General features: G+C 35.3%; 1 protein-coding gene across 2 annotated transcripts; it reads left to right on the forward strand.

Moving 5' to 3' along the window:
• The first annotated feature begins 5,403 nt into the window (after positions 1 to 5,403).
• On the forward strand, positions 5,404 to 242,169 carry ANOS1 (anosmin 1). Of its 2 annotated transcripts, XM_021006243.2 has the most exons (14): positions 5,405 to 5,757; positions 57,880 to 57,927; positions 140,805 to 140,867; positions 169,217 to 169,439; positions 177,625 to 177,809; positions 182,430 to 182,559; positions 196,731 to 196,936; positions 203,973 to 204,117; positions 210,610 to 210,756; positions 232,349 to 232,443; positions 235,525 to 235,696; positions 236,402 to 236,622; positions 237,976 to 238,117; positions 238,776 to 242,169. In XM_021006243.2, the coding sequence occupies exons 1-14, from the start codon at positions 5,548 to 5,550 to the stop codon at positions 238,832 to 238,834; spliced, it is 2,046 nt and encodes a 681-aa protein (XP_020861902.1). In that variant the 5' UTR covers positions 5,405 to 5,547; the 3' UTR covers positions 238,835 to 242,169. The 2 variants fall into 2 exon arrangements, with proteins under 2 accessions (XP_020861903.1, XP_020861902.1); XM_021006244.2 differs by lacking the exon at positions 236,402 to 236,622 and having other exon boundaries at positions 5,404 to 5,757.
• The last annotated feature ends 46,189 nt before the right edge of the window (positions 242,170 to 288,358 follow it).

A 288,358-nucleotide genomic window follows, 5' to 3' on the forward strand; every position in this document is an offset into this window, starting at 1 on the left:
TACCTTTAATGGAGTCCAGGATACCTAACTGACTTATTTGTCAAACAAAATGAACATTGGATGCCACCCAATTCTAAAACTATTATATTTTATGTTGCCTCTGAAATACTAAACAAGATGAGCCAAGAACTTTGGTTACAATTTGGTTTTTGAGCTAAATTTGGTGAAAATTCTTTTCTCTTTGATATCCATACATTAATGTATTACTTTTTATTGACTTATGTCAATAGAAGTCAGAGTCAACCAGATTAATTTCTACCTTGGAAAAATCTAAGCCACAAAGTTCAAGTTAGTGTTTGTGAAGTAGTTATCTTAGAAGTTTCTTTATCTGCTGTAGCCCTTTTCACTCCACAATTAGTAGCAACCACTTCACCAGTAATACCAAAATAGAGAAGTGGTAGATTTAGAGGCAAAATGAGACATTTATATTTTTGTATATGACCGATAAGGCAGGTAGGTGGCTTAGTGACTAGAGTGCTAGACCTGAGTTCAAATTCATCTTCAGATGAATTCTTGTGTGACCTTAGCCAAAGAAGTATTTATTAAAGAGTATTTATTAAGTGCTTACTGTGTGCACCATTCTAAGTGCTTTACAAATATCTCATTCGGTCCTCACAACCTTGAGAGGTAGGTGCTATTATTATCCCCATTTTATAGTTGAGAAAGAAGCAGAAAGAAGTTAAATGAAATTGCCCGGATTACACGGTTTCTGAGGCCAAATATGAACCCAGATATTCCTGATTCTAGTTCCAGTTCTCTATGCATGGCGATATCTAGATGGAAGTCACTTAATCTTTATCTGCCTAGATTCCATCATTTATAAAATGGGGATAATAATACCGCCTGAGTCCCAGGGTTGTTGCAAGGATAAGCGAGATAATATTTTATAAGCATTTTGCAAACCTTAAGGCTCCATGTAAATGCTAGCATTGTTTTATAGCTATTAATTTGTTTTGCCTGACTATGCATAGTTGCTAGAGGGAATTTGTTTCTTTTTCTTTCTTTTTTTTCTGGAGGCTAGGGTAGGAGGGAGAGAGAACAGATTTCTGTTCATTTAAAAAATTTTCAAAATAGAGAAATGGAGGGGTGGATGCTATATATATGGAATGTTATATGCACTTTCAGATGAAGACACTACATTATTAGTTTTGTTTAATTATTTTGCTTTGTTCCAAAAGACCCTTCATAGAGTGGGGTTAATCTATAAATGTGTGTAATGTCAAAACAAAACATATCAATGCAACTTTAAAAAATCATGAGGAATATAATTCATATTTCTCAGACCTCTTTTTTGTTGTTTCAAGATTTGTCATTTTCTACCGCTGCACAGTTTGCCCATGTGGTCGTGCTAGGGTTTCATGTACACAGCACAAGAGGTATAAATCTTAAATGTTTACTGACTTGACTATCCTTTTTGCTTCATATTTCATTTAAACTACAAGTGAAAATAAATCCTATAGGAAAGAGCCCTATAATTTATTTTGTAAATCATGGTGAATGGTCTATAATTACTGTGATAAATAAAAGTCAGTACAATTTGCAATATCATGTCCAGTGGAAACACACTGGAGTAGCCTAATATCTTTCATCAGAAGCTCTACTTAGCAGAGACTCATGGCTTCTTTCTTCTTTGGCCTATTATAAAATCGATGTATAAAATGAATTTATTCAAGTATAAATGTGTCAGATATATTTGTTTGTGAAAATTAATGTGCTGTCAAATATGCATAAGCATACATCTTTAAAATAAGGTACAGGGATCCATTCAAATGTTTAGAAGCTTTTGCTAAAAGCTCAGAATGCTTGAAATTTTCATAATTTTTATATATCTCTCAGTGATTCTGTCTCTCTCTGTTAGTTACGTTATGCTATGTAAAATTATGAATTAAAGTTACCTTAAAAATACAGACATGATAAAAACCCATGATTCCATCAAAAGGTGATAAACGTGTAACTTTACATCTAAGAGCATGCATATTTGAAGTTTGCTTCATGTTTCGTGACAATATTTTAGTAATTAAAAATGAAAAGATAATAAAACTTATAGCAAAACACAAGTTCCACAATATTAACAAGATCAATTGACAAAAATAATGTCTATACATTTCTCTATAAGCTACCCAACTTTAGACTCTGCTTTTATGCAACACAGTTTTCAACAGAAACAATATCATTATCCAGCTAAATAGAATTTCAATCATAGATTTTGGGGGCTCTAAGAAAATCATTGAGTTGAATTAATTTCATTTAAGTTTTAGTTGGAAACTCATTTTTTTCCTAAATGGAGAGTTGTTGGACCTGATACCCTGGACTCTTTAGTAAAGTCAAAGCTGTTGATTTTGTAATTCCTTTTACTACACATATAGACAAACACACATGTGAGTTACTGGAACAATTGATTAACATTGTGTAGATATTTATGTAGGATCACCTACCTAAAGAGAGACAACATGTTATAGCTATTTTAAGATGCTAATAAGATGCTTAGATATCACAATAATTGAGTTTAAAGTATATAAAATATGTCAAACTAATCAAGACATATGATGTATTCAGACTGAATGAATTAATCAAAAAAGCATCTATCAATCAATCAGCATATGTTTATTTAGTCCTTCCTACATGCCAGGCATCATTATAGACTGGAGAGACAAAGATGAAAATGAAACTGTCCCTGACCTCAAAGAGCTGCTGTTCTATCTGGATAAGCAAGGTATCCATATCTAAGCATTTGAACGTTGTAAACGAAATTCTGTGAGCATAGATATGTATATTTGTATACATGGGTTGGTGGACCTAGGTATATTCATATTAGAACATATATGTATTTGAATGTAAGGGAGTAAGGGTGTCTGAGCATCTTTGTTTTTCAGCATAAGTATACATGAGTACATAGCTAATCAGATTTTTTTAAAGTTACGTATATATAATAGAAAACATTTCTCTGAAGATAGGTCTGTATGTACTCTCAAATACTAAATACTTCTCCTACCTGCCAGAATACTTATAACAATAATAATGACCTAGAACTTTAAAGTTTTCAAAGTAGTGTGCGTACAAATACGTCTATGTACTTATATATGTATACATATTACATATTATACACACACACACACACATATATATATTCTCATTTGAGCCTTAAAACAACCCCATAAGGAAGGTCATTATACTATTTTCTTTGTAAAGATATAGACTTTGAGTCTTAGAAATATAAAATGATTTTTATCTATGGTAGGTTTAGAACCCCTGCCTCCGTGTTAACAAGGCCAGCGGCACTGGATCTAAAAGGTCACGCTGACCACAGCCTACTATAAAAGATCATAACATCAAACAGCTTTGAACTCATTCATTTTAGCTATTAGTCATATCTTCTGCATACTATAATATACAGAATCGTGAGAAAAAAATCAATAAAGACCCTTTTTAGGTATAATAGTTTATTATCAAAAATTAGAAAAGTTTAGGGAAAAGGATAGAAAAATGTAAAATGATACAAAAAAGTGGTTAGTTTTAATGAAATAAGCATTGGAGTAGGAGCCAGGAGACTTTAATCTGTCCCCAGTCAACCTTGGTTAAGTAATATTTCTGGGCCTCTATTTATGCATCCGTAAGATAAAGAGGCTGGCACAGATGATTTAATATCATATCCCAACTACAAAATCAGTAGGATTTCAGTGGAGTTCCCAGGAAAATAGAAACTTGAGAAAGGTTGTTGGGGGATCTGTCATGTTCTCAAACTGGGAAGTTTCTTTTGTGGGACCAATTACTCACTCCTGAATGCATTAATCAGAATAATAGGTAAACTGGTAATAAAGCACCAATGTGGATCTGTTAATAAATATTGACCATTTTTACAAGTTATTTCTCAATAAATAGAAATATTAATTCTATCTCTTTGTTCTTAGATTCATCCTACAATGGAGATCAGAGAATCATAAAAATTCCATGAATATTTCTGAACCACCACCTGAGGGGGAAAAAAATGTTTGGTGATACCTTCCCTGCTGACTCTTTCATTGGATTTAGAGTGAAAGTCTCAATTTACGGATGAGAAAAACTGTTACGCAGGTAGGTAAAGGTATTTCCCCTAGTCATAGACGTAGTAAATAACAGAACACATTTTCAAGCTCAGATAGGGGAAGATGATGGATATATTAATGGAAAAAGCACTGAACAGAGAGCCAATGAACCAGTGTGGTTGATTGGGACATGTTCTAGACTTAGAATCAGAGTACTCATGTGAATTCAAATCCTAGTTCTGCTATTGATTTCTGTGACTTAGCAAGTCACTCTCTGGCCTTAATTTCTTCATTTGTATGAGAGTTGATGTTGATAAACTTTGTTTCCTTTTAAATTCTGTGACCTATGATTTGGGTTCAAATCCTGGCACAGATACTTGTGATTTTTTTCTGGGTCTCAGTTTCCTTATCTGTGAACTAAATGGGTTGTACTAGCTCACACCAGGATTGTGTGAACTTAAAAAAAATACTTTGATTACTTTATTTAAATATAATTGGGTTCCTTTACAACTCTGTATTTTATTTTATACATTTGAAAACATTATTTTTAGAAGGGCTCCATAAGCTTCACCAGACTGGCAAAGGACACAAAGTTAAGAATTCTAGGACTAGTTGATCTCTAATGTTCTACAGTTCTCTCAATAGCTCTTAGTTCTACAATTCAAGATTGATTTTTAATTCTATAACATAATGTTGCTTCCCTTTTCTCTTTTGAATGATCTCCTTCCATTTCAGTACTCATTATGCTACCCTGTACTGCTCACTGTATCTTAGGAAAAATGAAATTCCTATATTAGAAACTCATGTTTCAGTAAATGAAAATCTAAGCAATCTTTCTAGGGTAAATTTGGGTAGATAACTTCTAGACATTTGAGTAGATGACTCATCTATAATTTCATGTAGCAGTTCCTCTGATGCCTTCGGGGGCACCAAGTCCCTCCCAGCCTTTCCTGGTTTTCTTCTTGATGGGAGACCAGGCACAAGTGAGTATTATCTACAATACTGGATGGCAACAGCTGAAGACAAGGAAGTTGCCTGCCTGTGTCTTACCTGAGGTGTGTATGTGAGGAGGAGGAGGGAGAATGGGTGAGTCCCCAAGGTGTGTATACATGTTTCAAAGCCGGAATGTCTGTGGAATGGGAGGAGGGTGGGTAACTTTTGCCAGTCCCTCCTTCACTTTTTTCCTTGCCCCTTTGCTTTCAGCTCCTAAGACCTGCCCAGGGACGGACAGCCCGGCCTCAACTGTCACTCACATTTCTTCCAGCCAATGGCAGTCGCCTGTCACCCTCACCCCACCCCCTCCAGGGAATGAGGGGAGGGGTGTGCGTTGGGTAGGGGAGGTCTGAGGGGAGTGGGGAGGGGGGAGGGCGGGGGTGAACAGAGTTGAATGATTGAACTTTCTTTTTTAGTTTCTGCAGCAGTGAGGTTCCCCTAGTAGTCCAGCACCAGACCGGTGCATAGGAGCTTATCCAGGCGTCTCTTGCTCCTTATACTCCCCTTGTTCCCCCTCCCCACACACAAAGCGATGGTGTTAAAGGATCCAGGCGTGTTTCTGACCCTTTTGCTATGGATTACGGTTTCCTGGGGCTGCCTGGCTACAGCTGCGGGGCTTGGTGCTGCCGCCCGCAAGCAGGACGAGACTCTTTCTGCTGTCAGTATTTACAGAGCCAGATGCACCTCCAGGTGCCTTAGCCTGCAGATCACTCGAATCTCAGCCTTCTTCAAGCATTTCCAGGTATGGTTAAAAAAAAAATCTCCTCACTGCTTAAAAATACTAGCCGTCTCCATCTCTACCTCTAGCTTCCCGGCAGACACTTTGCCCCAGTGCTGTCTGTCCTCTGGTCTGTCACTTGCACTCCTCTGGACTTCCCAGCTTTGAAGGACTGGGGCGCGGGGGTGCGCTGTGAAACCGTGTATATTAGGTGGGAGTTGGAGCTTACCAAAGCCTCTTACAAAACTTCTCGGCAAAGATCGACAGCCTGCCAGAGTCCTGCCTTTTCCAGGGTTATCGTTCCAAAAGTGCAGATGGCACACTTTTGTTCTTCTCAGCTCACCTTCACTTTGGCCCTCTTCTCACCCTTAAGGGAGCCCAAAGTGGCATCTTTGGATTGGTTTATTTGCTTGTGAAATTAAAGCTAGCCCACTCCCAGTCCCCTACCCCAACCTCAACCCCTCCGAGAGATTGATTGGAGATGTGTATGTGTACTGATATTTCTGTATTGTTTCTTGAAATAGTTTCGCCAAACTATTAGCCCAGTTGCCCAGACTCCCAGGGATTAGCTGCATGTGTGGTTATTAGAGGTAGGATTGTTAGGAGGTGAGTCAGTGAGACAGAACAGGCTGTGGCGGAGGTACCTGGGCTTCTTCCTTGCAAGAAGAGGCACGAGAACCGTCATCCTTACTTCCCTGCAGGTGCCAGGCTGCGACCAGCTGTCGCCTCCCCCCCCCCCCCCCGAATCCCTTTGACATTCCGCGCAGGGCAAAATACAGACTACCCGGAGGAAGATCCCGGCGCCCATCAAATGCTTGGGGCAGGGTTGTTTTTTTTTTTTTTACCAATTAGCATGCATGGGTGTGTGTGTCTGTCCAGCTTCGAAGCCTTAAAGCTTTAGTCTCAAACTAATAAATGAGATGAGGTACGGGGGAGAGAAGAAAAGGTAGTGGGGGGTGGGGTGGGAAGTTGTTGGGGTTGGGTTATGCTTTCTCTATACAAACTCTGGATGAATCTCCGGGGAAGTAGCATGATATAGTAGAAAGAACATTGGGTTCAGAAGACATGGGCTCAACCATGTCTCTGCTACTTTTTACCTGTGTGACCCTGGGCAAGTCTTTTAAACTCTCTGAGCTCCAGTTTCCTTATCTGTCGAATAAAGGGGTTGGATTGTATAATTCATGGTCAATCGTGCTAGGCACTGTACTAGGCGCTGGGGATATAAACACAATGAATGAATCAATCCCCACTAGCCAGAAGAATCTTTAAAGTCCTTTCCAACTACAGCCTATGATTTACTAGCCAGTGTTTATTTGCATCTAAGATTGCCGTAGCACACTCTCTGCCTCTCCCTTCATCTCTGCCTTTCGGTCCCTTCTCTGTCCCTCTGTCTCTGTGTGTGTGTGTGTGTGTGTGTGTGGTGTGTGTGTGTGTGTGTGTGTGTGCGCGTGTGTGTGTGTGTGCGCGCGTGTGTGTGCGCGCGCGCGCATTCCTCTCTGCCTTTCAGTCGATTACTCTCCGTCTGCCCCTCTCCCTTCCTCTCTCCTTTTTCTTCTCTCTTCTCTTCCCTCCCTAGCAAAGAGCTGTTTTAGCATTGTTTAGCGGATGTCTAGCATTGAGTACTCCCTTTTAAGGTGAGAGATCTGTAAGAGGATCATAGGAAAAACAGAAAGCCTGATGAACCTGCTGGGAGTGGGAGGGCGAGGACTAGAAGCACATATGAGAGATGTGCATTACCAGGGGTGTCAGACCGAGGAAAACTTTGGCCAGCTGGTTCCAGAAGCAGTTCCCAGAGTGCCAACTGAAATGTTGCTTTTAGGAAATCATTTATCCAAGCTCATTATTTCTCTGTCCTCCTCCTTTCATCTCTACCTCCCCCTCCCTGTCTCACTTGCCCCATTTCACTTGAGATGCCCACCTGCTTTGTATGCAGAATTCCCCACTTGAGGTAATGCTACTACTACATCTAGAAGTGGAAAATGGATTGAGAGCCCTTTGCCCTGAGTGAATAAATGAATGAATGAAGGAAAGAACCACAAAATTAACAGATCGCTTCCCCCTCCGCCGCCCCCCCCCCCGGTCAAACACAAGAGTGTAAAGTGGGGTCCCTGAAAGTATCGTCAACCTTTGAAATTCCAAAAGATTTTGGGGGGTTACACTGGAAATATATGAAGCAGAAGGATAAGGTCAGGGGTTTTCCTTAAGACTCATTTAAAATGATCCATTGAATTAATCTGAGAGACCTAAACCTAGGAGAGCTAGTCAAAGATAGTCAAAGATAGGAACCAACTTTTGAAGAGAGTGTGTGTGTGTGTGTGTGTGTGTGTGTGTGTGTGTGTGTGTGTGTGTGTGTGTGTGAGAGAGAGAGAGAGAGAGAGAGAGAGAGAGAGAGAGAGAGAGTTTAAAAAAACCAAAGCTTTATCATCTTACAGGTTTCCTGGTACTTGACATAGTACTAGGATCTTTCTGAGTATATGTTCAAAGGAAGAACAAGAAAACAAACCAAAAAATAAAAAGCAAAGCTGTTTTAACCTGCATCTGGCTCAAAGAGAAACTACACAGAAGTCCTCCTGAGTGCTAAACTCTGAGCTACCTTTTATCAAAATAGAGAACATTGCCCTAGAAATGAATGGCTCTCTTGAAAAGATATCTTACCTTTGTGGTTTAAACAACAGCCACCTCCTAAGGAAATAAAAAAAAAAAAACAAAAAAGTCTATTCCCCCAGGGGATTATTATCTTTTTCTTTCTTTTTTTTATTGAATTGTCAGTTGTTGTAATTTATTTGTTTTACAGTTTCAGTGGCTAAAGAGCCAGTTTAGATCAAGCCAATTCCTAGTGAAAGGCTTTTTTTGTGGTTTCTTGGCATGATTTCTCTTCTGAAGTAAAACTGCTGACAGAATGCACATTGCCAAACAATAGTGATTACATTTTAATTAGCTGGGGTGAAATAAGCTGCAAATTACTCAGTTAGGACTTAATAACTGCTGTTTTTGTAATCAATTGCAAAGCCATTCTTGGAGTTTTAACCCTAACCTGGTAATGCCAATGTGATTTATCTAAATTACAGGGATTAAGCTCTTTTAAGATTAGAAAGGATGGTAGCTTGATCTTCTTATAAAAAAGCTAAACCTGGCATTGTCTTTTATTGAAAGAGGTGGGGGTGTCAAGGTATAGCATAAACTATACCTGTGTGTTATTTATAGCTAGACTTCCTTTGCTTCAGGCTTTTACAACCTGTTTCATCAGGAAAGGGGCCTTTTACTTTCTATTTTTCAAACATAAGCGGTTGGGGATTTTGAAGGTAGACACTTATTTTGTATGCAGATGCACCCAGTTTCCAAGGGAGTAAATTATCTCGTGTAAGAGACTTCTGTAAATGAGGAACATGCAACAGATTTCCCATATCACATCTCTGTTCTGAGATGGGGACAAAGAGATTTTATACTAGATAAAAAAGGGGTCATACTCTTGAATCTAGTGTTTAGGATGAGATGATTTTTAAGACTCCAAATTTTCACATAGAAAAGTATATATATCTTCAGCCATTCAAAATATAATTACTGTACCTCTTTTGGCCTTTAGTTGTGCAGCAAACATCTTTCATATTATCAACATTCTATTCTATTCTACATTTGCATTGCTTTGCGCTGGTATTTTAACAGCCTTTCTGAAAGGGAGTATCAGTAGGATAAAGCTATCCAGGCACACTACTGTCCTCAATGTTACATCTAATGTTCTTGCTTTTTCTCTATTGTTAGTGGGCCCTGGTCTGAAAATGAAATGATCTGGGGATCAGATCTCACTACTTACTTTTCTCAACTTAAACTTTACTTTGCAAAGTGCTTTATCGTCCCTTGAGCTAGAGTATGCACTTAGGATCATCTCTATTTTATATGTGCAGAAGGTGAGGCTCAAATGAATGAAATGATTTGCTCAAGATCACAGGGTAAGTAAATGATAGAACCAGGATGAGAGCTCAGCTCTCTAACGCTATGCTAGGAACTTTTCTAGTGAAAGCTGAAAAGTTGGACCTCATTCTGTGGCGCAGGGAGAGAGTTTTTCTTCTAACCATCAGCACCCCATCTAGGCTCCCAAAGAAAGTCCTGGGAGAAGTGGATTTGAAAAAAAATTAGCTTGCTACTCAGAAACTAGGAATAAAGAGGGTGCCTGTTTCCCTGCCAGGACTAAGGAAAGCTTAGGGAGAAAGTGAATGAAATAATGTTGGCATATGGAGAAATAGTAGAGTCTGCAATCCTGGCCCCAGGGTTCTAATATTTGATTAGTGTTAAGAGATACTTGCCTAATGGTACATTATTCACTCTATAATGCTGATGGGTTTGCTTAGGTAGCTTATTAGAGATCAGAGGATTTTCTTTTGCAATAATTGGAAGCTATTTATTTTGGCAAAAGAAGCTGCAATGGTGATTAGTTATTTCCACTTAAAGGGTCTGTGTCTTCTTTGACAAAAAGTAAACAAACAATTAGCTCATCGAGAACCTTCACAGCCACAAAATAGCCCCAGGCTCACAAAACTTCAAATTGGTGATTTTGTGGTGTGCACATACTCTGGAATGATGGATAGAGTCAAATGTGGAACAAATTTTCAATTAGGTGCTCAGACTGACAAACGTTCAAGGGAGTCAAAGTGGAAGAAGAGGACAAAAATCTACCTTAGTATTTTCTGGCTTTCATTCCAAGCTCTTTTGGCTCACCTTTCAAAACACTCTGAATTTGACCCAAATTAAATTCTACAGTATGCAATATAAGCCTTCCCTTTAAAGCTACATAAAACACATCAGTGGGTGATTCTATGTTTAAGAAATTTAAATGTTTTTGTAATGGCCCACATCACAACTCTGAATATAGGACAGGATGTTCAATAACTGTATTTGTTAATTATGTCAGTGTGCCAGTTCCTTAAAATGTAACTTAAGAAAAGTTCTTTCTCTGAAGGACTTAGCTAAAGACCTAGAGTTGATGTGATTCTTCTCAGCTTTGAAAACCTGTGTTAAAAAAATCATAAATTAGGAGGTAGTCATTTTAGTTATAAATGAGTTCATCACAGAATTCCTTTATTTAGCAAGCTCCTACAGGACATTCAACTATGTCTTTACAACTACTCGGGGGTTGGAGAAGGAGAACTTGCTAAAGTTTTAGGAGAAATGTTAGTTTGGAGACAGATATAATCACTGCTTCTATTAGTGGAAGAATGAAAGCCATAAAGCAAACTTTATACCTGTTACCTAAGGGGAATCAAGGAATTTAGCAGTTCTTGGGGAGCTCTGAGGCCACCTAGTCAAAAGCACACGCGACCAAGGATACCTGCTACAACATCTGCAACGAGTTGTTGTTGAATCTTTTTACTCATGTGCAACTCTTTCTGAGCTTTTTTTTGTTTTGTTTTCGTTTTTTTTTTTTTTTTTGCTTTTTGGTGAAGCAATTGGAGTTAAGTGACTTGCCCAGGGTCACCCAGCTAGTAAATGTCAAGTGTCTGAGGCCGGATTTGAGCTCAGGTCCTCCTGACTGCAAGGCCAGAGCTCTATCTACTGCGCCACCCAGCTGCCCTAGTTTTTGTTGCTGTTGTTGTTGTTATTTGCAAAGATACTGGAGTGGTTTGCCATTTCCCTTCTCTAGCTCATTTTACAGATGAGGAAACTGAGGCAAACAGGGTTAAGTCGCTTGGTCAGAGTCACACAGCTCGTAAGTGTCTGAGGCCAGATTTGAACTAAGGAAGAGGAGTCTTCCTGACTCTAGGCCTGGCATTCTATCCACTATGGCACCCAGCTGACCCCTTGAATCAAGTAGTTAATTGTTTAGCTTTTGCTTCAAGATCTCCGGTGAAGAGGAACTCACTACTTTGAGAGACAAAAATGCATTTCATTTTCATAATAGTTCTATTAGGAAATCTTTGTTCACATCAAGCTCCAGTTTATTTTTCCATCAGCTTCCATTTGTTATTCCTTGAATATGGTCGCTGTGCCTACCCTAAATCTTCTCTTCTCTTCTCCAGTCTACAAACCCAAATCCTCTCCGATTCCTTCACTTATTCTGGTCATATTCCTTTAGACATCATGGCCCTTCCAAACTCAGAACTGGACACAGTATTCAGAATGAATCTGGACGTGGGACTATCACTTCCCTTTTTCTGGACACTGTTTTGAATGAACTTTTTGGCTGCCATGTTGCTCTTTGATAGAGACCGCCTGTAATTAGTGGATAGAGTACTAGGCCTGGAGTTAGGAAGACTCATCTTCATGATTTCAACTCTGGCCACAGACACCTACTAGCTGTGTGACCCTGGGCAAGGTTACTTTAACCCTATTTGCCTCAGTTTCCTCTTCTGTAAAATGAGTTGGAGAAGGAAACTGTAAACCACTCCAGTATCTTTGCCAAGAAAACCCCAAATGGAGTCACGGAGTTGGACATGACTGTAAATGACTGAACAACAACAACAGCAGCATAATTTTAAAGTTAGAAGGATCTTATAGACCATCTACTCAAACACAGTACGTGTAGAGATTAGAAAACAGCCTAATCTACTCTAAAACAAAAAGTTTACCTCTCTCTTCTCAGAAAAAAAAATGCTAGCACTATTTTATGATAGGATTTTCTAAAAGGGATCTCAAGAGAGATATAATTAAAAATTAATTAGAATAAAAGTAGAAAAGGCCTTTAATATGATTAAAAGATTATATACCAAATATATAATATTGACTTAGAATAATATTATCTGTATACACATATTCAGGAACACATCTAAAACTATACAATTTAGTGAGATACACATGTACTGAAGTAGTATGTATACACAAAAAAAGGCACTCTGGGGAAATGACATAGCCCTATAGTGATTGATAGTATTTTTTATTGTTGAATATAATGTATTGAATTTTGCAGAGGTCAAGAAAGATGAAAAGTGAAAAAAATGTCATCAGATTTAGCAAAAAGTAGGTAGTTATTTCATAGAACTTTAGCACTAGGAGCAACCTTAGAGTATGGTATAATAGATATATCCCTGGATTTGGAATCAGAAGACTTGAATTCAATTCTTAGAGCTGTCTTGTGACTTTAGAAAAGTCATTTAGGCTCCCTAGTTATGGATTTCTTAATCTATTAAGTATGTGGGCACCTTTCAGCTCTAACAGTACAAACTTAAACCATTAAGTTCCTTTTATAGCTTAGAGGATAGAGGCCCAGAGAAGCTCTCCCCTTTCCATGGTTACATATCTATTTAGAGACAAAGCCAGGACTAGAATGTGAATTTAATTCTGGCAAGCAATGTGCCAAGTGATCAGAATATAAAGACAAAGTTTCAAACAAAAATCTAGGAGTTCACACTTTTGTTACAGCTTGCCTACTATATGCAGGATGCAAAATGTTTAGGGATAAGCATATTCAAATACTAAATGAATATCAAGTAATTTTTTTGGAGGGTGCTGACAGTAATGATAATCAGGACTGATAACCACTTTTGTAAGTGGTCATATTTGAGGTGATCCTTAATGGTAGCTGGGGGTTGTTGTTGTTGTTTTTTGTTGTTTGTCCTTCTTTCTCGAAGAGGACCAGGAATGACATCAGGAGGGTGATGCCATGACTTGCACATGAATTGGATTTAAGTGAAGGAGGACTGTGCAAAGTTACCAGCTTCACTTTCTCTTCCAGAGCCATCTGGGTCCAGTGGCAAGATATAGATCAGGACGAGTGGAGGTAAAGAAGGTGCCTATGCAAAGCTAGCTGGAAGATGGAATGCAGTATGCAGACCACAGTGTGTAGGCCAGTTTCGCTGGATCATAGAGTACATTAAGAGGAAGATAAGAAAGATCAATCAGAAAAGATGGATTGAAAACAGATTGTGAAGGTCTTTAAATGCCAGATAGGACTTTGTACTTTGTACTACAGACAGTATAGAGTCAGTGGACCTTCCTGATTAGGAGAGGGACATATTTAGGGCCTTTGATTTAGGACAATCACTTTAGCAGCTGTGTGGCAGAAGAATTGGTAAGGCCAAAGGGGAGGAGACCAATTGCAAGGTTGTAACGATAATTCTAGGTGGCACAGTGGATGGCATGCCAGCCCTAGAGTCAGAAAGACTCATTTTCCTAAGTTAAAATTTGGCCTCAGACACTAATTGTATGACCCTGGGCAAGTCACTTAATCCTATTTGCCTCTATTTCCTCATCAGCAAAATGATCTGGAGAAGGAAATGGCAAACCACTCCAGTATCTTTGCTAAGAAAACCCCAAATTGAGTCACGAAGAGTTGGATATGACAGAAAAATGACCTAACAATAATAGTTGAGGCAAGAGGTGATTAGGGATTGAACTAGGGTGGAGACATTGTGAAATGAGAGAAGAAAACTGATGTAAGAAATGATGTAGAAGTAGTATTAGCAAAATCTGGTGATTGATTCTATATGGGAGATAGGCAAGTTAGAAAGAAGAGTTGAAAATGACTGAGACTGTATACTTGGTTGACTTGTCCTTGAAAGAAATAGGGAAGTTAAGAGGAGGAGTATGTTTGGGAGGAAGGATATTTCTGTTTTGGGAATGTTAACTATAAGACATCAATGGGACATCTTGCTAAAGGTGACCAGTAGGCAAATAGAGATGTGAGAATTGAGCTCAGAAGAGAATTAGGAGCTGGTTTTTCAAATTTAGGAGTCATCTTCATGGAACTGACAGTTGAAGCCAGGGGAGATGATGAAGTCATATAGAGAGATGGCATAGAAAGAAGAGAGAAGAAAAAAAGCTCAGGATAGCTGTGAGATACATACACACTCAAGGCTGTGATGATCCAGTAGAGGAGACTGAGAAGGTTTGGTCAGCTAGGAAAACCGGGAAAGAATAGCACCATGGACAAGAAAACCCATGGACAAGAGAGTGCTCAGAAGGAGAACATAGTGGATTAAATGTTACAGAGAGGTCAAGAATGACAAGAATTGAGAAAAAAGCTATTAGATTTAATGAGCAAGTAGGTCATTGGTAAATTTCCATGTAGTAGTGAGGATAAAACAAAATTTCAATGGACCAAGAAGTAACTGAAAGGTCATAAATTGGAGACAATAAGCACAGACAGCTTTTTATAGACTGCGAAGGAAAGGAAAAATATGGGGAGATAGCTTGAGGGGGTAGAAGTGTGAAGTGAAAGGGCTTTACTATTTTGTTTTGTTTTGGTAAGGGTTCAGGAGATCTGAGCATATGTATTAGGCAACAAGGAAGGAGTTACTGAATAAAGAGAGACTGAAATCTAGGAAGAAAGTTGAGAATGAATGAAAGATAAGCTTCACTTCAGGAAGAGATCAGAGGGATGAAATCAAGGCACCAGTAGAGCAGATGGTACTGTCAAGAAGAAGGGCCACCTATTCATTGGAGACTTCTGGAATCAAATAAGATAAAATAGTGAACAATCTTAAGATCATTCAACATATAAAACTGCAGAGAAAAGAAAGTTTATGACAGATGACCTCCATTTTTTTTCTTAGTGAAGTATAAGGTGAGATATTCTACTGAGAGGGAGAAGGGAAGAGTTGATGTAGCTAGCTTGAGAAGAGAGGAAAAGGTTGAGAATAGATCTATGTTTTCTCATACTGCCCTAGTTTTCTTTTCACCATATCTTTTCACCATCTTTCTAAGTCCCATTTTTAAAAACGTAGGGCACATTTTTGTTGGTTTTGTTCATTATCTACCTATCGATGAGGAAATACTTATTGGACTGATGAATTTTATGTTATTTTTCATAGTTTTATTCAGAAAGTTATTCTACAATAAGTCTATCTGTGGCTTTTTTTTTTCACCATATGTCTTCCTACGAAAAATCTTAAATCTTAGATGAAGCACTTTGTAGGTCAGCCTTCTACCACTGACCAAACACAGCAAAAATTATAATTAGGCTAAAATGAATATAGTTGTGAATAGGAAATTATATTTCCAAGTATATATCATAAAATTTCCAGCTTCATCACATTCAAATTCAAATTTAAAGCTTTGCATAGGCACCTTCTTCATCTCCGTTTCTTGGGCCCCCACCCCTCTTGCCTCTTAGTTAAATCCTTCATTTGGATTATCCACATGATTGTTGGTGTGGATAACTGAGATTATTTATCATAGAGATCAAGGAGGTAATAAAGTAGTATCTCTTATCTATCAACAACAGCAAGAGAACAGTTTGATTGGAAAATCAGAACTGAAGCTGTAAAATAGGATTGAATTATTTCCAGCTGTATCTGTAAAGAGTTGACCAATCAGAAAATATCCCTAAAGACCAGAGTAGGATTATTTAACTCCACAATGTTTGACCATCTGCTCTATCATCTATAATTCAGAATGCTGTTCCACAATAAAGTCCAAAGAATTGAAACTTATGGTTACCTATTATGCAATGAAAGGCATGATTTTCAGAACTTTTCTGATGAATTGTGTGACAAATGGAAGATTCCAGAAAGTCAAAGGTTGAAGATGCATTGAAGATGGCTTATTATATAAACGCATACCCACAGACAACTAGGCTGGAAATACAGGAGTGAGGATGGACAATGGATGAATAGAGTATATCCCACAAGACTACAAAGAGACAATGTGGAAAAATTTGGTGCGATGAGTCAATGGGCCAGATATTTCGGTAGAGATAGAAATGACGAGTATGGAATTGTTGATTCTGGTATTTAAGGGATCTAAATTCTCATCGCAATGAACAGCAGATCTCAATATACATTTGTAATGAATTATGTTACAATTGGAGTATGAGTTTGGTTTCCCGCAAAAGCCTGCAGAAATAGCTAGAACTTAGAGCAGATATACGGGGAAAAGAGCCTTTCTTAACCACAGCACTCCTTGGTATGTTTTAGATGTCTGCAAGGTTAGCCTACCAGTGCCAATAGTTGCCTTTGTTTATAAATCAGGATGCTACTATGTTAGTAGTACCACCCTTCTCTCCTCCTAATATACACACACACTCTAAGACTGTTGAAAGTTTTCACAGAATTTCATGCATGGCTTCAGAATATAAAGGACACATTTTCATGTGATGTGGAGACAAGTTAACCAGATAAATTTGTTGTGGGTGACCCAGGCCACCAGTAAATACAGATTATATAGAAAGGAAAACAAAACAGTATTAAGTGGAGTTTTTGTGGCTCTCCCTAACCTAACTTGGCTATAGTACATGACTTGAGATGCTAGATCAGCCCAAAGCTTAAAAAATAGCCAAACAATTGCAATGAAGTAACATAGCAATTCCCTGTTCTTAGTGGGTCATTAGAATTCATCAGCTCCAACCATTTGGAGCCCAGGAGTAAGTGAAAAATTAAAAAAAAAAAGCCTCCAAGGAAAATAAGTATCAGAAAGCCCACACATGCTATCTGGTAAGAAAAGCTCAATGTCACTGTCAGGCCAGATTAGAATTTATAATTAAATATGGAATTAAATTTAAGGTTGACTAGATTCTCTTTAAGTTACAATAATGGCTATTCTGCTATATTTTTGTTTTTGTTTTGTTTTACTTTCTGGGAAAAAAAAATCCCCCCCCCCTTTTTTTGAGAGGCAATTGGGGTTAAGTGACTTGCCCAGGGTCACATGACTAGTAAGTATCAAGTGTCTGAGGTCGGATTTGAACTCAGGTCCTCCTGATTCCAAGGTCAGAGCTCTATCTACTGTGCCACCTAGCTGCCCCAACCTTCTGAAATTTAAATAGAAACACAGCAAGCTTTTTCATTATAGAAAGGAAGTAAAGAAATAAGTTTTTTATTAAATACCTACTGTATGCCAGACACTGTTAAACACTATTATTAAATATTATCTCATTTGGTTCTCACAACTCTGTGAGGAGGGTACTGCTATCATTCCCATTTTTCAGTTGAGGAAACTGAAATTAAGTGACCTGCCCAGAGTCAGACATCTAGTAAATGTCATAGGCTGTATTTGAATGCGTCTTTCCGACTACAGGCCCAACTCTAGGCTCTATTATCTACACCACTTAATTGCCTCTAGTTGGCAAAGAATGAAAACAGACCGAGAGGGGATGTAAAGAGGATCCCAATCCACTTCTGGATTGCTCAGCCATGGACTAGAACTCTAGCATCATATGAGTAGATATGGACCCACTGATGATCACTATAGGCCTATGAATCTGAGAGATATGAGGCAGCTAGGTTTCATGAAAGCAGATTAGGAGGTACTCCCATAACCTGAATCATTAGAAACTAAAGCCAGATAATAAGGCGTGAGATGGCATAATGAGCAACTATAAAGTATTGAGGCTATTGAGTGTGGAGATAAACTTCCACAGTTCCACAAAGGAATCATTGTATTTATTACAGAACAAACCAATACAGTAGTTGAGGTATAAAACTATAACCTAGAGCAATCAAAATGCTTATCTTATCTTTATTATTTCTCTTTATGTACATCATGAAGTATATAATACATTGGAGAATTATTTCCATTGAAAGGGCTAAAATAAATAAATAATGGTTTTTCTTTAAAAAAAATCACATAAATACAACATGACACAGTGGAAAGAGCACTGAGCTTTGAATCAGAAGACTCATCTTCTGGAGTTCAAATCTGGCCTCAGACACTTACTAGCTGTGTGACCCTGGCCAAGTCACTTAACCCTATTTGCCTCTGTTCCTCATCTGTAAAATGAGCTAAAGAAGAAAATGGTGAACCACTCCAGTATCTTTGCCAAGATACCTCCAAAAAAGGATCCCAAAGAGTCAAACATGGCTGAAACAATTGAACAAAAATTTCCCAATGAAGTCAAAGAATTGAGGAAATACTGTATTTATCTGCGAGCAGAGAATGTCTTTGAATTTAAAAAGATTCTTCTCGTGCCAGCAATTTCACAACTGATTTGTCACTTCTTTAATATCAGTGTGTTTAGTATTTTTTCTCTCTCCAGAATTAAATTAGAATTAGCTAACTAAATAAGTTAAAGGGAGCTAGGAGTGGTCTCGAAGTGAGGAAGACGATTCTAAGTCCTGCCTCAGACGCTAGTTCTGTATTCCAGTGCAAGTTATTTAACTTTTCTCTGTTTCTGTTTTCTCATCTATAAAATGGTGATTATAAACTCAAAGGATTGTTCTGAGGATCAAACAAGATAACACAAAATGCTTTGTAAGCCTGGAAGTGCTATATAAGTGCTATATTTGTTATTATTAATATTATATATCTTGATGTTAATAGCTTTGCTACATAGTGGTGAAAGAGACCATATACTCACAGATTTCCTTTTTTTGTTGTGCATTCCTGTGTGACTTACCATGGGCATCAATTCAATTCTTATTTTAAAATTGTATCATGCAACATTCTTTTAAAATTGCCATTTTTCTAGACCACTGGTGTCAAAGGCAAATAGAAAGGGGTGGAGTGGGGTGGAACATTGACAGCAACCCATGCAGAGGGATTGTCAAGGGCTACGTAATGACTTAGTTTTAAACTATTGTCTTTCAGTCCTTTCAGTTCCTTCTCTAGCTCATTTTACAGATGAGGAAACTGAGGCTATTAGGGTAAGTCACTTGCCCGGGGTCACACAGCTAATAAGTGTTTGAGGCAAGATTTGAATTCAGGTCTTCCTGACTCCACATCTATACTGTGCTCTATACACTCTTCTGCCTATCTACCCTAATGAAATATTTGTTCAGTCGTTTCAGTCATGTCTGACTGTAATCCAATTTGAGGATTTCTTGGCACAGATACTTGGAGTGGTTTGCCATTTCCTTCTCTAGCTCATTTTACAGATGAGAAAACCGAGGCAGATAGGGTTAAGCGACTTGGCCAGGGTCACACAGCTAATAAATATCTGAGGTCATATTTGAATTCACTGTGCCACCTAGCTGCCCTTTACAACATAATGTTATTTATGCTTTATAATATTTTTGTTTGTTTTCTTAAATATTTCCCAATTATGTTTTAATCTGGTTTGGACTGCACTTGAGAGTGTTTCAGGCCAAATGTGTGTTTGACACTTTTGTCCTTAGCCAGAGTGTGTCACAAAAGTATTCAATCTATTGGGATTCCGAGCACCATGAAGGAGGAGTTAGCAATCTTTTTTGACTCTGGGAATGCCGAAAGTTTATATTACTTTGCTGTTTTCCTTCTTCACTGGTTACTGTTGCAATTATGGAATGTAGAATAGTTCATCTTTCCATATAATATACATAGTAGTCATTTGCCTTATTGATCTTATTTTGTTTTCATAGCTAATGATTCTTCACAACATCTCTGTGAGGCTGATGTGAGGCAAAAAAGGAATTCTCAGAAAAAAATATTCACTACCTGTCGAGACTAAGCAAAAAGTAGCAGTATAAAGAACAGAGTCAAGACCTTCTAATCTCTAAATCTGTGTCTAAATTTGTCCCTATTAGGAATAAGCTTATCACCTAATGCTCTGCTTTCATTTTTTTTGGGCAAATTTTTGTTATTTTCGGCACTTTAATTTGAATGCTCTAGTTATTAATATTCTAGGGTACAACCACCCTCCCAATCACTCAGACTTGCAACATAGGTGTTATCTTTGACTTCTCTCTCTCTCTCTCTCTTTCTCTCTCTCTCTCTCTCTCTCTCTCTCTCTCTCTCTCTCTCTCTCTCTCTCTCTCCTCTCTCTCTCTCTCTCTCTCTCTCTCTCTCTCTCTCTCTCTCTCTCCTTCATTCCCCTGTATCCAATTAATTGTCAAGTCCTATCTTTTCTACCTTCTTAATATCTCTAGTATATCTCCCCTTCTTTCTCTGACACTGCAACCACCTTGGTGTGAACTTTCCACCTCACTGCTTGACTACAGTAATAGCTTACCAGTGAGTCTTCCTGTCTCAAGTTTCTCCCCACTCCAATCCATCCTTCCACTCAACTGTCAATATAACACAGATCTGGCTATGTAACTCTTACTTTCTCTTTTCACCCTCCACATTTATTCCACTAGAGGAATAAACTTTAGTGGTTCTCTATTATCTACAGGATCAAATATAAAATTGTCTGTTTGACTTTTAAAGCCTAGCACAACTTGGTTTCTTCCTAATTTTCTAGTCTTCTTATACCTTCCTTTCTACACATTCTGATGTTCTGTACTAGTTTTCTTGCTGTTCCTCTCATTTCTCTTGACTCTGAGGGTTTACACATGCTGTCCAAGTGTGGAACTCTTTCCTTTCTCCCCTATCTCCAGTCTCAGTTAAGTCCCACCTTCTGCAAGTCCTCCTTACCCTTAGTGCCTTCCCTCTGAGATTATTCACAGTTTATCCTGTATATATCTTGTTTATACATAGTTGTTTGTCTTCCCCATTAGATTATGAGTTCCTTGAGAGCAGGGATTTTTTGGTTTTCTCTGTATCCCCAACACTTAGCACAGTTATTTGCAAGCAGAGAATGTCTTTGAATTTTAAAAGATTCTTCTCAAGCTAGCAATTTCACAACTGATTTGTCACTTCTTTAATATCAGTGGGTTTAGTATTTTCTTTTCTTTTTTCTTTTTGCTCTCCAGAATTGAATTAGAGTTAATTAACTGAGTAAGTTAAAGGTAGCTAGGAGTGGATAAAGCACTGGTCTTGAAATCAGGAAGATCACTTCAAATCCTGCTTCAGATGCTAACTAGCTCTGTCACCCCAGGCAAGTTGTTGGCGTATAGTTCTTCATCCTTCATTTTGGAAGACCAATGATTTCACGGGTGATGTCTTGACTTTTGAGTGAATTGGATTACAGTGAAACAGAGTTTCACAAAATTGTCAGCCTCATTTTCTCTTCCAGAGACACCAACGTCGAGTGGCAGGAGACAGTGGCTGACCTTGGCATCTTCAATGTCTGACCAAACTCTAAAAGCTCCATTGAAGTACTGTTTCATTGGCACATAGTAGGTGTTTAATAAATGCAAATTGTCTGACTCCACCAAGTGTTTTTTAATAAATAAACAAACCAATAAGTATCTCCCAAGTTACCTACAGTGTGCCACGAAACATACTGGTCACTGAGGATAATAAAGAAAAAACAAAGTGACCTAGTTGCTTCCCTGAAGGTTTATTCTCTGGGGGGAGCCTGGAGGAGCTTATGTGACCCAAGGCAATGAGGGGAATGATGGAATGTTGTGTGTGAGCAATAAAGAAAAGCACAGGTTAGCAGCTGGATGGAAAAGATCATGAAGGGGAATAACATGTGAGTAGCCTGGGAAGGCTGGTTGTAGTCAGGTTGCAAAGGGCTTTAAAAGACAGAGGACTTAGTCTTTAATCCTAGAAATAAGAATGAGACCTTGGTGTTTACTGAGAGGAAGGGGAAGAAGAGGAGTCCGACCTGGACACTAGTAATGTGGTAGAGTTGAATTTCCACAGGTATAGTTATATTATGTATTTCTTCAGAGAGGTGGATGAGTTAACACTTTTACGTAACATTTACAATGAAGGCATCACAGGTGATCGGAGTTTTTATTTAAGGAAAACACATTTTCCTAATTTGAATTTCTTAATTCTCCTTTAGAACAAAAAAATTCATAATTTTATAAATTTAAAATACCACTGATGATCTTTCAAGTTTGGGTCATTTGATAGTAAGTTCCATTATTTCTGGATATTTGAAGCTTCAGAGGCCTGAATTAGAAGAATAAAAAAGAGAATAATTCAAAGAAATTACAAAAGCTTGTTTGGCCAAGTTAACTACTTGTACAACTAACAAGGGAAAAAGGAAGCAAAGAAGATTCAGACTATGTGAAATTTTAGACTTATATATATTTATATATATATATATATATATATAATATATATATATATTTATAATTAATACTTTCTTCAATGCTGCATAAATTGTAGCTTATTGATAATTCATATGTTTTAAATACACTATCTTTTTTGGGGGCCAACTCTTCCTTTTCCTGAAACTTACCATCACTAATGTAGAATATATATTTAAAAAGAAGTCATACCCAGGTGGATTAGTAGTTTTGATTGGTAGGTTGCTGGCATCTAAAAGAAAGATAACTCTTGGAAACCTAGATGTGAATGAGTAGATTTAAGACTTTGAAATCAGAAGGATTACTCTGTTAGGATAGCAATTATTGTATCAATTAAAATGGCCCATATGGCAAAACTTTGACTTACTTTAAAAATAAAAGTTTTTCTTTTATATGTATTTGAGATTTTGTTATAGTATTTTGGGGAGGGGGCGGGGGAAGGGAGTTGGACTCAGAGTGAGACCAGGAGAGCAAAGCCTCCTAGCTGATATTTGCTCCTAAAGCATATAGGTGGTGCTTAGCAGTTATGCTTTCCTTGGGTCAGAATTTGCAAGGGAATAGATGGAAATTTCCCCCTTTTTTTAAATTAATTTGATATCTGTCTAATTGCAAAGGGAAGTTGAGTAGGATGTTTTAATATGATATACATTTGAATAAAATAATATAAATATCTATTTTAAGGAGAAATGATACTCATTTATTAAAACTAGGCAGCCTGTTACATTTTAACATCATGGAGTATTGAACTTGTATTATATGGTATGACACTTCAAAAAGAAATAAGGTGCATATTATCCTGTTATGCCATTACAGTGAAGTAAGATGGACCTTGTAAAATAGACTATCAGATATAATCAACAGGTCAAGTTGTCATTTCATTTAAAAAAATTTTTTTAAATTTTCTCGTGAATTAAAATTTAAAAAATCATGTGAATCCTAATTAAACGAATTTGTTTTGAGAATGAGTGATGAAACTTATAAGGAAAATTTCCACAATTTACATGTTGTCTTGTTATTTATATTTAGGGGTTCGAAGAAGTTTTAGTTCCTTTCCCCTCCCCATGCTCCAAAAATTGGAAGGAGAAAAAAGTTTGTGTCAAAATTGAATTGGGAACAAGGTTTTATTTCTGTGGCATTGAAGCAGTATTTTTAAAAATGGATTTTGAAGGTAAAGTATAGGAAATACAGGCTTAGATACTGTACTTGTGTCACATAAAAGTTTCCTAGCAATTCTTAAGGTATGTATGTTGTCCTCCCATGATTTACTTTAACTAGGGTTTAAAATTAAACTTTGATGTGTTCTGGAGGGTTTTTTGGGGGACAAAACAATCTAAGACCTTTAATCTATCATGAAAATAGGCTTTATTTCCCTTGAGGCAAAAAAGTTTTTAATTTTGTAGCTAATCAGTGTTCCTAAAATGGACTGATCTTGCAAAGTAAATAATTTCCTCTCTCTCTCTTTCATCCACATTTATCACATACTCTCAAGTGATCTTTTAATTTTTAAAAAATTCTATTGCTTGACATTCGTATTTTGAAAAATTTAGAATCATGATTTATGAGATATAATACTGTATGAGTCAAGGTATAATAGACTGTAAGGTGTTCTATTTCTGTTTGATTCATTATTCAGCACCCTGCAATGGATAACACATAGAGCAATGCTTTGAAAAATGCATTATACATTGAAGTAAGGTGCTCATAAAAATGACATTTGATTAAGTCAATTAAGGAAAACATGTGTTTCTGCCCTTTTCATTTTTTCCATGTATACAAACCATTGTTCCTTCATATGAAATAAAACAAAGATTAAAACATATAAATAAGACAAGTAAATGACAATGTGTGGATGAAATTTCCTTTTACAGGAAATTTAACCAGGATTCAGTCAGTCCTCTTATATTCATTGCTCTGTGCCAGGCGCTGGGAGGATGCAAAGATGACTATGACACTGTTTCTACTCAAATGGAGCTTGCCGTCTAACAGTCAGTGTTGTTGATTTCCCATTAATGTAGGCAATGATAAGATTAATTGAACAATATCACTAAATATTCTCTAAGACAAAATACAAATTGTATATTATTGAAGAGGTCTAGGGGTTTTGGGGTGCTGAGACCCCAAGATCACGGTACCGGGCCCTTCTGAATGAATTCAACTCAAACCTTCTTCAGCCAGAGGAAAAGTTTATTAGTGATAAATCACATTGACCAGGTGATGCCCGTAAAGACGAGTGGGCATGAGAAGTTCTCAGCCTTTTGAGGGTGAGATTCTCAGCTGGGTGACGCCTGTAAAGACGAGTGGGCATGAGAGGTTCTCAGCCTTGTGGGCTTGAGATTCTCAGCATCTGAATGAGGGCCAAGGTGGATCTTAAATACTAAAGTGATTTTGGGTGGCCAGAGAAGGGGGTTGGGGAAAGGGTCTAGGTAAGAATTCTAATTGGGGAGATCAGAGAGATTGAATAGACAATGGGAATAGATAATGGAGGGAACAGGAAGGCAGAAGTTTGAAAGGCATCTGCACAAAATCAAGGTGGGGCTAGGACTTTCAAAAGGAGATAAAGGAAGGCCTTTCTGGGGCCTATAGACAAAAGGGAGCCTAAGGCTTTCAAAGGGAGATGAGGGTCTGGGGCCTGTGAGTCAGATTCCCTTTGAGGCAAAGGGTGAAGATCTTGGCTTGGGCCCCGCCCTCATCATTATGACATCTTTTTTTTATACATATATGAGGCAATTGGGGTTAAATGACTTGCCCAGAGTCACACAGCTAGTGAGTGCTGTGTGCCAGATTTGAACGCGGGCCCTCCTGACTCCAGGGCTGGTACTCTATCCGCTGTGCCATCTAGCTGCCCCTTGACATCTTTAAAGTAGGACTTTTATAATTCGATATGCTAATGCTATCGATGTTTCATTTTTTAAAATTCTAGAAAGCTGTTGAAAAGAATGTTTATTAATTTATAGTTAATCTCTAAATGATACTTCCCTAAATATAAACTACACCAAATGTTACTGTGTTTTATGGATATGGCTTATTATGAGGGGAAAAAGACTTCAACTATCAATAAACTTGAGAAAAATAACAGGATAATTTAAAGATGACTGTTAAGTTAGTTCTCTCTGCCTCCCCAACCTCTCTGACTCCATAGCACTAGTGACATCTTTCTCTTTATTCTTAATTATTGTAGGGAAAGGGACACTGGGATTGGATTTTTGATTTAATTTTTATAGAGAACTCCTTAATAGGGAAATTTCCTCTACCAATGCAGATTAACACCTTCTCTACAAAGTTATTTTCTCAGCTCTCTCTCTCACTCTCTCTCTCTCTCTCTCTCTCTCTCTCTCTCTCTCTCTTTGTCTCTCTGTCTGTCTTTCTCTCTTTCTGCCTCTGTCTTTCTCTTTCTGTCTCTCTCTATCTCCTTCTTCCCATCCCATCCCCAGAGGATAAATGACTTTGTTAGGGTCTCGTGGCTAGCATATATCAAAAATAGGACTTGAAACCTAATCCCCTTGTGTCAGAAAATTGTTCTCTATCTACTATTCTACACTTCTCTGAGATTATTATGAGGATCCCCAAAATAAAAGTCTCAGATCCTTTGACTTATAGATGAAATATCACATATAATCTCTTGGGTTTTGGAAGACCTTTAGTCATTAAGATGTTCTGAAGATGGTCACTTTAAATAATATAACTCTCATAATTCAGATTATGAAGGAACTTATGTGATAAGGGTAGTTTGATAGGGTAGTTACAACAGTACTCTGCTAGCTTCTGACCCATTCTGAGATTCCCTCTCAATCAATCAAATATTCTGTGTTCCAAGCACTGTTCTAAGTCTTGGGGATAGAAGAAGAGGCAAAAGACAGTCTCTGTCCACAAAGAGCTCACAGTCTAAAGGAGGAGACAGCATGCAAACAAATATGCACAAACAAGTTATATACAGGATAAATAGGAAACAATAGAGGTAAGACACTAGAATTAAGATGATTTGGGAAAAGCTTCCTAGAGAAGGTGCTATTTTAGTTGGAACTTAAAGAAAGCTAATGAAGTCAATATGTAGAGAGGAGAAGGGAGGGCATTTCAGAAATGGGGGACACACAGGGAAAATCCCTGGGAGCCCAGAAATGAAGTGCTTCTGGTCTCTTCTGTATTTTTAATGACTCATTGACACTCTTCATTTTCTATTTTTTTTATTATTACTATCACCACATCTTGTTCCATTTTGCCCCGAAAAGAACCCTAGTCTTGTAACAAGTACAGTCATGCAAAACACATTCCTATTCTGTTACTGATAGGGTGGACCTTATCATCTTATCAGCGCCCAGGAATATTGTAAGCCTTAAATGAGTTAATGGATATAAAGCTCTTTGCAAGCCTTAGAACACTATATAAATGCTTATTATTATTAACAATGATAATAATAACATTTTTGTTAGCCTATAGTTACTAGGCTTCTAGTAATACTGATGATCTCATTCCCTGAAACTTTTACTGTACTCTTGCTGAGCTTAATCAATGTATATAGAACAATACACAGATGTGCTGGTAAATGTTTAACAATTAGGCTTTTTTTGGGAAAAAAGTATGCACGCATACTTTTAAGTTTAATCTTCCTTAACACTTTTTAAAGTCTAGACATTCAACCAAATAATAAATAAAGTCCTAATTTGTAGTAATTACTGATTCCTGAGATGTAAATACTCAGAGCAAAAATTTAACAGTGGATTCTTACAAAAGGCTAGAGCTGGCTCCAGCACACCCTTGTAAATATCCCCAAGATTGTCTTTTTAGTCTTTTCACCTCTCTCTATACTCTTTCTCTTGGTGACCTCATCAATAATTGCTTTTTCAAATGTCGTATGCAGATGACTCCCAGATCTATAAATCCAACCCAGGTTTCTCATCTAACCTCACCAGTGGATGATTGGGCATTTCCAACTGGATGTCCTGTAGGCGTCTCAAATACAACATGTTCAAAACAGAATCCGTCCCTTTCTGCCCAAACTCACTTTTCTTCCTGACTTTACTATTTCTGTCAAGGGCATCAACATCCTTTCAGTCATCCAGTCAATCTCAAAGCTGTTCTAGACTCATTACTGTCCCTCACCCCATGGATTCTATTCAGTTACCTAGTCTTGTCTATTTCATTCTTCTTCCACAACATCTTTTGTACTTGTCTCCTTTTCTCCACTCACATAGTTACTATTCTCTTGCCTGAATTGTCTCCTAATTGATGTCTTTGCCTTAATATGCTATATTTCCCACAACATTTTTCCATTTGTCTCCTTATTTTCTCTACAAAGTCTTTTTGGGCATTTAAGACACTTTACAATTTGACTCCAGCCTACCTTTCTAAAGTTATCGCATATTATCCTTCACTCATTCTTTGGTTCAGCCAAAGTGGCTATGTTGCTATCCCTAAGAAGATGTTCCATCTCTTATCTTTTTACCTTTTTTACAGGCTATCCTAGATGCCTGAAAAGCACTTTCCTTTCCCCTCTGCTTCTTAGAATCTCTTGCTACCTTTAAAGCTCACTTCAAATACTATCTTATCTCCTAAATAAGAACTTTCCTCATCCCTCTAATTGCTAGAATTTCCCTATTACCTGGCAAGTACATTATATATATTTTTACATGCTTACATGGATACATAATTTCCTATAATAGAATTTAAGCTGCTGCTGCTTCTTCTTCTTCTTCTTCTTCTTCTTCTTCTTCTTCTTCTGGCAATTGGGATTGAGTGACTTGCCCAGGGTCACACAGCTAGTGTCAAGTAGTTGATCTGAGGCCAGATTTGAACTCAGGTCCTCCTGACTTCTGGGCCAGTGCTCTATCCACTGCACCTCCTAGCTGTCCCTAATTTAAGCTTCTTGATGATCAGGATTACTTTACTTTTTTTCTTTGTGTTATCATCCCCCTAAGATACTACCTGGCTCATATTAGGCTCCTAATAAATGCATATTGGTTGATTGATTGATAAGGATAATTTGGATTAATTTTCTGTTAACTATACTTCAAATGTAATGTCTTGCCATATATTTATCCTTAACTAATTGAGATATATGTGCTGTCAAGGTTTTGCTCACTTCATAATGTTTGAAATAGGCTCTTCTACAGTTTTAGCATATCAATGAGTTATTTCACTATTCAGAATAATTTTTTTTAAAACCAAACCTGGACATTTCAAATCTGGGGATTTACATGTACATTTTATCCTCCAGATCACTTTAAAAATGTTCAGTGAGCTGCAACACAGCTCTGGGTAGAAGGGTGGGAAGTGGAGGACCTTTAGCATGTTATCAAGAGAAGTCAAGGTACTTTTTTCCTTTAGTAATTGTTGATATTATAGAAGTCAGTTATATCACTGCTGCTTTGCATTCAGGCCTGTATACAGACTAGAGAACAGATTAAATGACATACAGAGATATTCTATTAGATACTTAATTATTTAGTTTTGTATTTTGAAATTCATAGAGTCCTATTATGCCTATACTTGGAATTAGATTAAGTTATTTTTAAAAAATCTGTATTATTTGTGGCTATAGTTCATTCAATTTGACAATTATTTATTGTTCACATTATGTGCATAACACTGTGCCAGACATTGAGGAAGATATAAGTCTTTATTATCATGAAGCTTTTTGTCTAGAGGGGAGATGCAGCACTTATTTATAAAAGACATTACAATAAAAAATAAAGTGTTGTAAGTATATAAGAGAAGTGTAAACAAAGTGCTTTGTGAGGTTTGATAAAGAAAAAATTATTTCTCACTAAGGATATCAGGGTAGGATTCGTGGAAGAAGCTGCATTTGAGCAGGGTTTTGAAAGATGCAGCCCCGAGTAGGGAAAAGGGCATTGGAATAGGAGTTGGAAGTCCTAGGTCTGAATTCTGATGGATGTTTTACTTCTTTTGTTGCATTAGGCAAGCAACTTCCTTTCTCTGGGCTTTAGTTTACCAATCTGTAGAATAAAGGGTTTAAACTAAATGACTTCTAAAATAGGTCTATTTTTCAGCTCTCAAATTCTTTTGAAGTGGATGAAGAACACTTGAATGGGTAGGTTTTGCATTCAAGCGGATTTAGTGATTTTACAAGAGAAAGAGGGAGTGTGAGAAATAATTCCTTCTTCACAGATGCTTTTTTGTAAGCTGAACTGAAGTAATCAATCATTCCACTGGTATTTATTAAGCACCTACTATGTGCCAGGCACCATATGAGACACAAGTACAAAGAATGACACAATCTTCTACCTAAGATGAATTACGTTTTAATGTAGAAAACAAGAAAATATATATGAAAGTATGTGCATTATAAATATAAAGTAAAAAAATACAGATATATATGTATATGTCAGCATCTGAAATTTTCATTTTAATTTGTACTGAAGATACATGTGCTGTCAAAGTTTTGCTCATTTTTAGTTTTTTAGTCTTTCTTTCAACTTGATTTACCAATAAAAGCATGTGAAAACTAAGGGGAAAAAAACCCAAGTGTAGCAGGACACTTTAATCATATAATTAAAAGTATCAATCAGTATCATTCACAATGAACTCATGGCATATAATCACATCTGGAGAATTAACATGGCCAATGGGTATAAAGCTGACCACAGTCAGAAGACCAAGATTTAAGTCCTGTCTCTGACACATATTGATTGTGTGACTTGGGCAATATTTAACTTTCAGGGCTCCAGGGAAGTCTTTAAGACTATAAATTGCTGAACAGATACAAATCTGTTTTTGGTAGAGGTACTTTATTTGTTTGGAGATTTTTGTTGTTCAGTTGTTTTCAGTCATATCTCGCTCTTCATGACTCCATTTGGGGTTTTCACGGCAAAGATACCAGAGTAGTTTGCCATTTCTTTCTCCAGCTTATTTTATAGATGAAGTAACTGGGTAAACAGGGTTAAGTGACTTGCCCAGGGTCACACAGCTAGTAAATGTCTGAGGCCAGATTTGAATCAGGAAGATGAATCTTTCTGACTCCAGGCTCAGCATTCTATCCACTACACTACCTAATTGCCCCTTACTAGGAGTTACCTTTGTTCTAAAATCTCAAGTGGGCCCCTCTTCTTGACCTTCTTTATTCCGCTGCCTCAACTCCATCCTCCTCATTTGGAATAGATAGCATATTTATTATGCAGATTGCACATTAGTTTATTTTAAGATTGTTTTTGTTTTATTGATGCCTTTTGCTTTTATGTCAATTTCTTTATCAAACACCCCTTCCAACCACACATTGCAATACTTCTATTGTAGCAAAGATTAAATATGAATAAATTAAAGTAAAACCAACTTATGTGTTGATCACATCTGTTGAAATCTGAAATATTCCACGTCTTTAATACATGGCTTCTTTCCATTTTTCCAGTCTTTTCTTATATTACTCCTCTCCATATTCTGCCGTTATTCAGGATGTGTCCCCTAACCCCTTGACCATTCAATTTGTAATGACAATCACTCCTAGATTTCACAAACCACTTTGTTTTGAAATTGCAATGAATTTGTGTCGTTTTGTCTATTATAACTCTTTTTATTGGTGTCTCATAGCCCTCTTAGGTTATAAATTCCTCAACTACAGAAATCTAAATTTATAGAAATCAAAGAGACTAGTTATTGAATTGGGGAAAGGGTGTTTTATCCCTGAGGCATTTATGGTGCTTTTGAAATTAAGAGAAACAGCGTCCTACAGAGGAAAGAGCACTGAATTTGGGGAAGATGAGATGTAGATTTAAATCCTGGCTTTGACATTTGCTTTGTGACCCTGGGAAAATCATTCTCAGTTTCAGTTTCCATTAGTAAAAGTAGCTAATAACAATATTTACATCATCCATCTTTGAGGACTATTGTGAGGAAAGTGTTTTGTCAGTCTTAAAGCACTATATAATAGGAATCTGATTCATTTCCCCAAGTTAGGACAGGCTTTAATTTATGAGATCTGGTGCGTAAGTGGTTCTTCATGTGATGACACTATCCTTCAAAGACCTTTGCATCCATATTTCATTTCTAAGTTTTTCTGATATGCTCTTACATTTCAGTAACTGAGATACTTTCCACTTTTAAAATGGCATCCTACCAAGAGATAGCAGTATGTTCTCATTATGATTCTTGAATTTCCAATGATGATAATAGACATTTATATGGTACTTTAAGATTTCCATAATGTTTTTAGTACATTATCTTATTTGATCCTTACAACAAACCTCACAGGGTGCCTATTTTATGCTCATTTTGCAGATGAGGAGTCTTAGGCTCTGGGAAGTTAAATAATTTACTTAGATAGGGTCACATAGCAAGTATCCAATGCTAGATTTGAATCCAAGTCTTCTTGACACTGTTTAGTACTTTATACAGTACCATTCTGCTTTATTATTTTCAAGAGTAACATTAAGGATAAAAATACTGACTCTTTTGAAGTCTGGGTCACCCTCCCTTCTCCCCCAATTCTTAGAGATCTGAGACATTGTGGTATAGTGTAGTCACAATGGTGTCAAAGTCAGATGGAAAAAGTATTTTGGGGGGCTGCATAGTGACTTAGAAAAATCACAAATTAACATTATCTACATTGTATTGTATTTTTATTTTTTGTTAAACGTTTCCCAATTACATTTTAATCTGATTCCTGTCTCACCTGGGTGTTTTGTGGCCACTTGCAGAACACTACAAGCTACTCAGAGGCAAGACACTTCTGGGTCACTGTGGTGGAGAAGATACCAGACTTAGAGTCAAGAGGATCTGGATTCAAATCGTATTCCAGATACTTACCAGCTGTGTGACCTGTATAAGGGAATTATGGTATTAGATGATATTTATATTTTTCTTTAAGATTTACAAAATGTGTCACATACATTAACTCCTCTGTACCTCAGCTCCCTAATTTGTGAAATGAGGAGATCAGACTCAGTGACCACTACAATCCTTTCTAGCTCTAAATCTGTGATCTATAGCATATCCAAGTCTCTGAAATCTTGTCCTCTTACATGATGTTTTTTAATTTTTTCCCAATTGTATTAATTTATTAATTTTTAGTTTTCAACATTCACTTCCACAAGATTTTGAGTTCCAAATTTTCTCCCCATCTCATCCTTCCCCCCACCCCAAGACAGCGTGCATTCTGAATACCTCTTCCCCTACTCTGCAGTCCCTTTTATCTCCACCCCCCACCTTCTCTTATCCCTTTCCCCTTCTATTTTCTGGTAGGGCAGGATAGATTTCTATACTTCATTTCCTGTATATCTTATTTCCCAGTTGCATGTGAAAACAATATTTAACATTTGTTTTTAAAACTTTGGGTTCCAAATATTCTTCCTTCCTCCCTCCCCACCCACTCTCATTGAGAAGGGAAGCAACTCGATACAGGTTATACATGTATAGTCATGTAAAACACTTCCATAGTAGGCATGTTGTGAAAAACTAACTATATGTCCCTTCATCCTATCCCGTCCCCTGTTTATTCTATTCTCTCTTTTGACTCTGTCCCTCCTTAGAAGTGTTTGCTTCTGATTAGCCCCTCCCCCCATCTGCCCTCCCTTCTATCATCCCCCGCTCTCTTATCCCCTTCCCCCCTGTTTTCCTGTAGGGTAAGATATAGATTTCCATACCCAATTGAACGTGTATGCTATTCCCTACTTAAGCCAAATCCGATGAGAATAAGATTCACTCATTTCCTCTCACCTTCCCCTGTTTCCCCTCTGCTGTAAAAGCCTTTTCTTGTCTGTTTTATGTAAGATAATTTACCCCATTTCTACCTCTCCCTTTCTCCTCTCTCACTCCTTAATTTTATTCTCCAGATATCACCCCTTCATCTTCAACTCACCCTGTGCCCTTTATCTATCTATCTATCTATCTATCTATCTATCTATCTATCTATCTATCTATACATACATACATATAATTTTTCCCTCCAACTACCCTAATACTGACAAAGGTCTCATGAGTTACAAATATTGTCTTTCCATGTAGGAATGTAAACAGTTCAACCTTAGTAAGTCCCTTATGATTTTTCTTCCCTGTTTACCTCTTCATGTTTCTCTTGAGTGCTGTGTTTGAAAGTCAAATTTTCTATTCAGCTCTGGTCTTTTCATCAAGAATGCTTGAAAGTCCTCTATTTCACTGAATGTCCATTTCCCCCCCCCCCCCGAAAGATTATACTCAGGTTTGCTGGATAGGTGATTCTTGGTTGTAATCCTATCTCCTTTGCCCTATGTAATATTATATTCCAAGCCCTCCCATAATGTAGAAGCTGCTAAATCTTGTGTGGTCCTGATTGTGTTTCCACAATATTTGAATTGTTTCTTTCTGGATGCTTGCAATATTTTCTCCTTGACCTGGGAACTCTGGAATTTGGCTATAAAATAGAAGGCAATGTGAAATATCTCATTGGAAAAACAACTGACCTGGAAAATAGATCCAAGACAGAGAATTTAAAAATTATTGGACTACCTGAAAGCTATGATCAAAAAAGAGTCTAAACATTATCTTTCAAGAAATTATCAAGGAAAACTGCCCTTTGTTTCAAGAATTTCAAAAATATCAGGGCAGTGAAGCCTTTGGACTTCCTTTTCCATTTGGCCAATTCTGCTTTGTAAGGCATTCTTCTCCTCATTGGCTTTTTGGACCTCTTTTGCCATTTGGGTTAGGCTATTTTTTAAGGTGTTATTTTCTTCAGTATTTTTTTGGGAGGTCTTCTTAAGCAAGCTGTTGATTGTTTTTCATGATTTTTTTTTGCATCACTCTCATTTCTCTTCCCAGTTTTTCCTCTACTTCTCTTACTTGCTTCTCAAAATCCTTTTTGAGCTTTTCCAATTCATATTTTTCTTGGAGGCTTTGAATGTAGGAATTTTGACTTTGTTGTCTTCTGGTTGTATGTTTTGATCCTCTTTGTCACTAAAGACTCTATGGTCTGACATTTTTTTGCGCAGTTTGCTCATGGTCCCAGCCAGTTGCTTGACTTTTACACTCTTTGTTAAGGTAGGGGTGTGCTTCCAGTGTGGAGAATGTACTGTCCTGAGCTTCAGGAGTTTTGTGTAGTTGTTTTCAGAGATACTTCTAGGGACCTGTAAATTTTCAATTTTTCCAAGGTGACATGATCAAGGGTAAGGTGTTTATTCATTTCCTGGCCTGGGCTCTCATCTATGAGTGACCACAAGCACTGTTTTTTGCCGTATAACTATGGGGAGGATTCCTTCTACATTGCTACTACATGCTCCACCATGCCAGCACTCTTTCTCGCCCCATGACTGCCACTCAGAACTGTGACCCAGATCCAAGCAAGGGCAAAGCAAGAGAATCCTGCCTCAGCACCAGCAGAGAGATCCCTGCAATCCCCCTCTGATCATCCACTTCATCCCCCCTCCATCTGTAGGCTGAAAGCTCCAGAAGCAGCTGCTGCCCTGGGGCTGCATTGGGACTGGGGCAGGATCAAGTTCCTCTCTCACTGAGGTCCAACAGACCTTTTCCGACTGACCTTCTAAGTTGTCTTTGGTGTTTGTGAGTTAAGAAGTCTGGAAACTGCCACAGCTCCCCTTGATTCAGTTCCCTGAGGACTGTTCCAGGTTTGCTGAGGCCTGGTCTTTCCCTGTGCAGCCTGTATGACTTATGCTAAACTGTGCTCCTCTCCCACCCTGACTCAGCAGATCTTTCCAATCAACCATCCAGATTGTCTTGGGCTGGAAATTTCTTTCACTCTGTCTTTTTGTGGGCTCTGCTGCTCTAGAATTTGTTTAGAGTCATTTTTACAGATATTTGGAGGGGTTTGGAGGAGAGCTCAAGTAAGTCACAGGTTTCACTCCACCATCTTGCTCTGCCTCTGATTACATCATATTTGAATTCAATTTAATCAAGTTAAGGAAATATTTATTAAGGACCTTCTGTGTGTGGAGCACTATGCTAGAAGCTGGGGGAAAAAATGAGTTTAGATAAGATCTAATGTCCACTGAATGGAGCTTACAGTCTACTGAGAACACGACATGTACACAGATGATTATAGTATAAACATATGTTAGAAACATGCAAAGCAAATCCTATGTGACATCTAAGAGGGCAGTGTGACCAACATAAGAAAGATCTCTGGAGGAGGTGACAATTGAATTGGACTTCAATAGCTTAAGATAAAGGGAACCACACCAAATATAGTGAAAGGTGTGAACAAAGACAAATTATCTTCAAGCTTTTTTTGTTCAAGAAGGTCAATTCAACAATAAAAATATGGTATTTCTCCTTTGCTTTTTGTTAGGTGGTATAAAAGAGTGAAGATTAAGATAATTTAGGTGTATTTTTATTGGAATTTTCATCAAGACCTTAAACCATAAAGTAATACATTACAATACCAACCATAACTCACTAAATAAATATATAATATAGGAGATAGGAAGTAATGGGATAATGGAAAGATGTATTATGATTTTTTTTTCTTTTTGGAAGAAAAAAGCATTTTTTCTCCTAAATTAACTCAGGATGTTTAAATATTTGAAAAATGAATAAGTAAGATTTTTTTTTGTTTGTTCTATGACACAAAAGTGGCAGTATAGCACAGTAGTTGCAGAGTTCTCCTCTGAGGTAGGAAGACTGGGTTCTTCTCTTGACATATACGTGTATGATTGTGGGTAAGTAATTTAAAGTCTCAATACTCTAGGTAATTACCATCAGACCATAAGTTGTAGGGAAGGTCTATGCCTACATTGGTAGAGGAAATTTACTTATCTGGGGATTCTTCGTACCAATTAAATCCAAAATCTAATCCTTCTCTCTTATTTATGACACGATGTAAGAATGTGTGATTCGTGTGCTCCATTAAGCTCCAGCAACCTTCTCATCCTGGAAGATCCCTCTGCTATTGTAGCCTCTTCCTCTGATTGGTTATTTCCTTCCAGAATCTGCATTTTAAGGGAGGATTCACAGACCAATGATGTTTTCTCCTTCACTTTTCTCTGGACCCTGCCTTTCTGTTTCTGGCTTTCCTAACTTCTTTCTCCATCATATCTCTTCTCCCTCCACTTCAAGCTTCCTTTTAGACATTTTCCCTCATTTGGATATAAATTCCTTGAGGGCAAGGGCAGGGACTGGCCTTTTTGCCTCTATTTGTATATTTTTATCTATCCCCAGTGTTTAGTAAAATGGCTGGCACATAGTAAGTGCTTAATAAATGCTTATAGATTACATATAATATATAATGTACACACATATAGTTATATGTACACGGATATATACATACTTATAAAGACACATAAATACCTATGTAATCTGAGTTTCTGTGTGCATGTGTGGATATCCATATGAACATACATGCACATGTACTTTGACCAAAAAGCACTTGAAAAAGCTTAGCTCTGTGTTGGTTAGTAAAGTTGCAGTCTGGCTGACACATATCTTTAATATACCTTATTTTGAAATTTCATGTACATGCACATGTGTTGAAAGCCTATTAAACCAGTGCCAGGCCCAGCTAGTTCTGAGCGCTTACAAATTACAGAAATACCTAGGGCTTAGGGACCGAGGTAGACCTTTTAAAATATATCTGGGGCTCTAAGTTCTCCCAGCTGCTTCCTAGGAATCTGCCTCCAGCTATGTGATGTGTTTCCAACCTGTTGCCCATTTCTGGCTTCCCTCCCTGCTCCTTGGCTCTTGGCCTTGGCATCCTTAGCATTTGTTCCCCTACCACTCGGAGCTGTAGGAACTCTTGGCTCCTTATAAATGACCTGGCAATCATACCCTGATCTTAGTTGCTCTAAGTTTGACCTCAGTTATCAGCTTCCTTCCTGAAAGTAGGGAATTCCCCTAGCAGATGTTGATTTCACAGCTTCCTTGACTATGACATCCAGAGGTGTACCCTGCCCTGTAAGCTTCATGAGGTTTTTATCTTGAAGTTCTCTGTAGTCCTTGTCAGTGTTTCTTTCTCTATAAACTACATCAAAGCATTTAAGATTATATCAAATTATCAGCAAAGGATTTTTTTTCACATCACTTATACTTGTCGTGGTCAGCAATGTGTTTTTGAGCAGAGTTCAGCACTGTTAAAAAGAATGAACCTTTTCTTTTCATATTGCACTTTCATTAACTAGATGGCAGACTTGACACTCTCATTTTTTAACATTCAGCCTTGACTTTCTGAGCCTGATGTATGAGGGTACAAATAAGGAATTTCCAAAGGTAATGTCTCTGGCCACTGGATTAAGTTTCACCGTTCCCATTTATAGCAGATCCTCTTTTCCAATTCTCACACTAACCACCTTTTGTCTCCTGTTGAGATTCCTTATTTCTACCTTTCTGCTCATGAAATAATTTTCTTCTTAATATTATATAGTTTGTCTCTTTGCCACATGCCGCAAAGTTAGACCCTCTCAGCCCTGGCCACGAATAATTGGAAGGCAAGATTCTTAAACTGAAAATCTGTCTCATATAATCAGAAATTTAATCACTGATTCAGCTGTGCCTTGCTTGAGCTAGAGGCTGGTCTACACTTGGGTGCCATGGCCCTGGGGTAGCTGTTGTTTGATCCCATTCTACTTTTCAAGGCTCATTCCAATGCTGATAACAGAAAGCTAGTTGCATCATAATCTAATATTTCAGTGATATAAGTGATTATATGTGATAAGTGACAAAATAAAGTGGGAGAAGTGTGTCTATCTGAGAATTATTGAGTGTAACATTCTAGTGTGGTACGGTTATTTAATTTAAAAAGTAAGGATACCTTAAGGAGTGAATAAAGAGGAACTGAATTTAGCAATTATGTAAAGGACTATTCTGCGGTAAGCATCGAATTTTCTAAGCCTCTGTTTAAGCTTTTATTAATTTCTCAGAGTATTATTTTATGGCTATTATTATTATTTTTTCTAGGAAATAAAAATCACATCCAAGTATCTAGCATGGATGGTCTCTCAACAATTTTGTGTTTGCTTTACAGTAACAATTTTATCGTAGCATTTACTTTGCATAAAGAATACGATGTGTTTAAATTGGAGGAGGTTTATATGTTAAGGGAAAAGATACTATATATGGATACAAGTGTCTATGTATGTGTACATATGCATGCATACATGTTTACATACATAAGGATACATGCACGTATATATACACTCCAGATTATTAATGTATTATACATACAGTGACATGCAAGTATGTACATAGATACATGTATACTTAGACACACACATATGCGTATATCTATACACATATACACACATACACACACATGCACGTGTGTGTGAGAATGGTGTGTGTGTGTGTGTGTGTGTGTGTGTGTGTGTGTGTGTGCTGAGTCTTGAAGTCAAGTTCATGTCTGGTCAGATAGATACATCCTGGCTGTGTGATCCTGAGAAAGTCACTTAAACTCTCAAAGCTCCAGGCAACTTTTTATAGTTATATCTTGTAGGGAAGGTGTTGATCAACATTAGTAGATGGAATATCCTCATTCTGGAGATTCCTGTATTAATGAAATCATAGGTCTCAAGTCCCCATTCCCAAGTGTGATTACGTGACATGGGAGACACTGGTGCAGGACTGCCCAGCCTGGCACGCCCTTATCAGAGAAGGAGCTGTGCTCTATGAGACAAGCAGAATTGAAGTAGCTCAAAAAAAAAAATGAGATGCAAAAATTTAGAGAATCTACCCCAAATATTCACATGGCCTATTTGTGCCCAACCCGTGGTAGAGCATTCCAAGCTCATATTGGTCTGATCAGCCACAGTTGGACACACTGTAACTTGACTCTAACATAGTGAAGTCACTTTGGTCCTCTTCGAGAACAAAGGACAACCAACCACCCGTGTGTGTGTGTGTGTGTGTGTGTGTGTGTACATTTATAAATCTATATATGAATGTATATGCAATATTTGTCATTTCTTGTTATCACTAACAAAATACATAAGAAATAGTAATTATCCATTTCAGAGCATTACTCAGAACCATATAGAAGTTTTTTTTTTTTTATAATTGTACCTCCTGCATGCCTCCACTAAAGCCTTATTCCTATGTTTCATCATGAAGTGAGGGTGACTGTGAGCTCTCAGAGATGCCAGCAAAGCACAAGCTCTGACAGGTGCCTCCAAGCTGAAAAAGCTTCAAGTATGGGCCTGACAGTGTGTCTGTTGTCTAAGGATCAGTCTACCTAAGCTAATCAACAGAAGTTTGGTCACCAGGTGATGCATTTTTCCCCTCACACAATGTTACTCATAGAAGGAATAGGTACATACATGAACTTCTGATTTCTCAAAACAACACACACCTACATCATAGCTCACTTAGGCTTCCTACACCACCATAACAAGTATCCTGGCAACTGAATCTAGTTAACTCTCTTCTGGCAATAACTTTATCCTCTTATCTCCTGGACTAATCCTAGACAAGGAGCCCTATAACAGCTGGCAACTCATTGAGTTTGCATTCTTGTTTGGTAGTCTTGCTCTGAGGGCAGCTAGGTGGCACAGTGGATAGGGTGCCAGGCCTAGAGTCAGGAAGACTCCTCTTCCTGAGTTCAAATCTGGCCTCAGACATTTACTGCCTGTGTGACCCTAAGCAAGTCACTTCACCCTATTTGCCTCAGTTTCCTCCTCTGTAAAATGAGCTAGAGAAAGAAATTGCAAACTGCTCCAGTATCTTTGTCAGGAAAACCCCAAATGGAGTCATTAAGAGTTGGACATGACTGAAAAATGACTCAACCATAGCCTTGCTTTGATTGTGGTAGACACACTTCCCAGTGATTGCAGGCTTTCATTTTTCCCTTGTGTTTTGGTTGTTAAGTTTCTACTTTGAATCTCAATTCACTAGGAACTGGGCTCTCCATTCTATACTTCATTTTTGTGATAGTAGGATTTACTACTGCTAAATATGTCTCTTTCCTAACCAAGTCTCCTGACACTTTTTAGCAGGCTTATAACTGAGTATCAATAACTGAGTATTTATTAAGAACCAGGTACTATAATAGGCACTGGGAACACAAGTACAGTGAATTAAATAATCCCTTCTATCAAAGAGCCTACAATTCTAATAAGGGAAAAGACAAGGATGTGTGTGTTTACATATATATGTATATATATATGTATGTGTATATATATATATATATATATACACACAGACACATATCTACGCACACACAAAGAATGACTATAAGAAGAATAAACATGAAAAATACAAAGTAGCTAAATACAAGGTATTTTGAGAAGGAGAATACTGGCAGGTGGACAGATCAAGAAAGGTTTCATCTAGAACAATGCTTCTTAAACAGAACATTGTGACCCCACATGGGGTCACAAGAAATTTGGCAACAGTAAAAGGTTTCTGGACACACAATGACCAAAATTAATTAAAACTCAAATGCATAATGAATCGAAGGTGTTTCTGGTAGCACTTGCCCATGTTGCATGGCACAACTTCGCTGCAGCCTTGGTTCTGAACACAAAGCATGTGCATCTTGCACTGCATATGACCTCAGGCCATGCAACTCCAAGTAATGCTGTGGAAACATGAAAAGGGTTTGCTAGTGGAAAAAGTTTAAGAAGCCTGGATCTAGAAGGTAATGCTTGATATGCATATTAAAGGAAGAACGGGGCTGTATACATCTTAAATGATAAGGTAGTGCATTCCGGGCATTGGGATGGAAAGACAAAAAAATGAAGAGGAGAGATAATATGTTGTGTATGAGGAACAGAGAGTCCAGTTTCACTGGATCTCAGAGCGTAATAAAGGGAGGCTAGAAAGATGGGATAGGGCAAGATTGTGAAAGTACTTAAAAGCCGAACTGAGAAGTTTGGTTCTGAAGGCAATAGGGAGGCACTGTAGTTGATTGGGTAAGGAAGTCACATGGTCTGTGCTTAAAGAAAATCACTTTGGCAACAGTGCGGAGGATAGACTGGAGTGGGGAGAATTTTTTTATACCAATTATAATAATTGGTAACCTTCTGCTCATTCCCATCTGCTTTTCTATCCTCTCTGGTGGATGGGTCATTTGGAAGGATGATAAACTATCCGACTAGGGACTGAATATCTTACCTTCTCTTGTTTAGATAGATACATTAGATCTTATATTCTGATTAGGCAATGGTTGAAAGTATTCGTGTTTGTCTTTTCCTTCATGGACTAGTCTGATCTTTTACTTATCATTGGAATCATGTCAATTCTGCAAACATCTATGATATCCTCAGGGTCTATTCCAAGAATAATTGGCCCCTGGTTAGACATAGAACTTTGACCCAAACCTGTGGGATCCTGGTCTTCCCTGTTCTGGTCCATCTTGTTGCTCCCTGAGACTGTTTGGTGATGGCCTATTGCTTCAGAGTAGTATTTTGTAAGCTTGTGGGAATGTGAGTAGAAAATTTGTGTGTGCACCATTTTCTATCATTATCAGCAACACTGTTATGCTAATGTAGTACAAAGAGTACTAGATTATGAGGCAAAAGACATAGGTCTAAATTATTTTACTGCATTTTAATTTCATATCTTTTGTATATATATTGTATTTCTGCTAATTCAAGGATTGGCAAACTAGCCCATGGATGACGTCCAACCTTCTGCTTTCAGAAGTAAAATATAATATATTAAATGTGTTAAGAATTAAATGAAGTATTAAAAATTACTGTTGAAGTCAATAGATTAAACAGCTGTTTCACAAGGAACCTAAAGAATAAGAAAAAATCTTTCTGAATCCTTGTTTCTTTGCCTCTTTTCCCTTTTAGGCCACAGTTTGCAGATCTTTTCCTTAGAGACAGGGACAGTATCTTTTCCATCTTTGTATCCCTAGCACCCAAGACAGTACCTTACACATAGCAGGAATGAAAGAAATTAAGTCTGTTCATGGAATTGATTATTTCATCATATAAATGAAATTTTCCCTGTATGCAGTTGAAGCAAATGTTTTCATATGAATAAGCTAATTCCCATCCCTTTATATGCCAGTTTCTTTCCTAAATGTATGTTCATGTCTTGTGGACATGTAGACTTTTGGTGGAGAGGACCCTGGTATTATGAGAAATATATGTAATTCAGAGCTGTAGGGAATATGCCATAGTAATGATGTCTGAGCTTATTTGCTTTCATAGTCTATGCCCATCTGTAATTTTTTCTTGTGCTTGTTATTGAGGAGAAGAGGTGAAGAAACAGGGAATTCATGACAGTTTTCTCACATTCTACTTGTTCAATTGTTTAGCTGGTCCTGTTGTTTTAGGCAATTTTTTTAATACTTCACTTAGTTCCTAACATAAACAATACTTTATATTTTAGCTATTAAATTTAACTATCTAAAGAACACCTATTTAGAAAATGTTTGGATATATTCTGAAAACAGTTACTGATGCTGTTATTTACAACTTTTAAAGCATTAGTTGGCACTTTTCTTGGGGGGAGGGGCATGATGTAATAATATGTGTGATGTTCCTTTGAAATGTGTATGATAGGATACTCACCAATAACCTAGATAGTCTCACAAATGAAATTTAAGATTGAAATTTTAAAATGTCAGCTTTTTTATCTTAAGGAATGAATTAAGACAAAAAATAATAGTTTAGCTACTTAGAATTTCTGTGGAGACCTTCGCTGTCCACTAGCCCTATTAACCTCAGGGTATTAATTCTTCTTATCCGCCACTTCAGTATTGTCATTGTGCTCCTCCTTCTAATGGAAGCTGTAAGTAGTGAAACTTCTTTCTTTATTTAATGCTTTCCCACATGGAATGTTAATTTAAGATATCCTTGGCTAAAGGCCCATAAAGCAATGTTAGTAGAGCATAATGGGTGGCCATAGGTGATATTCATTAACTTATTTCCCTAGAACGGTGTTTCCATCAACTCTTGAATATTCACATTAATTGAATAGAGGGACTGTATTGGGGACGGTTTTTCCTAAATTATGTGCATTTTTCTTGGAATATGTTTTGTTCCTTTTTTTTAGAGGTGTGTCTGATGTTTGGGGAATTCACAATATAGCTTTAAATGAAGCTATATTGTAAAATTAACACCCAGGAGGAGCTGGAAAGTTTCCTTATTTCTGTCATCTCAGGTCTCCTCTGATTTCCATTACTCTCTGGTTTCACATTACCTGCAGGATAAAGTACAAACCCGTTTGCCTGCCAAACTCCTCAGGGCCTTCCTCAATCTGGCCCCAATCTACCTTTTCAAGTTTACTTTTCCATCTGAACTCAAAATGAACACTTGACTCTGCTCTGTTCCAATCAGGCCAATCATGTTGTTCTTTGGGGGATAAAAAGCAGACTCTTGCAGCACTCTTGTTCTTGATATTGGATTGGTCCAAATATAAACTAGCCGCAAATATAGATTGTACCATTAATGTAAAATTTCTGTGAAAGAAAATATATAATGATGAAATAATGTATATTATAAACCACATATCTGTATATATACATGTGTATATATACCCTGCCCCCCCAACAGTGTATGTATACTGCGAAATAACACTAACTAGAGCTGACTTGGGTTTTATTTTTTAATATTTTATTAAAAACTTAACATTGAACACCAAAACAAACAAACCTGTTTGGTAACTACGTACATTTAAAATAGTTAATTTCAGTGCAAAAATTATCATAACATTTTTGCTACGTCCTCTATGTCCTCATTTGAATTCTTTGTGCTTTCATTCTTCTTTGCTTTTCCCTATATGATCTTAGTTACTTTGTAATTGATTGTTCTGTTCCTACTTTTTAGCTTTGAATTATTTCATTAAGATCTTTCCATGTTTCTTTGTATTTCTCATACAAGTGGGTCTTAAGTGCATAATTATATTTTGTTGCATCAGTGTACAACTAGGCAAAAAACATACACACATATTTATTAAATTATTGCTCTGTTTTTGGACAATTTGGTTCCTACTATTTTATAGTTCTATCTATTACTGTACAAATACACGGATTTGTACATATATGTATTTGTATAAAACTGTTACTGTATCGTTGGACAATTGGGGCTTCACTACTTTATAGTTTTATATAATATTGCTATGAAAATTTTTGAAGAGATGGCTCCCTCCTTTTTTCCCCTTTTTGTTCTTTTTTTTTTTTGATTACACATTGAGATTATACATTGAACTTATTCAGGTTGTAGGACCAATAACTAATTTCCTTACAATACCTTTTCTCTTCTTTATTACTTAGCCAAATCCCACCTGCCCTTCAAGAATCTGTTTAATTCCAATCTTTTTTAAATCAAACTTTTCTTATTTTGATAATCATGAAATTATTTTCTCTCTTAAATCCTACAGTATTTATCATCTAAGGTCCCTGAATAGGGGCTTTATTATGAAAATCTTATGTGATCATAGGATTTAAATGAGAAGGTATCTAGTGAGCCTTTTATATCATTTTCTAATTTTAAAGATAAGGAAACTGAGGTTCAGAAAAAAAACTAAATAACTTAGGCAAAGGACTCACAGCTAATAAAAACCAGAGGTAGGAATCAAACCCACACCCTACATAATACAGTCTCATTAACTGGAAAAAGAGAAAGTCCTCAAGTAAGCTCCCATGCATGTAGATAATTTATCTGAGTAATTAGTTTACACCTTGGTACATACAGTATTTGAGATTTAGGACAGGTAAGTTTTAATTGGAAACAAAAGAAGATCAAGACAGCAGACATACCTTGTTATCAGGAGTGCATAAAAGAAGACACAGGGTTTGGAACCCTTCCATGTTAATTATCTGGGTGGCAAAAGGGGCAACAGCTAGAGATAAACTGCCCATTGCATAGTTTTGTTTTAGGGGAACAAATTCCTGAATAATGATTCCTCAAATTTATGAATGTAGGATCACAGGTCTAGAGCGAGATTCATTTGACAGTAAGTTATGAATTTCCCACTATATACAAGGCACTGAGCAACATGTGGATAGTTTTTAAGATGAACAATATATAGTTATTGCCTTCAAGTAGCTTACATTTTAGTAAAAGTGAGAATATGGTCTCAAATAATTATAATATAGAGCAGACTTGTAGATGTATAATGACAATGGTCCTAAAAGCTATCCTCTATAATTATGTTTCCCATATTTTTTCCTCTCTGTGTATGTGTATGTATCCATCTATGATTTTAGGAGTATGTATGTATACATGTATGTGTACACACACATATGATTGTCCTTAGCGTTCATAGGATCTCTGTCTGGCAGTGACCTTAGACATCATTAATTTTACAATAATGATTTTATGATGATTTTACAAATAACTGCCTTATTTTACAAGTAAGTAAATTGAGTTCCAGATAATCTAAATGGATTTTCCAAGGTCATATGCAAATAAGTGGCCAGAGACAGGAAAACTGTAAGTATAATGGAAAATAGCCTAACAAAAATCCATACAATATTAATGAAACATTGAGTTTAACGCTTAAGGAATCTATAAAATGCAGGCAAGTGGCATAGTACTAGAGCACTGGTCCTGGAGTCAGGAAGACCTGAGTTTAAATCCAGCCTCAGACACTTACTGGGAAAGTAATTTAACTCTGTTTGCCTTATTTTCTTCCTCCCAAAATAAGCTAGAGAAGGATATAGCAAACTGTTACTCCAGTATTTTTGTGAGAAAACTCCAAACAGGATCAGGAAGAGTCAGACACAACTGAAACGAGTGAACAACAGAAAAATACTACTTCCTCATCAAAAAGGTAGAAATAATTTTTTTTCTAGTTCAGCCCCCTCACTTTATTATTATTATTTAGTTAACAAGCACTTACTTTTCTCTCTCTCCCAGCTTCCTCCATTGTGGATGGGGGGGGGGAGAAAAGAAAAAAAAACCTTGTTAACAAATATGCATAGTCAAACAAAACAAACTCCCACATTGGCCATTTCCAAAAATTGCATGTCTCATTTTGCATCTTGAGTCTATCAATTCATGGTCAAAAGGTGGATAGCATGTTTCATTATCAGTTCTCTGGAAAGCTGCTTGATCATTGCATTGATCCAGAGTTATTAATTCTTTCAAAGACATTTTTCTTACAATGTTTTTGTTGCATAAATTGTTTCTCAAGGATGAACACATTCAAAGAGCACTTGATAAGCAGGTCAAAAACCTACCGAAATTTTGGAATAAGCAGACATCACTTCATTGAGCAATAGTCAAGGCTCACAACCACTGGATTTGTCAAAACTGAGTTGCTTATAATAGCAGTTTTAGTCATTGCCCCCAGGAATTGCAGAAAGTTCATCTGTAAGGAGCTTGGCCCTAGAGATCAATGTAGCTTAGGTAAGAGAATGATAGAACTGACAATACTTTCTTAAAGGTTCTAAAAAGTTGACATCTACTGGATACTTGATAAGAAATAATCAGGTATTAGAATTACATATGAAAAACTCACTATCTTTCACTGACTGACAGATGACTAAATCCCAAGCTATGAATATAAATATCCTGGAGAAATCAACCAACAAATTATATTGAAACCAGGCCATCATCACAGACTGAATTATTGCTCATAATTTTTTGGACATAATGTTAGTCTATAAATAAATACAATATTTTAAATAGATATCACCAAATATTAGTGATCTCCAATCTACATGGAATGAAAAGCTTTCGAAACATGTAGTGTAAGCAAAAGAGATCAAGATCACATGGGAATAGGATGATGTGAATATTATCACTCTTTTACTTGTAGGAAAAGGGAGGAAATAAGTATTTATATAGAACCTACTATGTGCTAGGCACGGTGTTGAACAATTTACAAATATCTAATTTGATCTTCTAAACAACTCTATGAGGTAGATGCCATTATTACCCTCATTTTTTGGTTGAGGAAACTGAGGCAAACAGAGGTTAAGTGACTTGCCTAGGGTCAGACACCTAGTAAGTATCTGAGGCTGGATCTGAATGCATGTCTTCCTGATTCCAGGCCCAGTGTTCCATCCATCGCGCCAACTAGCTTGCCTTGTCTCAAAGATACTTTCAGTGAGCCCACAGATCTCACAACCTACTTTTATTTAACTGCAAATAGCAATTAGTTTATCCACTTATGGAATTGCCAATAGACTATTAGATAAAAAAGAATAATAGGATAGGGGCTTGTCTCAGAGTAATTCCTATCTGAACTCTATTGGAAAAAAAAAGAAGAGCATGGGATAAAAATGCCAATAATAAGCAACATTTACGTTGTAAAGAGCTTTACACACATCATTTGTACTGCTTGAGTGCTGTTTCGTGTCTTGCTCAGGGTCCCAGAGCTATTTTTTTGTCTGAGATGGCATACAAATCCAGGGTAGCTGATACTAAGTCCAGTGCTCTCTCCTATGCAGGCTTTGTCTCTTATTCCACAGGTCCTACAGCTCTGCATCTGGCTATATGAAAGAAAAAGTATATGAAATATTTAGTAGAGGTCTATACCCACTACCTTTTTTTTTTGTGAGGCTATTGATAGCATTGATAACTGGTTTTTCCCTCATCTCTCCCCTTTATTTTGTGGATTACGTAAGAGTAAACAAAGTATTCTTTTTTTCTTTAAGCTTTTGAAGAATTGTTTTTCTTTAAAGGAAAATCAAAGGGAATAGAAAGTGACTTACAAAACATGATTGAAGTTGTGGATTGGTACAGTTCGTTGTCACCTCCATAAACTTATGTAATCTCTTTGAAAGCTGGATTGACTAGTGGTCATGTTTGATCTAGTTCAGCCAATAAAATACAGAATATAATCTTTATATAATTAGAAAAGTCTCACTGCTTGATCCTACCTGGAGGTTACAAGTATGATTCCAGCAGCAAGCTTCTTTCTCTGCTAATGTGTATTGACTCTTTATCTTTTTTGGCCTTGAGCCAGAACAAGAATTTATAAGAAGTAGTATATTTTATTTTTGTTGTCATTTGGCTTAGCCTGGTGAAGGGTATTGTAATCTGACTAAGAACCACCCTGAGGCACCATGTTGAAATGCAAAAGAGCTTTGTATTTTTCCATTTCCTTCTCTGTTCACAAAGGGCGTTATAGATGGGCAAAATAAATGCATGATGAAATGTCCAAGCACCTGGCTCAAACAGAGCAGCTTAACTGAAGACACCTCAACATCATCACTTCCATTAGGTGATTCTCTTAGACAAGAAATCATGATGAACTTAATTTGGCAGAGGTAAAAATATAGAATGACAATTTATTTTAATCATTTTTCTTTTCTTTTAAAAGCACTTAATATGTGAGAATCAGGGGACTACCCAATGCACCTGCATTTCTGTAGCTTATATTTATAAATCCAGTGTTATTTGGAATTTTGAAAGAATAACACTTAAGGGGACCTGGACTTGATAAACTTTTTCAAAAATATTTTGATAATTGTATTCCAATATATTTAATTTCCTTTGTATTTTATTTTATGTATTTAGAAACATTTTGAGCTTCATTTGATTGTCAAAGGGGTCCATCATCTAAAAAAAAAGTTAAAAACCCTTGCCTTAGACTTTGCATGTAGACTTTGCATATCCTGGGATCCTGAATCTTCCTTTCCAGTTTTAGAGGCTTGGACAATACGGTCTTTCTTAGTTTTTTCCCCCCTTCTTTCCTCCTGTATGTTCTCTTTGACGAGTTTGAGGTGCTCCCACCAGGCACATAATAGGAGTTCAGCAAATATCTCAGGTTGAATTAGTGATTTACTTGAGTAGAGACACACTTACCTTGTCAGTAATCTCTGTTGGCTACAAGTAGCTGCAGCTTTCTTATGGGCTTTCAGACTTGGTAAGAATCTTTCATATCAAACATGGGAATAATAGTCACCTAGAATATGGCATTAGCCCCTCCTAGCCCATGCTTTTCAGGGCTCAGTACTGCTCTGTGTTGGTGCTGTGGGCCAGCACTGGCTGGAGTACCATTATTTACCCCCCTTTTTTATGAACCTGTGATGGGAGTTTCTATGTAGGTAACCAGAGATTGTTTTCCAGAAGATCCTCCCCTCTCTCTCCCCCTCCCCCACCATTGCCTCTTTTAACAATCAAAAAAAATTGTTTCCTAATGATACATTTTATCCTTAGAAACTTCATTACTAGAGGAGTTGTATAGGAGGCAAGAGGATTTATTCAGGCACATCAGAAGAGAGAGTTATGACATGTAAAAGTCACTAAATGGTAACTGAAATAATGTGAAATGTACCAGGAAATAAAATATGTACCTGGCAGTCTTGTAACAGAAGAAACAGAGGAGTGGAGGTGTGGAGCAAGAAGCCAGGAATATGGTCCTGGATCCATCATCTGTTAGATGCATGGACTTCAATAAGTCACCTAAAAATAATATGTTTTTTGTTTTTCAAATCCATGAAATAAGGAAATTGGTCTAGCACAAAAATGTCAAACACTCAACCACCTGCCATGGCCCACAACACTCCTATGTACAGGATAAATCAAATTAAAATTGGAAAATATTTCACAAAGTGGGACAGCTAGGTGGCTTGGTGAATGGAGCACCGGGCATGGAGTCAGGAAGACTCATCTATCTAAGTTCAAATCAGACCTCAGACACTTACTAGCTGTATGAACCTTGGCAAGTCATGTAACCCTATTTGCTTCAGTCTCTCCATCTATAAAATAAGTTGGAGAAGGAAATGGCAAACCACTCTAGTATTTTTCCCAAGAAAGCCCCAAATGAGATCATGAAGAGTTGGACAAGACTGAAGTGATTGAACAACAACAGCATTTAACAAAGTAATTAGGAATACAATAAAACATATAAATGTTAATATATGGTTTTCTAAGTCAACATGCAGCTGCAAGAATCCTTATGTAAGATTTAGTGGCTTTCTAGTTGAGTTTCTATTTGAGTTTCATACCTCTGTTTTAGTGAATAGCAAAGTTCCAGTTCCAGTGTTCTCTGAATTCTCTGAATTAAGATTAGAGAGTAAAAGGAAGCCCCTAGGAGTTGAAAAATCTTGATGGAATTGACTTGCCATCAGGGGTTTTTAATCTTTTTTTGTGTTATGGACCTTTCTATTGATCTGTTGAAGTCTATGGATTCCTTCTTAGAATAGTGTTTAAAATGAATATATCTATATCTATGTATATGTAAATATCTATGTATATATAAATATATATATATATATATATATGTATACATATGATTAAAGGGAACCAATTATATTGTGAATCAGTAAAATTACAAATAAAAAACAAAGAAAAATAAGTTAATGGGGCTCCAGGTTAAGAACTTCTGATAAATATTTTCTGGAGAGGTTGGCTTCAAATTCTTGACATTACTGAGAGTGGACAGGAGCTCTGTTGGCCCAGGAACTCCAAGGAATAGAGGTCTGGACAGCTACGACTGCAGCTTCCCTCATCATCCTTTTCTTCAGAGTAAGGGGTCATCTTGGGGAGAGACTGTACATTATCTCATCTGACCTCATTATAGGCAACAGTGCAGTCTAGTTGTTTGAAGAGTATTTCATGGACCCCCTTCAATCACTCTAAAAACCCCCTTCAACTTGTTTTTTGAAGGCCCTGTCTTAGGACAGCCTATGATTTGAGGGGCCCTCTGAAATTTACACTTATGGGCTTCCTTGATGCAGAAAATTCCTTTAAGAAGGAACAAATCCTTTCATTCTATTATTTAAGACAAAAGGCTTAAAAATGCAAATACCTTGTTGAAGTGCAACACTGAGACTCATTCTGCTCTAAAGATAATTAATCAATCAGTGATATCAGATCTTCCTTTCCCCTATTCTGATAGGAGTAAAAGAAGAAGCTGGGATTGGGCCCCTGCAAATAAGGAAGGAGGTTGGCAACTATGGAAGGGGAAGAGAGTATGAAAAAGGGAAATTAAGGGTGTGGAAAGAAATGAAGAAAAAAATTGCTTAAACAATTTTGCTGAAAGCTGGCCCTTCAGTTGCATTTGCAAATAGAAGTGTCTCCACAGGAACTTTTGTTGTGCTTTCTTGATCCTTAACTATCTAGAATCATTGTCCCTGTTGTATGTTGTATGCCAATGCTATTTGTCATGATTTATGAAGTCTTTTGTTTGATATTATATAAGACATCCTCATAAAGGAGTTTCTGTGTTTCTCTTCTCTCCCACCAGTTCCATACTTGAGGTGTCACTGTCCATACATACAACTTGAATTCATAGTATAATTTAGTATGCAAAGGTTTGTTCATGTTGGCCACTATACTTAATATCAGTGAAATCCTTGTTCTGTTGTGACTGACTCTTTGTGACCCCATGGTCCAACTATCTATGGAGTTTTCTTGACAAGGATACTGGAGTGGTTTGCCATTTCCTTCTCCAGTTTTATGTAGGCAGGGGTTAAATGACTTGCCCAGGGTCACATAGCAAATGTCTGGTTTGAACTCTGGTTTTCTGATCTGTATAACTCCAGGCCCAGTGCTTTTATCCACCGTGCCACCTACCTACCCCCAGGGAAATCCTACCCACAAGAAAATTCATTTTTTGATACTTATGTGTTCATATAGGGGTGATGGTGGGGAAGATGGGCTGGTTTGCCTCTTTAAGCAAGACATAAAATCATCCACGATGCTATCATGACAACAATAAATCATTTCATCTCTCTGTCTCAATTTCTCTACTTATAGTCTCTATGTACTTGCCTTGTCTATGCACAGAGTTGTCATGAGGCTAAACTTTAAAAAAAAAATCAATTCTTCAATGGATTTGTGATTTGATTGATGAAGGTACTTCCAAAGGTACAGATTGCAACTTATGTCATGACTTCTTATCCTCTCTGACCATCCATTTTCTCCTATAAATCCTCCTTAGAAGACTACTCCAGCTAGAGACTTTTATTTCTCTTTTTTTTAATCTCTCTTTTTAAAAAAACCATTCCCTCTATATCTGTGTAGTTTTCTAGTTGTTCCTGTTACCTTGTAACATGACTGACTCATCTCATTTCCAGTCACAGATTTACTAGATATTTTACCCTGTTTCTTATGTAAAACATACAAATGCATACACACATTACTACCACCACCACCCATTCCCCTGCAAATAAATCCTTTGCAATGAGTTACAGCCTACCTGGGCCAACTGTTCATCTTTCCATTACATTTTGAATCTCTGCAATTTTAATTCTTCAGAAACAAATTTTGATTCTTTGGAAACTGTGGTGTTCTGTGATACTAAGTCACATGACATTATTGGTGTTGAAACACTGTGCTTTTGAATTAGGGAGCAGCTTTGGACCATTGAAAGTTTTCTGCTGTTTTCCAAGTACAATACAATATGCTCCCTTCCCCGATTCAATGCATAGTCAATGCATAGTCCATCTGCAATGCTGTCCAGGATACTTGTGCTGATGGACTAATTCACTAGGCTGACCATCCAGTCGCATGTCATTGTCTGGGCAATAAGCATTTTTCAGTCATTTGATTTTTCTTATTGTTAGGCTAATCTCTTTCAAGTGCTTATAGAGTCATTAAGTCCTATAGTTATTTCAGGACTTGATGCAATCAGCATAATGTTCTCTCCAAATAGAAACATCTGGAGGACCTCATCATCTAGATGAATCCCTTTTTGCATTTGGACTTTGCACAGGACATCCCCTGTGAGGCCTTTGGCAAACATTGGTTTCTTTGTTTTATGCCTCTTTTGATATCGCTAATTAGAGAATCATTGAACAGAGTTATTTATCTTGTTGCATCTATCCCAGAATTTTGTGTGATGTGACCCTAAAATGTACCTGAGAGATGTGCAGTTGGAGGAGAGCCATAAAGTGCTTTAAAATAAATCAACAAACAATAAACAGAGCAGAGTCTTGTATTCTCTAAGGCTTTCAGTAAATTATGTAACTGTGAAGATGTGTTCTCTCATAAGAAATTGTCTGTGAAAGCCAGGATATTCTCAATTTTCATACAGAATATACTCAATATGTGTGTAGATTATTGTCATAAAAATGTAGTAGGAACATGAAACTAAACATATGAACCAGCAGTGTTGATGTAATGCCTTCTTAGATCTTTTTTTTAGTGGCATTACTATGTGTATGTGTTTTCTACATCATAATTATGTGGTATTTTTTATGCTTTGTTGTATTTTGACATTGATTCCCAAGCAGTTTCAAAATTGTGCCCATCCAACACTGTTTTCTTCTGTGTATACTTTGTCCCCTCCACTAAAGTCCTACTCTAATGCCTCATCGAGGCCTGCAGATATCCCTGCCTTCTTTCTTAAATTAAATTCAGAATGCCTGGTGCATAATAAGCACTTCATAAATGTTTGCTGACTGACTGCATATTGACACTTCTGCCAAGAAGCAGTTGCAATCTTTATTCTTAGACATCTCCAACTTTGGTTGATCAAAGTTCTTGATTTTTAGATTTTCATTTTTACAGTGTTATTGTATAAATTGTTCTCTTGTTTCACCTCATTTCACTTTACATCAGTTCACACGAATCTTCCCCAGTTTCTTGTGGAACAATAGTATTGTATTACATTCATATACTAGTTTCTGGTCAACCATTCTCCAACTGATGGGACCACATAACTCTGTGTTTTCAAAGCCTACGCCAGTGTACCATCAGCAGATCCTACTAAATTGGGAAAGCTTCAAATGTGAATCTGGTAAGTTTATTGTCATAATACCAACTTAGCTAGTTCAGACACTCATCACCAGAGATTTTGGAAAGTTGCTGAGTTCCCCTTTCCTCTGAAGACCTTCCCACCAAAGTATCACCCGTAGCAACTTCCGTGATCATATCACCAAATCATAGAACGTTGAATTATTGAAATAGAAGTACATGGTCCAATGTTATAGTTTTTCCTGTCAATCTTTTTGGGTTTCATTTCTATTTTCTTCTATTGGTCATGGGGTCCCAAGAGTCCAATGTGATAGTCTCAACATTATCAGCAATGAGAATAGATTGCTGTAGAAATGGAATGAAATTGCAAGCATTTTTACCCTAGTTGTTGTCCTACTTCCAGTTTTATCTGTAAATGTTCTTCATATGATTTTACTTAATTGGGTCCCATGGCAGGTTTGTGAAGACTTTTTTTTTCCTTCTGGTGTTTTTTTTTTTTTGGTCTTTCAGGAGGTAATACTGCTCTTATCTTCCAAAATTCCTCTGTACCATTTTGTAGATGAGTTTGTACTTTAGCTTTAGTCCAAGTTTTACAGAACAAATCCTTTTATTAAGGGGATTTATTCTGTGGAGTTTGGATTCACTCAAAGGGCTGCATTTGAGGATGTAAGGCCACATGTGGTCTCAAGGCTGCAAGTTCCCCACCCCTGGACTAGACATATAGATAAATCAGGAATGACTCTGTTAGACAAACCCTCCATTTTAGTCACTAATTATATTCTCGCTTGTTAGCCATTTTCTCTTCTTTCATTGTCTGCAATTATATACTCTTTCCCTTCCTTCAGTGTCCAGTTCATATAATACACTCGAGCCTCCCCCAACTATATCAGCTTCTGGCGATCACTCTCTCATTTGAAGCCCTGTAGTATTTATTGCTCAATATTGTACTTGATGCTTAGTACATTCCTCAGCCTTGTTTATCTATTTCTGTCTATATCCTGTCTTCCCAATCTGAAAGATTGTCTCTCTCTCTCTTTTTTTTGTATAGCTAATTCTTAGCACAGTAGCCGCCTGCCAGACCTAGTTAGATATAAAAAAAAATGTTTATCTCAGGCCCCCTACTGAGCCCTCTAGTATGGACTTTGCAGTCTTTTTCTCTGGGCAGTTATCCACTAATAGCTGGCCCTGTTCCTTGGCTTGGCTCTAATAGTAGTGATGGCTTGAATCATCTTGAAAGGTCCCTAGAGTGTATATATTGCTTGGTCCTGTCATAATGATCTGCTCTAGCCTGTCTCTTGTTGTGGCTGTAGTAGGTCAGGACCAAGGTCCCACTAGATTCAGAGTCCTAGGGGTATGCAGGAGCCAGCTCAAACTGGCTTGCTAGAGCCAATTATTCAATTTTTAGTGTGAGCATTTATACCTCAGAAACAGACACATGCTACAAATCTGGGCTAGATTTATTGTTTTGTGAATTGTCTAAACTTTAGAACATTATGCAGAAAATGTTAATAATGCTGATTAATTTTAAAATGTGCTATTTGTACATTTTTTTTAAAGAGCAGCCTATTTAAAATTTATCAGCTTACCACTGTTTGCTAGAGACCTGGGAAGCTTCAGGCCCTGATATCTCCTGCATCTTCATTCAGTACATCTGTAGAATTTTGGAAATTTTCTTGTGTAGTTCTGGACTAAATGGAGGAACTTACCGGTGTTACCCCCTCCTTTTTTTTAGGCAATTGGGGTTAAGTGACTTGCCCAGGGTCACACAGCTAGTAAGTGTCAAGTGTTTGGTCTGAGGCCGGATTTGAACTCAGGTCCTCTTGACTTCAGGGCCGGTGCTTTATCCCCTGTGCTACCTAGCTTCCTCTCTCCCCCCCTTTTAGATCATCTGGAGCCCTTTTGTTATTTTTTAAAATAAAATTTTATTTGTTGTACAAAAAGACTGATATAGAAGTATTTTCATGATTGCACATGTATAACCTGTATCAGATTGCTTACCATCTCAGGGGAAGAGAGAAAGAGAAATAGAATTTGGAACTTAAAACTTAAAAAAAACCCCAAATGTTAAAAATTGTTTTAACATGTTTTTGGAAAAAAAAATTATAAAAATTAAAATTAAAATTAAAAAAATAAGAAGTGAAAAAGTTATTATACACTTAAAAATATCACATAATTTCCTCTTGGCATTCTTTCCCTTTCCCTTTCAGGGGATGATCCCATGTAACAAAGATTTTTTTTTAAAGAAAAAAAAGAAGACAAAAGAAAATCAGTATAATCAATAAATACATTGAAAAAAATCTGAAAATGTATGTAATGTTCTACACTCCTGGAACTCCTACCTCTGGGAAAAAAATTGGGGAAGCTATCTTCTCATATCTCTTCTTTGGGACAATGATTATTCTTCTTTGTAATTTCTCAACAGTCACTTTTTATTATTTTGTGGTTGTTCTTCCCATTTACATTGTTGTAGTTATTGTGTGTATTGTGTTCTTGGCTTGCATCACCTCTTGCCTCTATTATTGTAATAGCTTCATAATTGTTTCTTCCTGATTCATATTTCTCCCCATTGTAGGTCTGAATGTGTTACCACTCCAGTCATTCAATTGTTCCCTATTTATTCTATAAGCAAATGTAAACTTCTCCTCTGTGATTTAAAGTCCTTCAAATCTGGCCCCTTCTTATCATCTTAAACTCTATTCCCTTCTACACATTACTTCTTATTCATACGTTAGCCATACTGGCCTATATATATCATTCCTTACACTTACTGCTTCTCTTTGGTGCATTTTCAATGGCTTTCTGCCAAACTGCCTCATCAGTACATCTTAGAAGCCCTTCTCCTTCTGTTCAAATGGTACCCTCTGCAGGAAGCTTTTTTTTCTGGTCCTCCACTTGTGCCTTTCCTTCCAAAATGATATAATTTCTACTTTGTGTGTATCTTGTTATATGCCTGCTGTCTTTACCTTTAGAATGTAAGGTCCTTTAGGACAGGGAGTGTTTTCTCTTTTTTCTGTCACCAGTTCTTAGCCCAGTAACTGGCACATAGCAAGCGATTAAGAAATGCTTATTGATTGATTACAATGGTAGCTTTGATTTTTGGGAATGTAGACTTCTTAGGAAGAGTTTTGTGGGGGAGTAGTGATAGTGATATAAAGAAAGAGAGAAAGAAAAGTGTCATTGAGATATTGAAAAATACATAGGAGAAAGCAGAAGGAAGTTAAGAAGTGGGCAGAGAACAGAAGGGTAGTTTTGGTATTTTAATAGTAAATTTGATATATACTTAAAACCATCCCAGTCCATACACAGAAGAGATTTTTGTTTCATTTCCAATACCTTTTTCCTGTTCTTTTTTATACATTGAAATGTTCATGTTTTTTTGATGTTTAATTCATGAAAAAAAGAAAATTTAAAAAAATATGAAATTTTATATAAAGTTATAACTTGTTAAAATAGCTTTGTTAGAGGATTGCATTGCAATTTTGGCTTAAGTTGAGATAACTTATTTGTCCTCCCTCTTCAAAAATTTCCAAGTGTTTATGGGGTGGTGGTAGGGGAGTTTCTTGTCTTTACTGGAACATAGCTTCAATTTTTTTTTAATGAAGAAAGAGGGAGACTAGAGCTGAGATTTCATTAGTATAGGGAACTTCTTTTTTGCAGGTTAATAATTTAGATCTTAGCTAGTCACTTACTCTCTCAATGATGTAAGCAACTCTCTAAGGGTCATATAAGCCATATATGACAAGAGGTGGGATTTGAATCCAAGTCTTCCTGGCTTCAAGCCCATCTCTCTGTGCCGTCCTCCTTCTCTTACAAAAGAAGTCAATAAAAAAATAGAGTTTGCTTTAAATTTAACTTTGCTAACAGCCACCTTTTATAAAAGCCAGTTCAATAAAGCAAGGGAAACTTTAGTATGATGACGATTTTACCTTACTTTATAAAGTTGTTTTGGACTCATTAACAAGTGATTTAGGGTAAAATATTGACATTTATAAAACATTCTTAATGGGTAAACATACATTTTAATTCTTTTTCAGAACAATGGTTCCCTGGTATGGTGCCAGACTCATAAACAGTGTTCTAAGGTATGTGCTTTAATGCTATATAGCTCTTTTTATAGTTCTCCTTTTTTCTTTATTATCTGGTTTCACACATCAATTACCTTAAATAATATCTTTCCCTATAATTGATTTTAATCAATTTTTTCCCTAGTAGATTTTTGTACTTTGAATTTCACTTGATAAAATGTGTTTTCAGGTAAATTAATTGATACTTTAATACTGTGGCATGTTTTCCATTTTAGAGAATTCTTTGATATACTTTGAAACTCAACATTGGTCATTTATTTAGGTTGCAAATATAATTCCCTGGAGGCCTAGCTAGTTCTAGCTGGGCAATGCTTCTATTTCCTCCACACCTCCTCTTCTTCCTCTACCTCCTCTTCCTCTATGGATATGGGGAGACATACCCAAAGGAACATAAATTTTAGTCACTTATACTTTGCAAGGTATCTTGGGGTTTAGGGGCTAGATTTTTTTTCTTTATTTATCCTATCATTCCCTTCCCCCCCCCAAAAAAAAAGACTGGGACAATTAACTATTTTGTCTCATGGAGTTTTCATTTGTGATTTCTTGAAATATAGTGCTGAAAAACCAGGCTTTGATAAAAGTCCATTGTGATTCAAATGGAGGTACTAGACTATGTCTTTAAACCCAGATTTCTCTGTCTTTCACTGATTAGCTAATAATAGGCTCTGCCCCAGGCCTCACTTGCTCATTATTTGGGTTTTGATGGCTTAGAGTGAGTGTAAATAGCAATTGTTTCTGTTCTGGTTAGAAAGTCTAAGGGTCTTCCTCATCCAGATTGATTCTTATGGAAGGCAAAGTAAGCCAACTTTTGCCTCAATTCTTATTTAGCTTTACATTACAGGATGAGCAATGCCTCAGACAAACTGAGACTTGGGAAAGACCTTAGCTTAAAAAGGTCAAGATCTCCCACTGCACCTGGGGTCATCTCTAGTCTTCCTGACCTTTGTCTTGCCACTGGACTCAGAAGACCCCGGAGGAGGGAGTGAGGCTGATGACTTTACACTGCTCTGCTTCACTTAAATCCAATTCACTTGCAAGTCAAGACATCATCTGCCTGATGTCATCCGGTCCTCTTCGAGAATGAAGGACGAACAACAACAATACAGACCAGATTGGTTAAATATCAATTGTTTGCTAAGCTCAGTTCAAGAGAAGAAAGTAAGTACTACTCTTTTAGGAACTTTTTAGAATCAAAAATGGTGTTGAGATACCAATAACTTCAGTACACAACGTTACATGCTAACGGAGTAGCAAACAGTGCTGCATGAGACCTGAGGAGGAAGGTAACTTACTTGACCAGAGAGCTCAAGAAAGGCTTTATGTAGGAAGTGTTATTTGGATCAGGCTTTAAATGATGGGCAGAGACTATCCCTGGGAGGACAGATTTGAGAGCTATTGTAGAAACAGCACTTGGTAACTAAAAGGTGAAGGTGGGGGTATGAGTAAAGTATTTACTCCAAAGTTTATAAACATGTGAAATGAGGTGAATAGTGGTGTTGAAGGCAGAAATCATGAATTCAGAAGGAAGGATATATATATATATATATATATATATATATATATATATATATATATATATATATATATATAGAAGGAAAAATGATAAGCTTGATTTTAGCAGATATGCATTTGGAGCTGCAGGTCTAGAGTTGAGAGGAGAAATCAGGCCTGGAGACAAATATTTAGAAGACATTTATAGAGACATACTAGGTTAAACTGTGGGAGTGAATGAGATTGTCAAGGTAGAGAACACAGCACAAGATTTGAGAATAGACCTTTTAGGAACATCCACATAAAGATGTTAGGGATGGGATAAGAAGACAGTGGAGACAGAAGAGTAGATAGAGAATTAGGAGAAGAATCAGGAAAATATGTTATATTTATAGCTAAGGGAGATAGTAATTAAACTAATTGGTCAGAAGTGTCAAAAGCTGCAGATAGATTAAGAGTAATGAAAACTAAAGAAAGCGTTTTGTATATGACAATGAGAAGGTGTTGGTGATTTTGAAGAGAGAAGTTTCAATAAACTGGAGATATAAAGAGAAATTCCATTTTCCATCCCTGTGTCTTTAGACAGGCTACATCCCCTGTGTGTGGAAGCCTGTCTTGTCTCACCCCCTTCTCAAAGAATTTGAGAAGCCACAAAGGATAATTCAAATGCCACATCCTAAAGGAAACCAATCTTTATCTGCTCAGATGCTAGTGTTTTCCCTGCCTCTTGCTACTTTTTGTTTGTTCTGGACATTTTCTATCTACTTAACTGTGTACATGTTGCTTTTTCCTCAATGGAATGAAAGCTACTTGAAAGCAGGGATTATTTTTGTTTTTATATCTTCATTGCCCATTTTTCCTTCCCTCTCTCACAGAGTGGTTTTTTTTTTTTTGGAAAAAGACGCTTTGTGAACAATAATCACTGTTATTTTTATTGAGGGCAGGGTAGAAGTAGGAGTATAGTTTCAGGTGTTAGTAAGATTAAGGGAAGTTTTTTTTCAGGACAGCAAAATTCTCATAGGAACATACTTAAATGGAGGAGAGAGAGAGAGAGAGAGAGAGAGAGAGAGAGAGAGAGAGAGAGAGAGAGAGAGAGAGAGAGAGAGAGAGAGAGAGAGAGCGCGAGAGAGAGAGAGCGTGATTGAAGATGGTGATTGAGGATATTTGGGGAGTTTATCAGTACAGTGAGGTTCTAGAGTAGATGGGAAGGGATGGAATCTTATCAAGGACACATGGGGAACGGTTAGTAAGTCAGAAGTCCACATAATCCCTTTCAGAGGGATAAAATAGAGAATAGGAGAAGACACAAAAGCTTTTAAGATATGGAAATCAAAAATCTTACTTCGGATTATTTTATTCTTCTACATAAAATAAGAGGTGGGGTTATCTGCTGAGAGGTAGGTATAGTTAGGGACTTAAGGAGAAAGAAAGGGCAATCCCTTTGGATATCCTAATAAGACACCAAAAAGAGATGAATAAAAGTATTATCATGTAGCATTAAAGGTCTTGTTAAAGATAATTCTGGATAGTATAAATTTGTAGAAGATCCATAAGTTATGTTTATTAAACTTATATTACTTAGGAGTAGAAAAGGAAAAGACAGGTTGTGAGTCATTCAGAGTAGGAAATTAAAATGTTAAAACAAAAGAGACAAGTAAGGTCAAGGGTAGAAAGGGTTAAAGGGCAGAGGGGAACATATCACTGAAATGGCTGACTATAGTGTGAAGAGTGAGAAGGGAAGGAAGTGGAGCCAGAGACTAGATTGTAAATCAGGTGTGAAAGTCACTGAGAAAGATGGGAGAATAACAGCAAATAGGATAAGGAAAGGGTGGAATAATCAGATGACTTGACCTTAAAAGGAGGAGAGGGTATTGAAAACAACCTTTCATGCACTAGACTAATCTTTGAAGTTTATTCATCAGTGACTTTATTGAAAATAACAAAATCTTTATGTGACAATAAAACAATACATGGTTGGGTGAAGATAGTTTTTAACTTTCATAATTGAATTTTGCTTGTATCTAGGCAGGCAACATACATAAAAGTTCCTGTATATTAGCCCTTTGCTGTAAAGCTTCTAAATTCTTCCACTGTTGTTTGATGTGACATATGGCATGTCTTGGGATATGCAAAATAAAGTTTTTCCCCGTTGGATTTTCAGAACACTTTATGATGATCTTTTCACGAAAACCTGATTGTAAATGGGGAAAAAATAAGGATAAAGAGCACACTGATTAAAGTTAATATTTATCCATTAAACAAAGATGATGATGTTTTGAAATATAAATGTTATATCATTCTTGAGTATATCTATACTCATGATCCTTTGAAGGGAATTTAGATTAGAGGTGGCATATTTCAAGTATTTTTTTTTGCATCATAAATAAAGAGAAATTACACCTAAAGGGGATTACAATGTTATTGTGTCCTTAGATCACACTTTGTAATTGGATGATCAAGGCTTATGTGATACCTCCTCTGGTTTCCTTAAGAAATAAATAGATGTTTTTTTGCCTGAAGATAAAACAAGATTCCTAAAAGAGGGTGGTTAAATGATTATCCAGTCAAGGTCACCACAAACTTCATGAACACTATGGAATAAATTACTAAACTGGAATGATTTTTAAGGGTTGCCTTTAGCCTGAGTATTTAAAGTGAACCTTAAATAATAATCATAGTTGTATTTCTCTGGGAAAAAAATCAGTTTGGAGTGCATTGTGAGTGAGAAGATTTGAAGTACTTGACAAATATTTTCTTTTCATCTATACATGAAATTAGTGGTAGGCAGATGGGGAGACTGGTAAATGTACAGGTTTTGTAATTTTTTTAACCCAACTCAGTGATGTCAGTAGAGGAGCTCTACATAATGTCTACCTTCTCTGTATTAATTCATTTTTCATGTTGCCATGAATTAATCTGTATATACCAGTATGTCATTTTAAAGAGTGCTTTGAATTGGAATCAAGAAAATGAAAACATACATGAAAACTGCTAATGGTGGCATATTATGGTTTCTTTTAATTTTTCACAATAACATTTCAAATATTGATAAATAATATTATTCAATTTATTTGTTGGCATTTAGTTCTGCCTGCTTCTACATGACCCCAAAGGAGTTTTGTTGGCAAACATGCTGGAGCGGTTTGCCAATTACTTCTCCAGCCCATTTTACAGATGAGTAACTGAGGGAAACAGAAGTTAAGTGACTTGCCCAGGGTCACACAGCCAGTAACTATCTAAGGCTGGATTTGGACTCAGATTTAACTCCAAGCTTGATGCTCTATCCACTGTACTACTCAAGTGCCCCACTAAATTTATACTATGATAAAAATTTTAACTGCTTACTTAAAGCATATAGAATACAATCTATTCATTAAGTTCAAAAACTGTAACTTTTATTGAAGGGCTGTATGTTAGTGGTTAGTAATGTCTTTTAAAACGGTATTCTATGAAATAAATACACAAATAATGAAATTCAAAAAGGATGAGAGAAATGTAATTGAATAAATCCTCATTTCAGAAAAAAACCCCATGTATATCCTGAAATATAACGTAGACTTGTAAATAATAACTGTTAGTAATTAATAATTTATTTAATTTGATCACTGATGCTATTAGCCAAGGCAGGTAAATGTCTTTTTTCAGATACTTTTTATTGAAAGATAAACCCTGTAATAGTCAATAAGTCTTAACAGATTGTGAACATAACAGCTTTTCAGCAATAGGCATGTTTCTCTCTCACACACATATTTTTATGTTCAGCATATGTGATGCAAAAACAATAAGCAAAAGTGAATTGTCTCTGATTTCAATTCATCAGAAAAATTTCAATATAAATCCATCCTTTCTTCTTTTTTCCTGGTTCTGCTTAATGGATACTATTACACTATCCTTTCATTTCCTATTCATTTAGAGGCAGCTAGGTGTTACAGTAGATAGCACGGCTGGGCCTCAAGTCAGGAATTCCCAGGTTCAAATCTGGCATAAGAAACTGGCTGTGTGCTCCTGGGGAAGTCACTCTAACTTCTGTTTGCCTCAGTTTTCTCAGCTGTAAAATGGGGATAATTATACACCTATCTTCCAGAGTTGTGAGGATGAAATGAGGCAATATTTGTAGAGAATGTAGCCCAATGACGGCACATGGTCGGTGCAACTTATTTGCTCCACCCAAAATGAAGAGTGTGTGTGTGTGTGTGTGTGTGTGTGTGTGTGTGTGTGTGTGTGAACAGACTGAGTTCTTACCCACCTGTCACTGATCATTGTCCCTGAGTGCAGAACTTTTTGTCTGAGGGACTTCCACTATGACCAGTATTGTCCATGGGACAGGAGATGGGTATGTTGGGGAGGGGTGCAGAGGAAGGGAGAGGTTGGACTTTTTTCTAATAGCATACATGTATCTCTATATGTCTGCTGATGTTTTTTGAGTTGTGGTTAGTTTAATTGCCCTAATGGACTGAAGCCTCATTTGGGAAGGTAGAGAACTAGCACAGGGCTCAGAAGGGGTAGAATAGGGTATTATGGGCTATAATTGATAAAAGGTTGTGTTGAAGAAATAGAAGACCACTGCTCAAGGATTCAAGATCTTTTAAAAAAATGTGAAATCATAGGTATTAGGTATGTGAGAAGATCTATAAATTTATCATTCAGAACCAAGATGGTAGACCTGTATTATTTTCTGACATTTTTAATAATTTGATTGTCAAGAACTTTTTTTCATATTTCTTTCTTCAAAGGCCTATGACTTTGACCAGATCCCATAGGAAATGTACATATCTCAATGTATGTATGTGTATTTATTCCAATAAGTTGCTTCAGCTGCCTTCATGGTCTTGGGACAAATTGTTTTTATCCATTCATTCCATCTGGGGAAGTCTTCGAATGCTTGGGTTTACATTCCCTAATTTACCTACAGGTTTGAGGCCTGTCAGTTACCTTCAACCTGGTTTAGCCTGTCTGCAGAGATGGTTTTACCAGGGTGTGGTCACTGAGCATGCTACAGCTTCTTGGAGCCACAGGTGAGGGTTGAGTGCCAAGTAGGCAGCAAAGGTGGATGGGCAGCGCTGAAAAGGACAGGGCAAATCCTCACTCTAGAAGAGCTAGTTCTCCTTGAATACCCCATATACCCCAAAGTATCTGGCTTTAGATACTTACTGGCCATGTGACCCTGGGCAGATCACTTAATCTCTGTTAAGTTTCCTCATCTGTAAAATGGGGATAATAATTGAATAGACATCTCAGGATTGTTGTGAAGATTAAATGAGATAATAGTTATAAAGTGATGTGCAAACCTATTGAAATGCTAGCTGTCTAATCAAATAACTTAAAATTACTGATGATGCAGCTAAAGCCTAAATAGATGAAGTAAGTTTACCAAGCTCACAAACTAATTAATAGAAGAAACAAAAGAAAAATCCAGGCCAGATATTTTTCCTGTTATATATCATGATATTTCTATTTTATGTGACTTCATGGGGATGGCTTATTATTCACTATTAAGGTTTGCTTTACTAAGTCCTGTGCATCATATATCATAGTCAGGTCTCAGACATTAAGGCCTTTCAGTCCTGGTATCAATCAACAAGCCAATATTTACTGAGCCTTAACTATGTGTTCAGAATTGTGCTAGGCCCTGGAGAAGGATACAAAGAAGAGTGAGACATTTTATGCATTTGAAGAGTTTATGTATTATTGCAGTGACAAGACAAACATGAAAAAGAAATTCTAGAACTAAAGACATTTCAAAAAGAAATTTTTAAAGATTAAAAAAAAGTTAAAAAGAAATTCTAGAACTAAACTAATCATTTGACACTATCTAAATAAATTCTGAATTCATAAAATATGACATATTTTGTCTTAATGTTATCTATAAGTACCATCTAAATTTTAATAATTCCTCTTATTATTTGTGGAATTTATATTTAATCTTTACCTATGATAAATGACTCTGTACTATTGTTAAACGAGGTTAAAAGGCAGTTTTATTTGCTTAAAGTTCTATGACTTAGTTCTCCATCAGTTTTGTTAACACCTCTCTTTTGCCAAGAAGGAATTTTTGAGTATAAGCAACAACCACTTCACCAAGTGGAATAAATAGTCAGTTTTACTTAACGAGAGAGGAGGCAAATTATTTAATAAATGTCAATAAGCACGTGGGTTGTTTTTAAGGAATTTCTAGTTAGTACAAGACCTTCCCAAGTGATTTTTGCAAGTTGATAATATAATTAGAAACAGTAACTGCAAAGACAGATGACCCAGACGTACTCTAGATGCAATTAGATGACCTCTCTTGGGCCCAGGTGGCCCTCTGTGATAATGATCCTCCACTGTCCACCTAGAAGGGACCCAAGTAGAAGGTTGGAGGCAACAATTCTTCCTTGTGCTTTGCCTTCTAGGCAGGGCCAGAAGAGAGAATGAATACTGTCTCCAATTGTCTACCTGTACTAGCTCTCTTTCATTTTATGAAGCCTAATAATTCCTTTCTCCTTTGATCCACTTCAGTCTTCTGCATTTTCCATTCTATCTGTAGCTTGGCATTCACCTACTCATACTGATCATTTCTATGATGCAGTGGAAAGTATGCTGGCTCTAGTCAGAAGACCTAAAATTCAGTCGGTGTCTGATATTAGCACTGTGAGCTTGGACAAGTCACTTACCTCTTTGGAACTCATTTTCCTTATCTGTAAAATGAAGAGCAACTAGATGGCACAGTAGATAGAGTGCAGGGTTTAGAATCAAGAATTCTCATTTTACTGAGTTCAGATCTGGCCTTAGACACTAACTAGCTGTGTTACCCCAGGCAAGTCACTTAACCATGTTTGCCTCAGTTTCCTCATCTGTAAAATAAGCTGGGGAAGGAAATGGCAAACCATTCTAGTATCTTTGCCAAGAAAACTCCAAATGGGGCTACAAAGAGTCCAATATGACTGAAAATGACCAAATGACAACAAAATTGAAAGAGCTGTATGAATAGGCTTTGGAGAAATTTTCCAGTTCAATATCTATGAGCCTATGATTTTCTGTCTGTAGCTGATTTTGTTCAAAAGAGCAGAACTCATTTCAGTAACCAATTGGAAAATTAGGACAGTAATTTGGAGAATCAGATAGATAGTTGGAAGGCATATAGGCACTGATAAAGGATTGGGTGGGGGATGGCACATGAAAGCTAAAGTGGTTGTTCTTTTGGTAGAGGACTGGAACTGATAGATAAGAATATTAGTCACATTAGTCAAGAGAAGTATGATTTTGAGCTATTTTTCTGTCAAGGCAAAATCATGGATGGAGGGGACTTTTGAGGCCATTTAGTGCACAATAGCTGGTACCTCTCTCACCCCCAAAGGGATTTACTTGTAATAAAGGTTGGTGGCATCCTTTGTCATACACATGGGACCTGGCACATAGTAGGCACTTAATAAATGATTCTTGATTGACATATTAGGATAGTTGATTATGAAGATCAAAAGAATTTACCAAGGTAACTTGCACATAGCAGATGCTCAATAAGTATTTGTTCAATGGGTAAGTTCAGTGCCTGAAAGCATGACAACTGCAGAGACTACCAAATGAATCACAAATTTTAATGAAATGGTAAGTTGGATATATAAAGATGTGACTAGTATCAAAGGTAGTTTATAGTAATGCTTCAAATACTGGCATCTCTTTCAGTGAGAATGTCATTTTTGAGATTACTGACCAGTTTCCTGTTATAGTGGTAATATGCTTGCCAAGTTTCACTTCCCTTTTAGTCCAGATTGAGAGGCATGCAAGCTCTCACATGCCTTTGTGATTTTCATTTGGTTTTCAGTGTAAGTGTTGAAAAGAAGTAATTTAAGGTCCAATCATGTAGCCATCACATTCTGCTTTGATCTTTATGGGAGTTCTGTTCTATTAAGGGCTGCAGCATCAAATCATCAAATCCTTAGTGATATTCCTGGAATAAAGAGCTGTATTTAGAGGTGAGATTGGATTTTTTTTTGATTATATGAACATCTGGCTTCATTTGAAGTTTGTAAAATTTATTGCATATGGATCAAACCTCAGAAACAAAACTGAGTATGCCTTTTCATGTGTTGAGTCTGCTATAGACTCAGTTTTTGTTTTGCTTTGTATGTTTTCTAAATTTTTATGTAGTTAATGCTTATAAATTAATAAAGATAAAAATGGAATCTCACTGATATATAAGTGAGCATGCAACAGCAAGGAAAAGAAAGGGGGAAATGAAGAGCGAGAGAGAGAGAGAGAGAGAGAGAGAGAGAGAGAGAGAGAGAGAGAGAGAGAGCAAAAGTGAAAGCAAGAGAGAGAGAGAGAGAGAGTCAAAATATATATATAGCTGACCTTGAAGAGTTGGGTTCAAGTCCGACCATTGAACCATTTTAACTATGTGACCATGGAAGTCCTCTTCTTCATCTGAAATATAAAGTTACTCATGAAACAAAATGACTATTTAGTGCCCCCTCTTTTTCTTTTCCTTTTTTTAATACAATTTTGATTTGAATCAACAAGATAAGTTTGTATCAAATAAAAATATCTGAAATTTCAGATTGTTTTTTGTTAGAGTTCATGTAATTACTGATGAGACTCACATACTGCAACTCATTTAATGAGGTGAACTTCTAGGGGAAAAAAAACCAACCCTTTATCTATATGCACTGAAAACTCATTATCTGACATGTTAATCTCTTTTAAACATGGTATACTTTTTCATGGCCAGAACAACATTTAAAATTAGTTTGCAGAATGAATGCAATTTCAGTCTGCTATTTGCCCAGGTGGGCACTTTCTGTATTACTCTTAAATGATATAATTTCCCTTTCTTTGATTATCCTATCCTTGTTCTTTGGGTAGATCATCTAAGTAAGTTTATCGCATTCTTCTCAAACAGGAAATAAAAACCCTGTAATTTTTGTGGGAAAACAAGTAAAAAATAATATACTTCTTGCAAATAATAGTAATTTTTGCTTGGAAGTGTGGTTCCTTTCTGAAATCTGTCGAAGACAGTTGAGAATTAGGGATTTATTTTCATATATTCTCCCAAAATATTCTCATGCATTTTCAATTATATATAAATAATAACTAATGAGTTGTTCAAAATAAATTTATTTGACTGTACTACTCCTCTGTGCCGATGAAGACTATCATTTAGTACCCTAGCAAGCTTTCTCAAGATATTTAACCACTCACGGACTCATTTTGATTGCCTATAAAATGAGGGGTTTGGACTAAATGGTTTTTTAGTTTCATTCTAGCTTAAAATCCTATAATTTAACTTGATTCGAGGTGCTGATTTAATCTCTGATCCTCGAGACTCCCCCAAACAGATGAAGGTCAGTTTAAAGGAGATTTTAAATTAGATCAACCTCTGATGAATTCCACTATACACAGGCAGCTGGAAATCAAATGACTAGCAGGCATAATTTAAAACTTCATGTGCAGTGGCATTTACCAGAATTGAAAGGGTATTTCCACCTGATATTGCTGTGCAGTGAGATGAAGATGTTGATAATCCCTGACCTACCAAAAGGCAAAACTGCAAAAAAAAAAATAAAAATAAATGATGCTCAAGAGAGAATGTGAAAGATGCTAACTTGCGTATGTGGCACTATATTAAATATCAAGTTTCAAAACACAGAACTTGGGTGATAAGGAATCAATTTCAAGTTTGCTCTGAGGGCCTATTCAAAGCTTCTAGACGAGTCCCAACTAGAGGCAGTGCAGGTAGAGAGATGAGGTTATGATTTAAACAACCGGAGAGTTGCTACATCCTTCTATCTGTCACAGACTACTGAAATGAAAGTGCATAGTTTTCATTTGCCCTGCCAGCATTGAACTCAGCCTGAAATGGTGTCAGTGATTTGCCCTACCCACAGCACTGTCTTTCTTATGGTAAGTGTGCTGTGCACTCATGCTGGGAGACTTTTATCAAACATATTAGTGTGTATTTGGGGGATGATTCGCTTTCAGTAGCTGAAACATTCCAGGTTCCTTAGCCTAGAAACTGGTGTCTCTGTGGAAAGATTATGCAAAGATCCTCTTATTAGATGTAAGACACAAAGAACATATGAGACAAGAATTAAAAAAAAATTATTTAAAGTGGTTGAAAGGCTTTCACATGAACAAAATCAATGCAGCAAGGATAAGAAGGGAAACTGTGGATTGGGAAAAAAATCTTTGCCTCAAATATATGTGATAACAGTATAATATCAAGAAATATAAGGGGTTAATGCAAAATCATTAGATCAGTAGCCATTCCCCAATAGATGATTTTCAAAAGAACTGTGTGCTATTAACAATTATATGAAATATTGTTCCAAATCACTAATATTAAGATCAATAGAATCCACTAATCAACTAAAAACAACTTTGAGGTATTTTACCTCACATTCAGCGAATTGACAAAGGTAACAAGAAGTGGAATATTTTTGCAAAATTTGCAATAATGAAGAGGTTCCCCCCCCAAAAAAAAAGAGAACAGTTTATTAAAACTCTGTTGGTGGAATTCTAGAAATTCCAAAATTCTAGAAAACAATTTGGAATTATTAAAAATGATTTAAATGATTATATATACACACATATCCCCAAATCCCACTCTTAGGTGTAATGCCCCAAAATGGGCAAAGGTAGGAAGAAAACCCCACATACAGCAAAATGGTCATTCACTTTTTGTGGGAGCAGAGACCTGGAAATAAATGGAGTATTCACTGGATGGGGAATACCTAAAAAGATTGTAGCACCTGAAAGTAATGGGATATTATTTTGCTGGAAAAGTGGTGATTATGAGAGATTCAGAGAAATATGGCAAGTTGTACGTAAGTAATTGAAGAATGAAACAGAACTGCAAGTATGTATGTGTGTATGTGTGTGTATATATATATGTGTATATGTGTATGTATATCTACATCTAGGTATAGATATGTATGTATATATATACACACACATGTGCGAGATACATATATAGTGACTAGAGTAATGCAAATTCAAAGGTCAGCAAAGCAAAACCAAATAATGGAATAATAATCAGAGAAATGATGAAAAAATACACTTTCCTTCTTTAATTGGAAAGAGAGAACTATAGATATAGAATATTACATATGCTATAGGATACAGCTGTATCAATTCATTCTGCTAAACTACTTTTAAAAAATTTTTGTTACTAAAGAAGGCTCACTGAAATGATATAAAGAAAAAGATTAATAAAACATTAGAAAGTTACATGTTGATAATTAAAATTGTTTAAATTCTTTCTTCTACATATGTAGGTATAAGAGAATCTCCCATGTGATATAAAGCTTCAAAAGAGAAAACAGAGAAGGAAGAAAAAGACAATACTATGCAGTTTTTTTCTTTCTTGGCCCTATTTGAATTTTTCCTTTCTTTTGCTTAAAGATAATGTCTTTTGTTTAATTTGAGCTAAAATCAGGTTATTTAGTTTCTCTTCAAAAAAGAGTCAATTTTGAACATATGAAAAACATCTGACTCAGTGCATTATATGGTAATTACAGTTTGACAGATGTTTTGAAGTTGTAATGTATTCATCAGAAAGCATGAAGAGCATCAGTTGTTTGAAGATTGGGTTTAATCTAAACTGGCAAAAAGAAATAATGCTGGTTGGAGTCTGGGGATGTTTTGATTTAGAAATAGGGCAGATTTGTAATTCATTTTTTGAGGGGTGGGAAGAGAACATTTCTTTGAATTAATCATAGGAATATATAATCTGGAACTTTTCCTTTTCTTTATCCAGTGATATAAACTACTTGAAAAGCAAAGCAAAACAACAAACTGCAATATACTGGCACTTTTCCTTTTGAATGCTTTTCTATAAGGAAAGTTGCATGGCTACACCTACATTTGCCTGTAACCTTACTTTAGGTTTAACCCTTCTGACAGTACTAATCCTGAACTCCATTCAATCTGATAAACTTTTCAGGTCCACAGTGTGAAGGACTTAGCTCTTCTTGTCACTTTGCCGCTAGGTGGTGCAAGGGATGGAGGGCTGGGCCTGGAGTCAGGGAAATCTGAGTTCAGATTCAACCTTAGATGCTAGCTGATATTAGCTGAGTAGCTGCGGGCAAGTCACTTAACCTCTTTTCACCACAGTGACCTCATCTGTTAAAATGAGGATAATAACAGCATCTACCTCCTAGGGTTTTTGTGAGGATCAATTGTTGTTCAGTCATTTCAGTCATGTCTGACTCTTTGTTACTCCATTTGGGGTTTTCTTGGCAAAAAATACTGGAGTGGTTTGCCATTTCTTTCTTCAGATAATTTTACAGATAAGGAAACTCAGGCAAATAGAGTTAAGTGACTTGTCCAGGGTCACACAGCTAGTAAGTGCCTGAGGCCAGATTTGAACTCAGGAAAATGAGTCTGACTGATTCCAACTCCAGTACTTTATATGAGATGATAATTGGAAAATACTTAGTGCATGGTGCCTGTCCCATAGTAAACACGTTATAAGTATTCGTTATTATGATGATGATGATGATGATGATGATGATGATGGTGATGACGGTGATGATGATGATGTATGCCTAACCAACATTTTAAAGCTTATACATAATTTCTATATGATTCTCAAAACTAAACAAGTCAATAGCAAAATAGAAATCAGCTATGGTTTACAAATGAGAATATATGATAGATAATTCAGAAGGAAAGAGCTCTCCCATTGGGAGCTAGGGAATTCAGCTCCACAGAGAGACAGACAGAATCTCAGATCTCATCCAGAGGGGAAGTTTCCCCAGAATTTCTACTACAGCAAGCTAAGAATGAGGGCATAATGGAAACTGCCAAGTATTCTCATGTTGGCTTCTTTCCAGATTTTTTCTCCCTTCAGTAACCTGAAGTGGCAAATGAGGTTAGCATCATTCATCTTCTCTCTCAAAGCTAAAAGCCAGAAGAATCAGAGACTAAAGAACCAGAAGTAACTGGGGAAAGACGTCTCTCCTCTCTCCTTCTCTTGACAACTCTGCTTCATATCTCATGCAAGTGGGCATTGATCTCCCCCAGTGAGGGGACAGTCCCATAACAATGGGTCTGGGGGTTTGAATTATGTGGTATTTATTTTAATTGTTTTGGTTGCTGACAGTCTCAATGTTGTAGGCAATATTCCAAAAGCCTTAGCGCAGAGGACTTAGTCAAGTATTGTTTAAACCTAGTAAAAGAGGTAACTAGGTAATACTTCTATTGTCATGATCTTTTGGGTGAAAGTACTTTTTGGTTGTAACACCAGTAACCACAGTAGTATTAGGATAATACTTGAAGTTCTAGCTTGCGTCTTTTTTGGAAATATATTCATTAAGTCTAAAAGGTATTAGGGTATTCCTAAGAGGCATTTGACAAAAGAGTGAGGAACTCCTGGTTGGTGCATTCCCTCCACCAATGCTGATCACATGAAATCTATAACTTAATAAAAAAGTCCTAGGCAGTTGCCTAAGACACATAGAAGTTAAATGCTTCTTTGTGGGTCATGACCTCCAATCAATGGGTCACACAACTAATGAATACTACAGATGAGATTTGGATTTGATTTTTCCGGATTCCAATTCCAACTATCTTTGTGGGGATCCTTAACCTGGGGTTTGTGAACTAAAAAAAAAAAAGATAATTGTATTTTAATATAAATGGTTTCCTTTGTAATTCTATGCATATTATTTTATGTATTTAAAACTTCCTTTGAAGGGGTCCATAGACTTTACCAGACTTCTAAAGTGCTCTGTTACATAAAAAAAGAACCCTTGTTCCAGAGCATAAGGAGATTTTACTTTTGTTAAGAAAACAAACAATTAAGGCACACTTGGATTTTGTTAGATAATAAGATCAAAATAAACAGAAGTGATCAAAAAGGCTATTAGATTATTATTTTTTATTCTTGTTGAATGGCTTATAAATTTATTCCTCAGGAGTCCAAGGGACTAAATTTCCATGGAAAAAATAAGCTTATGATTCTTATCATTCATAATGATAAAGAACATATCAGCAGCTTCATATAAATCTAATAGTTAGCTAGGTGGTGTAGCAGATAGAATACTGGATTTGTCAAATCTTCCCTCAAATACTTAATAGCTGTGTGACCCTGGTCAAGTCATTTAATGTGTCTGTGGTTCAGGTTCCTTTCAGTAAAATGGAGATAATAGCATTTACCTCTCAGGATTATTATAAGGATTAAGTGAAATTATACACACACATACACACACACACATATATGTATATATAGTACTTTGTAAACCTTAAAATACTATATAAACATTAGCTATTTTTATAGGTATAGTAAAACATTTTATAATTACAAAGCTTTCTTTTAAAAATTATTAATTCGTTCCTCCCATTATCCATCCTGTTAAGCAAATTAAAGAAATGCTTAAAAATGTCCTTTAATACATATCTACATAATCCAGCAAAACAAATTCCTACATCAGTGATGTCTGAAAATGAATGTGTCCCTTTTCATTTTAAGTTCATAACCTATCTGTCAGGAGATGAGTGATATTTTTCATTCTCTTTTCTTGGACTCGTGGTTGGTTCATCATTGTGTTGATCAAAGTTCTAAAGTCTTTCAAAGTAGTTTTACTCTGTAATGTTGCTGGCATCATATAAATTGTCTTCCCACTTCTGCTTAGCTCATTCTGTATCGGTTCCTAAATGTCTTCTGAAATTTCTTCTGAAATTGTCTATTTCATTATGTCTTATGACATGATATTGTTCCATTACATTTATATACCACAATGGTTTAGCCATTTCCTAATAGGAGGAGTTTCCAACCTCTGGCTATCCCCAAAAAGAGCTGCTATAGATATTTTTGTATATATAGATCTTTTTCTGCTTACTTTGCTCTCTGGAATATAAGCCTAAGTAGTGGTATCACTAGGTCAAAGTTTGGAAACTTTCTGGACATAATTCCAAATTGTTCTCCAAAATGACTGGACAAGTTTGCAGCTCCACCATTAGTGTACTAATATACCTGTTTTCCCATAGTCCTTTTTACATTTGTCATTTTAATAATAATGATAATGATAGCTAGCATTTATATAACACTTGTTTGTATCCTTTGACCATTTATCTCTTGGGGAATGGTTTTTATTCTTATACAGTTAAATCAATTCTTTGCATATTTTGGAAATTAGATCTTTATCTGAGAAACTTATTCCAAAGATTTTTTTTTGCCAGTTACCTGTTTCCCTTCAAATTTTCACTACAATAGATTTACCTATGCAGAAACTTTTATGGTTTATAGACTCAAAATTGTTCATTTTGTCTCATATTTCCCTCTCTACCATTTGCATAGTCACAAACTATCCAGAGACATGAAAGATGTTTTTACCCCAATGCAGTTCAATATCTCCTCTGCCACTTAAAATCTTAGAAAGGTGCCTGGAACCCTAGGAGGTTAAGTCACTTTACACATCCAGTATGTGTTAGAGGCAGTACTGGAACCAAGTTTTTTCTGGCTTTAAAGGCTGACTCTCTATCCATTATACCACACTGCCTCTCATTAGGGAAGATTAACTAGCTGAATCAAAAGATGTTGAAGGCGAGGCAGCAGAATAGGGGGATAGAGTGGTACTTATACTTGGAAAAGTTAGGTGGAATAAAACAAATCATTTTGATTTGATTAAACAATTGAGAGGATATTTCTATGCTCTGGCAATGATTAAAGAAATTAATTAATTCAGCTCCATTAACAAGTTGTAAAAATGATTATTCATAGATGCTATTCTGTTTTATCAATGACTTCAAAAGCCAATGAAGAAAAGCAGAGCGGTAAAACCTGCCCCCTCTTAGTATATATTATACAGCTGTGTTCAAGGATACACAGGACAGACAACAGCTAATATTAAAAAACAAACAAACAAAAACTTTCTGGAAAGCTAAAAGTTCTTGCATGTTGTGTACTGCCTTTCTAAACTGCATGCACATACACATGCATGCATACTCCAAAGAAGACATGCAAAAGAAAAGGAATCATTTTATGGAGTTAATGCAGGGCTATGGCCAAAAATGCCTAAAAAGGAAAACTATGTAGTGTTAGTCCAAGCTTTTCACTGGCAATCTAGAGCTGAAAGCTACTACCTCTGCACTAAGTGTACTACCATGATGGTAATGTGAAAGAATTTAGAAAAAAATATTAAAAAATCCTATTGTGTCCTTTGGATAGATTGATAAGCAAATATATCACCAACATGAAATCAAGCAAAGCTTAATCCTCCTAAGAGATGTGCCATTCTTAGTTAATTTTTTTCCTTGTAATCCCTCAATAGAATGTAAGCTCCTAGAGTAGCACCTCCTCCATAGAAGATGCTTAACAAATATTTATTTTTGAATTGAATTTTATCCATAGAATCACAGGAGGGAAACATAGAGATTATCTAGCTTCTCACTTCCAAGTTAAATCTAGCATTAAGTAGCAAGAAAGCATGATCAACAGCCAGTCTTATTGATTTTATTCTTTTGCAATTGTTGCATGATGAAATGGGATGTGGGGTAGGGTTTGAGAAGCTTCTCAGATAACTTTAAATAATGCAACATAACTGTGTAACCACACTGGTAGACAGACCAATTCAGTGTGAAGCTGCAATGTGTACTTCAGTTGAGCAAAGGCCAATACCTAAGGCAGAACCACAAATAACATTAAGTTCAACAAATCAAAGGACAGTTTGTAGAACACTAATGCCTATTAAATCTATTTATAAGGAAAAACTGTTGAACTCACTTTAGCCTTTTCATATATCTGTACAAATATGAGGAAGAAAGGAGACAAAATTAAGACATTTAAAAAAATTAGTAGCTACTCAGAGAGAACAGTGTCAGTATATTTTATAATTGGAAAAATAAGCATTTTAAATCCAGTCTTTCCTATTCAAAGAGCAGAAAGATGGATTTTACAAAATTCTTTTAGAATCATTGTTCAATGTAATGAAATTTGGCATTTTGTGTTTCTGTACAATGATAGAGTGAAAGCACTGTTGTATTTGTTAATTAGATTGGTTACAATATTTTAATATATATATATTTAAATTAGAGGTTTTCTTTGTGTGTGTTTATTTTGCTTATTTAAAAATTGAGGGTCGTTTTTAATTGCCCTATTAAATTATATACATTTTCCTGAATTACAACTGATTACATTTGAGTCAAATTGCACATAACACCCTTGCCCTTATTTAGCTGTTTACAAGGAAAAAATGTTAAAGCTGATTGAATCAAGAAAATCCTTTCTCTGCTCAAGAAAAGATCTTATTAAGAGTTTGGCCCTGCAGATGTTCACTGTTTGGGACTTTTATAGATTTTCTCATGTGCCATGATCAGAGAATTGTTTGGCACCAAACCTCTATTCTAATCATAATGTCTCAACACAGTTTGTATCAGTTCTGCTTACTGATGAAGGTAGTTGAGTTGGATTGCTGTGTTCTGAATTTCCACAGCTGAATTGGTGTACTTGGGCAGCTAGAGATGAATCAGCCCTGTTTCCCAAGGAAAAAAAAAAAAAAGAAAAAAGCTTCACAATGGCTTCTTCACTGTTCAACTTTGAAGATTCGGGCCTCAATATTTGATAGTGTGTGTTCAGCAACTTTTTTTCTCAGGGAGAATCTGAATTTTGGCTTTTTATGTCCGACTGTATGCACATTTTCCCTTTTTTGTATAAGAAAATAATGCGTGCACTAAGGATAACCCTCCCCTCCTCCTAAATCCTTCCACAAAAAGATACTTATTAAGGCTGGCATTATGAAGCACTAAATGCTTCCTTAACTTGCTTTATCTGCTTCAGTGAACACTGTGTACAGAATCTGGGGAAATTCACACTGCGGACCTGGAGCAAGCCCTTTCTATTCTGTGGAGCTCTTTGGGCACAAAAATAATCCTTTCCTAGAATCTTTTGAAAAAGCAACTCAACTATGCAGGCTAATCAACTGTAAATCTTTGCCATCTAGAAAGCATTTGATTAAGTAGTATCGAATGGTGGGCCAATCATTACTGAGGCTGGGTTGATCAGTCTCTTTGAAGACTCACACTTAGTTCTGAGATGTGGCACAAATTAGCAGCAAATCTTTTTTTTTTCTTCTTCTTCTTCTTCTTCTTTCTCTATACTTTGAAACCTTCAGAATGTTGTCCCAGTTCTCTGACCATCCACCTCTCCTTAACCCCATGCATCCTTTGTATGTTTCATTATGCCCTTTCTTTAAAGTTTAGGAACAAAATGCCAATAACACCTTCTCAGAAACTTTTGCTTTTAAACTATGTGCATGGAATAATGCAAGTGAGTTTGCTACAGTGATTGAAATGGTAAATTAATTACTCTGGGAACTGTGTCTATTACTGTTAAATCATTTGTATGCACAGGATGGGCCTGACAAATAGGCAGACTAGGCAGTTGCTGATTTAAATACTCTGTGTCTCCTCAAAAAAAAATCTTCCTTACTAGTTTGCCACTGTGCCCCAATTCCTCAGCATGAAAGAAAAATTCCTTAGGATATTCCACCTTCAGAAATACTTGTTAATAATGAAAATGCCCCAGGGGGAGGTAGTACATTAAGGCATTATCAGTCATTAGCACTTTTTAGAATATTAACAGTAGTGTTTATTTAATATACATTGATGGTTGCAGATACATGGATAATTGTACTAAGAACAAATACATGAATGCATATGAATGTATACAAATCTTTATATACGAGCAAACATTTTTGTACCAAAATTGGGGAATAAAGCCTTATGGGGATAGCATTCATACAGTTGGAGAGATAAAAACCAACATATTGAAGGAATTGGAATTAAGAATTGCTTGAATGTTAAGAGCAATTTGGCACAGCAAGAGGCTTGATAACAGATTAGGAATTAAGAAGGAAGGGCCCTCATGAGATAGTAGTAATTTTATCTGATGGTAGAATCATAGAACTGGAAATGAGTTTAGAGATACTCCAACCCAACCTCTTCATTTTATAGATGAGAAAACCTGTGTGCAGAGATTCTGAATGACATTGTGGGACTTGAACTTGGTTCTCCCGCTTTCTAGTCCAGTGTTCTTTCCACTGTATCTATTGAATCTCCATTGCAGAAGAGACCTTTTTTCAAGATTTATCTCTTTCCCTCAAAATGTGCCAGTATTCTATACTCTTTTTAAATAGTGGCAGCATCCAAAGTACAAGATCATTCTTATATCATGATAACATCACTCACTTTACTTTTCAAGCAACTTATTCTCCACTTCCCCATCAGTTTCCTTGTCAATTTCCAGATAACTCTGGCCTGAGGCCTGCTTACTGATTGGTGAGACCCTTCTATTTCTGTTTTTTGAAGAACCTTGGCTATGACATTCACTTCATTTCCAATTTATTTTATTCTCTGGACTGCTTCTGTCCTTTGTGCTTTGTCTTTCCCTATTAGAAAGTAAACTCTTTTGGGAGTAGGGACCATTTTGTTTTCTGATATTTGAATCCAGAAGAATTTGAAATCCAGGAAGGGTGACTTACTCAAGCAGTTGGAGATAATTTGTTAATTCTGTGCAGTTTCCCCCATAATCTTTTGGGAGTGGGTAGGTAAGGAGAGGGAGGGTCAGGGAGGAGCCTGATATGAGCTTCTTGGAAGTCCTTCTGCCTCTTGAAGCTTTTTCTTTAACTTAATCATTGTCCCCATCATAATGATTAGGTCTCCTGACTCCCAATTATTTTTAATGAAATGCCATTTTTTTGTGTGTAATCATCACCACTGCCAATAACAATAAATCTCTTTTCATATTTCACTTTATGTTACTTTACATATAACAACAACCCTGTGAGGGTGGTGATGTGAACATTATTGCTTCCATTTTCAGAGAAGTTAAGTGCCTCACCAATGGTCACACTGCCATTAAGTGTCAAAGCTGGGATTCAGAGCTAGGTCTTCTGGCTCTTAATCTATAGCATTCTTTCCACTGGACCTTCTGCTTAAATTAAAAACAAAAAACAAAAAACAAAAACCAAAACTTTTCTGAAACACTTTACCCTGAGACTGTGAAGTTGATGTATGTCAAGAGAAAATCCTTTTTATCAATCAATCATTCAACAAACTTTGATTAAGTGTTTACTATGTACTAGGTACTATGCTAAATGCTGAAGCAAAAATAATCTTTGTCCTTGACAAGTTTATATTGTAAAGGGGGGAGGGGCAAGCCTATGTAGGAGTGTTATTCAGTCCTGTCCGATTCTTCATTACCTCATTTGGGGTTTTTTTTGGCAATGATACTGGAGTGGTTTGCCATATCCTTCTCCAACTCATTGAGGTGAACAGACTTAAATGACTTGCCCAAGGTCACAAGTGTCTGCAGCCAGATTTGAATTTAGGAAGATGAGTCTTTCTGACTCCAGTCCTGGAGCTCTTTCTACACTGTGTTACATAGCTGGCCCATGTAGTGGTAGGTGGAATGTGGTCGTTGAGGGAAAGATACTAGCAGGTGAGAGGGCTAGAAAAGGCTTTCTGTTGGAGGTAATACTTGAGATGAACCTTTAAAGAAAGCTAGGGATTCTTTGAAGTGGTGGTTAGAGGGAAGAGGATCCCAGGCTTGGGGGAGAGTGACTGAAAAGGTAGAGAGATGGGATATAGAATGTAGTATGTGTGGTCAATATGCTTGGACCAGAGTATGTGGAGAGGAGTAATGTGTTAAAAGGCAAGAACAGTAGAAAGTAGCCAGGATCTAGTGAGCTCTAGAAAAAGTTCTCTGATATGCTCCCAAAATGTAAAGAAAATTGTCTCTAGTAGAATGTAGGTAGAAGACAGCTTTTGCTCTTCTTTTTTAGTATCTCTTAAAAAAAAAAACAGGAGAGGCAGTGTGCTGTAGAGGAAAGATCCCTGGACTTGGAGTCAAAATTCTTTAGTTCAGAAAGTGCTCTTCAATTTGCTGTGTTTGCAAATATGAACAAGTAATTTCATTTTTCTGTGCTACAGTATACTAATCCAAATTATTAATACTAATTCCTAAATGTACTGGAACAACCATTAATCACCTAATATACTTTATAACTAGTATCTCATTTGATCCTCTCAGTAGCCCTGGGAGGGAAGTGCTATTATTATTATTCCCATTTGCAGTTGAGAAAACTGAGGTAGACAGCGGTTAAGTGACTTGTCCATGATTACACAGATAACAAGTATCTGAGGCTGGATTTGAACTCTGCTTTTCCTGACTCCAGGTCTAATGTTCTGTCTACTGTGCCACCTAATAATATTGCATTATAATCATGACCCATAATTTCTTTTGCTACTTCCCAATTGACGGGCATATATCTTTTTTTCAGTTATTTTGCTACGACAAAAATTGTTGCTAAAAGTATTTTTGTGTATATAGAGTCTTTCTTTTTGTCAATGATCTCTTTGATATATAACTAGAAGCAAAATCTTTGGATTAATGGGTCTGGGTATTTAAGTTACATTATTTACACATTTCTATATTGCTTTCCAGAATGGTTGTACCACTTCAAACCTCCAGCAACAATGAATTAGTGTGCAAGTTTTCCTATGGCTCCTTTAACAATCCCATCTTTTGTCAATTTTGCCCATTTTCTGGCTATATAGTGAAACTTCAGGGTGGTTTTGATTTGCTTTTCTCTTATTTTAAGTAATTTGGAGCATCATTCATATGGTTGTTAACAGTTTGCAATTCTTTTGAGAACTCTGTTCAGATTCTTTGACTACTTCTCTGTTGGAGAATGGTCTTTGGCCATATATATATTTCTGTTAGTTACCTATATATTTTGGGTAGTAAAGACTTATCAGAAATATTTGATACAAGATTTTTTCCTTAGTTAAGTGGTTCCCTTTATTTCTCAATGTATTAATTTTATTTATGCTAAAGCTTTTCAATTTCATATAATGAAAATGATCAATTTTATTTTTTAAATTTATTTTTAACTTATGGAATAAAACAAGCATTTCTATAACATAGTACCATAAAAGATGATTGCATATGAAACTGAAAATCTACTATGCACAACTTGCTATTCCTTTCAAATATGCAACACAATTATCCTGTAAAGTTCTTTTTTTTCCCTTCCTTTACTTATTTCCTACCCCAGAGACAGCTACCATTAGACGCAAAAAGGTATATATATATGTAAAATAAAATAAAATAAAATATTATAAAATAAATATAAAATAAATAAATATAATATAAAATAAAACAATAAATAAATTTAAAATAAAATAATTAAAATTATTCTGTACATATTTCTTTTTATCAGTGCTTTCTCTGGGTGCAGATAGCATCTTTCTTCATATGCCCTTTATAGTTAATTTGGGTATTTATAATAGTCAAAATAACTTATTCATCAAAGCTGTTCTTAAAACAATATTGCTGATACTGTCTACAATGTTCTCGTCTGCTCATTTCACTTTTCATTATTTCATACGTCTTCCCATGTTTTTCTAAAATCATTGAGCTCATCATTTCTTATAGCACAGTAGTATTCCATCACAATCGTATACGACAACTTGTTTAGCCATTCCTCAATTGATGAGCATCCCTGTAATTTCCATTTCTTTACCTCTACAAAGAGAGCTGCTGTAAACATTTTAGAACATATAGGCTCTTTTCTTTTTCCCCTAATAATCTTTGGAAATAGACTAAATAGTAATATTGCTGGGTCAAAGGGCATAGGTAGTTTAATAACTCTTTGGGCATAATTCCAGATTGCTTTCCAAAATGGTTGGATCAGTTCACAATTCCACCAACAATGAATTAGTGCCCCAATTTTTCCACATTCCCTACAACATTTGTCACTCTCCGCTTCTCTCATTTTAGCCAATTTGGTAGGTGTAAAATGATATCTCATTTGTTTTAATTTGCATTTCTCTAATCAATAATGATTTAGAGCATTTTTTAATATTATTATACTTTGTTTTTATTTCTTTTTTAATTGACTCTGAAACTTATTTGGTTAAGATTTCACCTCAAGCTATGAAAGGTATATTATTTACTTCTCTCCTAATTTTTTATGGAGTGATATTGAATAACAGGTAATGTAATAGATGGAGTTTAAATGTTAGGATGTTTTTCCTGACACTAACTCTATATCCATTACTCCTGCTTTTGCCTTCTGGTGCACATTAGAGGTCTTCTGATACTATCGTGTTCCCTTTGATTCCTCCTGTCTCTTCTCTGTGATTAAACACACCCATTTCCTTCAAAAATATGATATGGCAGGGTGTGAATTGTAGTATAAGGGAGAACCCCAGCACAGACCACTCCTTAGTTGGGAGATGTTGAGCTATGGGGTCTGATTTTCTTTGCATAAGCTATACAAATAAGACAAAAGTGATGAATCTATTTGTAATTAACTATAGACTCTGACTTGTGAGCAAGTATTTTAAACCAAATATTGGGTGAAGTTAGAGAATATTGACTAGCTTATCATACGCTCACCACTTTTCAGTTACCACATCAGAAAAGATGGCACTTGTACATCAGTAAATCAACAGACATATATTGAATGCCAACTATGTGCCAGAAATTGTGCTAAGGACTAAGAATTGGAAAAAAAAAAGGAATAATGGGCTAAATTTTCATTTACTTAAGGTTCTTATTTTTCTGTTTTTCTCTCTCTCTTTTAGAAACACTGCTTTCAGATTGTCCAGTTATTTTTTAATATAGTCTCACTGTAAGTGCCACTTCCTACATTATTAGGTGATGGTGTTGTGCAGTGGAAAGAGCACTGACTCTGGAATGAGAAGGTCTTGGGTCAACCCCAACCTCTGACCTTGAGGCCGCTTCCTCTTGTTAGGCCTCAATTTCCTTCTTTGTAAAATGAGGAGTTTAGACTAGCTGACCTTGGAAGGACCTTCCAGCACTAGATTTATGATGAGGCTTTTTTGATTTCTCTAGATGTTAATGTTCTTTCCCCCGGTTTTATCTTATACTGACTTCTAGTTAGATGTTATAAAATATAAGCAAATTCCTTGGAGGCTGGATCTTTTTCTTCTTTTGTCTTTTTATACTCAGCTCCTAGAACAATGCTTCACATGTATACATGCATACACATTCAAAAACATATGTAGGTACACATATATGTGTATATACACACAGCCTGTACGAGATAGGTTAAAAGTACACACACGTTATCCAAAAAGTCTTAGTGCTGTTTTAAAATCTAAAGCTTAAAACTTTATATATGTATTTATACATATAGAAAACACACAACATATGCACACGTACATACTCACATGTATACAAATATGTATATACATACATGTGTCATTGGTATAAAGAACTCTGGGTGACAAACTTCCCACTATTAGCATAGATGAACAGTTGTTTTGCAATTTATAGTCTTAGGGAGGTATCTGGGGCACTGAGAAATTCAATGATGTTAAATTAAATGTTACAAATTGAATCTTTTCCCAAAAAATTATAAATTGTTTTCCTTTTAAATTATTTTAAAAATAATCCTTCTAGTGTGTAACTGATAGGAAAGAACAAATATAAAATAAATGTGTTTTTTAAATTCCTTGCTATGAATATGGAAAAGTAAGGATACTTTTAGTAAGTTAAAAAACCTTTCCTAACTGAAAATGCTTCCCTCGACTTTAGTAGATTTCCCCCCTCAAATGAAATATCAAAGTTCTTAAACAGTTGAGTATATTCTGACTAACCCACATCAAAGTATCTAAAATGGTTTCAGTGTCTGAAGGAGGGAGAGAGAGAGAGAGAGGGACTACAAAGTACAGGTTTGTACAAAAATTGCTCAGTCAACCACCGTTGAATAGGATTTAACCAGGCCTGCTTCTGGGTGGCTTGAGTGCTTAGGGGAGGTTTGGCCGGACCCAGCAGGAAGGGCTTGGTCTGGTTACGGTAGTTAATTTTTTGTTTAGTTCTGGACCATGCTGACTGATATCTGTAGGTCTCATTATTCACTCACTGGGTGGCAGGTGTGGATATAAAACTCCTGCAGTGGTTTATTATTATTATTGTTTTACCATTTTAAATGGGGTGTATTTTCCAGCTGTACTGGGTCAAATTTAGTTAATTTTTTAAAATAAAAATTATATGAATATATGAGTAGATGCAAAAAAAAAAAAGAAAAATGAACATATCATCCTATCCATCACTGGGCTTTTTCATAAATTTCTTCATGAAAGGAAGCACTTCTTAAAGAACATGATAGTCTTTAGAAAATAGTTTTAGTAAATTCTTTTTAGAAATGATTAGTTTTTTTCCTATGCACTTTTTTTAAAGCAAGGGGGTGCGGAAATTTATATGGAAAGAGGTTTGTTTCTTTTTTTTTTTGTGAGGCATTTGGGGTTAAGGGACTTGCCCAAGGTCATACAGCTAATAAGTGTCAGTTGTCTGGTTTGAGACCACATTTGAACTCAGGTCCTTCTGACTCCAGGGCCAGTGTTCTATCCACTGTACCACCTAGCTGCCCCAAAAGGTTTGTTTCTTGGAACACCTTTTTCTTCTTGATTTTCTCTGAATCAGTCCTATTCTATCATAATGGCCATAGTTATCAATTACTATAATATTTTTATGTTAAAAAGGATTAAATTGACCTTCAAATAGTCAATTCATACTTGATGATCTTTAAGTGTCCCTTTAGCTGGATACTTATATTTAAAGGTCTTATTTTTAAAGCACATTTTGTGATTCTGTGAGCTATGAGATATAGATAAACTTTCAGAAACTTGAAATATATTTTGGACATAATTACAGCTTCTAAGGTTATTCACATATTACCATCATAATGTCAGTAGCCTAATTTTTCCTTGGCCTAAACATTTTAATGATATGATTTCTTTATACATTTACAATCTTCACACACAAATGTGCTGTAATGAAAAATAAATAACATGCAATAATAACTCCAGGGCAGACTCATTCTTTTGGGAAATTTTTGCATCATTGAACTATATAAGAATTAGAGCATACAACTGTATTTAGGCTATGAAGCAGTGGTTGAAGATGGGTGGCTAATGTGACTCTTGTGAAAAATAAAATCTTGTCATTAAAACTTATGGCATTTAATACTAGGAGCCATACATAAATTGTGGTACCCAAAGGGAGTTTCTTTTTTTACCTTTTCTGAACTAGTTGACACTTTGGCATTAATAAGACAGACTATTATTATTATTATTTAATTTTTGGTTGACTGACCAAAGAAATGCTGGACATATATTGTTGAACATATTATATATCTATATATCTATGTCTATACACACACACACACACACACACACACACATAAAATCTTTTTTCATCATCTTTATTTGGGCACTGATTATAGGCTATATACATATTCTGATATTCCTAGATACTATTTTATACAGCCAACACAGAAAAGGTTGTCATTAGTGAAGTGGTCACTATTGCTATTAATAAGCTAAAGCACTTAGAGGAAATCCTTTTGCAATGCAGCATTTCCATTTTGATGGTTTCTGGCAGCGTATGATGATAATACGCATGCACCATATGTTTTGGCCTGAAATGAAATCTCTGGAAATGTGGAATACATTATGTCACAAAGCATAGGAGGGTTCTTTTCCATATTTTTTTCCCCCAGAAAATTTGTGCTAGTGAAAGGGCGCCAGATTCATAGCTTTTGGATTTACAAACGTCCATTCCTGTAGAGGATATACAGTAGCATAAGAAATAGAAGAATAGATTTCTGGGCCCTGCATATGTATTTCAGATTAGAACAGGAGGGGATACCTTCATGCATGAGAATAGCAAGATACTATTACCAAGCAAGAGACGTGTAAATTTGACTCTTACCACTGAGATGAAGATGATACCATGGAAGAAGAGACCATCAGCTCTTGGATATTTCTACCTTCCTCAATGACTGTTGCATTTTGCTTTATAGACCTATCCTTTACCCTGCTAACACCTTCTAGGATTTTGGTGTTCATATCTTTCTGATATCTTGACCTTTTATTCTTTAACACCAATTATCATGTGTGCTCTACTTCAGTCACCCGCTGTGATGTGGTCAATTAATAAACATAGAATAAACAAAGAAAATGCTCAGTCTCCAAAATCTGACCATAGACTCTTTTCCTTCTACTTTTCTCACACTATTACTTCTTCTGTATCTGTTTTTTAGACATATTACGGCACCTGGCTCCTTGTTCTCAAAGTTTCTGGTTTGACTTTTCTTCCTTTGGAGAGCCATGTTGATGATGCAAGAGGCAATGTATTATAATGGAAACATTTCAGGCCCATATTGAATAAAAAGCCCGCTTCAGAATAAGGGAGATCTGGGTTTAAGTCTTACCTCTGGCATATACTGGTGGGGTGACTATGGGCAAGTCAGTTTCCCCTATCCATTACCCTAGGGAACTCTCTAAATTCTAAATTGCAGAGCAGTTATCAATTTGGCATTGGTAGGAGGAATTTCCTTTCTAGAGCTTTGTATCAATGAAATTACAGACCCAAGCAAAAAACAACACTTTGTTCTATCCCTTAATAGTTCTCATTCACAATAATAATCTCTCCCTCTCTCCTATCTTACCTTGGAAAATATCCACCCTTTCCCTTCTTTACAAGATAGCTCTACTGAAAAAAGTCATCTAAATCTTTACTTTTTGTAAACTTCTTAATTACTGTTGAGTATACCACAATCTTCCCAGTCACCCTGGCTCACAACCTATGTGTCATCCTCAACTTGTTACTCTCTTTTAGCCCTCTATATGCAATCAGTCATCAAGTCCTGTCATTTCTGCTGTCTTTAGTAGATGCCCCTTTCTCTCCTCTAACTATCTCCCTGTTGTAGGCCTTCAAAACCTCACATCTCTTCTCTTAAAATAACTCACTGATTTGTCTCCCCCCTCCATTATTCTCTCCCCATTCCAATCTGTCTTCCTCTTAATTGTCAAATTGATCTTAAAATGCTGTTTCACCATATCAACATCCTTGTCAATAAACTTTAGTGGCTTCCAATCACCTTCAGAATTATATGTAAAATTCTCTCTTTGCCTTTTAAAGTTCTTCCTAACCTGGCTCCTTCCTACCTTTGCCCTCTTCTATTATATTACTCTTCTCTGTGATCCTGTGACATTGACTTCTTTGCTGTTCCATTTTCCTACTTCGACCCTTTTCTCTGGCTGTCTCCTATGCCTGGAATTCTTTTCCTCTTTCATGTTCACCCCTTGCCTTTAATGACACCTTCAAAATCCAGCTAAAGTTCTACCTTCTACAAGATTTTCCCAGACCTCCTTCATTTTAGTTCTTTCCTTTTGAGACTCCTCTCTATCTCCCCAATTTATCTTGTTCATTTATTTAGTTTTTGGACTTAATTGTTTGCATGTTGTCTCTATTAGATTGAGAGCAAGAATTGTCTTTTCCCTTTCTTTTTATCCCTGGCACTTAGCACAATGCCTGGCCCATAGTAGACACCAAATGCTACTGTTTACTGACTGAGGGTGCATCCACAATAAATTAATGCTACCTGAGCTTCATTAGGTCCTCCCAGATATACTGAAATCTCTTCACTTATTCTGTGACTTCCTGCTATTTTTTTCTAATATAGCTGTTCTAAATGATTTCCCCTCTACTTAAGCATACCGTTGTGGGGCTGATGAAAGTACCTCATTTAACTCATACTTATTTTTGCTTCAATTTTCCATTGTCATGCATATACTGATATCTCCTACCGTTGTTCATTTGCATTTCTCCCAATTAGAGTAGTGCCATGTAAATAGTGCTGGTTTTGGAGTCCTAGGATATAGGCTCAAAACCTGGTTCTGGTGCTTACTAATGTGTGACCTTGAACACTTCACTTACCTGCTGTGACTTGGGTTTCCTTATCTGTAAAATTAGGGGTTTGAGTTTGGTGATCTCTAAGGTCATTTCTTAATTTTATATCTCAGATTTTCCAAAATACTTTGCTTTCTTAATGGAATTTTGGTGTTTTGGATTGTGTACTGTGTAGGAAGTCAGGAAGATCTGAATTCTAATCAGATGCTTGCTAGTTGTGTGACTAGTCACTTCCCTTCACTTTTCTCTGCCTCAGCTTCCTTATCTGTAAAATTAAGGAATTGGTCTCAATGGCTTTTTATTCAATATGGGCCTGAAATGTTTCCATTATAATACATTACCTCTTACATCATCAATATGGCTCTCCAAAGTAAGAAAAGTCAAACCAGAAACTTTGAGAACGAGGAGCCAGGTACCATAATATGTCTAAAAAACAGATACAGAAGAAGTAATAGTGTGAGAAAAGTAGAAGGAAAAGAGTCTATGGTCAGATTTTGGAGACTGAGCATTTTCTTTGTTTATTCTATGTTTATTAGTTGACCACATCGCAGTGGGTGACTGAAGTAGAGCACACATGATAATTGGTGTTAAAGAATAAAAGGTCAAGATACCAGAAAGATATGAACACCAAAATCCAATTCTAAATTGAGGATTCAGTGATCCTCTATAAAGCCTAACCAGAACCTTTTCATTCTACCTTCACAGTATATCTAGCATCCTTTCATCCCTTCTCTCACCCCTCAGTTTAGGCCCTAGTTTCCTCTTAGCTGAACTCTGACCAGTTTCCTCTCTTAAACCTTTTGTTATGTTTCCATTAACAAATGACCATTCCCTCTTCAGATTTCTGAAACCTAATGGGCACTTAATGTTATGAACTCATAACTATATATTATAGATTTTGTTGTTGTTCAGTCATTTCAGTCGTGTCTGACTCTTTGTGATCCCATTTGGGGTTTTCTTGGCAGAAATACTGGAGTGGTTTGCCGTTTCCTTCTCCAACTCATTTTACAGATGAGGAAACTGAGGCAAACAGGCTTAAGTGACTTGACCAGGGTCACATAGCTAGGTCTTCCTGACTCCGGGTCCAGTGCTCTATTCACAATGCCATCTAGCTGCTCATATTATATATTCACTCATATAATAATATGAATTCATATTATAGTTTTTTACACAGATATTTATTAGTTCTAGGAGATTATAAGCTCTTTGAAGATAAGGATCATATTTTCCTTTTCCCCTCTTTTTGTATCATCACCCCTGATATATATTTTGGATGTAATAGGCACCTAATAGTTATTTGTTATTGTAGAATTGCAGTAATAACCAGAAACTATCTAGGATATAATCTATGTAATAACGTTTACTAATTCCAGGTATTCTCTTTAGGATGAATGTTAGTTCAAGTGATCATATGCATAAGAAAAAACTTTATTTCAGCCCTTTATAACAAATTCCCACTGAGGCAGCATTCCTAATCTGGTCCATGAACTTTTTTTTTAAACATTTTGATAATTGTGTTTCAATATAGTTGATTTTCTTTGTAATCCTATGTATTTTATTTATATATTTAAAAACATTCAGAGAAGGAATCCATAGGTTGGATCAGATTGACAAAGGTGTCTATAACATTGAAAAAGGTTAAAATTCCTTTAAGTTATTATTTTTAACATTTTGAGATTTTTCAGTTATATGGTTTGCCTTTATTATATTAAAAAGTTGATATTTTAAACTATTCAGTTTATAACATTTGTCTCTTTTTTAGAGACAAATCCCTGTTTTCTTCATGAAATTAATTTTATCAGAATGCAAGCTATAACTTATGGGAAAAAACAAACAACAAAACAAGGAGGAGCATTAAAAAAGAAATTTTAATAAAAACCTCCTTTCACAAAGTTGCTAGTTCTTAGAAGTATTGTAATTGGAAAGATTTTTATAAAATATAAATTGTGACTTCAGAGGAAATTTTGTTTCCTTGGTTCTGATTTACATTGTGGTCCTTCCACTTTATTTTCTACTACATAAAACTGAAAAGGCCTCATAAATTTTTTTTTTTCAGGAAAAGAAAAATTCAAACCACAAGTTTCTTGCTATAAAATAAGAAAATCAGCCCACAGGTTTTTAATTTGGTTTATAGGGCAATTCTAGGAAGCTTGTGAAGTTTTCTTTGCTCCTCACATTTGGTGGGTGATGACAGGTTATCAAACAGTACAGAGCTGTTTAACACCTTGGGCAGAGACAATAAGGAAAATCTTGGGGACACAGAAGCTTAGTGTGTGAGAAATCTATCATTGAGAAGACAGGCTTGTAAAGGTGTCAAACCCACTCTGACCTCCGTCACTCTTTCTGTACCCCCACTGTTTCGCTTTGCAAGTAACTTAACATTTGGTACTTTAATCTCACTTGAAAGTAAACCTCACTTAGCCTGGAAAGTAAATTAAATGTCTAAGTGGTGATTTTGGAACACTTAACTATTATTTCGAAACATTGGCTGCCTTTATTGTCTGGTAAATACTTTATCAAAATAATAATGGTATTGCCTGCATCATTTCTAATCTATGTAATTTATTTTACCTTATTATACTGTTTACTTAGCATATTACTGAGTTTAGAAAAAAAATTTAGGGGGAAAAACCTCTTTGTCCTTTTCTGATTGGGGTTCTTATTTGCTCTGAGGTTTGTAATGATGGTAAATAGATTTTGTTTAAAATGGCAAGCAGAGCTAAAACTACCAAGCTGCATTGAAGTGTATTTTTTCAACATATCATCATTTTATATCACTTGTGTGTTATTTTGAGAGGCAAAAGTGAAACTTCCTCCCTCAGGTAGATAATAATATATTTTTCTTAATGTAGAAAATCAAATGTTGTTATTTTATTCTTGTTCACAATAAATTTATTCAACTTATTTAAGTGTACGTGGGATATATGGTTAAGCAAAAACATGATTAGGTCATCCCACCAACGTAGGGATCTATTACTGTAGTGACTGCCTGGGAGCAGGGTGTCCTGAACTCACTGATATGGCAAGTTAAGGATGAGGGTGACCACCTGATTGCCTAAGGAAGGGATTACTAGCCCAGGTTGAAAACAGCAGATTAAAGTTCACCAGACATTCAGACTAAGTCCTTCTTTAGGTAACCCCATGGTCTCCTGCTCCTAGGCTCACCATATTGGTGAAGTAAGGTGACTTTGCTCCCAGGTTTGCCATATTGGTGTCTGATCTCATTTTGAGTACCTGATTGGCATAGGCCACTGAAGCTCAGAACTCCTGAGTTCAAGAGATGCACCAAGTAGCAGGAATTATAGGCAGGTATTATAGTTTTTTTTTTAAACTTTCCTGTTGTGTGGCATTTTAATATTAAATTAAATAATGTATTTACAGTCATTTACATGAAATGAAATAACCACATTTTATACCAGTTCCTTAGATACTATGGCATATTAAACTATATCTTTATGAATTACATTTAGTATACAGTAATAGATTCATGTCCAGTATCTGCTGACATGTTTAGAATGATCAATATAATAGCACTCTTACCTTTCTCTTTAATAACAATACAAAGTGATAACCAAAGAATTCAGAGATACGGAAATGCATTTGGCAGAAGAACAATTAACTGCAACACATAAAGAAAATAACAAAAGCAGAATTTTTTAAGTCAAAAGACATACATAAAGTGGGAACCATAACAAATGCCTTGCAACTTTGATTTAGATTCAATTTATATTGTGTGATTAGTTTTTAAAAAGATAAGGTGTTTACAGTATGAACTTTAAAGTTTTGGTTGGAGATTGACCTGATTCTTTGTCATTTGAGAATGTTACATTTGCAAATTTTTTAAACAGTAGCATACATGCTATCTGAATGAGAAAAGTGTAATTTCTTTTAGTTCCATCTTATATATATATATATATATATATATTTTTTTTTTCTCAGAATATTTACAAAAACCACCCTTTTCATTCCGGCCTTTCCAGCTTATGGTGAGGGGTATGTTTAATGGAGATGCCATCCTAGCACAATGAGTGAGATATGCTCTAATTGATACTGGTTTCCCTGATTTTAGAACCAGGATATCCTTTGGGGTTCAAGCTGAAGAGTCTTATTTACTAATTAACAAATTAGTTAAGACTTTTTAGTTGGTCAGTTAAGTACTGAACGTGTCTCATTCTTGATACTTCATCTGGCTGACAGGAGATAAGCCTGCATACCCATCCCTCCCAGCTCTTTCAAAGTGCACTGAAGCTTGTTATAAATGAATGACTCATACATAGTGTGGAACAAATGCACCATTGGTTGCCTACAGAGATAATAACACTGACCTCCGGTCATTTTACAAGAGAACTCTCTTGCGTAGGTCGACTTCCCACTGTTTTAAACCAAACCTAAATAGACTATTCATGGGGAACTGGATTGACAGATTAGAGATTTATATGCACAAATATGGGCATTAGCAGCAGGGTTTCTTCATTTTGGGGCACAAGAGACAGTTTAAATGGTGTGACCACTAAGAACATGACATTTTCCTGGTATAAAAGTAGGTTTGTAAACTCACATCTGCTTGACTGGTTGGGTTAGGCATTTAATTCTCTCTGATGTCAAGAGACTGATGTGCTGTAAACAGGGCTTAGGGGATGTTTGCCCACCAGTCTAATTCTAATTATTTTTCTCCTTTTCTTGTTCTGTGGTTGCTCTACTAGTTAAATAATGCATATAAAGTCCTTTGCAGACCTTAAAGCATTACATAAATGTTCGTTATTAATTAGTTGTTTAAGAAAAGCGTCATGAGTTGGAAATAAACAGCACTATGGTCTTGCCCTGGTTCTGTTATTATACTTCAGAGGGCCCTTTCTTTAGGTCTTACATTTTCCTGCACAGGTTTTTTCATATAAGATTGTAGAATGGTATTTAGTGAAATCACTTAGCTACTAATTTGCTCTGGAGGGATAGGGAGAAAGAATGTACTAATTAGAATCAAATCAAAGGTCACTGCTTATCAACCACAGGCATATTTTTTATCCTACTGTTTGTGTAAAGTGGATGGATGCCTTTGAAATACTAGCTCTGTTTTTATTTTCCTAGTATTAGCACTTTTCTAGGGTAAGATTCGTTCAGTACTTCAAAGATCTCCAAAAGCATGCTTCATCAACAGTCGGTTGAAGTTACAAGGGGACACTGAATTAATCAGAGTTTTGATGTCTTCACCTTTCTTTTCTTTTACATTATCGGGATCATTATATACATTGACTCCCCTAGTTTATTTTGCTCAGCTTCATACTTCTTTCCAAATTTCTCTGAATTCTTTGTATTCATTATTTATTATGGCACAATAATATCCCATTTCATTGTTCAACTCTTCCTCATTCCTTCTAGTTCTTTACTACTATAGAAAGTTCTGATATAAATATTATTGTATATATGGGACATTTCTCTTTGTTGTTACATGCCTAGTAGGGTCATCTCTAGATCAAAGTGAATGCATAAATTTAGTGACATTTTTAGTATAACCTATAAAATGTTTTCCAGAACATTTAAATTTATTCACAGTTTCACCAAAAATTGCTTTAACACAACTGTGCCTCCTCCAACATTCTCTGTTTGTCTATTGTCATCTTTGTCAGTCTTGGGGGTTTGAGGTGAAATTTCAAAGTTTTTAACTGGCATTTCTATTATTATTAATGGTGCAGTCTCAATAGTTTCTAATGTCCCTTCTAGCTCTAAATCTGAATCTGTGAAATTATGGAGTATAATTTCATAACCTTGTTTTGAAAACAGCCTGTTCATATCATTTGACAATTTATCTTTTAGGAATTCCCCTCCTTTTTGCTTTGGACTAGATGATCACTCAGGACTGACAAATTTTGTAAATGACTCCAATCTTATGTATTTGTATCACATATATTTTGGATACTTACTTTATTTCCAGCTCACAGTAATGAAGGATTATTAATTTTGTTGCCAAAACAGAATTTCACCCTAAGTTAAAGGGCCATGAAAACATGGAAATATTAACATCTTTTCTATTTACTCACTATAATTATCTACTTCATTGCCTATCTAGAATTTCTTTTGAGGGTGTATTTATCTATTTTCTTCAGGATAATTTTTGACTTCTAAGGTGCTTCCCATCTCACTAGTATTGCTCTTTTCCTTATAAAATATGGGTCTTTAGAGTTTCGTTTAAGTAAATACAATATTAATGAATATTTACATAGTGCTTATGATGTGTCACATGCTATGCTAAGAAGTTTGCAATTATTGTCTTATTTGATCCTTATAACAACCTTAGGAGGTAGATGCTATTATTATCCCAGTTTTATAGATGTGAAAACTAAATCTACCAGAGGTTAAGTGACTTGCTCAGAGTCACATAGCTAGTAAGTGTCTGAGGCCAGATCTGAACTCAGGTCTTCCAGACTCCAGCATCATCTAGCTTCTCTGTTATCATTGTAGTTGTCATTGTCATCATCATCACCACCATCAATCATTAGAAGGATTTAAGTTTAAGAAGTATAAGGGAAACAGTCTGTGATTTCATAGTTACAGGGAGCTCCTAGGTGAAGAAATTCACTCTACCAATACAGATTGATAGCTTCTGTACCATCTAGAGTCTTATAAGCTGCCTAGAGCACTGAGAGTTAAAGTAATTTGATTGGGGTCACAAAACCAGCAGCAAGGTGGAGCAGTGGATAGAGTGCTGGCCCTGGAGTCAGGAGGACCAGGGTTCAAATCCAGCCTCAGACAAGTAGTAGTTGTGTGACCCTGGGCAAATCACTTGAACCTATTTGCCTGAGTTTCCTTATCTGTAAAATGACCTGGAGAAGGAAATGGCAAACTGGTCCAGTATCCGGTAGCCCAAATAGGTTCATGAGGAATTGGACATGACTAATTGACTAGACAACAATGTACAGCCAGAATGCATAAGAAGGCTCAACCCAAGTCTTTCTGGTTCTGTGTCCATTTTGCCATTCTGCTTATACATGTTGAAAGACTCTGGATTCATACCTTTTTTTTCTTATTGATTAATGTATTATTAAATAATTAAATGTAGTATTAATATATTTTATTTTCTTATTACTATTTTTTATTTTTTTAAATTAATTTTTCTTGTTTCTTATTTTTCTTATGTAACCAACTTGTTTTCATGTTGCTTAGAGAATAGAGCTAGGACCATAATGAAATAGCCCTTCCCATTCTCCTACATAATACACAATAACTTAGAATACTTCAGTTACTAGGAAGCAAATTTTATTTTTTCTGACATCCAGGATGAAAAGAACTATGTGGTATCAGAGTCTGTGGGAAATAAATCTATTTATAAGGAGAGAAAGATGAAAATAGAGTAATTTTAGGCTGCTAGTTGAATCTAGAGAACTGGTCTATTGACTTTTCCCATCCTCCCTCTTCCTTAGGACCAAGATTTAGACTTAGATTCTTTTCTCTTCATTTAGATTTGGGACCTTTGGACCAAGGTTTTTGAGAATAGATTTTTTTTTTTTGAGAATAGATTTTCAAACTGATTCTCTAGAAATAATGGTGAGAACTAATGCCCATAATTCAATTAGATCATTTTTTTGATGATGGTCTGGAAGCTTTTAAAATTGTCTATAGAATGCCACTTTTTGCCACTTTGGTGCCTGGTTCCAAATGTAATCTGGTTCAAGATGTGCAAATATAAAACGTGAAAGTACTACATCAAGATGCCCCTGTTTAGATAGTTTAATAACTAAAATCCTTTTGGAGCCTAAGGCTGATTTACCCTGCACTGTGGGAAAAAAGCACTGGAGTGAATTTTCTGTTAGTTTTCATCCTAGAAATGTCCCAGCTCCCGTATATTACAATTGTTGGTAAATTACTTGATTTGATGATCAAAAAACTTGAATTTTATTGTGAATCTGACCCCTTTCTGAAGTAATAAATCCAGGACTTCTAGGGATTCTTAACTTGGGATCTGTGGGGTCTTTTTTATAACTGTATTTCAATATAAGTGATATATTTTTTAATCTTACATATTTTATTCATCTAAAAACATTATTCTGAGGAGTTGATAGGTTTCACCAGATTATCAAAAGGATCCATGATACAAAAAGGCTAAGAACCCCTGCTTTAATTAGTTAGAACTCTGGATGGAAAAAGTTGGTCCTCAGATCCTCTGGGAAAGGCCATGTGTTAGTGACTGATTTATGCCTCTCTTCATTCCCAAACTGATCTGTGGCATTATGACATGTTTGTTTCCACACTGTTTGTATTGTTGTTATTTTTGTTTGATGCCTGGGTGAATTTGTTTGGGGTTGGAACAAAGGGGGCTGTTGGCAGTCGGGGTGTGATTTTCTGTCTGCACTCTAGCTGCCTGGGCCACATTCCGGAGTATGCATGGCCAATCCTGCTGTAGGCTAGGTTTGAATTTTCTCTACTACATAGAGGCTGGGAGTTGGAAAGAAAGAAAGGAGTTAATATTGCTTATCATAGTTGATATAAATCTGCAACTATTTTTTGCCGGAATCTTTTGTTTCAAAACCAGTTTTGTCCATCTCTAGTTTCCTGAACGTTTGGAGAATGTGGAATGTTTCCTTTTAATATGTCAGTGTTTTATTAAAAAACAAACAAACCAACCTATTTTATCCTCTTTGAAATCTGCAAAATTGAGCTTTATAAATTAACATACTAAATATTCCATAAGCTTGTATCAATATTTTAAGGTTCAAATCAATGAAGCATAATTAATATTTTTCTAATTTTCCTTATATGTAACTTCTTTCTATGATAGTAATTTTATTTTCCTCCAGTGTATTAAATATGATTTTATATATATAAGACATGGTTAAAATCATAATGATTTATATTATACAGTGCTTTACATTTTATAAAACACTTTCAAATGTATTATATGATTTGATTCTCACAAAAACTGTGTGGGTATTGTTACCACTAGCTTGGTAATGCAGGGGATAGATAGAGCATTGTGGTGTAGTCAGGAAGACCTGAGTTCAAATATGGCATCACATACTTACTTTCTGTGTGATTCTAGGCAAGTCACTTAACCTCTGCCTCAATCTTTTAACTGCAAAATGGGGTTAATGATAGCACCTATCTCGCAGAGTTATTGTGAGGATCAAATGAGACATTTGGAAAGTACTTGGTACAATTCCTGGCACAAAGTAGGTATATAATAAATGCTTAGTCCTTTCTTTTCCAATTTACTGAAAAAACTGAAACTCAAAGAGTTTAGGATTTTTCCAGCATTATATAATTATTAAATGTTGGTAATGGCACCCAAACTCAGGGCTTCTGACTCTAGGTTCAATGCTCTTCTCATTATTCCGTGTTGTGGAGCAGTGATTTGTTAAAAAATGAAATAAACTTAATGTATGCTCAAGTTGTATTCTACTTATTAAGTTTTGAATCACCAAATTATGATAAATCCTTAACCATATGCACAGAAGGAGATTCTTCATCCTGGCAAATATACTTTAAAGATTATATGCCTAGCTGATGTATAGCACATAATGCTGTTATATGGAAATTTTTTCAAATGAGTTGGAGTGAATCAAAGTAAATACCTTCAACTTGAGTGGATATAAAGAAAGACAAGATTCATGAGTTAGATTTTTGAGGTGCCCTTTTTTTTAAAAAAAAAGTAAGGAATATTTGATTTTCAATAGAAACAATTTGTGTGAGGAAGAATCTTTAATTTTTTTGTGTGATTATCCTTGTGCCCAAGATATTTCAGCTACTGAAAGGAATTCTGAAGTTTAAAGATTGGTCAAGCATTAGTTAAGTGTTTACTATCTGCCAGACACTGTGTGAAGCAGACATGATACAGAGGAAGGCAAAACATGGTCCTTGCCTTCAGGAAGCTCACATTCTAATGGAAGAGACAACATGCAAACTACATACATAGACAGTGAAATTTGAGCTAAGTCTTAAAGGAATCCAGGGAAGTTAAGAGATAAGGAAAGACATATAAGATAGAAGATAAGGAAAGAAAACATTCCAGGAATTAGGAGCAGTCATTTAAAAGCCACAGAGTTAGGAGGTGGAGTGTTGTGTGGGCGGAACAAGAAGACAAGTGTCACTGGGATCACAAAGTCCATGTAGATGTAAAAAGATTGGAAAAATAGGAAGGGCCAGGTTTTGAATGACTTTAACTGGAAAATAGATGATTTTGTATTTTGATCCTGGAGGTAATGGGGAGACACTACAGTTTATTGATTGCAGTGTGTGTGTGTGTGTGTGTGTGTGTGTGTGTGTGTGTGTGTGTAACATGATGATTTTAAGAAAGTCATTTTAGCAGCAGAGTGGAGAATGGATTGGGGAAGAGACTTGAACCAGGGAGACAAACCAGAAGGCAATTCTAATAGTCCAATATGAAATGAGAGCCTGAACTATAGTGGTAGCTACGTGAATGAAGGGGGCATATGCAAGAGCTGTTGTAAGTCAGAAATGATAAGATGTGTCACATGACAAGAACATACCTAACATATGTTAAGTGAGTGTAAGAGCTGTTGAGAATAACACCCAGGATGAAAATGTGGGTTACTGAGAGAATGATTGTAAGCTTAATCAGTAAAAAAAGTGGGGAAGAGGTAGATGGGGAAGATAACACGTTCCATTTTAAACATATTGAATGTGTGGAGTCTATAGAACATCCAGTTTGAGGTGTCCAAGAGATAGTTGATGTAAAGTTGAACCATGGAGAGAGGTTAGGGCTGGATACATAAATCTGGGAACCATCTATGTAGAGATGATAATTGCAATCATGAATGGTAACAGTATTACCATGGGAGCTGTGGGAGGTAAGAAGAGGGAGCAAAGAAAAGGGCCCAGAACAAAGCCTTGGGGGATACCCACAGTTAGTGATTGGCTTGGCTGTAGAGCCAGAAACAGGAACTGAGGAGTGGTGAGACAGGTACGAATAATAACTTAGAGAGGAGAGAGCATCCACAAGAAGAAGGTGATTGACAATGTAAAGTGCTATAGAAAGAAGGATGAGGTTGAGAAAAGGTCATTAGATTTGGCAATGAAGAGATCATTAACTCAATAATGAGGTCAGAAGCCAGATTTCACTGGGTTTAGAAGCAAATGAGAAGGGAGGAAGTGAAGGCAAAGATTGCAGATGGCTTTCTCAATGAGTTTTTGCTGAAAAAGTTAAGAGAAAAATAGGGCAATAATTAGTAGGGATGGTAAGATCAAGTGAGGCTTAGTAATTACATAGTTTATTATCATAAGTGTCAGTATAAATAGCCAGAATATGTTAGAGGATATGTCAGATACTTTAGGAAATACAAAGTAGATGGGTTTGTTTTGGCTTTTTATAAGTTTACATTTTTAAAAAAATTATATAGAAAGAAATTAAATGTTTAGCTGGACTGGTTTAGATAACGAGAGGACAGCTACTTAAGGATTTTTGAAGCCTGACAGTGTTCCCTCATTTTCTTTGCTAAAATAACTGTGTTTAGCATTTAAAAAGTTATAGCATTAAGTTATTTATCCAATGGTCAGACTGCCTACCCCATTAACTAAAACATGGCCACCAATTAGAAAGTAGGTGATGCCTTTTAAGCAAATGATTGTTTATAAAAATCCTGTACACACTTCATTGCATCAACATTTGTCCTTTACTCAGTCAAACTAGCATCTACTAACTTAGAATTGTATCTAAACTTTAAAGACTATTGCTTCAAAAAACTTATTTCTCTGATGTCCCCAAGCAAACTTTATTTCTTACAAAGGGATAACAGAAGATTAGAAGAAGATGAGGTAGGGGTAGCTACAAGAAATTGACACACTGAGAACTGACAGTGAGGAAAAAATGGTAAAATTGTCAATTCTAAAAGCTGAGTAGTTTGGGGCAGTTAAATAGAGGAAAACAATCTCATAAAACTAAATAACCATAACACATTTAAATTTAAAAAATGTACAAAGCCTTATTCAGGAGACAGAGACAAAAATAAAATAGTATCTGTGCTCAAGCATCTTACATTCTTCTGGGATTAATATACAGAGAAATATGATACAAGGTAATGGAGGCAAAGTACCCTAGACTTAGTTGAGAAAGTAGAGAACACTGACTTGGGGGCAGGGTTCAGAAAAGGCTACATAATGGATGTTTTAACTTTACCCAGAATTCCTTTTCATGTCTTTCAATAGTTTACATTGTACAGACCTTCAAAGTAGAACTCAAGTTCCATGTTCTCTGTAATTTTGCTTACATTCTGCTTACATTGATCACTTCCTTTTTTCATTTCCAAAGAATACTTAATCATTTCTTTCTTATTTTGTCTTCCAATTGCTTCATACATATGAGTCTTGTCTTCAACTAGATTGTAAATTCCTTCAGCAAAGAGATATCTTATATTTCTTTTTTATTATCCTATAATAGGCAAGTCAGCACTGGACATATAGATAATCAAAAATTAATTTAATTGAATAGAGTAACATAAGAATTCTCCAAAAGTTTGTCAAATGTAATGTGGAATGTTTCTATTTTCAATGTTAACTGGTGATTTTTTTCTCTTTATTTAGAGACTATCAGTCAACCAAGTAACAAGATTTATTAAACAAACACCTGCTATGTACTATGATGGAAAATAAAGACATGCTGTAGTGGAAAGAATATTGGTCAGAGGATTTATATTTCAGTCCTAGATCTGTTAATACTTTTCAGGCTTCAGTTTCCTTACTTATGACATGGGAAAAATGGACTTCTGAGGTATCTTCCAGATAGAAAACTTTTAAAATATTGGGAAAAAAAAGTGGTTTGTAGTTCTCCTTGTGACATTATTAAATTTTACATAGTATCATCTATTTCTTTCCTAATTCTCTATTATTAGTGTTGGTTTAATGATGAAAGTGGTAGCTTAGAAAACTGTCACTTTACTAGACTTCTGAATTTTTTCATAAGGGGTTGGCTCTCTCAATATACTTATATGGGAGAGCTGATATTACTAGTTTTAGATGGTAGCCATCTAATAAGATGATTTGAGAAGATCTAGGAAAAACTCTTGCCTCAAAATAGTGTTTATAGTGGGCCATTTGGAGGTTTAAGCCTTGAGGTAAAATTTGGTCATCTGAAGGAAGGGTAACTGTTATCCATCATTAGCACCTGGCTGTGAATTAGTTAATCAAACTCTCTCAAAATGAAAGAAGTCGATAGCAGAGGAGAAGTAGAGAGAGAGAGAGAGAGAGGAACACAATGCAATATTATTTTATGTAAAAATGAAAACAAGCAACAAAAACCCTCACACAAGTCCTACTAGCAAGTACAGGAATAAATAGAGCTTTCCTTAAAATGTTAAGCAATGTCTATTGAAAATCAAGAGCTAACATTAGCTGTAATGAAGAAACACTAGAGGACTTCCCAATAAGTTGAAGGAAATAGGAAGAATCTTAATTGTCATTCCCAGTTATTAAATATAATTTTAAAAATTTTATCTGTAACAAAAAACCCTAAAGAAATAAACATAAGGAAAGACATGCAATTATTGCTTTTTGAGAGTCACCTGATGCTTTTTGGAAGTTATCTAGGGTTTGAAAACCCTGAAGAATCAACAAAAATGAACAGGAACAATTAACCACTTCAGTAAAGTAGCAATATATAAAATAAACCCATAATATCACCAAAATTTCTGTGCATTATCAACAAAATCCAAAAGTAATACATTAGGGAAAATTCCATTGAAATTTAATATATAATATATAAAATATCTGGAAGTCAACAAGACACAGAGGAATTATGAATATATATACAGAATATTCTTTAAAGAAATAAAGAAAAATAATTAGAGAGGAATTGATTTATCCTAGTTGGGCCATGCTAATATAACTAAAATGACAATAGTATTGAAGTAAATTTAAAGATTTAGTGCTCTACTATTCTAACTAGCAAAGGATTACTTCATAGAACTAGAGAAAAAAAACCCAATAATGTCTATATGGAGGAAAGATAGGTCAAGAATCTCGAAGGAAATACATTTTTAAAGAGCAGGAAGAAAGGGAGCCTAGGCTAGCTCTTAAAGTTTGCTGCAAATTAGTTCTCATTGAAACTATCTGGTATTCAAAAAAATAGAGAAGTGTATCAATGGAGCAGATTAAGTACACAAGAGCCAGGAGCAAAATGAATATAATATAGCACTATTAGACAAACTGAAAGGCATAAATTACTGAAGCAGTCACTTTTCCATGAAAATTGTTCAAAAAGGACCTAAGTCCTCAATCATAGCCCTGTCATTTTACAGACAAGGGAACAGAGGCACATAGGGGTTATTGGTTAGCCAGTCAGTCAGCTAGCTTCTATTAAATACCTACTATGGTATCTGAGGCAGCTAGGAGGGGCAATGGGTAGAGCAACACAGACCTGGAGTTCGAATTCAGCTTCAGATACTTAAGACTTACATGACCCTGGGTAAGTAACTTAACCCTGTTTGCCTCAGTTTCATCATCTGCAAAATGAGCTGGAGAAGGAAAGTACAAACCATTTCAAGATCTTTGCCTAGAAAATCCCAGATAGGATCACAGAGTGTCAGACACAACTGAAATGACAACAGTAGGATTTGAAATGGGATTTGAAATAATTTTCCTGTTTCTGAGTCCAATTCCCTATTTACTATGTCACATTGACTTATCTCACATGTCATGCCAAATACCACAATAAACTCTACATGGATATACAACTTAGATAAGGTCATATCATTAAAAATTAGAGGAGAATGTAATGTTATACCTTTTATAAGGAACAGAAGAGTCATTAACCAAACAAGGAATAGCTCCTAAAATATGTTAAATAGGTAACACTGTATGGACAATTTTGATTATATAAAATTAAAAATCTTTTGCATAAATAAAATCTGTACAGTTAGAATTACAAGGGAAACAGCTTGTGAAAAAAATCTTTGTTATAACTTTCTCCAATAATGATCTCTTTCTATGATATAAGGAATAGAAGGATAAGAACAGGAAAAATTTTAGGAAGAAATTCAAGCTATCAACAATCTTATGAAAAAGTACTGCAAATCTCTAATAATTAGAAAAATGCAAATTAAAGCAGCTCTGAGGTTCCACCCCTCAGACTGGCAAAGATGACTAAAAAGAAGGAAAATGTAAAATGTTGGAAGGTTTGTAGGAAAATAGGAATATTGGTGCACTGTTGATGGCGCTCTAATTGATCTAGACATTCTGAAAAGGAATTCAGAGATATGCCAGAAAACTCACTAAAACTTATTATATATACATGCTGTTTGACATAGAGACTACAATATTAGACCTAGAGATCAAGGAAAGAGGAAAGGAACCTATATGTACAAAATTATTTATAGCAGTTCATCTTGTAGTGAAAAAGGACTGGAAAGTGAGAGATCTCGATCAATTGGGTAATGGCTGAACAAATGGTTCATGAATGTAATGGAATACTATTGTGCTATAAGAAATGATAAAGTTAACAATTTCAGAGAAACTTGAGAAGACTTATATGAATTGATGATGACTGAAGTGAACAGAACTAGGAGAACAAAACACTATAAATCAATATTGTGGAAATTAAAAAAAAGACAAGAATTTTGATTAATGTAATGACCAAACATAGTTGTAGTATATGGATGTGTCATAACAATTGACAAAATGGATGGATACAGAGACAACTTGAAAATGTTTATGAAATGATGAAGAGAGGTGAACAGAACCAGGAGAATTATATAATTTAGGAAGTTTGAAGAATCCTGATCAATTCAATCATCAATCACAACTCTAAAAGACTGACAATGAAGCATAATAGTCAACTCCTGCTGGACTATAGATGTAGAATTAAGTATATATTTTCAGACATGACATACCAAACAAATTAGATTTGTTATCTATATTTATTAATTAAAATAAAGGCTTTTACTTGGGGGAGAGTGTAAAGAGCTGAGAGGAAAGAGTGGTAAAGTAGTGAAAGTGATGAACAAAAATAAAAAGGTCAAGTTAACAATTGGCTATTAAGCATTTATAATATGCTAATAGAGATAAAAATACAAGCAAAAAAGAGAGAAAGTCCATATGTTCAAGGAGCTTAAATTCTACCAGGAGAAGACACATAAAAAGAAGCTGAAAAGCTAGAGGCAGGGCAAATAGTGATGAACTCCCTGGAATCAGAAGCAGACCTGGGAGATAAATGAAGGATGGCTTCAATCATAAAGAAAAGACTGTCAATAAACATTAAAAAATAAATACAATAGCACAGAATTTTGCAAGGAGACGCATATCAGAAGGATAATTTTGGTACTACCATATTTAAAAAGTTATCCACAGTAGTTTCATGGCTTAATATCTAATTTTCTCTTATTTTTCTTTGACTATGGAAATGTCTATGTGGTTGATTTCAATTTCTTAATAAAATACAGATTTTTTTAAAATGAAAGTTACTTTCCATACTCTACTGAGCTCTAAGGTTACATTTCAATTATGAGAATGCATGATTGATAGGATTATCTAGGATAGATCAGGATTTTGTTGGAGAAGCATTGAGCTTTATGACACTTATCTAGTAAGCTTTCTTTTCCTGATTCTTGAAGATATGCTGATATTCTTTACCCTTTGTAAGTTGAAAAGAAAATTGATAAAATACTTATGAAGACTATAGCTAAAATTAACTTGTTTTTGTTCTGAGGAGGGAAGTATTCTGTAGTCAACCCCTAATGATGGCATATTCTGGGAGTAGCCCTACAACTACGAATGAGACAGGAAGGGCACGAAACTTTGAACAGTCAATATAGTGAGGATAATATGGTTCTCACTACCAGTTTTGCTTTATATGGAATGTGGAGAGAGATGTCATTTGTAAGACATTAGGTCCAGTGTTTGTGGCATGTAGTACAGCATTTTGTTGATAATAAAATTACCTACTTTGTGCCAGCTACTTCATTAACTACTTCATTTTGTCAAAAACTAAGTCAAACTTGTCTCAGTTAAGTATATGTATATCCCTCCTTATCCTGAAATTTTGAATAAAAACAATTGAAAAAATACTTCACAAGTTGTGGGAAAATTTGCAGATATTAAAAGGGACACTTTAACATATCACACTAGATTCAGGGGTGGGAAATTTGTGGCCTCGAAGCCACATATGGCCCTCTAGGTCCTCAAGTATGGCCCTTTGATTGCATCCAAACTTCACAGAACAAATCCCCTTAATAGAATGATTTGTTTTGTAAAACTTAGACTCAGTCAAATAGTCACACTGGAGGACCTAGAAGGCCACATGTGGCCTCAAGGCTGCAGGTTTCCCACCCCTGCACTAGATATTGAAAATAAGAGATGGATTTTTAAATGTTTTATAAATCTGCTAAATATATACAATTGATTGATATGCCAATGTTGTTTAACACTTCTACATTACTTAATATGCTAAGCCAATTTATTTTTTCATCAGGCTTATTAAGATTTAAGCTTTTCTTAGGCATATAAGATAGGAAAACACATATGAAGACATACTGTACTATATGGGGCAGCTAGGTGTGACTCTGGTTTCCTCATCTATAAAATGAGCTGGAGAAGGAAATGGCAGACCACTTCAATATCTTTGCCAAGAAAACCCCAAATGGGATCATGAAAAGCTGGACACAACTGAACAACTGCACACAAATCTTCCTTTAAGTAGACAAAACAGAAGGTTGTGATTTTTCCATGAAATCTTAATCAAAGAGGCTTACAGCTCTGTGCTTTAGAGTCCATCTCTGGCAGAGATTCTTAATCTGAGGTATATATACTTAAAAAAAATACTCCTCTCATATCTTTGCTTTTCTTTGTAATCCTATGTTTTATTTTATCCATTTAAAAACATTATTCTGAGGAGTCCGTAGTTTCACTGGCTTACCAAAGGGGAACATGATCCAAAAAGTGGTTAAGAACCTGCGATCTAGGGTATCTCCTTCTTTTACATACAGAGAAATGCTATCCAAAGAAGTTGTCACTTGCCCATAATGCCCATACTGTGGTAAGACAATTCAGATCTTCTGAGTCTTAAGACTAGTGCAATGCTCTTTGGACACCATCATATTGTCTTCTTTTTCACAAATGTGTAGTAAAGTAGATAGATTTTCTCTGTTTTTTTTAAAAAAGATTTTATTTTTAAATTCTGAACTTAGGAAATGAAACAGGCATGTCTATATGGATAGTGGAACAGAAAAAAAAGAGCATTGCACATGAAACTGTGGATCTCTATTTTGTACAGCTTGCTTTTCTTTTTAAATGTATCATAATTTCAACATGAACCTTTCTAGGCCATTCTTCTTGTCTGTAATTCTGTCTTTTGCTCTTTTCTTCTCTTCCTTTTTCTTTTTCTTTTTTCACTTATGCTCTTTTCTGTGAAATGTATATATTTTTTATGGATGGGAAGACAGATATGCTGAAGGGTTATAAGGCAGGTGTGGTATAGTAGAAAGAACACTTTAGGTTTGGAGCCAAAAGACTTGGATTTAAATTCTAGGTCTGTGCTAGCTTTGTGATTTTGACCTTGTCCTTTCTAACTTAAAATGTTCCCAGGCCTCAGTTTGTCTGAGGAAATGCCCATTGGACTTCCATGACTCTGGAGTAGAGAGTGAGGCTGATGACTTTGTGCAGCTCTGGCCCACTTAAATTCAATTTACTTGCAAGTCAAAAAATCACCCTCCTGGTATCATGGGTCCTCTTTGATAATGAAGAATGAACAACACAACAGAGTTTTGTGACTGAGAAAGTCCCTCTAGTTCTGAGTCTTAAGTTCTTCTTCAGTAAAATAGAGATCATGAAGCTTACCCAGGCTACCTTGTCCCTATTATGAGAAACATAAGAGGATGTTTAAAAAACTACTTTGTAAAGTGCTTCATGGATGCTAGCTATTATTATCAGTAACAATAAAGGTACTGAAGTTCACATAGCTCCCGGATTCATGAACTGCCAAGGGGTTTACTGGTAGCTTTCATTAGCTCATAAACTTGGGTGAAGAAAAATTGCATGTTTATTTTAAAGAATTTCTAACTGAACTTCAGCGTTTCCCTTAATTATTTTAATCATATTATTCTGAGAAGGGATCCACAGACTTTGCCAAAAGGATCCACAACACCAATAAGATTACAACCTCCCCAAATAGTGAGACAATGAATGGTTTCAGGAGATCATGCTGAGGGCTCTGACTTCAGGTTCTGTGCTAAATGAGAGAATATCATGGGGATTTCATTTCCTAAGTATTTTTTTTTAAGACTGATAGTCTATCAAAGTATAATGGCATTATTTTGGTTGTCATTATCTATATTTTACCCTAATGAGCTTTAATTCAGTTGTCAAAAGAGAACAGTACTGAGCCACTGTACTTGGTATTGCTAGAAAGAATGTCATAACCAAGAGACAGCAGTTGGGGGATGGACAATTGTAAGGCTAGCACTAGGCTAATGTCTGCCTTTACTTCCCCTCTCCCCTTTCATCTCATTCAGTTTCTGAAATAATTGTCCTCTATCAATTGATTCAGCTTTTTCGCAACAATTAGGGGAGTGTACTGAGGGTCACTCATAAGTGCACACAAAGCCTAGGGCCCCTTGAAATATAAGCATCAATAACACTAGCTAATATTTTAGGAAAGTTATTGAAAGTTGCTTTTTAAACTTTTTGGCAAACAGTGAGGAACCTTCAAGTAGATATAAAGGACTATTGGCTATCCAGACCTCTGGAATTTCCAGATTTGTCATTCTTTGTCTTACTGTGTAACCTTGAATATGTTAATTAACACTTCTCAGGTTGGGTAATTAAAAACGTTATTTTAATGTGCACGTTGTATCTGCTGAGGTGCATAAGAATCTGTTTTCCATTAAACTGATCTGATGTTTCTAACAAAAATCCCTTTCACTAATTAAGTCTGATAAAAAAACATTGTATATAACACTACATACCTATGGTCAGAGATAAGTCTGCTTTTATTTCTCCCTCATTTATTTTTTACAAGAACACATTGGGTGAGAATATAGTTATCTCCATGTCCTTTCACGAATTTTATGTCATTTTCTGATGTGTTCTGTCTTGGAGTTGTAACCATTCTTTAGTTGTTTTTATTAAATAAATATTTCAACTATAGTGAAAACTTTTTGGCAGTTTATATTATGAACTCATGAGTGGGCATTAAAAGGTCACCTTCATTATGTGGAATAGTGGTGCTGTTATTTGAGAAATAAAATGTCATGTGATGAACCTTCTCTGCGTACCTGTCTTATACTGGCTTGCCCATTTTCCCATGTAGACTTTGACATAAAAATATTCTTCAATTTCATCCTTTTTGTTGGTTCCTGGCTAGGTCCTAAGTTAGTGTTACTATTTCCAGAGCATTAGGAGAATACTCTTAATTAACTATGTATACTCTTGCCCTTTCATTCTATTTTTCTCTGAAGTCTGGAAACATTATTTCAGGCGTCAGTAAAGATCAAAGCCATCCAAAGGAACATTTGCATGTGAATTTGTAGAATGATTAATTAGGAATGGGCGTTAGTATTTTTTTTCTTTTAAGGTTTTGAAATGCTTTTCGTTGATTAAATAGTTCTTTAAAATAACCCATCTGTATCTTAGAAAACAAAAAAAAAGTATTTTTTTAACCCCCACTAAGTAGCTTCTGATAGTCCATATATGGCTCTTAGGAAATAAAGTTTTAGTGTATTATCAACTCTCATCATCTTTTCCTACTTAATTTGGCAATGCCATTATCAAGGCAGCCTTACCTTGTGTGGGTGAAACACTCTTTTCTCAAGGTGCTTTTCTATCTTAGACCACAATATTTGATCTTTCCTTCTTTTCTCTTCTTGCTCTGACATACCTCATTTCATATAGTACCTCTGTATGATACTATCTTATCTTTGTCAAATTTCTGTGTAGCTCATATATACTCAGAATCCTTATAGCAACTTCAACTCCCACTAGTGTGCTGGCTTCCTGCAACTTCACTGTATCTCCCCTTCAGAGTTCTAAAGGTGCCCTTTAGGGACAGGGGGAATTCTCTAATACCTGCTCTAGTTCCACACTTCCCAAGGCTATCAGTGGAGAAACATTTAGTCATTTAGAACTTTTTCCACTGGTGACCCCTTTCCCTGTTTCAGCAGTCTTTGTTGGCTTTGTGTGGTGCAATGCAAAGTGAGCACACTTTGTGTTCAGAGCCAATGCTGCAGTGAAGTTGTGTGATGCAGCATTGCCAGAAACACCTCAGATTCATTATGCTTTTGATTTTTAATTATTTTTTGGTCGTTGTGCATTTAGAGAGTCCAGGGGAAAGTGACCTCAAACTTAAACAATACACGTGGTAAAGAGGTAACTCTTGGCTCCTGCTTAATGGAGATCCCTTTCTAAGCACTTGTGGGGTACTTAAGAAGTTCCCCTTACACATGGTGAATCTGTATTCATCTATCTTTGGCTCCTAATCCTAAATTTTTGACATCAGTGGATTCAGGGATAAGGTTAGGTGGAAGATAATAAGTCTGACATCTTCTGGAGCCTTCAAATATTCCAAGTTCATCCTCCAGATGAAGGTATGGGTGGTGGCAGGGAATGAGGATGAGTGGGGGGAAGAAAATCTGGCCAAAGTCAAAGCTGAAGTATCTCCTCTCCCCCCTCTCCCCCCCTTTGTCCTAAGTGGTTCCTTCTTAGGAGTTTTAGCTAAAATGTCATGCTCACTACAAAATTGTACATTGGATTAGATGATCACCTAAATGAATGAAAGTTCTCTTTCATTCTAAGAATCTAAATCTCACCATATTTATAGTATTGATTCTAAGACTTTCTTCCTGTCAGACATGTATGAACCTAGAAAACAGTGGCATAGTCCCAAAACTTTTCTTTTTTCACATTTAGAATATATAGCTGCAATTACAGCTGTAGGTTTACTTCTGAAGGAATCTCAGGTAAGATTAGGTAAACACACAAAGACTCATTTTCTTGCTAGATCCCCACTTTGATGTAGTTCAAAGCCTTAGTAAGGCTCATCAGGGGCCTTCTTTTCAAAAAGGGAGAGTCTATCTGTATTGTTGTAAAGGCTTATCCTAATACATTGGCCCACAGGGTAGCTTAGTAATTACCCTGAAGGTATGAACACCTTGTGCTATAGAATAGAAATGTTAATGTTGTATTGGGAAGTCTAAATCAAGTTTCAGTTGTGATGAACCAAAGTGCTGCTGAATTTGTTTATTTTGGAAGCCAAATAGTAGAGGATGGAAGAGACTGTTAGGTAATGTGAAGATGTATTTGTAGCTTTCCTTCCTGACCTGTTCTATTTTTAAGTGCTGTTTTTAATAACTTAGTCAACAAGCATTTATTAAGCACTTATGAGGTTCCAGGCATTGTACTAAGTACTGGGGAAACAAAAAGAAAAAGAAAAGCAAACAACAGTAGCAGCAACAACAAAAAGCATGGTCCCTTGGGGACCTCACATTACAACAGGGAAGACAATGTATAAATAATTGTATACATATATATGTGTATACATATACACACACACATACATATATATATATATATATATATATATATATATATATATATATATATACACACACAAAGTGTATGCAATATAAATAAAAGACTCAAAGGGAAAAAACATCACTAGGTGGGAAGTGGGGGTAGAGGAAGAGAGACTGAGAAGGTGGGATTTAAGGTAATTCTTCAGGACACCCAGTGATACAGGAGACAGAGGTGAAGAGAAAAGCATTCCAGGAGGGGGCAGGCAATGGGGAGATAATGAAAAGGCACAGAGTCAGGAGGCACAGTGTCATGTGTGAGGGTCAGCAAGAAGGCTTATTGTCATTAGATCATGGAGTACATTGGTAATGTGTAAGAAGATCGGCAAGATAGAAAGAGGTCAAGTTGTAAAGGGATTTAAAACCCACATAGATGATTTTATTTTTGATTCTAGAAGTGATAATCACTGGAATTTACTGAGTAGTAAATAACATGGTCAAACCTATGCTTGAGGAAAATCTCTTTGGGGGCTGGATGACGTGGAGTGGGGAGACTTGAAGCGAGGAAACCAGCTAAGTAGGCTATTGCAATAGTATATGTGTGAAGTGATGAGGCCCTGATTTAGGATACAGCTGTTCAAGAGGAGAGAAGGGGAATTAATGTATATGAGAGATATTGTGAATCTAGGAACAAGACTTGATAACATAGGGGGTGATTTTAAGTGAGAAGTTAGGTTGTCCTTTGTTTTCGAAGAGGACCAAAATGACACCACTGTGCTCAAGTCAGGTTTCAGTGTGTCCACCTGTGGCTGATCAGACCAATATAAGCTTGGAATACTCTACCACAGGTCAGGCACAAATAGTCTGTTCGAACATTTGGGGTGGATTCTCTAAGTCTGTACCTCTTGAGTTTCTCCTGAGTTATTTCAATTCTGCTTTGTTCATAGAGCACAGCACGTTCTCTGATGTGGGCATGCCAAGCTGAGCTGTCCTGTGCCAGTGTCTCCCATGTCACACAATCAGAGAAGGGGTACATAAGGTTTACCAGATTGCCACAGGGTCCATGATGGAAAAAGGTTGGGAACCCTCAGTTTACAGGAAGAAGATAAGATGATAGAAGACAGACTTTTGTGGGGAGACCTTTGTTTAGTGGGCGTAATGCAGATTGAGATCCAGCAAAAGTGGTTGAGAAGAGGTGGTCATACAGGGAGAACTAGGATTGAATAATGACACAAAATTTAGAGAGAGAGTATTCAGGAGAAGAGGGTGATAGGACAGTGCAGAAGACTATAGAAAGATCGAGAAGGACAAGGATTGAGAAAAGGCCATTTGATTTGGTTGCTATGAGATTATTGGTACCTTTGGAAAAAAAGTTTCCATTGAATGAAGTCAGAAGATAGATTTTAGAGGGTTTAGAATTTAGTGAAAAGAAAGGAAATTTAGTTACCTAATGAATGTAGTTTTCTCAAGGAGTATTGCCCAAAATGGGAGGGGAGATTGTTGGGGAATTTCTCAGCTTCAGAGTCTGGAGAGCCCAGGGAGAATCTCACCCCTCAGCTAGTTTCACCTACTAGGGATGGGGGTGGGGTCGATAATTTGAGAAGAAAAAAACATAAGAAAAGTAAGGGGGAAAAAAAAGAGAGAAATAAGCATGCTTCCTGTTATCGGATTCAGCTTCCTAGAGTGCAGGTTTACTTTTTATAACTTGTTCAGTCTGCAGAGATTACACAGCCTATCATCAGCATTTTGAGGTAATTTAGGATAAATAAGTAACTTACACCTTTTGTAGGAAGAGGAGGGGCAGAGAAAGGGGGAGTCAGACAAGGGAAAAGGCAAGGAGATGGGGCAGAGTGCTTCTGTGGGAATATTAGCTATGCAGTTGGCAGGGCTTATTATTGGACTAAAGAGACATTGTTCAAGTACAGAATAGAAGAGGAAGTGACCAAATAATTTTTCAATGGTCACAGAACAAAGCTTCAGGTGTCTCTTATCTAAAGACTATGAATATTTTTTACAATAGTGGATGAGTCCATTTTCTTTGCCATATCCTTAACTAATTTTGTTATACTTTATTTCTCCTTCAAGATATGGGAAAAGAATCAATATGATAAATGAGAGAGTGGGGATGATAGAACATTCTGGTGGAAAAGCTGAGATGGAATGGGATTACTTCAGCATGTAGAAGAGTGTCCTGGCAGGGACACTTCTTGTGAAACCTCTTCTTGTGAAACTTTGAGTGATATGAGATGAGTGAATTAAGGGTCCTCAGCTGTGAGAATAGTGGGAAAGGATGCCATGGGAGGTTTAAGGAGGAAGACAAAGTTTTGGCATAGGAGAAGTTTGGAATACTCTGTGATAAACTACAAAGGTGAGTTATTATTATTATTATTATTATTATTAATGTGAGATAGTATGTTGCTTAGGGAGGTATAAAAGGACTGGCTTGCTGCAATGAAGATTCGTTGAGATTATGCAACAATAATTTTGTGATTTTCTTTAGCTCTGTTCAGCAGAATATGAACAGGATCAATGGAGACAGATAGAGGGAATAATTCAAAGCTTGAATTTGACAAACATTGAAATTTAGAAAGTTCCATTGAATACCCATGAATCTTCAATTAAAAATTGGGTTTAATTTTAGGAAGGCTACTCAAAGAATTAGGGAATAAAAATTTTCACCTTTCTGAACCCCATACTTAGGACTAGAAAGGTGTGGATTAAAAATTAAACCCAATTCCCTATCAAATACATATTCACCTTTAACCCTGGATTTATAAACTAATAGGAACATAAGTTAGGGAAATATTCACATCTTTAATCTATACCTATATCACAAATGACCAAATGAGGATTCACTATTTCTAATTTGTAGTTAGCCTTGTTATTGTAAAAACCAAACCAACTCAAACAAAAAACCACAGCTAAGTATCTTCTTTGAATCTGATGTGGCTGGATCAGCTAGGAGGAAGGAGAAAATGTGCCTTTCCAGGTGTTATTGTGCACCCTAATACTCATGCTGAATCTATCTTAACTGTATCATTAATTTTCATTTTAAAATTGCATCAGTGCTCTGAAAGGTAAAAGGAAACATCTTCCAGATACGTCACACAGTGTTTATTTAACCACTTATTCAGGGATGACCAGATGAGGTTTATGATGTACATCACACATCTTTACTTTCTCCAGTATCAAGTAAGAGCTGAGGAGGCTATATTTGTGTGTGCACATACATATCATATATGTATATATGATATATACCATTCATGTGTATACATATATGTATACACCCATATATGCATATATATGCTATGTTAAAAGAGAAATCCTAAAGGAAAATATTAATTTAAGAAGTATACACACCTATTATGTTCATTGCATGGCCCAGTAAGTCACTGGTGGCAATACAAAGGCAGATTCAGATAATCAATTTCTGTCCTTTAAGGGCATACACACATTATGAAACTACATAGATGTATACATTCTTACTGTGTGATCTAATGGAACTAAAATAACTTGTTGGATAACATAGATGGATTTCTGCTTGCTTCTTAAGTATTTTGAATGTATCATTTTTAACCTACACACACACATACACACACACAATTAGGATAATGGAAATTCACATATAGGTATCAAAGTATTTTTCCTACTTTGATTTGATAAATGCAAATGGTAATTATGATGATGTATATATTCCTTCTTAGTAGTATTACTGATGTATATATTCCTTGTTAGTAATATTACTAGCTATACTCTATACAGCAGAAAGATTTCTATTATTTTAGCTTCTAGAATTCTGTCTACAGTTTTAGTTGAATGTTTCCTCTGCCTTCTTGATGAATATGGCAGACTGACTGACTGACACGGGAAAAAAAACCCAACAGCTTTCTACTGTGAAGGTTAGCTCAAAAAACTTATTTTGATAGAATTGTTCATAGTTTTATAATCTCATGATAACTTAATGACTCTACTAGTATTCAATTGCTTTTATGTAAAAGAAAAGGTTGGCTAATGCTATTCTACTCACAATTAAGTGACCCAGTGTAATATCTATAACATGTCAAGATGATGAAATGCATTATAATTTAATTTTATATGGTAAAGGTACATGTAGACTAGGAATTTAGGAATGTATTGCTTCATTTTTTTTTCCATCTGTTACTCATCTTAATGATATCTTTGGGCCTGCCCTCAAAAGAGTCTGAATATAGTGAGTGGTGCAGCATGTAGCTGTTAACAAGTGTGTGTGTGTGTGTGTGTGTGTGTGTGTGTGTGTGTGTGTGTGTGTGTGTGTGTGTGTGTGTGTAATTGTCTGGAAATGCAGCTTCCAGCTAGTTTTATATAGTCAACTGTAAACTGAAAGATTTCTTATAATTTCAAACTTCCTTAATATGAATTTGTATGTCGCAGCTGTAGTTGAATCATGTTGGGAGTATTAATTTTCATTTCCTTTCACCTCTTGAGTTATTTTGGTGATAGATTAATATTAACATTCCTCTTTTATTCCTATGTCAGAAATATGACACAGAAGATATAGTAGATAATCCATATTATGGTATGAGGTACTCCCTCTACCTAGTACAGATTACAGTTTATCTGTGATTTAGGGGATAAGTTCTAGGAATATTCCTGAGGGACACAGAGATGTAGAAAGCTACAAATGTCACAGTAATTAGTATCAGTGGTAGGATTTGAACCCAGACTTTCTTAACTTCAAGCCTATTACGTAATATACTACCACATGCTGCCTATTGAAACCATTTTTATAATACTAATACATTACTGCCTTTTATATGAGTTAGCATTTATAGATCACTTTACATGTTATTTCATTTGATCCTCACAAGCCAATGCTTCCTATCTACTTTCAATATTTCATTCACATTGAATTATTTTCTAGTAAGTGGTGATGGCTTTGTATTGAGCTATTCGCAGTTTCTTACTTTCTCCCATATAACAAATGGCCATATAAAATGGCTGATTTGTTGTACTTTGGACATATGGAATATGCTTTTTAGCACACAGCTAATTGTTTACTGTGGCTAACAGATCATCGATCTTGATCTCATTAGCACCAGATGTATAACATGTGCAATAATCTTTTAAAGTTTTATTTACTTTGCAATTGCTTTCTGCTGATTTTCACTGCTATCCAAGAAAATATAAAGCTCATTGTTGCAGTAATATTAATGTGGAGTATGGCTGTATATGTACTTTTTTTTGTTGTGACCAACAATTCAATCCAGAAATAATTTCATACATTTAATTTCATTCAGGTAATACAATTTGTATTTGTGTAAATTGTGTTTAAAAGTCATTAAAAAGCTCAAGTACTGAAATATCACTAAAGGTCAGCAGGCCTACGCAAGTCATATTTGTTCAATTGATTTTTTTCAACATTGGCCTTACACACATCTATCACCTTCTCTTCCTTATGCTGTCCTCTTTATTATACAGTGGCCTACATAATTAGACTATTAAAAAAATTTGCCTATAGGGATGTCCCCATTGGTCCATCTAATTCTCCTCTTCCAAATAGAAGTTGTAAGAAGTAAACACTTGTGGTAATATGGTTCTTGTGTGGTCACATTTTAAGTAGGTTATATTTTGTGTGGTCACATTTTGAATGGGATAGCCTTGAAATTGAGTCCCATTTTACAGCATATATTTCTTTATTGAAATCACAAATGGGAAACATATTTAACATATTCTTTATTAAATGATAAAAATAGAAAGAGTCTATTAAAGTGTCTGGGCCAAGGGGAATTATAATGCATTGTAATTCAAAATGTATGCTTTCAAAGCTTAATGTTTAATCTTGAATACCTTATGACCACATATTATTTTATTACAAAAATGGATCTAATGGTTTAATGAAAAGAAGAATGGCCATAAGATGAATATACCTAATTCCTTCAGAGTTATGTCCACCTAAAGACCTCCTTGGATGATGCTAAATTCTTCAATGCCAGCCAATCATTAATGAATGCCAACTCCTACATTAGTGTACATGGGAAAATGATACTCTATTTGGTTTTCAACAAGCTAGTTACCATATATAATAGAGTTTTTGAAATACTAATATCTGGTAGAAAAACAGTATCTTATAAGGTCAAAGATACTATAATTTAAAGTCATCTAATGTCATGAGTCCTTACTGAAATATATTCAACTCTAAATACCTGTTTCCAAAAACAATACAAAATGAAAGTAATATTTAAATGTGAAATCACAAAATTTGTTATTTGTGGCAACATCTACTCCTTTAATACATTTTGGAGATTACTGTAGCTTCCTCACTAATTAACATATGCAACAAAGAGCTGTTCATTTTGATGTGATTCATTTAATGAAAATGAAATATTTATTAATTTATTTATTGAGCTCTCTGCTAAGAGCTCTTTTCAGCAATAGGATAGATACAAAGTCCCTGAGATAAATGGAATACAAGCAAAAATTTTGTTACAGAACTGCAAACCACTTTGTGATAGTAGTTCTATATCCCATTAATCAAAAATCGACTTTCCTGAGTTCATGTTAAGTTGCATATCATTTTTGCTAAACTACATGAAGTAAGATTGTCATGAATTTCAAAAGTTTAACTATGAATCTATATAAATTGTTATAGCCCTGTGAGAATTATCTTTTTTCATGAAAGTTTAATTTTGTTGATTTCATTATTGTATTTACATATATATTTATGTTGTTGCCTATATTTACCTTATTTTTAGAGCTGTTTTCCTACCTTTTCATGAAGTTTGCTTACAGTATCAATACTTTTTTTTTCTTGATGGTAAGACATGGAAGTGTAATGGGCAGGAGAATTCCCAAGGGAAAGGAAAAAAATACCAATTCAGTGGTTATCTTTCTCGAGCAATAATTTTTAATTTAAAACATATGGCCTTTCTTTGGTCTTAGCTTTGGTGGGGGTGGGGAAATCTGTTTGATGTGATGGGAAAAAGGAGCATAAATAAAAAGTTCCCTTTTCCATTGCTAGGTCACATTGCCATTAACTTTCAGATAGGCATTAACTTTTCAGATAGAGCACACAATTGTGCTCAGAGTAGCTGCAGTGAAATTTTCATTAACTTTGGATAGATGTGAGTGTCTCAAAAAAGAGTTTTGCTCCTTTAGGTTTTTTTGGGGGGGGTGGAATGGGGGAAGGGTGCAACACACTCAATGAATTTGCAAATTTTAAATATGGTCCATCCTTAACCCCAGGTGAAAACAATTATCAAGGAATTAAGTTTCAAGGGACATGCTATTACTCTTCATTAAGATAAATGGTATATTAATTTCATCTGTCACTTTACAAGGAAAAATTAAGTACAGTGCAGAAGAATAATAGTTAAATTTAAAAAGGAATAAATTAATCCAGTTCACTTCTTTGGTTCAAAGAAGAGAGCCCTGATCAACCTGAATTTTTTTTTCCTCTTCCCTCTGTTTTCCTCTCACCTTATGATAATGGTCATAGCACCATAGATTTAGAGGTAGAAGAGAACTCAGAGGTCTAGTATGACAGCCTCACTTTATAGATTAGGAAACCAAGGGTAAAAGAATAAGAAGTGACTTGGTCAAGGTCACACATTATATGCAGAAGAATCAGAATTGGAACTCAAGTCCTCTGATCCTAAATCCAGAGCTATTTCCTTTGCATCATGCTGCTGTATTCTTCAAAGGCATGTTTATCATTCTGCAGAGATTGATCAATCTAGTGGAAGTGAAGTTTTCTCTGAGAATTCTTTGGCAACTTGAAAAGCTTTGTTTTCTTTTAGGGTCCTCAGTACCTCAAGGTGACTGCCACACCAACATCCATCAACTATATTTTTTTTGGAAATTTTTATAGTGGTTGTTCAGTCATTTCTGACTCTTTGGGGTTTTCTTGGCAAAGATACTGGAATGGTTTGCCATTTCCTTCTCCAGCTGATTTTGCAGATAAGGAAACTGAGGCAAACAGGTGTAAGTGACTTGGCCAGAGGCATGTAGCTAGTAAGTGTCTGGGATTAGATTTGAATTTTCATGAATAAGTTTTCCTGATTGCAAATGCTCTATCTCCTGCTCTACCCAGCTGCCCATTTTGTAGAATTTAAGTGCCCACAGTGAACCAGAGCTTTCAAAAAAAAAAACAACCCTTCTTTTCAACAACTTTTATTCTCATATGCTTAGGATACTGAAAACTGGAGTCTGAGCTTTTAAGAGAATAATTTATGTAAGCTATGCCCTTCAGCTGGGCTGAAAGAACTTTATGCTTGAAAAATAATGACCTTGTTTCAGCATAACACACTGCTCCTGTCTTACAATAAATTGCTTTAAAGCTCACACAAAAAAAAGACATTTTCCTCATGATACTCCTGTGGTGTAGGTAATGAAATAGTGCCATCCCTATTTTGCAGATAAGATACCTGATGCTCAGAGGATAAATGGGCAGCTAGGTGGTGAAGTGGATAGAAGGCCTGGAGTCAGGAAGACTCACCTTCCTGAGTTTAAATCTGCCTTCAGACAGTTACTAGCTGTGTGACTCAGGACAACTCATTTAACTCCATCTGCCTCAGTTTCCTCATCTGTAAAGTGAGCTGGAGACGGAAATAGAAAATCACTTCAGTATCTTTGCCAAGAAAACCTCAAGCAGGGTGAACAACAGGGGTCGAAAAAATCAGGCAAGGTTTAAAGGACTTGCCCAAACACAGAAAACTAGGAAATATTAATTCCAGGGACCCAGATAACAGTTGATCTCTATGAGTGTTTTCTGGTTTACAAATCATATTAAATATATTATTTAATTCAATCCTCTCAACAAATCCTTTGAGACAGGTGACATTATTACCAGCATTTTATAGGTGAGGTTGATGAGGCTGAGAGAGATTTTAACCTTTCCTAAAAGAGACAATAGGAAGTTATGGAGCCAGCCTTTAACCCAGGTCTTCCAACCTCAAATCTGTAAGTCCTTGTAAAATATCATAGCAGATCCTCAGTGTGCTGGATCAGAGGACCATAGATTTAGAAATAAGAAAAGGCCTTAGATTAGAGGTCATCTGATCCATCCCCTTATTTTACAGATGAGGAAATAGACTTAGTGAGTTTAAGCGACTTGCCCAAGGCCCCACAGGCAAAAAGTGATAGATTCAGGTTTCTCACCCAGAATTCCTCTGACTTCAAATCTGGTATACTTTCCAGACATCTACACTGCTTCACAATAGAGTATAAGAGCCCCAGATCCAAGTCCTAATTTGTCACCTTGGGCAAGTCACTTCCCTTGTCTAAGCCTCAGTTTTCCTATCTTTAAAATGAGGAGGTTCAACTCTATACATGGTCTCTAAGTTCCTTTCTAGCTCTGGAGTACTGGGATCCTATTCTATGTAAGAAATTTTACTTTATATTCCTTTATTCTCTTTCACCCCATGTATGCCAGGGAAATGGTAAATTCAAGGTCATGAAAGGTCTTCTGCTGCTTTTGTCTCCCCCTACTGAGTTGTGAATAAGTCTAGCATTTATCAAATGTCCCTGACTCACTGATAAGCCATGTGTATCCTCTATTTTAGGACACTTTTATGTTTTATGTTGCATTGTATACAATCTGGATCACTGGAGTGATCTAATCTGAAATGAAGACAGCATTGATGTCCAGCCTTTCTATCAGGACATTTTAGCCTTCTTCCTGGCCAATCTGTCTTAACTGATATTCAAGGATTTCATTTTTTACATGACAAGGCCACACCAAATTTTGCTGGGTAGAATAGAAACCGTGTCTAAAACCCATTATGATGGTGACAGTGATTTATGTGGCTCGCACCCTGTAAAACTTTTGCTAATATAGATGTTCCCTACATACAATTATTTTTCCTATCAATAGGAAATAAGATCAAATATGTATCCTACTATAGGTTTGGCTATATCACATCTTGTTTGTTGTATATGCTAGTCTCTAGTTGCTATCTCTCCAATTCTGTTTTCCTCTTGGTAAGTTCATTATGCCTACATCAGTAGCATCTTAGGCACTGGCTATACTCTTGATTTTTTCATTCTAGCAAAAACGCAGAACTTAGCGCATGAAAAAAGTGCATGTATGGTCCCTCTCACAACTCAATCTAATTGATTTGGTAGGGCCATCAATGAGGTAGGCAACACATTCACATTTTCCAGATATTTCTGTCAAGCAGCCAGCAGAAGGTAAATTGTTTTCTCCTGAGACGATGGTTTCTGGAACCTCCTCCTTTTCCTTTCTATCTTCCTTTTCCTCCCCCTTCTTAGTATGGTCACTGCATGAAGAAGCACAGATGCCCGCTGCCAAAACGTGATACTTAACCTGACCATCAAACAGGCCTCACAAAGAAAGGCTTTTCAGGTCTCTCAGTGAAACAACCACTGCATTTTATTATGGCGTGAAATTAGAAGTGAAAGACTCCTTGGAGCTCGCTATTTAGTAATGCGGAATATGTCGTTTCTGATGGAGATGGTGGTATTGGGAGGGAAGTGGGAAGCCGGAGAAGAGAAACAAAGTTGCACTCCAGACAAAGAAGGCATTTTCCCCCCATCTCTGATTGTTAGGTGGTCCATAAAACTTCAGCATTATAGTGGACGTAAGGCAAAGGAGCATTTTGTTGTCACTGTTTCATTCAGACTTAGATGTGTGAGTTTGCAGAAGGATGAGTAGGGAGAGTCATCTGTTCTCTAGAGAGTTTGCCAGTTTAGCTCTTTTATAAACTGGCTACCAAGAGCAACAGAAAACTTGAAACTAGAGGCAATTTTAATGAACTGAGGAGCACTCTCAATATTTATTTTAAAAATGAAGCAAAAGACAAAACAGTTTAGTAAGAGAATAAAAGGGAACGGTGTCTTTTTTTATTTTATTTTTTCTTGTTATTTAAAAAAAAACTTAACTTTTCCCATGCCATTTTTACAATATTGGTAAAGAGCATCCAAATGTATAAAAGATAACTTCATAACATTTCTCTAATATATATTATATATACATAAACACACATGTATAGATAGATATAAATATTTGATATTTTCCTCTATAAGAACAAGTAGAAGAAAAAATCTTAAAGTAGAAAAATAAATGAAATATCTAGGATTAATATTTTTCAAAATTAACTGAAATAGGCATGTTATTGAATCACATAATTTTTGAGAAACAACTATTTTGAAGTACCTTAGCAATGACTTGGTTGGACTTTCCTGATATATCATTTCTGGCAGGTCAGCAGGGAAGGTTAAATTTGCAGCAATTATTCCCTGAGGCAAACCGGCTGTGTTGGAAGAAGGTTCTTTATAATTTGATTAGAAGACGGGAATAAGGGGAACATTTGAGCTCCCCTGACTTCAGTGGTGAGACCATTTTGGCAGTTATGCTATTAAATGTGGAGACATTTAATTGGATAAGGATATCTACTCAAATTCGTGTTATTGTAGACCTTGTCTGTAATTTCCCTTCTAGAGTTTGAGGAATTTTGTTTTGGTTTGCTAATTTGGGGCACAAAACATTATATTTACATGCATGCATACATACACACATGTGTATATGTATACACACCTATGTGTATTTAAAAACCCCAAAAGAAATGAAATCTGACCTCTTATGTGGCATGTCATTGTGGTAAATACTTGCTACAGCTATAGCAGTTACCATAATGGCATATAGTGATAATTCACACTTGTATGAAATTTCAGCCAAAGAAAACAACATTTTAAAAACTTCCTTGGTCAGGAAATTAGATGATAAGCCTCATTATCTGTGTTTTACATTTGGACAAACAGATTAGGTGATTTCTTGACCGAGATTCTTTAACATCCCAGCTGGTTCATTTTCAGCCCAGAAATCAAACAATCAGTAGACACTTACTAAGTGTCTCCTATGTGTCAGTTACTGTCCTAAGAATTAGGGAGCATGACAAAAATTAAACTATATTATACTTCTATATTAACTTTCATGTATTATTAGGATGGCATTTTGTTCATTCTTCAAAGGTTGAAGAAGCAAGAGCTTTAATTTTCTCAGCAGTGTGATATCCTCTGTGAAATCAGTAACTGCTATGCTAGTTGTATATAAGTTGATAATTTTCTAGGTAAAACTAAGAGAACCAATATTAGATCACTGTGAAGTGAATTTGTTTTCATGAAACTTTGTTCAGTTCAGTCATTTTTTCAGTTGTGTCTGACTCTTTGTGACTCCATTTGGAATTTTCATGGCAAAGATGCTAGAGATGGTTTTCCATTTCCTTGTTCAACTCATTTTTACAGGTGAGGGAACTGAGGAAAATAGGGTTAAATGACTTGCCTAGAATCACATAGATTTGAACTCGGGAATGTGAGTCTTCCAACTCTGGCCCTGGTACCACCTAGCTGCCCAGCTCATGAAACTTATATCTTGGTTTTTCAGACTGAATGTGATCAGATACAAATATCAAAGAATCAAAAGAGTGTTAGAGTGGGGAAGCACTTTAGAGATCCCAAGTCCTACCCTGTTTATTTTTACAGATAAGGAAGCTAAGTTCTGTAGAAGTGAGGTGGCTTGTGTATGATAATGCAGCTAGTCAGGGGCAGTCAGCAGTATTAGTCCAATACTCTTTCCACCATTCTATGTTGTCTCTCTCTCTGTTATGACTCTGCATTATGACTGAGTGTGGAGCTTCAGGGGCCTGGAAGAAATGTGTGCATAGACTTGAAAAATAGGAGCATCTCATAGCTTCAGAGGTCTGTTTACCTGGATATCAGAATTTAGAGACTGTGGAATTGGTGGGACATCACATCTCCAGAGCTGTGCAAAGTAAATTTGTGTAAATGACCAGGGTCTAGGGTTAATGCTGAAGGAAGAAAGTAGGCTTTAATAGGCATGGTCCTATTTATCAATTGGGGATGGCTGAACAAGTTCTGGTATATGGTTGTGATGGAATACAACTGTGTTATAAGAAATGATGAGCTCAATGATCTTAGAAGGGCATGGAAATACTTGCACAAAATGATTGAGAGTGATGTGAGCAGAACCAAGAGAGTATTGTATGTAGTAGCAGCAATATTGTTTTAAGAACAACTTTGAGAAACTAAGTCATTTTGACTATTATATATAAATACACAAATTAAAAATAAAGGACATATGAAGAAAGATGTTATCTGCATCCAGAGAAAGAATTGATGAATAGATGTATAGAATAATTTTACAGATATGTTTGTATATGTATGTATGTATGTGTATGTATGTGTGTGTGTATATATGTATACATACACACACACACACACACATACACAGAGGTTGGTTTATATATATACATACAGAGGCTTAGTTTATTTAGTCATTCAACAAAGCTTTTAAGCCCCTACTGTGCTAGGGGTTGAAGATAAAAGACAAAAAAAGCCAGTCCGTACTCTTAAGTTGCTTATGTTCTCCAGAGAATTCTTCTCAGAAAGCCTCTTCTGAGTATTTCAACCACTATAATGAAGGGATGCAAGGGTTCAAGTTATGGTAAAATCTCTTTTCACTTGGGATCAACTGAGGTCTAGTTTTCTTTACTAGCACTCTCACACATGCCATTGTATGTGACATGAACACGTCATGAATAAAAATTGTCAGAGTTGGAGAACTATTACACTCCATTCACATCCATGTTTATGGGCAGTTTCTAGTCTACTCAGGAGTGTCACTGAAGACTCCTGTGGAACATTATGTACTTTGGAAAGTCCCATATCCCAACTTCAGGTATTTTCACTGGCTGCCCCTCCATGCTTAGAATGTTCTTCCTCCTCTTTGCCACCTGGCTTCCTTCAGATCCTAGCTAAAATTCCTCTTTCTACAGGAAGCCTTATCCAATCCCCATTTATGAAAGTGTCGTCTTTCTGTTGATTATTTACAATTTAGACCACATTTAGCATGTTTGTGTGCAGTTACTTGCATATTGCCTCCTCTATTAGACTGTGAGCTTTATAAGAGCAGAGAATGTTTTATCTTTCTTTGTATCCTCAGTGCTTATATCAGGATCTGGCTCAGAGTAGGCACTTATTAAATGTTCTTCAACTTACTTTGTTTCCTTATCAAAAACAATTTTCTTTAGTTGATGTTCTTAGTAATATTATAGAATGTCTTGAAGATCTCTGTCTTCTCTGTTGGGGTAACAAAGAAAATCAGGGTGTTTTCCAAATATGTGACCATAAAAAGATTGAGTGAGGTAAACAAGGGTTCCTACTTGTAAAATGTTGAAATGTTTAAGTTAAAACAGAAGATATGAAGGGTCATTCAACATCACTAGGCTTGGTTTGAAATGTGGTTTTCTAATTCATTTGCCATTTGAACTCAGGCTTCTGATGAATCAGTTTTGTAAAGAGGTAGGAGAATCTTAAAATATTCTGAAAGTATAAGGGTGAGTACTATCTGTTTCATCACACCCTACCTTTTATATTCTCCATGTGTAGAATGAAGTTCATTGAGGGACAGGATGTGGTGGCTGTTGCTTAATCTCTGTCTTCTGTGATGGGTATTGTCCGTTGTACACATTGAAGTTGACATAAAGTTATTAAGCACTTACAATCTGCAAGGCACTTTCCTGAGCACTGGGGATACAAATAAAGCAAAAAGAAAGACAATCCCTACCTTCAAGAAACTTCTGTTCTAATAAATAGGGAAAGGCAAGACATAAAATGAAGCTGAAAGTTGGAGGAAAAAGTACCCTGTTGTGGGCATAATGGCAATTATATAGAATAAAAAATGACTGATTCAGGACCTTCATCAAAATAGAGATTCTTGGAGGAACTCACCCATATAAGAAGTGGGCAAGGTAAAGTAATGGATCTGGTGTCAGGGACACTTGAATTTAAATCTTGCCTCAGACAGTTACCAGTTATATGCCCCTGGGCAAGACTTTTAACTTCTTTCATCCTCAATTTCCTTACCTCGTAGGATTGTTGTGAGGGTCAAATTAAATACTACATGTAAAGTGCTTTATAAATCTTCAAGTACTATATACATATTAGCTATAGTTCGTATTATTCTCCATATATAGCACATCACCTCTCATCCTTAATACTTATTAAGCCCAGTGAATGCTTAATCGATACTTATCTAATGGAATTTTCTTTATTGATAACCTGATTCAGAATATGATAATCAATAGAGGAGTATAACGTTCCATCCTTTTCCTCACAAAGAAATTGGACCACATAGCTGATGAAGTGTCAGGGTAAATGAATCTCTTCCTTAAGTTCTTTTGGTGGTGCTCCCATGACATCTCTTACTTGTACTCCAATAATGTGCAGATTTCTTCATATTTGACTTGTATTCCAATCTGGAGTTTGACAGGGGGCAGTCAAAGGGCATTGTATTTACAACATCTATTGTGGATCCAAACTTTCCTATTATTGTTACTTTTGATATAGTTAGAAACAGCACAAAATAGCATTCTTCTACATTTGAAATTCTGCCAGAATCATGATATTCAACAGTGTTGAATATTGGGAGTGAGGGAACTAAAGATCAAATTGTGATGTGAAATATTCTAACCCTTCATGATGGGCTTGAGCTTTGGGCCCCTGCCTAGCTGAGTTCTATTCTGAACAGGGTTTTCCAACCATAACTAATATATATTCTCCATATCAATGTTTTCCTTTCAGTTTTCTGAAATTTTGGAATGTTACTTCTAAATTACTAATTTTAAGCAGACCTACCACATAATCAGCAATTGAATAGGATTGGTCAGGGATTCACTAATGTTTTGGAAGGCTCCCTTATGTTGACAAAGCTGAGGGTGATTTGATTTGGCAAGGAGGAAACAGGAAACATGAAAACTCTCCCTACATTTTGTTGTTATGTCCTTTCAAGAGAAAGCAGCGCTACTGGTGAAGTTTGACATGCCAGAAAACCAAACCACACAGATAGATATTAAGCTGTCAGTGTTAAAAGTTCCTTCAATCTAAAAGGGATTAGTGTTGAAAGTGTTGCTGATCTATCTTAATGCGGATCCCTGCTTCCTTCTGGTTTGCACTTGTGAGATACTGTGGTGATTTATCTCTCAGGCAAGAAAGATCTATACGTCTTGAAACTAGAAAATTGATAGTATGTGTTTGTAAGTCCTCCAAGAGCTGGCTGCCACAAATATCCTAACATCAAATGTCATAAGAAAAAGTAAAACATAGGAGCAATGCCCATTTTATACTTAGAATGAAAGCCAATAGTCAACAAGTAATTGATTTCAACAAGCATTTATTGAGCATTACCTGTGTAAGGCCCTTAGGATGCAAAGATGAAAAAAAATGACACACTTTCCATTAGGAACAAGGCCCAATTCTTTGAATGTGTCTTCTGCTTTATTTAAATAAGATATAATTCTGAAGGAAACAAGCAAGAAATAAGAAAGAGGTTCTTGAAGATCAGGCCAGGAGTAAGGTTTCTATTGCTCCTCACTATCAATAAAAAAAAAAACCAGTTTCTTATTGTACTTTCTTTTCTTCATATGAAAATGTTCATTTTAATTTTCATGTATATAAATTTGTAAAAAAACACACGTGCGCACATACATATAAATAGATGTTCATATATTTATATGTATGTAGGGTTTTTATTGCCCATATGAAAACAAGGATCATATTTTGAATTGTTTAATTATTTGAACAAAGCACTGTCAGAAATCCCAACTTTTTTTCAAATTGCTGCAAAATCTAAAAAACGTATTCTTTAGCATCTCAAATTTTGCTTATGTCAGTAGATTAAATATTGCCCTTCCACCTAGGAATGACTGCGTAAGATCCATGTAAGAAGGATTATATCTATTAATTACATTTTAATAATACAAATTCTGATCAGGTTAATTAAATTCTGTGATTCCTGGCATAAAGTATTTTACTTCTTAGTATATCTCTTTACTACAACTGATAACAGTTGCAACTGATGTCAACAAATTAGCTTTTCCTCTCTCAACTACTTTCATCCTGCCCTTCTCCATTATTTTATATACACCGCTTCATCTGTTATCTAGCCTTAGTCATCTTTCAAGGTCAAGTTCAAATATTCCTTCCTTCATTGGAACTTGATTCAATCAAGTTCTGATCTCATATCACTCGGATTGGTCTTATGCGCTTATACTATTTTGTAGTATATTTTTACTTTATCACCCTACTGGATTTTAAACTCCTTCAGGATCAGGCATATGTCTTATTTATTTTTATGTCCTATGCAATTTGAATGGAATAGCAGTCAAAGACTAGATTAATCTATTTGAACTTTAAATCTGTGACTTCATTGGTTTGGGTTTCTTTTATCAAATATTTTGAAGGCATCTCACAATGTGCTAGGTATTGTGCCAGGCACTGTGAATACAAAGATGAATGAGAGAATTCCTGCCCTCAAATAATTCACAGTCTAGTGCAGTATAAAATGCAGGGTTGCTAATAATCATAATGCAAACTAGAATGTAATTAATGAATAGCAAAGGTACAAAGAAAATGCTATGATCCTGAAATTTATGGAGAGGTTACTTCCAGATGGGTATATGAAGCAAGGCTTCATGGAAGAAATAGCACCTAAACTATCTTTCTCCACCCTCCTACTTTCCCCAATTTCCTCTTCCTCCTTCTTCTCCCTTTTTCCTCCTCCTCTTCCTCTTCTTCTTCATCTTTCCCCTTCTCCTTCTCCCATAATGCCTAATAAGGTATTACAAATGTATGATGCTCAAAACTTCTTGTTAAATAAACCAAAGAACACATGATTTGTATGTAAAGTTTGGACCCTTGTCCAGAGATTGAAATTGCCAGTCAGTAATTAGTGTCAATGAAATTACATAATTCTTAAATTAACATGTAACTATTTTCATACTTTAGAAGCAACCACATAAATGCCATTTGAAACTTCATGATGGTGCTAAAGAATTTGAATAAAACAAAATAAATTTTAAACATTTGGAAGCTGAGGATCTTTGGTATTAACTAAAACATCATTTTATTAAGTCTATATCCTTTACCCTTAAGATGGAGACAGCACTGGTTCAGTCTCTGTTAGAAGCAACCAAAGTTTCAATTATATGGCAAAATTGATTAGATTCTGTTTCTTAATCATGAGATTTCTTTCTACACGTTTTAGTTAAAAGTTAAAGGAACTCTTAGAGTCTGAAGTCTCCTTTAGCATGAAAAATAGCTCAAATAAAAGATAAGTTGTAGTCCCTGATAAGCACTATGGTGAGAAGTATTTGTTATCCTTAGAACATTCAAGAGAAAGTTGGTCTGTGATATGAAATGTCTTCAGCATTGCATTATTATACTAGGTTGGCATGCTAATCCTTTGTGGTTTTGGCCTGGATGATTGTTCAACTGTGCTTCCACTGGCTGGCAGCCAAAAAACTTCATTATTTTGGCAAGACATGGTATACTTGTAGACACGGGGGATTGTAACAATTTCTATACCAATTTATAACTGGAGGCAGTCCATGAATTATTTTAAAGATGCGAGTAAACATATTTTAAGGAACTGATTGACAAAAAAATTCCTACTTCTACATAAAAAACAGATCCCTGACTTCTAAGACAAATTCTCTGTTATTAATGGCCTAGACAAGGGGAAAATAAAAACCCTCAAACCGCATACACATACACACAGTTCTTCTGAAACTACAATTGATGGCATTATATTAGGGTTAAGTACCTCTATGAAATAAAGCAGTGCTTTTATAGAACCAAAATACATACCTCATGTCTAGGAAATGTCTTAATAAGAGAGAATATGTAAGTTATCATTTCTATTGCTTTTGTTTATTAGACAGAAAAGATTATTAAGAAAGCATGCATCTTATGATTAGCTCTCTGCCTTTGCCTATAATCTTTAATTTGGATCTTCTATTGTAATCCTGAAAAAAAATCTAATGTATGCCAACCTAAACCCAATACACATATGTGCTCATAGGTTTAGACAGAGAGGTTGAAGGGATCTTAAAGGTGATCAGATCCAATGCTCTCATTTTATAGATGAGGAAGCCGATCAGAGAGATTAGGTGATTTGCCCAAGATTACACAGGCAATAATTGGCAGAAGCAAGATCTGAACCCAGGTTGTCAGACTCCTAAACCTTTCCCCTGTCCACCATAGAATGGCTGCCTCTCAGCTATTCTACATTATTGCATTTTGTGATAGTGAAGAAAACATTTTTTTTTCTTAACAGATGTAATATTCTAGATAGAATTTATACTTGTAAAAATAGAAGGTTAGAATTTGGGATATAATTTTAAAGATCTAGCAGCAATTATACTCAGAAATACAGAATTATTTTCAACAAGAGATGTTACAAAGATTACAGAACTTTGTGAGATGTTGCCTCTCTAGCTTGATAGATTTCAGAATAATATTAGCAGTCTTGAAAAATGAGTTAATCTAGTAAGATGGAATGTAATAGAGTCAGATATAACACTTATGTTTGGGTTAAAAATTTAATTGCACACCTATTATACGGGGGGATTCCCAAACAATAATTCCTCTGAAGAAGAAATCAGAGTTTTAGTTGGTTGCAAGCTAAATATGTATTAACAGTAGGACCTGAGAGTCTGCAAAAACTGAAACAATCTCCATCTATATTAGTTGAAACAATTTTTGTTTGATTAGATATGTACTTATTGGATCTGGACTCAGGAAGACCTGAATTCAAATCCATCCTCAGACATTTAATAGCTGTGACCATTAACAAATTGCTTAATCTCTGTCTGCCTCAATTTTTTTCATATGTTAAGTTAGATAATAATAGCTCCTTCTTCCCAGGATTATTGTGAGGATAAAATGAACTGGTATTTATAATACCAGTGCTTTGCAAAATTCTGTAGTATAAAACATTATTTAATTCAATAATAATGATAATAATTCTATTTTATTATTGTCTCTTATATTAGAGCTCTTTAAACATAGGGACTTTTTCCATCAATTATATTTATAACTATTGCCTAAAATAGTGCCTGGCATATATTAAATGTTTCATAAACACATATTGATGCTACCATGTCTTAAGTCTTTTATACTTTGTCAAACCTCCCTTTTCATAGTCCTAGAAAAAGCTTTTTATAGACTTGCTGCCTCTACTTTCTTACCTTCCACTGACATTATAATCTGGCTTTTTACCTCATCCCTTGCCAGTAATTACTTTCACTAATTTCTTTTCGTAGTTCTCATTCTACTGGACCTCTCTGTCATACTTGGCACTGTTAAATATTTCTCCTTTTGAATAATCTTTCTTCTCTGGGTTGCTGTGAAACTGTTCTATTGGTTCTTTCTTCCTACATCTCAGACAACATTCTCTGATCTCCTTTTAGGATCATCACCTCTGTCTCCTATTCCTGGACGTACCTCAGGGCTCAGCCTTAGACCCTCTCCTCCTCTATCTCTGTATTTTCTCACAGGGAATTCCCAATTTCCTTTTTATTCAGCTATAATATCTATGCAGATGATTCTCAGATATGCATGATTCAACCCTTATCTCTTTTCAGAGCTCCAGGCCTACATCCTTAGTTGACTGCCGGGCATCTCCAGTTGGGTGTTCCCTAGTTCCACTCTACAATCTCCAAAATAAAACTCATTATCCTTCTCCTTACACTTCACCTCCTATATTCCTCTAATTATGATTCCTCTAATCACCTAGGTTCACGGTCTAGGAATCATCCTCAACTCTTTTCTCTTATCCTTTGTCTCTACTTTGTTGACACATTTTATCAATTCCACCTCTTTAGTGTCTGTAACATTTTGAGTGAAGTTAACGAGTATTTAAAAAGCACCCACATTGTAGGAAGATCAATTTGATGTCTGAATGGAGCAGAGGATGGATTGGAATGGGAGGAGACATGAAAAAGAGAGATCAACTAAAAGGATATTGCAGTAGTACAGATATAAGTAATGAAGACCTTCATCAGGGTGGTAGCAGTGTCAGAAGATAAAGGGGAGCATATATGAAAAAATGTTATGAATTGACAGGACTTGGCAATTAATAGGGTATAGGAAATAAAAGAGAGTGAGAAGTTGAAGATGACACCTACTTTGTAAGCCTGTCAGTATCATAGTTTATCTTGTCTCTTCTCTCTACTCACATCACAGTCATCTTAGACCAGGTTCTCATTATCTTTTGCCTTCACTATGATTAAAGCACTTTATTGGAATCCCTCCAGCCAGGGATAGAGTCTTTCCCTTCTCTGATTTCATCCTCTGTAGAGCTGCCATATTGATATTCCCACAGCATGGGTCTGACCAAGGAGGCTTGGGCTCAAATCCCACCATTGGCATTACATGTGTGATCTAGAACACATCACTTAATCTCCCTGCTGGGTCTCAGTTTTGCCTCTTTGTCAACTGAAGGTGTTGAACAGATAGCTTCTGAGGTCTCTTCTGGATCTAAATAAATCTAAGTTGGCCTGACAGAGAGAAATGCATGCTTTACATGTGGGATGTTTTTTTTAAGCATATTTCATTTTTTTCCACATATTTTATTTAATCATCTATGATGCTACTACAAAGTAGTTACTATGCCCAATCCCCTGAGTACCCAGATTTTTGGTCTGAATTCCCTGTTGTCATCTACATATAGAGGCCTCAATCAACCCGGCACTTATTGCTATCAAATTTGTGATATTTTCTCCTCCCTTCTCAGAGATCCAGATTCTCTAAAACAAATATACCTTTGTTCTGTTAATCTAGAGATTTCACATTTTGTAAACATTTATCAATTTAATTTATCGATTTTGTTGCTATATAGTTCAGTAAAATAGTTTCTAATAATCACATGAACATTTTATTATTTTATTATGAATTCTCTTTTAAAACAATTGACAATGGCAAAATATTCCTATTTCTCCCCCTCCCCCTCCTTTTTCTCCTTGTTCTCCTCCTCTTCCTTCTCCTTCTCTTCCCCCTTCTTCTCCTCCTCTTCCCCCTTCTTCTCCTCTTCCCCCTCCTCCTCCTCCTCCTCCTTCTCTTCCTCCTCCTTCTCCTCCTTCTTCTTTTTCTTTTTCTTTCTTCTTCTTCTTCTTCTTCTTCTTCTTCTTCTTCTTCTTCTTCTTCTTCTTCTTCTTTTCTTCTTCTTCTTCTTCTTCTTCTTCTTCTTCTTCTCTCCTTATCTCTCCCTCAGCTAATAGTTTTTCTATTTTATTAGTTTTTTTAAATCTCTTGATATTTATTAATTAAATGGGATTCTTTTTTATTTCAATTTTGTTAATCTCTTCTTTAATTTTCAGAAAATCTATGTTCTTGTTTTGTATTGTTTTTTTTAATTTGATGCTTTCCAAGTCTTTCTTTTTTAACAGCCCTTTCAATTTGTTGATTTGTTTTTCTTTTTATCTTTTATCAATGAAATTAGATATAATTTTCTTCTAAGGACTATTTTGGTTGCTTCCCAAAAGTTTTTGTTTCTATTACTTCTATGATCTATTCTTTGACCTGCCAATTCTTTAAGATTAAGTTATTTCATTTCCATTTAACTTTGAATTATTTCTATAAAGGTCTTTGATGGATTATAGTTTCTATTAGTTGTCATTAAAAGATAGGTTTAATATTTCTACTTTTCTACATTTGCACGTGTGATTTTTGAGTTCTAGCACAAATACCTGGGATATTTGTGGGAAAGCTGGGCCCTTCTATGACCTTAAATGCTGCCATCTAATATGAAAGTAAGACTTAATTATCTCTAATGTCTCTTCTAGCTCTGGCATTATGACTGCAAATGAGTAAAATATGTGGGGGGTGTGTGTGTGTGTGTGTGTTTATGGGTATGTGAGTATAGAGAGTAGCCTTACTGAAGGAAATTGTTCATATTAAGGTACAGCAAAATATAAGTTTGGCTAAGTAAGGTGTAGCTAGTAGATATAAACCTTAAATGCTACACTGAAGAATTTGGACATGATTTGATAGAGAATAATCAAAGTCTCTTCAATAGAATAACGTGTTTTAGGAAAAGTGTTATGTTGTTAATACATAGAATTGACTGAAGATAGGTATACTAGTTTGTAATTCATAACATTCATTCTTCTCTCTTTAACTACCATTTTCTCCCAAGATAAATCTATATAACTCCCTCCTCTCTATGGCCTTATTTACTTCTTCCTAACCATCAGTGAGTTAAAAACAAATTATTTCTTTGGATATCTTTTATTTCATTTTACATTTTTGGAAAGCAGCATGCAAAAATATATCACTGTTGTCTGAAATTATGCCTCAGATTTTTTTCAACAATCATAGTACTCCTACACTAAAGAGACTTCTTAAACATGGAGGAGATCCTGGATTCTTAAAGGCCATACTTGAGGAAAGTAAGCTTTGGTTAGGCCTAGTAAACTTATAATTTAGAGCTAGTATTTTACTAACCTAACTTAGCTAGAAAAGGCTAATTGGCAGATGGTCGGCTGTCAAGAAAAATTTGGGTTTTTTTGTTTGTTTTGCTTTTTTGGTGAGGCAATTGGGGTTAAGTGACTTGCCCAGGTCACACTGCCAGTAAGTGTCAAGTGTCTGAGGCTCATTTGAACTCAGGTCCTCCTGACTCTAAGGCTGGAGATCTATCCACTGCGTCATCTAGCTGGCCCCAGAATATATTTGGATGATGAGAAATCATGAGCTCAAGGATTTTAGAAAAAAACGTGGAAAGACTTGCATGAAATAATGAAGAGTGAAATGAACAGAACCAAGAGAACATTGTATACAATAACAGCAATATTGTTTTAAAATGACTTTGAGTGAATAAGTTATTGTCTATTATAAAGACCCAAATCAACTACAAAGGACATGTGAAAACCCCCCCCACTGACTTTCAGAGAGGAAAAATCAGAGAAGTAACCTGAGATTACTTCATATTCTTAAGTCCATTGTTCTGACAACCCTTCTTAGTACTGGACTCACATTGAATTTTGTAGCCTCTTTTCGTTGCATTTGAAGCAGCAATGAAAGTTAGAACTAGGTTCAGTCCAAGTAAAATCCTTAAAAATATCAAGTTTGTGTTGTCTTACTCTTTCTTTAGTCACATGCAATAAAATAATCATGATAGTAGTAGCTGTTGCCTGTAATGAATTCCAAAGCAGATGACTGTTCCTGACGTTCTTTCTCTCACATTCTCTACTATCACAGAAGTACTTTGAACTACTCACTCTTGGCAAGCATTTTTAATTATCTTGGAAAATGGGGAATATGCTTTTCCTATATGGGGTGTGAGAGGAATGTCTGTCATTTTCTCTTCTAAACTTTTGTTTAAAATTATTTTATTGGCCACAAGAATGACAAAATACCCCAGAAATAGAGCTTTTGGCAAAATATTCCTGGGGTTTCTTTCAGCTTGGTACCCCCAGACACACATTCTTGTCTGTTACTTTGTGTAGCAGGCTGTTAAAAGAAAATATTGGCTGTCATTGATAACATCTTTGCATTACATTTTTCAGTTGAACCAATACGTTGTTATTAAAAATAAAGAAAGTAGAATATATGCTTAAAATCCCAGATGTAGCTGTGATAAATTGATATGCAAATCTTGGCATACAAATTATTAAAAAAAGCTGATTACTCAAGTATTTCAGGGCATAGGGAAGTGATTTTTGTCTTTTTAATGGGTCTGGAGGCATAATTTATATACATACATATATATGTATATTTATATACACACATACACACACACATACTTGTTCTAAAATATAACTTGATGCTTTCTTTGCAAAGAAAAATAGAAGTTGAATTATAACTTTAAAATAAATTTGGCTAAATGTGACAGACCACAGAGATGTAGAATTGAATAGATGTGAATCCCAAGATGATAGCTATGCTTAGCTATCATTAGCATTTTGAAAACTGGCCAAAGTAGACTAGAAGGTATTTGTTTTGACTTGAGTGTCTGAGGATTTTGGAAGCTGGCTTTAAGTGAATTTAGCATTTTTTTTGGGGGAAGGAGGTAAGGTAAGGTAGGTAAGAGGGAAGAAGAGGAGCAGCTAACTGATGATTTCACCACCTCCCATGAGTTTAATATTTTCCATCTATGCATAGGACTCCCAAGGCTACATAGCTGGCCTTATTCTCTTTCTTGAGTTTATAATCCCACATCTCTGTCTTTTGGACAGCTCCACCTGAATGTCCATAGGAACCTCTAACTCAACATGTCTAAAATGGAGCTCATTATGTTTTCATCTTCCTAGCTTCTCTGTTTCTATTGGAGACACTACTCTTATAGTCATTTAGGTTCACAACCATAGAATTATTTTGTGCTTCCTATACTCCCCACCCCCTCCTATATCCAAGAAGTTGCTAAATCTTTTCAGTTTTACTGCACAACATCTCTACATCTCTTGAATCTGTCTACTTTTCCTCCCTGACATGGCTATCACCTTTGTTCTAGTCCTCGTCACTCTTCTCAAGATTATTGCAATAGCTTATTAATTTGTCTCCCTGCTTCTAGTCTCTCCCAATAATATTCTATCTATCACCCTTCTGTCAAAGCAATGTAATGTATCATTCACTGCAACTGATCCTGGCAACCTGAACCAAATAGAGTCAATTTCTCTCTTTATCTTATTACACTTTTAGCAGAATTTAGTCTGAGGAAATCACTGCAATAAAGCTTAGATTTAGTTCATATCTATTTTTCCAAATGTGGGTAACAGTTCTAAAGCCATATAATCTTTTAATGTACAATATATGTATCAGGTATGGGACAGGCTTTATTATGTGTCACCTCCTACCTCTCCCCATTTCCAGAAAATGTTCTGGACAAGGATTCATAGGGATCCATGAACATAAAAGGTAACTTGATGCTTTCAAATAGCCCATTAGACCCACTCTTGACCTCAAACACATTTCAGAGGCTACTAAACATTCATTACCCTTTACATGGACTTACTTGGATTTACTATACAACCAACTCATGATGATAATAGTCATATCAAAGCCCAGATTTCTTGTCTCTTCATCCCCATGCCTTGGTTTTAGTTTTCCAGCTGCGGAGTGAGTCTCTTCCTTTTCTTAGAAGCATGCTTTTGAAAAAAATAGTCTTCTACCTTTCGTGGGCTTGTGCCCGAAAGTCCAACCTCAAAGAACTCTATATTTGAGTTTAACCACAAGGCACTTCCCAAAGCAGATGCTGCCCAGGAAATTTCACTTCCTTGGCTTGAAGACTAATTTATATGATCATGTTTTTTGGGGAATTCAGAATCCCACCATCCACTAGATGGGAGGTTATCATTCAGAAACAATGTCCTTGAGCTTATCATTTCAAGTTATACATAAGCACATTTCTACCACTGATAAACACTTGTATGGTAAGTAGCTTTTACTGTACCTTGGTGTGATTAGAAGGGAGAAATTCCCTCTTTCAAAACTGTTTGCATTCCAAAAGAAAGCACAAAGTCGATGGTAAAGGAGGTATTCTAAAAAGCAGGGGAAGGTAGACAAAGACAACCACCAACATCCAAACAGGTCTTTTAGCTCATTTCAAAGACTGCAGAGGGTTGTATCTTTCAATAAGAATACATTATTCTCCTAAGACTCAGTCTACCAGTAATCAGGAGGCAGTTCTAGTATCTGTAACCAAATCAGTAAATCCCCACCACACAGAAGAATTAGGGTCTACATTAATCAGTGTGCTTTACAGTGAAATTTCTGAAGTACTAGTCTGATCATTCCCCTGGTCAAAAAGCTCCACTGATATCCTTATTCCCTAAAGTATAAAAGAGTCAACCCTTCTGTTACTTAAAGGTCTTCATAATCTATCATTAACTTATTTTCCTAGCATTTAATGAAGATATTATTATTCCTATCATTATTGATATTTTTCATTTAATAATATTCAATTAAGTAAAATTAATAATTCAATTAAATAAAATAAGATTGAATTAAACAAAATAATACTTAATAATAATTATTAATAATGAAAAATAATATTTGTATAGACCCTGCTATGTTCCAGGTACTGTTTTAAGCACTTTACAAGCAATATTTCATTTGATCCTCACAACAACATTGTAAAGCAAGTACTATTATCATCTCCATTTTACACTTGAGTAAACTGAGGCAAACATAGGTTAAGTGACTTGTCTAGGGTCACACAGCTAGTGTCAGACACATTTGAATTAAGATCTTCCTGATCCTAGGTTCAGTGCTCTATTCACTGTATCACCTAGCTTCCTCTAATATTTAATGTATAAATTATTCAATATATTACTCACCTTCACAAACCTTTCAAAGCAGCCAAACTGTCCCAGTTGCTGTCCTCACACCTGGTACTACATTTGTTATCTTTGCAGGGGCTGATCTTTATGCCTAAAATGAATTCATCATCACTTGCATCACATCCAATCTTAGAATCCCTACTTTCCTTCAAAATTCAGCTGAAATATTATCTCCAACCTTCTTGATCCACCAGCTGCTTTTACTCTGAAATTACCTTCTATTTAATTTGCTTATATATAGTATCTACTTACCTATATGTAAGTTGTTTACTTGATGGAAGGTAAGCAACTTCATTTTTGTTGTTGTATCCCTAGTGCCTAGCAGTGTCTGGAAATACTAGGTACTTAATATATGTTTGTTGATTAATTGAAATTCTTGATTATAGTTTAGTTTCTCTAACAAAGTTCTATACCATGCCTTATCATGTTATAATGGTGACCCTGGAATCTAGAACATTATGTCAAGGAAGCACAGACTTTCACAGATCCTAATATCCTGGAAAGGCACTGAGTATTGATGGGGTCGTAGCATACAAAATCTCTCATTATAACTGTGTGTGTTCCTAAATTATTGCTGGTTTGTTACTTTGACCATTAGATGACCCAAATGCACATAGGCACTTATGAGAGGTAGTATGACAGAGTTAGAGAGCCACCCTCAAAGTAATTTCTCACCTCTGACACATACTAATTCTGTGATCCTGGATAGATCAGTATCAGTACTCCAGGCAAGTTTTAAGACTTGAAGCTGGGGAGCATGTACTGATCTTTCTGCCTGGAGAGAGTATCTTTCCTGTACCAGTGAAATCACCAGTGAAAGCCAGTATAACAACAATGATATCTGTATTGGCCTTTCATTACTAAGATCAAATATCTTTTGAAAAATTGAGGAATACCAAGAGTTATGAAAATAAAATTATGAGGAAAAGATAAAATGCTTTTCAAAACCATCTCCCCCACCCCTTCTTTTTCTAGTCTATAGGGAATGTAAAACATTTACTGAAGAATTACTATTTAGACCTTTAAGTTTTTTTGCAAGTAAAGAGATAGTATTCCTTGGAAAATCTATATATTATTCATTGTATATGTACAGAAATCTGGACTGTCAGGAAGTGCCTATCCTATTCATTAGAAGCCAGGTGCTTCTAATAAGAAATTGACTTAAGCTTAGGAAACCAAAAAATAATAATAATAATAATTCTGAAAAAGCTAGAAAAGATAAGGCAATAATTTTCATAAGATAAGAGAAGCTTTAGAAGATTTAGAGCTAGACAGAACCTCGAAGGTAATGTATCCAATGTCTTACTTTTGTAAATAAGGAAATTGAGACTCAGAGAAATTAAATGACTTGACCAAAACCTAATAGATTGTAAGTAATAATAATAATTGTAGCTAACATTTTTATAGTGCTTACTATATCCCAGCCTCTGTGCTAAGCAATTTACAATGATTATCTTATTTGATCCTTACAACAACCTCTGGTTGTTGTTGAGTTGTTTCGGTCATTTCCAAATCTTAATGACCCCATTTGAGCTTTTCTTCACAAAGATACTGGAGTGCTTTGCCATTTCTTCTCCAGCTCATTTTACAGATGAGGAAACTGAGGCAAACAGGGTTAAATGACTTGCCCATGGTCACACAGCTAGTAAGTATCTGAGATCAGATTTAAACTCAGGTCTTTCTGATTCTAAGACCAGCACTCTATCCACTGTGATAGAGTCCCAGGAAGGTTAGGTTCCATTATTATCTTCATTTTATAGATGAGGAAATAGATTAAGTTTCCTAGGGTCACCCTGAGGCTACTGACTCCAGGCCCAGTGCTCTATCTACTGTGCTAACTAGCTGCTCCTAAATAAATGGTAGGGTTGATATTTGAACCCAGGATTCCTAGCTTCTAACTCAGAACACATTCCTTGGTCTCCCCCAATGGGATTAGAGCAATGTTCCTCCAATAAAATTTTAGTTTGAAAACTGAATCTTTAGTCTGTTTTAGAGGATGCTAGTGAAGGAAGAGCCAGTGAGGATAGTACCCATATATGGCAAATGTCAGGCTTCCATTATCTACCTCACAGGATTGCATGCACTATCAAACACACACACACATTTACACAGGGTATCTCAAAAAGTCTTAGAGCAGTTTAAATTTAGTATGCTTATTAAAGCTTAATAGGTACTAATATTTTGAGATTCCTGTGTATTTTGTAGGTAAGATACATTGCAAAGCAGACCTTCTGCTCTATGTTCTGAAAATGAACCTGTTTTCTAAAGGCATGAGCTATGAAATGAAAAGGCAAATGCTCTTCTTACAAAGAGCTTTTTTTTTCAGTCTGTTTTAAAACTAAATATACTTATTACCTTCCCTTCTTCACCTTTGGGGGAAAAAGCTGGGCTGCTGTTTTGTGACATTCTTTGTAATTATTGTTTGGGCTTAAGAAGTGATAATGTTCAAATAATTAATGTTAATTAATATGTAACTTTACAAGATATCTTTAGTCCATATCTTTATTGACAAAATGCAGGTTTTTAAACATAGGATTAGATGGCTAAAATCATTGCAACCATAAAAAGACAACATGGGTCTTACCCTGCATTATTAGAAAGGTAGTTGTGAAATAGGTGCTACAGAAATTTTTATTTCCATTTTACAGATGAGGAAACTAAGGCTTGAGGTGGTTGAGTGATCCACACTAACGTTAACAAGTACGGGAAATGGAATTTGAACCCAAGTCTCTTGACTCTAAGTGTGATGTACTTTCCACTGTACAATTCTCTCTTGCTCTAATCAAGTTTTACACAGCTATCCTGGATCATTTCACCTTCTTTAAAAATTTTCCACAATATGTAACATTTTTATTTGCTTTTATTGTGATATTTCCATTCTTAGCATTTAATGCAGTACCCTGTGACTCTCTAGTCAAGTTCAGTAAGTCTGCTTTTATTTATTATAAATTAAATGCAGTATTAATACCGAACTCAAGAAAATGGTTTTGTGAACTTTTTTTTAAATAAGCTAAATTGGATATGGTTAAGGTGTAAAAAAAAAGTTCAGGTTGGCATTGTTTCTTGCTTTGTTTGATTCTAATGTATATTTTTTCCATTTCCTCCTAGTGCTTGGAACCATGCAAAGAATCATGGGAACTAAAGAAAAACCAATGCCAAAGTTTTTGTGAGGTATGTCAGCTACGTAATATTTCTTCATAGTTTAATCCCAGAACTTTTTGATATGAGAATTAAGGTGCAAGATTCTCAGACAAACCATGACTTTGAAGAAGAGAGATTTTTATTCTCGTTTTCAGATTAAAGATAGACTAGGGAGGGCAGTATGTTTTCTAATCTCTGTCAAACAAACAAAAAGATGGAAACTTTGCTATTTGTTCTTTAATCCATTCATGAAATGACAGGAAACCTAAATGGTGAGCAGGTATTTGGAAAGGGGACAGTTGTCAAAAGCAAATTTTACCTGTTTGGTAATTTTAATTAATAATAATAAAGAATCATTTAATTTAACAATTTATATAACAACTTAAAGGGTTTTTTTAAGTATGTTTCCTACACGAACCCTGTTAGGTAGATAATGCAAACATTGTCCCCATTTTAAGCAGAAAAACTAAATCTCATAGAAGGGAAGTGACTTGCCTAAGATGACACCACTAGTAACTGTTCAGTCAGAACTGGACCCCAGCCAGGTCTTTCCTGACTTCCAAGTCCAGCTGTGCTTACCACTAGTCTTCACTTTGACTATAATGTCTACTGTCTTTGCCCTAAAAAAGAAGTCTTGCTATTCATATTCCAGTCACTGACCAAAGAAACACAAGCCAAATAATACATTAAAAAATCCCTATTATTCAACTATTTGGAGCAATGTAGCACTAATCTAGTCTTTGCTGTTCAGCTGATCTCAAAGGCAGAAGTTCCCAGAGATAGAAGCATTCAGTTTAGCTGGTTTCTGGACAGAGCTCTAGTCTTTCTAAACATTCCCCCGAGATCCCTACTTTTATTTCATTTATCTGAATTTACTATATTTGCTTCATTTATTATATAATACCAAGGAGATCTAGCAACAAAATTAAAATATGCCTTTAAATATTCAAGTTGAAAATAAACCACTATAATGAGCTTGGGACTGCAATAGTAATAATAAGCAGCAATAGCTTCAAGGTATGCGAAATGCTGTAACATGTATTGACTCATTTGATCCTTACAACAATCTGCAAGATGTTATTATCCTCATTTTGCATATGAGAAAGCAGAGGAACAGTGAGTTTAAGTGACTTGATGAGAGTTAGACAGCTAGCATGTATCTAAAGTAGGATTGAAACATGTCTTCTTGAATCCAAATCCCTGTTCTCTGTCAACTGTTTCACCTGGCTGCCAAATCAATAGAGCTAAATGCTTGCTCCTACCCTCTGCCATTCACCATACTATTTCAGCCTTGAGGAGCTAAAATTATATTAGGAGTTTGAATGATTTCATACTTTTATTTGTAACAATGTAGTTAGAATTTTCAAAATCCTCTTTTCCAAGGACACAAGATGTGTGTGTGTGTGTGTGTGTGTGGTGTGTGTGTGTGTGTGTGTGAGAGAGAGAGAGAGAGAGAGAGACAGAGAGAGAGACAGAGACAGAGAGAGACAAAGACTGAGATTATGTCTAGCTCTAAATTCAGAATTCTCTTATCTTATGAAAATTATTGCCTGGTCTTTTCTGTGATCTTCTGTAGAATAATGGAATAAGGGATTCAAGAAAAGAGGATAGTGTGAGAGCTGAACTTACCAGGGGATCAAGACTAGGAAGGGAAGAGAATGGATGGTGAAGGAAGGATGGTGTCCTAGGAAAGAACTAGGATGTAGAGGTAATGAAGTTAATGATTAGGATGAAGAATGGGGTTTAGATTTGCAAGGCACAGTGAGAGGTGGAATGACAACTCATTACAATCAGATAAAGGAATTTCAGAGTTCGTAAACATGGGTGTGGAACATTTGTGGGTGAGGACAAGATCAATGGTATAACTCTATGTATATCTCTTTACATTTGGTATATATGTGTGTATTTTAATATACCTATCTGTGTAAGTTCATAATGTTTCTCCATTTAGAATGTAAGCTTCATGTGGGTAATGACTATTTAGTTCTTGTTTTTGTATCCTCAGCACCTAAATACAGTGCAGGTGTCACATAGTGTTTAATCAATATTTTTGATAAAATATAATCAAATTATCAATAAAAAGACTTTATTTTTCTGTATGATCTAAACACATACTACATGGGCTCCTATGCCTCTTTCATTTCTTCTCTTAAACCTATATCTGAAAGTGCCTGTAGAAGAATTAATGTGCTCATATATCAGAAAAAAGAGTGACACCAAAACATAGATTTTGAGTTGGAAAAGACGTTGGAGGTCATCTGGTCCAACTACCTCATTTTATAGATGAGGAATCTAAGATCCAAAGGGGTTAAACCATTTATTCAAGGTCATACAAAAAGCAATTGAACCTAGACAAAGAACCTGTTCTATCAAAACCTTGCCAGACATAGTATGTCAGGAAAATGCCATAGATAGAGTTTGCCTGTATTTTTAGCAAAACATTTGATAGTCTCTCGTGCTGTTGCAACAGACAATGTGGAGAAATGTAGACTGGGGGATGGGGAAGGAAATAAGCATTTATATAGCACCTTCTATATGCCAGGCACCATGCTAAGTGTTTTTCAAATATACCATTTGATTTTCACAATAATACTTCCAGGTGAGTGCTAGACTAGATGAGTACAGTACTAGACCTAGAGTCAGGAAGATCCAAGTTCAATAACTGCTTCACACAGTACTTGAGTGACCCTGGCAAGTAACTTAACCTCTGTCTTAGTTTTCTTATTTATAAAATGGGGATAATAACTTAACTCCTACAGTTGCTGTGAGGATTAACTGAGAAAATATTTGGAAATTACTTTGCGAGCATTGAAATGCTATATAAATTGTGATCATCATCATCATCATCATCATCAGTTCATTGGGTTTTCAGTTATGTCTGACTCTTCATGTCCCCATTTGGGATTTTCTGGGCTAAGATACTGAAATGGCTTGCCATTTCCTTCTCTAGTTCATTTTACAGATGAGGAAACTGAGGCAAATGGCATTAAGTGACTTGCCCAATAAGTGTCTGAGGCCAGATTTGAACTCATGAAGATGAGTCTTCCTGACTACAGGTCCAGCATCTATCCACTGTCTCATCATCATCATCATCATCATCATCATCAAATTATACAATTAAGGGGGTTTGAAATTGGCTGAATGAACAGATCTGAAAAGTAATCGCTAATGGGTCAACATCAACTGAATTTGATAGAAAGTCTCTAGTGGAATGCCCCTGGGATCTATGCTTGGTTGACTTTATACTATTTAAAATGTTTATTAGTTAATTAGTTAACAAACATGCTGACCACATAGAGGCATGAGGGGTAGCTTTAGATGACAGGATTCAAAAGATCTTGACAGTCTCAAATTTTGACCTCAATATTATAAGATGAAATTCAATACTGATAGATGCATTATTACTTTGGGTTATAAAAGTTTTATTTAATAATGAGAAAGTATGATTAGAAAACAATTTGGGAAAGATTTGGAGGTGTTAATGGATCTCAGATTCAGTGTGAGTTAACAGTATGATGTGGTAACCAGAAAAGTCTTGTGACCTTAGAGTGCACTAAAAGGCATAGTGCCTTGTGTGAGAGAAGTGATAGTCCCATACTGGGTCAGATCACACCTGCAGTTCTATGGGGTGCTACATTTATGGAAGGAATGACAAATTAGAGAGCAGCCAGAGGAAGGTGACCAGAATAATAAAAACCTGAGATCATCTATATGAATGCCCCTCCCTATTTTCTAACCATCTCCTCCATTGGGCAGCTGTCTTCCCTCCTACACCAGAGACTATGCCCTGGAGGCTGTGACCCTTTCATCTCTAAGACTTCTGTCCTTGGACCCTCCTTTCCTGATTGGTGATTGCCTTTCTAGGAACTTCATCCTTCCCTAAGCATCATTCCTGACTTTTTGGACTGTTTCCACCTAGTCACAGCAGCCTCCTCACCCTGGAAGTTCACTCTGCCCCTACAGCCTCCCCACCTGGGAGTGCCCTTCACTCCTGACCTTCTTACACTGGAAATACATTCTGCCCTGGGGCCATTCCTCTGATTTGCTGGTTCCTCCTAGAACTTCCATTTTAAGGAAAGTACGCAGACAAGCTCTTCTTCATTTCTCTAGAGACACTACTTATGATTCTCTGAACTTTGTCTCTGCACTGTGCCTTCTCTCTCACTCTCCTTTTCTGTTTCTTCTTTTCTAAAAATATATTATTTTCCTCCATTCATTATCTGTTTGTATCTGTATTCCCAGATTTAGTACAGTGCCTGGAACATAGTAAGTGCTAATAAATTCTTGTTGACTTGGCCACTATTTTAGGAAAGCCTCAGTGCTTACCTTCATTCCCAACCTTTAGCTGTCTCTTCCCCTCCAGTCCTGAAAACATAAGCCATAATGAAATCAAATTTGCCTTGCTCTTTTATCACACTCCAGGCAGGTACCATCTGTGGCCACCTACAGCTCCACAAAGCCTGCTTTGTCCCTGCCTGGATAACCTACATATACTCTCCACTTCCAACTACCCATATTTGTCTGATCTCCTGGGATAGCACTACCTGAGGATGAACTTGTAAGTGTACTTGTAAGTGTCTGGCTCTCACAGTCTTTTCTCCACCCTAAATCCTGCCTATATACTATGGGACTTCATCATGCATATTGATATTTCCTCAAATACTTTCACTTCTCAATTCCTCAACTTACTCATTTTTCATGGCTTATTCCTCCAGCCCTCTAGAGATATGCATAGAGGTTATTTAACTGATATCGTCATCACCCACAAGTTCCTCACCCACGTTTATGAAATTCCTTCATCTGATTGTATCTGTTGTTATTGCATCTCACACTCTGCCTTGCAAATCTAAATTCTTCATCTTAACAATGGCCTTTATTACCTCAATCTCCCACTTTCTTCCCAGAATACTATCCCTGCAATCACTACACTTTCTTATTTTCCCCATCTTGATCCCTACGTAAACCAGTTGAGCTCTACATTGTCCTCTTTTCTTGAATCCCTTACTCCTTTATGCTACAGAAGATCTTTCCCTTCCAAATCTCAGGCTTGGTTTACTTTCACCTTTTACTGCTTTCACTCTTACTGTCATGCTCCTGAATATGGCTGGGAAAAATCACAAAACTGTGTTGACTTGATCCACTTCAAGTTTATATTACATAATATTAACTGGGCCCTCACTAATGCAAGGCAATTCTTCTACACCTCCCTAACAGACTTATTATCCCATTCACCACAGAGGCTTTTTCAAACCCTTTCATTTCTTGCCAAGCCTCCCACAGATTCTCTCTCCCCTACCCTCTCAGCTGAGAACCTTGCCTCCTATTTTGCTGAAAAAAAAAATGAAGCCATTTGCAGAGCTCCCTTTTCTTCCCTGTTCATCTAACTTCACTCAAATGCCTTCTGTCACAATCTCTTCCTTCACCCTTGCTTCATATGAAGTTGTGGCCCTTTTCTTTGCCAAAGCAAACCAATCTACTTGTACAAGTGATCCCATTCAATCCTGTCTTCTCCATCATATTGCCCCTTCTATCATCCTTACTCTCTCACCATTCTTTAATTGTTCCCTGTCTACTGGCTGCTTCCGTACTGCTTATAGATATGTTTATCCTTAAAGAAAGCCTTATTTGATTCATCTCTCCCCTCTAGCTATCATCCTATAGCTCTCTGCCCTTTTGTGACTAAACTCTTAGACAAAGTTGTTTATAATAGGTGCCTGCACTTCTGAAATTTCCTCACTTTCTTCTTAACTTTTTGCAGTCTTTCAACTTCATCATTCAACTGAAATAACTCTCTGCAAAGTTAGTGATCTCTTAATTGACAAATCTTACGGTTTTTTCTTAATCATTGTTATTGACCTCATTGCAGCCTTTGACACTGTTGGTCACCTTCTTTTGTTTGATACTCTCTGCTTTCTAGGTTTTGTGACAGTCCTTTCTCCTAGTTCTGTCTCCTTGCTGGATTTTCATTTGGGTTATGCTGACTAACTAGGTGTATCTCAAAGCTCTGTCCTGGGCCCTCTCCTCTTCTTTCTCAATACTGATTCGCTTTGTGATCTAATTGGCTCCCATGGTTTCAATGATTATTTGTATGCAGAAAATTCTCAGATCCACTTGTCCAACATTAACGATCTCTTTCTTTATCTCCCAAGTCTTGTGTCTCTAACTCCTTTTAGACATCATGTACTTGATATCCCATGGACATCTTACATTCAACATGTCAAAACCTGAACTCATTATCACCCAAACCTTCCTCATTTCCTAGCTCTCCTATGACTGTTGAGGGTACCACCGTCATTCCAGTAACATATGCTTGAAAATTAGTTGTCATCCTTGATTCTTTATGCTCATAATTGCCCTTCCCCATATTTGGACAAGTTCAGATTTTAATAACATACCTGGTTTTTTCCTCCTCTGATCTTTCACTAGCCCAGTGCAATACCTTATCATGCTAGACTCTGGTAATAGTCTTCTGGTTCATCTCACTGCCTCTAGTCTTTTCCCACTCAATTCTATGTTTCACTCAGTTGTCAAATTAATCTTCCTAAAATATAGGTCTGACTTCTTTTTCCCCTGCCCTATTCACTAACCTATAGTGGTTTCCTTTTATCTCCAGGGTCAAATATAAAATTCTCTGTTTGGCTTTTAAAGACATTCATTACCAGACCTTTTTCTAACTTTCCAGTCTTCTTATACTTTGTTCCCCTCTGCAGACTCTGTGATACACTTAAAATGGCTTCCTTGCTGTTTCTCTCATGACACTCCATCTTCTAACTCCCTGGCTGTCCCCCTTGCCTGTAATACTCTGTCCCCTCATGTCTGCCTCCTGGCTTATCTCACTTCCTTAAAGTCACAGCTAAAGTATCACATTCTATAAGAAGCATCCTAATCCTCTTTAATCTCAGTGCCTTTCCTTTGAGATTAACCCTAATTTATCCTGTGCACATCTTGTTTGTACATAGTTTCTGTCATGTCTCCTCCATTAGTCTATGAACTCCTTGAGAGTGGGAACTGATATTTATTTTAGTTTCTTTTGCCTTTTTTTTTGTATCTTCAGAGCATAGTACAATGCCTAATACCTATTAAGTGCTTAATACAAGTTAATTGATTGACTGCTCCTGGGTGGGGTGTTTTATAATCTAATCACCTATTGCTTCACACACCATCCTGGCAACTTTTTAGTTGAAAGTGCCCATACCTTTCCAGACTTCCCTATGTATATTGCCTCCCCTAGTATAATATACTTCTCTTGAGGGCAGGAACTGTCTTTTGTATTTGTATCCCCAGCACTTATTACAGTGCTTGTCACATAGTAGATTCTTACTGCATTTTTTCTCATTCATTCATTAAATTGGAAGAACTAGTCATTTTAGTCTGGAGTTTAGAGACTTAGCTCTGGCAGCTCTATTCAAGTATTTAAAGGGCTGACTTCTAGAAGAAGAATTGGATTTTATTTTTTCTGCTTGGTCCCAGAAGACAGAAAATAAGAACAATTAGTATAAGTTGAATAAAATGTAGTTAAACTTGATGTAAGGAAGCAGAAGGGACTTCCTTAGTAGATAGTATGTTCTGTCATGAAAGTTTTCTAAGCAAAGGAGGATGACAACTTTGGGAGTACATTATGAAGGATAATCTTGTTCAGGTATGGGTTAGATGACATGTCGTATAAGGTCCTTCCAGCTCTCATATTCTATTTGTCAATGGCATATATGTGCCCATATGTATACATACATATATACACACAGATAAACACAGTAAATCAAATCAAAAGCACACTCAAGTCACACAGTGACCAGTGCACATATTTGTTTCCGCACTATTTTTCTCTTCTTACTTGACTTCCCTCACATACATCATGTTTCTAAAGGCATTATTTTTTTACTTTTTCTTTTCATCTTGGCCTTTGTTCCTTGGCATTTGTGAATCTGACTTTCTCTCTTTCATGTGCTGGTGGGTCTAGATCTCCTTTGGTTGGTCTCTGGAAAGGTAACAAAAGATATGTTGTGAACAGAGAGCAGAAAGGTAAAAATAGGAATTTGAACAGTGTGATGAAGTTCACAGGTGGGTTGAGTTAGCATTTCCTACTATTCCTCTATCTCTGCAGGAGGAATCACTTTGTAACATGTGCCAAGAAAAGGGACATTGTGCAGTAAAAATATCCAAGTCAGCTTTCATTTCTGTTTTTACATATATGTTCATCCTTAAGCAGCAGTGGTGTTAGTATGATGTTTCTGTATTTGGTCCTTGAGAAGGGAAAACACAGCTGAAGGTCAAGGGAGAAGCTCTTCTCACTTGAGATTCTGAGCAACAGCCAGATCCTATAATTGCTGTTCTCTCAACAGCAACATTAAGGGCTTCTGTACCAAATCCTAGTTCATTAAAATTGTGCTTAGGTGTATTAATTCTGGTTTCCTTCTGTGTGAGAGCTTAATTGAATCTTGAAGGGTAGGGACAGTAGATGCAAATTAATGGTGAAAAGTCAGGCAAGAAGGCCACAATATCTGTAGCCAAGTAGCACATACCTTGAAGGTCCATTTCAAGAATATTGATTGTTTGTAAGGATCTAATTCTTTGGGCTTTTCCCTCCTATTGATGTGCCTCCATTTATGAAATGAGCTTGGCTTTGATTAAAGAGATGAACATTTTAGTATTCATAAGGCTCTGTTTGCACTGTGGCACAGGCTGTTTATTGTTCAACAGCCCTTCACTGACTTCACTGACCCATTATGCAAATGAGATAGACTGAAGCTAAGACAGTTGAAAGAGAATTCAGTTCACTTCCAGATAAATCTTTTTTTTTTGTAAGACATTACAATTCTTTTGGTACAATTTTGATAATAAATCACATACCAAGCAGTTTTTAAACAAGTTTTCATTGATGTTTTCTTTTTCTTATATCACCATAGTACCATATGTGTCCCTCTATCTCCCCATCCAAGAGTGCTGTCACATATGACAAATACTATATTTTTTAGAGAAAAAAAAGTCAGCACAACTTATTGATATATTGAAAAAGTCTAATAACAGGTAAAATGTGTATAACTGTAGACCTCCCACTTCCACAAAGGGGAAGATTGGAGATGTCTTTTCATGTCTCTTCATTTGCACCCCACTTGATCTTTATAATTGTTATGTTTACTTTTGATGTTTTAGTGTGTCATATTTCTTTTTATTTACATTGTTGTAGTTACTGTGTATACTTGGCTTTGCTTACTTCATGCTCCATCAATTCATATAGATTTTTCCATGCTTCTCTGTATTGATTGTGCATTATTTCTTATGGCACATGACATTCATGTACCACAATTTATTTAGCCATTCCCCAATTGACAGGCTTCTAGTTTGTTTCCAATTCTTAGCTATCATGAAAAGTGCTGCTATAAATATTGTGGAGTATATGGATTTTTTCCCCCTTAACCATAGCTTCCCCTATAGCTAGATCTGTTTTCTTTTCTGAGATCAGGTTACTTAAAATCTCTATCTGGTCTTCTGATAGGGTATTTTTAATTTTGAAAGTGTGTGTGTGTGTGTGTGTGTGTGTGTGTGTATTCTTAGTTATGTTAGCATATAACTTTGCATGATATATTCTTTAATCTTTTTATTTCTTCTCATTTTGCTGTGATTTCACTTTGTGCATTTTGTTATTTTATTGATTTGATTTTGTTTTCTTTTTAATCATATTAGATAATGGCATATTGATTTACTAGGCATTTACCCAAAAAAAGTTTTTATTTTTATTTATCATTGCTTTGTTTTTGTTTCCCTCTGTCACTATGTCCTCTTTTGTGCTAATTTTAGGTTTGTGTACTTGTTGGGTTTCTATTTTTTTAATGCAAATTTAATTCATTAATCATCTCTTTTTCTATTCTGTTGATACATAATTTCAAGGATTTCATTTTCCCCTGTAACTACTTTATCTACATCCAGAAATTATGGTATGTTATTTCATCATTATAATTTTTCTTTTACATTTATTCATTGTTTCTTTGAGTTGTTCTTTGATCCACTCATTATTTAAGATTTCTTGTTGAATCACCATTTGGGTCTGCATCTTTTGTTTGTGGTCCCTGAACCAATTTCTATTCTTATTACATTATGGTCTGTAGAGGATGTATTGACTATTTCTGCTTTTTTTACATTTTATTTTGTACCCTAGTACACCACCAATTTTTGTAAAAGTTTCATGTGCTGCAGAGAAATATGTATATTCTTTTGCTGTCCCATTTGGAAGGCACTATGTCTTTAACTCTGGTTTCTCCAGAAATTTGTTCAATTTCATATTTTCCTTTTTGATTATCTTTTTGTTAGACTAAATCAGAACTTCTAGAAGGAAATTGAAGTCTGCTGTCAGTATTACGTTACTGTTTGTGTCTTCTTGAGGCTTGGATAATATTTCCTTTGTGAATTTGGATCCTAAAGAATTTGGAGCATACAAGTTTATTACTGATATTGGTTTGTTTTCTATACTTCCCTTCAGCATAGTATAGTTTTTTTGTTTATTCTTTTTATATTTTTTTGATATTTGTTTTTGCTTTGTCTGTTAGCATGATGACAACTGCTTTCTTGGATTCACTTTATGCATATTAAATTTATTTTCTACCCCTTCCATATTATCTTGTGTATGTCTTTGTTTTTTAAATGTAATTCTTGTAAGCAACATATTGTAGGGTTTTGTTTTCTTATCTAATCTACCACTCTCTTTCATGTTATTGAATTGTTTAATGTATTCACATTCGAAGTTATGAGCTAGAATTATATTTTCTTCTTCTGTCTTTAAAATTGAGGATTTTTCAAGTTATGATTTTCCCCCATCCCCTATGGTTTTAGATACTCTTTAACTTGTCAATATCTTTATGTCAAAGAAATAGGCTTTTGCAGCTAGGTGCAGTGGATAGAGCACTGGTCTTGAAGTCAGGATGACCTGAGTTCAAATTTGGCCTCAGACACTTGTTACCTCTGTGATCCTGGGCAAGTCATTCAACCCTGTTTGCCTCAGTTTTCTCATCTATAAAATGAGCTGCTAAAGAGATGACAATCCACCAATGTCTTTGCAAAGAAAACCCTAAATGGGGTCATGAAGAGTTTGACATGACCTAAACAATTGAACAACAAACATAAAGTTGATTTGCGGTGGCCAAGATTGAACAAGACACTCCAGTAGATCTCTGTTTTCTTTTGTAAATGAAAAATATAATATTAATAATGTCCCAAAACTTACAACTGCAGTAAGACTTTTGGGAACCACTGCATATACATGTGTGGGTATTGATCTATCTAGATCTATCTGAATTTATAAGATGAATTTTTATATTAGTTGGGACCTCTCTCCTCTTGGATTGAAATTTTCTACTGCCCTCTCTTTTCTTTAGTAGTACAGAGTAGGGGAAATAAAGAGGAGAAGGGGACAAGAATTATTAAGTGTCTACTATTTGACAGATACTATGTGAAACATTTAATAAGTGTTATCTTATTTGATATTCAGAACAATCCTGTGAGGTAGGGGCTATTATTTTCTCTATTCTGCACTTGAAAAAACTGAGTCATTTAGGTGACTTGCCAAGGATCATACAGCTAAGAAATGTCTGAGTCTAGATCTAAATTTAGGTTTTCCTGACTTCAGGCTCAGAGCTTTATCCATTGTGCCATGTAGATGCCACCTTAAAAAACTGACCCAACAATCTTGTATCCAAATACGTTATGAAGAAAAATTATTGAGGGAATATTTTAAGATACAGACCTCTGCAAAGGTTTTAGTCCTAAACAGTATCTGGAAAACACAAACTTCAACCACAGTATCTCAGAGCCCTTCTTATCAAGATCTTAGAACAGTGACCCAGATGGGTATTTACTGTCATTTCCAGGGGTCAGGCGGTATCATTTGAGAGACCCTACAGTTCTATGGAGCCACAAAGGTACATAAATTCTCTCATGTTTTCATTTAAGTCAACATTTTCCAGTACGACTTCAAATTTTAGCATTACCACAGACCACCTGTGAGTCTGAGAATGTAGACTTAGACGTTTATAGCTGTCTGCTGTTGGGATTTCTTTTATTCAAATGCTGTTTCTCCATCCACTGCTGTGCTATTTAGTTATGTGTCTTAAAATCCAGGTTGGTTGATCAAACATTCCTCTTTAGGAATTGAACCACAGCCTACACCTGTCTGGAATCTTCTGTAAAGCATTTAAAGGTACATAAAAGAGCTGATTAGAAATAAGTATGGACAGGATGAGTTCCAGATGTGAAGGGAGAAAGAAAAGCTCTAAATGTTAGTTTATTCTAGGTGGCTCAGCATATAACATGTTGACTCTTTTCCTGATAAGGTAATATTTTGCTTCAATACATCTGAACAGTAATTTTCTCTCTAAAGAAAAGAAATACTACAGTGCTAGTCAGTATATAATGTATATGTGCATATTATGAAATTTTGGTGAGATTGCTTACAGAATTTAGACTTTTTGGAGAAGGGATTTATACCACAACATTATTATAAATTTATCTTTGGGCCATGTGTCAAAGGAAAGATGAGAACATCTTATGATGAAGTATTTTGATACTTCAATCACTAAGCCTCTGTCTATGTTCTGAAATGGACCCACCTATTAGGAAATTCTTCTGTTAAACACTGTTAATAGTGAAATTCTAATATTATTTCTTTAGGAAAATGTGTGAAGTCATTCAGGCAACTAGGGTAACATTAAATAATTTTTCTTTTACTTTGTGTAAAAGGGCTATTGCACATCCATTAGCATGTAGTTTTGATCTCAATGATCTTAGTGGTAGAGATGGCGATAGAATCTGAATCTGCTTAGTATTTAGTATATTGATTGATTCACATTTTCAGTATACTTTATGATCTTTTTATTACTTTCTCTTGTTAACAATCATATAAAATAGGTTATCTTTATTAGATCAAATTTTATAGCAGTGAAAACTGAGAAAACCATGAAGGTTAAGTGACTTTTAAAAAGAAAATTAATTATTTTAATGATAGAATAAAACCTTTCTTCTTCAATATATTTAACCAGTTTTTAAAAAATTTAAACCAACTTCTAGATTCCTTCTGAATTCCCAGAGTAAGGTTGAGAAGTACAGAAACTGATTAGTCTTTCTAGTCTTTTGATAGCACAGTGTTGTTGTTGTTGTTGTTGTTTTTTAAATTTGGATTTTAAAGTTCTGGAATCCCTTAAGGATTGAGATCACCCTTAAAGGTTCTAAAAATCATTTGAGGTTTATTGCTCTAAGCCTTAAAAAAAGAAATTCAGATATATTTAAAATCTCATTTTCTTAGTACTGGAATTGGTAATATTTAGCTAGAAGTTTTTTATGTTTATTTATATTTGACATACTATTCTCTTGATTAAGATGAAATTTTCCTTTATAGAAAAGTTCTACCAATACTTTGTTTTTGTTTTGTTTTTGAAGAGAAGACTGATACATTAATGACTACTTTGTATGTCAATCTGAGGTAGAATAGCTCTTGGTAATGAAGAATGATACCTTGTGGTCCTTGTTCACAGACTGTAACCTGGACAGTGAAAGTTTAAAGGATACAGAGTCAGAGGACCTAGGTTCAAATTCTGACCTTTTCACTCACTACCTATACGACAGTGGGCATATACAGTGAACTTTCCACACTTCTTTTTCTTCATCTGTAAAATAAGGGGGTTGGACTGGATGAACCTACAAACTTCTCTGTTTCTATTGAGGTATCCACTGTTTTCCCAGTCACCTAGGTCTACAATCTTGGAGTTATTCTTGACTCTTGGTTTTCCCTAACTTCCCATATCCAGTCAATTGCAAGTCTTCTCAATTTCCTTTTCACATTACTGACTTCCATCTCCTTTCCATTCACAAAGCTACTACTATAGTTATACACTGGCAACATCTCACCTTAAATAAAACATGGTGAAAGGTCATATCTCCCCTACTTACTTCCACTCTCTCCTCTATATCATAAATCTGTATGTGTCTACAACATTGGTATTCCTAAAAGACAGATTTTTCTATGTCATTCTCCCAGAAAGCTTTAGTGGTACTGTATTGAATGATATACAAAAAAATACAAAAAAAATCAGTCTGGAATTTAAAGCATTCTACCATCTCATTCTCATCTCCCTTTATAATCTTCATATTACCTCCCCTTTGATAGTTCTCCATTCCAGTTAAAATAACCTACTCACTATTCATCATATAAAACATTTATCATTTTGCCTTTGCACAGACTGCCACCATATGTAGAATGCTTTTTTTTTTACTTCACCTATTTCTTAGAATCCCTATCTTACTTCAAAGCATAATTAAGGTAACACTTCTTGCTCATGGCATTTTCTGATAGTTCCAGTTATTAGTGTTTCCTACCTATTAAAATTATTTTGTTTTGCTGCTGCTGTTGTTGTTAGTACTGGATTTGTGATTTCATCAATATACGAAGCTCCTAATCAGGAACTTCCTGTACTAGTAAAGCTGCTTAGCTACCCTATTTATAGCCTTAGACAATTGTTTGGGGCCAATGAGGATTTCAGTGACTTGCCCAGGTTCACATAGCTAATATATGTCAGAGGTAGTTCTTGAACCTAGATCTCGACTTCAAAGACTGTTCTCATCCATTTTGCTATGCTGTGTATTTACTTATATTAATCAATTAGCAAATATTTATCAAGTATCTTCCATGTATTCTTCCTCTGTGTGCTTTTTCAGAGTAGTTCAGTATTATAATTTTTTGCATATAAAGAACATTGTTAAGGGCAGCATGATGCTGGCACAATGTTAGTTCATGTTCAATTCTGGGACAAAATGAGGCACTCATTAAGTCCTTGAACAATTAACAAAAAGGAAGTTTCATTAGTCCAAAGATCCAAGGATATGAGAAAAGGATAGTGGCTCTTAGATTCTATGGATAAGATTTCCTTGTATTCATACGGAAATATATCTGTTCAGCTGGGCAGGTCAGATATGCCGTTTTGTGTGATCTTCATATATCCACCAAGTTGAATAGGCTCTGATTCCACGTGGTTTGACATTTTATGTTGTTGGGTGACAAAGAAGCTGTAGCAAGAAAGAAGGGACCAGCTTTGTTCCCTTTTACTGAAAACTAGAACTGTTAAATTAAATGTTTTGGAACCACTTATTTAACCTAACAGTTCTTGGCAATGGTATCTCTTAATAGACAAGATATTAATTTTTCATACAAATCAATTCTTTTCCTTGGCATATATAATATATAAGATTCTTATAAAACAGAATTTTGGGGCATGGAGGTATTTCTTGTGAGAATAGGACATTTCTAGTGGAAAATGTATATGTACCAATGAGGATCTCTAACTTGTCTTAGAAAATTATTTGGGGCCCAGGTACATTACATGACATTCATCTTAATATAGTAATGGAATATTATTTTGCTATTAGAAATGACTAGTATAATAAATATAGAGATTAATGGAAACACGTGAATTAATGTGTGATGAAGTAAGCAGAACTTGGAGAACAAAATATATAATGACACAATATGAAAAGAAACAACAACAAAACAACTGAAAAAGGAATGCTGGAAAATTATATCAGGCTCGTCCCTAAAGAAGAGATATGAGAACAGACCTTCTTCTCTTCTTGGTACAAATGAGAAACTATGGGTGTGGAATACTGCATATAATGATAAACATAGTAGATGTATTATTGATTGAACTTTTTCTCCCACTTTTTTATTCTTTGTTTGAAGCAATAGCATTCTGGGAGGGGAAAAACTAAGATGTATATTGGAAAATATAGATGGTTAAAACATAAAATGAAAGAAATCATCTACTTAATAATAGTTATAATTTTTTTCATTTTTTGCTAGTTTATTTTGATTTGGCCTTTTATTTTTTCATGCTACAAGCTGGTTTAAACCACTTTTTTTGTCTATCTGCTTTTTTAGTTTTATTAGCACTACATTTTATCTTTTTTAAAAATGAAATTAATAATACTAAAAATGAATAAGCTTCTATAAAATCTAAAAGTAAAATATGTGAGCTATTAAGACCTAAGCCAATTTTGCTAATAAGTGGCAGAGGAAGTCAAAAGAGAGGAATTGGGTATTTTGCTAAATGGCAAAAATTTGTGTGAATTCTGATCATTTCTTTTTTTTTCTTCTGGAGATGATTTATTGATTTTTTTTAATTGACACTTTTTCATGTATGTGTTCAGAAGTTCTGGGCAGTTTTTTTCCTACTATTTCTTGCATTATGGCATTCAGGGTTTTTTTTTTTTACTTGTCATATTCTTCTGGGAGATCTATAATCCCTTAAACCAACTTTGTGTAGCCTGTCTTCAAGGTCAATATGTTTTATGTACAGATCATGTTTGCTTTTAATAGTAATATCACTTTTTTTTGCTTCTCTTCTTATAAAGTGTTCTTTACTTCTATCTTTTACATTTTCAATCAGTTTTCTCTTTTATAAAGAAATAAAAGAAAGTGAAATTTGCTATCATGGATTCAGGATTTCCTATTCTCCCAAATATTTCTTCTGATCAGGTCAAAATTCTACTTTCAGAGTTCTTATTTTTCTTTTGAATAATTCTTCAACAATCTTCAGTTATTCCATGATTGAGAATCCTCAGAGTCTTTTGCCTCACTGGTTGTTGATTATTTTCTTTTGTCTTGCAATATATTTATTTAGAGACATTTGTACCCATTTAGATCATCTGGGGCTATTCCCTTTTGTTATTTCTTGTTGGTTTATCTGCTTGTACTCAAGGTTTTAAACAGTTTTCTTTCTGAGGTCTTTGGTAATTTCAGTCTTTTTTTCTTACTTTTCCCAATTGCTCACTTTTTGACTCTTTCTTCTTTCATGGAAATTTCTCCTGTGCCTGGACTTCAGCTACTTCCCATTCCCCTCAACTCTTTCCTGCTTTCCTATGTCACCATCTCTGGAAGTGGAGGTGGGGTGGGGCAGACTTGAGTTCTGTTGACTGTTGCCTTAGAATGGGAGAATGTGATCCATTATTATCATTATTTAATTACTATTTTATAAATTATCCTAATACAATTACATTCCCAAAGCATAGAGTTCGACCAAATGACAGATTTCTGAGAAGAGAACAGAACTTTTCTTTTTCAAAGTTTTTGTTTGAACAAAGGTAGAAATAAATTACAAAACTGATACACAGCAAACACTGATTTAAAAAAAAAATTTGGAGTATTTTTATTGCATAAAACCACATACATGAGTCACATACTCACAAATCTGATTGTAGGCAGATTTATTAGCTGTTCAAATATGATAGCTATGGGCCATGCAGAGTGGAGGTATATTGTTTTTTCTTAAACCTTCAGAATCTTCTCCAGAATTACTTTGCTTTACCTTTATCTTGGATTCTGAGTCTTGGACCAGTCTTTAAGGAAGAACTCAAGAACTGTTGTTTATTTTACTTTCTTTCTTTTAAAAATATTTATTTATTTTTAGTTTTCAGCATTCACTTCCATAAGATTTTTGAGTTCCAAATTTTCTCCCCATCTCTCCCCTCCCTTACTCCAAGATGGTGTGCAATTTGATATAGGATCTATACTTTATTTTATTTTCTATGTCAGATGTAGAAATACAATATACTGAAATAAATCATTTGTGGTGGATAATAGACACAATTCATAAGAAACGAACTAATATTTACATGGAAATCTCATTGTTTTTTCTTTGAAGTTTGCATCACTATTAATATTTCTGCTTCTTATTAAAGTGATCATATTGCCTTTAGAACTGGAAAGCTATCACTCCAATTTAGATGAATTTAGATAGTATATCCATGGGAAAGAAAATTTAACTTCAGATACATTTCTTAGTTTATTTTTCCTCCCACCCTCATTATTTGGTAACTTTTGAAGTTAGAATGCTCTGTTTTTCATGCTAACTAGTATACAACATTTAATGCATTGATATGAGTAATGCAGGTAGATTATACTGCACTATCATTATAACATGGAAATTAAAGGACACTTAAGTTGTCTTCCATAAAAGTTCTTTCCTTTGAAATAAGTGTTCCTAGTTGAATTTAATTGTATATGTATTTATAACATCTAGCACTCATATTTTCTTCTGAACATGTGATGTGCAGTTGTGAATTGCCATCACAGGAAAAAAAGACATCTAGGTTGTAAGCTGGCTAAAGGTAACTTTTCTTATGCCATTACCAATTCTGAATCCTCCCACCAAAAAAGAAGCTCAATAACTTTCAATGACTTTTAACATTAAATAACTTCCTTGATTTCATTAGGTAGCATATATACTTTCCTAATCAGACAATATTGAAAGGCAGTAAGGAGATAGATTACTCTGACTTCAAAAGTCAATATTAAGCTAATTTTTTCTTCATCATCATTTTCAGTCTGATGTTTTATGCTTTAGCATATTAGCATGCATTATTCCCCTAATTTATGAAAAAGTTGTCTAAAATGTAGGTTCATTGGAAACACTTGCATGAACTGATGCTGAGTGAAGTGAGCAGAACCAGAACTATTGTACACAGTAACAGAAACATTGTGCAATGATCCGCTATTGATTGATAGACTTAGCCCTTCTCAGCAATACACTGATCCAAGACAATCAAAAAAAAACTCATGATGAAAAATACTAACCACATCCAGAGAAAGAACTATGGAGTGTGAATGCTGATGGAACCATACTGTTTTTACTTTTTTTGTTATTTTTTCTTTCTAGTGGTTTTTTCTTTTTGTTCTGATTCTTCTTTCACAGCATGATGAATGTGGAAATATGTTTAACATGATTGTACTATCTGTATCTATATCTGTAATCTATATCAGATTGTTTGCTGTCTTGGGGAGGGGAGAGGGAAAGGAAGGAGAGAAAAATTTGGAATTCAAAATCTCACAAAAATGAATTTTGAGAACTTTCTTTACATGTAATTAGAAAAAGAATAAAATACTATTAAGTAAAAAAAAAAGAAACTGCAGGTTCATTAAAATTTTTCTTGGTGTTCTGTATAGATTTGGTTAGCTAAGTTTTAGGTGTCATGAAAAACATTTGTTAGTTTAAGCACTATTATTACACAAACGCATGAAAAAAAATATTAAGTGACTTGCCCATTTTCGCACAGTTGGGATATGTCAGAGGTGGGATTTGAACCAAGTTCTTCCTCGTTGTGAAACCAGGTCTGATTCCATTTCTCCATAAGATAGGGTAGACAACTGAGGAGCTACTAAAATCTGAAGAGAGAAAATTTGAAGACTGAGGTAACTGAAAAGTCTATTTAATGCAAATCTATAAAATTATGCCTACCTTAATAATGAAAACAGATGGCAAAATCTACAAATTTTCAAGTAGTCTTGAAAAGATTGACAGACTTATTCTTGAATTCCAAAAAGCATTTTTTCAATCTGACATAACTTAAACAATAGACCAAATATAGTAAAACAATAATTTTTTAAAAAAATATCCTCCAATCATTATGAATGAAAATGTTCTCCAATAATATTTAACAGAAAGGATAAAAGAATTTTAGGACATGTGCATAGCAGTATATTCAAGAGTCATATTTATAGTTAGAGCCACAGCAGAAAAGGCAGAGCTCTCAAGAAATTCTCCAAAGGACAGGTACAAAACACTACCATAAAAGAAGCAACTTGAGAAAATTATTATAGATCTAATGGAAGAAAATGGAAGATTACATCAAGATCTAGCAAGATACACAGAGCTGAAAACTTGAATGTCATATCACTCAATTAAAGTCAACAAGAAATAAATATTAGGAAACGAATCTTAAAAATACAAATATCAGAAAATTCATATTACCTTAATCAACAGTGAAGGGAAACGCAGAGGAAAACAAGTCAAAATCAATTACAAAATTTACTACAAAGGCTTGAGAAATAAAGAATGGAATTATACAGAACCTGTCCAAAAAGTAGGATGTAGAAAATTTCTGGTCATGTATAAAATGTCAGTTATTTTAACACAACAAAAATGCAAGTTGGTTCAAATGATAAAAAGAAAGCTTATGAAATATTAATATAACGAATGCTGGGACTGTTCTGTCAAAGAAGGAGACTGATACTCTAGATTCTCTTTAAACCTAGAAAGGAGCAGAGCCAGATAAAATCCAAAATTATTGGCTCAGAAACTATCACTGTTCAGTTCTGCACTTGTATGTATTGCTAATATATAAAATTAACCTAAGTCTAATGGGAATAACAGAGTATTTGATACCCACATGGAAAACTGTTTATTTCTAGAGAAAAACTATTGAAAACATGACACCAACATAATAATGTCAAGAAAATAGATATAAAATGTGGCATTTTTTTCAGGGAGGTAGCTTAATACCATCTTACGCATCTTTAAATGCCGTATCATCTCTTCTAAATAGAAATAATTGTAGTTTCCAAAGTTAGAAGGCAGTCAGCCCAAAGCACTTGATATACATGGATGGCATCAAGATATATGTGTCCACCAAAAATACATTAAGCAGCTAGCTCCTTCATGTCATGTGTTTCTCTGATGATATAAAAATGTCATTAGGACTCGATAAATGTAAAATTATTAATTTACATCAAGGAAAGAGAGACTGAAGGTTTTGGTTCAAAGGCCACACTGAACCAATAAATGGAGGAAATTCCTACAAATACTTTGATTTCTTCAAGACAAGATGAACAAAGATATTAAAGAGAAAGCTGTGGTTGAATATTCAAAAAGGAGTATGGACATTCTGAAATCAGAGCTGAATAAGAACAGCATTTCATTTGACACAGTACTGATCTTAGCATATATTTATGGAACTATAAACTGATTTGGAAACTATCCTAACAAGAACTCATACAGTATTAATGAAAAACTTGGTTGTTATATTAAATCAGCTTTATTTATTCACCAAAAAAGAGAAAGCGAAAAAAAAGGTTGGATGTCATCAGAGAACATGATAATATGTTTAAAAAAAAACACAACAGAGATACTTTTATAACAAAGTGTCATTATTTCACTGAATATCAATACTGATGACCTATACACAATTGAATTTGTTGAATGGAATCAAAAATTGTTTATTTGTGTAGGCAACCCGTGAATTGGCTCATATCCAAGGAAAGAATCGAAGAGCTCTCCAGGGATTATATTTGCTTGAACTCAATTGACATTTTTTTTTGTTTTTTGTTTTTTGTTAGTCAATGTGGTTAAGTAACTTGCCCAGGGTCACACAGCTAGAAAGTGTTATGTGTCTAAGGCTGGATTTGAACTCAGGTCCTCCTGAATCCAGGGCCGGCGCTCTATCCACTGCGCCACCTAGCTGCCCCCTCAATTGACATGTTGGCAAAGAAATGCTGAACCAATAATTTATGATGTAGATTTGTTTATAGAAGTGGTGGAGGTAGGGGGAAGAAGTGTGATGGTAATTTAGGATCAAATCATTACCAACAGAAATTATAGATAAATTATTCTTAAGGAACCAAAACTTATTATAGTTTATATAAAGAATGGTAGAAATTGTGAAATACGTAACTTCAGACTGAAAAAATTTAACACCTACTAAAAATCTAGCAAGATTTGACTTGGTGGCTAGATTAGAAATCAGAAGCTCACTCTCTTTCATAAACTAATAGATTACATGCTGAACTATAAGTATGAATCTCAAAATATACTTGAGAATTCAACAAAAAATTGGACTGACATCAAATGATTATCATACACTGAACTGCTTCCCACAACCACCAGAACATAATATTTTACAATTTAATAACAATGTTTCTTTTTAAAATAGATGTTGATATACCAAATGCTCATAATCTCTAAACTTTTGAATGAAAAGTTTTCAAAAAATAGACTTAACGGGAGAAACCATATGGGGACAGCATGAGGTATTTTTCTAGCAATATTTTCCCAGAAATTCTTTCTGCAGATGCTTTTATTAAAATTTAGAAAATTAGCTTATATTCAGAAACTTTTATTTAATTAGAAACTAACTATTTTATGTACTTGTGAAATAGTCTGCAGAATATTAAATATACAAGAATAATAGCAGGGTAATGATGACCTTGGACAAATCAATTAGTCAATCAAATAGTTCTTTATTAAGCTCTTGCTATCAGGTTATTCTAAATGTTGAAGGATTACTTCTGTAATAGCTTCATTGAAGAAGATGAGAACATGATATAATGGTGATAATGATGATGGTGATGATATCATAATCATCATCTAGCCTTTGTTTCTTTCTTATCCTCTCATAACAATTTTAATTTCTTCTTTCAAAATATTTCTTCTTAATTTCCTCTGTCTCTACCCACTTTAAGGCCCTCATCACTTAATGTTTGGATTTATTAAAATATTTATCTTAATTCTGAACTTAAATTTCATCTTTGATTTCCTGCTATTTCTTTAATCTTTTAATATCATTATAAAGTCATCGATTTCTATTTGATCTATTCTAGTTTTCCATGTATTACTTGGGTAAGGTTTGCCACTTTCTCTTTTAAGCCATTTATTCTCCTTCCAATTCTTTCCTCAGGAGTTTTATTTCCTTTTTTAAATCTCTTGCTTTATTTCTTTTAGTTATTCATATAGTCTTGTAAAAAGTCTATTTATCTACTTTGAGTCTCTATTTGTAGTTGTTGCAGAGTTACTTACTCCAACTTTGGGGGGATCTGTAGGTCTACACCAATTTTTAATACTGGCCACTGCTTTTTTTTTTTAAATTTGCTAATCTCTGTGTCCATATTTCCTGAATAGGGCTTTATTCCAGAACCATTCTTTTCCCCTGTTGCATTTTTTGGCTTTTGGACTGGGTGGTCACCTTTGCTTGGTCTTTTCTTGGGTTCTAGGTACTTTGCAGGGTTTATACCCCCATGGATTTCTGAGGAACAATATAATGGATCTTCAGGGCTCTCGCTGGCATCTCAGAATAGAGTGTTATTGACCTTAGAACTTCTGGACCTGGAGTGTGGTAACAATCATCACTTTCTGCTACCACTCTGGGAGCCTCCAAGCTTCTTACTTGAGGGTTTATTGAACGCCCTGGAATTTTCTTTGTGGATCTCTGTAAAGTAACTTTCTATAGACACAGAGCTTTACAGGCTTACCTGTCCTTGGCCAGTCTCCGGTGTACCTTTGAGACTTCTCTTCTCTGCTTCTGCTGGCAGCCCTCCTTTCTATTGCCCTTTGGCTTCTGAATGACCTTATATGAAATTCTGGGGGTGGAAGACTCAATTACTACAGTTTCTCATGTGATTTCTTGATCATTATTTGGTCTGGTAAGAGTATCAGGGTTTTGCTAGAGTAGGTATGTAAGAACTGAGCTGTCTTTTCGTTAACAGGCTGTCATCTTGACCAGAAGCTCCAAATTTATATTTTTAAAATGCAGCTCTGACCACATAACTCCCATACTCAACAATGTGCAGTGGCTCCTTATTGACTCTAGGAATAAATGCTATTTCATCTTTATAGTTTTCTTTTTTCATTTCTACTTTTGCATAAGTTTTATTATGTGTGCAAATATTATTATGATAATATGTATGAAATTCTCAAATAAGAAAATACTAATATGTTGGGAGTACATGCTTATTAGATTTTTCTAATAATGTGGCATGATAAAAAAAAAAGTATAGAGACTATTAATTTAGGATAGTGAATCCTTTACCTTTTTCTTAATGGAAGGATCAGGCATGAGAGAAACTTAAATCAAAGATAATTAAGAGATATTATGATTAATGTATAAGGCATTTACTCAGTAGGAATGTTACTTTTTTAATTCTTTGTTTATTCCCTCTTCATTTTTTCCAAAATTGTACAATGCTTGGGGGAAAAAACTTATTTCAAATAAAATCCAGTGTAGTTTGTAATTTATTATCCAAACAAATAACAAAGCCTTTATTGTGAGTGATTGAACAATAAATGGAAAATCAGAAGCAAATAGATTAAGAACTTGTATTTCAATTATGTATATATTTATTTAACTCCAGTTATTGAAAGGAATTTTGTTTTCTCTAGCATTTCCTACTAAAATTCTGTGGACCTATTACTATTGCGCATTTAATTTAATTTATCAGGCTAGACATGTGCCTAATTTTATGGTCTCTCTGGTAACTATTACACTATTCTTACTAAAATTCATTTTCATCATTACAAATAACACTTTGCCTGGAACTGAGAAAAATTCTTAGATTTTAGCTTGTATAGTGGACAGAACACCAAACTTGGGATCAGAGGGACCTGGGTTCTAGGTTGTTGTCTCTCATACCTGAGTTCTAGATGTTGTCTCTCACTTATGAAGAACACTATCATGATATCGTAATTTATAAGCTTTAGTTTGCTCAGTAATAGTAATATAATATTATACTAATATAATATTAATATTAATATAAGATAGTAATACCTCTGTTCAGTGCCTTTTAAGGTTCTTTGTGAGGAAATTTTTTTTTGAAACTTTAAAATGCTATGTGAAGGAGAAATATTTTTTCCCAAAATTTTCCTGTTTAGTGCAATGTGTATTTCAGTGACTTTCAATAAATATTCATACCTTCTCAAGGGATGAGAGGTTTACATTGTGTGCCATACTTTCAGCTACATAACCCTCATTTCATGTAAATCATATAGAAAAAACAACTTTGTACTAGCCCACTGAGTGCCCAGGCCAAATTCCTCTACTGTCCATTTGCTCCACTCCTATTCACACTTAAGCATTCCCTAACACACACACACACACACACACACACACACACACACAGAGATATATCTTTCAATACTATTTATGGCACTAGGAAATATGCCCCATGTATAAAGCACCTCAGTAACTTCTTAGAGTTTAGGAGGGCAAAGGAAGGAAGCCAATGTGGAAAGCTGAGAAATTTATCTGGGTAACACAGAGCTATAATTTAGTAATGGAATCTAAGAGGTGGAGGGGACATTGCAAGTCACCCAGGCCATTTTACACCTGACAGAATCCCTTTCAACATCCACAACATTTGGTATTACTGCTTTCATTGGAATATCTCTGATGGCAGGAAACATACGACTTCTCGTGACATAGCCCATTCCACTTTGGGACTCAACTAATTTGTTAAAGATATTTTGCTTAAAACTAAACCTAATTTTGTTCCATACAACTCACATCCATTAATATAGTTCTGCACTCTGTGCCCAAGCAGCAAGCATCTAATCCTCCTTCCATGGACAATCATTTATTTGTTTTAAAGCAGCAATGATAAAAATATTAATATTTGGCTTACATCACATAATTTAGAATTAAAGAGATTATAGAGATCTAGATGATTTAGCTTAGTTTTGACTAGCTGTCCAAATCATTCATTTTAAAAATGAGAAAGCTGGGGCAACTAGGGAGCGCAGTGGATAGAGGTCTGGCCTTGGAGTCATGAGGACTTGAGCTCAAATCCAACCTCAGACACTTGACACTTACTAGCTGCGTGACCCTGGGCAAGTCACTTAACCCCAATTGCCTCACCAAAAAAAAAAAAAAAAAGCAAAAAAAAAATGAGAAAGCTGAAGTCCACAAAGGTTAAATGCCAACTCAGTTACACTTTGTTATTGTTCAGTCCTGTCTGATTCTGTGACCCCAGGTGGGGTTTTCTTTGTTTGTCATTTCCTTCTCCAGTTCATTTTACAGGTGAGGAAACTGAGGCAAACAGGGTTAAATGACTTGACCAGGGTCACACAGCTAGTGAGTATCTGAGACCAAATTTGAGCTCAGGTCTTCCTGACTCCAAGCCCAGTGCTCTATCCACTGTAACAAACAGTTACTTTTACTTGGAATCTAATTCTACTTTCTACTTTAAGATAATTAATTTAAAATGAACTAAAATGAACTTAAAAATTAACAAAAAAGATTAATATTGATCTTTCTACTATAAGACAAGGCCCAATCCCATTCAACATTTTAAAATACTTAATGTAGGCAAAGCACTGTGCTAGGCTTAGGGGAGATATGAAGTTTATATTAAAGCACTATGCCTGTCCTCACTTGATTGTCTTGAAGTTAGGTGCCTGCAAAGGACACCCATAGCTGAAAACCAGAATCACTCTAATCCAGCCCTATCTTTTCTCTCCAAACTTAATGGCTCCACATTTGTCTGAAATATTAGTGTTTTGCAACCACATGCAACAGAATTGAAGTCTGTGTGTGTGTCTGTGACACACTAAAAGTATGTATGAATTTCTTATGGTTATTTCTACTCTGCACATCAATTATCTTCTGTTAGCACGGGTAATAGGGAACATGCTCTGTTATTTAATGTCTCTATCACACACGTTCAGCTATCTGTGTGTAAAAACTTGTGCTGTATAAAGACGCTTGAGTTTAATTGACTTTATTATACCACAGGACCAATTAAATTGCTGTGGTTTCTAAGTCAGCAATCAGTAAACAAATCCCAGTTTTTATACTTGGAAATTTTAGGTCACAGGGTCAGAGTGAGTGAAGCCAATAATGAAGAACTCACTTTTAAATGTGTGTAATGTATCCATTTTGTCGAAAGAAGTAGGTTTGGAAATTTTCTACCATTGATCAAGTTTTACTAACATTCTTCTTTGATGAGAAATTTTGGGGAGAATGTAAATTTAGAACTTCAAAGGCCAGTAATAAAGAGTTGCACATTTTAGCAGCTAACAGAAAAAATGAGCTGTGAAATGCAAGGAGGAAAGGCTTGAGGACAGATTATGCCTGAAGGAGCTATAAACTTTCTTCTTAATGAACTAGCTGCAAATTTGTGATTTAAAAATTTAGACCATGGCCCTTCTTCTCCCATGTCCCCTTGCCACTAGCTAAGCTGTTAATTTGAAAAGAAACAATTTTAGTTGGATCAATTATTTTCAAATATCAATTAGGTAATAGTCAAGTGTTATTAAGCCTCTATTATTTGGAGTTAGAGAACTGATGCATTCGGATTTATTATTTATATTTTGGAGCTAAGCTTATTTTAGTCAATGTTGTTGCTATTGTATTTGTTTATTGGTTTAAAGCTATTATTTTGAATCATTCATTCCATTTAAAGCATGCAAACCACATCTAAGTCATTGCAAAGCAGTACTTGATTTTCATGCGAACTTATCAATCACTATACTATAAATTGCTGGGACTGGAGCTAAATTATTAGATATTTTTTATATAATAACTTAAGCTTCAAGGAGTATAATGGTCTTACCGTTTTGAATATAATCCTTAATTAAATAAGAAAAGGTATAGCAAAATGGATATTATATTTTTGTGAGCTATTCACAAGCAATTAACTCTAGATTTCAAAAAGTTTAACGTTCAATTATTTTTAGATTTGAAAGTATTTAGATTTGAAAGTCAGATTTGAATTACCCATTGCCATTAAGGTGTAGACAATTGATTATAGTCACTCACCTGAACTTCATATAGAAAATTGTACTTGTACAATGTAGTTAACTAAAGTTTTGACTATTGAGTCAGTCCAGTGTCAAACAGAATATATGGGAGTGTGACTATGCTAGTATGACACCAGCTGTATTATAAATGACATTTTAAATATCTGTTTTAGAATTTGTTTTAAATATCTATTTGTGTTTAAAAAATACAAATTGTATTTTCAGAATAAATTCTTTAGTTAGTAAAACCTGTAGCTTGATTCCAGATAATGAATAGGATTGAAATCTGCTAAATTATCTTTCTAACACAAGTCAGTATTATCAGTACAAATATAGATAGGTGGCACAGTGGATAGAGCTAGATCTGGAGTCAGGAAGACTTGTGTTCTAGTTAGGTCTCAATCACTGGGCAAGTTACAACTTCTGACTGCCTCAGTTTTCTTCCTTGTAAAAATGGATATAATAATAGCATCTACCTCCCAGTGTTGTGGAGAGGATAAAATGATATATTAGTAAAGCATGTTCAGATCTTAAAGCATTATGTAAATACCAGCTAATAACAATAATTATTTTTTCTTTTTGTGTGATTCAAGGAATCCCTCAAGTAGACCTGCTTAGCCATTGTGAATAATTTTCTGAGCTGATTGCTTGTAAAATATTTTGGGTGCCTTGTCATTAACAGAAAAAAAAAAGATATGCAGTTATCTATCAGAGCAGTGGATTAAGTAGTACTTTCCAAATTTATGAATGATTTAATTCAAACAGTAGGCAATTATGAAACCAAGTAGCACAAATTGAGGAACAAAGTAGCTTAGGTAAAAGCAAGACACATCTCCAAACTATGGTGCTCCTCTTTTAGTGAGTTAGCCCATGGTATTTTACATGCCATCATCTTTAAGTGGGCATGTGGTTAGTAGATTGAAAGCTGGGTTTGCATTCTTTTTTTTTTTTAAAGGACCATTTGAATTCTCAAGGAAAGTTTTAGGAAATCTTCCCTACATTGGGCTTGGAAAGCTTTTTTCTTTAACTGAAGATTGTATTTCCCTTTCCCCTTCTCTTTTTTAGCCTCTTTTTCCCAAGAAGAACTATGAATGCCTAACAAGCTGTGAGTTCCTGAAATACATTCTGTCAGTGAAGCAAGGCGATTGTCCAGCACCAGAGAAGGCCAGTGGTTTTGCAGCTGCCTGTGTGGAAAGTTGTGAGATTGACAATGAATGCTCTGGGGTGAAGAAATGTTGTTCAAATGGATGTGGACATACCTGCCAAGTCCCCAAAAACCTATACAAAGGTAGAGATCATAATTGGGCACTTGAAGGGAACTTGAACTTTGATTCATGAACAAAGCTGCTTAGAAATTGCTAGTTTGTTGTAGTTTCTGAACACAGAGAAAATTGAAATCTTAGAGGAAGAGATTATGTGGGGCATGGGGGGAGTTAAGCTACTACGTGTTTCTTTTGTGTGTTGTACAAACCACCTTAAGATATAGACATCTTGAGATGTCAGTAAACCATAGATATTGGACACAGGGAATGAAGAGCAAATTGGGCCTTGCACAGAAAGCCTTGTTTAGTTTAACCCTAATGAGAAGTGTTGAACCATTTTAACAGCTTAATGTTAAGTGGCCGTATTTAAATAAAACTGTTTGCCACTGCAATGAGACTTTTCAGGAATGTAATTATTTAAGTACTGTGGCATACCAAATATTTATTAAGCCAGTAGGCGACTAAACAAGCTGTGAAGTTTATTTGTACAAGAAATGTGAAACAGAAGTCTTTAAAAAAACTCTGTATACCTCAATTGTGTATTATAACTGCTGGTATCAAAGAAAGAATCTTATTAGATAAATTTGAAATCCTTTAACTTAGTATTCTAAAACATTAGCGAGTTTTTTTCTTTGCAAAATAACATATTTTAATGAAATCAAGTTTTTAATTAATTTTAACTTGCACTCTTCCAACATATGTCTGTTTTTAAAGAAATTGTAGAAAATCATGATTGTCTTAAGATTATCACTCTACTTTTGAGTCACAAGTGATCCTTTAGTAATTATTCCCAAAGAATTGGGATCCATTTGATTTGAGGTTAGTAATCACTTTTATAAAATGGCTGAACTCATTCTTTGTAGTCTGTTTTACAAGTCAAATAGTCTTGCTTTAACCTTCTTGGTCATGATGGATTAGAGGAAATATTAGATTTCATGGTCATATTGAAATTTTAGTATGGGTTAAATCATATTGGCTTAAGGATTATTTGACATTAACTGTTGCTAAGCTATTTCTATAAAGCTTACTAAGGTCTCTTGAGCCACATCTATAATGATTCAAGTCCTTGAATGCTAATACTATGACAGATGCCATTTGATCTGCCTTTTGGATAATATGAAGACTGAAAAAGAATGGGGAAATGCATCACTTAGGTGCTTGTTGTTTATGCCTGGTTAAAACAGAGAGAAGTACAAAGTGTTTATTACTTTATGTTGAGCTGTTATACCTACATATTCCATAGATTCTATTCTAGCCCATGGATATGTCAAAAGCTCTCCTTGTACTTACAAGTCAGCAAGGGGTAGGATTGGGAAAGAGCAACTGGATCTGAAATCAGAGAATCTCATTCTGCTTCTGGCTCTGTGGCTTACTACCTATTCAATCCTGGATTCATTACTTAACCTCTCTACTCCCTACCCCACTCCCACTGATGCAATAAATTCCAGTGGTTCCTTATTGTCTTAGGATCAAATATAAACTCCTTCGTTTTGTATATGAAGCTTTTTACAACCTGACCCTTTCCTGCCTTGTCTCTATTCTTACATGGTACTCCACTCTACCCACTCTCTGGTCCAGTCATACTGGTGTACCTGCTATTCTTCTCACAAAACATTCCATCTCTCATCTCCAAGACTTTTCTAAGATACTGCCTCATGATGCATCGAACTCAAGATATTGAGCATCCTAAGATCTGCCAGGACTTTTAGCATTCTATCTATGCCTGCAGGGCTTTCCCTTCCCATCTCTGTCCTAGTTTCCTTTATAACTCATCTCAAGTGTCACCCCTCAGTACCTAGTGCTCTCTTCTCAAACACCCTTGTATTCCTTTTGTTGTTTGGTTGTTTCAGTCATGTCTGACATTTTGTGACCCTATTTGGAATTTTCTTGGCAAGGATACTGGAATTGTTTTCCATTTCCTTCTGTAGCTCATTTTATAGATGAGGAAATTGAGGCAAACATGGTTAAGTGACTTGGCCAGTGTCACATAGCTAGTAAGTGTCTGAACTTGGATTTGAACTCAAGTCCTCCTGACTCTAGCACTGGTGTTCTATGCACTGCACCACCTAGTTGCCCCATTCCTTTTGTACATATTCTGTATGTATGGTCATACATTAGAATGTAAACTCCTCAAAGGAAGAGACATATTAGTCTTAGTGTCATCCTCTGTTCTTAACACAGTTCCTGGCACATAGCAGGTCCTGAATAAATATTGTTGATTGATGGTGGATACTAAAATTAATTGGACTTATCTAATTTGTGCAAATTCAATAAAACAGTTCTAATTTGCCATAGTTAAAGCCGTGTTTGACAAACATGTTTTCCATGTATATAAATGATTTCTGTAGGGGAGAAATTGAAAATTGATTCTGTAAGTTTCAAGATGTGTTACACACTAACTGAATTCTTGCATAGGAGATAGCAGATCTAGGTTCTAATGGTGACTCTTCTTCTAATTAGCTATGTGACCTTGGGAAGGTAATTTTACTTTCCTGGGCCTCAGATCCTTCATCTATAGAATAAGGGAGTTAAACAAAATGGTCTCTAAGATTCCTTCTTGCTCTAAAAGTTATATTAGTCAAAATGTTATATTCTTGGTACTGAAGTCCTGTAGAGTTTGTGTCCCTTTTAAATGCATTTGACCATTATGGGACAAATAGTTTAGAGTGCATGAGATTCTGATTTAATCCTATACCTGAGTAATCTATTCTTTTAGCATAAAGTAGATGTGATATTACACATCCCCTGGCATATAATTTTGGACTCAAATCATGGAAAGAATAACATCCCTCTACTGAACTGGCCATGTTTGTTTTGATATTGGTGTTTGGATGTGAGCCATAAAATACCTTACTGAGTGGGGGGAAAATTCCTTCCTTGTTTTCTCCAAAACTGTTCATTGATGGAGTCATATTGCTGAAGTCTTATTAGTAATAGTAATTTACTTGTTATATGATGCAAAGACCTAGAGTGGGCTTTCAGCTACTTTGTAATTGTAGGAACTTAGTGAATGCCATTATTTAAAATTATCATTCTATAGATTCTAAGAAGGGAGTGAAGCTATTTATATGCCATTGACCAAAAAATAGTAGTCTTTTAGGAAACATTGTTTTCTTAAATCATGTTGAGCTTCAGGCAGAGAATGCAAAGCAAGGAGACAGGGTGCCAGAAGGGACCAGGAAGGCCTCCACAAAACAAGTTAGATCAGCCAAATTAATACTGAAGATCAATGGAATAACACTGAAACATCCCAATTGTAGTCTTTCAGTCTCCAGTGTCTGGAACAGCACCTATTGCTTAAAAGACGCTGAATAACCATAGGTTGAATTGAAATATCAGTTTCACAATATTTACACATTAATGTTAAATTTACTTTTAATTTTTTTCGAGAGCAAATGTTATCATTGTCATAAGGGAATAAGGTATCCCATAGCATAACAAACCTAAGATCTTAGAGATGAAAAGAGTCTTAAAGATTATTCAATCTATTGGTTCCCAAACACCAGTCTTCATATCATTGCTGATTCTTAGTGGTATTGCATTATGAAAAAAAAATCACTACCTAAGGCTGTGACTTCCTAAAACCTATATACTTAAATTTTGTTGCTCCTCTTCCTTCTCTTTCTCCTTAAATCCTATATTTTGTGCCACTAAAAATTTCAAAATCAACATTGTGGAAGGCAGAGTAGTCCAAGTTGGAGAACTGAGATATATTACCAATATTAAGTACAGTAGATAATAATAATTATAATAATAACAATTATTACTAAATAACTGACCTGCACACAAATGTATATCAATTTAAAGTTTATAAAGAATTTTCATGCATTATTTAATTTGGACTTCACCACAACCATCTGAAGTAGTTGTTATCCCAACTTTAGAGATGAGGAAAATTGAGACTCAAAAAGAGTTCTGGTATTTGTGTATGGTCAAAAAGCTAATGTCAAGGATGGGATTTATGGCAAGGTTTTCTTAATTCTAAAATCAACAACTTTGTTCCCTGTGTTATGCAAGGGACAGGCATGTTGACACATCAGACAAGGTGACTGATTAGTTGATGACGTGGAATTAGAACTCAGGTCAACTAAGTCCATGATATGATGCTGCCATCATACCATTTACTTAATAGTCTTCTTGATCATGTTGAGGATATTCACTATAAGAGGACCATACACTTGAAAACACATTAAAAATTATAGTTATGACATTATAGGTATAGGGCACTCAAAATGAAGGAACTCCCTCCACTAGGGCAGATTAATAAGTATTCTGCAATTTGTCATCTTAGAGAGCTGATTGGGCATTTAATCATTAAGTACTTCACTTACGGTCACTAAGCAGAGATAAAACTATAACTCAGGTTTACCTGACTCAAAGCCCTTTTCTTTATCCATCACACTAAAGTGTGATGTGATAGACACTATCACTAAGTGATAGACACTGTCACTAAATAGTAGAAAATTTCATTCACAAATCATGCATATATATATGTATATATATATTTATGTATTTTTATATATATATATATATATATATATATATGTATGTATGTATGTATGTATGTATGTATATATATATATTTCCTGGCAGACTCTGTTTTGAGTCTAAGAAGTTACTGAAATGCCTTTTAAAATAATGATAGGATTTATTTTTATTTGAATAGTGATTTGTGGTCCGTATAACTCTTTACAGATATATTATTCTTTGTCTCACAACAGTCATGTAACATCTTTAGTAAAAAAAAATGTTATCTATTTTTTTTCTTTTTTGACTAGGCAATGGGGTTAAGTGACTTGCACAGTCACACAGCTAGTTAAGTGTTATATATCTGAGACTGGATTTGAACTCAGGTCCTCCTGAATCCAGGGTTGGTGCTCTATCCACTGTGCCACCTAGCTGCCCCAGTTTTCTCCATTTTAAAGATGAGGAAACTTCAGAGATCAAACTTTGTCAGGACCTACCTACTTATCAGGCTGGGAAAGCTTCAAATACAAGCTAAGTGAGAGATTATACATTTCTGTAATATAAGAGCTATCCTTGCTTAGTCTGTAGAGACTAAACACTAGAGAGTTGGCTACCAGGTGATTTTTTAAAAATTTGTTTGTTTTTGCTGCAGCAACTCGTGATGGCCATCTATTAAGGCATGGAAGAGTTGTACTTCACATCAATAATGTAATTATCCACATCAGTTATATCATGTAGACTTGAAATATTATAGTATTAATTCCAAAGATTCATATATGCTGCATTGCATGTATGCCTTAGTACAAGTGGCCCAGTGATTTAAATTTAATTAACTTTAATTTTGTGGAATGTTTATTATATTTATGAACTAGCATAAAGAGATGGTAGTGTGACTAGGGAGAAGAAAAAAAATCTCCACTTGATTTGAAGTCAGAAGACTTGAGTTCCAATCATAACTGCTGTTTTACTGCCTAGACACAGAGAAGTAATGCAGTGGAATCAGCACAGGGTTTGGAGTTAGGAAGACCTGAGTTCAAATCCAGCCTCAGACACTAATTTTGTGACATTGGGCAAGTCACTCTGCCTGCCTTAATTTCCTCAAATATAAAATGGGGAGAATAGTTGCACCTACTTCCTAGGGATGTTTGGACAATTAAATGAGACTATATACACACATATGTATGTATGTATGTATTTTTTTGTGTATATGTGTATATATATATATATATATATATATATATATACACACACGTACATATATATTGTTTACTATATATATACCACATATAATATCTATGTATCTATCTCTCTTACTGCAGTACCTGGCACATAATAGGTACTTAACAAATGTTTGTTTTCTCCATTTCTTCCTATTTGACCTTGGGCCACCAACTAATTAACTAAAGAGTATTTATTAAGAACATACTATGTGCCATATGTTAGGTTATGTTCTGGGGATGCAAATATAAAAATGAGATAATGTCTACACTCACAGAGCTTATATTCTACTAGAGAAAAATTATTGAATTTCTTTGTGCCTCAGTTTCCTCATTTCTAAGCTGAACTGATTGCACTAAATAATTTCTAAAGCCTGATATTTAAATAATGGTTAATCATTGAATTAGTGAATATACTTTAATATTACTAAATAGTACCTTTCAGTTTTGAGAATAAAAAAAAATTTGGCTAATCAAGCCACATCCATATCTGGTTTGGATTGTTCCATTACTCTATAGATACAGACTATATTTAGCATTTGAAAAGCAGCAGGTTACTACTACCTTTGATTATACTAGACTTCTTGGCACTTACTAATGTTTTAAAAAAAACTATTTTAGCACATTTTGGATATCATGTTGTTACAGCGAGACGTTAAAAATTCTTCAGCAGAAGAGGATAGATTTCAGAAAACTAATTTGTCCAAGAATAATGAAAAAGCCTCATAATTTACATAATGAAAAGCACATCGAGTAGTGATTGGATGTACACATCTGGTTATGAAATTGATGAAACTCGTTCTACAAAAGTAGACTCTAATGCACTTGTACCGGCTTCAGTTGTTTGTGCTGCTGGGATCCATCTGCACACAATTACATACACCAGAGAGGCTGAGTTACTTCCAATCAAGTGAATCCAACTAACCCTAATGCAAAGCAGATGGAAGCTTTCTTAACATGCAAATTGCAGGATTATTGTACATCATAATTAAAGAGAGATTTTTAAATGAAGAAATTTGAACTGACGTAGCCCATGATGCTCATTACATTAGATTAAGGCTGTTGGTTGCTGAATGATATCCAAGATCAAAACCTTTTAGAAGTGGATTTGGATGCTGGGATTTACTGCTGATGAGTTCAGATTTCTTCAGCAGCTACAGTATTTACTATAGTTTTATTTACTGTAAAGGATTACTGCATTGAAGTGCCATAGGGAATGGTCTATTTCTAGAATCCAGACAAGGTTCTTTATGAGTTTAAGAAAGTAAACAGTCTTCTTACTTTTTCCCAGTTAAAAAATTTGTTAGAAGTAAAGCAGATTAATAATATAAATTACTCATTATCCCTTAATTTGTACTATCCATTTGTTTACATCATAAAGTTCTATCCCCCTGCCCTTCCTCATATCATGCTGTCAAAAAAGAGGAATTGATTTAAACCTGGAGAATAGAAGATTGGGGATCAGGGAAAAAGGGGAAGAAAGTGAAAATAGGCATCATAGATTTCTTCCAATATTTGAAGGACTGTCATATGGAAGGACTGTCATATGTCATCAGGATTGTCAGGCTTGGCCCTAGATAGGAGAATCAAAGGTCAGTGGGTTGAAGGTGCAAAGAGACACATTTAGGCTTGAAGTCAGGAAAAACTATCCCAAAGGGGAATAAGCTGCCTCAGCACATAGTATGAGTTCCCCCCATTAGACTTCTTTAAACAAAGGTTTGTTGGGAATGTTGTAGTGTACATTCTCATTCAGATATAGGTAGGAGTGTGTTGGAACCAGCTCATATGGTAACAATCAGCTCATAATCTGATTGTTAAATTTTTGGTCTGAATATTTATAGTTTAGACTTTGGCAAATGCTACAAAACAGGATTTAATTTGTTATTTTGTTGATTGTCCAGACTTAACCAATTAACTTAATTAGCTAATTAAAATAATTTTCCACAGTCTCCTTATTTGCTACTTCATTTTATTTTAATCTTTTACTCATATATATCTTGTTTTTAGAGCAGTAGTAAATGAGCATTTTTTATTCCATGGGTTAAATTATGATGGAATTGAACCTAAACTGAGAATTATGTCTCATGTTAGCAGCATTTTTAGTCTATCAAAGGGAAGAAGTGACAGTACATCCTCTTCCTGAACGTTAGCTTGTGTGAACTCATTATTAAACTTCACTAAGACAAATGGAAACAATAGTTATCGAAAGTGATCCTGCTTTAAAGAATGACCCCAGAGAAAGAGTGGCTATAAAGATACTATTTCAGATTCATGAATCAGTTTAAACATTTTTAAAACAATGAGAAAAGTAAAGGGCTTACCATGACATAGACTGAGCTTTGTGTCAGATACTTTCAATAATAAAACATTGCTATTTAGGGGCCACTTTTATTAGGGGAAGTGAGTACCAATTGATTTAAGATTAGCTCTTCCCTTTGACGTGTTTTCCTTCTTAAATGCTCACCTCAGCTGAAGTCACACACAGTCTGTTTTAATTGACATACTTTTCTATGTTGTCATATTTCAGGTGTTCCTCTAAAGCCCAGGAAAGAGTTACGATTTACAGAGCTTCAGTCTGGACAGCTGGAGATTAAGTGGTCCTCAAAATTTAATATTTCAATCGAGCCTGTAATCTATGTGGTGCAGAGGAGATGGAATTATGGAATCCATCCTAGTGAGGATGATGCTACAAATTGGCAGACTATGGCACAGGTTAGTCCCTTATGGAATATCTTTCTTTTTCCCTTCCTTCCTTCCTTCCTTCCTTCCTTCCTTCCTTCCTTCCTTCCTTCCTTCCTTCCTTCCTTCCTTCCTTCCTTCCTTCCTTCCTTCCTTCCTTCCTTCCTTCCTCCTTTCTTTTCTTTCTTCTTTCCTTCCTTCCTTCCTCCTTTCTTTTCTTTCTTCTTTCTTTTCTTTCTTTCTTTCTTTCTTTCTTTCTTTCTTTCTTTCTTTCTTTCTTTCTTTCTTTCTTTCTTTCTTTCTTTCTTTCTTTCTTTCTCTCTTTCTCTCTTTCTCTTTCTCTCTCTCTCTCCCTCTCTCTCTCTCTCTGGCAAGGGGCACTTCTACTACTCACATAAAGCCTTAACTTGCTGAATGATCAAGGTACTTCTTACTACAGATATAACAAATATCAGATGCTGAAAGAGTAACACATGGAATCAGAGGAAGAGATAATACCAAAGAATGGAAAAAAAACCTAAGTGCTGACTTAGTTCATTATGGTGTGGTAGATGGAACAAGTAGACTTAGAGTTGGAAGGCCTGGATTTGAGTCTTGAATCATAGGATCTCAGATCTAATAAGGGCTGAAAGAGAACTTGGAGGCTCTGTCCTTCATCACGTGATTAAACTGAGGTCCAGGAAAATTTGGATGACTTGCCCAATGTCATACAGATAGGAATTGTCAGAGGCAGGATTTGAATCTATAAAGCCAGTCCTAGCTCTGTGACCAGAGGGCCACTTCCCTGTCTTCTGTAGGTCTCAGTTTTTTCATCTGTAAAATGAGAAAATTGGACTAGATACCTTTTAAGGTCTCTTCTTGATCTGTCAGACTATATTTCTACGAAAAAAATATAAAAATGTAGTATCTGAATAACAGCATTTCATTTCCTCTAAGACCTATGTTTCTTTAAAAGTCAAATTGAAACCTACTGCAAATAAGCAATACAACATTGGTTGCACTGGTGAATTTAAATTTGGTAATTTGTCTCATGACTCTTCCATTTCTGTTCAACTTATACTTTTCTCACTCTGGAGGATCTGAGATGAATGAGTATGAGATGCCTATCCCCAAACTACTTAATGGGAAGGAGCCAACAGGTCATAAATCTTGACTAAGTGCTTTCCTTGTTTTGGTGTGTTTCTTAACGTATTGGTGGCCCACCTGGATGGCAGTGCTCCAGACATTTATCTTAACATTGCTTCCTCCTTCTCTCCCTTGTTGATGAGGAAAGCAAAATATTTTTTTTCCCTTAAAGAGTTGTTAAATGGCTACCAGCTGCAAGAAAATAAATGGAGGGAAAGAAAAATATATTTTGAATGTGGAGCTGATTCATGATTTTTTTTAAACCAACTAGAGTGAATTCTCTGCACTTCTGTCTATAGATTTTTTTTAAAGTTCCCTTCAAATTTAAGTGGTAGTTCAGGCCAGACTCTCTCTCTCTCTCTCTCTCTCTCTCTCTCTCTCTCTCTCTCTCTCTCTCTCTCTCTCTCTCTCCCTCCCTCTCTCTCTCTCTCTCTCTCCTCTCTCTCTCTTCTCTCTCTCCTTCTCTCTTTGCAATGGCAATGATATGAGGTATTTTTTAATGAGCAATTTCTTTTCTGAAAAAAACATTATCTTTTAAGAATAAGGGATCACCACAGAATGTATTTAAGGATTTCAATATGGACAAAAGAGGTAACATGGCTCAATGGATACAGAGTTGGCCTCAGAGATAGAAAGACCTGTAGTCACTCCCTGTCTCTAACCCATACTGACTGTGTGACCCTGAGCAATTCACTGAACCATTCAGTGCCCCCAGGCAACTCTCTAGTGAAGTATATGCACTGATTGGTAAAGGGAGTTTCCTCACCCTATAGCAGTGCTGTCAAACTCAAGTAGAAAGGGGAAGCCCACTAAACTCTACAGAAGCATCCTGGAGGACTGCATATTCACTTAGAAAACCACATATTAATATTAGCCGTGTTCTATTGTAGTTTTGTTTATTGAAGAAATTCCAAATGCATTTTAATCTGATTGGGGACACACTTAGGAGTGTTGCAGGCCATAATGCAACAGCTATTTATTTGTATGTTTGACATCTCTGCACTACACTAAGGAAATTACAGATCTGGACAAAAGCAAAATGGAGAAGTGAGAAATTTTTCTCTAAAACTAATATCACATAAATGACAGAATATTAATTTTAGTCACAAAACATCCCAACCCAACTCTCTTCTCTCCCTAGTTTATAGCACATAAAACTTCTCAGAAAAGTTTTGATGGTGGATATCATATGTGCCCTTGAACAGTTATGTGGTTGCTTTTCTCAACCATCAAAGTTTGAAGGGCTAATCATTGTAACTGGGTGAATGGTAATTTATTTATTCTCTTTACAGAGAAAAAACTTTGAATTCTTTTTCCCCCTAGTGAAGGCCAGAACTAATGCTTCTTTGGCATCTGCCTGATGCCATGAACATAGTTCAATGCTTTATAAAATGTATGTATTCATATGTCTGTATGTGGGCATGTCCATGTTTGCATGTGAGCATATTTGTGTAAGTCTGCCAGACTTTTTGTTATTACTCTATGATTTCAAGGAGATTTATCACAGAATCAAAGAATTTCGGAATTGGAAGGAACCTCAAAGCCAAATTCCAATTCATATGTCCAAAAGAATACCCACTAAAATACCTTACAAATGGTCTTTTAGACTTAAAAGCTTTCTGTGAATGGGAACCGACTACTTTCCCAAGCCAGCCTATTAGAGTTTTGGAAAGATCTGTTTATTAGGAAGTTTTGTTTTTTTCAAACATTTAGCCTAAATTTGCTTTTGTGCAACTTCCCCCTACTCATCCTAGTTTTGCCCTCTGGGTTCAAATAGACCAAGTCTCAAACCTCTTCCATGGCTACAACATCTCTCTTAAACTTGTATAATAAGTATTTTTAGTTACCTCAATTGATCCTTAGATGGCATGGTTTCAAAGCCCTTCACCACTCTGATTGCCCTCTTCTGGACATACTCCAACTCATTAATGTCCTTTCTAAACTCTGCTATGCGGAACTTCTACAATACTCCAGTTGTGTTCTGACAAAGATATTGTACAGTGGGGTTCAGACTCCTTTATCCCTGGACACTGTCTCTATATAGCCCTTGATTGTATTAGTTTATTTGGCTGCTCTATTTCATTGCTGATTTATTGAGCATTCAATCCACTAAAATAATCTCTGATATTTTGTTTCAGACAAAATACTCTCTAACTTTGCTTTTGCATCTTGTACTTATTTCTATGTGTGTATGTATATAGAATGCTATAGCTATAGATAGTGTATATACATCTATGTATTTATGACTCAAGCTTCAGATTGTATTTAGGAAAGATAAAATCTCTAATTCTTCCAAAATACATTCTGAAATCAAGTAGGAACATCTATGTGCCCTCTTTTATCTGTGACTTCCACAGGTAATTGAAATGCTTGACAGGTATTTTTAATAATATTTTAAAAATACTTCTCTGTGTTTCAAAGAAACATATCCATCTTTTGGATCAGTTATAATTAAGCAAATGCATACCTTCAAATCAGGGGTTTTTACATCATGGATTTATTTGACAGTTTGATGAAAACTATAGATTTCTTAGACTTTTTTAAATGCTTAAAATAAAATAAACCAATTGGTTAAATATAGTTATAAAAATATTTTTAAAAAAGGTTACAGATCTCAGATTAGGAATCCCTGCTGCAAATGAATGCACTTAGGACCAGGAGTAAATGAAAACCAGTGCCAACTACCTTGATTTCTTGAAATGCAAATGGATGGTTGGTCATCCCTAGAAATGTAGGAATAAAGTTTCAATTAGAAGTAGAAATTAAATGCTTTAAAGTATTTTTCACATGTTCAGGAAGGGATATTTTGTGGGGGAAAGATATAGTTGTTATCGTCTTTGAATGTTGAATGTTAATGTTAATGTAAAATATGAATGTTAAACATTAGACATAATATTGAATTATCTTAAGAATTGTTCTTGAGCTCTATCCAGGCTAGGGTGTGGGTTGCTATGTATTTCCTGTGTGCTACAACGGTGATTAAATAAAGCAAAATATTAATTTATTAGTTACCCCCTAGAAAAGATAATTATACATGTAGGAAAATCCACAGTTTTAAAGTCTCTGATTTTATTTTTAATAGGTAAACTCTATCTTCCAATTCATGAATACATGCTCTTAGCCTGGCCTCTAATTTAAAAATAAATACTTTATAAATGTATCTTATGAACATTCTTATTCAAATAAATGAATCAGCACCCAAATATCATAAAACTTGTTTTCAGAGATCTTGTTATGAAGCATCAATACTTCAGACTTTTTTTTAAAGTCCTGGATATGAAGTATCAATAACATGAGTTCAACTTACTCAATTTTCCCCCTGGACGTTCTGCAGTTCTAAGACTTCCTTTGATCTCTAACCCCAGTTTCTATAATTGAGCATGATTAGTATTTACTTAGAAGGTCAAAGGTCTTACAGGTCAAGACTAAGGTGCATTGGCCAACTGGTTGGTGGATGTCTGAATAAACCCAATTGACATGTCAGAATAAAAAGAGCCTGTGTGTGTGATATGACATTTTCCCCTTCAGACTACTGATGAGAGAGTTCAACTGTCTGACATAAGACCTAGCAGGTGGTACCAGTTCCGAGTGGCTGCTGTTAATGTGCATGGAACAAGAGGCTTCACAGCACCCAGTAAACACTTCCGCTCCTCTAAAGGTTAGTGTTGGTTTCCTGCCTCTGACGCTCACCTTCGACTTGGTCACATATGGAATGCAACTTTGCCCTTTTAATGTTTCATATTTATAGTTTCCAACAGGTGGGCATTCTGTATTTAGCCATTCATTTTTGCATTGGGTTGAAATCTGTTTGAAGTTGCCGTGCAAATTTATGACTAAGGATGTGTTCTTTTATCTGTAAGGAGACTTGACATAAATTGAAAGGAGGTTTAATACCCAGATCTTCTGACCCAAAGTCTTCTTTTAATGAAACTAAATCTTAGGATCAATTTCAATGAGTCAATAGATTAAAGTATGAAAGCTTCTCTTTATTTGATTTGGGAAGGATAAATTTTAGGTTTAGTCACATAGACATTCATCACTGATTTCATAAATATCTATCACTTTAATTAATATAGAAGTAATACTTCCACAAAATTTCTTGATTTTGGTTAATAATATTATTCATAAGTAAAAAGACTTTATGTCCCCTGTCTGACAGTTTTACTTAATTCCTTATCTATAATAGTTATCTTACAACCTGGTAGACAAATTATGATTTTTTTAAAGTTACATTTAAGAATTGGCTGCAGGAAGGAGGATTCATTTGGTCTGTGACCCTATGGCAAGCACAACAGATCATCAGGCCCCTCCACATCAGTTCCCTGCTGCTCAATCTGCAGTACCCTGAATTGATTATGTAGCCATCTGGATAGGTCATCAAGATACAGCTGTTAGGCCATCCACAGCCATAGGCTCAGTTGTGTCATTTGTGTACTGTTCAAGACTTACCTTACCTTAATTTTTCAGATTTTCATTTTTTTTCATTGCATGGTAATAGCAACAAATAGCAAAAAGTCTAATTTTAATCTTCATTAATGCAGAAAGTGCTGTGCCTTGGGTTATGAAACCATTTTGACTTCCTGGTTTACAATACATTGGAGAAGATCACTTGATGGGAAAAAATGTTTTCCTTGGGCCAAATTTTAGCTTTCAGAAAGCCTAATTGTGTTCTTATACGCACAATCTCTGTTAATTACTCTGTGAGCTCCATGTATACAGTACATGTATTGTACTCGCAATTGATGCAATTTAAAACAGGATATTTAATATACCATGAGATGGATGTTTAGCTCTTTTAAAAAAAGCAACATAGAAGAATTGGTATACTTTTATTCAGAAAATATAGGAAGAGAGTAGAAATGGGAGTGATATATTTTTAAAGTAGGAAAAATAATTTTAGGTAGGTGACTCCCATTAACATCAAACAGACTTGAATGTTAGTCACCTTTTAAGAAGCATGTGTATACGTAAAGCAGGTGCTCTGCATAATTTATGGAAGAGTAAAATAACTGATTGAGATAGGGTAAATAATAATAGAAAAGGATTATAGAATGTTTTATCTCTATATTGCTAGATTCAATGTAATCTTGGCCTTTAATTGGTAAAGGTTGTTATCATCTAATTAGCTATATGAACCATATGAACTGACATAGGACAACTCTTTAGCTCTGAATATCAGAAAAGAAGCAGCTAATAGTGCCTCTTTACAGTTTTTATAATTATGGACTGATGCACAGAGAACCACATCTGTCACAAAGGTCTTGGTGACCTGGTGATATAATGAAGGCTGACATTATATTCTTTGTTCAATAGATTCAGCAAAATGTTGCCTAACTCAATTTGGTCCTTAGGAGTCCTCTTCACATTTCTAAGGGCAGTTTTATTAGTAAGCAATTGTCATGTGGTAAAATTTCCAGGAAGCATTTACTGCTCCAAAAATCCTCATCAGTTTTCTGTTCCTTATCACTCCAAAATTTGAATTATGTTCCTTTTGCTTAAAACCCAACCTTTGTTACCTCTTATATAAGAACTCTTTAAGAATTAATTTGTTCATTATGTGACTTTATGTCATACAATATAGTTTACCATGTCCCATTCATAAAAGTAAGCCTGCATAGGAAATAGGATGGAAAGGAGAATGAAGATATTAAAATAGTTTTACCTACTTTATAATTTTGCTTATCATAAGAAAAAGGAGAGCTAATGTGCAGGATGACAAAAATAGGGTCTGAAATGGGTATGGACAATCTGGTGTAATGGGAGGAATAAAACTAAATTTATCTTTTAGAAATGTTAATTCTCAATAAAAGCTAAAAAAAAAAATAAACAACCCTACTATATAGTGCAAATTGGAATAATATTGTTATATAGTAGTTACTCTGATAAAAAAAAAAAGAGTACTTTAGTGGACCTCAAGCTCAGTCTGATCTAATAGGTAATGTAGCTGCCAGTCAAAACAAGTGTGAAATTAGGTTTCATAATATCCGGAAAGAGGGAGGTGATATATCCTAATTCACATTGATGGTTATTCCAAATCAGGTATATTGTATTTAGCATTCAGTCCCATATATTAGGAGAATGATGAATAAATTCTGGAATATGTCAGGGAAGAATTATAAGGATGTTGAGGAGATTCAACACGTCATCTATGATCCAACTAAACTGGCACCCTTTTTGTTCCTCATATGCAACATTACATCTCCTATCTTTGTGCCTTCACACAATATCAGAGTGTTATATAAATGCTAGCTCTTGTTGCTATAGATGGAGCCAGCAAAACCTTTTTATTTTTAGAAATGTCATTAAGTCAGAGCTATACATTAGAAATATTAAGCCAATGGAAGTATGGAGGATGGCTTGGAGATAGGACCCTGGAGTATGGAAGACCAATTGGAAGGTTATTATATTCATTTAGGGAAAATATAGTGAGGGCCTGATCTAGGGTAGTTGTGTTGTCCATGGAAAGGAAGGAATAGATATTGCAGAGGCAGGATCTACACAGCTTGGGAACTGATTGGAATTTGAAAATTAGAGAGGAAAAAGAAAAGAAGTCAGAGATAATTTTTAAAGTTCTAAACCTGAGTAACTGGAAGGATAAATGGTGTTATCAACTAAACAGATGTTTGTAAGAGGTTACCATTTAGGAGGAGTATTGTGAATTGAATTTAGGGTATATTAAATTTGAAATCAAATATTCAAGTGGAGATATCTAAAAGGAAGTTGAAAATATCAGAATGGAACTCTGGGGAGAGGTTTGATGGTAGATATGTAGATATGTTAATCATAATTAATAATCATTAGTCATAGAGGTATTCACTTACTGGATGATACCACCAAACCAGAGCATATAGAAAGAAGAAAGCAAAAGAAAGAGCCTCAGAAAACATGCACATGTTAGAAATGGGATGACTAGCCCATAAAGGAAATTGAAGAGGAGAAGTTAGAGAGGTAGAATTACCACAAGATGTTTGAAGCCATTTCTGGAGTCAAAAAGGTAGATCCAACTTTTTTGTTACTATTAAGGCATGCTTAACCCTAATAAAACTTTTTCAATCATTTCTCTTATTTAATCAGTGCAATATTAAAATATAATGTACATTTGTGTGTAGATTTTAAAGAATACTAACTTTTTAACTTGATTTTAATAGAATGATGTTCTAAGATACTAATTTGGAAAATAATTTAAGAAAGGGGTCCTATTTAATGAACTGGAAACCATCCTCTTTTCATATTCCCACAGGTATTTTCATTGAATATTAGTTGTCTGTAGACTGATATAATTGAATTATGTTACAGCAGTAATCCTACTGAGGAAATTAATAGAATATAATTTTATGTATTTACAGAAAGGAGAAGTAACAAGTATTTAATATTAACCACAATTTATAAAGAAATGGTCCATTGCTCCTCTTTTTCTCTTCTTCCTTCCTGAACCAACTTATTTACCCACTCTGTGCTATAACAGTATAACAGTTAAATGCTGTTATTTATGAGATTTGCTATGATAAAGGGTTGATTTTAAAAATCACCATTTCCAAAATAATAGCCTATGTCCTGCTTTAGAGAGTATATAGTGAGGGATAAATAACTATCTAATCTATATTAGTTGTGTAGACACAAAATTTGTATGTTTCTAGTAGGGTAGTTGGTCAATACACATTTATTAAGTGTTTTGTAGGTTCCAGGTACTGTGCCAAATATGAGGAGTACAAATATAAGCATAAAGGAAGACAATTCCTGCCCCCAAGGAGCTTATATTTTAATAGGAGAAGACAACACATAAAAAGAAGCTGAAAAGGGAGGGGTAACCAGCATGTGGGTATTATAACCTTGTGGAGATGGATTAGCAGTGCAGCAATGCAGAGGAATGAAGACATTATTGGCCTGGGCCTCTCCTCCTTAAATTGGAGGTTCTGAGAGGATCTTACCAGTGAGAGGGAGATTGTGTAGGAGCGGTACTTCCCAATATGAGAAATTGGCCAAGATTAGAGTGAGCTTTCTGGGTAAACAGGTTCGAATGGCATGGTAGACAAAATCCTATGGAAATGAGTCAACAGTACAGCCTAGACAAGGAGGAAAGAAAAGGTGAATATTTTCCATTTGCCATTCATTTTCATTAAAGTTAAATAGAACTGGAAGAGAAATGTATAGAGTCCATTTAATTTCTTTTCGTCACACTGCCTCATTCCCACAGGCTATAGAATTTGTTTTCATAGGAAATTCAGGCTATTTGATGTTTTATTCATATGGTAGTGTCTAAATGAAAATCTGGTTTGATTTTTTTTTGAATTAGCTACATATTATTTAGTTCATTGAAAACTACCAAACCAGTTAAGTGTGTAAACAGCCTCCTGTCTTCTTAAAAAACTTTTATTCTGCCAACTTCTCCACACCAAAATGTTCTTTGCATAGTGAGTTTTTTATTATTTATGAGCTGATTACTTGGTTGATATATTTTCTTATCCCCTTCTTCTTCCTCCTACCTCCTGCTGTCTGCCTTTTGGTTATCTCATTACTTGCTGTTATTTCTGCTACAATGTATGTAGGGTCATAAAGTAGGCCAAACTTCAATTACTTTTACCTAATTGTTCATAGTATCAGCTAAGTAGATTGATATTATTGGGAACAAAAGCAATATGGGGTTGATCTTTGTATTTCCATTAGCCATATTATGTTTTATCCTATTAAGACATTAAATATAAAATTTTATATATATGTATATGTACATACACATATCTATCTACCTATTTATATCTTCATCTATATAATTCTAGAAATAAATATGGTTTAGGGGTTAGGGAACATTGCATTCTTCCTTTTGTTTGTTTCCTCATTTAGAAAAGGGAGATGATTATCTTGGCCTACTTTAATCTATCTTCACAGATCCTCAGCCAACAATGGCAAAATGTTTGCTGGCAATAACACTATCCCTGTCCACTTTAAAGCACCTACTTTTATAGCCTCAACCCACTTCACATCAAGAAGAAATACAAAGAGTCACAACAGAATAAAATGTGGATTAATTTTGGCATCCTTTAATAAGAGGCAATTGATGATTTGTAAGTTCCCAACAGGTCTGAAATGCACAGGCTCTGCCTTACTCTGCTATGTAGATAGCACCACAGTATTGTTATCTATTGTTTTAAAATTTTTCTTAAAGGAAAAAGACGGACTCATTTAAGTTTAATTTGTGCATGGCACTTAAAACAATTGAGTTTACAAGTTTGGAATGAGGATTTAAAATAATCATAAAAGAAAATGCTAATGGCCACGTCACTAAGTTAAAACACATCCTTTCTATTGACAAGCAATAAACTATAAAAATGAAAATAGAAGTTACAGATAGTATTATTCTCTATGTTAGGCAGTTTCGCTTAATTGTTTTTTTCTCCCCTCAAATGGATAGCTTCTCTGGGAGTCTGCTTTTTGGGAAGTGGTGATGTATCTGAATAAAAGGTATCAATTAAGAAATTAATGTATGAAAATATCATAAATAGGTTTATTGATGTATAAAGATGAAATGCTTCAAAAATAATGCTATTCCTGTTCTTCCATTATTAGGCAAAGGGCAGCAGCTGGAGATATTTCTGTTAATTTTTCTATTGTTAAAAAATATAAAACTTGAATGTTACAGTGCTCTGTCACATTGTATTGATGTGAAACATAGTTTGTGATGGTCATGACCCAAATCATGAGGGCATCAATGCTTGTGGTGAGATGAGTTGATTACTCTGCACAGCTGTGCAGGAGTTAGGAAAGATGCCCAGGTGTGGGCATCATATGGTATGCCATATTCAAAGAAAAGTATAAGGACTTCTTTTAGAGTAAGTAGTTCAAAGTGAGCATTGAAAAGAGTGTGACCTGGCACAGTGTACTGAAAGACCAAATAACTTCATAAAATCAAAGTAAAAATAAGGCCGTCCTACAATGAGCCTACATTTTTTTTGTTTTCTGATCAGTAGTTTCTTTATGAGAACTCTGTATACTTTGATCTGATAGAATTATTTGATTGCTTGAGTAAAATGGAAGCTTTGTGAATTTAATTTTAAGATGCTGCCTATTATCTACCTATTTTTCTGTATTTATTTATCTCTTGATTTATACATCTGTCTAAACATATAGCTATTCATTTGTTTATTTAGATTGGTTTGACTGTTAGTACTTATTGAAAGCAACAACAAATTAATGTTATCTAGTTTCAATTAGGCCCTTACCTATATATAGGAATACTTTCATTAATTACTGATTTATTCCCTGTCACATTCTGAATAGTAGTCCTGAATCGTCTCTACTGTTCTTGGTTCCCCAACTCCATCCTTAACCCACTCTCTCTTAGGGAACAATATTGTCTGTTGCTTTATTTAGAAGGTGGTAGCCATCTATCCTAAGATCCTTCATGTTCCTTTCTTCACATATCCAGACTTCTCTGTCTTTGTGTCTCATCCTTTGCTCCCATCCTAGAGGATGTAACTGTCTTATTTCTTTTTTATTTCTGCTCTGGATCCCATCCTTACTGTTTCTTTCTAGAGTTTCACTTCATCCATAATTTCTTTTCTCTTTCTACTGATTCTTTTCCTGCCAAACATGCTTATTCCATTCTCCATACTCCTGCCAATAATCTTCCTTAATGCACAGGTCTAACCATAATAGTCCCTGCTTTAATGCCTTGGTGTTTCCTTTTAGCTTATCTGACTGAATATAAAAGCATTAGCTTGACATGTAAGGCCTCACACAATCTGATTCTCATCTCCTATCCCAATCTTAATTCATATTACCTAACTTTCATATATTCTGTGTCCTAGCTAATATAGACTGTCAGCTATCCCCTAATATTAACATAATGTCTCCCACCTTTGTCAATTTGCAGAAGCTCTTTACCATGCCAGGGATATGCATCCTCTTCAATAACTGCTGAAATCATTATTTTTCTTCAAAGATCAGCTCAGTGGCTACATCCTTCATATAGACTTCTTTGATCCTTCCAGCTAAAAATCCTCTCTCTTGCCTCAAACTTTCCAGGAGCATTTTGTCATGCTTTGCCCCCATCAGAGCCTACTTTGAATCATACTAGTCCATCTAAAAGTCATTCCCTATCCATTGATCACCGACTTCCTTGGTAATAAGACCTATACTACTTTTCATTTCTAGAGCCTGACACAGTGTGCATTGCCCATGCATCATTTAAGAAATGTTTGTTGAATTGAAATTGAGTATGGTAATGGCAAGGAATAGAAATGGCCATTATTTACTTGGGAAACCCTGCCCCTGAAATCATTTGCATGCTGGCACAGAAGGACATCACATTTACTTTCCTTTTACCTCAAGTACCATCCAATTTTAGCACCATCTGTTTTTCATGTCATGTTTTTTTTTGGGCGGGGAGTAGATATAGCACTGCCTTTGGGCCCAACTTGATTGTCTTTGTAAATTCTCAGGCAGGGCATTTTCTAAAACAAATGTTTTAGATTCTTCACTGTCTATATTCTTTGGGAACCAATGCTCAGTTTTTCTTAACTCATATGGAAAACTACTTATTCAAAGAGGTCAGTTCTATGAGAAACTTGGAAAAAGATATGTTTATTTGAGTTAGTCAACAAGCATTTATTAAGCTTTTACTATGTGCCTAGAACTATACTAAGCTGCAAAGAAAGATAAAAATACTTTTCCTGCTCTCAGGGCACTTGCATTCTAATAGGAGGACACAGCACCTAAATAATGGGAAACATGTATAGATGGAAGGCAATGTCATAGAGAAGCAGTAGGGGAGACTAAGAAAGAACCCTGTAGAAGGTAGGCTAACTCTCAAAGGAAGCCATAGAAACTAAGAAGTAGAGGTGAGGAGGGAGAGAATTATAAACATAGTGGACAACCTAAGCAAAAGCATGTATATGGATATGAAATGTCATGTGTGAGGAATAGCAAATAGGCCAGCCTGAATCATAGTATAAGTGGAACGGAATCAAGTGGAAGAAGACTATGAAAGTAAAAAGGGGCCGTCGTGAGGAGCTTTAAATGGCAAAGAGGGAAATTTATTTTTAATTCATTCTAGAGCACAGATTCTTAATCTGGGGTCAGTGAACTTGGTTTTTGTTTTATTTCTTGGTTATATTTTGATAATTGTATTCCAATATAACCATTTTTCAATGTAATCCTATATATTTCATTTTATATATTTAAAATATTATTCTAAGAAGGGGCGCATGCTCTTCACCTGACTGCCAAAATGGTCCAAGACACAGATATGGTTAAGAACTCCTATGCTAGAGGTAATAGGGAGCCCAGGTAGTTTGTTGTATAAAGAGGTGACATATAGCATAATGTCATTTATACTTGTTAAAGTGGAGAAGTAAGGAAGATACTTCAGCTAGGCTTACTCCTAGATTGTGAAGGATGTTAGTAAAAGATAGAAGAAGCCTATTACTTATTTTCTGAGGTGGATACCAGTTCACATTATCCACTCTTTGCTTGCAAATTTCCAAAAGCAGTCAAGCCAACTTTTAGTACAGCAGCTAAAAATGCACATTTTCCTACGGAATTTAGCCAGTATTTAGCCAGTCAGACAATAACATTTTAGTTTTGTAAAGAGATTTGTTATTGTTGTTGTTGTTTTGAACTAACGTCATTAACTTTGTTAGTGCATAGATCAACTCTTCTGAACCATTCTAATAGCATCTAGTTATTTTACTCCAAGTAAAAGGGATCACCTAAAAATCAATATTTCTTGTATGGGTTTTTCTTTTCAGGATGAAGTTACTAGTGTATATAGGGTATAAATTACCAAGGAAAAGGAAGCAGACGACATTGTTTTCCCAGAACATAAGTACCATACTGGATGTGATTTCATGCATACATTACTGAGTGTTAGTAAAACTAGAACAGACACCCACTTGCAGTCATAAAGTTCTCTCTGTGGCTCCTAAGGGACCCATGAGTTTTTTATACAGTTGCACAGCTGGTTTATGTGTACCATTTCAAATGGGCAGAACTCAGCCTTCTACATTTGCCTTGAAACTATTTAATGGCTGGAAACTTGTCTGCAATGCAGCTTTTCAAAGAGTTACATGTTTTAGCAGTCACAGATAATGCCAAACGATTCTTTTGGAAAAAAAATCAAGATCTTTTAGTCAATAAAATAGAAAAATGATTTTGGAATTAGAGCTAAAACAAGTGTTGTATTTATATTTAGGCTGATATTTCACAAAAAAGCATATTGTCATTTCTTTTGAGATATGTGACTATGCTACAGATATTCCATGTTTTTCTTTAAAGGCTCAATGTAATTTATTTGGTAAGAAATTTTGCTCATCATCATAAATCAGAGAACGGTATGATGTAATTATTTATCCTAGATGTTTCTACCTTTATAGCCCTTTTAAAACTCTATTTGGTTTTCCTCTGATGTTATGAATATGGGTTTCTAGATTTAACAGATAGTTCTGCCAGTAAACACTGTGAATCCTTCCACACAATATGTAGTGTGAGGAGTTGCCCCTCTTCCCTACCCCAACTCCTGCCCTTTCTCTTCAATGATCTGAGCTTTATTTTTATTGCCCTGTATTTTTTAAATGGTGATGAGTAATTTTATTGGTCACATTGCCCAATAAATTTTTAAACATCTCCCAATATGCCACAAATGAGCAACATTTCATATGGTTACTGACAACAAACTATTAAGTCAAGAAGTCTTAAATCCAAATAATTGAAAGGTTCTGTCTTAGACTACTGATAGAAGCTATGCATGACTCTTAGCATGGCAAGATCACTATAAAAGGCTGAAGGAGGTTTGTATAGTAACCTATACATGCAACATGTATTTCCTGTGGTACTCATGAGAAGACAGACATGAGAATGTGATCTTATGTTAGAATGGATTTATTTCCTTAAATTTCTCAGGTTATCAACAATATATTTTATGTTGTAAAGAGGTCTTGCTTTCTACAATCTGTTGCTGTAGATGTTTTTAAACATCTTTGAAAAACAGATTGATGTAGGTTCTGAAAATGTGATCCAGGGAGCTCTGGGAATCTTTGAGATCCTTTCATGAGTTCTACAATATCAAAACTATTTTCTTAATTACACTAAAGCTTTTTGGTTTTTAATGTGGTAAGTATAGATCACTGTGACCCACATAAACAAAATCCCTCTGAGGTCCTCAATAATTTTTAATAGTATAAATGAGTGATGAAACCAAAATGTTTGAGAACTGTTGGTACAGGAGATCGATAATTGGAGAATCAAGAGACTTGCATCATAGGCCAGGATTTGCCAATTGCTACCTGATCATTCTTGGTCTAACATTTCTATGACTCACTTTCCTTGTCCATTGAGTGAGGAGATTGGATTAGATGACCTGTCAACTCCTTACTAAATTCTATGATTCTCTGTATAGAAACTACTTTTATTATATAAAATTATAAGTATATTTTATTTTATAATACTATAAGAAATATCTATTTTATATAGCTATGTTCCATTCCAAGGAGAGTCAAGTTTTTTGCAGACTGGTTATTAAGAGAGACATTTGAATTCAAAATTAATAAGAAACCATATCAATTTTAGACTGTTTGGGCTTGTCACTCCCTGCAGATGGGAGTACATGGAGATAAACTGGATTATTTTCTCCATATTCTTTTTTATTCTCATTTTTCTACAGCAATTATTCACTCATCAGTTCAATACTCATTTATGAAGCACCTCATGTGGAGAACACTGTATGAAATGTTGGGAATACCAGGAGTATTCTGGTAAATGTCTAAAAACCAGCTTTCCAAGGAAAAAATATGTCCACATGATATACTTTTAAGTTTAATGTACATTATTTACATTTTCTCCATTACTTTCTTAAGTCTAGAATCTAGACAATAAAAAAAACCCAGTAAATAAAAGCCTGGTTTGTTAGCATTTGCTAATTTCCAATGTACAAGTGCTCATGTTGAAAATTTGATGATTGGTTTTCCTGGTTCTATTTTGAGCAGGGGCCACTTCAACCTTGATCATATACTTGGAGTTCATTTATAGCTTGGTCCCTGCCTCCATAGAGTTTTCAGTTTGTTAGGGGGAAATACGAGCTAGAAATTCCCTATTTATTAATAAGTGTAACATTTCTAAGGAGAAACACCTTGAAATTTGTATAAATGGTATATTTGGTTTCCTGTAACCAAAATGGGCTAGAATATAAAGATAAAAAAAAATAGCTATTATTAATTTCTAATTTTAAAACATTACTGCTAGTGTAAGTTGTTTTATATCTGTAAATATTTAAGTAAGCTTGTCCTGGATAACTATGATCATAGTTAATTGATTGCTATAATCAGTGGATTTGCATTAGAGGAGTCATTTAATTTGAGGTTACTGAATGAATTTAGAGTGCAAATGAAATTCATTTAACAGCATATTTTCATATTATTAACTTTCATATTTATCATGAAGAAAATGACTGGTAAAAAGCATTTTAAACACTTCTAGCTTTTATCCTGGGTGAGAGTATGGGTTTTCTGGCAAGTTTAGTTAGATTCAATTCAACACACGTTTATTAAGTACCTACTATGGTTTGCACTGTGCTCAGTGCTGGAAATCATACAAAAACAGAATTGCCCCCACCTTCAAGCAGCTTACATTTCCCTGGATGAATACATAACATTCACAACTTGAATACAAAATAGATTTGCTCTCAGACCATCACATTATTTATATTTTGTTAGTGTTTGATTCCTACAACAGAGGAAGGGAGGGTTTTTTTTTCCTTCACTATTTCAAACTAGAGTTAACCTGACACATTATTTTCTTTCATAATTTCATGGTATAATAGCATAATAATATGATCTCTCTCACTGCTGTTCTCATCTCTCCCCTACCCTCTCCCCTACCAACAAAAAATTAACAAGTAATGTCTACCAAGCTTAAACCATATCAACTTAGTTGAAACAATATACATTTAGGAAAAGCCTGTTCAAATATGTGTGATTGATACACATCCCCCTTTGCAGGTTTTCAAGTTGCAAACTACCCTGAACCTGCGTGGGGGGAGGGGGATCCTTCGAAACTTATGGACAACAAAAAAAAATTTTTTTTACTCTTACAATGATGGAAACCAATTTGTGCCATTTAAACCTATGAACTATAGGTTATAGGATGAAGTCAAGCTTTATATATTTGAAATATATGTGTGTTTGTATATGTATAGTTGTTCAGTTATTTCAGTTGTGTCTGACTCTTTGTGATTCCATTTGTGGTTTCCTTGGTGAAGATACTGGAGTGGTTTGCCATTTCCTTCTCTAGTTCATTTTACAAATAAGGAAACTGAGGCAAAAGCATTTTATAGGTAGTGATTTTTACAGTAAATAGAGTGCCTGGGGCTGGTGTCAACAAGACTTATCTTCTCAAGTTCAAATCTGCCTTCGGAACCTGACTGGCTGTGTGACCTTGAGTGAGTCACTTTACCCCCTTCCACTCAGTTTCTTATTTTTACATAAAATAAGCTAGAGAAGAAAATGACAAACCACTCCAGTATCTTTATCAAGAAACCCTCAAATGGGGTCATGAAGACTCAGACATGACTGAAACTCTCTCTCTCTCTCTCTCCCCCCTCCCATCTGCCCAGGATCACAAAGCTAGTAAGTGAGGCTGGATTTGAACTCAGGTCTTCTTGACTCTAGGCATGGCACTCTATCCATTGTAACACCTCGCTGCCTATACACACAGACACACAAACACGCACACATGTATATATGTGTGTGTGTTTGTGTGTAAAATCAACTACTATCTGTTTAATTCCCTAGATTCTTAAAAAAAGTAAGCTGTAATTCTTAAAAATGAGCTTTTTAAAAATGGATTTTTAAAATTTCTAAAAAATGAGTTTTTTTCTTAATTCTTTCATTATTACTCAAATAATCCCAGACCAATCCTGAGAGATTTTTAAAACCTTTTCTGAGATTTTTTTTTTCTCATTTGTATCAGGATGATAGTAGTTCCTGGTAATTGCAGGTTAGCATCTCTCTAAAATACACAGCATTGTAACATTAGAGGTGATGATATTGTTTTCCTGTAACTCTGACTTTTATAGAAAGTCCATCTGCAAAAATCCATTTGCTGTGAAAAACATTAATTCTTACTGCAGACAATGCAGTAAAGTTTCTCTAGTTTAATACTTTTTTAGTCGACTTCAGAGTGGTTTCTTTTTAGAAGATTTGTAGCATCATAATTTCAGAATCTAATCTGTTGCTTGACAGTCGAGAAAGCTTTGGTCTCTGAGAGTGAGCAGAAAAGTTAAAATTGCAAAAATGAATGTTGTACATAAGTCATCCAGTTTGTAGCATGGATACAGAATGATGCAGTTTGGTTTTACTTGTCACACTATATGGGTTTTTTTTTTTATCAGAATACATGGATTAAATGTTGTAATGTCATTAAAAAGAAGGCAATTACTTGAATGAGTCAAATTTCTTTGCTTGCCCTCAACCCACATTGTTTTCAAAGGTAGGAGAATCTATTCCAGATGAACGATATTGTGGCATATGAAATGTTACAGCTGTAACTGAGTGTGTTACAGTGGCTGTTAAGTAACTGGAAGATTCATTGCAGCCTTCAAATTAGGATCACTATCTTGTGACTCACTGTTCCTTTGGGAAGGTCATAATTGTACAGTGTGTGCTACACCATACATAAACAAATATACTACATCCGAAGGAAATCTTGGTGCTCATTTGTAGGCTTTATTGCATCAAAGTAGTTATGATTTTCCTGTAATCTAATATTTATCATTATGCCCAATAGCTAGACCTAGAATCCTCATTGTTGAGTAATATTTTTGCTTTTTATCTGGGGCTTCAGATCCATCTGCTCCACCGGCTCCAGCTAATCTCAGAATTGCCAACTCCACTACTAACAGTGATGGAAGTGTGGCTGTAAGGATTATTTGGGATGTGCCAGAAGAACCTGACATTCCTGTGCATCACTACAAAGTCTTTTGGAGTTGGACAGTCAGCAGCAAGTCAATTGTGCCATCTAAAAAGAAGAGAAGAAAGACAACTGATGGGGTAAGGTATAAATTAGAAAGAGGGGTTAATGTTCTGGGTGTGCTGGAAAGAGAGTGTAATAGATCTAAGAAGTAAGGTTCCACTGAGGTTAGAGACAGAAATGATGAAAGTAATTATGTGTGTGTGTGTGTGTGTGTGTGTGCATACACACACACACACACACACACACACACACACATACACACACACATAAACACAAATATATGGAAGTATATACATACATATACATATATATATACACATATACTATATGTATGTGTATATATACGTACATATATATGTACATATATACACATACTATATATATGTGTATATACACACACACACACACACACACACACACACACACACACACACACACACATATATATATATATATACATATATATATATATGGAGAGAGAGAGATTGAAGGATAGGGAACATTTTGGTAATTTTGTATCTTGATTTTAGAAGGAAAAATAGAGTTCAATTCCTTGTTCAGCTCATGCCCAAGTGACAGTCACAGTTCACAGAAATGGAAGGAACAATTTCAATTATCTCTATCACAGATGTTTAGAAATTGAAAAGGCTATAACCCAGAGTTGTTTATCTACAGATGTGGGGCTTTAGCTTTTAGGGTTCCTGTAAATGGAGGAAGAAACTTGCATTTTGTTTGTATGTCATGATATTTACATCTGTAATCCAGTTCCTTGAAAACTCAATAGACTAGAAAACAAACCTGGGGAATTTCCCTCTCTCTCTCTCTCTCTCTCTCTCTCTCTCTCTCTCTCTCTCTCTCCCCCCCCCATCTGCCCATCTACCACAGTTATTTAGGATAGTTTGTTGCCCAGAAGAAAACAAAATTTCTTTTGATATATTTTGCTGAAATGAGATTTCAATAACATTGAACATCCTGGGCCATGTGCAGTAGCTGATATAAAACAACTGATGTGGTTTATTCAATTTTCCTTTAGTTCGTAATATTTTAATTTTGCAGTATTGTGACAGCATGAAAAGTACCTTCTTCTAAAGAGCTTTTCTGATGTCCCATCATGGTGTCAAGAGGATCCTCAAGTCTTGAAGGGTATACCAGTAGAGCTTAAGTTCTGGGTAGGCCCATCAAATTGAATAGGGAATTGGTGACAGTATTCTTCACCTGTTATCTGAAGAAAAAACCTCTGTCAGACTGAGACACTCATCATCAGGAGGTTGGTCACCGTGTGATTGTTTTAGTATTTGGCCACAACAATTCATAAAACTATCTTCAATGTCAGGGAGATGTAATTTACACTGATCAGGGATCAGAGATCTTTTTCAGTATTAAAATATGAAAAGCATTTTATAGGTAGTGATTTTTTACAGTAAATAGAGTGCCTGGGGCTGGTGTCAACAAGACTTATCTTCTCAAGTTCAAATCTGCCTTCAGAACCTGACTGGCTGTGTGACCTTGAGTGAGCCACTTTACCCCCTTCCACTCAGTTTCTTATTTTTACATAAAATGAGCTAGAGAAGAAAATCACAAACCACTCCAGTATCTGTATCAAATGGGGTCATGAAGAATCAGACATGACTGAAATGACTGAACTACAACAATGTATAATATGAAATGAAATTGAGATTAAACAAAAAAAAATTAATTGAAAAAAATTATGCCTGGTGTGATTACTTTTGTGGTGGTATGCATAATTGGGAGAGCCAACTTGTTATGGTGTGTATAGAACTGACCTCAATAGTCAAAAAGTGCTTGTTTCAATTCCTGCTTCCAACATATATTGGCTGTGTGTCCCTAGGCAACTCATTTAACCTCTTAGTTCCCTAGGTAGGTCTCTAAAGGTAGAGGGAATTTACTCATCTGGGAATTCCCTACATCATTGAAGTCACATATCTAGTCCCTCTTCCTATGGATTATGATACTAGGGTTATCTGAGTCCTGTGTTACGTGGTTTTATTTTGATTGCCTTATGAAAATATATTTCCATATTCATCTACTATATTGCTTTCTGTATAGCTTATATGATCCTCCTTATCAAGATTAATTGAATTCTAAAGAGATTTTTAGGAATTTATAATTCTCTGTGCTTTCTCTATTTAAAAGAATGGAAGTTGTAGAAAATGGTAGCATTCTCAAATGAAACAGAAAATGAAAAAATCTTGTTCTGATCAATAATCCATCAGTGTCAAGGCAGAAGCAGAATAGGTTCTAGTTTCTTTCATTTACTTAAATATCAGGAATATTGAAGACGCGACTTAGTTGAAAATTTTAAAGTGTGATCATTTGAATAAGAAGGAAAATGTAAATTTAAATGATCCAATTGTCTTCCTTTAGACTGGTGATTCATAAAATAAGACAAAGCTTAGGGATAGGCAAAGTAGATCACTCCCTAAAGTATAATACACAGAGCACTTAATAAAAATACTTTTTTCCATCTTACTTTTGGAAATAGAAAATTTTAAATGCCAGAGAGTTCTCCATAAGAGATATTTCTTTTATAGTGTGATTTTGCATTTGTTATAGTAAAAGCTCAAAGCTACCTGATACCAATATGCCAAGAAAAAGGATGATGCCTTTAGCAGAGAAATTGTTTGAGATGAGCCATCATCACATCATCATCTATTATTATCCTTTGTCATCTTCTCTGTTACTGCCTGCTAAGATCCCTGGCTTTGGTTCATTGCTAGCAACTCCCTTTCTTGCCTTTTACTTAGTTGTGAATTTTGTTATTCTACGAACTCTGGCTTGATTAAACACAGCATAAATATTCTTAGAGTATAGACCAGGTCAAGTCAACAAGTCAACAAACATTTATTAAGTGTCTGTTATGCTCAGGTACCTTACCAGACACTGGGTAGGGTCTGCTGGTGCATTCTGAGAGAGCATTACCATAGATTCTTCACATTTCCTTTAATAGGAGAATCAGTAGTAATGCTCCCTGTAAGTGTGATGTCATACCTAGTCTCAAATTTATGCAAACTTATGCATGATATCTCTTAGATCATGACTTGAAGATCTTTTCCTTAGGATGGTTGACCTCTCATCATGGACATATATTTGATCCTCTCCTTTTTCCCATGTAAAAGGCATTACAATCTCCTTTTCAAATCAAAGCAATTGGCTCCTTAACTCAGCTCACACAATGGTTTGTGGCTCTGCAAGCCCTTTGGGGTTTGGAGAGGTGAGGGTGGTATGTTCTGGAGGTACCAATGTACTAACAACCATTGGGCTGGACTTTTTCAATGCTGGCTACTCTCCAGGGTGCATTTGATGCCTTGAAGAAGCCAACAAGTAGTCCTGGATCTGGGCAGTTAGCTGTTCTGCCTTCCAATAGCACAATGATTGTCTCATATCCTTTCAACTGGAAAATAGAGGACCTCTCAAGGTTTCTGATGCATATTGTTTCTAGTTCTCTATCCTGGGCACTCTCCATTTTCCAAGCCAAAGATTTAAAGGCAAATGTCTTTTCCTGGGCAGTAGAGATTTGGCAATTTGAGTTGTAGGCACATAGAGAACACATTTTTAAAAAACTTTTCCTAGGTTACCACAAATGTGTTGTTTTAGATCTTTTCCCAATCTTCGTGTTGTAGAGTCTCAGTCACTTTTACCTTCTTAAAGGATGTACTGAAATTCTCAAGAAATTGTTTACTCAAGAAATTCTTTACTACTTTAAGTAAAAATGTAAAGGCTCTTATCAAAGCATTTTTTTCTTAGGCATAAATAGTGTAGAGAATTGGCCAGGGTAAATTCTCAGCTTTTATATGACATTCTCTTACCTTGGGAGTCAATGTTTGAGAGACAATCTCTTCAGAATTCTGACTATATTAAGAGTCTGTTCACGCACACACACACACACACACACAAAATTATTGTATATCTACCTAGGTGTATAATGACATAATTTATTAGTAGATGCTTATTTGTCTTTCTGTATATGTTCTTTTGTTCCTGCAATTGAAGCCAGGTAGTATTAGGCTCTCTTTCGTAAGAGTATTTGGAAATAATTGCTTCCATTTTCATAGCCCATTAAAGTTTACAAAATTTTGTAAGTATAAGAATCCTGTGGGTATAGTTAGTTTAAATGTAATTACTCCAACCTTTCAGATGAAGAAACCAAGGTTAAAAGAGATTTAAATGACTTACCCAGGGTCATAAAATTAGTAACAGACTTATCCAGGTCAGTGACTCCAAGTTTAATGTTTGTCTCACTATACAGTTTAGCTTGTGTGAATAATAATAATAATAATAATATTAGTAACTAGTATTCATAAAATGCTATAAAGTTTGTGATGAATTTTGCAAATAGCTTATGTTATTCTCACTTTATCTGTGGGAGGTAGGTACTATTATTATCCCCAGTTAACAGATGAGCATATAGAGGCACATGGGTTGTGACTTTCCCATGGTCACACAGCTAGTAAGTGTCAGACTAGACTGGAACTTAGGTCTTCCTGAACCCTGTCCAGCATGAATTTGCTGTATCAACTAGCTCTCTTTCCCATGAAGAAACCCTGTTATATCTGGAATCAACATCTTTCACTTTATTTATGTTGGAGAAAATAAGAGCTAGTGCAGGGGGGTGGGGTAGGGTGAGTCTTTTTTTAGAAATTAAGTAAAAGGAAATAGAATCTGGAGGCAGAGACCTAAGTTCAAATCTCAGCTCTGCTATTTATTACCTAAATGACCTTGGTCAAGTCACTTAATCTCATTCAGCCTTTGGGCAAAATGAGGGAGTTGATTAGATGATCTTTTTGGTGCTTTCCAGCTCTAAATCCTGTCTCTCCTGAGACAAGATGTGTGATTTATAGTATTTTTAAAATTTGGCCTCATACCCTAGGATCTGAAAAAAAATGTTTATTTTCCTGGATACTGTTTGTTTCTTCTTAAAGTGAAGTGCTGAAGTGTTATTGTTGTTGCTTTTTTTTTTTAACAAAAACCCTATACTTTTAAAAACTGAAGCAATATACAATTTCTACTTAACTTTTAGCTTATTGAAAAGGCAATTGACCAGAACATCTCATCTGCTTTTATTCATCCTTGATATAAGCAAAAGAATTCAGACTCTAGCAGGCAAAGCATATGGACCAAAAAGCAAAATAAAACAAAACAAAAAATCCAAGCCCCCATAATTTACAACTTAAAAAGGTGGAATTTCTTGTTGGTAGCATCACATATAATTTATATTACTTGACAGGACTTAAACCCAAAACCTCAATAAAACAGATAAACAAAGGATTGGGATGTTCTGGTTAATTCAACCACAATAGTTAAATAACCAATAACCAATGGTTAGTCAGGTCAAGATTAATCAGAATTTTTTTCATTGTTTCAATTCTAAAAAATTAGTATGTTTTCCCCCTATGTCTCCATTTTACAGAGGTTTGGGAGGTATTCTCATCTGTTTCAATTATTTCAATGTCACCTATACTCAGATTATTCCCAGCTCTCTCTATATATCCAGCTTTAATTTCTCTCCTTATCTTTTATTCCAAATTCTCACATACTTCCTATATATTTCCATCTCAATAGCACTTCAAATTCAAAATATATAACACAGAACTCATCACTTCTTACTGCTACATATGATGACACCACCCTGTTTCTGATGAGGGCACAATCATCCAGTCACTGAGGTTTATGTTTATTTCTTTCTCCCTCCCCCCCACCCTATATCTAACATGTTGTCAAGTCTTATACATTCTATATCCACAACATTTCTTACATTTTTTTTCTTTTTCTTGACTCATACTACCAAAAACCTATATATTCACTTATCATCTATTTTAATGTCCTTCTAATTAGTCTCCTTGCCTCTTTCTTCTCTAGATATCTCCATACAACCACTAAAATAATCTTGCTAAACACAGATCTGACAATGTCTCTTCCTTCTTCAAAAACCTCCAGTGGTTTCCCTTATTGGCTGTAAGATAACATACAAACTCCTTGAACTGGCCTTTAAGGCTGCCCACTCACTCACCATGTTTGCCTTACTTTAAATTCCCCTCTTGATGTACTCTCTATTCCAGACAAATTGTACTATTAATTTTTCTCTGTACTTGCCGTTCTGTGTCTGTGAATTCTCATAAGTCATGTGTTATGTTCAGAATTCTTTTCCTTTCTGTCTTTGCCTTTGTATTCCTTCTTTTTCCTTTCTCTGACACATACTAGCTGCATCATCAGGGGATATTCTTTAGTAGCCTAGGCAATTCTCTAAGACTCTTTGCAGAAGTGGTTCCAGCCTACCTCAATTGAGTTCCATCGTTTGGAAGTTCCATATGTAATTGAAATTGAAAGTACAGTCTATACTATTCTTCCTATTTTCTGTGCTCAACTCAGAAACCATCTTTTCTGGGAAATATTGTTTGATCTCTTTAGGCATTAGTACTCTCTACCTCTTTTCAAATTTTTGAAAATGTATTTTTCTGTTTGCATATTGTATTAGATCAAGAGTACCTAAGCTCCTTGTGGACAGAGGTTATTGTTTGTATAACCACAGTGCTTAGCTTTCACATAATTTGTCAAATTTGAATTTGAGTCAAGTTACAAGAAGAAAAACTTACAAAGATCAAATCAGTGGGTAGCAGAATTATTTACAATCTAAACCTTCTAATAAGAACATTATAGAATCGTAATGTTCATATTCATTTTGAGCTGACTTTGATTATTTCAATATCCTGAATAATTAAGGAAAGATTGGGTTCATATAGTTATATTTATTGAAGCATAGGTTTATGGCAATAATACTTGAGAATTTCACAGATTAAAAAATATTTATATTTTATTAATTGAATTTATTTGTTAACAACCTAAGCATAATTTAAAGAAGTTCATGTTTTGTCTTTTGATTTTTGCTTTACTCCTATATTTAGTGTCTTTAAAAAAAAGAAATGGAATTTAAGACACATTAAAACTAAAGGTCACATTGAGGTGTTATAATCACTAGTGAAATGATTTATCTGTTTCCTAAAAGTAACATTCTAAAATTGGTAGACCTCTATTCAATGGAAATTAGAATCTTTCTAATGCTTCAATTGTGTTTACTTCTGTTCTTTTCAATTATAGTCTCAAAATTATGTGATCCTGGAGAGTCTTCAGCCAAATAACAACTATATGGTGGAAATACAGGCCATAACTTACTGGGGACAAGTACGCCTAAAAAGTGCTAAAGTGTCTTTTTACTTCACTGCCGCACAAGCAATAAGTAATAGTAAGTATTTCATATTTTCCCTAGGACAAAATGAAATCTTTAAAATAAATTATAAAGATAACAGGAAATAAAATGAATTTGAAGTGTAAAAACAGGAAAAGCTTTGGAATTGTATTCTTAAGAGCAAATATCAACAGAAATATATCACCAGTGCACTTTAAATGTTGCATACAAAGTAGATTAAATTGTGAATTTTTAAGGTCCCATTTCAGAAAAATAAGAGGTACTAATCATTATGCCACATCCATTTTGGAAATAAAGTGATACCATTCTTTATATTATTCTCAAGTGGATAATAAATATCACCTCCATGTGACTTCCCAAGTGGTTCTAGATACATTGGGCAAATTTTAAAAGGTCATGTGCAAGGTATTCTGTTTAGATCGTCACTTCCAAAGAAATAGATTCTTGGGGTTAGGGGAGTCCATTAATCTGGGTCTGGATAAGGAACTGGAAATGATTTTAATGTAAGTAGCCAGAAGTATAAATAAAAGCTTATTGAGTAATAGAAAACTGGTAAATGATTGAATAAATGGATAAATAAGTATTTATTCAATATGTAAAGCACTGCACAAAACACTGGGGATGTAAATAGAAATTAAGACAGTCCCTTCTCTTAAGAAACTCATGTTTTAAAGGGAGAACCTAACTTAAGGAATATTTTAACCATAAATCACATACAAAGGTCACATAGTCCTTAGGGTCCTCAGGGCAACACAGTTGTTAATGCCTCTTTTTTGATGCCACTCTCACTGATAAAATCATATCAATTTTGGATGTTGAGCCATTTGACAGTGCCTTGGACTTTGGTGGCAAGAATTTTCTGTTTCTTTAGCAGCTATAGCTATAAGCACTTGCAAAAGTTTACTTCCTAGAATGATGGCTGAGGGCATTGACCTGTAAACATTGCTATAACCAAGGCTCTTAGATATTGGGTCCTGTACTGTCTTTATCAGGTCTGAGAGTTTGAACCTTTAAGTGACTGGCAACAAATGGACTGAGACCCCTTGTAGTTTCATTTTTCTGCCTTCCTATGGCATTATGATCTCCCTTTCCATCGTGTTCTACACTCTTCTTTTCTTTCTCCCTTCACTCTCCTGTTTCCCTCTTGCCTTTCTTTCTCTTAGTATTTTTCCTTTCCCATTTTCATAGCTTTCTCTTGAAATGGGTTGATAGAGACAGGCCATTGTCTGGGACTGGGAAAGGAGATTGGGGATGACCTTATCTTTCTCTAAGTCTGAACCCTTCCCCTACTTCCCTAAGAAATGGTAGGAGAAGGGCATAAGAACAGCAACAACAACCACCCACCCTATATACATGCTTTAGCTCATTTCACCTAACTCGTTCTTTCTTACCTATCCGCTACTTCCCACCCAGCAGCCAAGAGAATGAAATGTAATTATTAATAAATTAAGTGCCTAGGTACCAGACACTGTGCTTAGTGCTGGCAAAAAAAGAGGCAAAAGATAGTCTCTGTCCTCAAGGTGCTCACCATCTAATAGGGGAGACAAGTTACAAACAAATATACCCAAAGCAAGCTACATAAAGGATAAATAGGAAATAGTAGAGGGAAGACACTAGAATTAAGAGTAGTTGGTAAAGACTTCATACCGAAGATTGGATTTTAATAGAAACTTAAAGGAAGCCAGGAAAATCAATAGTCAGAGGTGAGAAGGGAGAGCTTTCCAAGCATGGAGGAAAATAAGCAAAAATGCCTGGAGTCAAGAGATGGAAGTCTTATTTGTGGGACTGCCAGGAGGCCAGTGTCACTGAATTACAGTTTGTGTAGGGAAATAAGGTATAAGAATACTGGACAGATAGAAGAAGGCTAGATTATGAAGAATTTCAAATGCCAAATAGAGTATTTTGTATTTAGGCCTGGAGGCAATAGGGAGCTACTGGAGTTTATTGAGCAATAGAGTAAGAGGATTATTATACAGCTGGAAGTTTTATAGGGCTTTGTTCTTTTTGATCCATGTAGCAGGGAGGTGCTATTAACTTCAGTTATAGAAGAGAAAACTGAGCACCTGAGAGATGTTCTCTCTGTAGTCACTGAGTCACACAGCCAAGAAATATCTGGGGCAAGGTTCAAAAGAGTCCTTCCGGCCTCTCCATCACTCTCTCCACTCTCTGATCTATGCTGGGAACTATCATGCGCAGGATCCTGCTTTCTAGGAATTTATTAATAATGGTCTTCTGGAGTCAGTGCTTCTATTCTGTTATCTATCATGGAAAGATGACTTCACTCATGGGAATTTCAAGCCAGGGAGGAAGATACTGACACCATGATATGTTAGTGGGAGAAACAGTTTTGGACAAATTACTTCCTTGACTTTATAAGGCTGGCCTTTGTTATCGATCCCCTTTTCTGAAAGGTATTTAGAAGAGCTGGCTGGGGCATACAGTCCTTATGTAACTCTCTTGCCATTTGATGATCTCATATCTGCTTGAAGACCTCTGGTGACAGGAAACTTCCTGTCTTATGGGGAAAGCCATTCCATTTTGGAATTGTTGTAACAGGAAGATGCTTTTTTGTTAAACCCAAATGTTTCTCCATGTCCCCTGACAATAAGCAAAGCCAGCCTGAATGCTTTTCCACTTGATACATATTTGAAGACAGTAGGATAGTTAGAAACTCTGATTAAAGAAGATGTTTTCTTTAGACATAATGGAGATTAAAAAAGAAAAAAATATTCTGAGACCAACAGAAGCCTACATTAAATAAATCCATTCCCCACTCCCTACGCATATAAAGGATAAGAACATATTTTTTTTCTCTGTACTCACCTCTTTAAGGAACAGTATAATGAAAGTATCAGTAGATAAAAGTTAACATAAGTCAATAATGCTAAGGAAATAATTCTATTTTTATTAACATATGACAGGAATGCCTTTTGTATATATTTATATATTAGGGGGAAGTCAACCCAGGTTATGACATCATTAATAAAGTACTAATTTCAAACTTTCGGGCATTCAGATGTGTGTGTGTGTGTGTGTGTGTGTGTGTGTGTGTATGAATGGATGTTTGTGTTTAAACAGGATAGCTTTTGATTTTGCTGGGGTGGGGTAGCCATGAGATTACTGACCTATGAAAAGCTCCTTCCAACCCAATGATTCTGTCATTCTTGTTAAGCTTTTGCAGTTAGATAATGAAAGGTTTAGGAAATCTACGAAAAAATGGGAAATGGTGCAAAGCAGATGCTGTTACATGTGTTGTCTGCTTCTCACCAGGTAAATACTATAAAAAAAAGAGATTGGTTTTGCTAAGTACTGTATAGAATACAGCTTTCTGTTTACTGATATTTTATATGTGAACGCTTTTTATATACTTGCATAAATATAGAATGCTGCTTTTATAAGAACATGACATATTTCATCACAGAACTACTAAAACAAAAGAATAATTACAACTTTATAGTGTAAGCAAGGGAAATTATATTTTATAGGGAAGAAGAGTATTAAATGCCACAATATGAATTACTTTTTGAGTTATATTACTTCCAAGGCTGGAGGCAACTGTATTTTAATGATAAATACCTCTACACAAATTAAGCTTTCTTTTCATGGGAGCTTGTAAAAAGTACCCTTCAAAGTAAGGGAGAAATGTATCTTATACAGAGCAGTAATTTGCCTTTTTAAAAAAAATATTTATTTGTTTATTTTAATTCCAAGAGCAGTGCTTCCAAGGTTGACAGACTTCAATGTGGGTGAACTTAGAAATAACATTTTATAGTTACCACATGGATCCTGAATATTCTTCAAGCTTATATTATAAGAGTGAATGAAAGCCTTTCAGTCCTTCACACCTTAAAATGAAATAAAAATTTAGGCCTCTGGAAACAGAATACATGGTAGTCTAGCCCTTCAAACTCTTAATCTATTTTGTGACTGAGAAAACCTGTAAACTATTTCAGAATCTGTCCCTCTGTAAAGCTTGATAGAAATAAATATTATTCTATTTAAAAATTTTTTTTCCCTCAGGAATGGAGTCGAGAGATATAGAGGTAGAAATCATGTAAAGGAATCTTGAAAAGGGATCTACTTTTTTTTGTTTGTTTACAGTGTATGCTTGTAGAGTGTTAGGAACAATGTTTCCAATTAATGCCTTTCCTCTCTGCACTTATTTTCATATCTAGATTAGTGGTCATGTGGAGATATTTTAAAATTGACCCTTAGCTGTATTTTTTAACAAAGAGCGATGGATAACAGGGTCAAAATTGGATTGAAAGCAAAATTAAGGAGTAAATAATAACAGTAACATCTTGTATTTAGCCACTAGTGGATTACTTCATGTCACCAGTTATTGACATATATACACATGTATGTACATATATGCCCATATACTATATACATATATTAATATATAGGTTAAAGTCAATTAATAAATGTGTAACTAGCCCTAGCTACTATCCTAGTTGGCACTACAGATATTCCAATTCCCAGTCCAATATGCTATCCACATTGCCTCTCATGCCATCTGATGTTTCCTCTCAAGAGATTGGATGTGTACATAAATACCAGTTACACTTCTACTTTTCTTTCCACTGAAATGTGGAATGTCAATCATTTGCTTGAACACCGTACAGATTGGTTAAATATTATGATTGGAGCTGACATCTGCCAATTTAGAAATGGTGATGATTTAGTTTAGATTTGGTGCTACTGTTTTGACAGACTTGAAGACAAAATTTCCTGGGGAGGGGGTGTAGTTGGCAAATTTTGCCAGTGCCTACAATGAAGTAGGCAAAATGACAAGTATTTGTGTCCAATTCATAAAAATTTTTGCTTATAAGTATTTTTGCTATAATTTATTTTTCTATTGTTAATTTATTCAAACTATTCATTTAGGGACCTTATACAGCAATTTTTATTTATTCTCTCCCAAAGCTTTGAAACAAATTATGTGAGTAGATCTACATTTATATATAAAAAAATTCTCTAGGAATCATGTCATCAGCCTAGCTGAGTGTTTAAATGAATAAGTAGGTAAGTCAGAGGAGTAATACTTCATTAATATGTATGTGTGTGTATATATATATATGTGTGTGTGTGTGTGTGTGTGTGTGTGTGTGTGTGTGTGTGTGTGTTCACATGCATATGCCAATCAATAAACATTTATGAAGTACTTACTCAGTGCCAGACACTGAGCTAAGTGCTAGGGATACAAAGAAAGGCAAAAGAGAGTCCCTGTTGTCAAGGTTCTCACAGTCTAATGGGGGAAAACATTCAGACAACTATGTATAAACAGGCTTTATACAGAATAATAGAGGGAAAGCACCGGAATTAAGAGGGAGTGGGAATGGCTTCCTGCAGAAGGTAGTATTGAAGGAAGCCAGGGAATTCTGGAGGTGGAGAAGAGGAGGGAGACCATTCCACACATGGATTCTAGCCCAAGAAAATACCTGGAGTCAGGAGATGCAGTGTCTAGTGTAAGGAATAGAAGGAGGCAAGTGTCACTTCATCGCAGAGTACATAGGAGTGACTAGGGCTTAAGAAAACTGAAAAAGGTAGGAAGGTCTGGGTTATGAAGGACTTTGAATGCCAGAGGATTTAATATTTGATCCTGGAGATGATAAGGAGTCATTGGCCTCTAGTGGGGAATGGTTGGACCTGTATTTTAGGAAAATCACTTTGACAGCAGAATGGAGGATGGAGCTAGATTGGGGGCTAGATGGATCATCCAGCAGATTAGTGAAGGTGTGAAGAGTTAAGGGCCTATTCCAGGGTGGTGGCAGTTTCAGAGGAGAAAAAGTAATGTATTTTGAGAGATGTTACAAAGGTAAAAATCAACAGGGCTTGGCAACAGGTTGGAAATGGGAGGGGTAGTGAGAGAGAGTGAGATGATATAGGTTTCAAGCCTGTTGGACTGGGAGAATGGTGGTGTGCCCTCAACAGTAATAAGGAAGTTTGGAATGGGAGAAGGTTTAGGAAGAAAAATCATTAGTTCTGTTTAGAAATGTTGAGTTTAAGATATCAACAGTATATCCAGTTGGAGATGTCTAACGCAAGACTGGAGTTTAGCCGAGATGTTAGGGCCAGATAATTCAATTAGAGAAAAAATTAGCATAGATATGATAACAAAGTCCAAGGGAGCTGTAATCACCAGGTGAAATATCATCACCAGGTTATAGAAAAGAAGAAGGAATAGGAGAGAGCCCTGAGGGTCACTCAAGATTATCCAGTGTGACCTGGATGAAGATCCAGTGAAGAAAACTGAGAAGGAGCCATCAGTTAGGTAGGAAGAAAACCAGAAGAAACCTAGAGACCAGAGAATATCAGTGAAAAGGGTGATTAACAGGCTGCAGAGAGGATTAGTATTTTTTAAAAGGCATGAAATTTGGCAATTAAAAGATTTTTGGTGAGAGCAGTTTCATTTGAATCATGAAGTTATTATAGACAGTTATATACAGTTATAGTCAGTGTATGTACATAAACACACATATTCAATTAAATAAACTTGAATGCTGTACTTTGTATGTTTCATTACAGAAGATCAACTTGGGAAAACTAGAAAAGGAGTCACTGAAATACTTCCCCCTTTTCAAAGAAGGAGACCCACTCGCCTTCTGGAAATTGGAGCTCCTTTCTACCAGGATAATATGCTTCAGGTCAAAGTCTATTGGAAAAAGTCTGAAGGTATGTGAAATATTCCTTGACAATCCAGAATAACAACTGCAAAAAAGGACATAAATGGGATCCCTGATTCCAGCCCCTCTTTGACCTCTAATTCATTCTACAGTTATCTTCCTAAAACTTAACATTTCAACCTTTCTTTGCTTAAATATTTCTATTGCTTCCCACAGGCTATAAGATAATATTCAATCTTTCAGTCCTTCTCTTCAATTCCCTCTTAGGTCTAGCTCTAATCTATATTTTCAGCATCATTGTCCACTGCTTTTCTTCATATGTGCTGTAGGCACAATGCCCCACATGCCTTTCTCCAAGAACATCCTTTACTTTCACAACTCTGTCTCACTCATGGTGTTACTTCCACTAGAATAAGCACCCTTGCAACAATCTCCATCTTACAAAATTCTACCTGCCCATCAAAGCCGACTCTAATATCCACATTCTTCATGAAATTTTCAGGACACCTCTTCCAAACTGTATTCATCTGTACTTCCAGTGCACTGTATAACTTTCTAAAAGCATCTATCTCTCTTTTTCATGTCTGTATCTGTAGCTATAGACCAATAGATCATAAATGTTGGTTTACTTGTCTTTTCTCCTCTGTTAAATTATAAAGTCTGCAAGGAGAAACACTGTGCTTTAAAAAAAATTCTTCTTAGTTATAGCACATTGCTTTTCACATAGTAATAATACCTCAATAACTATTCATTGCATTGAATTGAATGCACAATATGAATGGATGAACTATTTGAATGCCATGAATTTTGGTTGTATCTCTTGTGTGGACTTGACATTATTAACTTGGACTTGAGTTGGTGTTATGTGCTCAGTCAAGTTCCATGAAAAGCCATCTTTTTGTTGTGTAATTTGATGAATGTTGGCTTGAAATAAAAGTTTCACTCATGTCCTCTCCTCTTTACAGAAACTATCATATCATGCTCTTTGGATTGTGGTATCTTTAGTGGCTTAGACCAAGGCATTTGTAAGGCCTTTATAAGAAGGAAAATTTAATTTGTAAATATATTCAAAGGCAAATATGTTATAATATATTACCTGCATTACTACTTCAGAGAAATCATTCAATAATTATTATCAATCAGTTGCTATATATAAGAGGACTGCAAAGACATAAAACCTGGATCCTTGTTTTTATAGTTTATTTAGTTATCTAATAAATCATAGAACTGGTAAGCTTTGATAGGGGTAGACATCTTACAAAATCTGCAACTTGAGTAGGGGACATAATTGAGGGAGCCAAAGGAAATAAGGTGGTTAAGAATTGAGCTTTCACCTAAGTTATTTTGTCTAGGGCCTATTTTGCATATATTTGTTCCCTAACTCCGCTTCAAGAAATATAGAAGTACCGACTTTATTATGTTTTAATCTTTCAGTCTGCAATGCAAATGCCATAAAAGTTAAGTATCTAATTAGATTTGAATGTTAAAAAGACATTAACCTTCATTGCATTACTGAAGTAAGTTGTTAGATACTGCTTCAGTTTAGTGATGTAATCTATATCCCACATTATTTAAATGCATGCTAATTAAGAAAGTGGATTTTTCTTAAAGTAGTCTAAAAATATCCATCAAATTGATTAAATGATATAGCAAAAGAATCTAAAATCTGATTCAACAGCTCAAAATAGCAATGCTTTTTATTAGGACCTTACAACTATTTTCTCCTTATAGTTTAAAAGAATATATAGAGATGTTATAGAATGTAACATTTCTTTGATTAATTGCTGACGAATGACATAACAAACTTCATTCTCACATTTGCTTCACCATCACAAGACAGTCTCAACAACAGAAAATGGTTCTCAGAGCAAAGAAGTGACCTTACTCTTGGCATTTATTCAATCTCTGTCTTCTCTACTGAACTTTGTGCCAAGTCTAGTCATATTTTTAGTGACTTGGACAGTACCAGCCTACTAGGGAGCAGAATGAGATGATGAGCTAATTTAACACTGGGTATCCAGCATCCATTGGTCATCAATGACTTGTTTCACTAATTCAAAATAGGCAAAAATGATCTGGTAACTGAGCTATCATTAATCATGCTCGTTCTCAATCTCTGACCCGTTTAAGTCTCAGGGAATGTTTCCTAATGCAGTTTTCATTTAAAATGAACAACATTTAGATGTAATTAAGATACTTAATAAATATGTACATTGGCCTAAGAAGAATCTTTGAAGTTAACAATGTAACAATGTTCTCTACAGGTATGCTAAAGTATGATTTATTTATTTGGACAAAGAAATGTGTGCAATGCTATTGAATAATTGGTCATTGAACTCTGTAGTTAGATGCTATCACTCACTGTAACATTACTTTTCTTGAAAAAAACAATGTTTTTCGTAAATGTATATTCACAGAAGAATTTTTCAAATATGTACTCATTTTTGTGACCAAAAATCAACTTGCTTCTGTATGTGGTTTAGCATCATTCACTTCTCTAACTGTTTATGCTAAAAATGCAAAGCCAGACTTTTATTATTCTTCGATCATCCACAGAAATTTTTGAAGTGAGAAGGATTTGAAGTGAGATTAGATTCATTCAGTCAAGAACAACAATAATAACAATAATTTATATAAATATATGTAAAAAAGGAGAAGGATGTGGAAGAAGAGAAGGATGATGATGAGGGGAAAGTTTAGAGACCTGGCCAAGAAGATCAAAATAATGTAGGATCATGACGAAACGCATCCTTTTCTCTCTGCAACTGGAATTGTACCACAGATACATTTGGTGAGGTGGCCTTCTAAGAATGAGATTACAATCCAATATTTTTATCCAATTAGCAAAAAGGTACACATGCCTTTCATACACATTTGCAATAAGCTGCAGAATATTGTGAGTAAAAAGAATACCAATGATCCCTGGGAGAGTTTTTATGTAAGCCCCAAAGAAAAAGAAGATGATGATAACAAAAATGGCTGTCTAAGGACCAGGTCATTGTCACAAGTTGAGTCCTCACTTTCACTCAATCCACATAACTAATCCATTACCAAATATCATTCTATCTTCACAATGTCTTTCATATATGTTCCCTTATATAGCCACAACCATACTTCAGACCCTTGTTACTTCTTATTGGACTACAAGAAGAGTTTTCTCATTGTTATCCCTGCCTCATGTATCTCCCTACTGTCCTGCACCCTTTATTTACCAGTGAAGGTGATTTTTCTAAACTACAGGTCTGACCCTTTTACTGTCCCTGACCAATGATTTCCAGTGACTCTCCATCAAACTCACGTTTAAATTCAAAATGTCCTCTGTTTGGTATTTAAAGCTTTTCATAAACTGGGTCCTTTCTATCTTTCCAATGTTCTTATACTTATTCCCCTCTTTAAGCTCTATGATCCAACCATCATGGCCTACTTACAGTTCTTCTAACATGACACTCTTATCTTCCATTGCTGTGCCTTTTTAGTAGCTGATCCTCATGTTTGGAATGCTATGCCACCTTAGCTCTTTTAGTTTCCTTGGCTTTCCTCAAGGCTTAGCTCAAATCCCACCTTCTAGAGGGAACCTTTCCCAGTCTCCTCTGCTATTAGTGCCTTTCCATTTCAGATTACATTCATTTACTTGGAATATATCTCCTAAGTACCTAGGTATTTGCATATTATATTATTCATTAAAATGTACCTTCCTTGAAGTCAGGAACTGCCCTTCTTCTTTAGTAGTATCTTCTGCAGTTATAGTGCTTGGCCAGAAGTGAGCAATTAATGTTTGTTGACTGTTGACTGATTGACAAGTCATCATAGAAGTTTTATTCTTTAAAAAACCTAAAATTAGTGATTAATCAGTATCTACAAGCAAACAATAGAAATATGAAACATACAGCACTGCAGGTGGTAACAATTTAGCACCTGCTGGAAAATTAGCAACATACTACATAGCAGCTAGAATCATGAGTAAGAAGTTTACTGTTTTTCATGGACTGACAGATAAACCATCGCCATACTGCAAATATGGTGCTTAAAATATCCTGGAGAATTCTAGAGACACATTATACCAGAACAAGATCATTACCCCCAAACTTAACCATTATCTAAAATCATCCAGATGTAGAAGTGATGCATCAAACACCTGCTACAGCATTTTAGATGAATTCAACATGCTAAGTACTCATGATCTTTAAGCTATGTAGAACAAAAAAAGTCCAAAATATCCAAACCTCTATGAAAAGATAAAGAAAATGTGGAAATAGAATGAAGTGCCTATTATCTCTCTATTGACCTGTCTGCTAATGTAGTTGCATACTTTCAGTGAAATCAGATATGGGCTTGAATTTTGGTGGAGATGCCTGTGATTGATCCTGAAGTCTTAACACATGCAAAGTGTGTGTTCTATTACCAATATTTTTAACCTTCATAATATTATTTCCTCCTAAAAATCCCTCAATTTTCTTCCTTTCATTATTTCTTTAATTACATAATCAAAGCACAATGTTTCCTGTGGCATAGGAGATTACTGTAACAATGAAGAGGGCATGGGAGCAAAACATTTTAAGAAGCTCATCTGCAGGTTCTGTAGGCCACTGAGTCTCAAACTAAAAAAAATTCTCCAGACATTTAAAAACATATATCATATTCATTGGCATCATTAACATGAAATATGTAGTTTTAAAAACATGCATACATAAATTTTTCTATTCTGTAGAAAAATGCCTTTGAAGTAGATATATTATACTTCTAAGGATTTGGAAGCAACATGGAATCCACAATACTAATTTGTTTTGTGTCAGTGAAAGGAACATTTTGTGGCTAGGTTTTCTGGCCATTTGGACTGTGTAAAATTAGAAATGTTGAGTTATTTATGTTATTTAGAACCATCTCAAATAATTTTTAACTCCTTTACACAAGTAGCTAAACATTCATGGAAAAGAATCTACTTCAGCAGTGGATACTCTGAAGTGCAAGCTTAATGCATTAAATACATGTGATAGCAAGGTCAAGGGGAAAAAAAGAATCTCATTCAGTAATAAAGGCTAAATTATGAAAATTAGTTGTTTCTTATATTCCTCTTTTCTCAAAATTGATTGGTGGTCAGGATGTTCAGGGTTTTGACTATGCAAGCAGAAAACCATAATATTTTATTAACTGCCCTTGGGATTTCTAAGTGAGAAAATTTCTTTAAAAGTGAAGCTTTATTGTTATTTAAAATGATGCCACAAGTAATTTATCAATAACAATGATACACAAAGTAAAATATCAATCTATTTTATTCATTTGAATGTTTTGCATTATAAAATTTTAGAAAACCTGTCTTCTAGAAATCCACTGAGATTTTTTAACAAAATATTTAAGAAAAATTAATTCTGAATGTCATTTTTCTTTCATTCAGATGCATTTCATAGTTTTATGTCATTACTTAAACCATCAGCTAATAATTATTGTATGTCCAGAAGGCATGCATAATGGACTACTATGGGTCTTATATTAAGTGAGAGATTAGGTCTCCACATGAAGAGAATGAGTAAGTTAAAGGAAAGTACTTAATACTTGTGTGTACTCAGTTGAGATATATCCTGAATGAATGGGTGAGTGAATGGGAAAAAAACCAAACATATATTAATCATCTTATGTGTGCCAAGCACTATGATAAATGCAAGGGACATAAATTCAAAAGTGAAACTGTCCCTGCTCTTGAGGAATATAAAGTCTAATACAGGGAAACAACATATTTAATGAGAGTGATGGTCAGGCAAGGGAATTGCTAGGTAAATAAAAATGTTGAGTTGATCCATGGTATGGTCAGTTGGCTTGCCCTTCCAGGAACAATGGTAGTATGGCAGCAGCACTGGTGGTAGTAGTAGTAGTAGTAGTAGTAGTAGTAGTAGTAGTAGTAAGAGTAGTAAGAGTAGTAATAGTAGTAGTAGTACTACTACTACTACTACTAGTGGTAGTGGTGGTGGTGGTGATGGTAGTGGTGGTGGTGGTAATAGATAGCACACAGAGATATGCATAGATAAAGCATTTATGTAATGTTTTGAGTTTTACAAAATGTTTACCCTCTTCTCATTTTATCCTCATAACCACGGGAGGTAACAGATGAGGAAATCAAGAGAGACAGAGGTTAAGTAACTTGCCCAGAGACTCAAAACTAGTAAATTTCTGTGACATAATTTGAACTCAGTCTTTCCTGAGCCCAGGTCCAGTGTTCTATTCACTGCTAATTTACCTGCCCCTATTTATTGGTTTAATTAAGGTACCCAGTGGTAGACAAGATGTGAAGCATTTCTGATCTGAGGGTTTGGGATTGGCACGATACAGAGTATTATTTTAAGTATATACTCAATGCTCACTCACTAATTAATGCAGTATGCAGAATCAGTTCAAAAGTACCTTCAGGCACAGGGGACATTGTTTTCCAGTGCTCTGATGCAGAGGTGATCCAGAGTTTAAAGTGGAAACTAGCAGGACAGTGACAAGTAGATGGAAATGACTGTGTTGGACAGCTGGATGAGAGATGAGGTATACCTTAACACTATTGGACATCTGTAGAAAGCAAGATTCAGAATCTTTGAAACTTTAACCATGTAAAGTGCCCTATGCTTCCAGGCCTATTTAAAAAAGACGTCTTTTACTGTGGCCCTCATATTGCAATCAACTTTTTATTATTCATACTATGGTTTAAGTGGAAATTACAACTATTTCCATTTTGGGGACTCAAAGATATGATAGCGTCTCCTCCCAAGAATAATGAGCCTTTTCACATGACTCTGTCAATAAATCATTATTCAGATATGATTTGCATAGATGTTACTAAATTTTGCTCAATTATTCCAACAGTTCTATTTCTATATTTTAAGTAACTAGAAAATCCTGGCCCACATGCACCATTGTAATAGCATGTTTTAATAAAATGATGAGTAGAAAATACTTAGATTAACATTTTTAGAGACTAGCAACTGTCTCACTAACAAACTGTGCATTGCAACATAGTGTTAAGCACATATAGGGATCCTTAATAGTATTTATTTTGATGTTGATGACTTTTTAAAAAAATCTTATTTATAGTTTGAGTCTTGTCATATTAGACTCAAATATCTTGTATTTTCTTTTATAAAATAAATTTTATTGATATATTTTGTTTTATATCTCTTAAATTTCTCTATCCTTTTCCCTTTCCCCTCTTAGAGTGTCATATTATATAATAAATACAATTTTGAAAGGAAGCAAAAAGAGGAAAAGAAAAATCAGCAAAATGATCAATACATTGAAAAAGTCTGAAAACCTATGCAATATTCCACTTCTCATCACTATGCAAAGGAGTGGGAGAGGTTATCTTCTAATATCTCTTCTTGAGGCCATGTTTGTGCTTTGAAATTCAGCAATGTTCACTTTCCTTTTTCTTTTGTGATTGGTGTTCTTTTTATTTAAGTTTTTGGAGTCATTCTGTATATTGTGATTTTGGTTCTACTTACTTCACTCTGCATTAGTTTGTGTATATCTTTCCATGTTTTACTCCATTCATCATGCTAGTAATTTCTTCCAGAACAATTACATTCACATGCCAAAATTTGTTTAGTTGTTTTTCAGTCAATATGCATCTACTTTATTTCCAAGTCTTTGCTACCACAAAAAAAGTGCTGCTATAGATGATGTGCTACGTATGGCAGCTTTCTACTTATCAGTGATTTCTTTGGGGTTTATGTCTAGTGGTGGAATTTCTAGGTCAAAGGATATAAACATTTTTGGTATTTTATTTGCATAATGCCAAGTTACTTTACAAGATGGTTGTACTGATTCATAGATTCACCAACAGTGTGCTGATGTGCCTGTCTTCTCACAACCCAGCCAATACTGACTATTCCCATGTTTTGTCATCTTTGGCAATTTGTTGGGTATGAGGTGAAACTTCACATTATTTTGAGTTGCTTTTTTTGTGTTTTGGGAGATTTGGAAGATTATTTTATATGATTATTAATAATTATTCTTTTATGAACAATAGTTTATATTATTTAATCACTTATCTAGTAGGTAATTGAATTTTTGCTGTAATTGGTGAATCCAAAGACATGATGTGTAGAAAATGGAAATCTGTATGGTGTGATTTTTTTAAAAAATAGATTATAGTCCCCAATCAAATCATTTCTCTAAATTTATTTATGATTGACTTCAGTGGCTCCTTACTGTCTACTTAGTAAAGTATAAACCCCTTTGCTTAACATTCAAGGACTTCCACTGTCATATGCTAAACTACCTTTCCAACTTTATCTTCTATTACATTGCTTTCACACTATTTTCTAGTTAATATCTGATGCCCTTTCCCACCATTAACCATGCTTATGTTTCCCTACTTCCCAGTTTTTGCTCATCTGTTTCTTAGGCTTGGAATGTCCTTCCTTTTTTTCTACCTGTTGAATTCCTATCCATTTTTCAAAGTACAACTTACATGTAAACTTCTGCACAAAGCTTTCATTGATGTCCTACAGTCAGTAATGACCTCCCTTGAGCTTTACATAGCATTTTATTTTGCAACTAACACATTTATCATGGGCATTATAATGGTTATTATTCTTGTATTGATGCCTTATCCTTCCCACAAAACCATACGCTTAATGAGATCAGAGATAGTTGTCTTATCTAAACTTTATGTCTCTTGAAGTTTCTAACATGGTACCCTACAAATAGTAGGAATTCAATACTTTTATCATGAATGAATGAGTGAATGATTGAAGTAGCCAATGAAATATTAAACATTTTTCCAGTAATCTATTCAACTCTTTTCCCCCAATACAGTAACTTTTCTGACCAGGGTTTGTTTCTTTCATATTCCTAGAACCATTTGAATCTACTTATCTCTGTCTTTTTCTTTCAAAACTATCTTATTACATTTTAAGCCCCAATCTAGTGCTAAATCATTGATGAAATAAAATGACTAGATGTACCAAGTACTCCAGTTCTGAGTACTGTAACTAAACCAAAATAAGGCATTACCCTTCCAGTTAAAGTTGTCAAAGCAAGGGAGATGATAAGTTAGGCTTTGACATCCAGTTGTACACAACATACTTTGATGCAATTTTTTCCATCTCTTGTGAAATCTTCAGAAAATGGCCAATATTTTCCTTATAGCGTTATATAAAAAGTTCTAGTTTTTAAACAGAAAGATATACAGTCATCTGGATAAAATTCATACCATTGTTTGTATGTAATTAGAAAATAACAGAATGTACTAGTTCTCCTTTGGGCCTCTGTTTATTTGAATATGCCTTTGAAGAGCTGGTTATTCATTTTCTTGTCACATGATAAGCTATTGTGTTTTCACCAAAAATATCATCATGATTATTCTAAGATTACAACACTCTCACTCTGGGGCTTTACCTCTTCTGAAGTTTTATATATCTGTGATTCCTTTGGAAGATGAAAGAGTAGAGCAGATGTTACTTTGTGGGGACCCACAAAACCGGCTAAATGATGGTATATTCAAGGAAGCTAAAAATGATCTGAGAGTTCTTTTTTTTTTTTAAGATTCATTAGAATAATATGGCTGGAACAACAACCAATAGCTTTTGGTTAAGGAATAAGTGGGCATTTATGTTAATATGTTAATGAAGAAACCTTTTTCTGTTCAAATCTTTCCTTAACTACCTACAGTAAAATTGAAAAAAAAGTCATGTTATGCCTAAAAGGGCATCAGTAACAGTAGGAGTATACCCCTAGAACATCTGTAGCCTGATGTAATGTAGACAGAGTCCTCAGTCAAGTAGATCCTAAGGGATATGAGAAAGAAATAAAGAGGAGTTTCCTTATGGGAAAGATGATAGTGAAAATTAGAATGAATTAATTAGAGATGGCATAGAATTTAATTTACTTGACTTATTTTAAAATTTATCTGAGGAACTTAAATATAAAGACTGCTTGAAGCCATGGGGTGAGACTAAATGATCTCACAATCTCCCTTTAATTCTATGATTCTATGCAGCAATAAAAGTGAGTTCTAACACTATTTTTGATACTACCCAATTCAGGAGATGATTGCAATTATTTTATTTATTTAAAATAGTATTGTTGTCATAGATTGTCCAAAAATCTTTATATGATGTGATCGTTTCTAATATTTCAGCTTAAGGATGTTTTATACTTAGATGCATTTATAGTAACAAACCAAAATAAACGCCAACTTGAATTAAAAATTTCAAATACTTAGACCAAATCACTTTATTATATTCAGCTTTACCTTTTTTTTTTTAAGGAAACCTATCAGTTTTGGCTAATTTGTAAATATTCTCATGTATGTGAATTTTTGCATAAATATGTACGTTCATATGCTATAATTTTTGCTTTAATTTAGCAAACTCTTTTTAAAGGTCATCTCTCTCATGAAAGATAATTGGTAATTTGCACATTGAATGTGAGTAATTGAATTTGGTCTAGTTTAAGGTCTTTGATGGTATTTTTTTCATTTCAAAGTCATCTGCTTCACATATAAATTAATAATGTAAACCATCTTCTTCCTCAAGTCAGTCTTGTCATAGTCTTCATTTTCTTGGTGGGCCTGTCATTTCATTTTGCTTTTACCAAAGCTTCTTTCATTGTATGATATGTTACATTTAAGTTTTTTGGGGGGATTGTGTATGTTTGTATTCATTACTCAATTTAGTATCTGTTGTTTTTTTTCCCCCTCCACATGGGATCCTCCTATACTGAAATGGATTACAGCTAAATATGTTTGAAATTTTATTTAAGTTACTTTCTTCATGATTTACTTAATGGGAAAACAAAGCTGATTACTATCTACTTTAAAATGAGCATTTTGTCATCAAGTACTTTTGCAAATGATGAGAACTTGTACTTTAAAATGTTTTGAATAATTTTAAAAGCATATATTTCAGGAAACAGTATTATTTGTATATTAATTTAACTTTCTCTTTCCTCCAAATTCAGTAAAATGCACTTTCAACTTACTGTTTTTCAGACCATATTGAGGACATCTAGGAAACTTTCTTTATTCCACATATGTAACATAACTGCTCCTAAGCATTGTGGCATTTAAGATATTACAAAAACATACTTTTTATCATGGTCCTGCCTTTTATCTGTAGATTATTTGCTGGAAGTGGTAGGGTATTTAAGCTTTGAGTTCTTATGTCTAGAAAAATCTGACATAACATGGTTTACATGCAAGCCAGATTTACAGCAACCTATGGTACATTTCCAGTGTTGGACCATCCATTGTTTACTTTTTCTCACACAACATGCTGAGTCTTTTGATGACTGTACAATAATGAATGTTACATTGCAATCTATCTATATATCATTATGGTCTGAAGTATATACATGTAAATGAGTTCTGAGATTTATGCATAAAACTGGTTTGAAACTATTTCCTCCAATAACCCAAGGACTTCAGTTATAATCTCAAAATGGCAATCATTTTTGTGGAGATATGTCTTGATTTCACTGTCCCGAAAGGAATTCACCAGGACATTTCATATATAAGCCATAAATAAAAACATAATTCTATAGTTATTTTGTACTTATATTAACAAGCTATGAGCCCATTATTCAGTGGTTTATTATCCTGTTGATGATTATATATTATTTTTTCTGGTTACAACAAGAAGGAACAGTGTCTCAATGGCAAACTCACCAATGAAGGTTCTCCACAAATTATTTAGGTAGCATGTGAAAAGGAATAATCGTCATCCCACAGGTTCAGTTTTTAATTCATTTTATTTCCATTTCAAAAAGTACAGATTTTAATAATCAAAGATATTTGGAAACATTAAAACAAAATATTTACATTTGTATCAGACTTTCAAAAACAAGTACAAATGTTGTCTTAATGTTTTTACAAGATGATGGTAGTGAATTCTAACACTTGTTATGGTGTGATCTCCTTTGGGATTTTATACATACCTACACTCATGTACATAAATCTGTCCATTAACAAATAGCTCTAGTCTATCACACATCATAGATCTAGAGATAGAAGGGACCTTGGAGGTCATCTAGTCTTGTCAGAGTTTTCCTTTTCTTGGTGGTCCTGTCATTCTATTTCATTTTTCCAAAGTTTCTTTCATTGTATGTTTTGTTACAGATGGTAAAATTGAGGCCCAAATGTTTTGTCCAAGATCATGCAAAGAGTAAATAGTAGATAAAGATTGAAACCAACTTTCTTTGTCTTCTGACTACAAATTGAAGGTCTTATAAGTAAAATAAAAATAATTTAGAGCTAGTCAAAATTACATAAAGTGGCATCATGCTTTAAAAATTGATATAACAGCAATAGAAATATTCTGATGACTTCTGATTTAGAATCAGATATTCAAGGCACTTCTAATTTAAAATCATGGAATTTTAGAGTCAGAAAGGAATTTGGATATATTTTTCTTCAATAACTTTTCCTTCTTAATTTTCTAGAGAGCTAAACACTGATGAAAGAAATGAAGCTTAGAGAGGTTCTGTGCCTTGTTCAAGATTGCATAGGTAGTCAGATTTAGGACTAGAAGTTAGGATTCTTAACTCTTAACCCATCACTCTTTCTACTTAATAATAAAAAAGCAATAAAGAGTGCATTCAGGTTTTAACAACAACCTATTCTGTTAAAAACAACAAACCAACACTGAAAAACCTAAGAATAAATGGGTTTATCTTTATCGTGGTAAGAAATATCTATCTAAAACACAACATTCTATATAGTGGAGATAAACTAGAGGGCTTTCCTGTAAGATCAGGAGTAAAGCAAAGATGCCCATTATTTGATATAGTGTTAGAAATAATATCTATAGAAATAAGGCAAGGAAAAGAAATCAAGAAAATAAGAATAAAGAGGAAACAAAGTTATTACTTTTTGCAGATGGCTTACTAGAAATTCCTAAAGAGTCAACTAAAAATTGAATGAAACAATAAGTATGGTGAAGTTACAGGATTTAAAACAAGTCCATATAAATCCCCAGAATTTTTGTATATTACCAACAAACCCAGCAGGAAGAGATAGAAAGATAAATTCCATTTATGATAGCTACAGAAATTAGAAAATCCTTGGGAATGTACCTACAAAACACACAATGATTATATAAAAGCAACTACAAAATATTCTTTATGGAAATAAATACAGACCTAGAGACTTGAAGGAGTATTAATTGCTCATGAATAAAATGAATCAATATAATAAAAATGACAATGCTATATTAAATACTGCATTAATTGTCACTCTAATTTTTAAACTATTAGGGATAACACTTTTGTCACATCTTTCATTTTTATAAAATTTTCAAGTGATTAATTTCTTTGTATAAAATTCTATTGAAAATCACATATCACAAGTTAATGGTTGATGTAAGTATATTTTTGTTCTTAAAATATCTGACAGAAGATCTAAGGAGTTGTCATTAAATAAGATCTTCATAGGCAATCAATAAAAATAATAATCTTACAAGGTATACTTCTTCAAGTTTTCTGATACACAAGGCAGAAAAAGGTTAAGTGTAAATAAAATTTTCTGGGTACAATTGATTAAAAAACATTTAAGTGATATATAAATCAATGCATAAATAGACTAAGTAAAATATTTTAGTGTAAATTTATCTGTCTTATTTCAAGATTACTAAATTGACTCTGTAATTTAATCTGATAATATAGTATTAGAAAACATCCTCCATTCTGTGCTACTAATATCATTCTGGAATTTTAAATGAGAAAATTATATTTCCATATTTTGCATCTTTTAACTTTATTCACAAATCTTTTTCTGTTGTGTCCCCTTCTTCCCCCCAAGTCAAAATTATTATTAGTACAGTGCATGGCACATAGTAGGCACTTAATAAATGTTTAGTGATTTATTGACAGGATTGTAACAGTGCATACAGCAGTTGATTCTCAATAGACGTATACAATGGATTGGAAAGCAAATATTCGTAATGTCCTCAGATAGCTCACACATGGGACATGCTGTAATGGACTATATAAGCTGAGAGAGAGAGGGAGAGAGAGAGAGAGAGAGAGAGAGAGAGAGAGAGAGAGAGAGAGAGAGAGAGAGAGAGAGAGAATGCACACATGAACAGAGAACCCATGGAAGCAAAATACATATAAAATATTCTATTTTTACTAGTTTCACTGACTTTCAAATTTTTTGGCCGATAGGACACATAGGATGGGAGCACAGTTGCATTGAGAGAAGATTAGGAACATTGATAATACTTCTAACTAAACTAAAGTCAGAGAGGAAATTGATCAAGGAGACAAATTGACTAGATGCTAAAGTGCCCACCCTTTTTTATTATGTGTAAGATCTAGAGAATTCCATATCCTGGAAACCTCCAAGGCTGAAACTAAATTATGTCCATTGGGCAGAGCAAATTCCCTATCACTCAGTTTATGAAGACTAATGCCTGAATTTTGAGTATTTCATATTCCTTTTAAACTTGAAAAAAATGTAATAAATATTAACAGAATTTTTCTGAGTATCAAAAAATACAAAAGCAAAAATTAACCAATTTCATAAAAGGAGATATATAGACATTCTAGTAACTTGTGAGAAATGGATATGGTATATATATATATATATATATATATATATATATATATACACATACATATATATGTGCATGTATTTGAATGTATATATACATATATATACATATACATATATACATATGCACACATATACATGTATGCATGTGTGTGCACACACAACTTTCTAATTTCCCAGACTTGGAAATATCTAAGTGTACGAGCTTTGAAATATGTCCAGATAATATTTGTGTAACTGCCTTATGCAGCAAATATTTGACATCTATATTGAATAGAGAGTTGTAATAGGCAAAGGCCATAATGGTTTTAAATATAGACTCCTTCACAAAGTCTTATTAAGGGATATTGTGTTAGATTGTAGAAATTATTGCTTAAGAAAATAGTGAGCAACAATAGATGAAAACATCTATATGTGGATAGATAGCTAGATAGGTATATACATACATACATACGTGTATATATATATATATATATATATATATATATATATATATATATATATATATATATATATATATATATATATAGAGAGAGAGAAGAGAGAGAGAGAGAGAGAGAGAGAGAGAGAGAGAAGTAGATAGAGAAGTAGATAGCCTGGTAATATACCCGACTATTTCTGATCATCCTAATAATCTTTAAGGAAGAAAAAAGGGAAAAAATTAAAAAGAAATTATATTGCAAACTCTTCTGTCCATCAATGATAGTAGTTACCACATTTGAACTCACAGTCCCTTACATGCTACATGACAGGGCAAGTATAGCTGGAATAGGCTCTACCAGTGAAGGTCCATGCTGGAAGCAACACAAGTTTGAAGGTGGTTAGGGGTCAGTATTGAAGGTATGTAGAAGAAGAGAAAATATTTTTGGGGAAATTACTTGTGAAGAAAATAACAAACCCAATTATTTCCCAAAAAAGACAGTTGAGAAAGTAACAATGACTTCCAATGCATACAAAATCTTTATGAAAATACTCTATGTTTTTGAAAATAATCTATTTAGTGTATCCTTAATAAAGATCTTAGGAGGAGCAAACAAATGATAATCTATGCCATCATATAATTGTCCAAAATATGTAGAGAATCTAAAATTTCACTGTTTTTATATTTGTTTACTATAGAAAAGCATATACTTTGATAAGTTAATAAGAGTTTCCAATATTTATATGGTGCTTTAAGATATGCAAAGTACTTTACATGTGTTATTTCACTTGATTCCCACAACCATATGAAGGTTCTTTTATTATACCTTCTTTTATTATATCTATTTTTCAGAGGAGGCCACTGAAATCAAGAGAGGCTAGGTCTTGCCCAGGGTCACATAACTAAGTAAGTGTCTAAAGAAGAATTTTAACTCAGGGCTTCCTAACTCTGAGTCCAGCACTCTGTTGTTTATATTACCTAGCTATCATCAAAGTAAAATATTACTTTAAAGGTTCTTCTTCAATCAGTTATCTCACATACACATTCCACCATAATATAAAGTTAGTTTAAAGATTTAACAACTAAGATTTCTGTGTTTAATGACCCTCTGTTTATTAATATTGAGTGAGACATAAAGTATAGAGACTTGTTTGCAGAAGGTGTTTGAAACCCCCATGGAGAATATCTTATATGAATCCAAACTGAAGACCTCAGAAATTGTGAGGTCCTTTGGGAGCCCTATTTGCAGACAAAATTCTACCTATTGTAGCAACTCCTGACCAAGAGAAATGATGACCCAGAGTTCAACCTAATTATCCAAATTTGAAAAATTAAGTGGATGAAGAACACCTATTGTTTAGGGTATGATATTTAGTTAGATACACAATTCAGAGGGCTAGTTCCTTCATTTTAATACAAGCAAACAGATGAGTGTTTTGGGCTGAATTGAGCATGACAAAGGAATTGGACTGTTGTCTATGGGAAACTTCAATATTTTTAATGACCCCCAGCTTCTACCTAAAGCAAAATCCTATTAAACACATGTATGCAACCATCAATTATCTTCTTGTAATTCTGGGAGCCATGGAGGTTTGCAAAGTCTGAAGAATGAAAACTTTGGTCAGGTGTGGTGGTGTATACCTATAATTCCTGCTACTCAGGAGTCTGACATTGGTAGATCTCTTGAATTTAGGAGTTCTGAGTTATAATGGGCTAAGCTGTCCAAGTGTCTGCTTTATTAGGTGTGGTGAGGCCTAGGGACTATCAGATTGATTAAGGAAACATGAAACAATTCAGGTCAGCAGCTGTGTAGAAGCTGTTGGTCAGAATGGGACAGAAACCATTAGTAGCCCCTGAAATTCCAGCTTGGTTAAGATAGAAAGACTTTAAAATTTAAGATGATTAAAGTTTGATTTATACAAAATGCAACAGAGATCCTTATGTGTGAATATGTTGTAAAATATTGCTGATAAAAAGTATCACAGCAGAAATAATATAAAAGGTATCATCAGAGAGGGGGAAAGGAGCAAGGCCTGTCACATGGCAAGAATGAAGACTGATGAACAGTCTATATGCTTCATTGATGTCTATATTGTGTCAAAAATTAAAAGAAGGCCTCCAGTATGTTGGGGGACTATTTAGCTCTGCACATGGTCTCAAAATGACGTAAGATGAGAAGATGGTGGTGACTTGTGAGCTGCATTGTTGGAGGGAGTCTTTACATCAATGAGGTTATAAATTTATAAGAGAAATATTCCAAATATAGCACCACAGTGCTCTGCACATAATGCTTATTAAATTGTCTATCTGTTTATCTGAGTAGTGACTGATTTTTGGTAATGCTGTTTTAGTAAAATTAAATGATTAGAGAATGGACAATGAAAAATATGGACAACCTTAGGATAGCTTCTCTGGAAAATGCACATATACTATACTGCTCTAGTGGCATGTCTGGGGGCAAAGATGGGGGGTAATTGATGTATACACTGGAGAAAAGAGTTAAAAGATTCCAATTTTGAATTTTGTTGATTCACATTTTGTGGAAAATCTTAGTGAATGAATAGTGAAACAAAAAATGAGCTGATAGTAGCTTACCTATGAGTTGCCAATATTATGTGAATATGGCTTAAACTCAATGATCACTAATTTTTCTTTAATATGAGGTCAGTAATTCACAAAAGTCCTGCTGTAATGCTTCCTTACATGGGGGTGACATGACATGGGATTCTTAAAGCTAACCTCACAGAGCCTAAGCTCCTATAGACTTTTGCTAAGAATCACCTAGTTTTGTTTTTTTAATCCATTTACACACATTGTCAGATGGTCCTTTAAATGTGGGATTTTTATGTAATGACTAATGAATGGACAAACTATTAGGGTTATATTTCTATCTATATCCTTACTGTGAATAAAACAAGATGACAGAAAGAAATTACAATTCTTTAAGTGGAAGCAAAACTCATGAGTTTTCCTTGCAGATGCAAACAAAGAAATGTGTGGAGTTGATTTCGTCATGTTCTCTGAAACATCACTGTGTACAATTCATGGTTCTCAGCTTTCATTGCTCAAAATATATAGTGTATATAAAAATCTATTGCAAAGAATGAAATAAAGAAATTCTATGAACATATTGACAAGATTATGAATCCAAAGTCATCATGTACCTTGAGCGCCCAGTGACTTCAGTATATATATGGGAGCATAGAAACACATATTAGAAAATATTCAGGAGCACAAAATGTAAAAGACCAAAGACATTTTGATGCCTTTAATCCTCATGCGCATCATGAGCATTTTATGCATAAAGAAGGATGTCAGTAGGCATTATAATGGCAAACACTGAACAATATCCCCAAATATGAATTGTCACTTTTTTAAGAAATTAAATGACTAGTCAGGAAGATGAGTCATTTCAAAATTAGCCATCTGTATGCAGTCAGATCAGGGAGCTGTTTGAACAACAAAGTCAAAGGCTAAAGATAAATGAAAAATTACATATCTAATGCAACCTCCTTTAGCAAACTGTTAATGTTGAAAAATGGGAAACCAATAAAAGTAAAGACATTTATTCTATTATGTTTTCTTAGGAAAGTCTATACCACTTTATTGCACATTATGTAATAACCATTATCTTAGAAAAAAATCAAAATCATAGAGTTCTTAAACCAGAATGGAACAACTTATTGTAGATATAAGTGTGATATAGAAATTATTAATGTATTTATATATATATATATATATGTATAAAATGATACAAAACATATCATCTACAACAGATATGACTAGAAGAAGATCAGTCATATAGGGAGAGTAAGGGATACCAGCACAAGTGTTGTGTTAGTATCTACTCCATGCTAAAAACAGAAGAAAGCTTTGGTAGCTTCTTTATAGTGTATTCATGGAAAGATATAGTTAAGCATCAAATAATGAAAAGGGATATTTTGGTCACAAATTAAGACTGAACCCCATCAGGGAAATCACAGTTGCTTTGTTGTTTTGGAGTATATGGAAATCAATAGAAATAAAACATGTGATATCGCTCATCAATGAATAAAATGGCAGCTTGTGGCAGTGCTGTGCTTCTGGGTCTCTGCTGGGTAGGTGATATATTTCTTGCCTGAAAATTTTCAGGAGACAAAAAGGACAGAGGATAGTAATTGATTGAAGTGATGTTAAATGATAATTTTTATAGTTACATGAAACTGCATTTTATTCTGTACTTCAAATTAAATAGTTGTTTCCATTCTAAACTTAGAATGGGGTCATTTTTATTAATCATCTTGAGGCAGTGAAGTAGAGAAATGGATATAGCACTGGGCTGGAGTCAGGAAGATCCTGAGTTCAAATTTGTACTGAAAGACTTATTAGCTTGTGACCTGCAGCAAGTCACTTAACCTATTTGCCTCAGTTTTATTTTCTCTAAAAGTAAGACAATAATAGTATTATTGTTGTTATGGAGATGAGATAATACTTGTAAAGCTGTTTGTAAACCTTAAGGTGACATATAAATGGTAGCTATTATTATTATTATTATTATTATTATTATTATTATTATTATTATGTTAGTAGTAAGTATTAACAATAATTATCATGGCTTCACACAAAAGCATTAAACATGAACAACCTGAAAAATTGTTATGAGACCATTGTTCAATAGTACTTAATTCCTTCACTATCAGATTAATTATGGAAGCCCAGAATGATTGAAGAAGAGTCCATCTAAGGCACCTTCATCCTGATCCATCTGTGTGCTTTAAAAACTCCTAAACCTTAAATCATTTTCATCAACTAAATATCTATTTTCTTAAACATCCTTAGTAAAAGATTTCTCTGGGTAATTACCTGATAAAAATCCCATCTTCAGCTTTATCTGTGTAGACAAAGTATGAGAGTGCAGAACTGAGTAGGTATACAGTAAATCATGCTTTTTGATTTACTAAATGTATCCCATTATTACAAGATCACAGATTCATGAGTTAATAAAGCTTCAGTATCACTAGCTTAGAACTGCTTTTTTTTTTCAAGTGAGGGAGCTTACCCAAATAGGTTAAGTCACTTGCATATGTCACCTGGGATATTTTAGAAACAGAAACACCTCCCACATCACCCTAGTATATTCAGATAATGGAGACAGAACGATTATGCCCCAAATGATTGCTTTCATTTTCAAAACATTTAAGTACACTGCAGAAAATACTCTGCTAACAACTTTTGTGCCTGCTGTTCCAAAAAAACTTCCAGTAAGCTATTTTTCTTTCAACTAAACACCATTGATGCTAGCTATAGACATTGTTTATTTTGTACAATTTATGATCCTTCTCTTCTCTTTCCAGACTGCTTCAAGCAAGTCTTTACTAGAACAGCCCTAAAGTCATTAAAGAATTTCTTCCCCTTAAACTCACAATCAAACACTTGGCGTCTAGTCAGTGCAATATGTATATTACCAATAAGAACTGTGCAATTTCATATCCCTCATACATAGTTGCATGACTAACAGTCCCAAGAAACTAACAGAAAATGTTTTCTAGCAGCATCATGAGTTTCTTGTATGCGTTCTTCTTCTTTAGTGTTCAAAGAAAGTAAAGAAAAAGAAAGATCATATCATAGCATGAAGACAAAATTTTCAAATAGCAAATTGTTCTAATTGCTAAGCTCTTCCTATCAGCATAAACAATATTTATGTAGGGAAAATAGATACATATATGTAACAAGCATATCTCCAGTGCAGGAGGATTGGATGGTATTATTTTTACTGATGATAATCATGCATTCATCTACAAACAAAATTATTTTTTTAAGGTACATGTGGGGCTGTTATAGATGAAAGGGATTTGAAAAGACTTCTTCCACTCTAGGAAGAGGTGAGATGAGATATATGTACTTAACACAGTGACTTTTTTTTTTTAAATAGAAGCTACTTACAATATTAAATAATTATTCATTTGTTAACATACCTCCTAGGTTTTTTAGTTTCTTTATTTTATTTTATGTATTTTATTCTTTATTTAAATGCATATAGTATTTTGTCAGAAGTTTTTTTTTAATCTATTGACATAATCACGCAATTTTAATTGGGATAAATGTAGTCTATTATGTTTATTATTTTCCTAACGTTGAACCCATTAGATTGTGAGTGCCTTAAGGGCAGGAATTGTCTTTTTTTTTTTTGGCTAGGCAATTGGGATTAAGTGATTTGCCCAGGGTCACACACCTAGCTAGTAATTGTCTGAAGCTAGATTTGAACTCGGGTCCTCCTGACTCCAGGGTTGGTGCTTTATCCACTGTGCCACCTACCTGTCCCCAGGAATTGTATTTTGCCTTTTTTGTAACCCCAGTCCTTAGCACAGTGTCTGGCACACAGCAGGTCCTTAATAAATGCTTATTGATTGATTAAACCAATCTTGTATTGCTGTTGTAAATCCAAACTCATAGTAAATAACCTTTTTGATAAGGCCTTTTTTAAAGGTACAGAAAAAAAAAGAAGTGAGGTCGGACAAAATAGAGCAATTTTGTTACTACCATTTAAATTTAACATATTTAACAACAAAGAAACTATATAATAGGATTTCACAGTATTTTAGCTAATCCTTTTTTCCTAGTTCTTTGTGTATTGAAATGTGTTTATTGAAGATCATGTTAGGTTTAAAACATATACATCTAAAATATGTTACTTTTTACAAAATATATTTTTAGATGCCAGTGTGAATCGATATCATGTACAGTGGTTTGCAGAATCATGTGCCCATAATGAAACAAGTGGACCTGAGAAAGCAACTGGTTTGGCCCATGTAAGTTGAAATTTCCTAAAAGTTATAGTTTTCCAAAAGTTGGAGTCGGCATCTCAGGAGGTAATAAACTTCCCATCTCATTTAAAGTTCTTTAAATAGAAGATGGGTAGCAACTTGTTCCCAGATGTTGTGCCTGAACTGTAGTTACAAAGGGGAAAGTGAAGGAGCAAGAATTTACTAAGTAGGTCTTGTGTTCTATGTATCTGCTTTACAAGTATCTCATTTGACCTTCACAATGACCCTTGGGAGGCAGATGCTATTACTATCCCCATTGTATAGGTGAGGAAACTGAGACAGAGGTTAAGTGACTTGCCCAGGATTACACAGCTAATAAATGTTTGAGGATAGATTTGAACTCAGATCTTCCTGTTTTCAGATCCAGCACTCTAGCCACTGAACCATCTAGTTCTCTTATGAGTTGGATTAAAATAGAAAGAGTACTAGACTTGTCAGAAGACTTGAATTCAAGTCTCAGCTCAATTTGGATTAGACATTTGACTGGGCAACCATAATCAGAGATCTAGAATTAGAGTCACCTCAAAGACCATCTAGGCTGACAGCTTTATTTTATAGATGATAAAACCTAGTTCCAGTGAGATTAAGTGATTTGCCCGAGATCATTTGTATAGTGTTAGAGGCAGGATTTGAATCTAGGTACTCTGGCTTGAAAGAGTCATTCTTCTCCACTATACCATGCTAGACTCATTTAAATTATGTAGATTAAGTAAAATGAGGGGATTTAGGAAGAACATTTTTTAAAAATTCCTTTTATCTACCCTTCTCTAATAGTGCATGATTTTATGACTTTTGTCAACTTCTTAAGATTCTATGTTTTTAAATAGAAACATCTTTTTGGTCTTCTATCTTTCAGGAATATTTGCCATTTAAATATTGAATAGATCTTTTTGGAAATTAGTCATATCAAAGACAATTTTTATGATGCATAGAAGCTAGCATAATAAATAGCCTATTATGAATGCTTGAATTAATATAAAATTGGACAAAGGAAAAAATATCTGTGTCTAATTTTCTAAAGGTCTTAATTATCTGACTTTACTTCACTGACTTGGCAAGTTTTACACCGCTAGTTAGCATCTGAGGTTGGATTTGAACTCTTCCTTATTCCAGGCTCAAAGCTCTATCCATATACCACCTTTCTGCATCAGGGTAGTATAAAGAGAGGTGACCATAACAAGTGCAGTGCTGGATTCTTATCAAGATATAATATTGCACAGCTAAGCACTGGATAAAAATAATGAATTGAAGAATTGAAGAGTCATAATCCTCCTTCTTTATCATCTCTTAAAAGTAATTTAGTTTTGAATCTTATTTTTCTTTTGTTTTCTCTTTTTCTAGGCCCTTGCCATGTATCTTTTGTAGCTATATTAAAGGCTGTTTGATCTTACACAGTTTCATTTTCAATAGTTTTTAAAAAAACAACCCTTATTTCCCCCCTAAATTCTCACTAGTTTTCCAATGATAAATTCCTCAATAAGTCCTGTCTCTGGGAGTTTCAGGGGCCTAAAGAAGTACATTATTAGCAGTCTGTATTTTACTTTATAGTTTCCTTTAGTTGCTGCTATTGCTGGGTTTTTGTTTTTCTGATTGCTTTCTGGTTCCATGTAATTTCTCACATCTTTGGGCCAATGAGATAACAATAAATTCTCAGCTGTAAAGAATAATAATTACTAGAATAATAAAAATAAAAACAATACTGATGCTAACAACAATAATAATGTCTTATCTTTATATAGCCCTTTAAGGGTGGGAAAGCATTTTACATATGTTATCTTATTTGATCCTTATAATAGCCCTCCAACATGGCAGCTATTACTATGCCCACTTTTTTGGTACAGAAACTGAAACAGAGAAGTTATGTGACTTACCCCGGGTCACACAACTATTAAGAGTTTGAGGTAGGATTTGAACCTCAGGTTCCTGAAAAAAAATTGTCTCAGAAGAATATTGTTTATATAACCCTAAATTTTATTGATTTCCATAAAAAATAGAGATGTATTCCTTAAAAGAAAAGTTGATTCCAAGAGATAACAAACAAATTTGGGTTGTTTCTGTTCATTTTTTCCTTATCTCTTTTTCTTGCTATATGAGTTAGGTACCAAAAGCCTTGAACCATTCTCAGATAAAGGAGGATCACAGAAATTTATCTACGAAGCAAATTCTTCTTTTTAATTGACCACTGCCCCTCACCCCATCATTAATCCCCATCTCCAATAAAAGTAAACTCAAGGCGCTCCAGCTACACTTTTTTTTGACCTTAGACGTGTTCTTTCATTTCTGTCTCACTGCCTAGCTGTAGCCATGTTTCTCTCTGAAATTTAGCAGGTACCTCTATCTTTTTAGCAGAGAAATCCCTAGACATATTTTATGCTGCATGCCAATTCCAATGAGATTTAATAGATGATGAATAAAATAAACACTATGTTGCATTAACAATACTTATTAGAGACTCAAAAATAATACCTGGGACAGGTCTTCCATGTATTGATGTGATTCTAAAGATCCACACTATAGGATAGCAGCCAAATATCTGACCCCTTAGCAAGTTAATCTGGATCTGGGGTAAATTGTTTGAGATAATAGTGTGGCTAGAAGCTGTAAGGGCAACAATGATTGTTATTAGGCCTTCTTGGGATTTGCATATGCTCTAAGAAAATCTGCTACATGTGGCTAAAGGCAATCTTTCAGATCAGGTTAAATCAGTTTTCTTAATGTAAAAATAAATTAGATTAGCATTTACAACTTTGCACTACCACCCCCATTGCCACCAAGTTCAAGAGTTTGTTCCAAGTGTTAGAAGTTGGCAGCTTTGATGCAGAATGACTAAAGTGTTGTTTAGTATTAAAGGACATGTCCTGCAGCAATGATAATGTTTCATGATTGTAATTAATCATAACGACAGTTTCCCCTTTGTAGTTTTTATAAAAGCCATATTGAGTCAGCTAAACATATAGTGAAAAAACCTTTTTTTTGGAGGGAGGGGTAAAATGATTTTATCTCCTGGCAATTTTGTTTTATCCTCAGTGAATTTATTTGCAGCATATGTGGTTTCTCTTGCTTTAGGAAAATTATATAATTCTTCAAGATCTGGCCTTTTCATGCAAATATAAAGTGACTGTCCAGCCAGCAAGACCCAAGGGTCGTTTGAAGGAAGAAAGTATTTTCTTTACCACCCCACCTTGCTCTGCTCTGAAAGGGAAACACCACAAACATAATAGCTGTCCTGGTGAAGGAGGTAAGTCAAGATCTAATGAAGAACCAAGTACACTTTGGAGTATGAAAAACATGTTGGGAAAATATTTTCAGAATGTATTTCACCAGACTGAAAGTTTAAAGTAGCCATTCTCTTAATGTCATATTGTAACCTAATGGTCCATTTTGGAGTTCTGTTATGAAGTCTTGCTAGTGAAGTACTTGAAAAACAAATATCCTTTTTGCCTTCTTTTTCCCTGACTTCTTGTAAAAAGTGAAAGTTCACAAGTCTGGGACTATACATATAGCATCAGACTTTTTTCTTTGATTTTTTTTCCTCTTCATCCACTTTTTGATATTATTCATTATAAGGGATGGTTCTTTGAATTTGGAGAGGGGAAGAGGAAACAAAAGGGATCACCAAAAGTCTTTTTCTCAAAAAAGAAAAGAATGTTTTTGCTTGCAAATAGCATTTCACTAATACAGAGAGATATCATTATATACTGTTAGGAAAAAGAAGCCCAGAACAAAGCACATTTTAAGAAAATTGCTCAGATTTTTTTTTTCACTTGCCATCTTAGTGAATCAGATGTGGTTTGACTAAGCCTGAACTTTAGTTCCTAAAAGCCTACATTAGAAAATCTAGAAGAAGGCAATAAGATCTGATTCACAAATTCATAAAAAGGACCTACTTACATTGCTACTCACATAGTTGTAACACCATATTCTGTTCTTAATGCTGTTACAGGTCCAGTTCTTTCCAAAGTATTAGCCAAGCCCGAGAATCTGTCAGCGTCTTTCGTTGTTCAAGAAGTCAATATCACAGGACACTTTTCCTGGAAGATGTCCAAGGCCAATCTCTATCAGCCTATGACAGGATTTCAAGTCACTTGGGCAGAAGTTACTACAGAGAGTAGACAAAATAGCTTACCCAACAGCATCATTTCCCAATCTCAGATATTGCCAGCAGTAAGTGTTGTAGAAAGAGGCACCTGCTTCTGCCATAAATATTCATTGCTGAATTCAGAATTCAAATTTATGCACTATTGTACTCTGTGATACCTTGAAATTCTCTGCCCCACCCCCAATCTTTGAATGTGGTTTGTAAGCTCCAACACCCTTCAGATTCTGCTTGTAAAGTATAAAGTAGTAAAGTATTCAGATGAAGGCTGACCACACCTGGCCCCAGATGTTCCCTAGACTGCCTTCAGCTAGCAATGAATTTGTGGCTGCTCAGTTCATTTTAAATAAGAGAAGAAATGAAGATAGCCATTTCTTTGATAGCTTTGCAGTGAGGTTATCTTGCCCATGCTATATGCAATGTCTGTATTTGACCTCTGTACTGTCTCCTATAAGTAAGCATTACCCTTTGAAATAACATACTAAATAACAATTAACTCAGAAGTGATTACTACTTGACTTTATCCCTGAAATATGACTGAATTAAGAAATAGGCTATATAAAGAGTTGGACTCACTTCTAAGCCACTTACTCTTTGGGGAATTGAGTGGAGAAAGGAATAAGATTCTGCTTTTGCTCTCTTCAAAATTTACTTAGAATATTTAGTAGGAAGGGAAGGGGAAAGGAAGGGAAAAGGAAGGGAAAGGAGAAGGAGAAGGGGAAAGAGAAGGTAGGTGAGAGAGAAGGAGGAAGGAGGGGGGAGAAAGACAGAGACAGTTAGATACACCAAAACAAAGAAGGGAGGGAGGGAGGGAGAGAGGGAGAGAGAGAGAGAGAAAGAGAGAGAGTAGAGTGAAGCCCTAAAAGGAAAACTTCATGACATTAGAAAATAGTCTGTTTTCAAAGATATTCATGTCTGTAATGAATCTAGGCAGGTTTTGGAAGAATTCTTCTCTGTAAAGAAATAAGCATTTAAGGTCATAGACACTGACATATATTGTGCTTTAAGGAAAATCATTGGCTATTTAACTAAAATTGGAATTATCATGAATTCATATCAAAAGATGTACAGTTGAGAACTTAAAACCATGGGAAAGTCTTATGCTAAAGCCAACAAAAAAATCTGAAATCCCACAAGTGAACCCTGAGAATTGGCATCTTTGCAGATTTGCTCTTTGCCAAATGTCTGATGCTGCCAAGAATTTAGCTAGGTGCTAAGAAACTATACAGTGGAGAATTCAAGCAAATTAGCAGAAACATTCTTTTTTTTTTTTTTACAAATTTAAATGTAGTTTCAAAATTTTAAGTGAATATGTATTACTGTAAGCAAACGGCCTCATAAAAGGAACAAAATATCTGCAGAGAAAGCTTTAATCGCGTACTAAATCCAATTATTCATTTTCATCTCATTTAACTTGTTAGGACCATTATGTGCTGACTGTACCCAATTTGAGACCATCCACACTCTACAGATTGGAAGTGCAAGTGCTTACTACTGGAGGGGAAGGGCCAGCTACAATAAAATCATTCAGGACACCTGATCTGCTGCCATCTTCAACTCACAGTGAGTATGGAGGCTTTTTTTTTTTAAATCCTGTTGAGCTGACTAGGAACACAGGTTATGTTAATGAAAATCCTCTTTAAAATAAGCAAATTATGGAAGCTTCATATGAAACATGTACTTTTCCTTACTTAAAACTCTCCCTAAGAGGGGAGTTGAATGATCTTGATATTGATTTGACTATTTTCATCCATTGTAATTCTACAGGGGTGTTGTGTATGTAGCAAAATAGGCTCTTTATCCTTTTTCCCTTCCCTCCTTCCCTCCTTCCCTCCTTCCTTCCTTCCTTCCTTCCTTCCTTCCTTCCTTCCTTCCTTCCTTCCTTCCTTCCTTCCTTCCTTCCTTCCTTCCTTCCTTCCTTCCTTCCTTCCTTCCTTCCTTCCTTCTTTCCTTCCTCCCTCCCTTCCTCCCTCTGTTCTTCCTTTTCTCCTTCCTTCTCTTCCTCCTTCCTTTCTTCCTTCTTTTCTTCCTCCCTTCCTTTTTATTTTATCTTATGCTTTCATGGTATATACATTGTTAGAGTTAGGAATAGAAGAGGGACAGAGAGACACTAGGAATCAAATGTTTCTTATGGAAAAATCACAACTATTCAATCTGATCAACAGATATTTATCAATTGCTTACTATATAAAGTTATAATATACTTCTTTTAATTTCTTAGGACTCCATCTTAAACAACATCATCCACATCACTATAAGCCTTCTCCAGAGAAATACTAAAATGAAATGATTTTTGAAGCGTGAAAGAGTATTGAACTTCAGAATATTTGCAGGACAATTGGTACTTTCCCATCCTTAAATTGCCTAGTTGAAGTTACAATCACATATAATTCATTGATAACTCTGCATAGATGTTTTCCCCAATACATGTGCCTGCAGTGCTGCATGCCACAAGCATTATGACAGTAGTGTCTATATTCTGCCAACCGAGGATGTAAAGCACCTGTGTCACTATGAAGACTATGCCTATTGTAACTGAGATTTTGTTTCCTATACTTATACTAAATACAAAGGGTGCTACATGTGTTTTTGATGATCTTTGGGAAAGGATCTTTGGAGAAAAGTGATTTTTTACATATGACTGGCCAGCGTAGAACAGCTTTGGGTGATGATGATGTAAGTGAATGTGGAAGGAATAAATGCACTAAAAAAATAAGAGCAGTTATAGAGATCTTAGTCTGAAAATACATGAATAGTTATCAATTGAAGACATATTAGGTGGGGAAAATCAATGTTTAACTATTTTCCCCAAATAATATAACAAGTGCTATAGTTAGGCCACATCTATGTTATCAGTTAAAGACACCACTGGGGAATAATTTGTATGTACTTATAGTGAATAGGTACATGAGATGAGCATTTGTATGACATTGAGGTATCCTTACCATTCCCACTGACCTCCTAAAATACTTAATATTTAGAGTTATAGTCTGCCCTACTTGAACATCCCAGTTAATGTAGTTTAAAGTCTATTCTGTGGCCCACACCAAATCCAGATAAATTCATGTTAATCATGTATTATCTATTATTGTGATGCCAACTTATTTAGGTAGTAACCAAAATATCCAAGGAATTGATTGATTTAGCCCCAAGAATGTTCCCCATTCCTTCTTTAGGGAAATCAATTATTTTACTGTCTCCCAGTCAAGTAATCAAAGCTTTACTTATGTCTAGGAATTTAAACTCCCCAATTGTGTAATATTATTTCTTCTCTCATTCATTCTTTAGTTAAGGAGGAAAACTGCTATTTGCATCCATTTTCCTAAAATGTTCGTATAATTGAAGACTTATGTTACCTCATTCTTAAAATGAAGACAGTTCCAGTCCTAACTTTTTCTAATGCTTCATGCAGAAGCTTATATAGATGGATTTTTTTTTAAGCCAAGTACAATGCTTTCATTAACAGGAGAAAAATAGTTATACTGCATTTGACTCATCCTTATGAACTCTACAATTTTCTATTCTTTTGAATAAATAATTTTTCATTTGAATCAATAAAAATTTCCCTATTTCCAAATGGAAAAAGGTCAGTTAATGACATTATCAGGATATTGGATTGCTATGGTTATTAGAGAAATAGGACTCAAGGATTTTTTTTCAAGAGATACATACCAAATAGACACAAAATAAATACAAATATGTACACACATATACATGTGTGTATGTATGTATACACACATTCACACACATATGCATGCCATATTGGACTTAGTTCTTTACTGGGAAATGCTGGAGACAGATCATCCATCTGGGAAAAAAAACCACATAATCCCAGGAATCCTGCCAAAGACAATGAGAATTAATGAGAGCAACTTAATAATTAATTTCCCTCAAAGTTTTCTATTGTTTAAGAAGATAACTATAAATTTACTTTTTTTTTTAATGCACAGCTTTCATGTTGAAGTTTACTGGGGAAAATGTATTTTAAGATTTTAGGATGCACATTCTCATTCTTACCTCACATGCATAGTTATCAAATCTCATTTAATGATTTTCTTACAGGTACAAAAAATTGTGGGAACTGATATAGAACTTAGAATTCATGGAATTTATGTGCACACACACACAAATATAAGATTATTTATCTACCCATCTATCTATCTGTCTGTTTCTATTTACCCAGTTGTTCTATCTAGGTTTTATTTTTAAGACTCTTTACAAGATTATCAAACCCAGAGATTGATTTTTAAAACATTTTCCTTTTATTGTGAACAAATTGAAAACTCCTAATGAATAAACTCAGTATATCATGTACATAGCTTAAAATGCAAGGTCCAAATGAAAGTTTCTGTTGGTTTCACAGGCAGCTCTTAATTTAGATAAGCATGTATGTAAACCTTGGGAAATACACCAGATTTTAAAATTTAAACCATTTTGTTGAAGGAAACAAGAAACTCATGTTAAAACACATGGGGCATAAGCAAACATAATACAGCGATCTCCTTGGAAAACTATGCTAAATTCCAGCACTGATGCCAACAACCAGAATCAACAACAGCAAAAGTTTGAGAGAGGGGAAAGAAAATGAACACACACACACACACACACACACACACGTTGTTTGAAGCTCAAGTTTATCTTATTCCTTTTTTTGTCATAAAATCAGTGCAATCACTCTTTACAATCTGTTTTATTCATGAATGATTGAAATAAGGAGGTCAAAAGATACTAATGAGAATAGATGTGCATGTAAAACTGAATTATTTTTCTTTAGTTTGAGCTAGCCAAAATATAAAGTATTATTTTAGAACTGTAGGTAGAAGCTGAGATCCACAAAGTCAATACCATCAATTCCAGAGTAATAAGGAACTGCTTATATCAACATCTGTTTCTTTTTTTAATCTCCATAACACATCATTCTAGTTTGGGTGGTGGGTTTTTATGAAAAAAATATAGCCAATTATTGTCTAAAAGGCCAGTTGTTTTGCATTTTCTTCACTTTCAGTAAGTTCACATTGGCAAAGTACAATTCTAATTTCATTTTTGTAGAGTTGAAAACTGTTCTTTAAAAGGAAACAAATGTATTGTTTCTGTGCTTAATCATGAAATCTATCCAGCAGAAATTTATAAGACGTATTAAAATTGGGCAGATCTCACATTTAAAGACAACAATATTGTGTTCAATAATGATAGTCAGTGTTTATGGGACTGAAATAAATCTTTTAGCTACTCAAAAACAAGGCACTGAAAATAGAGAAAAGATAAATTATGTACTGTATACACTTTTCCCTGCTAGAATGTACATTCTTGGATTTATCCTAGACTATCTCACTAAGATTTTTTTTTCCATCTGAAAATTTTAACATTCTTTTTGCAAATGGTCTTGTGTTCTTTTGAAAGCACATGTTACAATTTTCATACTATTTATGGGAGAAGATCATTTTTATACTAGGTTATTTTGGAAATGTTTACGAATCAGAGTTCAAACTAGAACATATTGTTGCTTCTTATAAAGCTAAAGGAAAAAACACCAGGCCCTATCCTGACATCTTGATTGAGTAAGAGAGATTCTGCCCATATTAGGATTGTGGGAGAAGGCCTGGGCACCATAGTAAGATGCATAATTAACATAAGGGGACACTGGGAACATAGGAGACAGAAGGAAAGTACTATTTTAAAAATCAAACACTGAAATAGGCAACTATCTCATTGCTCATTTAGAACACTCACAGAAAAGTTGATTTCTGTCTTTTGTGTCTAAATAATGGAAGTGGAAATTTTATTTTTTCCTTCATGTTTGTAAAGGTCCATTGTGATATTGACTTATTTATTAATGCCCTTTCATTTTGTGACACGTAATCCTTCATTTTTGTTGATACTGAAAATCCAAAATAACTGTCATGTTATGAGATCTTATATTTTAGAATCAGGAAATGAGGCTCAAAAGCTGTTGCATGTAGTTTAAAATTTTATTTAAGAAATGTAAATGAATTACCTGAAGATGTCAAATATTATATATGGTTTTGCATGCCCAAACTCAGTGCTCAGTTATCGGCATGAACTGTAATGACCATCATATCTCTACTGAATATATTAGCAAGTTACACAATTTACAGAGTGATTAACAGAGGTTTATATGTAAAGTTATTTTTCTCCTTTACTTAATTATATTGTAGTGTGAAGATAACAGAACTGCTTATCTGTCACCCAAGTGGGCTGTAGAAATCATGTTCCCTGTAACAGTCATTTAAAGTCAATATTTATTTATGTATGTAATACAAAAAAGTTTGATTTTTGTGTATGTCTGTCCTGTTATTTACGGAGAAGAAATCTTGTAAAAATTTTTTTTTTGTAAAAAAAAAAACAAATGAAAGTAATTGTAAATAGTCTGATATTCTGTTACTCATTATTTTCATGTTAGAACTTGTACATATTGTTTAAGTAATAAACTATCTCTAAACCTGTAAAGGAAGCTGCATTTTTCCTTCCAAGGGAGCTGCATTTTATTTTTTACCTTGAGCAAATCAGAGACTCCTCTAACACAAATCAGATTCAAGTGGCATAAGTTTGCTCTATCAGTATGTCTGGAATTGAGGTCTGGTTAATGTTAAGAAGACAGCACTTCATTCTAATGAAAGTATTTCAGAGTTGACAATCAACACCCCACAAGCCTTTCATCACATTTAAAATCATTCATGATTCCTTTTTGTAAAGACTCTTCACTTATTTTCCTAGTATTGTCAGAAGTATCCTCACTAATCCTATATAGCTTCAACTTTTAAAAACCATTAGTAAATGCTTCTATATCATAGTTCCATGCATTAAGTTGGAGGATTACCTACAAATATTATTAATAAAGCATAATAAACACAGTACCTTTTATCATGTCAAGTCGCAACAATATTCTCCCATACAATTCCTAATTACCTTGTGCCATATAATGATTTAGTGATTAAATGACAAGGATATTTGTATTTTTAATACTGTTCACACATGTATATAGGGATACAATAGTCTTCCCATCCATTTCTTTTTCATCTGCAAAACTCACAATTGCTATGTTCAGGTTCTATGACAATCATGTATCTCATGACTCTTCCCATGACTCAGTTTATCTGAGTATCTTTATATATATATATGTATATGTGTGTGTGTGTGCATGTGTTTATATATATATGTATATATATATATATGTGTACACACACACACATACACATATAAAACTAATAAAGGGTTCTTGGTGCTGTGGATTCTGAGGATTTCACAAATTTTGATGGGAAAATGTTTTTATTCTCACTCATCTCTAATGGAAATTAGTAGCTTTTTTCAATAAGCAACAAGGCATTGTGTGTATTTTCTTTTTCCTCCTTGGGCTAGGCAATGGGGTTAAATGACTTGCCCAGAATCACACAGCTAATAAGTGTCAAGTGTCTGAGGCCAGATTTGAACTCAAGTCTTCCTAACTCCATGGCCAATGCTCTATACACTGTGCCACCTAGCTGCCCTATAACAAAGCATTGTTCTGAGAAAGGGCTATACTATAGGCTTCACCAGACTGTCAAAGGGGTCTGTGACACACACACACACACACACAAAGATTAAAAACTTCTGTTGAATGTAACCCCTGAATTCCTAGGTCCTAGGAATTTGTACTTGAAACCATTTATTGACCTTTATAGATTCTTCATCTTTCATTCAACTGTTAAAACTAATCAACTTCCAGGTCAGACGACAAATATTCATTGTTCTAGACCTACCCTCACAAGCAAAATCAGTTTAAGGAGACATAGGTTTTTAGTATGGGTTCATCATTATTATCCATTCAATAATTGTATGCTGGACATCATGGAATTTCACAGAACCACTTCCAAATAATAAAGATAGTTGTCAACTTTACATAGCTGATAATGAGTATATAAACATAGCAATTATCTGTCCCTGACCTTCTTCCACTGGAACCTTTCTCAGGCACTGGCCTCACTCTTCCATATGAGCCATCCTGGTAAGTGTCCTCCCCACTTCTGTGCTCCCCCTCACTGAGGCCTTCTTTAAGTGAAGCCCTCTTCTTGCTATTAAAACTTTTTTCTATGTATTCCTCTGCCTCAGAAGCCTTGAAAAGCAAGCCCTCTGCTCACTCTTTCTTATTGCTAAGGCCTCTCCCTAATTCTTCTGTTGGAGCAACGCTGTCACCTAAATCACTAGCCAACCTCCCCTTTTTTCTACCCTAAATACTAACCCTTCTTGGAAGTCACAGATCTCAAGACTCAGAGGGAGTTTAGAGGTCAGTTATCAGTGTTCCAGTGCTGTTGTTAGCATTATCTCAGATACTTCATAGGTTAAATAACTATAACACAGTTACATAGTGCTTTAAGATTTCAAAACTCTTTCCAGCAACCCGGGGGAGTGAGATTTATGATTATTATATCCCCAATTTTATAGATAAGGAAACTAAGGCTTATAAAGGATAAGTGACTTCACCAGGGTCACAAAGCTAGTAAATGACAGAATCAGATTTTAAACTTTGGTCTTCTGACTCCAAATTCATTGCTCTTTCCTTTTATTTAGGGTTGGCTGGAAACCTACATTTATAAATTTCATTATAAAATTTATAAATTTAATTTTAATTTATGAATATGATTATAAATTTCTACCAGAAAAATCTTTCCTAGGTTCCAAAGAACTGATTACAAATAAACTTTTGCCATGTAACCTGTCTAGAAAGTGATCTCTGCTTGTACATGAATACAGAGAAGTCAGATGGGTTATTTTTAGTCATTAAAAAATACTTACTGAAGGTGCTAAGGAAAGAATGGCAGGGATTTTAAAGTAATACTCAGTGCCAGGCCTTGTTAGGAGCACAAAGATAAAAATGAAATGCTCCATGCCCTTGAGGTGCTTACATTTTACTGGAGTGGAGGGTGAGGAAATATGGCAAAATGTACAAATAAGTGCATGTGGAATATAATCTAAATACAAACTAATTCCAGTTTGGAATCACCATGGTTGTGTTTGGACATATGAGTATCTTCCTGTGTATTGAGGTATACATCACAGATTAAAGGGTATTGAAGGCATACTGAAGTGAGTCAGAATTTGGCAGAGGCTAAATAGGTGAGTCAGTTTTAGGCAGAAGTATGCTGGAACTAGCTTTAATCAGAATCATTTAAAATTTTCAGGGTGAACATTTACAACTCAGAAATCATCAACAAATCAATTAATTTATTTTTTTGTTGATTGTCTAGACTTCAAAAGCATTAATAAGGTCGATTAAACTTTAAAATGTATGCATTTATTCCCCCTTCTCCCACTAGAGACCAGTTGTTAAGCTTTTACCTGCACATTCCTAGGCTTAGGGAACATTAAAAGGCAAGTCTATAGATGGTAAAGAAATATTGAAGTAGAACTAAGAAAATATATGGTAAACAAGTAAAGGGAAGTGTGTGACCATGATGAGTGGAGAGAGAGATGATAGAACACATTGATGATCAATACAATCCAGGGGAAGAAGGACAGAGCCATGCCTGTTTAATGCTACACATGTGTTTTATTGTCTCAGTTGTGTCTGATTCTGTGACCTCATTTGGGGTTTTCTTGGCAAAGATACTGGAGTGGTTTGCCATTTCCTTCTTCACCTCATTATACAGATGAGGAAACTGAGGCAAACATAACTGACTTGTGCAGGGTCACATAACTAGCAAGTATCTGAGACAGGATTTGAACCCAGGAAGATGTCTTCCTGGTTCCAAGCAGCATGTTATCCACTGCAAAAAAACTGCAGTGATGAAGCGTTGGGGAATCTGAATGTGATAAGACTAGAACACACACAACACACACACACACACACACACACACACAGACTAGAATGTCTGAGTTGGGAACATGCTGCAGAAAATGACTTTATGAACAATGTTTTATTTTGTTTGAAAATAAAATAGGCTAGAAACTAAGAGACTAATGAAGGAAAGGCTACCATTCAGGACCAACTCTCTAAGACTCAATTGACTTTTCTATTTCTATTTTCCCATGTAAACTGAAGCTGATAGATTTCCCTTATTCCCTAGACTGGTAATGATGTAAGCATGATGACCAGATGACCATTTGCAAAGTACATACAATTTCTCAAAGATGGGTATTTTCTAGCAGTGTTATACATTTCTCCAAGGCTAAATGCAACTGGAAATAGGCTGATTTTCATGTTACCACACTTCAAGTGATAAACACAAAATGGATTTGAAGTGTTGTCTTGAAATTTGCTCTATGAATGTTCTTCACTAAGTGGCTGCAGATCTAACAAATCTGTCTAGAAAACAGTCATATCCCATGAAACTAAACCTATCAGTTGCTGGAATCTGTAAGGGGGAGAGAACATTCCATTAGAGAAAATGACTCAGATACATAATCCAGCCTAGAAGTGGACTTGATAAAACAGTGAAGCTCATTCTCCTTCAGAAATAGACTTGCCAAAACCAGAAATGAAAATCTAGCCCTAGATTTGACCTGATACAAAACAACTGAGTTTTGCAAAGTCAGGTGTAATTAATAGGATAGTCCAGGATTGCCAGAAACTGAAATAATCAAGGGTGGAATATGATGTAAGTACTTAGTGAAAGTACCAGCTTGAATCTGATATATTCAGATCATCTAAATTTGATAAGTCTGCAGAAAAAGTATTTGGGTTAGGATCAGAACTGAGATATACAATAATTGATTATTTCATCATACTCATCATCATCATTATCATAATTAGCAGCAGCAACAGCAGCAAGTATTTATCAGGTAAGTACTTATGTTCCAGGCACTGTGCTAATCACTGGAGCTACAACGCTACAAAGAAAAGCAAAACCCGGGTCTTTGACTTCAAGGAAACTCACATCCTAATGGGGAAGATAAAATGCAAACAACTATGTACATTTTCTCTTTCTCTCTCCCATCTCTCTCTCTCCTTCCCACATTCTGTCTCTCTCTTTCTTCTCTCTCTCTCTCTCTCTCTCTCTCTCTCTCTCTCATAAATATATGTATATATACATATTATATATGTATACACACTTACATGTACAGGCATAGTATAAGTCAGAGGGAAGCAGTAGTGTGCTGAATAGTGGGATACCTCAAGAACCAGTTGTTAAATTTTTTAGTGTGAACATGTACACCTCAAAGATCAGCAAACTACAAAAACTGATTATTTCATTGATTGTCTACACTTAAGAAACTCATGTGAAAATGTTAGTAATGCAGATTAAACTGAAAAGTTTGTCATTACTACATTTTTTCAGGAAAAAATATATTAATTGTTACACATTTACCAGCACCTCTTTGGAGGTAAGGTACTAACAGCTGCAAGCTGGGTAGCAGGGGAACCATGAAGTCTCCCATAGAAGGTGAGATTTGAGTTGTCTTGAAAAAAGCCAGGGAAACCAAAAGGTATATGTGAGGGGGAAAGCAGTCCAAGTTTGATGGACAGCCAGCGAAAAGGCTTTGAATTGGGTGATGGCGTCATATGTGAGGAACAATAAGAAGACCAGTGTGTTGCTAGGTTGTAAAGTACAATGAGACAAGTAAAATCTTAGAAGTCTGGAAAAGTAGGAAGAGGCTAAGTTGTAAAGGACTTTGTTGTGAAAAGCCAAACAGGGTTTTTATTTGATCCTGGGAGCCATTGAAGTGTGTGTGTGTGTGTGTTGTGTGTGTGTGTGTGTGTGTGTGTGTGTGTGTTGGTGGAGGGGAGGTTTGCAGACCACATGGTCAGACCTGTGCTTTAGGAAGATCAAACCATATGTATTTTTATCACTCCTTTATTCAATAAAATCCAATGGTTCCTTATATACTCTAGGATAAAATATAAAATCCTGTCTTTCCAGTTTCATTCTATATTATTTTGCTCCCACACTCTGCTATTCACGCAAACTGGCCTTGCCTCTATGGCACTCTATCTTCCATTTCTGTAATGTTACACTGGCTGTCTCCCATTCCCTCTGCTTAATAGAATCCCTCACTCTCTTTAAGATGCAGTTCAAAAATCTTCCTAATCAAGGTCTCATATCCAATGTGTGTGTGTGTGTGTGTGTGTGTGTGTGTGTGTATTGGAGTTAAATTTATAAAACTAAGAGCCATTCTACAATAAATAAATAATCAATGAATATGAACAGGTAGTAATCAAAGGAAAACATTCAAGCTAGCAACAAGTATAAGTGTATATATGTACTTATACTTGTTGACACACACACACACACACACACGTGTGTGTGTGTGTGTGTTTTCCCAAATCACTAATAAGCAGAGATATGCACATTAGAGAAACTCTGGGGTTTCACTCATACCTACCAGACTGCAAAGATAACAAAAGAGGAAAATGACTAATGCTAGAGGGGTTGAGGGGAAACAAGCACACATACACACACTATTGGTGCATCTATGGATTGGTCTAACCATTCTGGAAAGCACTTTGGAACTGTGCCTGAAAAGTTAAAAATCTACACATAACCTTTGGCCTAGTTATATTCCTCCTAGGCTTATGTCCCCAAGAGATTGATAAAAGTAGAAAAGGAGACATGTAAAAAATTTTATAGTTGCTTTTTTTTTAAACATAGACAAAAATTGTATACTCAGGTGATGTTCTTGGGAAATGACTAAACAAATTACAATATATGAATATGATGGGTTCATTGTTCTTTAAGAAGGGATGGAATAGATTAGGAAAGAAAAAGAAACTTGGAAGGCTGCTATTAACCTATACGGGGCTAAGTGAGCCCAAATAGAAGAACAATTTATATGACAACAATATTATAAAGCAAAACAACTTTGAAATACCATAACTCTGATTAATGTGATTATAAGCTCAAAATCTAGAGGACTGAAGATGAAATGCACCACCTACTTATTGAGAGAAAAGTTATGGCCTTGAATTGAAATTTTTGGACATGGATAATGAAGCCTATGTATATTAATTAACAAAAGACACTTTGAGGCAGAGACAAATGCTGACAAAAGTATATAGATGAACAAACAAAGAAATAATATTTTAGGAAGACAAAGCTTAAATATCACTTTTTACAGGAAGCTTTTCTTGATCCAATTGCTAATGCCCTCTCTCCCAAACAACCTTGTAGTTGACAAATTGGAATATATTTGCATTTATTGCTTTTACATTTATTTTGCATATGCTTACATATTTACCTTCCTCCTCTCTTAGAATGTAATCTCCTATAGAACAGGAATTGTTTAATTCTTTCTATTTATATTCCCATTTTCTCATAGACCTTTAATAAATGATTGTTGATTAATTGATCATCTTTGAGAAGTGTTGAGAGTTGGGATTATTTTACTCTTTGTAATTGTATCCCCAGAGCCTATCAAAGTGCTAGGCACATTAATAGGCACTTAACAAATGTTCGTTGATTGAGTGACTGATTGGTATTCAATACCATTAACAGCTGTAGGTCTGTGATTGTAGTTAATAACTTTTGTTGAACAGATTCTGTTATATAATGGGAGGTTCCTGTACTTAGAGTCACAAGACCTGGCTCTGTCACTGGGCAGCTAAATAAATTTAGGTAACTCATTGAACTTCTCACCACCTTGGCTTTCCTCATCTATAAAATGAAGGGGTTCTACTAGATGATTAAGAATGCCCTTTTGAGCTCTAACATTTTACAATACATTGTCCCTTCTTAGGAAATTGTTTTAAGTCCTGACAGAAGAGACAACTAGAACTAGTTGATTAAAGATATTGATTGTAATGACTGACATCAAATAAAATTTTAAAATTTGACAAGAGTTTTATACTCACTATTTTATTTGATCTTCCCAATAACTCAATGAGGTAGGTCCCATTTTCCAGAGCAGGAAATAGAGACTTAGAGAACTTAAACAATTTATCCATGGTCTCATACTAAGTAATTGTATATAGTGAGATTTGATTTTAAGCCTAACTCTTATTACACTGTGCTATCCATTATGAAATATGGCTTATAAGTAATCAATAATATTGTAGGCTTTTAAGAGTAAGATCCTTAAGGTGGGCCATAGATAGGATCATAATACAAAAAGCATTTACATAGCATTTTAAGGTTTATAAAGTGCTTCACAAAGTTTATCTTTTATTATCCTCGCAACAATCCTGGGATTTAGATGCTATTTTTGCCCATTTTGCAGATGAAGAGACTGAGGTAATGAGGGATTAAATAACTTGTCCAGGGTCACACAGCTTGTAAATGTCAGGCTTTGTTGCATCTCAGAAATTTTTTTTTCTTTTTCTTTCATATCATTGTTTCTGTGACTTGTTCTTTAACCTACTCTTTATTTAGGATTTCATCCTTAAGTCTCCATTTGGGTCTGTGCTTTTTATTTGTATTCTCTGAACTGATTACTACTTTTTATTGTGTTATCGTCTATAAGTATGTGTTTTCTATTTTTGCCATTTTTCTATTTTTTTCAATATCTCCGGGTCTTAATTCTTTAACATTTTTTATAAAAGTACTGTGGGTGCTAAGAAATATTTGTATACATTAGCAGTGTCTTTAAGACACTGCCATAATTCTTTAGCTCTAGTTTCTTTCTCCAGCAATTTGTTTAGTGCTATATTTTCTCTTTTTTTAAATCTCTCCTATTGCGTTTATCCAAACTGAAAAAAGAGCATTGAAATCCCCTACCGCTATTGTATTACTGTGTCTTCTTATAATTCAGTTATTTTTTGCTTTATCAGTTTAGATGCTGGGACATTTGAAGCATACAAATTTAATATTGATATTGGCTCCCTCTCTATGGTTCTCTTAAGTATAATGTAATTTTGTTGTTTTTATCCTTTTTCAAGTTTTACATAGCACAAGTTTTGAAGCTACAATTATGATTAAATTCTTAAGTATAACAAGGAGATGACCTAGGAGTAATTATCAACTTTGGAAGGAGGTGGAGCAGTTAGGTGGCACCTAGGATAGAGTGCTAGGCCTAAAATCATGACTCATTTTCCTGAGTTCAAATTTGGCCTCAGACACTTGTTAGATGTGTGGCACTGGGCAAGTCACTTAACCCTGTTTGCCTCAGTTTCCTCATTTGTAAAGTAAGCTGAAGAAGAAAATGGAAAACCGTTCCAGTATCTTTGCCAAGAAAACCCCAAATGGGATCAATGAAGAGTTGGACATGACTGAAACAACTAACGACAGTAAAAGACATCAACTTGCATTTTTAGTTATAGTAAAACTAAGAGGCTATGTAAAGTAATAATAATATTAACAATAGGTCTAGGCAAATATATTTATGGAGGAAAGAAAAGTTAGTGAATTGGGGTAAAAAAGATATCCTTTAGTGTACTCACAATTGTAAAGCTATATCCACTTTCAGACTTCAGCAGATTTTCAGGATGTAAGAAACTTTTTCCTTAACAGAAGTAAGGTTATACTCAATTCAAAATGCATTCTTAACTTGTGAAGGATAAGTACCTTCCTGAATTTGAGTGGAGCCTTTTTTCATTTTTTAAAAGATGTAAGATGTTGAATAGGTTCATTTGTACCTGCTGAGTAGTTGAGTCACATATAAAAAGTTAAGTAGGCGGCAGAAACAATGAATTTACTCCTGGCTTACATTACACCAGTACCTTTTCCCTGCCCCTTCATTTGCATAAACACACGAGACTTTGAAGCTTTAAAAACAGAGAACCTTTTACCCCAAAGCTGTTTGGTGATTACTGGGCAAATCATGATTACCTACTATTGCCTAGCTTGAAGAGATAAAGATTTGGGAAATGTCCTGGATAGTCACCATAAGTTAGAGAGTGAGGTCTCTCATCTACAGCCCTCAGTCCTGGACAAGGAAAAGTTACTGAAAGAAGGCTATACCTAACAACATTAGCTTACTGAGATGACACTCTTCTCTCCTTCCTGCCTAGAAGATTACAAACCTTAGAGCTGAGGTCTTCAGAAAGAAAACCTGAGAAAGCTTCAGTCATGGTATGGGTCAATCCTCTTCCTGAAAGTGAACTGCTATACAAAAGCTTGGAGGTTGTAGCTGAGCCAGAAGCTGGAGGCAGTGGAGATTACAGTTGCCCACTGAGGAGTAAGACCAAGGAGTTTGGTTGAAAATCCATCCATCCAGCAAAATTACCATATCCTTCAGGGAGGAAGCCCGGAGTAACATAGATGCCAGGCATCCAATGGGAGACAAAGTATGTAAGAGTTCATGTGAAGAGAAACGATCATAGGATTACAGATTTATAGATGGAAGGGACCTCAGACACCTTGGGGTAATTGCCAGAGGATCAATACCAGAAATGTGAGTTGCCTTGGTAGCATGTGTTTTCAACATTACTGCCTCAAAACTTTTCATGATGTGTATTTGAGGAAATATGTAACTCAAGTGTAAGGGAAAATGTTACTATACCATCTTAGTAGACATTTTTGCTTTTAGGCAATTAAATATACTGGCTGACTGTTTATGGTTTATGCACAAGTGGGGGGTTCATGAGCTGTCATTTTCACAGCAAAGTGAAAAGTGTGTACATTGTTTTATGTTGGTATGAAGATTTTGCAAGGTAAGATGGTATCTTTGTGAAATCATGACAGTATTTAATTTAGGAAGTATTTGTTAGGCATTTATCTATAGAACACTACATTAGATGGTAGGAGAGAAACTGACCCTGCTGGAGCTTATAGTATTGACACATATGTAAGTAGATATAATACAAAAATAATAAATAGTAACTATGGGCAATTAAAGTTGTTGTGATATTCTTTTGGCTAGTTTTTCTGCAAGTAAGTGGATAGAGCATTGGGCCTGGAGTCAGGAAGATATGAATTCAAATCCAGCTTCAGACACTTATTAGCTTTGTGACTCCAGGTAAGTCACTTAATCTCTATTTGCCTCTGTTTCCCAACTGCAGAATGTGGATAATAACAGTAGCTGCCTTTCAGTGTTGTTGTGAAGATCAGATGAAACATTTGCAAAGAATTTAACACAGTGCCTGCAACATAATAGATCCTATATAAAAGCTTATTTCCTTCCCTCTAAATAAGCATTTGCAAATAGTGTTATAGTAATTTTTTTTAACCAATCTAGGTAGGCTATGTTTTCAGAAGTTCCTTTTCTGAATATCTAAACATTAAAATTTAGAGCTTTGGTATGAAACATTAAAATTATATTCTCAAAAACCGCATATCACATTTTGATTCATTTTAGTTGCTTGTTTGATTTTGGATGAGAAAGATAGCCTGGACTATTCATTGATGTAGAAAACACCCTGTTTAGCAAAAAAAAGACTCCTTCCACCAATGTTATGGTGCAATGCAAATCACTGCTTCATCTGCCACTTATGTGCTTATAGAGCTGCGTGGGCATAGAGAATTTAAATTACTGATCCCTGGTCATGCAGTCATTATATTTCAGGAGCGTTATTTGAATCTAGATCTTTCTGATTTAAAAACATTTCCTTAAGGCAATATAGTACATTTCATCTTTAATTAGTTTACTCTAACTAAAATTATAGAGCTTTCAAAAACTCATGATAATATGTTTTAGGTTCTTTCTTCATCTACAAGCCACAACCCACAGTTTTAAATCTCAGGGATATGACAACACTAAGTAAAATTCTATTCAGAAGAATCCTGAGTCATCCTTTTGGAATACTGGGTAAATGCTGGATCAAGAAATGAAGCAAGCGTAGGTGAAAGTGTTTATTTTTAACCCAAGGTAAGCCTAACTCTGTTCGGACAAAGCATGTAGCCCTGGACATTAAAGAGCAATGCCAAGCACAGAGTAACTTGAGCACCAAGGCTACAAAGTCTTTAGGCTCCTGTTTCATGGTTTGAGGAGCAACACTGACTGAAGTTAGTCTGTCTTTGCCAATAAGGGAGAGTGCCTTGGACAGAACACAATGGTAGAATTTACACTCACGTGATCCTGAGACTTATTTCCAGGCAATGAACATGCATTCTGGGCACCAAGTCGATCACAAGCTGGGATTCACATTCACTTAACCAGTCAAGTAGTAAAATAACAATGTAAGAACTTAGGAGGCAGAGCTGATAGACCACCATGGAGCCATGTAGATCTAACAAAGAAGGTCGGAGAGCCTTCTGTCCCCGGGTGAAATGAGGCCAGTGCCTGATGGGCACTGACTGAATGGCATCCTCTGTTTCACAGAATCATAGCACGGCAATTGTGGAAGGACCTTAGCAGCTATGAAGTGCATCCCTTTCATTTTATAGTTGAGGAAAACAGACCCAAATGAATTGCCAAGGTATATAACTAGTTAGTGAAAGACCTATGACTAAAACAGACATCTTCTGAGTCTTGATTCAGTGGTATTATTGTCATTTTTTCTTCCTAATACATGAGCTCTAATGTTAGTATTTTATTTGTCTAATGACAGATATAATGTCTAGGGTATACAATGTTACATACTCAGGTGACATGTTGATATTTTAAGTCAAAATGGAGGTTTCAGTAGACATGTCTTCAAAAATCGAAATACTTTCCTTGATGTTTCAGGAAGAATTCACTACATCGACATTGACTACTTAACTATATGTCTACCATAAATTCTATTGTGTAGCTTATGTGTAATAAAAATTCATATTCTAATGTGATGTGCTTTAGAAAAATAAAAATATTTTGTCATTATTTTGAAATAATTAAAATCAAATTCAGGGTTTTCTTTGTTTTTGATGTTATGAACTAGACTTGATTCAAAATAACAATGTCTTATCACATATTTAGAGTTGGAGAGACCTTAGAGTTCATCCAGTCTAACTCTCTCTTTTCACCGGAAAACAACTCCCTTCTCTCAAAGGTTTTTTGAGAATATAATTTTAATGTTTCATACCAAAACTCTAAATTTTAATGTTTAGATATTCAGAAAAGGAGCTTTTTAAAACATAGTCTACCTAGATTGGTCAAAAAAAATTACTATAACACTATTTGCAAATGCTTATTTAGAGGGAAGGAAATAAGCTTTTATATAGGACCTACTATGTTCCAGGCACTGTATTAAATCCTTTGCAAAAGTTTTATGTGATCTTCACCCAGAAGGGTGAAGGGACTTGTACGTGGTCATATATGTAATAAGTGGCAGAGCTAGGATTTGAACCTATGTCTTGTGACACTAAATCTGGAAATGTACTATGTTGCTTTCATAAGACAAAAAGTAGGCAAAGACAGTTTTGACTTAAAGCAAATATTGTAAATGATGTGCCCATTTTGTTCTTTCCATCTTTTCCCTCTTTTTCCACATCTCTTTCTCTCTTTCCCCTTCCCTCTCCTCCCCTTTTCTTCCTCTATACTCCTCTGCTCCCCTCTCCCTTTTCCTCTTTCCCCTCCTTTCCCTTCATTTTGCCTTCCCCTTCTCTCTTCTCTTCTTTCCTACCCTTCCTTCTTTTCTTTATTTTTTTTTCTAGATGGAAGTATCATTTTCCCTCAAAGAAATTTATTTCTACAATTTTACAATTTGGGTGGATACAAGCCCTGTTAGGTGCTGGATATAGGTTCATCTGTGACTTAGATGGAGGTGGAATAAAGCACAGAGCATGGTCAGTCTGGAAGAAGTAAACACTGAGAAGATTGGTACAGTTGGGACATTATAAAAACCAGAAGGAGGCAAGGGCAGAGGCCAGGATTGGAAATCACCAACTTGATGAGACTGGGCTGTAGTAAATGCACAAAGAATTAGGGAATATAGTTAATTGGATAAAGAAACTCTGCCAGTAGACTCTATCCCAGTCATTTCTGATTATTCGTCACAATCTAACAGTAGTATTTTCCTTTTAAAAGGTCAGGGTGGACTGCAATGCCTTCACTCACACTGACAGATTAGTAGTCATCCTCACCTAACATTCAAGTAGCACAGGAACTAATTGACTATTTGCTCTATCTAGGCATGAAGGAGTTGACTCCTGGTAATATGTTTGGATGCATAAAGAATTGCTCCTTCATAAAATCACAACATTATAGGATCTAAGAGTTTGAATGGGACTCAGAGGTTCAGTCCCCATCTGAAAAAAGAAACTTTTCTACAGACATGATCACAAATGTTGATCTAGTCTCTCTTTGAAGACTTCCAGTAATGGGGCTAGTGACATTTTCAAGAGTAATAATGGTAACTTACAGAAAAACAAAACAAAACAAAATATGGGAGTAGTAGACAAGTTCTTGTACAAAGTCTGAAAAGGGGAATTCTATGACAAAGCTCTTTAACCTTAAACTTCTGGGTAAAAAAGAGGGATACTTTGACAAGGTCTAGATCTTCTGTTTCCTCATGGAATGTCATTAGTTCTCCAGCTGCATAGCCATGCATCCTCAGTAGAAGATCATCTCCTCCAAGAATCACATGATTAAGGACATTTTATCCTTCTAGGGAGCCAGTGCTTCCAGGATTGAGAAAATCTTTGGGTCTTAGGAACACTAGATCACAGGATTACATTGAAAACAATCACCAATACCAGAATTATCCATTCTCAGCATTGGTAGTATCTGATCTGTGCTTAGACAAGAAAGCAGAAAAGCAGAATAAAATAGCCAATGAATCAGGGAGCAATATTTAAGACAGGTTATATCAGTAGTCACTAGCCACCAAAAAAGCCAGCAGATTAATACTCTCCAGTAGAGTAATGCAGCAATACTCAGTTGGAAGTACATGTCCATTGGTCATAGCATGCCAGAAAGAAGACAGGGCTCATATTTAGCTTCAAAGAAAATCCTTTTCTGCTAAATATATATATGTGATCTCACAAAACTGGGAGATTTATCTAGTTGAGCAAAGTCTCCCCTAATCATCCTTGTTATACTACCATACATAAATTTGATAAGCATCACATCCATTCTTTTATCTGAGTCACTTAAAAGAATGTTGAATTATTTTCAGCAGGATGAAAATTTTAGCTTGTTATTAGTGTTCTTTCCCTTTGTGACCCAGTCAATAGTGAATCCTACTCACGTAAGAAAGTCATTGACGTCCACTATGGTATGGTGTGTAGGTCAAGGTTATTTCCCTAACTCCCACATGCACCAATAGGTAAGGTTCCAAGAAGGTAACTGACTTTTTCATTTTCAAAGTTCTAGGGATAACTCTGAGGAGTTAGGAGTTGTTTTTATTTTATTTTATTTTATTTTTTTGTATCTTCACTCATGAGCCCCATTATGTTTTACTCTCATTGATTATCAGCCAGACTTAATTAGCCTTTAGAAAGGGGTATTGACTAAACAGTATAATAAGGACATTTGGTACAAAAAAAATCCCCCCTCCCCAAAGTCTGGTACACACTATCCCAAAATTATGTGTAGGGAAAAGTCCACTCTAACTTTGAAAGCAACTGTGGTAAACTCACAGCTCCTAGTTACTAGATAGCCTTTCCTTCCTTTGTGGAGTCCTATGAAGTTTCCCTTATGTATTGCTCTTTGCTGTACTCCAAGAGTTGGTGCCCTTCTAGGATGATTCCTTTCTTTGATGTGTCTAATTTGTCCTCAGACATATCTCTCCAATCTGATAGAAAGTCTCTGTTGTTCCAGGAACACAACTGCTTGTGCTGATGGGAAGTTCAAATCTTCAGACCTTTTAAAATTTACAAAGTCATTCTCCAGTAACTGGAGAAAGAAGAAAGAACTCAGCCTTCCCCACCCCTCCCTAAAGGCAATTCCCTTGACCACTAGACTGGCCAGTTGCTGGAATACACTTATTTGAATATTCATTCTAAACTGGTTTTCTGTGATATCCACAGGTCCCTTCTTTCAACTAATCCCAATAAATTTGCTGTGTGGAATCATCTGAACTCATCCAATCATCAAATTACTTCTCTCATCTCAAATTGATTAAGAACTTGCTCACATCTATTTTATACTTTTGACTAATTCAGTAGAGATGTCTAGGTCTTTTATAATTATATAAAGTGGGTTTATAATGTGAAATTCTTCCCTTACCAAAGGTTATAAATATGTACTCATTTGAAAAAATGCATCTTTGATATTTTGATTCAAGATAGTCAACTAGGTGACAAATAATCTTTATTGATTTGGACTAATTAGTTATATTTTTAAATTCCTAAATTTTCTTTGAAATAGGCAATGCCACATGGTTAAGATAGAAAGAAATCTAATTTCCCTTGGTTAGTCATAGTGCCTAAATGGATCATAAATTTAGAGATGGAAGGAAACTTAGAGTTCTAGAACAATCCTCTAATTTTACAGATGAGGACACTGAGGCCTGGAGTGATGAAATTACATGCATAAAGTCATAGAGATCTTTCTATCAAAATACCAAGCCCAACAAAATCAGTCCCGCAAGCATTTATTATGCATCCACCTTATGAAACTCACAGTGCTAGGTTCTAGGTATACAAATGCAGTGTCTGCCTTCAACAATCTTACATCATGCTGGCAAAATCCTGGCTCTAATACCGAGTGTATCTTTTTGTACAGTCTTCAAGTCAACATTTAGTTAGGTAGAGTTTAAGTTCTATAAGGGCAGGACCTGTTTCTTTTTCTGTCTTTGTATCCCCAATGACTAGTGTTATCTAGACATATTTTAGCTCTTACTACATTTTGTTTAAATTAAAATGAGTGGTCAAATTATTTTTCCTTCCCTGTTTTGGAGGGGTTGCTATTCACAACAGATTATAGGTAGGGGTGCATGGTGAGGGGGAAAGGTTGGGAGAAGGGAAATTTTCAAGGACAACTCTTGAGTTTTATGGTTGAACTCTTCTATTTGTACTGAAATTAATCCCTTCTCTTTGAACTCCAAAGTTGGAAAAACTCCAGAGTACATTAGCTTAAGTAGTTAGTATAAGACTTTTTATTTGTGCTGTATTTTATAGCTGTCAATTTTTGTTTACAAAGTCACTGTTATGAAGCTTGTATTGCTCCACTGACATATTGACAACATCTAACATACATATTTATCTCCATCTATCTCTATGTCTGTGTCTCTATCCGCATATATTGTTAGTTATTAGTATTATTGACAAGTATGATGATATGAGGGCCATTTGTATCTAAATAGATGCAGATACAACAATAGGCTTTCACATAGTGTGGGCTAAGTCTGCACACCTGGACCAGGGTCTATGTTACATGCTTATGTATATAGATAATATCTCTATCTAGTTATCTCAGTCTCTGTCTCTGTTTTTGTCTCCATTGCTGCCTTTTTATTTTTCTGTTTCCATCTCTACTTCTATCTCAATCTCTGTCTATGGCTATAACTATAGGTATACATACTGTATATGGAGGTTTCTACACTTTAAATTTAAGCATATACTATATGTAAAACACTGTGCTCAACATTGAATGTATTCTCTATAATGCTTACTCACAAGGCATTCTCCAAATTAATCAATGTTTCCAAATTTTTCAGATTCTTTGAGGAATATATAGCACTGTTAGTACTAAGAGCATAAGCTAATGATGTTAGATTCAATGGCTGATAACAGATGCCCTAGAATTTCCATGACTCATTTTCATTGTTTCCCTATTAGCACATTCCCTCCCAATAGTTCATTTATTTAGCTAGAGAATGGACTTCTAGTACCCAGCTCAGGAGTAAATGCCAGTGACTTTGTCCTTCTCCTCACTACATCATTTATCAGATTCTCTTCCGGTTTTCTCATGGCAATTCCAACCAAGAAGGATAACCAAACTAAACCCCAGACCAAAGTCAGCTTGTATGTCAGTAAAGGCAAATGTTTAAGCTGCAGCTGTTCTTCAAAGAATACTCTCAATTGCTACCCTACCTCATGCACAAAGGAACTTTGTACCAATATTTTTGTTCCTTTACAGGTGCTGCATTGTCGTCATTTGGACCAATGCCAGCTTCCCAAAAGAAGGCCTGAAGCCCAAACATCGGCATTTATCCAATTGCTGACAATTCAGCACCTGTAAAAAGCAAAAGAAAACATTGGGGAGTGTAGAGAAGGAGCATATTCCAGGTTCTGCCAATGTACTTGGCATCCCTGGGAGGCCAAAAGCAGTCCTGCTGGGTAACATGAGAACAGCTTAAATCAACATGCATTTTACAGCTCCAAAGACACAATTGAGAACTTGAAACACATATTTTATTGAGATTGATGACTATCTCTAGGCAGTCTAGGTGTAGAGGCTCTAAAAAAAAGAATCTTCTGTGTGGATTATTTACTGCATGGAGAAATCATTTGATAGGGTTGTTTTTATTTGGAGTTCTTCTCTCCTCGACCACCCTCAGAAGCCCATTTGGGATTTGGCTGCTTAACAATTCTTACTTGATGTCTGTCCAGGATCAGTAGTGAGAGAGCCTTTAGTCACAAAACAAACAAGGGCAGGCCAGGCTGGAATAGAGATCTCCCAGACAATTCGCAGAGGGGTTTAAATGAGTTGGTGGGTGATGTTTTTTGCATCTTTGTCAATCCAGGAAAAGTGTGGTTAGCAGTTCCCTGTGGTGATGACTTTCCTCAGTGGTAGGAGTAGAGGTGAAGGAGCCTGAGGAGGAAATGTGTAGGAATTCAACTCCAGGGCCTTAAAAGGTCGAGAGAAAGAGAGAGAGAGAGAGAGAGACAGAGACAGAGAATGGATAAAATGAAAATGATTTAATTGCCATTTCACTAGGACACAAGAGTTAGATCACTTTAATTTCTGTTTCTGATCATTGCTCCCAAAATTAAGCATGTAACGTCATCTGATCAGTATGGATCACTGCCACTTTTTGACAGAATTAGGAATTGAAATCTGAGTGTTAATAACAGGATTCAATCCTTATCTTCTGCCTGGCTTAATGAAAAGAATTCTGGATCCAGAGTCACAAAGCCCCAGAGTTAAATACAACCTCAGACAATTACTAGCTGTTTGACCCTGAGCAAATCACTTAAGTATTCTGAGTGTCAGATTCTTTATCTGTAAAATGATGCTATTATTACTTACTTTGCAGAATTTGAGAGGAGCAAATGAGAAAATGTTAAAGTAATTGTCTTTTAAAAATAATACTATCTAGCATATTAATAGTGCTTTACAGTTTTCAAAAGTCTTTACAGTGTTATCTCATTTGATTCTCAAAGCAGCCCTGTAAAGTAGGTGCTCTATATTTATACTGATTTTATAGAAGTGGAAACTGAAGTTGCAAGAAGTTAAGTGATTTGCCCAGGGCCACACAGCTAGTAAGTGTTTGAGATGGGATTTGAACTCAGTTCTTTGTGGGTCCAGTACTCTTTCTGCTGTGACAAATGTAAGCACTTTTAATATTTATTTGTAGTTTGTATGGCCATCTGCTATCTCCTCCTAAATTGAGATTTGCCATTGTTTTTTATTCCACTAGAGACTTTTACTTTGTTTTATTTTGGGGGGTGTGGGGGAGGGTTTACAGATTTCATTGCTGTTATAGGGAGGTTGAGGTGAGGGAACTCCATCTGTTGATACATATTTGTAATTACTCTAAAACCTACAGTTGTAGAGAGCTACCTTGGGGAACTGAGAAGCTAAGTTACCCGGTCAGTTTGTCAGAGGTGGGACTTGAATATCAAGTCCTCTTGCTTCCGAGGCAGCTCTCTAAGACTGGATAACAGTTGCCTTTATGTGTTGTGTCCCTTCATTAGAATGTAATCTCCTTGAGGGTAACAACCACTTTGTTAGATTTTATGTGTTCCTAACACTTTCGATCTATCTACCTATCATGGATAATATCTAACAGACACAGACACAGGCACAGACACAGTGGATTTTTGTTTTGGAACAATGATACATTGGTTTAAGGAACTCTGAATGAGTGAGCAAGCTTCCTCTATCAGTGAAGATTAGCCCCTGCTCTGGAACTTCTGATAATAGGAGTTGCCTGTGTCACCAAACCTTAAATAACTTTCCCATGGTGAGATGGCTAGGATGTTTCAGAGGCAGGGCTTGAACCCAGATCTTCTTCTCTCAAACATAAAATGCAAGTATGTTCATTAACCAACCTATTAAATGCTGTCCATATAATGGATCTTTTAAATGAACCTTCCATGAAGTGTTTTTATAATTTACAGTTTCAGACAATCGTCCCTTTTTGTATCTCTCTTTCTAAAAATAAACAATGTCTACAGGTCACAAGGAGGGATCAAACAACAATGTCACTATGGAAACTTTCCCACCACAAGCAAGTTATCCCCATGGTAACTTTTTGGGAGGTCACTCACTTCAGCATTGCTCAAATTCACCCAATTTATTTAGGTTATAATATTTAGTTCTTTGCAAAGAAGAACTTTTCCATCTCCAAAACACCAGTCCGTTAAAACTTTAATTCTGTATTTATGTTGTTTTTTTTATTGAAGAGAATACTTTGTAATAAACTCAACAGCAGTGATCTTGTTTTCTATAACATTTTTTCCATGCATAACACAGTTGTGTGCTCTCTACATGTTCCTTTCCTTTCCTTTTTTTGTATAGATTGCTAATCTCTGTTCTTATTAGATTGCTCCGCATTTTTTTTATCCTCATTATGCATGTTACAATGCTCAGAGCATGTAATGTTCTTTTCATTAAGGGAAATAAGAATATTCTAATGTCTGCCTCCTACATTATCTAATTTATTTGAGAGGTGATCAAATGAAAGTGTCTGGTACTCAGGAAGCAATTTTATTTTCATCTATAAATTACAGTTAATACACAATTCCTCGTGTCAAAAGAATCAAAGAACATAGTATTTTCTATTACATTGCTCTAGTTTGGGTATATGTTACCAGTCCAATAATGTGTGTGAAGTCCCCAGGAAATAATTAAAATACAGGGACTTGGTGTCAAAGATAGTACTAAATTTGGCAAAACACTTCCTTTCCTGTGAATTATTTTCAGGTTAATTTATCATATAACCTGTGCTGCAAAGCAAATTTTCATTTATAGGAGTATGGGGGTGGACAGTGGGAGGAAGGGGGTTGAAAGTGGAAAAGGAGGCTTGAAAAGATGCACGAGTAACAGAAACAGGTAGAGTGATAGGACAATTTAACTCATCCTGCCTGGACACTACCACACCTCCCTAAATTGACATAACTTAATATTCATCCTTATGTGTTTGTCTCACCATTAATCATTTCCATATGCTCATAATTATTTCATATATTCCCTAAACCATATGTCATTGGTAATTTGCAGCTTTCTTTCAAAAATTCACAAAATAAGAAAAAGGATTTGAAAGCTTTTGGAGGAGAATTATCCAAAAATCTTGTTGGGAACTAGCCAACATCCAGAATACATGTAGCAGTCATTTCCATCAAGAGCAAATGTTTTATTTATTGTGTATTAATGATTGTAATTCATGAAGTTAAGGCTATCGCTGAAGATAAATAAACATATTTCAGCTTTTGGAATCATGAGCGATGCTTTTGAATTATGGTTCTTTTGAAGCCTTTATTGAATTAATTATTTTATCAAGTGTTTTTGTGTACGAGCATTGTCAACTATAAATCATTTGAACCTTATATTTTCCTATATTCACTTTCAATGTTGTGTCTCTTTCAACACATTGAAGTTAATTACTCATACCTCCAGAGCAGCAAAAAATTCAAGGGATAAATGTCAAATTGGTAAACAGTATATGGGGTAATTGTAATGAAACATCCAAGTCTGTTTAGTTGATCCACAGAATCAAATGTGAAAAAGGACTTTATCATGTAATGAATTTTTCATTTCTTATGGAAAAATGAATAATGAAAAAGATAACAAAAGCTATCCTTGAAATTGAAATAATATTTTTTATACTAAAATGATAGCTTTAAGGTTGAAGTGACCTTGGAGATTTTATTTTTCATGTCAGTTTTGAAAGTTTACAGATTTAATTGGACCTTTGAACAGAATATAGGTATTTAATCACCTCTCTGATTTAGAGAAGTAACTTTAAGCTGTCTTGAGAGATGTGTGTGTATGCATGTGTGTGGTGTATGTATATACATACACTACACATACATGCGCACGCACACATGCACACACACACATACGCACACATACACGTACACATATAGTGAGCTCTTTGAGAATAGAAATTTTTCCCCCCTTGCTTTGTGTTCTCAGTGCTTAGCATAGTGCCTGGCACATAGTAGGCACATAATAAATGCTTTTTGATTTGATTTGGTGATTTATCAGGTCTCATGGGTTCAATCATGATCACTTTGCAGATAATTTCCAGATCTATAGATCCATCCGTCGTCTTTCTCCTAGGTTCCATTCCTATATCATTAACTGCCTTTTAGATATTTCAAACCGGATGTCCCCATAGGCATCTCAAACTCAAAAATGGTACTCATCTTTTGCCTCCAAACCCACCTCTCTTCTGAACTTTCCAGTTACTGTTAGGAACATGACCATTCCCCCAAGTCACCAAATCCAACAACTTTGGTATATCCTCTAATCTTCACTCTTATTCACCATACATAGCTGATCCTTTTTTCAGATTTTGCCATTTCTATTTGTAAAACATCATTCATTTGAGTCATATATTTCCCCTGCTGTCCATTCACACTGTCACCATCCTAGTTAGGGTTCTCATCATTGCTCACCTAGACTATTACAATAATTTTCTAACTGGTTCCCCTGACTCATGTCTTTCCCCACATTAGCACATCCTTTGCTTAGCTCCCAAGGTGATTTTTCTTTCTTTCTTTTTTTTTCAGCCAAGGCAAGGTTTATTAGAACATCCATTATGTTGGGCAGACTCTTCAGGAGTTTGAATGTTAGTGAAGTATTGGCTAGATTTTAAGAATCTAAGCATCTTAATGGAGACAAAGTGGACCTTATATACAGAAAAACTGTGGGAGGGACCCAGGAGTGGCCAAATAGTTTGGGGTGACTGGAGGAGGGGTCTAAGGAAGTTCGGAATGGGAGTGGCCAGCAAGCTGGGGTGAACAGAACCTTGTGGCCAAGGGAGAGTGGAGCCTAGCTAGGATTAAGGGTGGGAAATGGCCAGAAACCATAGGGAGGTAAGACAGTGGAGAGCTAGGCTAAATTAAGCATAATAGAATTGGGAGATTGGGAATAGACACAATAACACAGTTATTGAGATTATAGCCTCAGCCAAACGCCAAAGTTTTGGCCATGTGGGAAAGTCCAGGGTTTTTCCTTTTTGGGGGTATAGCTCCCATCCTCATCGTTCCCCCCTCAAACAAATGTGACACAAACTCTTTTGGGATAAGGGGAAAGTCTTGACTTCTGAAATTGCTTCCTGCTGGCAAGGGGCATAGAATTGTCCCTGCCTCAAGGGGGTCCCAAAAAGGAGGTTGACTGGAACTGAGCACAGGTTGCAAGCAGGGAAAGATGGAGATATTGTCTAGTTTGCTATCAGCTGTAGGTGAATAGCCTGTAGCCTGGAAGAAATAAATGTGACAGAAAAGACTGCAGGACCCAAATGACAGGATAAAACATCCTTAGCTCTTTTTGGATTCAGATAACTCAGTTTTCCAACCACACAGTGTCAAATCCACCTCATAGCCAGACTCAGGAATAGCCAGGTGGGTAGCATTCCTTTTCAAAGGAACATAATGGAGAAACTGAGCCAGGAGAATCCCATCTTAGACTGAGGCTAAAATTGTCCTCCTAGCTTTTCCCAATGCTGACTTCCCACCAGTATCACATTCTCTGAGTAGCTTGTGGCATTTCTCTCAGATGGTGGATTATTGAGTATCAATGGATTATGATCCATTAGACAACTCAAAATAAAATGCTAGGAGTTTCACCTCAAACATCAAGTTTCATTAATCACAGCTTGGGAAAACTTTTCCAGATTTACATCTCAAACTTAAATTTGTCCTGGTATAAAAAACCAATCAGAGATTTCTATACACTTGCAAATTCTCAGCAAGCCAAACATAACCCAAACAAGCTTTTTGGCTAATTTACACATCAAAATAATAATCAATAATAGCCAAATTATTTTAGTGCTAACCAAATTATGAAAAGTTGCTTGACATAACAGATACAAAAAGTTCACCAATTTGAAACTTGAAATAAACCCATTACCAATCAGATGACTTCAGTTTTGTTAAATGCATTTCCAAATTGCTTTACACAGAGAATCAACACCTCATCATTAATGGTTAAAACTACAAATTTGAAAGAGTGTGCTTACCCAAGTTAGGAGACTAGCTTCTTTACCTTGAGCAGGATGTGCTGAACCTGGGTGATGCTTCCAGGCAAAGGTTGCCCCAGGGCCCAAGGCCATTGCTAGTGTGGCCCATGCTGTAGCTGCTGCCCCTCCCGCCTCCTTCCTTTCCCAGGTTGGGGAGGGTGAAATCAAAGGTGAAGGGTAAAGGGTGAAACTCCCTTCTCCTATGAGACTCTCTTAACTCAAGGGAAGGGAGTGGGAGAAAGGAGTGACCAAGGTTGTAAGGAGAAGTATCAAAACTCCTTAATGATCAATCACAAAACCTCCAGAATCTGCCAAGATATTTTTAGCTGTTCTAACTTTTCCCTGTAACCTCCATGCAGGAGGATTCAGGGGTGTAGAGATAAGGGAGTAAGAAAGCCTCAGGGAACCCAAAGGCAACTGCAGTTTTCCCCAATTCCCTAGCACCAAGAGAATTGACAGAATTGGGCACTCACATCCAGATAAAGCATCCATCCTTGTTCTGTATGCTGGGGAAGGTCTACCCAGGTCTATGGCCTGGAACCGACCCAGTGGACCAAGAGCCTGAGAGCATCAGGTCGAGTGCAAGACAGTCTTATAACTGTCTTCCCAAAAAGCACCTCCAAGCCTTGGTGAGCGACCCCAACTGCAGAGCAAGAAAAGAGGGGGGGGAGGCTTACATACCTTCCAGTCTTGGCTGGAGAAGAAATTGGGGTTAGGCAGTTTCCAGTACAGGCCACCAAAATTATGAGGTTTAGGGGCTAGGGGTGCTGGGACCCCAAAATCACAACACACGGATCCTATCAAAAGAATTCAACCCAAGCCTTCTTTCAACCAAAGACAAGGTTTATTAGAACATCTGTCATATTGGGCAGACTCTTAAGGACTCTGACTGTTAGTGAGCTATTGGCTAGATTTTAAGCATTTGAGCCAAAGGTGATTTTTCTTAAGCTTAGTTCTAACCATTTTACTTTCCTACTCAACAAGTTCCAGTGGCTCTCTATCATCTCCAGGATCAAACACACACCTCTTTCTATTACCTGTTTCAAGGTTTTTATAACCTGGCCCTTTCCTACCTTTCCAGTTTTCTTGTGCTTCACTATGCTCAACACACCCTATGACCCAACCTATATGGGTCTACTTGCTATTCCTCAGATATGACCATTCATCTCTCCACTGCATTCCTTTTCAGGGCTGAATGTTCTCCTTTTTCACCTCTGCCTTATACTTTTCCTGGTTTCTTTCAACAGAGATCAAATATTATTCTCTTCAGGAAATCTTGCCTAGTTACCCCAGCAGCTAATACCTTCCCCTGTCAGATTTCCTTCCAGCTACTTGTATGAACCTAGCTATTTACATGTTATAGCCCTCATTAGAATGTGAACCCCTTATGGGCAGGAATGGCAGTGTTCTTTCTTTCTTTGTATTCAAAGTGTTTGGCACATAGGAAATTATTCATGAATGCTTATTGACTAACTAAATCACCAAAACTAAACCTGAGACAGTTGGAGACCAGAAGCAGAACCATAATCACTGTTGTTCAGGGTTGGTACCAAACACGCTTAGTATAGGATAAGTCTTGTGCGAGCCCAGCAGAAAGCTCAAAGTTCCTGTATCACATCAATGGGAAGCTGAATCACTTCTCATGCATATTGAATAAAAACTGCTGGGTGAACACCTGCCTCTCTTCTTTTCAAGTGGCTGGAGGAAACTCAATGTTTTGACTTGTAGGTTGAGTACTATTAGGGGTTTAGGATTATTATGCACTAGGGAATATAAGTACTGTGTGCATAAATGTTACTTGCATAGTCATATGTGCTGGTCTGAGCTTGGGTTTGGAAGTGTAAGCTGAAGGATTATTTATGAAGTACTCACTCATCTGGTCTCCCCCTTTGAAATATAGGTGTTGCTGGCCAGGACTATCAGTATTTTTTTCCTTCCACAGGAAAGAATCCCTTAGTAACCACCCTTATTTCCACCCTTGCAGAGAGCTTTTCCTGCACGTGCATTGGGAGAGGGAGTGGTGGAAGAGAGGATTGAGTGAAGCCATGTGTTTCCAACTGCCCAGCCTTGTCACCGACAGCAAAAATGACAATGACTCATTTTTAGCTTGAGGCAAAGAAAGGGGGAAAAAGCCTGGATTTAGTTTAATTCTGCCTTTTAGAAAGTTTACACAAAATCAGTAATCCAAAATTGTAAGATTTTCTCATTTTTTTTTTTTTTACTTAGAGCTCCCATCTAGGATAAAACCCTAGTGTTTTAGGTAGAGGGGCGAGATTTCTGTCTTACTTTTTGTACACCAATAATTATACTATTGGTTTCCCCTTTCAATTCTTGTTTTCACAATTAAGGATAATCCCAAAGCATTAAGATCAATCATTTTTAACTAGTTAAAGCCAGTTTCAGCACTAATTAAGACAAAAAGGATAAACATAACATTAAAGAACAGAAAACTTTGGAATATGAACTTGTTCTCTTAAAGGAAGAGAGAGAAAGGAGAGAAAAAGGAGATTGTCATCATCATTTCTGTTGCAGTAGAATCGAGCACCACAGTGTATTGTCCTAGGCATAGGTGATACCCTAATGAAACCATTTGATTGTCATGGCAAAATAAGCCAGTCTCCTCCATTTCCTCAGCAACATGAAAGCAAAACTCCCTGACTCAAAGTTTTGGGCTATTGCTCAGGTCAAAGTCCTGATATTGAGTCTCACTCTGAGTTCAAGATGAACTTGAGTTGGGAACCTATTTAGCTCCTACTGAAAGTTCTGAACAACCTGCCAACCAGGTTCCCACCTCAATACCATTCTCTAGAATCATGGTGTTCATTCTTATTGTGATCCCAGACTGACTTCAGTTTTCATCATGCATTTCTCTCCATCTTTGAAGTACTCAGGTTATACTTTCTTTTAGTCATTACTAACAGAATATCAGAATTGTAGATGGTCAGATTTGAGAGGGACTGCAGTAGCCTATATATATTATATAGTTCTATCTATACCTAAAAATGTATCCTCACTACAAGACAACCAACATATGCTGACCACTCAGCCTTTTTTTGAAGATCACTAGTGGGAACTGGCTACTTCCTAAGGCACCTAATTCCAATTTATTTCTAGCCTAAATTTGCCTGTTTGCAACTTTCACTTATTGCTTCTAGGTCTGCTCTCTGCAGCCACAGAACAATTTCTCTCCTACATGACAGTCTTTCAAGTACTTGAAGAAAGTTACCACGTTTCCCATGAGTCTTTTCAAGGCTAAACATTATTTAATGTTTCAAGCAATCCTTATTTGGGATGAGCCCAAAGACTTTCACCATATTGATAAACTTCATGTAGATTATAAATTATTTGAAGGCAGGGACTATGTTTCATCTGCCTTTTTTCAATCTCCCATAATACCTAGCACAATCCATCTCCCAAGTCTGCATATTTTCCCTGGCAATCCATAACATCTGCATTTTCCTCCTTGTCTTCACCCATATTCACCAGGCTTCCTTGGATTGTTTCAGGTCTCAACTAAAATACCACCATCTCTGAGAAGCCTTTTGTAACTGTCTAATCCTAATGCATTCCCTCTGAGATGATCTCCTATTTATCACACATTACACACACACACACACATTTACACATATATTTGTTTACATATATGTGTACATATATACACATATACCAATATACATATACGAATGCACATGTATGTGCAGTTTGTACAGACATATTTTACATATTGCCTCTTCTATTAGGTTGTGAGGTCTTTGAAGTAGGAACTGTTACTAGATTGTAAACTTACTTGAAGGCAGACCCTGAGTGTCTCTCTCTCTCTCTCTCTCTCTCTCTCTCTCTCTCTCTTTCTCTCTCTCTTTTTAATTTCCTTGAGTACCTAGCACATCCCAACTCTGGCTAATCCCCACGCCTGGAATTTGTTTCCTTCTTGTCTCCATCTTTTGGGTTTCCTGGCTTCTTTCAAGTCTCAAATAAAAACTCACCTCTGCAAAAAGCCTTTCCCAGTTCTCCTAAAGCCTTCCCTCTGAGATTAACTATAATTTATCATACATATGTATATATATATATATATACACATATATATATATATATGTATACACACACACACATATGTTCATACATAGAAACCATAGTTGTATATGCATACACAAAACTTCTTATAGGTACACATATATTGTTCCATATATGTATATGCAGTTTGTGCAGAGGTTTTCACATATATACCCTATTACATGTTTTTTGACTCATTATATTGTAAACTCCTTTGGGATAGGGACTCTTTTATTTTTGTCTTTGTACCCTCAATGGCAGGAATGATACTTAGCACCTAATGTGTACTTAATATACTATTAAATTAAATTAAGTGACACATAAATTTTACATGTGTAAGTAACATCAATTAACTCTAAAAGCCATCTAAAAAACAAATGTGCATGTGTTTGTCTGTCTGTCTATGTGTCTATGTGAATCAGCAGCATTCTCCATATTCAGTGAGAGATTCTTTTAGAACTTTCTTGAAGAAGTCTGTCTCATCTCAATCTAAGGCAATTACTTGCTTTGCTACCACTAGGAATTGCAAGTTCCATGTAGTAAAACATAAAAATTCATTAATGCCAAAGCATCTAGGTAATATTATAAGACATCTTTAGATTTTGGAACAATCTGACATGAGGCTATGGCTGATGTCAAACCAAACTGACTGGTATCAGTGAAGCATTCTTAGACTCTAAGAGCATGTCTACTGTGAAGTTGGTGGCAATATGAAAGATTAATTTATAAAACAAGCATTCCCTGTCATATCTTCTGTGTGTGAAGTTTAAATATAAACTAGATGTGTAGTCCATTTAAAAAAAGGAATATTTCAGGCATTGTGTGTATAATTGTATATAGAGATTGGTTTTTGAAATTATTTAAGATATCCATTACTTCCACCAAAACAGTTTTCTGAGATTTTATGTGACCAGGTCAGCCCCTCTCCCCACCTCACATATGTTCAAATTTATTTTCCTGAATATCATTAAGATAATTTTACAATATTTTTATAATACTTTTTATAATTTTACACTAATTTTATACCTTTTTAAGTAATATTTTCATAAGGAATTAGGAATAAAGAGAATTTTAGGGGTGGATTGAGATGTGTCATTTTTAGGGCCTATAAATTGTTACTAATAAAATTTGGGAATCTTAGAAGTATTCTTTGAAACCTGTCAGGAAATAAAAATCAGATTTGGTCTCTGGAGTCCATTATGAACTCTATTGCCTCAGGGAATCTTGAAATAAGTCTATAAAATGTAATGTCAGCATATATGTACATAATATATATATATATGTATGTATGTATGCATACATATGTAGTCTTAATTCATTTAATAATAAATTTAAATAATGCATTTGATAGATAACCACATTAACAATGATTCCTGCTCCCATTCTTAGTCTAAACCCTGTCACATGGAAAATGAAGCCCTTAGTAATGTTGGTAAGAAGAATACTTTTATATGAAGCTCATTAATTTTAAGTCATGGGGAAGAGGAACCCCTTTATATGAATTACATTATTTACGGAACACTGAAGAACTTGGAAAATCTGCAATGGTAAAACCATTATTTCCATCCATAAATATGTAATCACATTTTATAGATTTAAAAATTTTGATCATCCAAATCATTTATCATAATTTAGGCTTTGGTTTTTGCCTCTCTTTTTACATACTTGTTATGATGCTTGACAAACATTTGACCTCATTGGTGTTTTACAGAACTGTAAGAAAATACTCTCAGAATACTCTCTGTCCCACCCCTCCCCATGTAATAAGATGTGGAAAAAAGCATATGTACCATTCATAAAATGAATGGTATACAATAGTACACAATTAAACTCATCAAGGGAAGCTTGGTGCTCTCTATTTTTAGTAACTTCTCCCAATTCACTGTTTTTGTTTTGTCCTGGCCTGTAGCTTATCTTTGATAACGGCTCCCAATCATTATTTTTGTTTTGTCCTTCCAGGTCCAAAGATGATTGTGAGTGACAGAAAAAAACAAAACCAAAAAAAATTGGAAGAATACTTTACCTAACGCTAAAGTTTCACAAATTCCCTTGACCTACCAGTTTAATAAGTATCAAGAAAAGAAATGAGTTTGTCTGATAGATCTATTCTTAGTGAAACTATGTTGGTTATTTTCTAGAGGGCCATTAACCAGCTCTTAAATAAGTGGATTCTAAAATTTTGTTAGTAATTGAAGTCAAGCTTACTGACTTTTTGTTTGTTGACCTTTTAGGTTACAGTCTTTTCTACCACTCAAGTTAATATTTGTCCTTCTCCAGTCTTCTACCATTTCTTAGGCTCCCCATGAACTTTCAGATTTCAGTGACAGTGACTCAGCAATCCCATCTTTCACACATTTTAGTACCCAAGGGTGAGTTTAGCAGCATAAAATGAATGGTATACAATGGTACACAATTAAGCTCATCAAGGTAACCTTGGTGCTCTCTTACTGGTCTACAGATTATCTTTAGTAACTGCTCCCAATTCACTGTTTTTGTTTTGTCCTAGCCTGTAGCTTATCTTTGATAACTGCTCCCAATCATTATTTTTGTTTTGTCCTTCCAATTCCAAAGATGATTGTGAGTGACAGAAAAAACATAAGAAGACTATTTTACCTAATGCTAAAGTTTCACGAAGTCCCTTGACCTGCCAGTTTAATAAATTTCAAGAAAAGAAATAAGGTTTGTCTGATAGATCTATTCTTAGCAAAGCTACGTCCCATTGCTTCATTAGACAGGCATTAGGTGTTGCATATGAAAAAATGCTGAATTTGGAGTCAGAGGGCTTTGATTCAGATATTGATTTTGCTACTTCTTAGGGAAGTCAAATTACTTCTCTGGGCTTCAATTTCTTATTTGTAGAAATTAGGGCTTTGGATTAGATGACCTCTAATATTCATTCCCTTTTAGTTCCTAATCTATCATCCTTTGATAACGGTATAGAGGTGACTCTGGGTTCGTAAGTCCATATGAACACTGCACAACTTTGGACAGAACAAATTGGAAAGTCTTTGAATATGGCAATGGTGACAGACTGTTCACTGTCTGAGAAACAGGCTAACTAAATGTGAAAGGATTTATCACAAGAAATTTGGACATCAGATGGTGAATCTTTTATCCAAAATGAATCACAGATGTAGATAGAAATGGAATTGTGTGGCTCTTCATTCTTTTATGGAAACACTGGGTAGGTAGTGAAAACGGGGGCAGACGGTTTTTGAAAATCAGTTCTTTGACCATCTATAATGTAATTATTGGTCTTCTTAATGTTTGTCTAATGGACCAATGAATTGACACGTTATTAGGAGAGAATGAATTATACTAACTTAATAAAGTAAGTCAGAAGACATAGAAGACATAGTCCTGGAAGAATGGCTCATGAACTCTGTTGCAAGCATAACTCTAGAGCCAGCACCCTCTTAGCTCAAGATCAATGTTGGTGCAAAATGAGGCCCTCACAAGTCACTGAACATTTAACAAAGAATTTTCCTTTGATCTAACACAGTAAGGTTATACAACAAAGATACAGTAGCATTTAGCTTCTCCAGACACTGCCTCCCTCTTCTGTATCTAGAAATACATCTCAGTCAGTCATTAGGGTAGAATCACTCACATGGTATGGAGAACACCCAATGCCTGAAAGGATCATCTGAATCATTGCTGGGACCTTTTATGCTCCCAGATCAGGAATTGAATCTGGGAAGCCAGGACCAATCAGATTGAATCATAAGGATGGATTAAGTTATATCAACTTTAAGGTTGAGGGAAGAACATCAGGTTTAGGGAAAGAATATCAGGAAACTGCTGGTTCTATCTCAAGCTCTCTTCAGAAAGACAAAAACCAACCAAACAAAAATAAAATGATTGGGCTAATTTGTATTCATCAGTAGATCTGGATTTATCAGAAGACAAGAAGAATCATCAATTCATAGGTGATAATGTATAAGAAGAATGGAAGAGTAGAAGAGAACTAGGTTATGAAGGGCTTTGTATTATGAATAAAGGATTTTGTATTCCATCGTGGAGGTGATAGGGTGATAGGGAGCCACTGAAGATCATTGAGTTGTGGGGGGATGTGACATGGTTTAAGCTGCACTTTAGGAAAATCTTTTTAGTGGTTAAATGGAGAATGGATTGGAGTAAGGAAAAACTTGAGGCAAGTAGGCCCACCAGCAGGTTATTGCAATAATCTAGGTGTGAGGTGATAAGAGACTGCTCTAGAATGGTAGTACCATCAGAAAAAGAGAAAGGGGTATATTTAAGAGATGTTGCAAAGGTGAAATCTGTAGGTACTAACATTTGTTGCAGATAAAGAAGCTGAAAAGATTTATGAAAACTCCAAAATTCTTTGTAGGAAAGAAATGCTGATTTACTGATGTAGGAGATTACCTTGTTAATTTCCTTTTATATGTTATAGGTAAGGATTTTGGAATGAACAAAATCTAAGAAGTCAAATCACGATGGGATATTATCATAAATATAAAAAATACGATGCCTTTTTAATTTCCCCATTGTTAGACCTTTTCTGATAAAAGTACTATTTTCAGAATTGTCTGTCTATAGTTCAATCATTGATTGGTTAGAGCCAAGTAAATGCTAAATTAGGGGAAAAGATAACTATGAGAAAACACTATATTCAATTACATTTTCCACCTGCCTTTTTTGAAGTGATTTTTCAAAAACGCCTGTCTGATGTCATAGACCCATCTGCCTGTGTGTGTGTGTGTGTGTGTGTGTGTGTGTGTATGTGTGTGTGTGCACACACATTTATGCATATGTATATGTGCACACAGAGGAAATTATATAAGCATGGGCGGATCTTGGCTTACTGAAAATGACTTTAGCTCTACTATTTTGGAAGATGGATTGGAGTGAGAAAAAGTGAGACAAAGAGAAAAAGTTGAAAGCTGTTGCAGTAGTCCAGGTGAGACGTAATGAGAGTCTAGAATAAGTGGAGGCTACATGAGTAGAGAAAATGGGTAACATGTAATAGTTGTTGTGGAGTCAGAAATGGTGAATATTTGGAAGTTGATTATGACGAATGGGGTGAAGGAAAGTGATCTAGATCTGATTAAGCATAATACAAAATTTTTTAATCTGGGAGACTGGAAGCATGATGATGATCTTGACAGAAACAGGGAAATTTGGAAGAGGGGAGAGTTTATTCTGGTCATTGTGCACATTGTTTACCTGTTTTTGTCTACTTCACTTAGCGTTATTCCACGTGTCTTTTTATGCTTGTCTGTATTCATCATATTGCTCATTTTTGTTTAGTCATTCCTTAATTAGTGTGCATCTACTTTGGGTCCAATTATTAGCTACTGCAAGAAGTGTTCCTATAAATATTTTGTTGTGTATTGAATCATTCTTTTTTGTTGTCATTATTAACCTCCTTGGTGGCATATGCCTAGAAGCAGTATCTCTGTCAAAGGGTATGGACATTTTGGCCACTTTCTTAGCATAATTCTAATTTTTCCCCCAGCTCATCCAACAGAGCATCACAATTGCTTAAAAAAAAACTAATTGGATTGTGTGTGAAGATAGAGCTTAAGTGAAAGTGGTTCATTTCATGTAAATAAATACAAATTAGAATTTTCTAGAATTTAATTGTATCAGAAATCTCTAAATGTTTAAAATTCCTGATGCAGTCTATTTGCCATCATCTCTTCAGTTAGGGTCATGGTAAAAAAAAAATCTGTCTGACCCATTCGCTTAATCAGATTATACTAAATCCTACAATGAAGGAATTGTTTTCAGAGATTAAGAGCTTAAAGAGGAAACAGACACAATTTTAGATGGAATGGAATATAGAGGCTGACCTTCTCCAAATGGTATTTAAAAGAATAAGAACATTTGTAATTTAAATCCACTGAGACTACCATATAATTTGTCTAATCATTCAACATATTATAAGTGATTGAAGACTGACTCCCTTAATCATGGATGCATTTAGAATTTATAGGCTCATTGTACCCTGACAATAAAGTATCTATATTTTAAGTCAACTAAATTAATTCAGCCTACTCAGTTTTTGACATCTTTTGTTTTTGTCATTTTGATAAGCTTCTCCTCTGCCCCACTTAATGAATCTTCCATAGTAACAAAGAAGGGGGAAAAAAAGCACAAAAATAAAATCGACTAAAATATCAGCAGCATCTGATAACATATGCAAGATTTCACATCTATTGCCCTCCACTTCAGTGAAATGAAGGTGCTTCCCTTCACCTCATCTCTTCTCTGGAACCAGGATTAGTCATTGTACCTATGTAGTGTTTGATTTAATATTGGTGTTCTTTTCCTTTATATTGTTATATTGATCATATTTTTTTTCAGTCCTACTAATTAAACTATATCCATTTCATCGGAATGTAACCCCAGTCTCAGAGTCCATTTTTATGGGATTCTGTCCTTATTGGTAGAGATCAATACCCCAGACACATCTAAGGGAAAAGGTGGAATTTGGAACGGGAGACAGAACTTTTAAGTCTTCAGGTCTGTTTCAAGTCCTTTCAGGTCTATTAAGTTTCTTCAGATTCTATAGTTGTTTCAGATACTTCTGGCTTCCAGATTCAAGAGAGAAGATGGAAGATGCCATCCCTACTTCAGTTTGCTAAAGGAAAAGTCTCTGGAAAGCAGCTAATATAAGAAGAGCTAGTAGTTTCCATCATGTTCCTGTCCCCAACTTGCTATATTAGAGACTTTAGGGATCTTCAGTAAGATCTAGAACTCTCTGTCTCTCTCTGCCTCTCTGTCTCTGTTTCTCTCTGTGTGTGTGTGGCTCTTCTCTGTCTCTGTCTCTCTCTGTTGCTCTGTGTCTCATTTTGACTTTCCTTGTTCCCAGTAGGAGAGTGCTTTCACTTTGTATTGTGTGGTATATATTCTCCCATGCATATTTTCCTTCGATTTCTGTTTTGTTACTAATTTGGATAAATGGGTTTCTTTGATAATTGCTGTATGTCTTCATTGTGGAATGGTATTTGATAGGAAAAGCTTCCAGCATTGGATGCAAAACTTGGAGCCCTTCTTCCCCTGTTAACAAAACAGTAACCAAAAATTAGCTTGAATCTAAAAATCAGAACCCCTGTACTAACAATATTTAAGGGATCAGATAGATATACTTCTAGCCCAGAACTGCTGTTCTCTGAAAAGAGCAGAGTTCCCAAGTTTCCTGGCTCCAACTTCTGGCAACCCCTTCTGGCAGGAATTAAAGTCTCTAGTGTAGCAAGGTGGGGATAAGGACATGATGGATGCTGTCAGCTCTTCTCATGTTGCCTTCTTCCCAGTTTTTTCCTTCAGAAACCTGAAAAGGAGTTAGCCTTGTCTATCTTCTCTCTTAAAGCTGGGAACCAGAAGTGCCCAAAGAGACAGCAGAACCTGAAAACATTGAAGAGATTCAAAGCGAATCAAGAGATTGAAGAGAACTGAAGAAACTCTCCTCTCTCACCAACTCTGCCCTTCCCTTGGGGGGGTGAGAGTGGCAGGATATTGATCTCCATCAGTAAGGAAAGAATCACATATAAATGGATTTTGGGACTAAAATTGCATAAATTTTCCCATGCTTTTCAGAATTCCTCGAAATTTATTGCGTAGTACTCTATTACATTCAAATATTATGATTTGCGTAGACTTTCCCCAATTGATGAGGGACACTTAAAAATAGTTTTTGCTACCACAAAAGTGCTGCTATAAATAACTTGGTGTCCTAAGGCTTACCAATGAGATCTCTCCGTCAGAGTATGAGCATATTAGTCACTTTCCCCCTCAGTGACATTTTTTTTTCTGAAATGTTGGGATCTATGTATTCCCATCAACACCAACCACATATTAGTGTGACTATCTTCTACTACCTCCTTTAACATGGACATTTCAATCTTTTCTCTTCTTTGTTCATTTGCTATATATAAGGTGAAACCTGAAAGTAATTGTCATTTTCTCTCTTATTATTAATTTGGAGCAACATTTCAAATTGTTGTTAGTACCTGGAAATTCTAATGAATTTTCTGAACTCCTTACAGCACTTATTAATTGAGAAATGGCCCTTGTTCTTGTATCTTTGTGATAGTTCTCTTTACATCTTGAATACCCGAATCTTCCATTGTACCCAATGGAATCCTTTTTCTATATTTAGTGATTTGCCCTGCAAATTAGATTTGTCCTTCACCCATTTATTTTGTATTTAGTTATCTATGTACAAGTAGTTTCCCTCCCATTGAATATAAGCCATCTGAAGACAGAGACTTTTCTTTTTGTCTTTCATATCATGGGTTTAATTATTATCTCCATGTAGACGATTCCCAGATCTTTATATCTAGCCCTAATCACTCTCTTGAGCTCCAGTCCATATCATCAACAGCCTTTTTGATATAGTGAACTGGATGTCCTTTAAGCATCTAAAGATCCGCATGTTCAGAATGGAAATTACCATTTCTTTTAAGCCAGAGGTTTGGCTTATGGATCCCTTCCTAGAATAATGGCTGTAAATGAATGAAGCCAAGAATTTAGGATTATAAAAGAAACCAATTACATTGAAATTTAATAATAACAATTTAATTTTTCTCATACAAGTTCACACACACTTTGGGGTTCATAAATAATGAATTAAGAACCACTGACCTAAACCTACTCCTTTTTTGAAATTCTCTTTCATTGTCAATAGCCTTACCATCTTTCTAGTTACTTAGCTTATCTTCAGAATCATTCTCCACTCTTCACTTTCATTCATCTCATATATCCATCAGTTATCAAATTTTGTAATTTCTTTGACCATTAAATCCCTTATTTTCATGTACACAGACATCCCCCATTCAGTTTCTCATCACTTCTTGCTTTGACTATTGCTTTAGTTTTTTAATTATACCTAATCTTTCTCTACTGCCATAGTGGATAGAGAACTAGAATTGGAATCAGGAAAAACTAAGTTCGAATAATACTCTAGATACTTATTAGTTGTGTGACCCTAAATAAGTTACTTAGCCTCTCTTAGCCTCACTTTCCTTATCTGTAAAATGGAGCTAATGATAGCTTCTACCATGTTGAAAGGATCAAATTGGATAAAAATATGTAAAACCCTTTTCAAACCTTAAAGCTCTAAATAAATGATTTATGATTTACCTCCTTTTCTTTCTGTCTTCCTCCTCCTCTTCCTCTTCCTCATTTTTATCTGTGTGGATGAAACTAACAAAGTGGTTTTCCTAAAGTGAAGTTCTGACCATGGTTCATATGTTATGAGAATTGATGAACAGGATGCTTTCAGGAAAATGTGGCAGGACTTACATGAACTGATGCAAAGTGAAGCAAACTGAACCAGGAGAACATTGCATACAGTGACAGTAATATTGTATGATGATCAATGGTGAATAACTTAGCTATTCTAAACAATACAAAGATTTAAGACAATTCCAAAGTTCTTATGATAAAAAATGCTATCCACCTCCTGAGAAAGAATTGATGGAGTCTAAATTCAGACTGAAGCATGCTTTTTTAAACTTTCTTTTCTTCTTCTTCTACTTCTTTTTCTGCTCTGTGTTTTCTTTCACAATATGATTAATATGGAAATTATGGAAGGGAATTGAGAGAAGAAGATAATTTGGTACTCAAAATTAAAAAAAAACAGATGTTAACAGTTGTTTTACATATGATTAGAAAAATATAATATTTAAATAAGAATTAATTGTCATAATAGGAATAGAGATAAGGGAAAGAAAGAAGAAAATTCCAACAGGGAAAAAAATCAGAATTTTGCAACTGACTGGATATACAGAATGAATGAGAGTGAGTAAAAAGTGACAGAAGGCTAAAACTTCATTCACAAGGGCAAACATTTGAAGTTTATTCATAAACCTTCCTATTCTTTGTTTTTCTTTTCTTTATCTTGTAGCTAATATAATAGTAATAATGGCTAGCATTTATATAGTGCTTTAAGGCTTGCAAAGTGCTTTACAGATATCAACTCAATTGATCCTCACATGACTGCACCCTATATCAAATTGCTTTCTGTGTTAGGGAGTGGTCAGAGGTGGGATAGAGGGAGAGAATGTGGAACTTAAAGTTTTAAAAAATGAATGTTAAAATTGTATTTGCATATAATTGGTAAATAAAATCTTAAAAATAATTTGCAATTGAATAGAGGTATGAGAAGGTGAGAGCTGGCCTTTAACTATATTAAAATATTTTATAAATTATAAAACAAAAACTAGGCATTTAAAAATGGGTTGCTGATAAAATATGCTGTATTTTAAATAATTTTATTGCATTTTAAATTTATTTTAATAAGAATATATTGTATTCTTGTTAAAATATCATTAGCAACATTTTAGTTTATTGTTAATAAAATTTTAGTGAGAGCAATGAAATTGAAATTTTATCCTTATTTTGGAAAACTGCTTTAATATTCTTGGATAACAGAGATTTGAGGATCTAATTCTTATTTCAGTTTATTTCAATGCTTGGTTTTTAATGGATATTATAGCTTAAAAGCATATCTGCCAAAGACACATAGATCTGAATAGAAGAAATGCATTGTTATCTGTTTTCATGAAATAATGATATGAAGTTTTCAGTCCCATCTACTATGGCAAGGTTTTCTGTTAAATTTTTTTTTCTCCAATGTAGTCTCTCTCTCACTCTCTCTCTGTCTGTCTCTGTCTCTCTGTCTCTCTCTCTCTCTCTCTCTCTGTGTGTGTGTGTGTGTGTGTGTGTGTGTGTGTGTGTGTGTGTGTGTTTTGCAGGGATGGGAGGGCAGGGTGGAGCATACAGTTTCTGGAAATCAGGTCCCAGGTTTAAAAGCTTACTCTTCTGAATGAAGAGAAAGGTGTGGCAAACTGACACAAATTGTCTGTGTAAGCCCTGGTTTCTTGATGGTGGACAGCCTTTTTCATTTGTTTCCAAGCTGTCAGATGGGAAGTTACAGATCTTAGAGAGTTCTGTGTTTGGTGACTGCTACAGAGCTGACTCAAATTTTCATTTTTTGTTAGTTGCTTGTTTTTGACCTTTCTTGTACTGTTGACTCTATACCTATTCTTTGGGATTCTGGTTGCTGCAGCTCTTCCCAGGCCTGATATAAACCTCCCTTACCCTACTGCGAACTAGGGAGAGAAGAGCCCTGAAAGTTAGAAAACAGTTTAAGTTGCTGCTGAAGCTAAAATAAGGAGGAGGAGCATGGAGGGAGGATAGAGGTACACAGGGAACAAGCAGGGAATGACTTCTGTCCACTACTTGAGGAAGAGGACAAGTGCCTAGAGAATAACCCAGGTATATGGTAACTACAACCCACAAGTTACATTGCTCCTCTTCACGTCTAGTATTTTCTTCCCACACTTGGGTGGATCATCTTGTACACACTTCGGTGTCCATACCCTATCATGAAGACAATGGCTGTAAAGGATGTCATCAGAGAGCTATATTACTGGAAAACAAAGTAGGTCTCTCATCGAGCTAGAATGAGAGGTAACTGTTGGAGAGCTCACATCTCCATTGGCTTCTACACAATGTCAAGATGAAGGCTTCTAGCATATAGGGTGAGCACTTTATAGAGACAGGGACAAGAGTCATGAAGATGAGAAGACATGCAATCTGCATTATTGAAGCGATTGCTTTAATTTTAGTTTCTCTCTATAGACTTAGAGACATATTCTCATTTTGTACAAAAGGTATTTTGGGGTAGAGCAAATTGACAGATTTGATATTGTTTATTTCAAAGAGATATAAGTATGGAAAATTACTCTCAAAGTTGTACCACTATGATTGAACAGCAATGGTTATTGTTATTTTCTGACATTAATCATCCCTTATCTTTACTGTTATAGCCGTGCACCCTGAAATTCAGCAGCATTTAATGATCATATTCAAATAGATGTGTAGAAAAAAAAGTCATGTAAAACAAATAGAGTAAAAGAATAGCAGTTAATTTGAATATGGTGCTTTCATCAGTCCCAGACGTGAAATCTCTAGCATGTCATGGGTAGTATAGAGAAGTCCTCAGATGAAGGCAAAGTTAGTATTTTGTTTGAAGTGCAGAAAATTCTTAGAATATGAAAAAATAACTACATACAAATGTAAGCTCATACTTCAAACCCAATATAAGTTAATTTTTGATTATCTGATATTTGGGATCATTCATGTTATTTTTTTTTCCTTGCAAAGTGGGAAAAGATTCGATAATATTTAAAACAGTATTATTTTTACTATAGACTTTTTGAAAGTGTTCTCTTTCTAAAGTACAAATAGACCAATCACATGCACATACAGACACATATACACATACAGACACATGTACACATACATACACATATATATTTAACTATTAAAATAAGGAGTTAAAATTACCCCCTTAAATATATGTAATATAATACATACATATATGTATACATATGTGTATATGTATGAGTATATACATACATATACAACAAATACAAATGTGTATACATATACATACATATATGTATATTATGTGCATATGTATATGTATACACAAGAGACACTGAAAAAAGAATTTGTGTGTATATACATATGTACATAATAGAGATACTGAAAAAAGGAATTTAATAAGAGAATAGATCTCTTTTATCTGTTAGGGAATATTAAATCAGCATAAAGAATACAGATTCATTTTCATAAGTCTTGATTTTATCACCATGATATACCTTTAGGGATGAACTTTATAGGCTGATCTCATTGAAAGCTGCAAGGGGAATGAATTTAAATTGAAGAAGTCCCCACCATTCATTAAATGTGACTTGTTAGCTTAACATTCTTGGCTGTGGTGAGTAAATGCTATAAGACAAGAGAGCCAGGTGCTTCTCCTTTTCTTTTTCTGTGATATGAAATATGTATTACATATTCCCTTGCTTCCACTTCAAATGACGAGAGTGGAAGGCCGAACATCTTACCATTACCTTGTAACCTTGACATCTTGATAGCAAGATTCAATAAACAAATGTGGGCTTGGAACCAATTTCTGGCACAGAGTTTGTCTCTGAAGGGGAACAGCGAACATTTGTATTATGAAAGAAGACCTAGGAAGGGTCATGCATGTCTGATAATGAAAGAAGAGGTGACTATTAGAAGTTTGTGACTATTAGATTGAAGATATTATCCAGAAAAAAACACTTCAAATTTTGCGAAGGTTGGTGTTAGCTGCTGTTACTTGTCTCTGGCTAAATTGTTCATCTCTTTTGTGCATGTTTTTTTTTATGACTTGCTGTTAGTTCAAGGTTTTTTTTTCTTTCTACACATGCCTCACCTTCAAAAATGAGATTATAGTTGAATAGAATTCCTTTACCAATTAGATTAGAAATTCCTCAAGTATGGGGGTCATATAACATTCTTCCTCATATCCCTAATATCTAATAGAATCTTGTACACGTAAATGCTTGGTCTGGACCTGAAAATTTCTTGGTGTAAGGAATTCCCAGTATGGAAATTGTCCTTAACTTGATGCTGATGGGCTATCTGCCTGTAGCATATAGTTGTGGAGAATTGTCTGAGGCACTGAAAGATATAGTAACTTCCCTGTAGTCAAAGTTAGCTTGTGTCAGAGGCCAATCTTGAACGCAGTTATTTTAGACTTCTTACTTTACTTCTCTATCCATAATTCCATGTAGTCTTTTGCACATTTGAATGGTGAGAATTTCTTAAATTTAAATCCAATATCCCTGAAGTTTCCAGTGATAGAAACACAACTAGGCTTAATAATAAATGTTTGTTGGGGAGGAGGATGATTTGGGAGAGCTTTGACCAGGACATTCTCAGCCAGTTTTCTCTTAAAACTGTATTAGAAATATCAGATCAACTTATGCCTGCCCTGCCACAGTATACATACATACATACATACACACACACACACACACACACACACACACACACATATATACACACACATATATACACACACATACATACACACACATATATGTTTATATAATACTTTTATAACACTTTATATATACACAGTATACCTTTATAGACTAGGTAGGATGTCTTGGGTTAAAAAAAATTATTCATTTTTTCCACTTGTGAACTGGCATTAAAGGAGGGGAAGTTTGGGAGGTGAGATAGAATAGTTCTAAGATTTGATTTTTCACTGAGAAGTCTGAATTAGTTGACTAACTAGCCTAATTATTTAGGCTTTTGCTTCAGATGAATTAGGAGAAAAAGAATTTGCCACTTATGATGTGTAATTTATCCAGAGGCTATGCAAACAATTCATTAAGAAAGAAAAAGGCAAAATTACAAATGGTTGTCTTCATCGTGTACAATGTATTACCCATAGTAATAAATGGCTGTTCAGCATGGCATAAAGAGGATCATTAAATGTTTCTTCTGTTCCATTTGCAAGAAATGTGAATTTAGATAAGGCATAAGTAGTTCATAAAAAAATCTCTCAGTGTAAAACTGCTTAGTTTTAATGCACAATTAATGTTCACTGAGCTGTTAATGCTTTGTCCTGTGATACAATAAATTCTTCGTCTTCTCTCTTACTTTCCAATTACTTTCTTGCTTTCCTTAAGCCTGCTTTCTTTTCTTACCGTACTGCTTTAGTAAGCACACAGCTGTAACTTATACTTCTTTTGATGTTGATTCCTTTTACCAGGCTGGTCTAGTGCAATATTCTGAATTGAATAACTTATTATTTCAGTGGCCTATAAGACATTGGCTATTGAAGAGGAGACTGACTTACTCCTAAGGAATATACATGTCAACTATGGCCAGCACCAAGAGAACTCTACTCTTTGACTCTGAGATGGAAAAGGGAGTGGGGAGTCCATGGCATGGATCTTCCCATAGTGGAGAGCAGAGATACAGGTTTCCTTGCCTTTGTGTAATGGAAACATACAGTAATTGACACAGGAAGGGGCAACCTATCAGTTATTGCCACCTGTTTTTTTTTTCTCACCCGTGGATGCAAGGATGCCTGGGCAAGTAAGGGCTTCTTGAAAGTGTAGATTATGGGCAGCTGTTACTTGCCACTTAGGTAGGATTTTTCATTTAGCTAATGATAGATCAAGACAAGTGCTCAAAGATAGGGCTGAATTAATCCACCTTCACAAAGGAGGGGTCAGCCATAAGTTTACTAAAGAGGACAATTGGAAGTGTCTGATGGTTTAAACACATTTAAATCAATAAGTTAGTTTCCAAAAATCTGTGTTTTTCATCATCCAGACAAAAATTTGTTCTAAGGTATTCTTCTTATGAAGGCTGATTTGGACATTTCTTTTAGTAAATTATTTGAAGTGAATATATCTATTTGTGTTGGAAAAAGAAAAGAAAGAAAAAGGCAAAAATAGTTTCTCTCTACTTTTTTCCAGTTAATCATATTTTTTTTTAAAAAATTCAACATTTTAAAGTAGCAATGTGTGCTGAATATTTCCTTTTGCAGTCTAAGTGAAATCTGAAAGGCTTTTCTAATTCCTGAAGCTTCTGAAAATTGATCAAATAAGAGGTTCTTCAAGTATCTTTTGCACTAAGTTAAATCCCACCACAGATCTACCACAGTTGTCTTAGTTCACATGGGGAGTTGATTATAATAGAAAAATAATTGTGATTGAGTGTTACAAAAACATTATTGGAGAAAAGATTGTCATATTTGACTATGAATGTTTTCAACTGAATAAGCAAAGTATGAAAATTTAAGATCAGCTTTTCCTTATCCCAAACCCAGCATAAATCTAGTTTCTTCTATTTTGAAAGATACAATAAACCATATTTTCTGCAGCATGTTTTTGCTGGACCATAGCTTATAATACCAAAATGATGGACTCTTTTCAAGGAACGGAATGCATTTCATTTAACAAGTTTGGCAGTGGACTTACTAACATAATCAAGGGGATTTTTTGGTTGAAATTTGAGGGTGAGAAAGATAAATGGCCAGATAAAATTGTAAAACTAGGCACTGTGAGAATAATAGGCATAACAAAGAAAGAACAAACTTAGTTGAGGAGCAATCCAATAATTTTCAAGAGGTAAAAATAAGGATTAAGGTTGAGGTTAAGAATAGCAGATGTGATATACAAGCTTGTATAGCAAAACAAAGTAAACTTGAAATTTTAACACAAAGAAATAAATGCAATTGTATAGGTATTATTATATTACTGGTGGTAATTTATAGTAATAATATCTATATACCTATGTGCTTACAGGTTTTATAAGTGCAATGAAGAAATGGAGAGAAGTAATTTGATCATAATGGCAAAAGGATCAGAGGAATAACATTGTATAGAAGGAAGGCATATAGTTTTAGGGAAATTAATTAAGTTATGCTTTGACATCTAATACAAATCTCACTCTGCTTAAAAGCTAAGAATGTTGATTGATTGGCTTTTCTTCCCAACCAGCTGATTACTCAGAAGGTGTTGAAATCAGTAATGGAAACTGGTTCTCTGCATTTTTTTTTATCATTTAATCCTAAAGGAAGAACTGAATGTAAGTGACAAGAAGATTGAAAGAACGTAATTGTTTTTGCTATTGTATCACTGTTGATTTTAGAGGTACTATGATATTGCAGAAAACTTCTGAACTTGGAATCAATTGAAATCTGGGTCCAAGTCTTGTCTCTGACATTTACTAGTTGTGTAACTTTGGCCAAGTCACTTATCCTCTCAGAGTCTTGGTCTACTCATCTATACCTATTGCAATTCTTCGACAAATCTCATCAAAATGAATAGCCTCTCCAATGACACTACTCAATCCATTCATACCCTTTTTTCCTGGGCAGAATTTGACTAGGTCCTTCCATAAATCCTCTACATGATGACTCCAAGATTCTTGGGCCTTCTTTCAGTTTTCTTGACATTGCACGTGCACCAATAGAGTAGATAGTCTGTCTTTCAGTTAGCTTCACTCTTCTATATGACCAGACCATGTCCTTTATTTATTTATTTTTTTGTCAAAAAAGGCCCTGAAAAGATGTTTTCTATGGTTTTAATGGAGAACTCACATAGAGCAAGTGTTCACATGATAGTGGGAAGAAGGCACTCTCAAGGTCTCTCTGAAGAACTTTGGAATTGATTGTGGGACGTGGGACATACTGGCACAGGAACACTCACCCACATCGGAGAAGGTGCTATGTTCTATGGCCAAAGCAGAACTGAAGTAGCAAGATGTGCAAATTTAGAAAATCTACCCCAAATGTTCACACATACTATTTGTGCCTGACCTGTGGCAGAACATTCTGAGCTCGTACTGGTCTGATCAACCACAGTCAAAAACACTGAAACTTGACTCTAGCACAGTGATGTCATTTTGGTCCTCTTCAAGAATGAAGGACAACAACCAACCATTTAATAGCCTACTTTGGAGGTGTCAAATGGCACCTTGCAACCTCCTAAGTGTGGCCTACACCAGATTAACATGTAATTTGGAAATATTTAACAAAGTAAACATAAATTAAAGCATAGATTATGTTGTTATGAAGTTTCAAAGTCAATATATGCCCCTAGGAATACCGTACAGTTTGGTTTTCCCATTCTGTAGGAGTTTGACACTACTGACCTGGTTGATCAGTAATCTTCCTTTATGTTGCTTTTTAGTGACTTTCAACTTTAATTTTTAGACACTGAGGCTTCTGTGATTCATAACCATGAAGCACTACTGGAAGAATGTTGACATTAAAAAGATAACTATTATGTTAGGGACTGACTTAGGGTCATTACAGGCACTGTGCAGTTTTTCCCCAATGTATTCATCCTTTTCTAAGTCTGTCATATGAGTATATCAGTATATCAAATTCACACACAGAT

This window comes from Phascolarctos cinereus, unplaced genomic scaffold, assembly GCF_003287225.1.
Source record: "Phascolarctos cinereus isolate Bilbo 61053 unplaced genomic scaffold, phaCin_HiC Scaffold_726;HRSCAF=1367, whole genome shotgun sequence".
Lineage (NCBI taxonomy): Eukaryota > Metazoa > Chordata > Mammalia > Diprotodontia > Phascolarctidae > Phascolarctos > Phascolarctos cinereus.

Bases quoted from the DNA above. Each gene is read 5' to 3' on its own strand.
- ANOS1 (XM_021006243.2), top strand. From the start codon at position 5,548: ATGGTGTTAAAGGATCCAGGCGTGTTTCTGACCCTTTTGCTATGGATT. The intron at 235,697-236,401 runs GTAAGTCAAGAT...ATGCTGTTACAG, and splicing joins TAGCTGTCCTGGTGAAGGAG to GTCCAGTTCTTTCCAAAGTA. The intron at 238,118-238,775 runs GTGAGTATGGAG...TTAATTTCTTAG, and splicing joins GCTGCCATCTTCAACTCACA to GACTCCATCTTAAACAACAT.